At 39.9% G+C, this 288358-nt stretch overlaps 8 protein-coding genes, 1 long non-coding RNA gene, 1 other non-coding gene and 1 pseudogene across 12 annotated transcripts in view; 1 reads left to right on the top strand and 10 right to left on the bottom strand.

The window, feature by feature from the left end:
• The window catches only part of LOC147567829 (putative E3 ubiquitin-protein ligase XBAT31), a 3587-nt gene extending 2960 nt beyond the window's left edge, over nt 1-627 (bottom strand). Inside the window, exon 1 of the mRNA XM_086654359.1 lies at nt 1-627. This exon is cut by the window's left edge and continues 709 nt beyond it. The gene's annotated coding sequence lies outside the window, so the exon portion shown is untranslated.
• A 34982-nt stretch (nt 628-35609) lies between these two features.
• LOC147567830 (uncharacterized) lies at nt 35610-191501 on the bottom strand. Its single transcript, XR_015237919.1, has 3 exons — nt 191168-191501; nt 52139-52678; nt 35610-37081 (listed from the first exon to the last, which is right to left on the bottom strand). It is a non-coding gene; the product is annotated as an uncharacterized LOC147567830 (long non-coding RNA).
• Nucleotides 88131-90036, bottom strand: LOC147567831 (dof zinc finger protein DOF2.4-like). Its single transcript, XM_086654362.1, has 2 exons — nt 89758-90036; nt 88131-89569 (listed from the first exon to the last, which is right to left on the bottom strand). Exons 1-2 carry the CDS (start codon nt 89806-89808, stop codon nt 88481-88483), a joined length of 1140 nt encoding a protein of 379 aa, XP_086510488.1. The 5' UTR covers nt 89809-90036; the 3' UTR covers nt 88131-88480.
• Nucleotides 108442-113110, bottom strand: LOC147567832 (uncharacterized). 3 transcript variants are annotated; one of them, XM_086654365.1, is made up of 3 exons: nt 112954-113110; nt 109302-109488; nt 108442-108874 (listed from the first exon to the last, which is right to left on the bottom strand). In XM_086654365.1, the coding sequence occupies exons 2-3, from the start codon at nt 109470-109472 to the stop codon at nt 108803-108805; spliced, it is 243 nt and encodes an 80-aa protein (XP_086510491.1). In that variant the 5' UTR covers nt 109473-109488; nt 112954-113110; the 3' UTR covers nt 108442-108802. The 3 variants fall into 3 exon arrangements, with proteins under 3 accessions (XP_086510491.1, XP_086510490.1, XP_086510489.1); XM_086654364.1 differs by lacking the exon at nt 112954-113110 and adding an exon at nt 112096-112944; XM_086654363.1 differs by lacking the exon at nt 112954-113110 and having other exon boundaries at nt 109302-112088.
• TRNAV-AAC (transfer RNA valine (anticodon AAC)) lies at nt 113081-113154 on the bottom strand. The gene has a single exon. It is a non-coding gene; the product is annotated as a tRNA-Val (tRNA).
• Nucleotides 117811-119820, bottom strand: LOC147567834 (protein FAR1-RELATED SEQUENCE 5-like; annotated as a pseudogene).
• LOC147567835 (beta-glucuronosyltransferase GlcAT14C-like) lies at nt 122340-125561 on the bottom strand. Its single transcript, XM_086654366.1, has 4 exons — nt 124570-125561; nt 123656-123731; nt 123457-123572; nt 122340-122998 (listed from the first exon to the last, which is right to left on the bottom strand). Exons 1-4 carry the CDS (start codon nt 125123-125125, stop codon nt 122481-122483), a joined length of 1266 nt encoding a protein of 421 aa, XP_086510492.1. The 5' UTR covers nt 125126-125561; the 3' UTR covers nt 122340-122480.
• Nucleotides 163962-166074, bottom strand: LOC147567836 (uncharacterized). The gene has a single exon (XM_086654367.1). The coding sequence runs from the start codon at nt 165321-165323 to the stop codon at nt 164373-164375; it is 951 nt and encodes a 316-aa protein (XP_086510493.1). The 5' UTR covers nt 165324-166074; the 3' UTR covers nt 163962-164372.
• Nucleotides 168416-169582, bottom strand: LOC147567837 (uncharacterized). Its single transcript, XM_086652719.1, has one exon. The coding sequence runs from the start codon at nt 169580-169582 to the stop codon at nt 168416-168418; it is 1167 nt and encodes a 388-aa protein (XP_086508845.1).
• A 3618-nt stretch (nt 191502-195119) lies between the features above and the next one.
• LOC147567838 (uncharacterized) lies at nt 195120-196178 on the bottom strand. The gene has a single exon (XM_086658582.1). The coding sequence runs from the start codon at nt 196176-196178 to the stop codon at nt 195120-195122; it is 1059 nt and encodes a 352-aa protein (XP_086514708.1).
• Nucleotides 196179-229511: 33333 nt separating this feature from the next.
• LOC147567839 (uncharacterized) lies at nt 229512-229919 on the top strand. The gene has a single exon (XM_086658586.1). It carries the CDS (start codon nt 229512-229514, stop codon nt 229917-229919), a length of 408 nt encoding a protein of 135 aa, XP_086514712.1.
• Nucleotides 229920-288358: the final 58439 nt, after the last annotated feature.

Consider the following 288358-nt stretch of genomic DNA (forward strand, 5'->3'; position numbering starts at 1 on the left):
AAGTAAAAGTACAGACACCAAGATTATTTAACGTGGCAAAAAACCCCTCCAATATAGAAGGTAAAAAACCACGGGACCTAGTCCAGAAATCTTCCACTATAATAATAACAATGGGTTACACAATTCTTCACCAAACCTATGGTGGATAGACCAATTGTTCAAGATGTGTGGAAACACTCTTGCATAACAATTCTTCCCTAAAGAAATAGAGGATTAACCAATTCTTCAAGATGTGTAGAAACACTTTTGGATAACAACTCTTCACCAAAAATACGGTGGATAAACCGAACAAAGAAACAAAGAAATAGAAATCTCTTACTCCTTAGGATTTGAACAAATCCTAGATTACTAAAGGTTGAAGAAGATAACCACAAACTAACTTGCTTCACAAGATTAATAATCTTCTTTTCTTCAAACCAATATTTTTCTCTATCAATCTCTCTTGAAAGAACTACTTCAGAAATCTCTCTTTCTCTGACTTCTCTTTGTTCTGGAAGTTGTTGTGTATAATCTCTTCCCTTTCATTCCCTATTATAATGATAAATAGGGAGGTTTACCAATAGAAATAGGAATTCTTTTTTAGGCTTGAAAAAATAAAAGTTTCTATTTTTTCCCCAAACAAGGAATAAGGGAAATCATATTCCAACTAGGAGTCCTTTTATTATAAGGAGGGACCCCAACAAACTCCCCCTCCCGACTTATGAAGAGGGACCTACCATTCCCAAACCTGCAACACCGCTACATAGCTCATGCTTGCCTTTGGGTAATGGTTTTGTCATCATATCTGAACCATTGTCGTCAGTATGGATTTTCTCGATCTTCAACACCTTTTCTTCAAGAACATCTTGGATCCACTGGTATCTCACATTTACATGCTTGGACTTTGAATGAAAACTAGAATTCTTACTGAGGTGGATGGCACTTTGACTGTCGCAATGATTAACATAATTATCCTGTTTCATACCAAGTTCTTCTAACAACCTCTTCATCCATAACATCTCCTTGCAACATTCTGTAATAGCAATATATTCTGCCTTTGTAGTAGATAAAGCTACACACTTTTGTAATTTAGATTGCCATGACACTGCTCCCCCTGAAAGTGTAAATAGGAAGCCTGATGTGGACCTTTTGGAGTCTACATCTTCTGCGATGTCTGTATCTGTGTAACCGACTAATACTGGCTTATCATTACCAAAACATATACGAGCTTTAGACGTACCTCTAAGATACTTCAGAATCCACTTCACTGCTAACTATGTTCTTTGCCTGGATTGGCAGGAAATCTGCTTACTACTCCAACTGCAAAGGCAATGTCCGGTCTCGTACACACCATTGCATACATCAAGCTTCCTACAGCTGAAGCATAAGGAATTTTCTCCATTTCTTCTTTCTCACTTCTAGTTGATGGACATTGATCACGAGTCAACTTGAAGTGACTGGCTAATGGACAATTCACTGGTTTTGTCTTGTCCATAGTGAACCTTTCTAGAACCTTCTCAATGTATCTTTCTTGTGATAGCCAAAGTTTTCCAGCTTTTCTATCACGAGAGATATGCATGCCAAGAATTTGTTTTGCTGGACCCAAGTCTTTCATATCGAAATACTTGTTTATTTCCTTCTTTAACCTACTAATTTTATTAGCATCCTGACCAACAATCAACATATCATCAACATAAAGCAGAAGTATAATCAAATCTCCATCAGGAAATTTATGAACGAAAACACAATGATCTGAAGTCGTCTTGTGATACCCTTGATCTTCATGAATGATTCAAACTTTTTGTACCAATGTCTTGGTGCTTGTTTTATCCCATATAAACTCTTCTCTAACTTACAAACCAAGTGTTCCTTACCTTTAACTTCAAACCCTGTTGGTTGTTCCATATACACATCTTCCTCCAAGTCGCAATGAAGGAAAGCGGTCTTGACATCTAGTTGTTCAATTTCTAGGTTCATACTTGCAGCCAATCCCAATACTAATCGTATAGAGGACATCTTCACCACCGGGGAGAAAATCTCATCAAAATCAATACCCTTCTTTTGACCAAATCCTTTCACCACTAGGCGTGCCTTGTACCGTGGTTGTGAATTTCTTTCTTTGGTTTTGATTTTGAAAACCCACTTATTTTTAAGAATTCTCTTATTCTTAGGTTTTTCAACCAACTTAAAAGTGTTGTTCTTATGCTATGATTCAATCTCATCTTGCATAGCTTTCAACCACTCCTTCTTGTGTTCATCATCTAGGGCTTCTTCATAACAATGTGGTTCTCCACTATCTGTTACCATCACATACTCGTGTGGAGGATACTTGGTAGATGGTGCTCTCTCTCTTGTCGCTCTTCTCAATGCAGCTGGTGGTTCATGTTGAACTTACATTCCTTGCTCAACATCATCACCCACAGGAACATCTTCACGAGCTTCATCTTCATGATTTTGTTCTTCACCTGCATTATCATGCATAACCTTAGAAGAGATATGTGGATCTAGATCAATGAGATCATTACTATGATTCTCATGCTTCTCAACTTTCCCGAAGTCCTCAATAGTTTGATTTTCAAGAAAGACCACATCTCTACTTCTAATAATCTTCTTATCGACTGGATCCCATAACCTGTACCCAAATTTCTCATCTGCATACCCTAAAAAGATGCATTACTTGGCTTTATCATCAAGTTTTGTTCTTTGATCTTTAGGTATATGCAGAAAAACCCTGCAACCAAACACCCTTAGGTGTTCATAACTGACTTCTTTCCCAGCCCACACTCTCTCAGCTACATCTCCATCTAATGGTGCTGAAGGTGATAAATTGATCAGATAACATGCAGTACGCATTGCCTCACCCCAGAAGCTTTTAGGCAGCTTAGATGAAGATAAACGATGCGAAAGTAAAAGTAGAGACACCAAGATTATTTAACGTGGCAAAAACCCCTCCAAGATAGAAGGTAAAAACCACGGGACCTAGTCTAGAAATCTTCCACTATAATTAAATAATCTCAAACAATAGAGTAAAAATTTAGGGGGCTAACAGGAAATTATCTCAAACAATAGAGTAAAAACTGGATGTTAGTTGGTGGATTCAATCCCAAGTCTTTTAATGCGCTCGACCACCTCGCTAACCATCCCGACTGCCTCTATTTTATGTTACATTTTTGCCTAAATTCAGCTTAACTAAAAGTTTACCCCTGGCTGGAGTCACGGTCCGCCTCACCCTAGCTCTGCCCTTGAATACACCTTAATAATAGGGAAACACATAAACATACTTATGAAATATCGGCTTTTTAAGACAGAAGCCAATATCGTGTAAAAAAGAAAGCCATAAGCCAATAAGAATGCCTCCTTTGCCTTCTTTCTTTCCCCACATGATAGGATGTACTTAGTTAAATCATTAATGCAAATACATTAATAGTAATGTATTTATTTATTTTCTAAAAAGAGTCTATAAATTTTTAAGAAAAAGACAAGTAAAAAATAGTTAAATAAGGAGAAACAATTGAGCAATAGTTAGGAGAAACAAATAGATATATTAGAAAATTATGTAGCATTTATTGATTATTCAGAGAAAACTTTCAATTTTTTTTATTGTATTTTCTTCCCCACTTTCTATTGGATGCTAGGTCAAGATTCTTTGAATAATCTTGTAGAATAAGATGAGATCAAGTGGAGCAATAATTGTTAATCTAAGATATAAAATAATATAGCTTGGGACTTGTGCTCACTTTTTTTTTTTTTAAATAAACATAACATCTACTAATAATGGGAGCTAGTTATTTCATAAAGAAAAAATGGGACTTAGTTAGTTAGAGTGATGATATGTTGAGAGTGTAGTTAGGAATACAAGTAAAGAAGTTTGAACTATGTTACCTAGAATTAGTAGCAAGAGTATTAGTTTTATTAGTGAACTTGTGCTCAGATTCAAATGCAAACCCATGAACCAATATTCTATGTAATATTAATCGATTTTTCTTGCAAAAAGAAAATGGATTTAGGGTCAAAAAATGGACCACAAATACCAAAATCATTTCACCTTAATATTAATATAGAATTTTTCATCCAAAAATACAAAGAAATAAAAATCTAGTCCTTTTGGTAGATCCTTGTGCAAAACGCAAAACCTTAAATTACTTATTTCATTAAAATACGAACTAACCTTTTATATAAAAGATTTCAAAAACCACTTCTCACTCTTAATCCCTATCAATATCTCTTCACGCAATATCTGATTCTCTCTCCTACCTTCATCATCTTCAAATTAAAAACCTTTGGTTAGACTCAACCTTCATCATCTTTGCTTTTTGTGTTTCATATTCTTTTGTTTGATTATCATCATCATCCATTTTTGTTTGTTTTGTTCATCATTGTTCCAATAGTTTTGGTCAATTTCGTTTTGATTTCGGTCCTGTTTTGCTTTTGATTGTTAGTAGATCTAGTTGTTGTATTGGCAAAAAATAGTACGTGGACCTTCCTTATGCGCCCACCCTCGCACAACATGAGAGGTGTGCCTTTAGTATCTTTGCTGACCTATAACAAGGAAGCCCAACGGAAGCCCTTCACGTAGCAAGCCCAACACGCCTTGTAAGCCCAGAAAGCCTTGCGTGCTTGCTCGAGCCCATTCTCCCGGCATGCCAAGACATGGTCTGCCATAACAGCCTACTCGCACTTCAGCTAGTTGAGCACCCACGTGACTAGATCGTTAAAGATTGAGTCAGTCCAATCCTAGCATTTCGTTACACGTTGGAGTCATGGTGGAAGATTCTTGTGCTACTTTAAAGGAGTAGTAGACCACTTCTACTGGTAACTAACAAACTAAGGTGGCATACATCGTAGGGCTACGCTGCCCTCTCAAGAGATCAATGACTACGAAGGCACTCTAGTGGGATCCTACTATTTCAAGTCTATCAAACCTGCGCTCCAAGAGTGGTTACTCTCCTCTAAACTCTATAAATAGAGGAAGCCTCACTCTTGGAAGGGATCAGAATATCTCACTCAAAATCACTTACTCACTCTTTACTTAGCACTCCAGAAACCATTTTACTCCGATCACCTCCTCTCTAGTTACTTCCACCAGAAAGTTCCGGCTTTAAGTCACCTACCCTGACAACCTCCTATCTAAACTAGTCTAAGGAGACGGTTCCGGCTAGAAGTGACTACTGTACCTCATCTGATCTTGCTACTCTAGAGGCTCTATTTCTCTTATATGTTGCTAGTCTGCCCTTCTATAACCAGGAGTCTATTCTGTCATAACCAGGAGTCTACTCTTCCATAACCCGAAGTCTACTCTGCCGACCATGTAGTAAAGAAGCTACTCCGACTCGTCACTCCGTAGAATCGAGCTCCGACCACTCTACGAGCCATGCCACCTCCGACGATACATCCACGCTGATATCATTAGTAACTCTATCTTCGTTCTATTTATCTTATTTCATTGAACTAAGTTACTGACTTGATCGTCGGAGGGTCCTTGGCCGACACCATCACCGGTGCTCTTGGACTTCACAGTTCTGTTTTTCTTGTGCACGTGTATTGGTATCCATTTCCTACTCTGACGTTAGCCTACCAATAGCCATTTTCTACTCAGACGTTCGCCTACCCAGATACCTGACTACTAGAACCGACCTTCTGCCAGTTTACCCATCTATTTGAAGGCTTGAAGCCTAGTTGATGGTGCCCACCTAACGATCTCTTTAACCGTGTAACTTTCTACCCGTCCACAGTTGTTAATGGATTCCGCAAAAAAAAAAAAATCAAAAATTTTAAAAAGGTACAAGTTTGATAAATGTTTTCGTTTTCTCTACCATCAATTGTTGTTTTTTTTGCAGCAGTCGTTATTTTTTACAAACCAAAGTATATTCTGGCGAGAACAATATGTATTTTGTTTGTTCTAAACGATGCTTTGCTTTCAGCAAAATGTTGTTTTCTTTCGTAACAAATACAATTTCAAAATGGAGCCATGTCTTTATCGTACACTTTATTTGAATTTTGGAGCAAAATACATTTTGTAACGCCAATTCGATGTTATGGCCCATCCTAAGTTAGTTTTGTTCATCGATAAATGTGTTTTGGTTAGATTACAATCTCAAATTTCAAAATGACGCCATGTCTTTATCACACACTTGATTTGAATTTTGGTGCAAAATACATTTTGTAATGCCAATTCGTTGTTATGGTCGTCTATTTTTTAATTGTTCGGCGTGAGAATACAAGTATTTTACGTGGGATAATAGTGAGGATTATGAATCGGATAAGAAGACCGAAGTGTGTGCATGAAGCACGCCATCGACGGAAGTTGCAGATCATACTTGTTAAGCATTTCAAACCAACCTTGCTCAAAATTAGCCTCATAATGTGAATCATATACCAATTCGTGTATTATTTGATTGATAACCTAATATTTGTTACTACCTAATTTTTCATGCAACTTTTTGAGAATATGCCATAAGCACAATCTATGCATAGTTCTAGGAAACACTTTTACAATGACAACTTTCACTGCCACGTCTTGGTTGGTGATTATTCTTATAGTATGATAGTCATGCATGCAAGTAAGCCAAGTCTCGAAATAATCATTAAAATGCTTTTGTTTCCTTATGAGACCACAACCAAGTTAGATTGTATTTACAACATTTTTTTCTCTTTGCATCTGCACAAAACAATCTTTCCAAATGACCTTGTTCATCATAGTCCATATGGTAAAAGAAATCATTATTTTCCGACTGCATCTTCAAAAATAACTTTGTACTGTAACATCGCCTTCCCCAAAACGGGCTCGCCTAAGTACAAATCCCGTGCATCTCTTTCTATGATACGTAAATTTTCAAACCCATGTGCCTCTTCAAACAACTGCAACAAAACTCTTATCGTTCGAATTCTTGGTCTTTCATAAAATTCTAATTCTCTTATGACAGAAGCATTAATGACTCAATTGTTGGGAATTACATGTATTTAATACATATCCTAATCATGTTACTAGTGTTGTAAGCGAAATCTCAATCATCGTATGATTAACACTATGTTGTCCAGGATCTATACATGAACTAGAAGGAAGAAGAATACCTTTATTCGCTTTTTCCCACGAACTAAAATCCGACCAGTATTCGGAAGATAAAAAGCTTCAAGTGTAGCTCCTCTACTTGAGACACCGAATGTATAGCTTGAACTCCCTCCTTTCTGTCAGCTACGACCTTCTTGAAGGTAGAGAGGAAGAACTCCTCCTTCTAGACTTTGATTAATAGAATGGGAAGCTTTTCTTTAAAATCCTCTATCTCCAATAGTTGTGTGAAGAGAGTGATTTCCTTATAAGAAAATTACACACCTTTTTTGAACTCATAACTGGTCCTTATATAGGCATTACCTTAGTAGAGTTCTACTCAAATAAGGAATCCTAAAAGTCCTTTCAGAAAAGATAAGCATAAGTTTAGAGTTTAATCTAACTGAAACTCCTAATTAGGGATAAAACCCTAATTAGGGTCTCCTTATGCTATGGCCGGCCAGACTAGCCCTTAATGGGCTTAGTCTGTCCGACCCACCCCTTTTATTAGACCGGTTAGGGATCTCCCCTTAAGGGAATCCCTTGTTGGCCCAAAAGTGGGTTTTTGCCCTTTTCGGGCTTCTCTTTCGAGCCCGATTCTTTTCAATCTTTTAAGTATTATCAGACTGGATCATATCCATCTATATACTAGTTCCCATCAGTCTATTCTCACTGTTCAAGTTACCACTCTTATGTGTAAACCTTTGTAGGATCCGGTCTATGTTAGTCGCGGATAACCAAAGTGATCCGACAATCGTAAGCGGCTTCTAGCTAAGCATTACGATTCCTTATTGAACCGGATTGATTGATCTTCCAAATAAGGTCATCATTATCCTATAAGCCAAATCGTACGCATTGCCATCTTGGTCGAAGGACACTCATTCGGAAGGTTATACCTTCAGACCTTTAGGATATATTTCTATCAGGAAGGTCATACTTTCAGACTTAGAATATATCTCCTTCATGAATTACATTTGAAGAATCTAGATTAGGTAGGACTAAGAATGTTGCTGTGATCAAGGTGCAATGTAGTAATTTTCCATTTCATATCTGTGACATGCGTGATTTTGATCGAAAATTTGCAATTTGTCTGACTTTTTGCTCTAGTTGCAAGATATTTTTAGAATTGCTAGGTCTTCTTCATTCTTGACCAAAATCGAAAGTAATGTATGTAACAATTCTGTTATGATCTCTTTTACTACTTTGCTTCCGGATTGGAAATCCTGTTACAACGCCATATTCTTTTGAAATTTTCATACAACGGAATTATACTTCGTTCACCATCGATAAATCCATCTGGTGTTTGGTTTTTTCCAACGGTCCTAAGGGACCCGCTCCATCATGGTACATGGCTCTCACACCAAGATCCATCCATTCTTTTGACGACCTTATGTCAGCTCTCTGTTCAGCTTTCCAAGTAGCCACGTGATGGACAAAATCGATGAGGATTTGTTCGACATAGTTCCAGGAAAAGGAGAATCGCTGGACAACTACTGAAGAAGGTTTCAGAATGAGATGGTCCAGATACCCCCCATTAGCATTCCAAAGTTATCCAAATAGTCGTAAAAAAAAGGACTGCGGCAGAACAGCGTCCTAAGAGAGATAAGGAAGGATGAGCCACACACTTAGAAAGGATTCATCAAAAGGGTCCAGTCAGTTGTGAAGGCTGAAGAAAATTATAGAGAAGTAAAGGAAATTTCCAAGATCCTACCCGTAAGAGACCCACCGAGGAGGAAGGAATGTTAGGAAGATCGACGACCTTGAGAGCAGGATCGTCACAAAAGAATAAACTCAGATTACGACTTCTGCAACCCTCTAAATAGAAAGAGGAGAGAAATTTTACAAATATTCATGGAGGAAGAAAAAATTAAAATCCCAAATTGAAACCCAGACAAGACGACCTAGGGATATGAATGCATGGTGCTGTAGGATTTTGTGTGTATCTAATACAACTATCTAGTGTTCTAAGCGGAATCTCAAACATCATATGTTAACACTAGATTACCCAGTATCATATAGCATGAACTAATCAATGAACTAGAAGAGGGGTAAATACCTTAATCGCGTTTTCCCCTCGAACCTTTCCAATCGCGTGTGAAGATCGAGAACTCCAAGTGTCGCTCCTGTACTTGAGACACCGAGTAGGTTGACTTGATCTCCCATCCTTTCAGTCTGCTAGGACTTAATAGAAGGTTGAGAAGACCCTTCTTCTTGACTAGATTGATAGAACGAAAGCTTTTTCCCTACAATCCTCATGCTCCACTAGCTGTATATTGAGAGAGAGAGAGAGCCGTATAATTTTTCTTCCTGAGAAAAATCCACACCTTTTCTGTTCTCTAATGACCCTTATATAGAGAAACCCTAATTAGAATCATATTCAAATTAGGTCTTTCTAGTTTTCGGGTCACACAAAAGATAATTACCAAAATACCCTTTAGGGTATTTTGGCTTTCCCCTTTAGTGTGGCCGGCCAGGGCAGCCCACTACGGGCTTTATCTGGCCGACCTAGGGGTGGGAATCGGGCGGGCGCGGACGGGCTCGGGCAACAATTAACCGGGCTCGGGCGGATCGGGCTCGAATAAGCCGAGCCCGCGGTAGGGAGTCGGGCGGATCGGGCCGGACTAAACACGTCATATTGGTGCCCGTAGCCCGTCCGAGCCCGGTAGCCCGAGCGGGTTCCAACGGGCTCGGGCCGGACGGGTTCGGGTTATTTTATTATATTCAAAAAAACAAATTTATCTTATATATTTATTTCATATAAAATTTATTTTATTAGTTACTCAATACCCAACCCCTTTGAGTGAGGAAAGTGAGAGAGTTACTTGAGACATTTGGGAAGATGGATATAAATAACTCTTCTCCAAGTAGTTTTTCTCTTGTCCCAAAGGTGTGGGACTAAAACATGATCCATCACAAACAAGAATTGAAGATCACTTTTTTTTGCCTCCATTCATCTATTTAGTCCCACACCTCTCATATTCTCTCATCTTTTCATCTATTTATTCCCACACCTCTCTACTTCTTTGTTCCAAGTTATGTCCATGAGCATAAATATATGACGTAACTTTTTTAATATGGGGCGTTGCTCGGCTTTGTTGTTGTCCCTATCCATGCTTGCAAAAATTAGTTGGGCTGTTGGATATCAAAAAAATTAACCCTGCTTGACCAAGGTTCAGGTCTGGTTTGGGCGTAATGGGCCTGAGCCATTCCAAGTCCCCACCACTTCCTTTTCCTCTTTCAAGAAGTCAGCTGTTTGCAATTATTATATTTTTTAAACACTTAGATTCATCACATTTGCTTTAGTTTAGGTGGCATCTATATCCCTGTAAATTTGTAATGAACTAAAACATATGCAACAATTTAGGAATTTGGGATACACTGGACGCCCGAAACAAAAAGGTCTGCACACACGAGATGAACTTATTAAATTCTACAAGGAACATTATTCTGCTAACCTCATGCACCTGGTTATTTATGGGAAAAGTAAGTTCTTCCTTTTCTCATTCCATTTGACATGATGATGGGAAAAGTAAGTTCTTCCTTCATTGTTCCAACAGATTAGGACTTGAATCACTCTCACCGCCATCATCATCTTGTCAAGTTTTATCTTTCTTAATTTTCTATAAATCTTCAATCAGTTTCGATTTTTCATCCAACCAAGTCAAATCTATATTCTTACTCTTCTCATCAATACCCAAACTAGTATATGTAGTGATATCTGAAAACGTTCATACCCTACAACAATTTCCTACAACAATTTTATAGAGAATGTGACATTTTTGTGAACATGGACCACTCCCCACCTCTATAAGAAGAACCCAACTCTTCTTTATTCTCCATAATTCAACACAAACACTCACCATTGAACGAAAAACATTACAAACAGAAATGAAATAGTCTTATATTTGTGTTATTACCACTACTCGACAAACAAAGAAAGATGAAAATGATGAACAACTCAAGTACTCAACAATGGGAGGATCGAAGAAAAAGATTACAAGAGAGCTTGGGGGAGTTCTTAGGGAACAAAGAGGAAGACTCTATATCATAAGAAGTGTCAAACCATTAAGAAGTGTCAAACCATTCGAAATATCTATCTAAATATTTTTGTCTTGAAAAATAAAACACATCAAAGTTAGGAGAAAAAAAACATGGTCATAGAGACCATTTTATATAGTCAATTACTATTGACCATGCCCCATAGTTAGTGAAGGTCACAAGAAGGCCAACATCACACAACAAACTTTAAGCAAACTTCATAATGTTAGTCCCACACCTTTGAGTTAGAGATAAAAGAAACAAGGGGAGAGGTTACAAGTTCTCCCTCTTTGATGTTCAATCCTAAAGCTTTAAGTCTTTAGTACCACATTAATGGTCTTATAGATAGAGATGCAAGAATAGAGGTTATAAATAACTCCTTCATTTGCTTTTCTCAAAAGGCTTTTAAAGGCTAAAATCATTAACTCATAACTTGAGATACTTTTAATAATCATATAATAAAATGTTTAAATGGTCATGTTTGGGTTATTTCTTTTTTAAAGTTGTACAAATTTATCTTTATTCTATCTTATGACATTAGACCCAATTACCTCTTTATTGCATTTATTCAAAATAATTTTCTTCTTTCATTTAAAATAAGAGTTTCACTTCACTCCCACTTAAGTCTCAATAGGTGATGTAAGACTAATAAAATAAAATAGACTAAATGTTTTAAGTGAGCTTTATTTTCTACTTAATAAGAGTCTCAAATACATGTTCTAACTGTAAATAGGTGATGTGGGACTAATAAAGTTACAAGAGTTTTGTTGTTCCCTTTGAAGAATTAGTCCCACATTGAACATCTAGAGAAGAATTCATATGGGGTTGTATTATATGAATCAAACCACACTTCTTGGAATGCAAGCAATTATACCAATTTAGTCCCACATTGTTGGGGGTGAAGAAAAAGGAGAAAAGGGAATGGTTATATATATATAACCTCTTCAACACTCTACAATACAAGCCTCTTCAAGGCCAAAATTTATGTAAGTTCCATCTCTTAAGTCCCTCACTATTGGGTCAAAGATATGGGAGCAAGGTTGTTAAAAGGCCCAACAATTTTACCCCTTTAAAACATAATCTTTATATGTTTGATCGGGTGGGCTTCGGGCATCACTACTCGGGCGGGTATATCGGGCTGGTTTCGGGCATCGGAACTCGGGCGGGTATATCGGACGGGTATAATGGGCCGGGACTCGGATTTGAGGGTCTGTCCGAGTCCCGCCCTATAAGCCCGATCCCAACGGGCCGGGTAAGCCCGGCTCGGGTTAGTTCCGGGCTGCGGGTCCTAACGGTCCGGGCCGAACGGGCCGGACCCCGGGGTATCGGACCGTTTTCCCAGCCCTAGGCCGACCCACTTACATTAGTCGGCCATCACATGGCTGCCCCTTAGAGCCTTGCTCTGGGCATCCCTTTTAAACCCGGTTATTTATATCTTGTTCCGAATCGCCATTCGAACCCTTTTGCCATTTAAGTTGGATCTAATCCATCTTTAGCTTGTTCCCGTCTAGTCAAATCTCTCTGATCAAGTTACCACTCTTATGTGTAACCCATTGTAGGATCCGGTCTACGTTAGCCGCGAATCACCTAAGTGATCCGATGATCGTAGTTGGCTTCTAGCAAAACGCTACGACCCTTAATTGGACCGGACTGGAGGATCTTCACAATATGGTCATCGTTATCCTAGCTGATAAATTGATCGCATTGCCATCTTGGTCGAAGGACACCCCTTCGGAAGGACATCTCTTTCAGACCGAAGGGATATATCCTTCAGTCTCCCACTTGTACTTAGAACAAGTGCAATGCTCGATTCCCATGTTTCTTCGTATGTCATCTGATACGTCATACCTTTCAGACTTTCTTGATCTGGAGAACAACTGTCAAAGCAAATGATTAACCATTAATCCATTTGAGTGTGGCCACACATTTTCCAGTTGCTTCTCCTCAAGTGGCCCGGAGATACTTATCCTAACTTAATAGGAGGACATAATCCAGTCTTGTACTCTCACTTAACTTCATGTTTATCCTGTCCCCCCCAGTAATCCACCTTTATAACCTCCTTTTACGCACGACGTTTGACGGTACCAAAGTTCGACATTCCTTACAGAAGATGAGTGGAGTACTCATGTTTAAGAAATCTCTCTAATCTTGCCTATGAGTGTTCATGACGTTTTTCAACATTTGAAGAACTCTCATGTTTGGGTTACCCAGTGTATATTCCCCAATCATACACTCATGTAATTGACTTGAATACTATATTCCTACAGCTCATGAAACAACGCTATCAGTCAATCTTACATGTTAGTCTTCATGAGTCATTGTTGCCCATGCAATGACCTGGACTAAGGACTCAATAATGAATCTATTCCAAGTTCATTAGTAGGGTTTCATTCACCAGATCAAGCATCTGATAAACCTTCTTGGAATGCTTCACTATTTTTGGACTGTCGATTAAATACTAAACTACGTTTTAATGACGAAATAATTAGCTTATTTCTGATAATAAGAGTTTGTAATATTAAGCCTTCCCGTGTAACTCTTACACCCTCAATCTTACTAGTCTAAGCTTAAAGCTCAATGCCTATGACCTTAGTATTGTTTCCATACTTAGTTTAAGGTGACAGTTTAGTTAATAGATTAAATCTATATGGATTTTGCTTGTTATCATCCGATGATACTCTTTAGTATTACCATACTAAATTAAAACTTCCCAAGTTTTAACTACTTTCTTTTATTTGTAAAGTTTGCAACAGTCTCCGCCTTGAACCTTTCCAGCTTACTGTTCTTCCGTGTCAAGATTGTCATCTTATTCTGGAATTTGTAACATATGACTTTTCAACCTTTTATTTTCCTACCGAGATCTCACAAGTTCTTCTCAAGTACATTGTGCGATCCAGATCAGCTCATCTAAATTTGATTGGTCATGACCATAAATACTCCAAGTATTTTGCGACGTCGAGGCGAATGCTGATCCTGTCCCACATGACCGATCTTTATGCGTTTAGCATATCCATCTTTCTCATGCGTGCTTGCTCATTAGAATCCTTTAGATTCTGAATCTTGCTAAGCAGTGTGCCATGAGACTTGGGTAGAAGTACTTCTTTTGAGTCTTTCACTTTGGACTTTTCAAGACTTTTCTTGAACAAGTCTTATCACTTTCTTAATCTATCTCCATAGATCTTTGGTGCCCAAAAGCATTTCACCTTTATGTGGTCCTTTGATTGAGTCATTTCTAAACTGTTTTCAACATCAAAATGTTGTTCTCAATCTCTAGTACGTCGTCTACATACCGGACCAAAGAAAACTTCGCCTATTAAAGGCCCCCTACATCGTCCTTCACAGGACACGATCTCTTCACCAAAGATCACCCTATACTCAGAGTTCCCATAACTCGCCCCCCAAAAGGATCGATCAATATTCAATCTTTTACTGCAAATAGCACCTTGACTGTCTTGAGCGTCGGAGCGGTTTTCGAACCCTTTGCTGGCTCGGGAACAGGCGAACAGGAGCAAGGAGCGAGGATCAAGGAGCAAGGAGCTGGAGCGAGGAGCAAGGAGCTGGAACATAGAAATAGAGCAGAGTACCAGAGCTGGACAGAGGAATCTCTCCTCTCATACAAAATATATCATCATATTAGAGGCTGTCATGCATCAACTCCCTTTTTCATGCTGATTTAACGGGAGGCCAGTTTTCGACATCAACATTTGGTGCTTGAAGGAGGGCATCTCTCCAGCAAATCATCAGATTCGGTAACCCGGACCTCATTCAATACCTTTTTTAGAACTAACTATTTCCCCTAAGTTCCCCAGGCAGACATGTCCTCAGACGAACACACTCCACGTGGGACATTCCACAGGCTTCCTAACTCGGTCGAGCTTATGGCCGAACTGGAACAGCTCAAGGCTGAATACGTCCGAAGGGATCAGGAGGCAAAACGATCGGAGGCAAGCCTCCGCAAAGCCGAGACATCCAGGAAGGCTGCCGCACCCGAGGAAAGGAAAGAAGTGATAAGATCATACGCGAGAAAGCTCTTCTCGCCCTGCGACGCCTACACTTCTGGAACCCTAACTCTACAACCAGGCGACCAAATGCACCTGGAGAGCATCTTGGACGAACAAGGTGTGCTGGACCCAAACCGACCTTACGTCCCAAAGAAGGCGGGGGGATAGGCGAAGGATGCATGAACGACCCTATTATTTGCGACGTACTCTTACATCAGGTAGCGGAATTGACAAGAGAAAGAGAGAAGGATAAACTCTGGGGGAGGGCGGTAATTCGACAACCACCCCTCTGCCGGGAAATACTGGAGTCCGAAAAACCGAATAACTTCAAATGTCTCACGCTGGATCATTATCACGGCCTAGAAGACCCAGGGGTATTCATCAACAACTACGTTGCGATGATGAGCTTATGCACGACTAACCGAAACATATGGTGCGTGGTCTTTGCCACTATCCTGAAAGGACCAGCTCAGGCATACAGGCGCTAGCCCCAGGATCGATCAAGTCCTTTGATCAACTCGTCCAGGCCTTCTGCGAAGCCTTCCGGGGAAGCACCACCATCAAAAGAAGAACCGAAGAGTTGTTCAATGTGGTACAAGGAAAAAACGGGGGCTCTGGCAAGCTACTGGCAGATATTTCGCAACCTTATGGTACAGGTCCCCGACCTAGAATCAAAGGTCGCCTTACAGAGAGGCCTCGGACAGGACGACATAATTAGAGATATCTCGGGGAGGAAACCAGACACCCTCGCAGAAATGATAGAGAGGCTGCAACAGTTTATCAGAAGAGAGGAAAATTATCTACGAATGAAGGAAGTGGCCGACATCCCATACGAGAGTGAACCTCCCCGAAAGAAGGAACGGGACGAAGCCAGGGCGCCCAGGGATCGAGTGCGAGGCAGGAGGCCCAGACCTGACTTCGCCACCTACACCCCACTGCTGAAAGGGAGGGAGGAAATCTTGCAGGTGTTGATAGCGAAAGGAAAGGCTGAGTTAACCAAACCCAATGATGACAGAGAGGAGTTCGGGCCCAGAGACATGACTGCGTGGTGCGCCTTTCACAGAGGCTACGGCCACAAGATCGACATGTGTCAACACGTCAAAAATCTTATCGAAGAAATGGTAAGAAAGGGTGAGTTGGACAAATACATCCAGAAAGAACAGCGACCCTACGAGCACCGGAACAAGAGGCCAATAAATAGGGCAGGAATCGGATCGGAACCAGAAACTAACGAGCAGGGCCCGACTTTCAAAAAAGCAAACAAGGGCTTGGAGGAACCCGCTGGAGTGATGGGAAATATCAATACCATAGCAGGAGGACCAACCCTCGACGGAGCAACCAAGGGAGAACAGCGTATATATGCCAACGAGGCAAAGAACTCGCTAGTCCTGCTAATCAAACCTACCATAGAAACACCACCCATCGTTTTTACTGATGATGATCTAGTTGGGGTAATAACTCCACACGTGGATCCGTTGGTAATAACAGCTGTGGTGGCCAATTGGAGGGTAGGACGCATCCTGGTCGATACAAGAAGCTCGACGGAAGTCATGAGTCGGGAATGCTTCCAAAAACTCGGGGTAAGTCAGCACTACCTCAAATCTTATAAGTCTTGCTTGACAGGGTTCGGCGACAACCAGGTCGAAACAGACGGAATATCAACCCTGCCCGTACTAATCGGCGAAGGAGAATCAAAGAAAGCGATAATGCTAAACTTCGCCATTGTCTAGATGTACGCCTATAACATCATATTAGGCAGGAACTTCCTGAGGGAGTCAGGAACAATAGTTTCCATGAACGACCTCATGATGAAATTCCCAATTCCAGGAACGAATCTCATAGGGACGGTCAGAGGAGACCAAAAGGTAGCCAGGGAATGCTACCTCATTTCCGCCCAGAGCTGCGAGGAAGAAGCGATCAATCCGATCATCGTTGGAGGAGACAAAGTTTTGTACGGTGACCTCGCAGCGGACATGCAGAGCTGAGATAATCAGGTCACTACTATCTCTAATCTATTTCCTTTTTTAAAATAAAACCATTAGGCAAAAGAAGTAGCGCTACTAGCTACATATTTTATCTAATAAAATAAAATATTTTAGCAAAAGACGTTATAAAAGGAGGAGTCTTAGTTAAACTCGCTCTAACTGAGCAGGTAGCCTTGATAGTGAAAACTACGACCAGGGACCCAAAAGGTAGCCTTGGTAGCGAAGCAGCGACCAAGGGCCCTAATTTAAAAATAGGCCTGCTAGCGAAAGCCACGACCAGGGACAGGACACAGCCTCGATAGCTATGGCAACGACCGAGGGCCCTAAGGAGCAGTCCTATTTAAACTGAAACTTCACTCGAGTAAAACTGACCCTTCACCAAGGTGCCAAGGAGAAGTCCTAGTCAAACTGATCGGCTCAAGTCGGCAAATGAGGTAGCTCCGGTAGCCACGGCTTCGACCCGAGGCCTCGCAAGGAGAAGTCCTAGTTAAACTTAAAATCTTTACTCGAGTAAAACGTGGTCCCCACTGAGGATTAAACTATAGCCCTGGCGAAGGTGACCGGGGGAATAAGGAGAAGTCCTTGCGAAGCTTGTCAAGTGAAAGCAGACAAAATAGCTCTGGTAGCCCAAGCTACGACCAGAGGTACGGGAGGAGTCCCGACAAAAACTAGTTGTGCTCAAGCCAACGAAACCAGCTTTGGTAGCGAAAGCAACGACCAGGGGTCTAAGGAGAAGTCCAAGCTAAACTAGTTGTGCTCAAGCCAACGAAACCAGCCCTGGTAGCGAAAGCAACGACCAGGGGTCTAAAGAGAAGTCCTAGCTAAACTAGTTGAGCTCAAGCCAACGAAGCCAACCTTAGTAGCGAAAGCAACGACCAGGGGTCCAAGGAGGAATTTTAGCTAAACAGTTTAAAATCAGATTAATAAAAGACAGCCCTGGGAGCAATAGCCATGATCAAGAGCAAAAGTAGGCTCGAAAATCATCATAATTTACAGAGCCACACTAATTTGGGTTCTATTTTGCAGAAGGAAATAGTAAGATTAGAGCATAATAGATTAAGCCTAACTTTCTTTAAATTTTGCAGAAGCGATCATTCGGAGCATGCGTAGTAAGTATAGGAATACATTAGTAAGATTAGGGCTTTAGATAAATAACTATTCCATATTAAGTATGTGCAGATAAAAGCAGAACCAAAAAAGGAGTATCAAGAAAGATACATCAGCAACCATCTACATAAAAAAAGAAAACAGGAGAACAACTCAACACTCAGAAACAGAAAAGACACGACAGTTCAGAGAAATGGTAGTATTCATAATAAAGGTCTATTACAGAAGAAATTGCAATCAAGATACATCAAGAGGAGTACAATCATTCGAGTCTATTACAGAAGAAATTGCTAAAAATTAAAAGGAGTTGAAGGTAAGGAAGTGCCAAAGGGATCAAGATCGTCCCTATCTTGAAGATCCTCCATTAATAGGAATGCCATGAATGGCATCCGGCCAAACCACCATTTTTGGGGTCGGACCCAAATTGGTATCCCGGGTAACTATCTCCATTATCGGAAAAGTTACCCTTAACTATCTCCATTATCGGGAAAACACCCTTCAAGTGGGAAGCCAATATGAGGTCAGATGGAGGCCGCATCTCGGGTCTCCAACGAAAAACAGAAGATAAGGAATGGGAGGTTGTAATATACTTGCAGTGGAAGGATCTTCTTTCCTCTAAACTTTGATGATGAGGAGTTGAAGAACAAAGGCAGGCTATTTATACTGGAAGAAGGATAACCAAGAGACTTCTTGAAAACGGACGAACAAGCATTGAAGGCAATGACCAAACACATCTAGAGAACACGCAAGGGAATGATGACCAAATGATACACACGACTCGAGATCGATCAGGTCTGATAGAATGACAACGAATTTCAAGGTAACGCATCCTATCCCCCAATAGGAAGACTCCACGCGTCCTCGCGCGAGGGAACGAACTGCCGTGTGCAGTAACCAAAAGATCAATGCTGAAAGTGCATGATCAGAGGATCAAATCTATGACGTCACAAAATCACGCATGGAAAAGATTAATTACTTAAGCAGAAGACGGGACGTGTCTTGGGAGAACAAACCACATGTCAAGACAAAACACAGCTGGGATGGCCCTGGCAAAAATAGCGCTTAATGAGAAAGGATCTCCACTTAGCAGATACCAATCAGCTCTGGAATATCAACAAAGAAACCGAGCACTACGAAACAGCCCAGGTCTAGGTAAGACCCAAAGAGTTTCACGAAACAACTCTGGGACAGGTATTACTCTTGACTTCATGTCTTCAAATAAAGTAAAAACACACGAGTTACTTCTACTCCTTAGTCTCTTTACTTTTAACTAAGGAGTGGCGGGACTCATGATGATGCACAAAATGTCCGGACGTTGACTAACGTCTGAAGAGTCAAGATCAGACCTGAAGTCTCTTGGATCGACTCGGCTTAAGGCAGCAGGGCAGCTAAATACCTGATGGTCCACCACATTTTCCCCTAACTGGGAGGTCGGCCGGAAGAAACCAGCTCTGCACAAAACGCCCTTGACATGGATAAATCAGCCCTGGGGTCTCAAAAGGAAAAAGGGGGTCTCCACAGGTTCGGCCCATATCTTACGCCCAGAACTGGAGAGATATCAGCGCTACGCGACCTAAAGACTTAATCCCGAACTTTCTAGAAAGATCTCAGTCGGCCGCATATCTTGAAGTGTTTAAGCCCGATTAAACTCCATGTATCAAGGAGGAAACTTCTCCTTTAGAGTCTATCACTCCGGCAAAATATATACAAAGTATCCTTGAACTTAGGAACTTTCGCTTATCAAAGATCTAGGATAGACTCAAAGAGAAACCCTGGATACGCTAAAGAGGAAACTTCCCTTACAGTTTGACGGCAACCGCCTCACCACCGCCACTAATTACAGTCGGCCTAACTTGGCCTATAAAAGGCCCCCCACATCGTCCTTCACATGACACGATTTGTTCACCCCGAACTCGCCCCCGAAAAGGATCGATCAATATTCATTCTTTTACTGCGAAGAGCACCCTGACTGTCTTGAGCGTCGGAGCAGTTTTTGAACCCTTTGCAGGTTTTTCCGCCTCAAGAACAGGCGAACAGAAGCAAGGATCAAGGAGCGAGGATTAAGGAGTAAGGAGCTGGAGCGAGGAGCAAGGAGCTGGAACATAGAAACAGAGTAGAGAACCAGGGCTAAACAGAGGAATCTCTCCTCTCATAACAGAATATACCATCATAACGGAGACTGTCATGCATCAATTCCCTTTTTCATTTTCTTTTAACGGGAGGCCAATTTTCGACATCAACAACTCCCACTAACCTTCTTGAACTTCTTAAATTCAAGATTTCTCTTCATTCCCAAAGAAAACAACTCTTGTATACTTTGCTGAATCGAAGATTCCAACTCCTACTTGCCTGCTTTAATCCCTCGATGGATTTTGAAGCTTGCATTTTCACTAGCTTTAAAAGAGTTAACTTCCTCCTGAATGTGTCATGTACACATTCTTTGGGTAGTAATAGATCATTATGGTTTTTTAAGCATTGTGACACGAGGGTTGGTCTTTCCTGGTCCATACCATGAATTTTGCGACCTTCTTTCTTAGTCATGCTCTGGGAAACACCAATGTTTCCATCCTTGTCTGTTTTTCACTTTGAAAAACCTATTTGGACTAAACATGAACCCTTCCTTTAAGCAAAATAGACCAAGTTCCAAACTTGATTATAGACATGGATTCCATTTTGATCATATGGCTCCAAGCCATGTTTCGGAGTGATTCCGTCACAACTTTTGTGTAGCTAGCTCATTTTCTTCTTCAGCCGGATCTCCATCCTCTGAGACAGATTTATGGGCTTTCAAGGTCTATAATAGGTGTGAGCAACTTTGAGACGCTCTCAACTCTTTGAGACGCTCTCAACTCTTTGAGAGTTCTCCTGCGAATCTAATTCACTCTGTGCGGGAGGATCTTTGAGATCTTCCATCTCTACCTCTCTTTCCATGTCTATTGGCTCTGAATGGATAGGAACCGCAATTTCTGACATTTGTACATCACTGTCATTTTTGTTGCTCGGATCGAATTTCTTCGATATCTAATATTTCTTCTACTTGTCTTCTTGAAATAACTCTTATTTCAAGGAAGACACCACCACGAGCAACAACCACTAAGTTCTCTGATTGATTGTGGAAGAATCCTCTATTATTTCTTTATCCCATTAAGAAATATTCTATTTGATATGTAATATTGGTTCTCGGAAACCATTTACGTTAATTTCATATCATTAGACCTTAAGAAAAGACTACTTTGGAACCATTCCAAACTCATACTCTTATGGTGTCTTTTCAGCTTTTGACGGAATTTGGTTAGTTAGGATGAACGACCGTGTTTGAGAATATATCCCAGAAAGTGTTCGGAAGATTAGCCTAAACCCATCCTTGATCGACTCATGTCTGACATGTTCGATTACTCCCACTGGACTCATCACCCGTATGATGTGTTTGTGGAGCAAGTGGAGGAACTATTTCTCAACTTCTTTGATAGTCATCAAATTCTTGACTCAAATATTTATCATCTCAATCCAATCGAATGACTTATATTCTGTCAAGTGGATTCAGGTTATCTCTAGTTAGTGTATTAGTAGTTTTACGTACATCTGTATGTACAAAGACTATTAGCTTACTAGCCATTTCTCCCTTTCTAAAAGGTGACTTTTTCAAATGGTCATGTTTGAACAAAATTCACATATGTCTTATGATTCCAAAACCATTCAGACTTAGAAGTCCATACTATTGGATCTTCTTTCATGTGTCTTATGTCAATTTGACCAACGACATAACATGAGTTGACCTCTTTGAATCCTTTGATTATAGCCTATAGTATCATTGTTAATGCTCTTGGTTCTCTAAGAACCTTTTGTTAATTTAGCACTATTTTAAAACATGTAATGTTTCTAGAAGAACATAATAACGCTTATTAAGTTCTACCTAGATTAGTGTCTAAAAGTAGACTTTGATCCCTTTCAGCATCCTTAGCAACACTTTGCTTCTGCTCCCTCTTGGATTCTTTTTCCTTTAAGTCAAGTATGTCATTTCCTTGGGCTCCCACTGAGCCGTACATCCTGTCTTAAACACCTGATGAAGGTAGTATACGATACTTGCTAGATTAACTTAGTTAATGAAGATACAAGAACCGAAATTCGTAATTCCTTTTCTTTTGTCTTCCAGGTACTTAGGGTAGTTTCTATGAATGGCTTAGCCATTGCTTTTAGAAACCTTTACGTCGACCCTTTAACCTTTTGAATCATAAGAACTCTTCTTATATTCTTTCGGTTTCTGAATCTTAAGAACGTTTCTTAGATTCACTTTTCCTCAATGTTCTTTTCAAGACGACTTTCTTAGAGGCACCACCCTCTCCATTCACGACATCTAGTGGAACTCTTCCTTAAGTTGTCGAATGGTTGTGCATGCATCCATATCATTAATCTCTACGTGAGAGAAGAACTTTATGGATGTTCTCAACAGAATTTGTGGATAATCATATCCTATGTCGTTTGAAGTGGTAATGAACATCGGGAATGGGATATTCTCGGACTTTTCCTTTGTTTCGAATATGAGAATGTCTCTCGGATTCTTTACCAATCGTGAAAATAATTTTCGTTTAATTCCTTCTCAAGGAATGAACGAAGGTTGGAAAACTATTTTCTAATAGTCATATTCACAATACTTTTAAAAGAAAATTAAAACAAAATCCTAAAACTTATTATCATTCAAAAAACAATTTTTTTGCCACATTATTCAAAATCGTCCCCGGTTGAATAATGCGATTCCAAGACCCCATTCCTACGAAGTTAAGCGTACTTTGGCACTGCCCTTAACTCCGCCCTCCTGGGTGAGTAAACTCTTTACTGATCATACTCCTATGACCCTTGGTTGATGAATAACACTTATGTGTTTAATTCATCCTTTTGCCTCGAAATCCAAAACCCTTTTGGTGACTCGTTGAGAATAACCGTTTAGACTCGTAGACCTCTTCATAGATCTACCCGTATTGTCTCGAGGTAAAAGATGGCACCCTGCTTTGGCATGACCCACCATCGATGAACAAGGGCGCAACAGGTGTCTTAATCTGGGTAGGCATTACTCAAAATTCTTTTTAGGACTTCTTACGTAATTTATCAAGTTACGTTACTGTGAACTCTAACATAACTAACTGTGATTTATTACGTAAATATTTATGCGGGTTTGCGTAATGATTTCTTAAATCTTAGTATTACTCCTAAAAGATCTCATCTTTTAGGTTATTTCTTGTTCTCCTAAGGTTCGTTTGGATTCATATCCTTGAACCACCATTGAGTGCTCCCACTCGAATCATGATCCCATCATTCGATTCGTCAATGGTTTCTTAAGACCCTATACTCTAAGTATTATTCGGGCACATCACACTTGTGCTTAGAAACAAGAAGCGCTTACTTGTCTAAAGGTATAATTATCTACGCAATCACACATATATATATATACATACATTCAGAAATATGACAATCATATAAGATAAAGTATGTATCCGAGATTCTTTTTTAGGTTTGCTACGTTTCGTATAGCTATTTGTGGGAAATTGTGACATCTCTATGTGTAACGTGAATTCTAAGTCTATTTTCGAGAAACACTGACTAATGGCACGTCATGTTTCTTCCCCAAAATCGGTTCAAGGAAAAACTCCGTTTGGGCATTCAGAAAGCCCGGGTCACTTTCGGAAAAATATGTTTGAAGTTGGAAGAAGAAAAGTCAAAACCTCCCACTCGGGTTAAGGCCCAAAAAGGCCCGAATCAAACTCCAAAGACCCAAGTCAAACTTGGTCAAACACCCGTGAACCAGTCTTGGTTTGACCCAAAACATGGCTCAGATAAGTGTTTAGCATTGGTCGGACCGAGAAAACATGTTCCAAACATGTCGGGTACCCCGATTTAGACGCGTCCTGGCCCTAGGCCAGACGCGTCCCTTGGCCACAGACGCGTCCTAGACGCGTCTTGGTGCATCCGACGCGTTTGACCAATTATCGCTCTCTCGGACATTAAGTCCGAGAAGCTAAGACGTGCCAGACTATGTCTCGGCCTAAGGCCGAGACCTTCTCGGACTCCCAATCACATATGGACTGGGATTCCAGACGCGTCCTAGATGCGTCTGGGATGTCCGAGACCTTGTCTAGGACTCCCAGTCCTACTCGGATTCTGTCTCGGTCCTAGAACGTGACGGACTGGGCTTCCATACGCGTCTTGTACGCGTCTGGGCGTTCGAGACTTCATGTCTCGGACTCTCAGTAGGACTCGGCTGGGACTATCCCAGTCTGGTCTTTCCACATCTCGGGATTCTGTCTCCCGAGATGCCCGGACTGGCCAGACGCGTCCTGGCTGGTCTGGTCCGGCAGTTTCTGTTTTCCAAAATCGAAACTGCCATCCGAGTTTGCTCTCTTCTCTCCCATTCAACCCTAAGCTGCTGTTTTTGATGAAAAATCATCAAAACAACAGGTTTTGAAAGCTTTTTTCAAAAACTCATCAACTTTTAAATTCCCTTTTCGAAAACTCTTTCCAAAATCGAAAATTTAAAGTTCTACGCGTTGAAACCCTTTCAATTTCTATCCGATTAGGTCTAAATCTAATTTAAACTAATCAATTTCATGTATAAATCTATATTCAAACATAAAATCATCTAATCAATCAAGTTCGAATGTAATTCGACTAGTCAGAGATAATTTCATGCAACCGGCTCGTGATGCCATTGTATGATTTGTGTGTATCTAATACAACTATCTAGTCTTCTAAGCGGAATATCAAACATCATATGTTAACACTAGATTACCCATGATCACATAGCATGAACTAATCAATGAACTAGAAGAGGGATAAATAACTTAATCGCGTTTTCCCTCGAACCTTTCCAATCGCGTGTGAAGATCGAGAGCTCCAAGTGTCGCTCCTCTACTTGAGACACCGAGTAGGTTGAATTGATCTCCCTTCCTTTCAGTCTGCTAGGACTTAATAGAAGGTTGAGAAGAACCCTTCTTCTTGACTAGATTGATAGAACGGGAGCTTTTTCTCTATAATCCTCTTTCTCCACTAGTTGTATATTGAGAGAGAGAGAGAGTTGTATAATTTTTCTTCCTGAGAAAAATCCACACCTTTTATGTTCTCTAATGACCCTTATATAGAGAAACCCTAATTAGAATCATATTCAAATTAGGTCTTTCTAGTTTTCGGGTCACAGAAAAGATAATTACCAAAATACCCTTTTAGGGTATTTTCGCTTTCCCCTTTAGTGTGGCCGGCCAGGGCAGCCCACTACGGGCTTTATCTGGCCGACCCACTTACATTAGTCGACCATCACATGGCTGTCCCTTAGAGCCTTGCTCCGGGCACCCCTTTTAAGCCCGGTTCTTTATATCTTGTTCTGAATCGCCATTCGAACCGTTTTGCCTTTTAAGTTGGATCAAATCCATATTTAGCTTGTTCCTGTCTAGTCAAATCTCTCCGATCAAGTTACCACTCTTATGTGTAATCCATTGTAGGATTCGGTCTATGTTAGCCGCGAATCACCTAAGTGATCTGAAGATCGTAGTTGGGTTCTAGCAAAACGCTACGACCCCTAATTGGACAGGACTGGATGATCTTCACAATATGGTCATCGCTATCCTAGCTGACAAATTGATCGCATTGCCATCTTGGTCGAAGGACACTCCTTCGGAAGGACATCTCCTTCAGACCGAAAGGATATATCCTTCAAGTGTGCCTTTTATAAGGATCATGGTCACAAGATTGGGGAGTGCTGACACCGCAGAAATCTTATAGAAGAGATGGTGAGAAGAGGATAACTCGATAACTACATAAAAAAAGAGCATCGAACCTCGCCGCCCGAACGAAAAAACAGAAAATCTTTTGGAAAAGGAGTAGGGTCGAGACTGGACACCAAAACTTACTTCACCGTAGCTAAGAGGTCCAGAAGAGGAAAAGAGTATGAAGAAGACTCAGAGCCCAATATTTTTGGAAGAACTAATATCATTGTTGTAGGTCTAACATCATGAAGAAGCACAAAAAACGGTCGACACAGTTACGTGAATGAGGCTAAAGGGCCACTTCCTCCATACCGGAAGTCACAAGTAAAAACACCCACGATCATCTTTACAAACGATGATCTCCATGGGATACTTACTCCACACATCGATTCTCTGGTAATCACTGTCATGATTGTGAACTGGAGTGTAAGCCGAATCATGTCGACACCGGTAGCTCTGTGCACCTAATGAGCATAATGTGTTTCCAACAGCTCGACATTCATCTAAGCTATCTCAAACCCTACCAATCATACCTTGCGGGATTCGGAGAACATAAAGTGCCTACTGACGGTCTGATAACATTGTCGGTAGCAATCGGTGAAAATCGGTCCAGTCGACTAGTCATTGTAGATTTCCTTATAGTCGAGAAGATAGCCGCTTACATCATCATCCTCGGAAGTCGATTCTTGGAGGAGGATAAAGGAGATGTCCTTCGACCAAAGATGCAACCAGAACAATTTGTCGGATAGGAAAATAGATGAAGAAGATCATCAAGTTCGGATGATTTAGGGGTCGTACTGTTTTAGCTAGAAACCAACTACGATCGTCGAATCGCAAAGCGATTCGCAGCTAACTTCGTCCGGATCCTGCAACGGGTTACACAAAGAGTGTCGACTTGATCGGAAGATATGACTAGAGGGATGAGGCATATATGGATGGGGAAGACCCATAGATATATCCAAAAGGCCTAAAAGAAGTTTAGGCAAAGATAATATAAAAGGGCCCAATGAAGGGGAATTTGGGTTGGACACTAAAGGATGTTTTGGGCCAAAATGGGGGACGACCATGCTTGGCAGTGTGCCCCTATAAGGGCCGACCGGATTTGCCCAAGATGGGCATGATGTGGTTGGCCACATTAAGGGAAACTAGAAAATAACAACCAATTGCTATTTTCATGGGTTTTCTAAATCTTATTCAAAAGGGCTTTTAGGGAAACCTAATTAGGGTGTTACTCTAACTTAGGATTCTGTATAATGTCTCTTGAGATTTGAATAAGGTGTGGAAAATTCTCAATGAGCTCTCTTATTCTACAACATCAAGTAGAGTAAGAGAGAGAGATAATTAATCCCAACTATCTCTCTAGTCAAAGAAGAAGTGTTCTTCAATCTAACCACCATTGGAGTTCTAGCTAACAAAAAGGTGGTAGGTCGAGGTGATTTCTCGGTGTTCTAAGTAGAGGAACTACAATTGGAGCTCTTGGTCTTCTCAAAAGCGATTAGAAAGGTTCGAGGGAAAACTAGGGATTAAGGTAATCTCTAACTCTTAGTTCATTATTAGCTTATGCATAAGATCCTGGTGATACTAGTGTTAGACATATTAGATGTATGAGATTCCACTACCAACACTAGGTACACCATAACCCTACAGTGGCGTCAGAGCCTGTTGCACGTAGCTAATTTTGGCTAAGTTTCAGACTAATCTATGCTTGTTTACATAGATAATTATGTCTAAAAGTGTTTTAGGCAACAATTTGATTAAGCTCTGAATATGATTTAAAGTTATTCAAGTTGATTTCAAAGTTGATGATTGGAAAAAGTTTTCAAATGATTTGATTTTGATTGATTTCGAATTTGAAAAGTTTTTCAAAAGATTGTGAATTTTGAAATTTTAGAAGTTATTTGAAAATCAAGATTTGGTATTTTAGAAGTATTCTAAAATTGGAACAACAGCTTCGGAAGCAAAAACAAAAAAAGGTGTTGGAAGTTCCAAAATTTTACAAGTTGCAAAAAGTTCTGGCCCGACGCATCTCAGCCTTCTTGTCTGAGACGGCAGCGCCTCGGGTTTAAGGGCGCGTCTAAGACACGCCCCAGGTAAACCCGAGCGCGTATCAAACTTTGTCCGAGACGCAATGGGACTTCACCAGACGCATTTGGGATGCCCTAGGTATCTCGATCTTGGACCGAAATGGCCTAGGTACTCGGCCAAGGGCCAGACGCGTTTGGGAAGCCCTAGAACGTCTCGGGCTTGGCCGAGACGTCTAGGAAGGCTCGACCTTGGGCCAGACGTCTAAGATGCGTCTGGATCATAGGCTAACTGTTAGGTTGTGGTGTCACCTAGTGTTCTAAGCGGAATCTCAGACATCTCATGTCTAACACTAGTATGGTCCCAAGATCATCATGCAAAAGTTAATAATTAACTAAGAGTTTAGGATTACCTTAATCGTTAGTTTTCCCTCGAACCTTTCCAATCGAATGCGAAGACCAAGAGCCCCACGTGTTGCTCCTCTACTCAAGACACCCGAATGATCAACTTGATCTCCCACCTTGTATCTATCTAGAACTCCAATGGTGGTTTGATATGAAGAACACCTTCTTCTTTATGACTAGTTAGATAGCTTGGGAATTAGCTCACTTTCTCTTTCTACTTGATGTTGTAGAGTAAGAAAGCTTCTTGAGAAATTCCACAGCTTATTCAAGTCCCTAAGAGACATTATATAGAACCCTAGTTTTGAATAAGATTAAGGAAATAGAGAAAAAATGAAAACTAGTTTTTATTTTTCCTTTTCCCTTAGTTATGGCCGCCCCATGCACATGAAACCATCCAGATCTGGGCGGCCCCTTATGGGCAACCTATCAAGCATGGCCGACCCCTCTCTTGGGTCCAAAACACCCTTTTGGTGCCCCAACCCAAAATCCCTTCTTTTGGGCCTTTTGTGCTATCTTTGCCAAACTTTGTTTAGCCTATAGGACATGTTTATGAGACTCTCCCATGATTATATGTCAAATCCCACTAGTCATATCGTCCAATCAAATAGATATTCTTATGTGTAACCCGATGTAGGATCCGGTCGAAGTTAGCCGCGAATTACTTCGTAATTCGACGATCGTAGTTGATTTCTAGCTAAACACTATGACCCCTAAATCGCCCGGACTTGATGATCTTCTTCATCAGTTGTCCTATCTGACAAATTGCTCGTATTGCATCTTTGGTTGATGGACATCTCCTTTAGACTCCCATTTGTACTTAGAACAAGTACAATGCTCGATTCCCGTGTTAATTTGTATCCCATATGATACGTCATATCTTTCAGACTTTATTGATACCGAGTACAACTGTCAAAGAAAAATGATTAACTTTTAATCCATTTGAGCGCGGCCACGCATTTTCAGTTGCTACTCATCAAACAGCCTTGAGACACTTTTCCTAGTATAATTAGGATGACACACTTCATTCTTGTACTCTCACTCAACTTCATGTCTATCATTTGAGGGTTATCCAGTGTATATACCTAATACTACACCCACGGAGTCGATTCGAATACTCCTATTCTTATAGCCCATGAAACATCGCTATCTCCTCGACTTACGTGCTAGTCTTCCTAAGTCATTGTTGTCCATGTAATTCCCTGGATTAGGGAGATGATAATTAAATATTCCAAGTTCACTTAAAAAGGTTTCATTTATCATATCACGTATCTGACAAACCTTTTGGAATGTTTTTATTATCCGTGGACTGTTGTTTAAACACTAAACCAAATTTAGACGTTTGTGAAATAACTAACTTATTTCTGATAACGAGAGTTTGGAAACTTTAAGTCTCTTCCGTAAAACCCCTTTTACATACTCAATTTACCAGTCAAGGTTATTCTCAAAATATACCTTATGCCTTAGACTTATGTATGACACTCATACTTTTGTCTTAGTTGACAGTTTAGTTGACTACAGATGCAGCCTCATTAAACCTTGCGAATTATCAACTAATTGAAAGTATCCTTCGATTTTTCATTGATAGTTTCTAGTAACCCTTTACTAGATTTAAGGCTTCCACTCTTTCGTTTGTAGAGTCTGCAACAGTTCCCGGCTAGAAACACTTTCTGCCTACTTTCTTTCCATGTTTGGAAGTTTGCATTAACATGTTCAACTTTCTCCACTCTTACTCATCCTAACAAGTTTTTTACAAGCCTTTTAGGATGTTAGAGTGGTTTCAGATTGTTTTATCTGAGTTCGGATGTTTACACCTCTCATTACTCTAGTATTTGATGTCTCGGGTAAATGCTAAATCATATTCCATATGACCGATCTTATGCCTATAGCATAGGCCAGCGCTTTGGGGAAAGCAAAATAGTTTCCGGGGTGTGAAGACTTGGTCAAAAATTGGTCAATTTTGTTTGACAATTTTATTTTGTAAGTTGTTAGTGGGAAATAAAAATAAAAAACCCTCCACCTCACCTCCCTCTCTCTCTCCACCTCACCTCTCTCTCTCTCTTCACCTCACTTCTCTCTCTCCACCTCACCTCCCTCTCTCTCTTCACCTTTCTCTCTCCACCTCATCTTCTCTCTCTCCACCTCACCTCTCTCTCTTCTCTGGCTAGGTCGCCGGCCAGAAATTTTTTTCATGGTCGCCGGTCAGAAATTTTTCCGGCCGGCGACCTAGTCGGAGAAGAGAGAGAGGTGAGGTGAAGAGAGAGAGAGAGGTGAGGTGGACAGAGAGGTGAGGTGGAGGGAGGTGAGGTGGAGGGTTTTTTATTTTGAACCATATTCCCCATAAAATATGTTTCCTCGGAAACTTTTCAAAATTTTGCATATTCCCTTTAAAATTTCACACCCCGGAAACTATTTAGCTTTCCCCAAAGCGCTGGCCATAGCATAACAATCTTCCTCATGCGTGCTTTTTCATCAGGGTCCCTAGACTCTGAGTCTTGCCGAGCTATGCACCTTGAGTTTGGGTCGAATATCTCTTTTAGAGACTTTCATATTTGGACTTTTAAGAATCCAAAGTTTTCTTATCTTAGTCCTATCATCTTTTGATCTATATCCATAGACCATTGATGCCCAAAGCATTTTATCCTTAGTGGTCCTTCCTTAACTGATTCAAACATCCCCATGTTGTTATCAATTCTGGTGTGTACACTGCACATCGGACCTGAAAAGCATTACTCCCACTAACCTTTTTGAAATCCTAAGATTCAAGATTTTATTCATTCTCTAGGAATCAAACGACTTCGATTTCTTCTTTTGAATCGAAGATTTCAACTCTTGCTTCCTACACTCTCTTGATGGATCTCCGAAGCATGTTTGTTTACTAATCACTGAAGTCGGCGACCATTACGGTTTTTGACTTCTTTGTGTTAGTTATGTACTTAAATATAGACTGATGTAAGATCTCGTCCATAGTCTCTTGGTATGAATCCACGATCTTCTTCTTCATCTAGTTTTGGGAAAATTCGATGTTTCCATCCTTCTCAGTTTTCTTCCTTGAAAACTAATATCCGTCTAATAGTTTCGCTCCATTCACTAGATTATCAAGTTTGGGATCTTGATGAGAAAGGATTACATAATCTATTGACTCCTAACCAATAGTAGAGTTGGTTTCCGTCTCTGCGCAAGTCTATATTCTTTATCTTTTATCAGGAAGATTTCAATCTTCTAATCTTTTGGATAAACTTTATAGACCTTCAGGGCTTAAGAACAACAATTCGGAATACTCTCAACTCCTTGAGATATTCACGTTTTGAGCAACTTTCAACAACTTGAGAGTTCTCTGACGAATCTCTATTCGTCTTGAGAGGTAGGTACTTAGTCTTTTTCCTCCCACTATTCTATAACAGTCTTGTTGTTCTTGGTTGAGGCATTCGACTTCTCCTCCCACTCATCCTACAAAATTAATTATTCCTTTCGGAACTAATTATTAGGAGGATACCATCACGAGCAACAAATACTTTGTTCTCTTGACTGGTTGTGTGAAGCCCAAATTTATTTTCGAAGAAATTGCGCCAGATTTGCTAATTTATGCCTTGTAATCCTTATACCTGGAACTTTTAGCTTTTAAACGAATTTCGATTAGGTGAGAAAACGACCGTTTCTAGGATATATCCCAAAATTCGGAAGACTCGCTTGAATCCATCTTTGATCGAATCATGCGTAGCAGTGTTCGATGACCCCCACTGGATTCACCATCCCTTGGATGTGTTCCATGGAGCGAGTTGGGAAGCTGGGTTCCCAACTCCATTGATGGTTATCGTGATTGACTTTCTTGCCAAGGTGATTCTTTACTTCGTTTTGTACTTTGTTTGAACCTTTAAACATTCTGACTTTATACTTTATGACCTGTACGTTTCCGTACTTCACGAAGTTGTCAGAGTACGTTTTGATGTAGCTCTCGTTTACTTATGCAAGTAAACTTATAGGTCTTTATAACTAAGTATGAGTCCTAAAGGATTACTAGTCTTAAGACCTAAGCGACAATGCTGGAGTTAACGAGTTTGAATCTTTTGATTTTAGCCATATCAATGTTAACAATTTCGGTTCTCCAAGAACCTTCAGTTCATTTACCACTAGTTCAAAACATTTGATGTATCTAGAAGAACAAAATAATTACTATTAAGTTCTAAGCTAGATCAATGTCTAAAAGAAGACTTCGATCCCTTTTAGCATCCTCAGCAATACTGCTTCTGCTTCCTCTTGGATCTTTTCTCCTTTTAGTCAAGTAAGTAATTCCCTTCAGCTCCCACTCTGCTCATCTGGTCTTAAATACCTGATTAAGGAATTATATGATACTTTCTTAACTTTGTTAACATGGATACTGGAACCAGAATTCATAATTGCATTTCTTTTGTCCTCCAGGTGCTAAAAGTAGTTTTCTTTTTAAAGATTCACAGTAATGAGAAACAATCTAGATCATGAACTCGACAACTGCTTGCCTTTTCTTTGATCAAATGTTTGTCTCATTTGACTGACCCTTTGCCCTTTTGAATGTCAAGAACTCTTTCTTAGATTCCTTTCACCAAATCTCAAGAACCTTTTCTTTGATTCGATATTCACGTGTGTTTTGCTCAGTTGTTCATAACAATCTAAGTGACTCTTCTAAGGTCTTATCTATCTTTGTTTAATCGACATTGAACTGGGCGATAGATGAACTCTGTTGTCTTCTCTTAAGATCACTTTTAGATTGCCTTGGAGGTCTCGTACCTCTCCATTCATGACTTCTGTAAGAACTTCTTCCTCAGTTTGTCTTAATTCGTGCTAGCATCCATTACTCTTACAAAGAGAATGTTCTACGATTGCTTGCAAAAGGCCTTCTCCGGTATGAGTCAACATGGGGATTCAGTATTCTACTACGTTTTACTTTTGAATCTGAGAACCATTCTCGGATTCCTTTTTCCATTCAAGGACGTTGTGCTCATTCAGCTTCTCTTTGTCGAGAAGTGAGCAAAAGATGAAGTTCTCTTTTGTCACCTTAAAACTACATGAAAGAATTGCAAAGTTTTAATCTCGTTATCGTTTTTCGGAAAAACTCAGTTTTCCCACATTATTCAATAAAACCGTCCATAATTGAATAACGTGATTCGAAGATCCCAGTATTCCTAAGTTAAGCGGACTAGGGCCCCTTCCCTCAACTCTGTCGTCCTAGGTGAGCTAACTACTTCACTGATCATACTCTTGTGACTTTTGGTTGATAGATTGCATTAATGAATGCTTAATCTATCCTTTTGCCTCGAGTATCCAGAACTTTTTTGCTGATCTTGTTGAGAAAAACCATTTAGACGTGTACACCCCTTCTTTGAGTCTACCCGCATTGTCCCAAGATAAAGAATGACACTCTGCGAAGGCCGACCCACCATCCACGATCAAGGGCGCAAAGGGTGTCTTAGTCTGGGTAGGCATTTTCTCAAAATTACTTTTAGGGACTTTTTGCGCTAATTCTGGTATACGTTATAGTGAACTATTAAGCCTAACTAACATCCACGACATAAAGCGTAAACAAATAAGTAAATGCGCGCGAGAAAGTAAATCAAGCACATATGGATCCTAATATATCCCCTAGTCCTAATAGATCTAATCTTCTTAGGATTTCTTCTTGTTTCGCCTTTTGGTTTGCCAAGATCGCCATCTTTTGAACCTCCGTTGATTTCTCCCACTCGAAATAGGATCACCATCCTTCAGTTTCTTCAATGGTCTCATAGACCCTAAACTCCAATTACAAGACTGAAACGATATGCAGGTCGTATAAACTTGAAATTAAAATTATTATAAATTGCACCCATCCGTGCTTAAAACAAGAATGAAAAAATAACTTTCTTGACCATACTAGTTTCCGCGTTCTTTCTTCACATCACATGCATTCATATAATATTAAAAAATAACTCCGTTTGGTTGAAGACGTCGGGTCAATTTCGGAAAAATATGGTTTGACTCGTAACTGAATTTTTCCAAAAACATGACGAGTTTAAAACTTTGCAATTCTTTCATGTAGTTTTAAGATGACAAAAGAAAGTGAGTTCAAGATTCGCTCACTCCTCAAGGAGATGCTGAGGAACTCCCTCTATGAAAGAAGTAATCGAGGACTACTTCTCAAATTGGAAAGCGAGCTTAAAGTCGTAGACACTTCAATTTCGATATTGGATGCCACTTCGACTGCTTATGAAAATGAGCATGAAAAGGATAATCAGAAGAGGGCAGAACTAGTAGCGTACATGATGACAACACCCATACAACCTGCTCTTCAAGAGCAGTTCAACAATATGGATGTCCGCATCACGAATCGGGAACTTGAGGAATTGTTCCAAAAGAAGCCAAAACTAGGGAGGTATGTGACCACTAGAACACTACTAAACATGCTCCTTGAGAAAGGTAAACCAGTAAGCCCTCATTTTCAGCAAATGATTAAACTTTTTGCAAAACTAGAAGTGCTAAGTTCTCAATTCTGCCAAAAGATGGCTTGCCGATATGATCCTTTGTTCCCTTCACAGTGGTTTCAGTCTGTCTAGGACGAACTACAACATGAATGGATGGAATAAGACCTTGGAGGAATTTCATACAATGCTCATAGCAGTTGAACAGAGCATAGTGGAACCAAAGAATGAGGCTCTCATGGTTCATAAGAACAAAGGGTTAATGATGTGACATGAAAATGTCACATTTGGAGAGCCTAACTTAGACTAATTATTCCTTTTCGAATGTTATCAATAATATTTTATGTGTTTTTCATGTTAGGTACCATATTTGGAATAAAGAACTTAATTCGGAATAAAGGGAGCGAATTATCACTATCATTTCATGTACCCAAAACGAGAGAAAAAGACTTCAAACAAATCAAATGAGAAGAGGAGTCAAAGACGAGTCCAACGGTGAAAACGGAAGTCCATTCCGAGTTCGGACGGGGAAGTTGTGAAAGAAAGAAGTCGAGGTTCGGTCTTAAAACAAAGATTCTATGAAGGCACTCCCCTTGATTTCCAAGTGTAGATTAAAGCCTAAGTCTAAAACCCAAGAGCCTAGATATGAAGGAATAAAACCCAAGCCCAAAGAAGATGAAAGAAGGAAGAGATTTTGGAGGCACCCAATGGACCCAAGTTTGAGTCAAAGTCAAGGTTGACTAAGTCTAGGGTTTAAGTCAAATACACTATTCATCTTCTTCTTCAATCATCTTCAAGCTTGGGGGGAAAAGAGGCAAGAAGGAAGAGAGAGAAAGAAGAGGCAAGGAACTTTAGGGTTTTGGGTTTCTTGAAGAGCTAGAGAGTTTGAGCTAGAGAGAGAGCAAGAGGAAGGAGTAGCCGGCCTTGCTTGGCCGGCCAAGCTAGGCCGGCCTAACAAGGCTAGCACTACAAGAGCTCGGGTAAGGCAGCCATGGGAGCTTGCACGGGATTGCACAGCAGCTGCTCGGGAGAAGCTACCGGAGTGCACAGCAGAGCGGGACGGAAGCTTTCACGGGACGCAACCTGCTGCACGTCTCACAGCCGGCGCAAGGACGCGACCTACTGCACGTCTCACGGGATGCGGCTGCGGATCCGGCAGCAAGCAGCAGCTCGGGTTTGCTCGGGACGCGCTAGGGACGGCTGGGACAGCTCCCTTTGGCCCGGATCTAGCTATTTTGGCCGGGAACTCCATGATTTTGGCCGGATCTTGAAGCTTCTTTGGCCGGATTTTTCTATGGTTTCCGGCCAAGATTATGGCCGGAAACCATAGGGCTTTTACTCCCCATCACTTTGTCTAGCTTCCCATGTTGTTTGATTTTGGTTTGGGTTGAAGATTGCTAGAGAGAGAAAGCTAGGGTTAGCTTTAATGGAGGTTGTGTTCTAAATGGAGAAGATGATGGTGGTCGCTATGGGGAACCCAGAAATTTGCTAAGGGGAGATCGGCTGCACTTTAAAGACTCATATTTTCCGACGATCTTAGCCTCGAACCACACCGAAAAAGGGGGATTCTCTCATCATTTCCTTTCCATTTCTTATTCAATCACCATGTTTAGCTAACTTTAGTGTGTCGATTATATGAGATGAAATGTGATGAATTCGTGATTATGTTTAACATGATTTGATGTTTTGAGTACAAATTGATGTTCATTTATTTCGATTATCGTTTCGATCGTATTTTCATGTGTCTTGTCAAGCACTTCGCATAGTTAATAGACGAAACGAAGTATTCGATATCGATCGTAGTCTAAGTCATAATTTCATGTGTCTTGTCATGCACTTCACATAGTTAGGCGACTAGACGACACTTTTGATGACTCGGGATTAACCGATTTAGACGTTTGTTTGACTAAGTATGATCTCCGGAAATACGTAGTACTTAGAGACATCTACTTTAGGAGTCGAACATCGATTGTACTTCGACACATTAAATCGGACTACACATAGTCGTAGGTTTATCATTATGGATTCCCGGACTTCGACACCTCTCTCACTTATTTGTTGCCCGAATCGAGTCTTACCGTCTCCCGACTCTTGTTCCTCCGACTCTTCTCTCGAATCTCTCTCGCCCGTTTACTTTTATCGTTTAATTAGTTTATTTGTTTTCTTTATTGCTTATTCAATCAAAACCCTCGTTTACCTTTGTTCTTTTCCTTTTTAGTCTAAGTTAGCTTGTAATATCTAGACCGAGGGATAAGACCCTTCGATATCCAAACTACCAACTTATCCTTGGATCGACTCCGGTTTTACCGGTTACTACTTGATACCTCCGCTTGAGTGTGCAACCTTTTCGGGTGCATCAGTTAAAACGGAGAAAGAAGAAAATAACGTCCAAAGGAAAATGCAAACAAGTTGTTGAAGCCACGGATAAGGTTATTCCTTCTAAGTCCAGGTGTTTCTATTGCAACGGCAAAGGCCATTGGAAGAGAGACAACCTTAAGTTATTGGAGGGCATGAAGAACGGAATAGTGGTTTCCGGTTAAGGTATAAACAATGAACGTTAAATTAACAAATACCATAATGTCCCATTTCGGTATATGATACCTAATGCTCTTATCATTATGAATGAACATGAGCGGCTGGGAATTGAGTATTTGACTAAAGGAGAAAAGATCCAAGAGAGAGCAGAGGCCAAGCTTGCTAAGGATGCTGAAAGGGATTGAAGTCTTCTTTAGACACTAGTCTAGATTAATTTTATTTTTCTAGTTGAACATCATCTTTGTACTAAGTATTATGGAGAGTCAATAAAGAAGTTTATTTCTATATTGAGATGTCATAAAAGTGCGAAATTAACAAATTATACCGAAAGATTCTAAACTTGGTTATAACGGTAAGAGACACCTCAACGAATCAGATGATCTAGAATCAGTATATACATATGACTCATAAAACAGAAACATCCTCAAACGAATGATAAGGACAGAGTATCTAAAATAATCAAGAACGAGTCACGAAAGAAAGAGTTTCTTTTGAAACGAAGCAGTGACTCGATTGACACGAAAGAAAAATCTTAAGTCAAAACAGAGGTTGATCATCACTGCACTTCTAACCTATCCAAATTGGAGCATCCAAAAGGATTAAATTGAAGGATACAGATCAAGCCCTGTCCTCCGTGAGCACTATGTCTAGACACAACTTCCCACATGATACCAAATCCGTCTAAAATCTAAGCCTATGTAAATATGTTTTACAAGGTAACAAAATTAGCTAGTCTGACGCAATTTCTTTAGAAGAAATTTAGGCTTTTCCACAACCGATCAGAGAAGAAAGTGTTTGTTGCTCCTATTGGAATATAGCCCCTATAGGAAACGAACACCTGGCATCAAGCACCTATAATTCTCCACTATCTCTAACGTCTCTTTCTTATTTCCATATTCAGGAAATATTAGAGAAAGAAGGCATAATAGTAATGAGAGAGAGAGAATGGACGGATCTCTTTCTAGATATTTAAACAGAGAGAGAGAGGGAGAGAAGGCGTGAGATATTTTGATATTTTTATGCATTCGGTTGAACTAGAAACAGGGACGAAGAAAGAAAGATTGGTTAGAAAGTTTTTAGGAAAGATTGGAGAGGATGATTGAAAGAGATACTTTTATTTCTCTCTGATGGAAAGTTTAGAAAGATGGAGAGAGAGATGAATTTTGGTGATACTGTTTTTAGAAGAATTCTCTTTCTAAAGACAAGATTTTAACAGAGAAGGAAAGCTTGGCTGGTTAATTCTCATTTAGATGATTTAGAAAGAGAAAGATGAGAGATTTATCTCTATTCACAAAAGCTGAATATTTTATTTGAGAAACCAATTAGTGTGAAGAGAGATAGAGATGGATTCAGTTGATATTTTATGTGAAGGAAGTTATCTTCTTTACTTTGTTAGATATATGGGGAGATTTTGAAATAGTTTGAAAGAAATTTCAATTGAATGAGAGTTGGATTTCGAAGGGATTTGATGGAGATAATATCTGTTCTAAAGAGAGAAGGAATTGAAGCTGATATTTTTAGAGATTCATAGAGAGAGAAAGAGGGCAAGGATTAAAGAGAATTCTTCTCATTGACAGAGAGGGAGATTGAGAATAACCAGTAGAGAGAGAAAGTGAGAGTGGAGCAGATTCTTGAAAATCATAGAAAGAACCGAAAGAGATTTTGATGGAGAGATCAACAACTATTTTATGGAGAGAGATGAATTTGGTTAAAGATTTTGTGAGAGATTTTGGATTGATTTCCAGAGGGTGTTGGTTTTGGCTACTATAAAAACAGAACTTCATCAACTAATTGAGGTATCTTCTCTTTGGGGGAGGAGCCTCTCTGGAGCTTCAAGAAATAAATCTGAGAGAGAGAAAAAGAGTTGGAACAGGAGGGATCATCACTTCAATATTCTTTATAGCAAAAGCAGAGCATCATCATCTTCTTCTCTTTATTTTTTTTTCTTTTTGTGAGAGAGATTTAAAAACAGAGTAGATTGCCAATTGGTTTTGAGTTGGATGGCCACAAACTTAACATGGTATCAGAGCTAGGCCCACACGTGATAGGCTTAAAAGCCACACGTGCTCCACGTCACCCGTAAAGAAAAAAAAAAAAACACACGTGTTAGGCTCAAAGAACGCCACACGTGAGGGGGCGTGTGAGAATAGTCCCACATGGGAGAATGGGTAACTAGCAACCAATAATATAAAGAATAGGTCCTCTCCACTCATTGCCAATTGGTTTTGAGTTGGATGGCCACAAACTTAACAGAAAAGAGAGAGAGAGCTTTATAGAGAGAAGAAACAAATTGTATTGTAGAGAGGAAGTGAGAAACATCAACACAGAGTATACTTATCTCTAACTTTTCTTTATCTTTTTTTCTTTGTGAGAGAGAAAAGATAGTAATTGTAGAGAGAAGTTGCAGCGATTATTATCAGGAAACCTTCTTTATCAACTCATCTTATTCATCATATTATCAAACATCAGTAAAAGCTTCATATTCGGTGATCTTTATATTGTCTTTGATTTTATAATGAGAATATTTTCTATGATAATGATGATATGCATGCTAAGTATGAGTAGTTAGTTCTTCACCTAGAGTGAAGATGAAGCTTAGAGCATGAGTAATTAGTTTATTTCTTTTCTCTTCGTGATTCTCATTCATGTGCGTTATTGTTTAACTAGGCTTTAGTTGATTCCGTCGGATAATTATAATAACTTCATCGTTTATGCTTATGGCTTGATATGTCATGCTTAGGATTAGATTTTTTTGATGATTTATGCTTGAAATTTGATACACGATAGTTGGGATATGATTATTTAGGGTTCGATATCGGCGTAGTTCTATCTAGATATTTTTGTTTAAAAGGTTCGATTTTTCGATGTTTAGATAATGGTGTTTTCTAAATGTTGAGTTAAAAAGTTAGAGAATCATGATAAGAAAAGGGTGAAGTTATTTATGAAAGCTCGAGGTGGAATCTGAATTCTAGGATTTTCTCCCCGATTGATTTTTATTTATCTTTAAGTTATTTTATCCTCTCATAACCAAAACCAAATCAATTTCGAAAAGAAAACCGTTTACTTTTAAGTTTAGAATAGATTTCACTTAGTCTCCGTGGACGATCCCGGTCTTACCGGAATTATTACTTGACACCCGTATACTTGCGGGTGGTGAACTATTTAGGAAACTTTCTAGGCCCATCAACAGTGATGTCAGGTGAATATGGGTGTGTTCGACGATCACTAGATGGTCGAGTGTTTTAGTCGGAAGCTGGATGATAGTGTTGGTTTGTACTCGATGTGTTTTCCTAGAATCAGATGATTTGTATCGTTCTTGGTTCAGTCAATTTATAGTGTCTTGGGTCAACTGCTACATGTTGATGAGTTGTCGTGTTTAATGGTGGTAACGCATGAGCTGTCACCATAAATACGGATAGCATAACCGCTTAACGGTATATCCAGAATATTATCACCTTGAATGACTGTAACATTTCCTCAATGGATAAACGGTGGGAGGTCCGCTGAGAAGGTGAGTGCTGATGTCAAAAAATGTCTTTCCATCAAATCAGCATGAAATCGAGAGTTGATGCATGACAGCCTCCGTTATGTTTGATTATTCTGTTAAGTTGGGTGTTGCTCGGCTTAGAGTTCCTGACTCCTGCTCTACTTTCTGCTCTGCCTCCTTTTCCCTGCTCCTTGCTCCTTGCCCCTGCTCCTTCCTCCTGTTCCTGTTCGTCTGCTCCCAAAGGGGGGGAAATTTGCAAAGGGTTCGAAAACCGGTCCGACGCTCAAGCCAGTCAGGGTGCTCTTTGCTGTAAAATAATGAACATTGATTAATCCTTTTGGGGGCGAGTTATGGGAACTCTGAGTTTTGGGTGATCTTTTTAGGGTCAAAAGATCGTGTCCTAGGAAAGACGATGTGGGGGGCCTTTTATAGGCGATGTTAGGCCGACTATGATTAGTGGCGGTGGTTAGGCGGTTGCCGACAGACCAAAGAGAGATGTTTCCTCTCTTGAGTATCTAGGGTTTCTCTTAGAGTCTATCTCGGATCTTTGATAAGTGGAAGTTCCTAAGTTCAAGGATCCTTCATAGATATCTTGCCGATGTGATAGATCCTAGAGGAGAATTTTCCTCTTTTAGTTACGTGGAGTTCAAGCTGGCTTAAACACTTCGAGATGTGTAGCCACCTGAGATCTTTTTGGAAGATTCAGAATTAAGTCGGTAGATCGCCTAACGCTGCTGCCTTCCCAGTTCTGGCGTAAGACATTGGTCGGACCTGTTTGGACCCCCCTTACTCCTCTCAAGACCCCATGGCTGATCTGTCGGTGCCAAGGGCACTTTGCAGGGCTGGTTTCTTCTGGCCGACCTCCCAGTTAGTGGAATATTTGGTGGACCGTCAGAGGCTCAGCTGTCCTGTTACCTTAAGTCGGGCTGACCCAGTAGACTTCAGGTCTTATCTTGACTCTTCGGACGTTAGTCAACGTCTGGACATTTTATGCATCATCATGAGTCCCGCCACTCCTTAGTCGAAAGTAATGAGACTGAGGAGTAGAAGTAACTCGTGTGTTTTAAACATTGAAGACCCTGAAGTCGAGGATTTTACTTGGGCCAGAGCTGTTTCGTGAAGCTTGGCCTTTCTTCTAATTTTCCAGAGCTGCGCATTCCTGATCTAATCTGTGAGCTGGTGGGGGTTGCTGGTAGTAAAACTTCCTTCCCCTACAACCGTATTTTCTTGAACTGACTTGCGTTGTGTTTGCCTTAGACTGTCTGACGCGCGGTTCATCTTTTCGAGACACGTTATAACTTCTACCCGAGTAATTAATTTCCTTTCCATGCGTGATTCTGTGACGTCACGTATTTGATCTTTTGACTGCCCATACAATTTGTCCCCCACTCTCTAAGTTAACAGAATGCGAAAACTTAAAGAGTAGTTGGACGTCGTATATGCTGATTCGTAGTTCGATTTTGTTGCATTTGTAGTCGAGTTTGTGTCCCGGGGGGACTTGTCCGCTAGGAGTGTCGTGATGTGGTGCGAAATCACCACATTTATGTCACTTAATTTAGACGAGTTAGTCAATTTTATGATTCAATTCTAATAAGTTTTGTTTATATTCATGACAAGGTTCCATAAAAGAACTACGCAAGGAAATGAGCTAAAAAGACCTCTTGAAGAGTCAAGAGCACTTAAGAGAATCCAAGAAGAGGTCCTAGAACCTAAGAAGCAAAATGAAGCAAAAGGGAGAGAAATGATCACGGAGGGTATTTTGGACATTTTGTACCTAACAGGGTCAAAAGAGAGTTTAAAAAGGTCTATGGAGTCTTAGGAGCATGATGGTCACCTTGGTGAAGGCTAGAGATGGAAAAGAGAAGAAATGAGCAAGTTAAGAGATAAAGGGCAAAGTGGTCATTTTACAACCTTGGGTCAAGTTAGAGAGTCTATGGGTCAAGCTAAAGCTAATTGGAGTCAAAGAAGAAGTCAAAATAGCTTGAAGAAATCAAAATGAGTAGCTAACTATTAAGGAAGGCCAAAATGGTCTTTTTGTAAAAATAGAAATAAAATACCCTAACTTGGTCTCTACACTTCATCTTTTAGGTTGGAATAGGGAGGAGAGAGAAGGAGAGGAGAAACTAGGGTTTTGAGCTTAATAGAAGAAGAGAGAGAGAAGGAAGGACTTGGCCGGACCTAGGAGCATTTAGTCCGGTCAAGAACTCCATTGGTCCGGCCAAGCAAGGGATAGCCAGGGCCAGCGAGCTTGGAAGAAGGAGTAGCAGCTTGGAGTCACTCGAGCATTTCATCGAACACGTTGTGTGCATTGGAAGCTCGGGTCAGAAGCTTCTTTAGCATGTGCCAAACATAGGCCAGGCCAAGCTTTGTACGGGACAGAGCACGGGGTGTAGCACGGAAGCACGGAGTTCCTTGGCGCGATTCGTCGAACACTTTCTGCGCGTTGGGAGCACAGGCCAAGAGCACGCTCAGCACGGCCAGGAGCACGCTCAGCTCGGGAAAGAACGTGCTGGCCCGTGCCAGAAGTGTTTTGGCCGGGCCAAATTGAGTTTTTCTCACTTTTGCTCGGGCCATTTGTGTTTTTCTTGCTTTTCCATCCTTCCTTGAGCATTCGAGGGTTATTTTAAGTTATTTTGATTAATTCTAGGGTCACTTTAGCTACAATAGTTGTTAATTTCTAGGGAGATAACGTACCAAATAAGAGGAATTCATGTTTTCATGCACATTTGTGATATATCTGTGATTGAATCCTCTGATAAGTGATTGAATATTGTCTAATAATCTCTCTAGGTCTTAATTACTACGTGTTTTCTTATTCTTACTAGTAGATACAAGTGAATTAAGTCAAGTACTATGCCATGACCATGATTTTAGACTCAATCTCACTTCCGATTGAATGTTTATGTAAGAATGAATCAATGAGTAGCTAAGTCCTTTGTCTAGGGGTTTGTGATGAAGTCTTGATATGCTATTGTGTGTGTTTATTTTGGTATGATTCTTGAATTTGATGCACATCTCATTTTCGATTAAATGTCTAAACCCATTTCATGTTGTATGTCATGCATCCATCATAGTTATTCGTTAGGCATTATTCTCAATGAAGACTCGATGTTACTTGAACATGTCATCCTTTAACTAGGTATCATCACGAGATATACGCTAGTATTTAGGTTGCCTATCTTAGAGTCGAGAATAACTCGAATTCGAACTCGGACCAAAGTAAGCGTACACATGATCATTTCAAGATGAATTACTAAATCCTTGACCTCTCTCATATGTAGAATAAAACCCTAGCCTCCCACTAAGATTTAGTTAATAGTTTTATGAAGGATATGGTGCCTGAAGTCTGAAGGAATGGTATCCTTCCGAAGGAGTGTCCTTCGACCAAGGATGCAATGCGTGCAATTTGGCTATTAGGATCTTAATGACCTTATTCGGAAGATCATTAGTCCGGTCCAATTAGGGGTCGTAATGCTTAGCTAGAAGCCAACTACGATCGTCGAATCAAGAGTTGATTCGCGGCTAACATAGACCGGATCCTACAAGGGTTACACAACAGAATAATGATTTGAACGGAGAGAATTGACTAGATGGATAATGGCAAATAAGTGGATTGGATCCGTTATTGGTAAGTCCAGAAAGATTCGGAGAAGTCCGAAAGGGATAAACATGTCCGGGCCCAAAAGGGAGGCCCGGAGTGGCTTTAGGGAAGCCGGCCATGTGATGGCCGGCCAAGGCAATAGGGCCGGCCATGTGATGGCCGGCTAGGCCCTAAGTGGGCCGGCCAAGGAAGCCCATAAAGGGCTATGTTGGCCGGCCACACTAAAGTGACCCAATGGAGGGTATTTTGGGTGTTGCCTGTTAATTAGGTTTATGGAATCCTAGTTTGAGTCTAATACCTCTTCTAGGGAATTCTATATATACCTAATTATACAACCTAAAGGGAGAGATTGAATTCTCAACAACTGAGAGGGTTAACTGAAAGAGTTTCAGAATATACATCTCAGAGAGAGAGAGAGAAAAGGAGTTTTCTCAAGTATCTAGTCAAGAAGAAGGAGTTCTTCATCTCAACCTTCAAGAAGGTCCTAGCTGACTGAAAGGAGGGAGTTCAAGTCATTATTCGGTGTCTCAAGTAGAGGAGCTACACTTGGAGCTCTTATCTTCCGAATACTGATCGGAATTTAGTTCGTGGGAAAGCGATTAAGAGGTAATCTTCTTTCCAATCTAGTTCATTGGTATGTTCATGTATAGATCCTGGATTAGTGTTAAACATATGATGTTTGAGATTCCGCTACCAACACTAATAGACAATTAGGTGTATGAGATACACTAGGTTATTCCCCTACAGTGGCATCACGAGCCGTTTGCATGAACTATCTTTGACTAGATGAATTAGATTCACACTTGAACAACTAGATATTAGTGTTTTAATGTTTGAATAGAGATTTAAACATAAGTTTGATGAGATCAAATTAGGGTTTTGGATGAGATTCATGACCTAGAAACACTAGAAACAAGGTTTTATGAAAAGAGTTTTCATAAACAAGTGTTAGGGTTTTAGAATTTTGATAAAAATCATCAAAACCATGAAGATTGGTTGATGATTTGATCAAAAACAGTACCTAACAGCAGCTGGAACAGAAAGAAAGAAAAGAAAAAGAAGTTGGAACGGCAGGATTTTCCAAAAAAACATGGAAACCCTACTGGCCGGACCGGCCAGGACGCGTCCAGGACGCGTCCGGGCCGGACCAGCACGTCTCGGACAGACAGTCCGAGACAGACAGGGACACGGACTGGAAATCCCAGTCCGTGAAGGACCGGGAATCCTAGTCCGAGCTGGACTAGGAGTCCGAGACTCTCGGGTCTCGGACATCCCAGAGCGTCTAGGACGCGTCTGGGAATCCCAGTCCAACACGGACTAGGAGTCCGAGACTCTCGGGTCTCGGACGTCCCTGCGCGTGGGACGCGTATGGGACATCCCAGTCCGAGACGGAATAGGATTCCGAGACAGGAGCGTCTCGGAGATCCTTGACGCGTCTGGGACGCGCTCGAGGAACCTATTTAGAGTCTCGGTCTAGGACCGAGACACTGGACGGGCGTCCGGATGCATCGAGGATGCGTCTGGAGCAACCAGAAGCATCTCGGATGCGACTGGAAGCTTCCAGACGCAACTCGGATGCGACCGGAGCATCCAGAAGCGTCTAGGACGCGTCTGGACGCGTCCAGAAGGCATCCCAGATGGGATGGCCTAGCCGTCTGTGCACAGAAGCGTCTGGGACGCGACTGTGGGGCACGGGTGCATCTCGGACCAAAAATCCGAGATGGCACGTGTGCTGTCCCGAGACCAGACACGTCGGGGACGCGTCTGGGAGTTCCAACAGCTCTCGGATTAAGCATCCGAGAGGCATATGCAGCGACCGGATGGCCTGGACGCGTCTGGGACGCGACCAGGACGCATCCTAGACATCTCATCCGAGATGTCTATGGTCTGTCCTAGGACAGAAGCGTCTAGCTGGGCTAGGACGCGTCTGCCCGAGAGACATAGCACGGCAAGAAGGTGCTGTCTCTAGGACCGGACCTTGACCGGGCTGGGTCAAGAGTTGACCAGAAACCAGTCAAGGGGCTTTGACCAGGGTTGACTCAGATCTTTTGAGTGAGACTCAAAGGCCCTTTTGGCCATGATCTGAAAGGGAGTTTTTCAGACTTTTCTCCCGGTTCCGAGCATAATTTATTTTTTTTTCCGACTTAGACCCGGGTTAGAGGAGTACCCGAACGGAGTTTTTCCTTATTTTGATTTTGGAAACAATTAAGGAAGAAACGTAATGTTTTAGTTTGAGTATTGAGAATACGAAACTTTAGAAACATTAGACATAGAGATGTCACAAATTCCCACGAATAGCTATGTGATAGCAAAACCTAGAAACGAATCTAGGATACATACTTTATTTATTATGATTGTCATATTTTTGTATGTATGGATGTATGTGATTGCGTAGAATAGTATACCTTTAGATAGGATTATCGTTTCTTGTTCTAAGCGCAAGGAGTTGTGCCCGAATAATACTTAGAGTATAGGGTCTTAGAATCTATTGACGAACTGAATGATGAGATCATGGTTCAAGTGGGAGTAGTCAATAGAGGTTCTTGGATAAGAATCCAATCGAACCATAGGCGAACAAGAAATAAACTTAAAAGATGGGATCTTTTAAGGGGTAATACTAAGATTTAACAAATCATTACGCAAACCCACATAAACTTTTACGTAATAAATCATGAATGGTTATGCAAGAGTTCACAGTAACGCAACTTGATAAATTACGTAATAAGTCCCAAAAAGAATTTTGAGTAAAGCCTACCCAGATTAAGACACCTGTTGAGCCCTTGTTCATCGATGGTGGGTCATGCCAAAGCAGGGTGCCATCTTTTACCTCGGGACAATACGGGTAGATCTATGAAGAGGTCTACATGTCTAAATGGTTATTCTCAAACGAGTCAGCAAAAGAGTTTTGGATTTCGAGGCTAAAGGACGATTTAATCGTTAACCAAGAGTCATATGAGATATGATCAGTAAGGAGTTACTCACCCAGGAGGGTGAAGTTAAGGGCAGTGCCAAAGTACGCTTAGCTTCACAGGAATGGGATCTTGGAATTATATTATTCTAAGGGGACAACAAAAGTAGAATAATATAGGCAAATTAGGAAAATTGCCAGGATAACAAGTTTAATCACTTTCGCATTTCTTACATGTAGTTCAATTATGACAACAACCATCTTCAACCTCTACACTATACTTGAGAAATTGAACGACACCAACTTCGGTCAATGGGAGAGGAACCTAAGAAAGGTTCTAGGAAAGAGCGCAGAAATATTAGACATTCCGATCCCCGTGCTTTCAGAAACTTCTTCTGATGAAGAACGTAAGCAAGTAGACGACATTCGAAGGAAGTCAGCGCCAGTAACCGGTTTAATGCTAATGGCCATGGAAAGAAAATATATAGATATGTTCATTGAAATGGAGGCATACACCATTATTCGACGGCTAAGAGAAGTGTTTAGAACACAATGTCGAATAGAAAGATTTAGAATCACAATGGTGTTACTGGGGATGCGACTGGAGAAAGGGAAACCCGTTCGTTATCATGTTTTGGAGATGATCGATCACCTCAAAGACATGGAATGGATGGGGTCTCCCATGCCAGTCGAACTGGCGGTTGACATGATCCTGAATTCATTGGATGAAAGGTTTAAGGATGTAGTAACAAACTTTGAAGATAAGTTTGGACGGGTATCCTTCGAAAGTCTACTGGCGATTCTGGAAGTTGCTGAAAGTGGTTTCAGCACCCCTGAAACTCTAGAAGAGATTCTAGGAATTCAGGAGACAGTAAATACGGGAACGGAAGACGTTAGGAGAAGGAAGCTGTCTGGCAGAAGAATGGGCAAGAAAGCACCAAGACCCAGAACCATCCTTCCTAACAAGAGATGTCTTGTGTGCGGTAGTACATCTCATATTCGGCTAAGAGATTGCCCGCGATTCTTGGAAGAACAAAACGACGGAGCTGGGAGTTCCGGTCAAGGTAAAAATTGTTAAAAGTTATTCAATGAATTCACATTCCTCAAGGTATGGGATACCTAAAAGACTCTTATCATTGTGAATGACAGGAGCGAGAGGGAGCTGAGTATTTATTGAAGAGGAGATGAACCTGTCGAAAGCTGAAGTAGGCAAGAGTTGCTGGAAAAGCTTAAGAAGGATCATAGACTCGATAGGCAATACTTTAAAGCAGTTTTAGTATTTCTTTTTCTTTTTAGAACATTGACTCTGTAATGAGATTATGGGAGTGAATAAAATATGAGATATTTTATGATGTTCTTAAAAGAGCCTATCTAACTTTTAAGTAAATTTTAAGGAACGATCCAACTTAGTCATTCTAAATCTTGTAAGAGTACAAGAGTTCAGTTAATCGTAGAAAACAATGTTGGACATGAAAGTCTGCGATTAGTGTGATTAGAATGAACATAAGACTTGATTGTGGAGGAGTTTTAGAAACAAATCCAAAATCAAGAAGTGGATCGGGATGACTAAAAGGACATGATGAGATCATGAGTTCGATAGTCATCAGTCTTCCAAAACACAAAGTCTAATACGTATCTGCCAAACCACTAAAAACCTAAAAGCTATAGTGAATAATTGAGTCCATTCGGATATGGATATCGTTTTAGAAGGAGTTCTAAAATTATCAATTATTCCAATGTCTAAAGCGTATTAGACATGAGTTCTTCAAGAAGAAGAACGGGGTTTTCTCGCCAAACATCGGAACACAATGAGATTGTTGCTCACGATGGTGTCTTCATTAAAAGGAGGGTCCTTCTAAAGAAGACAAGTGGGAGGAAAAATCGAATGGGATTCGATAAAGAGCAACAAGAGGAAGTAAGGAGTTACTTGCCTTAAAACAAAAGAGAGTAAAGAGTTACTCGTCTTAAAACGAAAGAGAGTAAGAGTTACTCGTCTTACGTAACAAGGGATGTCGACTTGAATGGTTCAAGGGACGATCGCCTAGAAACTTCTTAAGGAGTTAAGAAGGTTGCTCAAAAACCCCAATGAGTCTTGGGAAGATTCATAAGAACTATAGCAGAAACCACTCTGAAATTGGATCGGAAATCCAAAGAGATAAGAGTAAGAATGGTTGAATCTTGTGAGACAAGAAGGTAAGTGGGAGTGAAACAAGAGTTGTTTCAGGGGTCCTGTATGTGGGAGACATGCGAGAAAGGACAAGAAGACGAGGGTGAATTAACCATGGGCATCAAAAGTCTATGGAGATGGACTCTAGATGATAAAGACTCGTTCAAAAGGAGTTTTGGAGAGGTCTTAATAAGAAGTTCTCTGGGAGAGAAATTCTACCCAACTCCCGTGGAAAACACAGGAGAGACACTTATGTTAGGAAAAACATAAGAACGATCATGAGATGATTGTTGTTCACCCGTACATCTAAGAAGGTACTTGGAGTACGAAAAGATGTCGTCGCCCATCCAAGTCAGAAGATTGAAGATAGTCATAAAAGTAATCTTCCGAAAATAAAGATAGGAATCTTTTAGGAAGGGCTAACAGATGGGAAAGAGTTTTCCATGCTGGGAGTCGTTGCTTAACTCTACTAGATAAGAAAGTAAAATTAGAACTTGGGAAGTACTAATTTCAGTGGGAGAAAACTGATAATATCGTAACAGCTTACGAAGAGTTCGAAAGCAAGATAATTACAAAGCGAAGTGAAAAAGGAAAACTAAACTGTCACCTTAGAACGATCATGAGATGCTCGGGTCTAAGGAATTAGGATCCAGGAAGAGAATCCTAAAAAGACTTGTAAAATTGAGAACGTGAAGGAGTTCACGCGGGTGCTCAAATTTTACAAACTCTTGTTATCCGAAATAAACTGGGTTTATTTCGTCATCTAAATTGTGGTTTAGAATTTAGACGACAGTCCAAAAGGATGGAGTGTTCCAGGTAGGTTTATTAGATACGTGATCTAATGAAAGAAACCCTACTAAGTGAACATGGAAGCACATCATCCTAATATCCCTAGTCCAGGTCATTAGTTGGACAATAATGACTTATGAAGACTAGCATGAGTGATTGACAAGATAGCGCTGTTTCTTGGGCTATGGGAATAGGAGTATTCAAAGGTCAACTTCATGGGTGTATATCAAGAGTTGATGATACACTGGAAACCCACCGAATGAGAGTACTTCAAGAGTTGAAGTTATAAGGTGTCATAACTCTCATTCAAGCAAATTGGAGAGATTCCTCAAAACATGAGTACTCACTCAGTTTATGGAAGGAATGTCGAACTTTGGTACCGTCAAACGCCATCCGTAAAAAGTGGTTATAAAAGCGGCATACTGGGGGAGACAGGATAGACATCAAATTGAGTGGGAGTACAAGAATGGATTATGTTTTCCTGAGTAAAATCAGGATAAAGTATCTCCGGGCCACTTGATGAGAAACAACTGAAAAATGCATGGCCGTGCTCAAACGGATTAAGAGTTAATCGTTTGGATTGGAAGTTGTTCTCGGGATCAAGAGAGTCTGATAAATATGACATATCAGATGAGATACGAAAAAACATGGGAATCGAGCATTGCACTTGTTCTAAGTACAAGTGGGAGACTGAAGGATATGGTGCCTGAAGTCTGAAGGAATGGTATCCTTCCGAAGGAGTGTCCTTCGACCAAGGATGCAATGCGTGCAATTTGGCTATTAGGATCTTAATGACCTTATTCGGAAGATCATTAGTCCGGTCCAATTAGGGGTCGTAATGCTTAGCTAGAAGCCAACTACGATCGTCGAATCAAGAGTTGATTCGCGGCTAACATAGACCGGATCCTACAAGGGTTACACAACAGAATAATGATTTGAACGGAGAGAATTGACTAGATGGATAATGGCAAATAAGTGGATTGGATCCGTTATTGGTAAGTCCAGAAAGATTCGGAGAAGTCCGAAAGGGATAAACATGTCCGGGCCCAAAAGGGAGGCCCGGAGTGGCTTTAGGGAAGCCGGCCATGTGATGGCCGGCCAAGGCAATAGGGCCGGCCATGTGATGGCCGGCTAGGCCCTAAGTGGGCCGGCCAAGGAAGCCCATAAAGGGCTATGTTGGCCGGCCACACTAAAGTGACCCAATGGAGGGTATTTTGGGTGTTGCCTGTTAATTAGGTTTATGGAATCCTAGTTTGAGTCTAATACCTCTTCTAGGGAATTCTATATATACCTAATTATACAACCTAAAGGGAGAGATTGAATTCTCAACAACTGAGAGGGTTAACTGAAAGAGTTTCAGAATATACATCTCAGAGAGAGAGAGAGAAAAGGAGTTTTCTCAAGTATCTAGTCAAGAAGAAGGAGTTCTTCATCTCAACCTTCAAGAAGGTCCTAGCTGACTGAAAGGAGGGAGTTCAAGTCATTATTCGGTGTCTCAAGTAGAGGAGCTACACTTGGAGCTCTTATCTTCCGAATACTGATCGGAATTTAGTTCGTGGGAAAGCGATTAAGAGGTAATCTTCTTTCCAATCTAGTTCATTGGTATGTTCATGTATAGATCCTGGATTAGTGTTAAACATATGATGTTTGAGATTCCGCTACCAACACTAATACAATTAGGTGTATGAGATACACTAGGTTATTCCCCTACATTTTAGTTTAGTTATTTCCTTAGTTATCTTCTCATATCAAAAACCCCCGTTTATTTTTGTTCTTTCTCGTTTTTGTCTAGTTTAGCTTGTGATACTTGTACCGATGGGCTAGACTCTCCCGATAATCAGACTACCAACCTATCCTTGGATCGACTCCGGCTTTGCCGGTTACTACTTGATACCTCCGCTTGGGTGTGCAAACTTTCGGGTGCATCAAGTTTTTGGCACCGCTGCCGGGGATAGGTTTAGTAGTTTGGATATCGGTTGTCTGTTTTTGTTCATTAGTTTAGTGTTGTTTGCTTACTTAGACGTTTTACTTTCTTTTATTTTCGTAGTTTCTTACTTTTCCTTGTTCTTTTGAGGTACCTTTTTATCGAAAAGAGCTAAAAAGAGACAAGGAGTGGAGGAAAAGAAGGAATCAAGAAGGGTAGAAAAGCGAGAAGCAGAACGAAGCAAGAGGCCTTCGCTAGTATTGTATTCTATTCTCTCTTTCTTACTTGTGTTCAATTGGTTGGAAAGTGTTAGTTTGCATTCATAGCTTGTGTGTTATCATCATTGAACATAGTTGCATAGTATCGTCTCATTGGTACAAATTGCACATTATCATAATGATTGGCCTTACGATGAGGATGGTGACTACATCAGTGATACCCATGCCATTAATACTAGTCGACCACCTAGAAGTCTCCAAGACAATAGACATTCATATAGGCACGACCCGACTAGTAATGGGAATATGCGATTTGAACCTGACCGACCTCGGAAGACCATGGGTGAATACCGACAGATGTATAGAGACGGTCAGGCTAGAGATGGATATGGTCTTAGAGATTATGAGCATAAGGGTGACCAACCCCATAGGAGTCTTAGAGACTATCAACAAGCATTTGGGATGACCACACCTTCACATAGGAATTTTCCATTTGATGATGACCATAATTTTATTACCATTGATCGACCACGTCGAAGTCTTCGTGATTTTCGACAAGCATATATGAACGGTCCATTTAGTGATGGAAATTTCCGACTCGACGATTCCACTCAAAGAGTCGAGTCTATGTATTTACATGAAGGTAGTGAAGAAAGGACCATGGAGACCATTAACCCGGTTTGTGCCATTTGTGCGAGCTTAAATCAGTTGACCGAGTATTGTCCTATGATCTATGTTCCGCAAGAGTCTCCATCTAGTTATACTCATGTACCGCATTACGAGGAGACTTCAGAAGATCGTCTTCAAGCATTTTTGGAGTACCAGACTAGATTTAATCGAGATATAACATAGATCACGGAACGGATCCTTAAAATTGTTGATAAAATTGAGTCGGAGCCTATCGTCGATGAGGAAGGGGTTTGCTCACCCCAAACTCAAGAGGAGACTAGGAATGATGGTGAGGGTAATACACCTAACCCTAATCTTAATTTGAATGTCGAAGATGTTCCTGGTAGACCCTTTGAGCACGAACTAACCGATGACCCTTATTGCTCGTTCCCTGGACCATTGACGTCTCACCATGGTAGGATTACACTAGACTTTGATGTTCAAAATGATGGCTCTATGAGCAACTTTGGGGATGACATTATTCTGAACTTTCCGAGTTTTGACACTTGTAAGGAGTCAGTCTTAGATGCCATGTTAGGAAGGTCTGATATTATAACTGACTGCGAGGCTCTATATGTCTTTGACGATATTAATGACGTAGTAGTTACAGACATGTTGGATAGTTTGTCAGACTATTTACCTAAGGAAATCATGGACCTTGACTTGGTCCCCGAGCATACTGCATTACTCTTAGAGCCTAGTTCGACGTTCCACATGATCTCAAACTCAATTGTTGATCCCTTTTGGGACACTTCAGACGTCTTCCTGAAGACGTCTATAGACATAGTGGATGTTTTATCCACTAAGCTTGCAGATGACTTTTTGCCTTCGACTGACCTCTTGACCCTACACTTGTATGTTGATCCTTTTGATGATTTCTTAGTCTTCACTCCTTGTATTTATGCCTACTTAGTGGATTGTGCACCCACTAAGTTTGGGGATGGTTTCTTTTCTTTTGTCGTCTCGCGTGCACTTATTTACTATTTGATATTATTGTGAGACGATTAGCACCTGTATATATCTTTCTTTCGATTGATCCCCAAATCTTTCGTCTTTTGCTTTATGATCGTTGAATGGATTGAGATGGGAATTGATGTTTGTGGGTATCATCTCTGGAAACCCTCCACGAGACAAAACTCGTGCTCTCGTTCATACGAGAGACTCAAAGGCTAGTTGCATAGCTTGATGCAATCGAGTGATCCCGCGTGAGTGTTCTTATACTTATATGGTCATGCTTATGCTTCATTCTTATTCTATTTATTGATGTGTTAGGAGCGTTTCACTTTGTGTACTTTTGAGACGTGGTTCGTTCCAAGTTTGGGGATGGCGATGTATTTATCATCAACTTGGAACTCGAATACATAAGTCTTGGTAGTAGCAATTTTTATCTTCTCCGGCTATGGTAATATCCTTCCACTCTTCTCTTTAACATATTGTACCTCTTATCTTTTGGTGAGTAGATGCGTAGAACATTGAGGACGATGTTAGCATTAAGTTTGGGGATGGGGATATGACCTTTTGGTCGCATGACATCATGACCTTAGATTTCAAAAGACAAGAGGGTTCAACAAATTGACCAAATTTGAAAATTTTTGGGTAGATTTGGTATGATTCTAGTGGTTTTCTTAAGTATGTTGATGCATGTGGTTCTTTCTTGATAAATCTTATGCATGTTCTTAGTCTTTTCATGAATGTTAAGTCCTTTGGTGTTGGTGTCTTATCATGTGAGTAGCATCTTAAGGAAGATGGAACACTTCTAAGTGACCTAAAATAGTCATTAGTGGAGACTTCAACCCATGTGAGATATCTGAGCCTTTCTATTGCTTTTGAGTGTACTCTTCCGCGCTAACTCCGAGTAGATAGAAGAGCTACTTAACTTCGTAACTTTCAAAAGAGCTTAGACGATCTCATGAGCTCAACTTCCTCAGCCACTAGGAGTGACATCATGATAGCGAATAAACGTCACTCTTGTAGTCCATGAAACCAAATAATGGTGTTAACTTTAGGGAAACGGATACTCTACCCGTTCATTCATCATACTACTCCCGAGAATGAAAGCATGAGAAGTAAAGAAGAAAGAATGTGAAAGCAAAGTGTGGAAGATAAAAGTGATTTGTTGAGAATACTAGTTTGTATTTTTGTTTTTGGTGTTTGGTTATGTGTGTAAAAAAAAGCAAAGAAAAGGAAAAAAAAAAAAAAAAAAAAAAAAAAAGAAGAAAGAAAGTTGTTGTGGTGTAAAAGTTCATGTGAACTTTTGAGTTTTTATGAAAGTGTTGGAATAAATAAAGTATTCAAGGCAAAAAGTCAAGTTTAAAGGTTGTTTGAGTGTTCTTTTATCGGTGAAGGCGCCGACATTCTCGGGATTTCATCATCTTTCATGCCATCACTTGTATCCGTTGACCTTTAGGAGACATTATTAGAGAGTAGAGTGGGTGAGAAGGGTGAGTGAGCTTCCCCATTCCATTAGTGGTTATTTCCATTCTTAAGAGATCATTTCGTTTTATAACTTGTTATCCTCATTTAATTTTGTATGTGTTGAGTTTCCTTTATTCCATGCTCACACATGAGAGTGAACCATTATGATTCGATTTTGAGTGATTTCATGTTTAAGAGCGTATGACCGTGAGGCCAAAGTCGAGGCGAAATGTGATATGATAGGAAACAAAGTTTTGTTACTTTAGACTTAGATGATGCTCATGATGATGGGACACTTGCACTTAAGTATGAAATTATGAGTGCAGAGACTCTTAGCATGCTTTTGTGTTTATTGGTTTGATTCATATGTTTGACATACTCAAGATTCTCACTTGTTAATCATCACCTTATTTGCATCGATAGTTGAATTCTTTTGTCTCTTGGAAATCTTGAATTTTGTGGGTGTATTCACTCGAAACCCTCACGAGACAATACTCGTCCTTTAGGGGTAACCTAAGGGTTTAAAGGCTTGTTGCATACGCTAAATGCAATCGGGATTCCTTCGAAAGTGAGTAGGTTTTTGTTTTGTTTTATTTGCTCGAAGACTAACAACTATGCAAAAAATAACAGGGTGAAGGGAAAGATATTACCTGATTCCAACGTCCTAACCGTGGGTTGTCTCGCAGAAAGCGCTAAGTTTAATGTCTTCAGCCAGACAAAACAAATGACTCGAAAAAATAGAAAGAATTAACCTACGGGATTACAGAAATGTGACTAACTGTAAACCAATAATCGAAACATCTATGGGTCCACCCAAACACAAAATTTTCAGTGAACGATAGTCTCACACTTGAGTAATTTGGTGATAGTGTAAGTGAGACTATCAAGAAAGAAGGGCAATCCCCAAACTTAGACGACAATAAGGTCGTTAAGTTTGGTACTACACCATAGAGAATACCAACCGCATAAAAAAGGTCTTTATATGGATGATAGACAAAGGGAGCGAGTGTTTCAAAATCTACACCTGTATCTGAAGGACAAAATGCAAAAGTATCTAGATGACTATCAATGACACCCGAACTTAAACTAGGTTTCTCTAAAACAGGTGCTTCGGGTTCCTTCAATGGAGAAACCCTACTATCAGACTACAGTCCCTAGAAGTTGGGTCGGATAAACATTCTGTAATATCTTTTATCACGATGTAATCAGGGTCCTCGAAAAATTCTAGATCATCGCCTAAGTCAGATGGGTCATTACACTCATTTAACAAATCGGTCAACCGTGATTCATCATCCTCAGTTGGGAGTTTAGGTTTCTCATCATCTTCAACTCTAGCAGACTCTTCATTTTGGCCTGAAGGGATTTCAAGTTCGGTACAAAGAGAGTATATCTCAATATTGGGCTCTATCGTTTCTGAGATTTTGGGCTCAATAACGATATTTTCGGGAGAACTATACTCCTCTAAAAATGTATCCTCATCATCATACACAGGGTACTGTGTACTCTACTCTATATTGTCCTGGAATCCTCTTCTATAGTACTAGTTCTCCTACTGAGTATTTCTTCTATAGTTCTGCAAATGTTTTCAGTCTTTTTTTCTAAAATCTGACAAAATTCGAAAATACTCTTTTGAAGATCACTAACAGTTTGGGCCGATGAAGATGATGTTAAAGATGATGTAAAAGATGAAGAGTCAACAGTTTGACCGTTATCCCATTGAGGTTGAGACACGTGTGAAGCATAAAACTCTTCGTTATAATGCATGTAAGAGTCATTAGTTTCTATGTTATCCCATTGAGGTTGGGACACATTTGGAGCATAAGACTCTCTACTATAATGCATGTAAGATGATATGTCAGGATATCTATAATATGGTTCATAACCTTCTCGAGGTTGATAATAATCCCTACGACCATCATTATGCACATTGTATCTAGGATGACTAACACTATTCTGACAATTTGCTAAGTACCACCATGGTAGATTTGAAGATCTCTCATCACTTCTGTCATTATGTTGGGACAATGATCTATCTATCTACCTTTCAAGTATTTATTTTTTTTATTTTATTTTTAAAAAAAAATTTAAAATTTAATTTTTTTTTTTTTTTTTTAATTTAAATCGAAAACCGATGAAGTACTACGAAGATCCTAGAAGGAAAACAACCACAATCAAGTTGACTCAACAAAGCAGCCTAAACAAAATCTAGACGACAAACAGGTTGGTCAAATTCACTTAAAAGTCTAGACAGCTCCTACTTCGTAACAAAGCTTGAACTATAATTGTTATGAGGGTTACTCCGTCAAAGTACTATGGTCAAACGATTCTTGGAGACAGCCAACGATGAACATTGTGATAATCGTCCTACCTTGGATAACGTTTCCTCTTCTCGAGGCGACCTTTTAAAGAATTGAGTGACACTTCCCTTTTTGGAATGCCCAAATAAAAATCGAGTCCTTTAATTGTTTCAAAGATCTTATGACCTCGAAACCCTAAGGCAATGTCTAAACCAGATTTTAATTTAAGTGAGGTTTGGGATTCGCAACGTTGTTTCCTAAATGGGCAAGAGATCGGTGATGAAATCCGGCTCCTATCTTGTAATGGGGTTTGTGCCATTACTAAAGACAATTAAACTAAATAGTTCGTCAAATCAATTAGGCACACAAAACACACACAAGGACCCACTGACAGGGGATTCGTGGGTGGTGAGAGAAAGTTACCTCCCGTTCAAGACGGGCGACGACCTTTGTAGACGACCCGGGCCACTCTTTCCTCAAGTGTTCGAACCCGAGGCTTCTTTGGTTTCGATTACAATTTAGCCCTTTTAAATTAGGGTCAAAACTTAAAACATAAGAAGAAAGTGTAAAAAGTTTAAAGTCTCTCTCTCTCTCACCAAAATAAATACGAAAAAAATAAAAACTGTAAATTTCTTCTTTTTGAGGTCCTCCTCCTTGTTGCGCCTCCTCTTCAGCTCCTTAGTGTTCTACACACCAAAAACAAAGAAGCAAGTCAAAGTATTCAAAAATGCAAAACTAACCAAAAATAAAAACTTTCCAAGATTAGAACAAAATAATAACTTAGTCCCCGGCAGTGGCGCCAAAAACTTGATAGGCCTGAAAGGTTACCCTAAAAGGTCTATACCCGCAAGTATATGGGCGTCAAGTAATAATTTCGGTAAGACCGGGTCGATCCGCAGGGACTAAGTGAAACCTATCCTAATACTTAGAAGTAACACGATTTTCTTTTCAAAATTGGTTTTTGGTGATTAAAGAATAAAATACGAAAACAAATAATAATGAACTCAAATGCGGGGAGAAGTCTAAGGGTTTCAGAATCTACCACATAAAATCATCTTTAGAACAAATAGTTAACTAGTCAATTCTCCTTTTTTATAACTCGGAATTTCAGATAATGAACTATCTTAATTCCGGAAGATATTGTCGTTTAAAACCAATAATCTATAACAATGTAATTGTTTATTTCGAAAAATAAATCTCTAAACTATTGTTTATCAATCAATAAGCATATATAATCAAAGAATCTAACCTAAGCATGATATATCAAATTTAAAAGTATAAACAATGAAAATAAAATCAATCAAGAAAATTAACAAAATAAAAAATATGTCTCTAAAGGTTCAAGTATGAGTTTCATCCTAAAACCCTAGAAAAAGAATCTTAGCTAATCATGATCAAGATTAAAACTAAATAGGAGAGAAAAAGGAGAAGAACTAAACTTTCTCTCTCTGGAAACTGTTTCTTGCTGATTTTCCCGTTTGGCAACCAAACACGCCCTAAGGGAGCAGTTTTCTCGTCTTTTCGGAAACGATTTCTCTGTGAGAAAATAATTTTCCCACGGATTTTCTCGTCTTCCTCAACTAATTTCTCTCTCTGTTTTATTTCAATCTTGTAACTCAGAAGATCAACACCAACATAAATTTAAGAGAAATATCATATAAGATGAAAAATTGAAAAGAACAATTTATCACTCACTTTACAAATCACTCTCTCTTTCAATCTCAATTTTATTCACTCTCTGTTTTCTCTCTGAACCTCTCTCTCTCTCCACAGTAATCTTTGTTTCTCACTCACTTCCTCTCATTCCCTGTTTTCTCTATAAAGCTCTCTCTATACTGTTCTCTCTCTCACAAAAAGAGAAGTATAGAAGATGAAGAAGAAGGAAAAGATAGATGAATAAGAAATAATATTCTCTTCTCTACAATACTCTCTGTCTCTCTCTGTCTATCTATTATATCATGAAGCTCAAGAGAGGATAATCTCCCCAAAGATGAGATACCCTTTATGATGCTTCTGTTATGTGTTTATATAGAGAGAAGAAGAAGAATTGAATTCACCTTTCTTCCTGAAATCTCTCTAAATCTTCTCTTGATTTTTCTCCATAAATCTATTTTGAAAGGTTCCCTTACTTAGGATAGAAAGATGATGAACCCCCTCTTTCTCTGTTTAAGAATCAAGCGAATGAAATCTTTCCTTCTTTCTTGAATTAATTTTTCCATTAATCTTGCTCTCCAAATTTCTGTTTTAGTTTCTAGAGAGAGAAGAATATCCTCTCTTAATCTCTGTAGAACCCTTCTTTCTCTCAGAAACTATCATTCTCAATCAAATCTTTATCTTAAAATAGTAATAGGGGAATATCCAGCTTCAATGTCTCGGCCAAAAGATATCAATTGAGGTCTCTCTATATCTTCTTTTTTTTCAAAACTTTGTTTCCCTCTCTGTTTCTTTTTCAAAAAGATATCCCTTTCCTTTTCTAAGAATAAGAAAAACTAATAAGGGTCATTTAAATATGAGTTAATTTCTATATGGCCCCCTACTTTGTGACCAGCTTCCTTTATGGCCCCCTTTTTTTCGTAAATTCAAATATGGCCCCCTATTTTCAAGTAAATGTCATTACTACCCTTCCTTTAAATCCTTTTCAAAATTTAAAATAAAAATAAAATCTTAATTCCACCTCATTTCCCTCTCCACCACACATCTCTCTCCATGTCAACTCTCTCTCCACATCACCTCTCTTTCCAACTCACCTCTCTCTCTCTCCAACTCACTCCTCTCTCTCTCCAACTTACCTTCATCTTCTCCGATTAAAGTCGCCGGCCGGAAAATTTTTCGGCCGGCAACCTCTAAAACAAAAATATATATATTTCCTCTCATCTCTCTCTCTCTCTCTAAAAGCTCCGGCGAAGGGGGTTTCCCTTCGCCGGAGCCGTGAACAGACCAGATCGGTCTGTTCACGAGCAGACCTCTAATGGTCTGTTCGTGAACAGACCAGAGACCTCTAATTGTCTGTTCGTGAACAGACCAGATCTGGTCTGTTCACGAACAGACCATTAGAGGTCTGCTCGCCAACAGACCGATCTGGTCTGTTCACGGCTCCGGCGAAGGGAAACCCCCTTCGCCGGAGTTTTTAGAGAGAGAGAGAGATGAGAGGAAATTTTTTTTTTTTTGAGTTCGCCGGCCGGAAAATTTTCCGGCCGGCGACCTTAATCGGAGAAGATGAAGGTGAGTTGGAGAGAGAGAGGGGAGTGAGTTGGAGAGAGAGAGAGAGGTGAGTTGGAAAGAGAGAGAGGTGAGTTGGAAAGAGAGATGAGGTGGAGAGAGAGAGGGGTGAGGTGGAAATAATTTTTTTTTAAATGTTTTAAATTTAGAATTAAGAAGGGTAGTAATGACATTTACTTGAAAATAGGGGGCCATATTTGAATTTACGAAAAAAAGGGGGCCATAAAGGAAGCTGGTCACAATGTAGGAGGCCATATAGGAATTAACTCTTTAAATATTAAAAGAAAGGGGTGATAAGGATGGATGGGAACTTTCCTGTTTTCATTCGTTGGCTACCAAAGAGAAGTATGATATGTAGCATGGGACATTGTAAGAGATTACCACGGGACCCCACTGAATTAGCGCCACGTGTCCTATAGCAAAAAGTTAAGTGATTTCTTTTTTACCTAAACTTTGACCCGCTCTAATTTCTCCACCTGAACATCGATTTGACCTCTGTTTTCGCCTACGGACTCGTCATGGACCCCACTTCTCATCCGAGTACTAAAACTTCCAGAACACCATCATCTCTAAATTACCAAAATACCCCTAGGTTCGTCTTTCTCCCGTTTTTATCCATATTTTTCACTGAACTCCGTAAACACACATGAGAAAGAGAAACAAGTAATTCATCAGAGTAACTGCTCGAATTGGACTAACTAGCCCTAGTTAAGAGATTCAGATGAGACATTTTCATGTCTCATCAGCCGGCTACCATAATAAAAGTAAAAAAAAAAAACTTTTTCTTTCTTCCTTCTTCCTTTTCTGCTCCTTTAATGGCCAAAGGAAGTTAATCTTTAGAATCCACATCTCACACAATCTTCATTAACACATATATCAATACCCATCCTGCCATTATGGTCTCAGATGAAGACACAATCCTCAATCTCAAACATAATTTTTTAATATACCCTTACATTGCTGATTACTAGTTCGTTTTATCAATTTATATCAGTATCTTGATTTTGGGTTTAGTTTAGAACCTCTAGATTGAATTTAGGTGCCCACATTCCACTTTTGATTTCATTGTTGAAGCATTCGATAATCCAGTTATGTAATATTTAGATTCATTAGAAGTTAGTTTTTTTGTTCTGATAAATTCGACTTTTCGTTTTTGAAAGAAAATTGGAGTTTTATTTATAAACAATACTAGTCCTCAGTGTGTACGATTTTTTCATGGCTTGAAACTAGATACATTTATGAGGCTCTTATATGGAGAGCTCTTTTCATGGACTTGAAGATTTAGCAGTAATGTTAGTAGATTGAAGTGTACTATTGCAGCATTCATTTGACTTAAATAAACTGTAAAACCCTAACCTCGTGAAATACCCATTCGATTTAGTTGGAACCCCTTCGCAGAAGGGTTTAGAGAGAGAGAGAAAGAAGAGGAGAAGAAAGGAACAAGAAGAAGAGAATTTTTTTTAAGATCATCGGGTGAAGTTCACCAGCTGGTGACTTCTGCCGAAAAAAAAGAAAGAGTAGAGGTAGGTGATAAACACCCTCAATTTTGGGCATTGCCTCTAACCATATTTGGTCAACTTATTTTGACCAAGTCTTAGGTGCAAAATACACTGTCTTAACAAGTTTGGACATTGTCTATAAAATTTCCCTTGTATAAGGGGTGTTAGAAATTGGGCAGAAACCAAATTATATTTTATTGGGCTTGAGCCTGGCTTGAGTTAGTACTCAATATGAAAAGGGTTAGATAGAGAAAATGCTTTCTTTGAAGTAACACGAGGTCTTTTTTTGGGATAGTGTTCTTGGTGGTTCCTTTGCAAGAGGATGTGCTTTTTTAAAGATATAATCTAATAGAACAAGACTCTTTAGTTTAATGGTGTTTTTCTATTGTGTACTTCCAAAGGTTAGTAATTATTTATGAATATTTATCTTTGTTGTAAAAAAGAGATTTAAGTGTTGGAAATTTCACTACTCATGCATATAAATTATGAATAACACAAATAATGAAAGTAACCCAAGATGTCTATTTGATGAATTAAAAAGATGTAAAAGGTTGTAGGTACTTACCCGAATCCATAACTTGAAGATACAGTAGATTTCAGTATTACCCTTAAGATTTGGACAAAATCTTCGTAACTTTTGGACAAGATCTTCTAAACCTTGAGAATGGACGTTGTTTCTGATTTCTCAAAAATGGGGGTTGAGAGATCACGTCTCTCTTCCCTGATTTAGGGATTTGTCCTAAATAAAATGAGAACTGCATAAGTGGTTACTAGCAGTTATCCAAGTAATTATTAATATAAAGAGCCCATTATTCTTTGATAATTATTTTGAGGGCTCTACACATGACATATTGATAATATGTTCCCCATACTTTAAACTGATATTTTATGGTCCATAATGTATAAATCAACTAGATCACCTTTCGGGACCTTTAAGTGATATAACGTGTACTATGTAACTAATACATATATTAGTCCACATCAGTCATTAGTATTAAAAATACTAACAATCTCCCACTTGGACTTTATATGTTTCCTGAATCACATAATACAAGAACCTTAGTGTGCACAAAAATTGTTATTTCACGACTTTAGATATCACGTACAATCCGGTTCATTAATCACATTAGCAAAGGATCAAAACGGCGTTCGTCGCATTAGTTCATGACTAGACCTTTAATGGTCACATTACTAACGTTATTAACAACATAGATGAAGTGTGGATGTGTAGCTTGGAAATTGCATGCAATGTGATCTAAAACATGTCTATTTCCAACTAATCCAGTGACTCCATAGAGTCCAACTTTCTCCCAATGGTGTCCTCAATAGAAAGTTGATATCCTTATGTTCAGAGCACCAAAAAAAATACGTAATTTCATAAACTACGTAAGGTCAATACAAAAATAAAAAATGTTTACTGAGCACAACCAAATGGATCCGAAAAATAAGACAACAAACTCTCACTAATCAATGGGATCCTAGAATCCCTATATAAAACCACAAACTCATGGAAAACTTTAGGCGGTAAATCTTTAGTGAGTGGTTCACCATATTATAGTTTGTGTTCTCAATGGATACCAAAAGACTCTGAATGTTATCTGTTACCGCAAGGTACTAAATAACAATGTATTTGGACTTTGAAAAGCTTTCGTTGTTATTTAAGTACAAATTAGCTGCCTAATTGTCATGTTAGATTCTCATTGGTCGGTTTACGTATCCGACCACTTTCTAATTTAAAGACCAAAATTTCAAAGCCAAATTGCATGATTGATGCTTGAAAGCATGTTAAGAACTTTGCTTTCATGGTCGAGAAGGTCATAAGGGATTGTTTTACACTTTCCAATAATTAACCCTTCCAACCACCACAAAAATGTAACCTGATCTGGATTTCTTAGAATAAAGATATCCAGCAAATATGCATCGAAGTAACCCATGATCTTTCTATGATCGTTTCTCCTCAAAGTAAGCATGTAATCTTTCGCTCTTTGCAGTTCTCTCATAACCCGTTGGAGGACCTTTCAATGGTCTAGGTCTGGGTTACTTAGATATCTACCCAACATTCCTTCAATAAGTGTCAAATCCGGACACGTACAAATTTGTGCATACATGAGACTTCCAACCACATACGATTTTGGGATTATCTCAGTTTACTTCTTCTCAAAATCGAACTTCAAAAGTATGAGCAAACTAAACTTATCGCCTTTATCCACTGACGTATCTTCTGGTGAACATTTCTCCATGCCATAGCGACAGAGAAATTTAGCGATGTAGGCCTTTTGGGAAAGACTAAGAGTGTCTGAAGAACAATCTTGGTCAATCTTGATACCCAAAACATAAGAAGCATTTCCAAGGTATTTCATTTTAAATTCGCTCGAGAGAAAGTCCTTGGTCTAATGTTACAAGCCCATATCACAGCTTGCTAGTAGAATCACACCTACATACAGTTCTAAGATCATAAATTCGCTCCCACTGATCCTGAGATATATGCACTGATCGATACTATTTTCTTCATAAAACCGAAAGAGGTACGACCTCATCAAAATTTTGGTACAATTTATTAGGCTTAGAGAATTCTTCGTAAAGTCAGACGAGATGAGAATACCTCTTCGAAGTTTATTCCTCCCTTATGAGTAAAGTCATTGGCGACTAGACGTGCTTTATATCTTTCGATGTTACCTTTTGAATCCTTTTTTGTTTCGTAAATTCATTTACAACCAATTGATCTCACCCTACAGGTAACTCGACAAGATCCTAATGTTAATGTCGTCCAAAGACTTCAACACTCCTTTCATGGCCTCAATCCAATCATCAGATTTTTTAGCTCATTTTGACTTCATTAAAAGAAGTTAAATACTTCGAACCTTAAGTCATAATTGTGCTCATTAAGATAGACAACAAAGTCATAGTGGATCTCCTAAGTAGTTCCTTAATTCAAGGTCGTTAATGTCAAACAGATCTCTCTAACTATTCCTCTGTTTCTTTTAGAGGTGCTTCATTAACTAGTACGAGAAAAGGGGTTTTCACCAAATCTGGGATTAACCAACATGATTGTATATGATCAAAAAAAAAATTATTCACAGGCTGAACAATAATAGTAACAAAAAAAAATTGGTTATTGTTAGTCGTGACTCTAGGACGAATATTTGTGTACCCGTCTTCAAACACAATCCCTTTATTTTGAGTACTCCCACTGTAATCAACATCCTCGACGAACTTAAAGTCCTCTAATTAAAAATAAAGACTGTTTGAGCGATCAAACTTCTTCTAGTAAAGTCCTCTAATTTAATGCAACGAGTCATTATTGAAGCAGAGAAGATAATGTTTGTCATTCCACGATACCTAAGGGAATGAACCACAAATATCTTTGACTGACTCCACATTTGCCTTTATGGTGTTTGATTATATATCTTTAATCAATTTAAGTACCAGAATCTCCAGTATTAGGATTTAGAGAAGTATTAAATGATCTAAATCTAAATGAACAATTAAAACCAAATTTGTCCAAAAAGAAATAGAAATTAGTTCCGTCTGAATGACGGTACTTGAAAAGTTTCTTCTAAATTCAAATAACAATCAGTACATAATTGAACTAAGAATAAAGAAAACACCAATTGCTTCCACTGTAAGGTTGTTTTACAGCCCACAGAGATGTATCTTTCACCATCAATCGGCTTTCAATAGTGGGGGCAAACCTTTCTTAGCACGGCAATCGGCGTATTCATAACACATTTTCTTCACAACACCAGTCCTTCTGCAGAAAAAACATGAATGTCTTGAATCCAAATTTTTTTTGCCTTTGTCTTGTGAAGTTATTGTGTTTGCTATACCTTTATCCTTATTTCGCTTATTCAGCCTTTTTACTCCTGAAGTTGATGCTAGGTTGGCACTTTCTGTCTTTCCCGATTAATCTTATTTTCTTCCTGAACACAATGTGCAATGAGCTCGTTCAAGCTCCACTTCTCCTTCTGAGAGTTAGGAGATCTTAAGTGTGTTATAAAGAGCAGGAAGAGATATGAGGACCAAATAAACATGTATGTCTTCAGACAATACAAGTCTTAGTTCCCTGAGTTTGGTCACCAGGTTAAACATATCCAAAATGTACTTCCTTATGTTCCCCTTACCGTTATAACCGCATGGTGACAAGCTTAGATAGTGTAGTGCTTGTCTCCACTTTCCCACTCGCTGAAAAGAGATCAGAGAGTTGCTTGAGGAACTCCTTAGCACTCGCCTTAGTCAGTCCACTGCTTATCGGGTCTGAAATTGAGTTTTGCATGATCATCAGACTCATCCGATCACATCTCTCCCATTTTTCCATAGCAACCTTCTGTTCATTAGTATTTGAGCTGGACAGAGGCATTGGGGATCCATCCTAAGGGAAATGTCAAGATCCATGCAACCAAGCACAATCATCACGTGCTTCTTCCGTTTCTTAAAGTTAGTGCCGTTAAGCACCGGAATGTTGTTTATGTTGGTAGATATAGATGATACTAAATACAAAAGACAATAAAACACACATGCTCATACAAGAGTTCAATATAATCATGCATAAAAATTAGGTAATTGAACAAATATTGCAATTTGTGGGCCAATTTCAGGATATCAAGTGTAACATTACTACCTAGTCTTTGGACAGAGATAATAACTTACTAGTGATACTTTCTGATATTGATACAAGATCTGCCAAGTGATTCTTTGGATCGACACAATACTCGCATGACACCTAAATATATCACATATCTTAGTCATAAGGCAATTTGAAGCTTCCCTTAGACCTGTCAAAGTAACTTTCCTTTTGACACTTCACATGGACTAAGACATGTTTATCTACGCCAACTATGGTATTTTACCCGACAGTGATCACTTTGGTGACATGTCAGTTCAATCCCATAATTAATGCAACAACCATCTAAGTTCTTGACAAATTAAAATCATAATATTTTGTGCAAGATTAAGAAATAACCAAACCTTATGCTTAATGATTATTGACATATAATCACTTGATCATGTATCTAATTACAGATGAAACAAATATCAACATAGATATTATATGCACTAAAGATTGAATAATCCAAATGACACATACGCATGAAATCATCGTCAAATTACCATAATTAACAATAAACCAAAAATCATATGTGCATTATGTAATATTAGAAACATGCGGCGGTGCCTTCAAACACCCAATTAAAGCATTCAATAATAACTCACAATTCATGCATTAACAAATAGAATAAGTACATTGATGTGAGGTAGATACAATACTCCAAAATGAGTAATTAGAGGTCTATAGGTGCCCAAATATGATGTCACATGCATCCAAAATTAATGTTACGAGCACCCACACTAACTGCTAAAGGCGCCCTAAAACTACTAGCATCTGGTGATATAAGTGCCCCGCCAAAATGTTGTAGGCACCATATGAATGCTATAGGCACCCTATAAATGCTATAGGCACCCTACCAAATACTATAGGCACCCCATCTACTGGTTCCTCTGGGCACCCTTAGTAATTGCAATTGGCCGCCCACACTGGAAACATTTTATTTATTGTCCGTTATTAATGTCAGGGTCAATAACAAAATATTGTTTGTTAACGTTTAATTCCTCGAGTATCTAAAGCAATTGTAATGGTATCTAAATTTCTCTATACATTTTGATTTAGTGAAAAATCGTGTTAGGAGGAATTAATTGATACCCAATTTTCTCTCTAAACAACCGAATAAGAGAGATTATGCAAGGGAGAAATTAAAACCTAATCAATATTTCTCTCGTCCAAAATCGATATTTTTGTGACCCAAAATAGTTGACAAATTAATAAAAACAAAATTATTCTAACTAATTCTTGATTTTCTTTGTAAATAACCTAATTCGAGAAATAAAATTTAAAATTGGTTATGATATAATCTACCAAAAATATCTGTTAACTAATTAATATTCAACGAAGAAATGATGGGAGAGGGAAATAAGGAAATATAACTACTTATATTTTATCTCTCCCATCAGAAATTTAAGAAGACTAGGTTCCCACCCCGCCCTACGTACGGGCGGGGTAGATTCCTTTTGGCTAACGTCGTTATAGTAAATCACAACAAAATATATTACAAAATAAATAAATCAAAAGACTACTATTCACTTCTCCAGATAAGTAGATTACAACAAAAATAAACTAAATAAAAAAAGATGAATAACATAAAATAAAATTCTCTAAAGACATAGATGAAAACTAATGTAAACCAACACAAAAAATATAAATACCAAAGCAAACAAAAATAAAAATAATGAAGATTGAAGAAAATTTTCTTTTTTTTCTCTACTTCACTGATCCTTTTGTGTTTCTTGTAACCATTTGTTCACTAAATTGAAGTTGACCGAGAGATATAGAGACGATGTAGGATATAACCGAAAATGGTAATTTTTTTTTTTAAAAGATACCAAAACTTTGTTAGGATAAAAAAATATATATAGCACTAAGTGATATTCACTTCAAAGCGGTTACAAAAGATTTTCTCCCACTAATATCTTAATCCCACGATCTTCTTCAGAGCGGTACAAAAGATTTTCGATCTTCTTCAGAGCGGTTACAAAGATTTTCGATCTTCTTCAGAGCGGTCACAAAAGATTTCTCCCCACTAATCTCTTAATCCCAGGATCTCACGATCTTCTTAAAGAATAAATATCAACCAAGTTATAAATAGGGAGAGAAATACGTGGGTAAAGAGAAATACGTGGGTAGTAGTTATTGTAGGGATATTTTAACCAAATTTAGTTTTTATATCAATCGTCGGATGTGTTCCCAACCAAATCCTCAAAAATAAAAGGGGCGGTTAGACTTATCCCTTGAATAACTGACTGAGTTGTTTTAATATAATAGACAAGGTTTCCTCCCCGTCTTACGGACGGGGAAGATCCCTCTTGGCTAACGCCTTTGAGGAAGAGAAAAATAAATTTAAATTATAACATAAATTACATTAACTTCCCTTAATTTGTAAATCATATTCCAAAATCAATAGAGGAGAGATAACCGTGTGTTTAAACAGAAGAGAGGGAAAACTATATTTATAGAAAAAATATCACTAACAGAAAAGACTTGATAAAAAAAAGGGTTATTTCCCTAATGGCCCCCAACTTTGTGACCAGCTTCCTGCCTAGCCCCCTACTTTACGAGAAATGCCCATATGGCCCCCTCCCGTTATAACACCGTTACTCTCTCTCTTCCATTTCTTTTCTCTCTCCTCCAACATGTTTTCTCTCTCTGCCACCTCGTTAAAACCTGCCAACTCATCATCTTCTCCGGGAAGGTCGTCGGCCGATGATGGGCCTGAAAGGTTACCCTAAAAGGTCGCCACCCGCAAGTATACGGGCGTCAAGTAATAACCCGGTAAGACCGGGATCGATCCACGAAGATAGGAAGGTAATAAGAATATCGAGAAAGTCTAGCCCACCGGTCTAGGTGTCAACCACTAACTCAGACTAAAATGAAAAGATGATAATTGGGATTTTGATTGATTTATAATAAATAAACAAATAAAACGATCTAATCTAAAAGTGAGAGGTGAGAGAGATTCGGGAAAAATGGTCGAGCAAGAATAAAGTGAGGATACTTCGATCCACAAAATCGATAGTGACTATTACTAATAATCAATAAGCGTGAAAAGTTAGTTAACTTCACCCATTTACTTGGATTGGTCAACGAACTCTTTGTATAACTCAGATTCTAGTCCATGAACGGTCTAAAAACCTGGAAGATTTTATCATTAAAAGCATTAAAATTCATTTGTCACATCAAAACATGTTTCACGAGTATCCGAATACAAAAGCTAGCTAGACATGGTGGAACAAATAATAAAAGTAAGAAGATAAAGTAAGACAAAATTAAGATTGAAATCCCCCTTTTTCGATGATGGCGCAAGGCTAGGATCGTCGGAATAAATGGTTCATTAAGTGCTGCTGATCTCCCCCTAGCAATATCCAGATTTCCCCTTAATAATGCAGATTAGGTGTCCCCTCGGTGAAAACAGGGTTCCCTTTAGTAACAGAGTTGTCTTCTTCCTCAAAAGCAACAACCACCATGAAAGCTTCACTTAAGCTTTCTCTCTCTATAAAATCAACACCAAAGCACAAATAGAACTCAAAGGAAGCAAGGCAATGATGAATCAAGTAAAACCCCTAAACTTTCCGGCCAAAATTGTGGCCGGAACAACTCTAAATCAATCCGGCTAGATGTAGCTTTTCCGGTCAAAACAGTGCATGATTTAGTCGTTAGAAGGTCCGGCCGAGCTATGCTTCAATGGAGCACTCGGTTTCCCGAGCTGCTGCTCCTGTGTAGGTCCCGAGCTGATTCAATGAAGCCCGAGCTGCTTCTTCCGGCGAGGTTTCCTTGCTGTCCCGAGTTTCCAACCGAGCCGGACCGAGCTCCTCCTTGATGAACCCGAGCTGCTATGGTATTTCGTGCTATGGTATTTCGTCTCTTCTCGTGTCGGCCAAAGCTTTGGCCGGTTTAGCTTTCCGACCGAGTTTTTGCCGGAATCCTTCACCCTCTTTTCTCTCTCTCTCTAAACTCCTCTAAACCCTAGCTCCCCTTCAGAAGATGACCTGATTTTTTGCTTTTTATTTTCCCTCTTTTCTTTTCTATAGGAAGCCCAAAGACTAAAACTCTCTAAAATTTCAAGTCACTTGGTGGGGGTGCCTACAAGTTTCTTCATTTGTCTCTTTTCTTTCAACTCTTGGGCCTTTGGGCTTTGGATTTTGGGCTCTATTAAGTAACCAAGGGGTGCTTGCATAATTGTTTCTACTTCTTCTAATTTTCAGAAAAGACAAAAATGTCCCTCGACTTCTTTCCTCCGTAACTTCTCCGTCCCAACTCCGATTCGACTTCCGTCTTCACCGCCGGACTCACCATCGACTCCACTTTCCATTGAACCTCTGATTTCACCAAAATGACCAAAATATCCCTGGTGCTATTTTCCTCCGACTTCGTCTGCATGAGATGAAAACGTGATGAATCGCTTTGTTTTATTCCAAATCAAACATCAAACTCCAAATAAGGTACCTACCAAGAAAAACACATAAATAGTTAGAAATAAAACTCGAAAAGAACTAACTCATCAAAGTTAAGTGATCCAAAGGTGGCATTTTAACGCCACATCAAACATCCCCAAACTTAAAATTTGCTAGTCCTCGAGCAAATAAACAAAACAAAACAATAAAGTAAAATCCTAACTCACTTTCGGAGGAATCCCGGTTGCATTTAGCGTATGCAACAAGCCGTTAAACCCCTAGGTTACCCCTAGAGGACGATTGTCGTCTCGTGAGGGTTTCCAGAGAATATACCCACAAAATTCAAGATTCCAAAGACATAAAGGAGTTCAACATCGATGTAAATAAGATAATGACAACAAATGACACACTCAAGCATGCTAAACAAGCGAATCAAAATCGATAAACTCATATAAATGTTAAAAGTCTCCTCACTCGTAATCTCCTCCTAAAATGTAAGCGTCCAATCATAATGAGCATCATCTAAGTCCAAAGTTGCAAAACCTCGATTCCTATCTTAGTACATTTCGCCTCGACTTTAGCCTCACGGTCATACACTCTTAAACATGAAATCACTCAAAAATAGATAATACGGTTCACTCTAATGTGTGAGCATGGAATAAAGAGAAACTCAACACATACAAAACAAATGAGGATAACAAGTTTTAGAACGAAATGATCTCTAAAGAATGGAAATAACCACTAAAATGGAATGGGGAAGCTCACTCACCCTTCTCACCCACTCTACCCTCTAACAATGCTTCCTAAAGGTCAACGGATACAGGTAATGAGATGAAAGTAGTGAAATCCCGAGAATGTCGACGTCTTCAATAAAAAGAACGCTCAAACAACTACTAAATTTAGCTTTTGCTTTGAACACTTTATTATTCACAACACAAACAAAATAACAAGTAAACTCAATATTTTTTTTTTCTTTTCACTTTTTTTCCCTTTTTTTCATTTTTTTTTTTTTTTTTTTTACTCTTTTCATAACAAAACAAGAACACTAGTATTCTCAACAAACAACTTTTTCTTCATTCTCACTTTGTTTCACATTTTTTTCTATACTTTCCAAGTCTTCATTCTCGGGAGTAGTATGTGAATGGGTGGTGGAGTATCCGTTTCCCTAAAGTTGACACTATTGTCGGGTTTCATGGACTACAAGGGTAAGGTCGCTATCCTGATGTCACTCCTAGTGGCTAAGAAAGTTGAGCTCATGAGATCGTCTAAGCTCTTTTAAAAGTTACGAGGTTGAGTAGCTCTTCATTCTACTCAGAGTTAGCGCAGAAGAGTACACTCGAAAACAATATAAAGGCTCAGATATCTCACATGGGTTTAAGTCTCCACTAATGACTCTTCTAGGTCCCTTAGAAATGTTTTTTTTTCCTTAGGAAGCTACTCATATGATCAGAAAACAAACACTAAAGGACTTAACATTCATGAAAAAGACGAAGAACATGCATAACATTCGCCAAAACTGAAACACATGCATGAACATACTTAAGCATACCACTAAAGTCATATCAAATCTACCCAAAAAAATTTCAAATTTGATCGAATTATTGAACCCTCTTGTCTTTTGAAACCCTATGGTCATGGCTAAAAGTCATACCCCATCCCCAAACTTAAAACTAACATTGTCCTCAATGTTTCAACCATATACTCACCAAAAAGATAAGACATATTAATTTAAAGAGAAGAATGGAAAGATATTACCATAGCCGGAGGAGATAAGAGATACTACTACCGAGACTCGTGTATGAACAGGTTCCAAGTTGATGTCGAGCTCGTCACCATCCCCAAACTTGGAACAAACTATGCCTCAGAAGCAAAACAAGTAAGAAATGCTCCTATGATCAACAAGAGATATGAGAATGAAGCACATAAGATCATGACCATAAAAATGACCACTAACGCGGGTAAACACGATTGCATTGAACTATGCAATTAGCCGTTGATTCTCTTGCTTTCGCAAGAGCACGAGTTCTGTCTCGTGGAGGGTTTCCAGAGATGATACCCACAAACATCAAGATCCATCTCAATCAGTCAAAGATCATACAATAAGAGACGGAAATTTTGGGGGTCAACCCAAAGAAAGCTATATGCCGGTGCTAATCGTCTCACAAAAAGATAAAGAATACGAAGTGCATATGGGACGATACAAGAAAACAAGCCATCCCCAAACTTAGTGGGTGCACAGTCCACTAAGTAGGTATAAATAGAAGGAACGACAACAAAGAAATCATCAAAAGGATCGACATACATGTGAGGAGTCAAAATATCAGTCGAAGGCAAAAAATCATCTGGAAGCTTAGTGGACAAAATATCCACTATGTCCACAGACGTCTTTGGAAAGACGTCTGAAATGTCCGCAAAGGGGTCAACAACCGAGTTTGAGATCATGTGGAAAGTCGAACTAGACTCTAAGGGTAAGGTAGTATGCTCGGGGACCAAGTCAAGGTCCATGGTTTCCTTAGGTAAATAGTCTGACAAACTATCCAACATGTCTCTAACTACTACGTCAGCAATATCCTCAAAGACATCTGGAGCCTCACAGTCAGTTATAATAACAGGCCTTCCTAGAATTGCATCTAACACTGACTCCTTACAAGTGTCAAAAATCGGATAGTTCATAATCATGTCATCCTCAAACTTGCTCGTAGAGCCATCACCCTGAACATCAACGTCTAATGTAGTCCTATCATGGTGAGACGACACTGGTGGAGGAAACAAGACAACAAGGCCATCAGACCGTTCAGGCTCTAAGGTACTATCAGTAAATTCATCGACATTTAACTTAGTACTAGGGTTAGACGTATTACCCTCGTCATCGTACCTAGTACGTACCCTCTTGAGTTTGGGCCGGTGAAACCCCTTCCTCGTCGACGAATAACTGTGACTTAAGCATCTTTACTTGTTGAGTCAATGACTCAATCTCCTGCGTCGTTTGAGTCGCAAATTGTGACATCATCTCTCTAAGACGACTCGTGGACTCTTCAAGAGTCTCCTCATAATAAGGCTCAGTAGTGTAATTCAATGAAGACTCTTGATCATAACTCCCATCGTACATATTAGGATCATACCTGCCTCTAAAATCATTGGTCTCTAAATAGTGTGAACTATAAGGTCTCTCATACATATTCGGTGTCAGACCATATCCATCACTAATTTGACCATCTCTATACATTTGTCGGTATTCTCCTAATGTCATACGAGATCGATCAGGTTCTGGTCTACTCCACTCACTAATCGGACCGTTTCTAGACATTCGTTGATAATACCCAAATGTCATACCAGGTCGGTCAGGCTCGTTTCTACTCATCTGCTGGTATTCCCCGATGGTCATACCAGGTCGGGTAGTGATGGAACTCCTAAGATCAAGGTCATCATCATCATCAACATGGAATGGCCAACCGTTAGAATAACGTGCCATGATCTCACAATGCTCAAGGAACTAACAAACAAGTTATCAATGTAAATCAAAACTTATCCAACCAATCACACACAAGTAAGAAAGAAAGAGATAGAATACGATACTAGCGAATGCTCCTCTCGTTTCGTTCTTCCTTCCGATTCCTTTCTGATTCTTTTGTTCCCCTTCGCTCCTATGTTCCTGTTTTTGGGCTTTTCTCTTAAAGTGGTACCTGAAAAAAAAAAAGATTAGAAACTACGAAAATAAACAAAAACGTCTAAGTTAACAAATAACACTAAACTAATGAACAAAACGAACAAACAATATCCGAACTACTAAACCTATCCCCGGCAGCGGCGCCAAAAACTTGATGGGCCTGAAAGGTCGCCACCCGCAAGTATACGGGCGTCAAGTAATAACCCGGTAAGACCGGGATCGATCCACGAAGATAGGAAGGTAATAAGAATATCGAGAAAGTCTAGCCCACAGGTCTAGGTGTCAACCACTAACTCAGACTAAAATGAAAAGATGATAATTGGGATTTTGATTGATTTATAATAAATAAACAAATAAAACGATCTAATCTAAAAGTGAGAGGTGAGAGAGATTCGGGAAAAATGGTCGAGCAAGAATAAAGTGAGGATACTTCGATCCACAAAATCGATAGTGACTATTACTAATAATCAATAAGCGTGAAAAGTTAGTTAACTTCACCCATTTACTTGGATTGGTCAACGAACTCTTTGTATAACTCAGATTCTAGTCCATGAACGGTCTAAAAACCCGGAAGATTTTATCATTAAAAGCATTAAAATTCATTTGTCACATCAAAACATGTTTCACGAGTATCCGAATACAAAAGCTAGCTAGACATGGTGGAACAAATAATAAAAGTAAGAAGATAAAGTAAGACAAAATTAAGATTGAAATCCCCCTTTTTCGATGATTGCGCAAGGCTAGGATCGTCGGAATAAATGGTTCATTAAGTGCTGCTGATCTCCCCCTAGCAATATCCAGATTTCCCCTTAATAATGCAGATTAGGTGTCCCCTCGGTGAAAACAGGGTTCCCTTTAGTAACAGAGTTGTCTTCTTCCTCATAAGCAACAACCACCATGAAAACTTCACTTAAGCTTTCTCTCTCTATAAAATCAACACCAAAGCACAAATAGAACTCAAAGGAAGCAAGGCAATGATGAATCAAGTAAAACCCCTAAACTTTCCGGCCAAAATTGTGGCCGGAACAACTCTAAATCAATCCGGCTAGATGTAGCTTTTCCGGTCAAAACAGTGCATGATTTAGTCGTTAGAAGGTCCGGCCGAGCTATGCTTCAATGGAGCACTCGGTTTCCCGAGCTGCTACTCCTGTGTAGGTCCCGAGCTGATTCAATGAAGCCCGAGCTGCTTCTTCCGGCGAGGTTTCCTTGCTGTCCCGAGTTTCCAACCGAGCCGGACCGAGCTCCTCCTTGATGAACCCGAGCTGCTATGGTATTTCGTCCCTTCTCGTGCCGGCCAAAGCTTTGGCCGGTTTAGCTTTCCGGCCGAGCTTTGGCCGGTTTAGCTTTCCGGCCGAGCTTTGGCCGGAATCCTTCACCGTCTTTTCTCTCTCTCTCTAAACTCCTCTAAACCCTAGCTCCCCTTCAGAAGATGACCTGATTTTTGCTTTTTATTTTCCCTCTTTTCTTTTCTATAGGCAGCCCAAAGACTAAAACTCTCTAAAATTTCAAGTCACTTGGTGGGGTGCCTACAAGTTTCTTCATTTGTCTCTTTTCTTTCAACTCTTGGGCCTTTGGGCTTTGGATTTTGGGCTCTATTAAGTAACCAAGGGGTGCTTGCATAATTGTTTCTACTTCTTCTAATTTTCAGAAAAGACAAAAATGTCCCTCGACTTCTTTCCTCCGTAACTTCTCCGTCCCAACTCCGATTCGACTTCCGTCTTCACCGCCGGACTCACCATCGACTCCACTTTCCATTGAACCTCTGATTTCACCAAAATGACCAAAATATCCCTGGTGCTATTTTCCTCCGATTTCGTCTGCATGAGATGAAAACGTGATGAATCGCTTCGTTTTATTCCAAATCAAACATCAAACTCCAAATAAGGTACCTACCAAGAAAAACACATAAATAGTTAGAAATAAAACTCGAAAAGAACTAACTCATCAAAGTTAAGTGATCCAAAGGTGGCATTTTAACGCCACATCAGCTGACCAATTTTCCGGCCGGCGACCTTTAAACCTAAAAAAAAAAAATTTCACCTCCCTCTTTCTCTCTCTAAACTCCGGCGAAGGGGGTTACCCTTCGCCGGAGGACCTTTAAGGTCTGCCTGAGCAGACCTTGATCTACTCGAGCAGATCTGGTTAGAGAGAGAGAGAGGGAGGTGAAAAAAAACATTTTTTTTTTGGAGAAAGAGAGAGAGGACAGATGAAAAATTTTTTTTTTTTTTTTTTTTTTTTAGGTTTAAAGGTCGCCGGCGACCGTCCCAGAGAAGATGATGAGTTGGCAGGTTTTAACGAGGTGGCAGAGAGAGAAAACATGTTGGAGGAGAGAGAAAATAAATGGAAGAGAGAGAGTAACGGTGTTATAACGGGAGGGAGCCATATGGGCATTTCTCGTAAAGTAGGGGGCTAGGCAGGAAGCTGGTCACAAAGTTGGGGGCCATTAGGGAAATAACCCTAAAAAAAATTGGGAGATTTAAATTAAATTTTAAGTGAAATGGTTACGAGAGAAATTAGGAAGATATGGGAGAGTGGGTTAGTTATTTTAGATCTCTCCCACGATTTTCTACTGTAAAGTTGGTAGTTTCTAAGATGTAATCCGTGGGAGAGAAAAATAGGGAGAGAAATATGTGGGTAGTTATTTTAACCAATTTTGACTGATTACATAGATACCCTTCTTTTTTAGTGTATTTACATAAAAAGATTTTATATTATCCGTCGGATGTGTTCCCAACTAAATCTCTAAAATAAAATGGACGGCCAGACTTATCCTCTGGATAACCGACTGATCTGTTTTAATATAATAGATAAAAAATCTTTGGAAAATCATAAAGATCAGAAACAAAATCTAATTCGATCATAAAGTATTTACAAATATGAAAATTAGTTACCATCAATCTTTTCAAAATCAGACCTCCCAAATATTTTTCAGAACTTAAATTATCTTTGAAACAAACTTCTTAATAAAGATAATCCAAAAAAAATTGAAACGATTTCCTACAAGATCTGTTTAAAAAAAAAAATCAGAAATAACAACTACCCAAAATTAAGGGATTCAAATCTCTTTAAAAATTAAGGGATTCAAATCTCTTTAAAGAAAATAAAGACTACCAACAAACGAGGGATTTAAACTAACGGTATCTCCTGATATTTATGTTAAATAAAAAATTTACACAAAACTAACTGATGAATGAAATTACTTTAAACATCTCATGAATCCAAACAAACAGACGCTCTGATACCACTTGATGGATATTTCACTACTCATCCATATAAATTATGAATAACACAAATAATGAAAGAGATCTCTATTTGATGAATTAAAGAGATGTAAAAGGTTGTAGGTACTTACCCGAATCCATAACTTCAAGATACAGTAGATATCAGTGTTACCCTTTAGATTTGGAAAAAATCTTCCTAACTTTTGGACAAGATCTTCTAAACCTTGAGAATGGACGTTGTTTTTTATTTCTCAAAAATGGGGTTGGGAAATCACATCTCTCTTCCCTAGTTTAGGGATTTGCCCTGAATAAAATGGGAACTGCCTAAGTGTTTACTAGCAGTTACCAAAGTAATTATTAAAGAGCCCATTATTCTTTGATAATTACTTTTGAGGGCTCTACACATGACATATTGATAATATGCTCCCCACACTTCAAACTGATATTTTATGGTCCATAGTGTATAAATCAACTAGATCACCTTTTGGGACCCTTAAGTGAAATAACGTGTATTATATAACTAATACATATATTAGTCCACATCAGTCATTAGTATTAAAATACTAACATTGAGTTCATATTTTGAATCTAAGCTTGATGAGATTTAGTTAATTGATAGTTTGGGACCTTCTTACTTGTGGTTTTTTGTGATTATATCTTTCAACATCAAACAACAAATATTTGTTGTATATCAGTGTGAGATTCGGCACTGAATCAAAAGGGAGTTATTATTGTTCTCGGTTTGTTGACATAATATTTGGTTATGAACTCCAAATCTTAGTTTCAAGGTTTTAATAGCTTTATAATCGTGTTCCTCTCCTCTCTCTTAATGTCCTGCCAATTCTCTAACATCCAGCAATATCTTACCTTTGTCGTTGGACGTAGAAGGCCTAAAGATGTTTTTTCCCTCAACCATACTCCCACTTAACCTAGATGACTGCGGGGAAAGGAAAATGAAGGTTTGGGAGGATATCCAGTTTTCCGGGCTACAGTTGCCGAAGACCTAAACTCATTTAGTTCAGTAAAAGTGGAGTATTTTAGTCTAATTTGACCTTGGTATATTTTAGTCTAAGCTAAGTTGCACTGAATTGCATTTTAGGACGCGTTAATTTGCACACGTCCGTAATTGCATGCTGACGATTAGCACATGCTAATTTACACTTCAACGGAAACTAACTAACTGCATTGTGGCGCATTAAGCCTGCAGATTAGACGCTGCGGTGGAAACGTGAAAGCCCATTCAGCAATAAGTTATTTTTGCTTGAATTAGGGAAAAAATGTCATATTGTTACTAGTAGATGAAAATAGCTTTTCTAATTTCTTGCAAGTTGTTTCTTTTCTGTAAATTTTAAGATGATACTACTCAAAGCCTGGCCTCCCAACAACGTCTTATGCGCGTCACTGGCCTCTTCCCGATGTGAGTTTTTGTTAAGTCTCTTGGGGTTTGCCCGTCTGAACCCCTCCATTAAGTTCATTGATCTATAAACATGTGCTATCGGGAATGCGTAAGGTATCTACGGATACGCGAGCTCAACCTTTTTCTCTCCCTCATTTTAGACTCTCTCTCTCCCTCCCTCCCTCGCTTTCTTCTTTAGGATCCATAGACATACTTTATTCGTACGACAGTCTATCAGAAACACAATCTATAAGCTATTCAATCTAGATTACTAAATTCAAATCTTTTTCCAGCCATAAAATTCATTTAAAGCGCTTTTCTGAATGGCACTAATCCAGGGTTTACTATAACTTCAAAATTATCTATGCCTATTAAAGGGTTGATGTACATAACCAAAGAGAAGTGTTATTTGAGCCAAAAAAAAAATGGCCTGACCACAGTCTGAAAGCATATATGGCTGGCTCCCGTTAGTTCTAGACATGGAGAGAAAAACGCCTGGACCAATGAGAGTCGGCCACATTAATTTTCGGGCTTTGCTCGACTCCTACTTTTGGGCCATACAGCATCAAAGGAACCAAAATGCTACATGAACGCTTAAAATGTTCTTCCCAAAAAAGGCTAGGTTGTGGACAAATTTTTAGCATTAATTGCACAATTAAATCTTAATGGACCTAAATCAAAGCTTTAATCTAGTCATAATCACCTTTTTGACTGAAAATTATTTTGTGACTGTATATATTGAGGAGATGACATATTAAAAAGAAGAAAAACCAAAGCTGAATTTGGATTGTAGAATAATTGGCCACGAGTTCCCATGGGATTTTTCTTTTGAAGATGGACCATAAGTTCTTGAACCCCATATATCATCCTACTTTAACCTTTTAAAGCACAATCTCTTCTTTATATGATTGGTCAAATACTCAAATGACTCTTTCTCTAACTTTCTCCTATTATAGAAACATGTAGAAGAATTTCATGGTTACGAATTTGGAGATGTAGACGTTGTCACATTGTTTTTTTCTCATTAAAGAAACCAGTCAAACTTAAAAGATGTAGATATTGAGAATTGTCACTCAAGAGTGAAAGAACTCATTCCAGTAATTAATACTCCCTTCGTCCCATTTTGTTTGTAGTTTTGAGGAATTCAATTTATTAAAGAGACCATTTATTGTTGACAAATAAAAACATTTTCTTAAATTACTCTTGTGAGGGGTTGAAATCGCGGGTCAAGAAGCCAGCGGGACCGGGTCGTTGACCAGAAGTCAGACCTTCACTTTGTAATATACTTATGGGCACCGACGACGTCTTTGGACCTAATCTTTGGCAAGAAATGAAAGACATGTGACCGTAAGATCTTTGGGAACACCGGGATGGGGTCGGCCAGAGGGGCTCCGACGTTCAAGTTAGTAAGCTTACAAGAAAAATAATGGACACGTGAATGATATCCCTAGAATGTTATCGTTGAGGGGATGGTCGGAGTAGCGGCTCGTAGAGTGGCCGGAACTCGATCTCTACGGATCAGACTAACTTGGTTGGAGTGATAATAAGACGGCCTATGAGGTATATTCTTGAATAAAGTAGCCCTGGTGAGATTTGTCATGTACAGGAGTATGTACCGTAAATAAAGTGGGAAACTCTAGGGGGTTGGCCTTGGATCCCCTGTAGATAATCACGTGGGTGATGTAGAAAAGGTATTACCTTTCTATAGGAGAGTTAAAGTTAGCAAACTCTTGATAGTAGACGCCCTTCTAGAGAGATAAAGGGTGATTTGTTGTTTGGACCCCCAATCTAATAATCGACTTGCTGTTAGGACTCACTTTTTCCAGTATTGCACTTTGGACTCCCTTTTGATGGAATCACTTGGGAATATTCCGTCTCTAAAGTTATACTTTAACCACTTCTCAGTTTACCCTTATTTGACCCCTTAGTTTATTTCACTCGGTCTTCTTGAATTTCACTTTTAACAAAGAAGCTGAATCTTCTCCTCTATCCATTTAAAGACACAAGCTCATCTTCTATTTTCCTCTTCACAAAGGATTATTGTTTAATTTCTTATATATTGTTATAAGAACTTCAATCCTGATCTTCTAATTAATGAAATTCTAATGCATACTAGTTTCCTAGTTGACTTTGAGAAATCTCAAACTTTTTCAAAGAGAATCTTGAAATCATAGTTCAAATATCCTTCTGCAACTAAAAAAAATTAAAACCCGCTTCTTAATTTACTTCATCTTCGGGTTTATCTCAACTTCTGATTTTGTCACCAAAATTTGGAAACCCACGATCAATCATCTACGGATCACCCTTAATAAAACTAAAAATACCATTGTTTGAAGCAATCGAAATGTCCAGTTAGTACTAAAAAAAGGGCATGAAATTAACAGAGTAATTGTTGTTGCATCAATTTCAGACCCCACCAAATTAATTTTTTAAACATGAGAGTTGTAGTTTTAATTCACCTTCTTTTAAGTAGAGAAATCACAAGATAGTCACCGGTCATCCATGGAAATTAAAAAAAAAAATGGATGTGAGGGTAGATTGGTTTGTCGTCTTTGTTGAGTAAGCAGAGTTTACTGTCTTCTCTCTCTAGATCTATCTGGTAGCACTAAGAATGGGTATCTAGTCATTTTTTAGGGATTAATTGGTTTAAGTCCAAATCTATTATCTAACAGTGATGCACAAGCCAGTAAACTTAGAAAAGAAAATTCAACATAAGTTTATTATCTAATTTGGGTGATTGCGTGATTAGGGTTTACGAGGGAGAAGATGAGTCAAAAGATAGAAAATGAAGATGAGTTAAATAAACTAGGGGGTCAAAAGTGCAATATTAATTATATAAGGGTAAACTGGGAATTGGTTAGAGTATAACTTTAGCGACGAAATATTCTCGAGTGATTTCGTCAAAAGGGAGTTCAAAGTGCAACATTGGAAAAAGGAAGTCCAAACAACAAGTCAATTATACGAAAGGGGTCCAAACAGCAAATCTCCCCAGAAATAAAGTAGGTGCACCCTTGATAAAGTAGACGACCTTCTGGGGAGATAAAGTAGGCAAACCCTTGATAAAGTGGTTATCAGGAAGGAGAAAATAGATGCTTGCTTCCTCTAGGTAAGGTCATGTACTTTTTTTTTTTTTTTTTGGAAGTCGACTACAATCTACGTATGTCGTTACATTTGGCATTGATACATCAAAGATGTGATACGCTCAATAACTGCCCACTCAAACTGAAACGAGACCGGGCCTATAGCCCAACAAGACAATGGTAAGGTCATGTACTATATGGGTGTAAAACCGTAATTGTACTTGGATGAGAGAGAGAGAGAGAGAGCAGGGTTATGTGAGAGAGTGGAACTATATGAGAGAAAAAGTAAGTTTTAAGTTGATTGCCCGAGAATTGGATGTCATAGTCGATAACCAGATGTATTCGGTGATAATTCGTTTGTTTGTAGATGATCAAATGTTGTTGTCGATCATTAGATCATCTGTATCATCTTCTTCTCAGTCATTTTATAGTGTTTTGGATCGAAGGTCACTTGACAATGAGTTGTCATCTTTAAGGCGGTAACGCATGGAACTGTCACCATAAATACAAATATCGTAACCCCCTCTAAACGGGTATATTCGTGATATTCTCGCTTTGTCATCTTGAATGACAGTAACGCCTCTTTAATGGATATACGGAGGGAGGTTTGCCCCAAGAGGCGACGACCGACCTCTTTATCCAAGGTTGGATTCTTCCGTGAGTGCTTGCGCATTTTACTTATGTTTTGGGTAAGACAGATGGGTCGGTCCCATTTGCCTTTTACTTCATAGACTTGGTCATCCCTAGGCCCATTAATTGTGGATTTTAGGGGCGCTCTTGATGACGGATTTTGGCTCATACAACCCTCATTTAACTTAGAGTATTTCATTAAATATAAATGGGTTGAAGTGTGGAACCATATAGATCCCTTTGTTAGTATTGAAACTAAAGGATAGTTGTGGAAGTGTCAACATTTTAATATTGAAATTAATGTTATAAAAGGAAAGTGAACAAACATTTTGGGACATCCATAAAAGGAATAACAGCCAAACAAAATAGGACGGAGGGAGTACATGGTTTAGTTATTAAGTAGTAACAAATGAGCCGATGGTCCAATCTTCTGCATTCCCTTCTCAAGTCCGTAAAGTCTGGTTGTAGCAACAGTAGTTTATTCAGGATTTACGCAGTATGATTTATAAACACTAAATAAAGTTTATAAATTGTAGATAAATTTTATGTCAATAGTTTAGCCCTGAGCAGAAGAAAACCTTCTTGGACAATATATATATCAACATTTCATGTCGATCTGTTCGGATCGATCTTTGAAAGAAAATAGTCATGAACATACTCCATCCTAATAATGTATCTAAAACATTCGATGTAATGTAAGATGTACTCAATGTAATGTTAAGAATATTTTATTGAAGTAGTAACCCCATCAAACAATTTTTTATGTTAAGAGAATTTCCAATGCAACACTCAATCTTAGAAACTCTAAGTCCCACACAGGATTTTTAGAGTTTTTCCTTAAAAACAATCTACAATGCAAAACTCAATTCAGATCTCTAAGATGATGTGGTGATAAATGGAGATATCTCAAGATGTTATGCGACATTTGCCGCTATATTAGATATATATACATATCTCTATTTTAAACATAGTTTTTCCCTAGCTTAGTTGGTGAAGTGATTATGTTTTAACCTTGAGGTCAAAGGATCGAGCCCCACACACAACATTCTTTTTTTCTAGAAATTTTCTACTACTTACACTTTTTTTTCTAAAATGTCTACTATTTGAAATTATTGTTTGGTTTAAGATGACTACTTATTAAAAATACATTATAGGTCATGCTTGGCTTAAAATTGGTTCTTATTAATTGAATAACTCAATTTTGACCTCCTCAAAGTGACCAACTAAATAAAATGGCCTCGTAGAGATGATGAGTTTTCTAAACGTCCCCCTTAATTTTGATTTTGTCTGATTTTTCGGTGACTTGTATTTTGAATTTTAAAATTGTCTTTTTTAGACTTTTGCTATGGTAAACATGTTATTAGAAAGAAAACTTAATCTTCATCTTTTCTTCAATTACGATCACTTCCTCTTCATCATCTAGCATCGTTCTTCTTAATCTTCACCATTATCTCTTCATCCCTTCCTTTGTTTTGTATTTCAGTATATTTTGGGAATCCAGTTGGAGGAAAGATTTTTGATCCATATTGAGAAAATTAGAGATTGATTGTTATACATCAAAATTACCACGGAATATCTAAACTATAAATAAAATTTTGTTAAGAATTTGCTTTTCGATCCTAGCTTGATCGCGTACTGTGGAATTCTTTCATTACCTATAACAAAGAGGTGCCCCCACTTATAAAAGTTTCTGGCTTCGCCACTGAAAATAGTAGTGGCATGAGGAGGTCGTCGACCATTTGCCAGTCCTTATCTCTCTATAATTGATAGAAACCAATAAAGAACAATAAGAATGATAAAACTTTTGGGTGGTTTGCTACCAAACCCTTCACATATATTTATATTGAGTTTGTTTACAAGATAGATAATTAGTTTACATATTTAATGGGTGAAAATAAAGAAAGAATATATATGAACAAGGAAGGGAATATTTGACATAATCTTGAGACTTGAGGATCAAGTTAACCCGGCTCCACCGATTTCGTGGGGTCATCGGGCTCACCATTATTAGTAATGCTCAGAGGGAGAAAAATATGGTGGTGGGTGAAGATGGTGTTATAGAGACAAAGATGGTAGTTTAGGTGGATGAATGTGGGAGCAGAGGGAAATTAGAGGGAGGCGGAGATTGACAGTCGACCTCTCACTTTCGTTACCGACAATCTTAAGCCAAAGCGAAGTCACACTAGAGATTGTCGACGACCTTCCCCTTATATCGTCTCCTATTTCTTTTTAAGGCAAAAAATCAAAGAAAATACATAACGGTAAAACTGGGAAGTGAAAAACAAAAACTCAATTAAATCCTAATGAAAATATCCCTTGGAGGGGCAAACTTCTAGTTCGATATAAAGGATGTCAAATTTTGTAACTGGTCAGAAACTGGGGCTAAAATGAAATTAACACTTTTTATGTGCTATTGAAGCATCACAAATCAGCTGGGGGAAATGGGAAGGAGGTAGGTGGTGGAGAATCTAAAGTATCTATGATTGGAGAACACGTGGGAGAACGTGAAGGATACTGTGGGACTGAGTATACAGTGTATACTAAAACTCATGATATAGAATAGAGAGAGAATCTAATTTCCCTTTTCTCCTCTCCGTTTATGTTTTCCCTAATTTTGGATGAAAGAGAGATTATATCTGCTTGTATAATAGACAGAGAGATTGTTTTTAGAGAGAGAGAAAATGGTAACAAACCCCCAAAGACGTCTTCATCACAAAAGCAAAAGCCACCACCAGAAGCACCTTGAAACAGATAGGTGTATAGAGATAGAGAGAGAGAGAGAGAGAGTAGAAGGTATTCTCTCTCTCTCTCTCACGCGCGCATATCCAAGTAGGGTCTGAAAAACTGACAAAACACAAGAAGAGCATGGACTTCCGAGCCCTAAGGGTGCTTCTTCTCTTCTTTCCTTGTTTGCCCATGGCTGCTGATTTTGCTGTTTCAGTTTCGTATACCCAGTTATACATATATATATTAAATCTATCCTAACTCACTTCTTTAACTAATTACTATATTAATTTACATGATGATTTTCTCCCTTTCTCTCTCTATATATATATCTTTAATTTCTTTCTGTATTCTAGATGCTGCCGCTTTCATCCACAATCTTTGGGGATCCCTCAAACCAAATCAATTTGTACTGTTCGAGAACATGCAGCTTCTATATAACTGACCGGAGAAGTAGCATATACAGATTTAGAGAGAGAGAGAGAGAGAGAGAGAGAGAGAGAGAGAGAGAGAGAGAGAGAGAGAGAGAGAGAATTAATGGTCAAGAGAGACAGAGAGAAAAGGATTGCAAGCTAGCCCTAGTTTATTATTGATTGCTAACTACTAGTATTAGTTTCTTTTTACTAGCCCAGATGACCAGAACACAAATAAGCATAAAGCTAGGACACAGTCTTCTAGGTCTTTGTAAAAGCAAATCCAAATCTAGATACTTTCTCTTTTTATATTGTAGTAAACAGATTAGCGGGTAAGTTTGGGAATTAAGAAAAAGACACTGATTCATCAATATTAATTAGTTGAGAAATTTAAGGTATGAGATTTACTTCAATTATCAAAATAACTCAAAAACCTAGAAATTGTACAGTACTGGAGAAGAAGAAGGTTTTGGTAGTCACACATAGTCTTTTGATTCTACCTAGGTGAATGATGACTTGGGTCTTTGGTCATAATTATTTGAAGAATCCAATAAATCAGTTATTTTGGGATGTTGTGTTGGTGGGTCAGTTAGATTTGCATGGTTGTCAGTAGTATTTTTGGATTTTTTGTTTTGTTTTGAGATTGTTGGGTTGGGCCGTTGGGGAGAGTATTTTAGGTTTCATTAATAATGTCATAGAATAGATTGAAACAATAAGGGAAAGAAATCATTAATGATTCAAAAGGCAATAACTGAATAATGAGTTCCAAATCAGATGGAGTTACCTACTTAGCTTGTTTCTCTTTCATCGAGTTGAGTAAATTATTCAGAATTTGAGAAAAGGGATTCAGATATCTAAATGTTTTCTTTGGATTTATGTGTTTGTTTTTCTTTCTTCCAACTTCATCTCTAAATTCTGATTCTAATTCCTCTCAACTTATTTTTTCTTTCCAACTATGACTCCATAATCCATATGCACTTTTCTTTTTTTCCTTTTTTTTTTTTTTTTTGGAGAGAAAGAGTTTCAAGTTAGTAAAGGTGACAAAATGTTTCTTATATTCACTATGTAGAGCTTCTAAGTTAGCCAAGGTGGAGAAATGTTTGGTATGTTAATGTAGTGAAATAACTTTTTTTTTTATCGCGTATTCAAATTGTCAAGATCTGATATAGAAAACAGAGCATTTTTAAAGGTAAAACAGAGCATTTTGAAGGATGGAACAGAGCCACCACATTACGTAATTGACATAGTGAATGAAAGTAATTAACACACCATAAAAAAGTAATTTTGTATTAATTTGTAAGTTAGGCCTAATTTGTATTGATAGTGTATTCTTTAAATTCTAAATATCGAGATTTGGCACAGAAAACAGAGCACTGGATATTTAGAGTAAAAACAGAGCCCCCGCATCACGTCACTGACATCGTGAATAGACGTTATTAACCCCGCCATCAAATGGCTTTTCTAATTTATTTGTATGTTAGGATTAGTATGCAATGTCAATGTGTTCTAAGACAATGTAACATAAAACTAGAAAGCATTTATAAAATTCCAAGATGATCACTCATTACAGTGCTAAGGATCAATTCATAAACCTACTTCTTTACCCATAAACCCCATTGATTTGTAAATTAACATGTCCATCACATACACCAAAAGAGAAAAGAAAATAAACAGCAAATTTTTTAAAACAAAGAAGCCTAAAACTAGTTCTCTATGATCTTTGACTTCACTTTAAGGTGACCCATCGACTAATGTTTCTCCATTCATCTTCATAGACTCTCCAAGTTAAGATATCTGAGTTGATCAACTTTTAATTAAGCTAAAGTTATAGCATCAACCACCCTTCCAACCCCAAAGGACAGAAAAATTATAAGAGATGGGTGGTTGAGGAAGAGGTGAAACCAGAAAGATCTGTCCATGCATTACTACCACCCCAGTACTGATGATCACTTCCTTGGGTAGCATTGCTATTGTTCATACCCATAAGTTGTCTTGACAAGTTCAAGCCTGGTGCTTGATTATCTTCCATTTTCACAGAATCCAACTGACTGACAAGTGAACTCGAGGTGGGTGGCCTAGCTTGACCTTGACTGCTCATATTTGCACCACTAGATTGATCACCTTGGAATGAGTATAGTCCTGGTGATGGTTCTAAATTACCAGACAAGAAATTAGTAAAGTGCTGCATTGGTTGTAGTCTCCATTGTTCTCCCATTCCTGTAGATAAAATGTTACCACTTCCACCACCAACACCACCACTAGCACCACCTCCTGAAGTACTTCCCATATGATGAAAATTCATGTTCATACCAAGGCCACCGATCCCAAGTTGTCCGGATGGTGGTGGCTGAATCCCACTAAAACTTAAGCCCAAGTGACCAGAAGTAGAACCATAGGGATCAGTGAAGTTATGTAATGAACTCATGAAAGGTAGATGCGGGCGAAGTTGAGACTGAGGTGTCATATGACCTAGAGTATCAGAGGTTGTAAAACTAGTACTATTTGATGGAATAGAGCTACTAGCTGAACCATGACTTGTTTGTATCTGCTCACTTGTTCCGGGTGATTTTGATGAACTACTAGTTTTGCTACTTCTTTTGTTCCTCCTACAACCTCCACCTACCGGAACACTTCGTAGAGCTCCACCTCTAGTCCAATAACGTCGACAAGTCTTGCAAAAGTGACGAGGTTGAGTGAGACTGTAGTTGTTGAAATAGCAGAACTTTGTATTGGTAGAATCACATCTAGGGCATTTCAGTGCTTGCTCTGGCTGTGGTAGTTTAGCCTGCCGCGCTCGGTCAGCCATGGAGCCAGGCCTAATCGAACTTGAACTACCAGCAGCAGCAACACTACCACCACCGCCCATCGGAGGCTGTGATATTGGTGGTGGAAGTTGCTGATGATTGTTCTGAAGATGATTATCATTACCACTACCAGGTGGTGGGTGATTTGGTTGCTGTAAATATACAAAAGAACTTAAATTAAACATCAAGAAAAAGAGAAATAGAAATGAAATATCTGGTATATTCAAGAAGATCAAGAAAGAAGAAAAGGGTAGGAATATTTTAGCAAGATCTTTTTAATAATATGCTTTTATGAAGAAGAAGTTGAGAGTAAATTTTTTTTTTTTGAAGAAACCATTACCTGTTGCCAGTTGGGTGGATCTAGATAAGAAGGAAGAGATGTGAAAACCATGGTTTAAAATTTTTTGATGATCTTTAATTCTCTCTTTTATAAAGTTTTGATTAGGTTTTTCTTTCTTTTGGGTGTGGGGAGGAAGTATATGGTGAAGAATCAGTTCAACAAGGGAGAGTTGCAGAGAATGAAAGGAAGAGTGAGAGAGAGAGAAAGAAGGTGATAGGGAGATAAAGGAGAGGGTTTTATTTATTCTCTCTCTCTACTACTAATACTACTTTTCTTTTTGGGTTTGTATTTTATATTTCTAGGGTTTTGAGGGCCACGAAGTTCCTTCGCTGGTAAGCTACTTTAGTGATTCTTTGTTGCAGTGCTCCATAGCTGAAAAGAGGTTAGTGGCTCCTCCTTCTCATGCAGGGAATTAAAGTGAAGAAAGGTCTAGAGAGAGAAAGTAAGGGAGACATAGAGAGAGAAAGTAATACACTAAGCGCCAATTTAGGGAATACAAACTTGGCTAGGGAGCCTTAATTTGTTGCATGAAGAGTTTTCCACGCTTTAACTAAGATGACAAATCAACATTTTCTTGGCCTAAGATGGTTTTGACAAATAATTTTTTGGCCAAATTTTTATCAAGATGCATGTGAGAAGTTTGAAACAAGGAGATTCAAACTCTGGTCCCTCCATCCGAAATCAAGCATGTTACCATCCAATTCAAGAAGGCTTCACAAAACTTATATCAATGGTGGTTTAGATTATCCGAAAATTACTTATAGATCATTTGGAATATACCTCATTTTTTAGGTGAGAGTTTTCTACCTAGAGAACGATCTAATACAAAATCAACATTTAGATCATTTTCATATGTAAAATTAGAAGTTGGGTCTAGCCGTCTAGGTATTATTAGTCTATCAGTTTTTCAAAGTTTGACTTTGATCGGGACCGTTCACTTAGCATTTTGTTAAGAATCTTGTCAAAGATTCTTTGTACATTTAGCATTTCCCTTAGTCTATATACTAAGAAATAGTCTACTTCAACAAAAAAATTTAGTCATGTAAAAAGATAGTAGATATAAGTAAACTTCACCTGAGCAATTAAAACTCTCTTCATGGAATGTAAATGGCTGTATTGTTTCTTTAGCTCTCCATATAAATGTGAATAATATATTTCTTGCTATGGCTAGTATGGAATTTTGCCTTACCCTCCATCCCATTTATATAGAGGGTTCATCATTTATTAACTAATTACTTTCTTAGGGATCTTGAAATCCCAATGTTTTTAGATTTTGTTAAGGATTTTCTAGAATTTAAGAAGGCAAAGAAAAGATTTAACTAGAGATTCAGTTAAAAAATTCACTAAAAGATTTTCTTAATAAATGTCTATCACCTCAAAGATTTTCAAAGAAAATCTCTAGATAATTTAACACTTGTTACTCAATTCTTATATTTTGAAAAACTAAGAGAACATAAAGATTTTCAGGGATTAACTAAGGATCCTCTTTCAACAAAAAAAAAAAAAACTAAGGATCCTTCCATTTATAGGTATAGGAGGATATTTTATAAAAGATTTCCAATTTTGACAGTAAAAGTCTTGCTCTCTTCCTTATTGTACACATTCTAAAATGTCTGATTTGGAACAAAAGAATTATGTTTTTACATGGGTCCTTTGGAAACGTTCTGTATATTAAAACAACTCAGTCCGTTATGTGAGGTATAAGTCTGACTGTTTATTTTGTTGGGAATTTGATAGAGATCACATCCGACGGCCGATATAAAATCCTCTTTTCGTAATTCGAATCAAAACAAAAGAGTATTAGTGTCAATAATTAAGTTCTAACTTCTTGCAATTACCATTAGACTTTTATACCCTCATTTATATTAGATATTATCAGATATGCCAGCTTCTAACAAATTAACTGCAAGGCTATTGTTGGCATTTACTAGATACTTAACAATTATGGGAGGAGATCGTGGGAGGAAGATAAATTAGTCGGGAGAAAATCGGTTACAATCTAAACTACATAAACCAGTTCCCCTCACCCTCACACATATTTTTCTCCACTAAATATGATTTTATTTCTCTCTCCCTCTCTCCTCTCTCCTCTTCTCTACAACTTGTTCTATTAATTTGAAATTTGATGTATGAAGGTTACTATTATAATTGAAGTTGATAATTTGCAGGAAAAATTTCAGAATTTTACGGCGTTAGCCAAGAGGGATCTGTTGCGTCCATAAGACGCGGCAAAAACCTAGTGATAGAAAAATTCTGACAGATACCAAATTGTGATACTAAATAGGTAAGCGTTTACTTGATGAGTAACCCTGAGTTGAAAAATACTGATTAAATGTTCTAAATAAGTTAGATGGAAACAGGATCGGCCCTAGTGGTGGGATAACAACCCGAATACACTTAGGTCCGCCGAGTCTGTGGTGGACCGTGGGTACCTAATACCCGTGACGGGGAATCCTAGCCCGTCAGGCGGGTATTTAGGAATTAGATAATGTTAAAGTTGACTGACCAGGCTACCAGACCGATTAACCCAGCCGAATAAAGCCCGATAATTCGTATCCGAACAACCGAGCGATAAGTGTCTGAAGACTGATCTGATTGACAGACCGATACCGCCTACCCAGACCCGCGATACATGGTAAACCAGGGATGATGCAATGGTTGTTATAAGGAGGCGGTTAAGTATTAAATACCAAACATTGAATCAAAAACCCTATGTTTTTCAATCGCATCCAAAAACTTCTTTCTTCTTCTTTATGAACCCTAAGGTTATGAATATGTATAATGTTGAAACTGAGTTATTTTTCAGATTCTTATTTAATTTATTTATAGGTATATAGTTCAAACTTTATGTGTTTAATACTCACTTTCTCTTCATTTTTGTTCTATTTTATACTTTGATCAAACAAATCTTTTCATTCAATCTGTTTTATCAAGCAGATCTGACCACTCGATTTGTTTGATCAAACAGATCTGCCCACTTGATATGTTTGATCAAAAAAATCTGACCACTCGATCTCTTTGATCAAACAAATCTGACTATGGATTTATTTGATCGAAGTACCATGTCCATGTGATATGTTTGATTTGACTTTGATGGTTTGTTTTAAGGTAAAATCTCTTTCAACTTTATATTTTTTTTTATTATTATTCATAATACTTTGAACAAACATATCATTTCATGCAATATATTTGACCAAACAGATCTGTCTCTGCCATCTGTTTGATCATATATATATGATCATACATATATATATATATATGTGTATATATGTTCATGCAATTTTTTTATCAACTAGATCGGATATTAACGACTCTTTGGGCGAGCCTCTCAGTTTAGTTACTCGAACAACTAGAGGTAATGGCCATCATTCTACTATCTTCTGTTTGGAAAACATATTCAGAATGGTATTGTTTTTTTAACAGTGCAATCTGTCTGTTGCCACAAATTAAGAACAGATGATTTTGGTCCCGATGTTATGTCCTCTGTTTGTGGACTAATTTGTTGGTTGGTTAATTTGCTTGATTTCATCAGATTCTCTGTGATGTTAAAACAGGTTGAAGGAAATGTTCACTTATGTAACTTCATGTAAACCGATCAACCTTACCTGTTCACTTAAACCAATTACCAATGATGTTAGTTCTTCTCTCTCTGATTATTGTGAATGTGGGACCTTGCCTTCATACTAATATTTCTTATGGTTTGCGATGATCCAAAAAATAGTCATTAGTTGAATAAGGTCAATGAGTCAAGGGAAAAACTAAAACACCAACGGGTCAACCCATTTCAAGTCAATAAGGAGGTGAATCCGAAAGAGGTCTGCCATTCAAGCCCTGAACTAGGGGTCGCCACGATATTCCTAGGCGCCTTAAGCCCTGCCCTGACTCAAATACGACAAAGTCTGTCCTGAGATTTGCGAGAAGTATAGGGAGTCCACGTAAGGAATCCCTATACTTTAGCCTGAAGCATGGGAAGGTAGAATCGTGACTCACGCTTATCGATTTAATCCTGAATCTTATCAAAGATCTCAGTCGGAGAAGATCTCGAGTATTAACCTAATTTGGGCTTCAAGAGTCTCAAAGGGGGAAATATCTCCTAGAGGATCTATCAACTCGGAATGTTATCTATCAAGGACTCTAAAACTGAGGAACTCCCAAAAATTAAAGATACGAGATAACTCCACAGGGAAACCCTAAAGCTCCTAACTACGAAAGAGTAGTCTCAATCCCAGACGGTGGATCCCAACCGACTCATCATCACCGTCTATAAAATGTCATACAACTCTTCTTAAATAAGGTACATACTCGAAGGTTCATTCAATACTCAATCTTTTAATTGCAAGGGAAATCTGATTGTCTTAGGCGTCTGAGAGGTTTCCGAGCTCCTTGCAGGTTGCCCCCAGGTTTCCAGGAACAAGAGCGGGAGAAAAAATTGATCGTAGCTGGAATCAATGGAGTAGATTCATTCCTAAAGACGTGATCCAGCATCAAGTCATCTTTGTTCTGACTGATACCGAAGTGACAAATTTTGACATCAGCAATTTGGATTCAGGATATGGACCCATGCCTTGGTGTACATGTTGTTCTTGCAAACGTGGGGACTACAGATCCTGGTGAACCTTTGCCCCCTATTTCTGTTGTACCTGCTCATGCTCCTGTAGTTGAAGCGGTTCCAACAGCTAAAAAGTCCCGCAAAAGAGATATAGCTCCCGAGGTTTAGATTAATTATGACTTCATCTAAAAATCATGGACAAGAAAAAATGGTCAAATGCGAGATGTATAGGGTAATCAGAGACCCCAAGTCAAGTAGTGGTACCACTGGTTTCAAAAGGCAAACTAAATCTTATTTTAATAGAATGGGATTGAACTAAATCAGTCTAAGGTTGTTGTCAACTGACTTGGGAATATTACTTCTTTTACATTTAGCCAAGCTAGGTCTAGAAAGAAGACAATTAAGTTGATGTAACGATGAAAGTTTCCATTTCAATTTATTGAGGACTCTTACTTTGAGTTTTATCTCAACAATAGCTTTCATTCAAAGAAGAAAAGGAGTCTTTAAGATTGACTCTCGTAAATGCTCCTGACAAAATTAGTTTGACTTACTGATATGTGGTCTTCAAATTATAGGTTAAGTTACTTTTCTCTTATTTTCCCACTTCGTTAGTAAAGACTGGTGTGTTCGAAAAAAGATATTATTTTACACTTTGATGGACGAGCCATACAGGAGATAAGATTACACACTCTTTATGATAGACTTGTTAAATGGAAAATTTCAGATAATTTTTTTGTCTCTTAATGGACATTGCACACACTCTTTATGTTCGTTTTTGTCGTCATATACTTAGTCTTGTTGTTCATGATGGTTTGAAAGTTCCACAATTTCTGGAAATGCTTGATCATCTGAAATTAAACCTTCAGTTCATTAAACTTAGTGAGACTAGGAATGCCCTATTCAGGGCATTGTACGGGGCTAATGGGATGCCTCCAAAGAAACTTCAGCTTGATGTAAAACACAGACGGTACTCGACTTACTTGATGTTGAGTTCGGCTATTCCTTATATGCATGTTCTTACTTCTTTTTTATTTGATTTATCTGTCGCATGTCTTATTTCTCAATCTGATTGGAAGCATGTTGAGTTGTTGCGTAAGTTTCTTAAGACTTACTATGATGAAACTTTTCTGGTGTGAACTATGTTACAACTAACATTGTTTTAAAAAACTTGCTTGAGACGTGCTTGGTATTTAAAGTAATAGACATGATGAGTTGTTTTCGGATATCATTTCTTAAATGGAGGTGAATCTTGTCAAGTATTGGGGTCAGATTCCCCATCTATTTGGCATTGCTTGTGTTATGGACCCAAGGATCAAGAATAAGGTTGGGCTAGTTTTGAATGAGCTTGAATCTTGCTTTGATTCTACAGCTTCGGATTTTCAGTGTTTTTCTGTTCAGGCCTCCAATACTTTAGGTAAGTTGAGGGAAATGCTTTCTGAGTATACACCTTCCATGAATATGCTGCTGCATTATCTTCATCTTCTTCGACTGCAACTAGTCCAGTTGGGTCTTTAGGGTCTGCTACTTCTGATTCTCTAGGGTGTAGCAGGGGGTGCCTTATGGAAAAGAATTGGTCAGACTCAAAAAGATCTTATGGCTTCTACATGAGAGGATAGTTTGCTTTAACTCTGAGCCTGAGCCTATTGCAGATGAAATTGAGTCGTCTAATGTTCTTGGGTGGTGGGTGAGAACGAGAAACGTTGTCGTGTTTTGTCCCAAATTGCTCTTGATGTTTTAACAGTACCTGATCTAAAGTTGCCTCTGAAGCAACTTTTTCTCTAGGAAAGAGAATTTTTGGTGATTATAGGAGCAGTCTTACTCCTAGGATGTTGGAAAGCATTGTTTGCCTAAAATATTGGTACCAAAGTCAATTTAAAGATCGCTTTACTCATTTTGATCCTCTTACTGATTTCTTATCTGAAGGTTGTGATGAGACCATACCAATTCGTCCCAACAGTTCTAGACTCAGTCTCTTTCTTAAGTCAAGAAATTGAAGGTAGTTCCCACTTTTGAGTGTTAACTTTTATATCTTATCTGAATAAGTAATTACTTTATATTTTTCTTAAATGCAATATTTTTTATATGGCAACTTTTTTGATGAAAGGAACTAGCATTAAAAACAAAGCAGACAAGGTCTATAGTGTAAAGCGAAAATAAAAGATGGTACAACATTCTAAATTTTTCTGTGCCCATATCTACGACCCCATTTTGCAAGAGCATCCGCCTGAGCATTGTAGTCTCTAGGAACAAAGGTGAAGATTATGCTTGAGAATTTGTCTTTGAGGTTCATAACTTGATGCATAATATTTTTGGATTGCCAGTGAAGTCCTACACTTTTTCCGTTGATGAAAAGTATTAATGCTTGATTGTCACTCTCTACATGTATGTGGGAGATGTTCAACTGTATGGCCCATAATATACTAGAGAGGATAGCCATGCTTTCGCATTCCTCCGCGTTCTGGCATCGTACTGTGTCAGCTGCTGCTATAATGAAGTTTGACTCTTCATCTCGAATGATACATCCTATCACAACCGGTTCAGAGATTGTGGAAAATGAGGCGTCGACGTTTAGCTTTAGGAATGGTGTCGATGGAGGTCTCCATGTTTGTTGCTTAGTTTTTTCCCTACATTTGTTAGTAATAGTGGACTCAATCTTTAGAGGAGTGGTTGATGTATTATTGATCCTTTCTATCATTTGTCTCGAATTCTGTTTTTCGTAGAAAAACAATTTTCGCATCTAGCTTTCCAAATGAACCAAAGAATTTTGGCGTACAGATTTGCAATTTCCTCGTCTAAATTTTTCCATTGTTGTATTCAGTGATTTACAGTGGTTATTTGATCCGTTCTAGCCTGAAAATGGAACCATATCGCTTTCGCGAAAGTACAATGAAGCATCACATAGTCCAATGTTTCGTTATCATTACAGTTTATACAAGAGTAGGAGTTTCCAATAAACTTTCCGTTTTTTTTCTTTAATTGGTAAACTGTTCGTACAACATTTCCATAAAAAAATGAATGGGAAGCAGGCCCGGCAAACCGAACTAGGGACCATGAACCCCCTCCAGTTTATACGAGGGATCGTATTCAGGTTCCAAATAAAAAACCAATCGTTTTGATCCTGCATAGGGTTAGCACTTCATGTTCTTAGAAAATTGTACATTGATTTAATAGAAAAGTTACCTGATTTAGTCAGCGTCCATGTCGGCCTATCATCTTGGTTGTCCTGTAGATTTATACTCAGGATTGAGCTGCAAATGTCACTGTTAAAACAGTTATTTATAGCATTTATATTCCAGGTATTATTAGTTATGAGTTGAGCTACCCATTCCAGGTTCGATCCGCGTTGATTAGTAAGAGGAGGGGTGATTTGGAATCCAGAAGTCCTGCCAAATATTAATATTTTCTCCTTTGTTGATATCCCAGAAAACCAGACCCTCCATCAGATTGAATTGTTTGGTGATATATTCCCAGTGCCAAGAGTGGTTAGCTTTAGGAGGAGTGGGTTTATGAGACTAGGGGAAGTATTTCCCTTTAAGCACTTGAACCCAGACAGCTTTGGGATTGTTGATAAGGCGCCAGTTAATCTTGTTAATAAAAGCTTGGTTATCAAGAAGGGGAAGACGAAAACCCAGTCCTCCAAGTTTACGAGGCTTGCAGATGGCTGACCAGTTGATGGTGTGGAAAGTTTTAGATTTTCCCCACCTAAAACTCCTTTGGAGAGACTCAATGCTGGTGCAAATGCCTTTCGCGATGGCAAAACACTGCATTTGGTATCGGGGAACAGCCGCTGCGATAATAGATATCACTACCGAGCGACCAGCTTGAGAGAGGAGATGAGTTTGCCATTTGGCAAGTTTGTTTTTTATTTGAGTGAGAAGAGGTCGGAAAGCTTGCTTTTTGTTACGGTCAATGAAAAGATTAGTGTCGAAGTATTTACCACCTGCGGAAGATTGATGAACTTTGAGTGAATGATCATACGTTTAAATTTAGGGTGCTAGTTCTTGGAGAAGAAAATGTTGGATTTAGAGTAGTTGATCATCTGCCAGAAGCGTCGCTGAATTCCTTCAGAAGTCTCACTTTGTACTTTTGTAATTTAAAAATAAAATACCCCCACCCCCTGCCCCCACCCCCCAATACTGTACTATTTTGTAACTTTTTATAACTTGTAAGTTATATTTAAAAAGATAACTTACAATAATGAAACAACAGAAATATGTTTAAAGGATCCGATAAATGTTAACAGAAATATGTTATTAGAGTCTTTGATGTGTTTAGAAGGATCCGATAAATGTTAACAACTTATAATACTTATACTTGAGAATTTTACTAGGTTATCTTAAATTTAAAATGTAAACAATTTTATCCATGTTTTAACACCATAATTTTGATTTCTTGTTTATAATAGTAATGTCTTGTTGCTTCTATTTAGTGCTAGGATTCCTGCCAACATTTCTCTATTGTTTCTAGTAATTTACTTCCTCAACCTAGAATATTACTTTTTGTCCATCTTTGTATATTCTCTCATTGGTTTGAGACATAATGGATTGACTTAATTGTTCTATTGTGATTTTATGTAACAGATTTGAAAAATGCTGGTAAAGTGCGAGAAATTTTGTCAACAACTTTATAGTAGTAGAATTTTAGACACAATTTGCAATATAATTTCACAATAAACTATTTTTTTCCCACAATTTGCCATTTTTCTCTTTTTCTATCGGGATTCAACCAAAACACTCTTGTTAAGTTTTGCTAACGAGTTAGTTTGCTACAAACACATAATCTATAACATTAAAAATTCTTAAAACACTAAAAATATATATATGTGGGTTACAAAAATAATACAAAACTCTACCAAAAGTTTTCGAATGGTAACTGATAGTACTAGATTTCCTATCAATTTTTCTCTTGTCTGTCAGGGCTTCAATCAAAACACCCCTTTTAAGCCTTCCCGACGAGTCGATTTGCTATAAGCACTTATATATAAGATGAACAATTGTAAAAATGCAAAACCACAAAGGAAGGTTAAAAAGATGTTGCAAAACTCTTAACAAAAAATTTCAAATGTTGTAGGCTATCACTAGATTTTCTAACAAATAGTTACATTACACCATATTCCATCTTCTTTTGTTTTTATCTTCTTTACCGAAGATTCACCTGTACGCCCCTTTGTTGTGGTAAAGTCCTTTTCTAGGACTCATTCATATTGTAGATATGTTTGAAGCACGATCCTTTGCAGCACTCGAAGATCCACCATCTACGTTTATTTTATTTTTTTTAAGCTTCAATCTCGCTATTTTATCAGAATCTGCAAAACACTAGCCAAAAAACAGAGATAGTGTTTTAAATATGCTATATTCTCTTACTAAAAACCAAATAAATATGCATTCAAGTTGAGGATTAGCCAAAATAAAAGAGATTCGGGGTTAGGTTGTAATGAATCATTAGATTTTATTAGAATCTTCAAAATTCTAGATAAAAAAAAAATCAAAATATGATATTAAAGTTGATTTATTATAGAGCTAAAGCCCAAATTTAGGTTTTTTTTCTAGAATCAATAAAATGCTAATGAAAAAAACATAGGGTTTATGTCCAATGCTAAACCAGGTTTGGGTTTTATTAGAATCTTTGAAATGCTAACAAAATTTATGGTTTTACTATAATCAGAATTAATCATGATGAAAACAAAAATCACATACCATATTGAACAAAACTACATTTAGATAAAAAAAAACCCTAGATTTGAGAGATAGTTAGATTAGAGAGAGACAGAGGGAGACATAGAGAAGTTTCTGCCCAAAAATAAATTAGAGATAAGAGAGAGTAATACCTAGATTACTCTCTGTAAAAAATTTATGGTCTTCTCCAGCGCCGGCGAAGAAGAGATTAAAGAAGGAGATAGATGAAGTTTCTACTGGTCAAGAGGTTCTTCTTGGTGAAGTTCTTAAATTTTTCTCGGTCAAGAGTATAGAGAAGTAATTCTTGAATTAGAGGGAGATAAAGATAGTGTGGAATTAATTAATTCCTATAATATCCTATCAGAGTATATCATAATTGGACAAACTTTTAACTAGACTATAAATTTTAAGAAACTGAAAAGGTAACTTTTTTTTTTCTAATTAGGATGAATTTTTTAAGATTCATGATAGGTTAGAGAAAAAAGATAAAAATAACAGTTAGATAAGTAATTAATCCCAGTGGATCAATTTTCTATTTAATACTATCTTTAGACTCTAAACCCATTGACCCGATGATTTTGGATCCTAAATCCATCCACTATAAAAGAATTAGTATGTACAAGTAAAAAAGTATATGATCTATAGTTTGTAATGACTTCTAATTTTTACCGATTTCAACAAAAAAATTGTTTTGTCTTAAAGATAATTATTTAGTGTTAGTTAAATCTATCATAATATATCTTATACTATTCACAAATTCTTTGGGGACATATAGTCTCAGAAATAAGATTAATATAAATTTATTTCATATATAGATTATTCAATTTATGATTTTATTCCAATATACCAAACATGATCTTAGTAGTTTTGACAAAAAAAATAAATCTAAGGAGATAAGCTCAATTACCACTTATTGAAGCTGGTAAACTCAATTACTTATTATTGTTGAGGGGGTGAGGTAAAAAAAAAACTAGAAATTATTAGGGGGGTCAGGTTTTAGGTCCAAAATCACATGGTTAATAAGCTGAGAGCCCAAAGATTGTATTAAATAGAAATCTTTTGATCCAAAGAAAATCGATCACAACACTCTCTTCTTCAGTTCACCGAGAGAAAACCTAGAGAAAATTCATCGACACTTTTTAGTCACCAACTAGAGAAAACCTTGAGGACCATGATGCTCAATGAGTTAAATTGCCTCTTTTACAATATTCTCGTTTTTTTTTTCAACGATAGATTGTTGCACCGTGCATGATTTTGTTGTTCTTATTCTTAAAGGTATGAGATCAATCTTTTTCTTAAAAAATATCTTTCAGATCTTACCCCACTCTTTCTCTCTCTACAATCTTGTTTTCTCAAGAAAATTTGCATAAAAAGTAATTATATATTTTGCACACTTTTTTGTATATTCTCATAGCATTTTCTTGATTTTAACAGCATATTTACATTTTGTAATTTTCTGACTTACCATAAAATCATCTACATTTCGTAATTTTCAACGAGTGACACCCTAAAATTTCTTGTAGCACTTCTTAAATTTTGCATAAATTTTGGAAATGTTACCAACATTTTTCTAGACTCTGACAAAAAATAACATATTTTACCAATATAAGAGCGTTACTCTCGAAATGACTTTATCAGCAGTAGAACTGTACAGATTTTCCGAAAGTTTTACATTTCGATTCTTTTACGTTTTTTTTATTTTATCATTCCATGAATTACAAGCACTTGTTTGCACACTTATATATTTTACAAATTTACAGACGAGATTATGGTTGTATGTGATTTTGAACGTGGATGAACTTGTGGACTAATATAACTATAAGCATTTCTGTGATATCTTTTAGCCAAAGATTTAACAATACAAGCACAAAAAATGAGAGTTGAATTGACTTGTTTGTTACTAGATGAATTGAAGGACAAATGAAAAAAATTAAGTTATTAGTTCTTGTAATGGATTATATTGATTATGTTCTAATGAGTTCCTCTTAATTTTAAGTACTCTAAAGTTTACTACAAATATCATGAAATACGATAAAAATGTTAGATTTAATGGAAAATGTTAAAAGATATCACAAAAATGCTAGAAATATCAAAACGATTTCAACAATATCTTTTGATTATCTTTGAGTATATCCACATAATGTTTGGTCTACATGGGTGAAGATAGGATTGCATGAGTCTTTCTTAATTATTCCTCATTTCATATAAGAGGCAGTACAATTTTGTTCGCTAACATCTATTTCATGATCGGGTAACATGTGCATTTACATAATAAATAAACATTGAATGGTATGAAAGCATCGTAAAAGAAGAAAAATGTAAAACTTAAGGGGGAGATCTATATACTTCTATTGTAGTTAAATTCAACTTATTTACATTTGTAAAAATATGATGGATTTTCAGAGTTTAGAAGATGTTGGTAGAGTTTCCAAAATTTATGCAAAACTCAAAAAAATGCTACAACAAAATGTATGATTTTGTTTTTAACAACGCATATTATGTTGTTAGAATCAGTAAAATGCTATATAAATATTGAAAGTGTCAGCATAATATATATCAGTTTACATGCCTATTTTAAAAAACAAGATTGATTATTTATTCTAAAAATATAGTTGTGATGTTAAAATCAGTAAAATTTTTGAAAAAAAATTGAAAATTTTGTTAATATAAACTAAGTAACTCAAAGAACATGTTCTTGTTTGAATCAAGAAAATGCTAGATAATAATTAGGCTTTTGTTTGCTTACTCTAACTTAGTAATAACACATGTCATATATAATTATGTTGTTAAAATCAATAAAATGCTAGGAAAATATTGAAAATTGTTTTAATCTCATTTAAGTATCTCAAAAAATATGTTATATATAAGTATGTTGTTGAAATCAATTAAATGTTAGTAGATACTCCAGCACATGTCACGCATATAATGTTAGTAAAACTAGAAAAATATTGAAAACGTCAGCAAAATACATATCAGTTTACAGACATATTTTTAATGAAACGATTGTAGTGATTGAAAAGTCAACTTCTCTTTTTACCGAAGAAGTGAGAAGACATTCACATTTAAATTTGTTGTTAGAATTGAAAAAATGCTACAAGAAGATTCCATATATTTTCATATGAAAATACCTTAATGATGAATCTTGACAACAATAAATTTTGGAAAATAAATTTATTGAGAGAAAATAAATTTATAAAAGGGCAATATTGAGAGAAAATAAATTTCTTGAGGCTTGGGGCCCACAAAATAAGTACACTTTTTTGGATTCATTTTACATTTCATATATTATTTTGATCTTATAGTCTTTATTGGTTTAGAAGTGGATATATGGTTAATTACCTCCCCTTTTTGGATCTTATTAGATTAAAAAAAAAAAATTTTGAGGAGACAACAACTTCGCCTAAAAATAGAAATTAAATGGCAAAAAAAGTCTATTTAATATCAAATGGCAAAAAACTCCAAAAATATTATGAGGTATGAAATAAAGAAATTATGAAATTGGATTTATGAACGAAAAATAAGATAGATATGTTTTTTCGACATTTTTTTCTAACAGTTTTTACTAATTCAATTTTTGGGGAACATTTTTCACTTTTCTGTATCCTTCTAATTTTATCCAATGCTTCTGAAGGGACGTAAATATTTTTCTTCATCACTTTTTTAATTTTGTTTTTCTCTTTTTATTGTTTTGTTCAAAAATTTAGGGCCTTAGTTGTTCTTCTTTAACATTTTTTTTCATAGTTTTTTATTTGTTTTTAGAAGTTTTTGCACTCGGGTTTTCTTCTGAATTTTTTTTTACATCTTTTTCCAGACAAGAGCATCCTATTGTTTGTCCCTAACTTTCTACAGTTTTCACAACATAATTGTTTGTTACTAAACACTATTTTTTTCTGTATTCATTTTCTTAGTTATTCTAAGAAAGAAAAGGCTTTCTACTGTTTTTTCTATCTACAATGTCTTTTACCTCTTTTCTTTTTTAGGTAAAAAACATATTTCTATTTCTTTAAGATAGTATGTCTACGATGATGGTTGAATGATTTAAATAAAAGTGATCTCATCAAAATATAATAGTATTCTTACAACATACTAAAAACAAATCTGTTCAAAGAAAGATTATATCTCAACATATTATGAATTTTTTTCGACTAACGATATTATTTTTACAACATACTATAACCTTTAACTACGAAACATTTTACAACAATAGTTTAAAGTAATATCAGATAAAAAATACAAAATGAATAACAAACACATCAGTTTTACTAGTTTTCGACAATATTGCCACTTAAGTGTAGTTTGTTTTATTTTTCAAATCCAAATCTGAATTAGTTTTACTTATAATTTTAGCTATTTGCATGCTATTATCTTAAGATCTTGAAAAACACATATATGTGTCCAATGCATGTAAATTTAGCTTATAAAACCAGTTTAAATTTGATAAAGAAGTCTCAATTAATTTATTAGAAAAGTTAACATATGAAAAATACTCAAACTACACATGTAAATTAAACATCAATTGATTCGAATTTCAAATTCAGAAGATATTGAAGTACGAGACGGATCGAGATGAAAAGATCCGACGAACAAGATGAGTCCAAGATATTGGAAGATATGAAAGATACGGAAGGTATAGTTTCTTGTATTTATGATATCTCTTATAACTATCTAATGGTAATATTTGATACTCCATAAATAAGAGATGGATTCTAGAAGTCTAATCATTCAATTACTGTAAAGTATCACCGCAGTTTTGGAATAAAATATAACCGTTGTGACTTTATTCGATGATGTAGTTCGTGAATATCCGACTGAACCTCGATAAATATGTTGTTTTTTGTTTGGACTTATTAACCGACAGCATGTCTCTCCAATCGGGATTAACTAACATCAGAGAAAACACAAATGGAAAAGGATTAATATCCTACACTATGTGTAAAAGCTAAAATTTAGCTTGATCTAATTCCGCTTTTCCTTTTTTCTTATTTTAAAAATGGGGGGTTTTGTCCTTTTTGTCATCCTTCTTACATTTTATGAAGACCACATAAGAGAAGGCAAATGGTATGGAACTCAAAAAGATAAAGCAAGAATAAGAAAGAAAATCCTCTTTGTAACTTTGGGTCATAAGAGTGGATTAAGGGGCCGGTTATCACGAAAAGCCAATGCTTAATTCTAAATTAGCTTATTTACTTTTCATGAAGCAATTCATTTAAACTTTGGATTCTTCTAGTAATTATTAAGTTAATACAGATTATATTGGAAAAGAAAACCCCATCACAAATTTACAGACCCATAAATATATGACAATATAAGCATCCACTTTAGGCTTAAAAAGGCAGTGTATTCAGCTCTTTCCCGGACCCTTGACCCGTTTCATATACTTTATTGAACAAGATCCCTAATATATGTATTTTTGGGTTTTATTTCCTAAATAGCCCTTAACTTTGTGATCAGATTCCTGCCTAGCTCCTAACTTTATCAAATATTCTCATATGACCCCTTTTTTCAGTTACTGTTAGCACACCGTTAACTAGTCATCACCTTCTCTCTCTGCCACCTCATCTTATCGCCACCTCATCGTCTTCACCGCCGAGAGTCGGCGGCCGGCGACCTTCAAACATTATTTTTTTTTCTCTCCTCACTCTAAATTTTTTTTTCTCCTCTCTATCTCTAATCAAATCTAGAGAGAGGAGAAAAAAAAGGAAAAAAAAAATTTAGAGAGAGGAGAGAAAAAAAAAAATAATGTTTGAAGGTCGCAGGGCGGAAAAGTGAAGCCGATGAGGTGGCAGAGAGAGAAGATGAGATGGCAGAGAGAGAAGATGAGAAGGTGATGACTAGTTAACGGTGCGTTAATAGTAACTGAAAAAAAGAGACCATATGAGAATATTTGATAAAGTTAGGGGTTAGGCAGGAAGTTGGTCATAAAGTTAGGGGCTATTTGAGAAATAACCCTTTCTTTTTTTTCTTTCCACATTGTCATTTTTTTTGTTAAAATATTAAGTACCCGAAATGGATTATGTCCCATGTCTCTAATCACTAGAGGTATACTGTATATTCGAGTCGATAATTCATAAAGTGTTAGATAAAAGAGGGCGGAAATCCAATTAATAAAACGTAAATTAGCTTTGATAAAACTATATATTCAGTATTACTATCGTCAAAATATCTTTTCGCCTAATAACTTTTGGTGCATCCCTTACCTACCATTACTAAAATCAACACTAATATAATTTCAGTAATAGAAATGCTATTTGGCTTGAAAATAGGAGCCAACCACATTACGAAAGCTGGTTGGCTCTTGGTTCGTATGTGGAGAGAAAACACACTCGGACCAATACTTTCAGGTTGTGGCCGAATCTCATTTTCGGGCCTAATAACATTTCCGTTTGAATATGGATACTCTTACTTTTAGACTTACAAATGGTGCATCATTTAAATGTTGTAATTATATTAATTTATGGGTTAATCGTGGCTCCTACTATCTCAGACAATCCACCTAACGTGAATTTATTCATACCACTGTCAAATTATGGATCCAATTAAGTAGTGTAAAAATCTAAAGCTAGAGAGAGTTAGACAAGATCTGATGATTAAAAGAAGAGGAAGGGAGAAGAAGAAACAACAGAGGAGGCAGAGTTGGTGGTGTTGGAATCTAATTCCCTATCTTGACAGAATATTACTTTTACTCATTTTCATGCAAATAAAGCGACCCCCTCTTCTCTCTCCTACATACATTGCTGTCCTGTTTAGAGAGAGAGAGAGAGAGAGAGAGAGAGAGAGAGAGAGAGAGAGAGAGAGAGAGAGAGAGGACAATAGGTTTAGAGAGTTGTAAAGGGGAATAGCTATATGTAATATAATGTATGCTAACGCGTTCAGCTTTTACCCCCATTCAATTTTCTTGTCATCTCCCAGACCCACACTGCATGCCAATGGGCCCCTGTACCTTTCCTTCATGTGATAAAGTATATTATAAAATTTCATTTTGTTTCAATTCCTTTATTCTTCTATACTAGTCTATTGAGCTGATATATACTCCCAACATGTGACTCGGGTATGCATATCTCTATATTTTTTTGATGAAATATGCATATCTCTCTATTGGCGTTCCCTTTTTTACCATTAGATTTTTTTATAGGAAATTGGTACGAACCGAAAATATTCTTGTTGTTACACTTAATATATTGTCCATTTGGTCACGTGATAATATAATGGGTTATTTTCCGAATAGCCCCCAACTTTGTGACCAACTTCCTATCTGGCTCTCTATTTTAGTAATAATTTCTGTATGACCCCTTTTTTCCGTTATCTTTAACATTCCGTTACTCTCTCTCCTCCATCTCGTTTTCTCTCTCTGCCACATCATCTTCGCACGACACATCATCATCTTCTCCCGCAGGGTCGCCGGCCGGCCAAATTTCCGGCCGGCGGCCTTCAATTTTTTTTTTTCTCTCTCTCTCTCTAAATTTTTTTTTTTTTTTTTTAAAGTTCGCTACTCTCTCTCTCTCTAAACTCCGACGAAGGGGGTTTCCCTTCGCCGGAGAGTCTGTTCGTGATGAACAGATCTAAAAAAAACAAAAAATTTGAAGGTCGCCGGCCGGCGACCCTGCCGGAGAAGATGATGATGTGTCGTGCGAAGATGATGTGGCTGAGAGAGAAAATGAAATGGAGGAGAGAGAGTAACGGAATGTTAAAGATAACGAAAAAATGAGACCATACAGGAATTATTGCTAAAGTAGGGGCCAGACAGGATGCTGGTCACAAAGTTGGGGGCCATTCGGGAAATAACCCTAATATAATTCATTCAATTTTTAGCAAATCTTAACATTTGTATCAATTGATTCTAATCATCAAAGTTTCATGTGATTGATGTAATTGAATTACTAGTGAAGAGATTTTTATAAGAACATCTAATGTATATACATCTGTATGAGATACCTTTAGAATCTTTTATACTTTTCTTGACGCGGTTTTGTTTTTGTTACTATTAATAGTCTTAATTTTGTATTTTTCTTCCTAGCAATTGTGGCACTTTTCTTTTGTTGAAGTGCAATTGTGGCACTTAGATCACCCATCCTTCTTTTTTTTGCTATTCTTTTACTTATTTATTTCCCTAATGGGTACTAGTTAGGTATATTTAATATAGTGTCGCCTAATCTCAAAATGATTAAAAAAGGTTCTAGTGGTATCGCAAGGTTAGCTTGAAATTGACATAATTTTATGCTAAAAAAGTGTATGAGACGGAGACTGAACCTTTCAACTTGAGAGTCCGTTTTAATTATCTGATATTTCTAATCCTTTGTTTAACATCTATATAATCTAAAATTCGAATGTTATGATTAAATATGATAAGCTTCTTCTAAGCTTACTGGATATTAACTCTGAAAACAATACTGATGCATCTGGGAAGAAAAGAAACTAGATATACAATAAGGCCATGTTGTACCGTGACTAAAAGTATCTCAATTCATCCAAAAAATAAACATTCAAATTAATAAAAAGAAACCATCGGAATTTAACAAAACCAACGTGCGACTTAGACAGACGTCCCATCACAAGCTGTCTGCTGTTAGTTACATAATATGGATTTTGTGTAATATCCGATGAATATCAAACTTAAGACATCAAGACAAGAGATTACCTCTTATAACCAGACTAGATGAGAAAAGCTAACAAAGCATTTCATATAAATACTCAAATTTATGGTTCAAAATTTGCTCCAAAACATGGATGACCTGGAAATTCCTTTTCATCGTTGCAGTTAAAGAATAATCTTCAAGCAGTTCTATAAATGAATGAAGCTAAGAATGTCGTATCAATTGAGTGGCTATTTCCTTCCTCTACTAAGCCTATGTAAGTGGTAATTGATACTTCCCCAAGGCTTTCTGCTCTGGCTAGACTGCAAGTATAGTCACGAAAGGACAGACATTAATTCTCGATGAAATGGTATTACGAGAAAATACAAAAGAGTAGATTGTGACTCTGAAATATGGGGGTTTATGAGAAAGGAAAATTTTCCAAAACTCCCATGCCAAATCTTCTTTCGTAAAAAGGATAAATCAAGGGTTTTTCAGGCTTCAACTCTGTATGTATATTTCGCACAAGTTTTCATAGTTTGCTCATGTTTTTGCGCAGTTTGAATAGTTTCCGTAGGAAAGCCAACAAACAAAGATTGACATAATCTTTAACCACAGCCAAAAGGAAATTGGGTATTCGCCAAATTTCATTTTATGGTGATTAGACAACATCGTTTTAGATATGAGAACGAAAGAAAATGGAAACTGAAGAGGCAAAATTCATAACTGGAAAATCAAAATGACACTCACTTGAGAATCCATACAAGATTGCAAGAGCTCCTTCTGCCGGGCACACTTTTCATCACTGTTCTGGTTAAGAGACAGACAATTCAGAAATGCTAACATCTCCTTCATGCAAGGTTTTCGCAGAGTCCCAAACTTCTTTGGGTTTATGTACAGCCCACCAGCTTTCCTTCCCATGCTTCTAAAGTTTAAGCTGCTCATGTTCAAAAATGGAATTAATTTATTTTTTTTTGTTTTTTGAAACACCAAGTGAACCATTTTCATTAATAAGTGTTAAATCACAATGTTACATGGACGATAATTCTTATTTCTCTCCTCTGAAAACTTCATGAGAGTTACATACCTTTAAATGCAAAGTGCCTCATGAAGAGAAAGAAATGGGACTAGACACCGACTCGATAAAATGACCCTAAAGGTCGAAAGATGAAAAGATCCTAAAGATCGCGAATGAAAAGACCCTAAAGGTCGAGAATGAAAAGACCCTAAAGGTCGACAAAATAACCAGAAAAAAACTAAAAGGACCACCGTCGCTGTCACCGAAAACCGCTGATGTCACCAGAAAACCACATCCGTCACCAGAAAACTGCTTTCGTCACTGGGAAACCGCCGTCGTCACCGGAAAACCGCCGCCACCATAGAGGAATGACCTTCCTTTTCGACCTCTCTCTGCCCCATCTCCACCGCCACAGATACACCACGAATCACACCACCACCACTAAACACCAGTCAACAACACCACCACAAAACATCACATCACCCACCTCCATCACCATCATCACCATTAAACCCATCCATATCTCCACATTACCACCACCGCCACTGATTCACAGAACCCGCCACCACCATCGCCGCCACTAACACCACGTTACACTCCACCAGGTCCGAAACCAACCCCACCACGAATCACACCACCACAGCCAGATCTAGCCATTAAATCAAATCATTCCACCACCATATTCAACCCCACCACCAAACGCCACTGGATTTCCACCAGATCCGAAAACACCACCAACCCTAAACCCGTTTCCACAACCAGATCATGCCATCAAATCCACCACCATATCCAAACCACCACCACCAATACCAGTCAACACCACCATAACCGATCACCAACACCACCATTTAACCCATCACTACGAAACCCGCCACCACCACAACCAGATCTTCCCCAAAGTCAAAACACGCCACCACATACCACCAAAATATAAGAGAGAGAGGGGAAAAAAGACTGAACCCTCCCCAAAACTGGCGAGGGTATAACTAAAACAAAAACGATAGGTTGCTTATTGAGAGAAAGAGGGAAGGAGGAGATTCAAAGTAGATTGGATAAGAGAGAAGGATTTGAACAAAGATTACAAAGGGGTGGCGCCACCGGCAGTTCCAAACCTTCAGCCCGGGAGCAAAAGTAGTTCCAAACTCAAGTTTGTTATTATACTCAAAAAATAAGAATGGAATTAAATTAAATCAATGTAAAGAGAACTCATAGTTCAATGGAACTCTTATTTCGACTATATTTTATCCGACAAATTGCACTGCATGTAAAACAGAAGGCACTCAAGCGAGCTATTCAAAATAAACCAGAAAATATATTCATAACATTCTCGGCATACAAAAATCTTGAGGCATGAGAAGCTAGCATTGTCCTAGTAAAATTACAAGGTCAAAGAACGCCATCTATGTCATGTCGTGACCTTAATGCGCAGTCTCTCCTGTTTATGCCTACTCAAAATTTCTAAAACTTGCATCAGTTTGAAACAAGTAATTTATATGCAAGGAAAAAAGCCAAATAAAGTTAGCTCAAGTGAGTAAAGTAGCGCAAACCAAACACAATCAAGCAGGTAGTGGGTACAAAACAATACGACAAGGTCGCCACATGTTCAATCACAAACTGAAAAGCCGGACGCCTAATGCCTTGCGATCTTATTATAACGACGGTATGACGGTCAGTGTACTAAATATGTAATCAAGTAGAAGAATCAAACATCACATGGTTACTTTTATGATTATGCAATATCTTCGTAAAAATTTTGGTCGTTAGATCTACTTGACAATGAAGAAAAAGAAAGAAGTCAATGTTAAATTCGAACGAAAAGATATCACCCTTGATCAAGAGAAAATTCGGAAGAAGATTCCCATAAAGAAATCAAAGCGCAGCCTTTGGGTTATGATTCCGTTAGCAGTTTGTTGGTGTATATGGAAGGCTAGAAACGATGGCACCTTTAAGGACTCCTCCAATGCCTTCAAGGTGGAGGAGGAGGATGTGTTGGGGGTCCTATTCCATTGGAGTAGATCCTTGGGTTGGGCTAGGGCATATTCTTACTTAGACTTTGTGTCGAATTGGGGGGGTATCATTAGCATGTAATTGTACTAGTGATATCTCTGTTCCCTTGTACAGTTCCTTTTTCCCTTATCAATATTAATTCAAAGTTTTCAAAAAAAAAAATTGTCACCAATTACACGTATATGAACTAATGTCATTGACGAAGCTGAAGATCTGACATGGGTTTAAAAGGGAAATAGCAGAAGATAATGCTTGTGGATCGGGATGTAATCGATGACACACTAGATAAACAATTTCTTTCAATTAGACAAATTTCAAACCCTTTTACACGAAAGACTATAATGGATAATGGAAATAACCCTAGCTACCACCAATGCCTGTAAGCGAGGTGTTTAGTGGTCCAAACTCCGAATAACTTAAAAAAACAACAATACTAACAAATTCAGCTTAGGTTTCTAGTGATTATATTATTGTTCTTTAGATCATTTTCCATACAAACACAAAGGAATGAGCAGTTACCCTGGGAGCTCTGAACTTGTATAATCTTTCTTGATTAACATTTACTGCATTATCAACATCAATAGCCTAAACTTATTCTGCAATACTGTTCTTGATAAAATTAAATTAGAAAAGATCAAAATTTTGAAACAATATATAGAATGAAAGATGATTATATTATTGTTCTTGATAAAAACAACAATACTAACCAATTACACGTATATGAACTAATGTCATTGACGAAGCTGAAGATCTGACATGGGTTTAAAAGGGAAATAGCAGAAGATAATGCTTGTGGATCGGGATGTAATCGATGACACACTAGATAAACAATTTCTTTCATTAGACAAATTTCAAACCCTTTTACACAAAAGACTATAATGGATAATGGAAATAACCCTAGCTACCAATGCCTGTAAGCAAGGTGTTTAGTGGTCCAAACTCCGAATAACTTAAAAAAACAACAATACTAACAAATTCAGCTTAGGTTTCTAGTGATTATATTATTGTTCTTTAGATCATTTTCCATACAAACACAAAGGAAATGAGCAGTTACCCTGGGAGCTCTGAACTTGTATAATCTTTCTTGATTAAAATTTACTGCATTATCAACATCAATAGCCTAAACTTATTCTGCAATACTGTTCTTGATAAAATTAAATTAGAAAAGATCAAAATTTTAAAACAATATATAGAATGAAAGATGCCAAATTTCAATATAAGGTATGAAATCTGGGAAAACTTGGGGTTATTATAGTGGAAAGAAGAAAAAAAAATTTAGTCTTGCGAATAAAGATGGTTGGAGGAAACCCTAGTTTAAGTAATGATTTGTCTTATAAACCTTAGAAGTAAGATAGAAGGGAGAAAGAGAGATCTTACTGTTAAGAACAAAGAAGGAGAGTTGCGATCTTCTTCCCTGATTTTCTTGTTTCACTAGAGTAAAAATAAAGGGGGATTATTGAGAGTTTGAGACAATAGTTAAAATTGGAAAATAAAAAAATAATGATGGCTTCGCCCGGGTTCGAACCGGAGACCTTCAGTGTGTTAGACTGACGTGATAACCAACTACACCACGAAACCGCTGTGTCTGTTCCAAGATTAAATCTATTTTATCCATTTGTGTAGTGGGAGAAGATTACACACAATGGTGCAGTATAACTTTTTTTTTTTGTTGAATTAATGGTCCAGTACTCCAGTATAACTAGGTTATTTTTATGCAAAAAGTATGAGTGGGAAGATAGCACACGTCGGTCTGAAATTGTGATCCTGGATGGGATCTGATACCTGACTTGAATGTAAGAACCCACCGCACCACTAAACACGGGGAAGCCTAACCTAGTTCCCCCCTTATAATATCAGTTGTATATATAACTACTAGATACGACCTGTGTCTCTGCTGGTATGGATACTTTATTTTATTTATTTTTATTTTTTTTTAGAGTACGGATACTTTGTTGAATGCAAGATGAACAAATATATGAATTTAAAATGCAAAAATCACTTAAAAAATTTTATCGATCTCAAAATTTTGACTTAGACTAATGAGTTTGAATCCCAATAAGCAAGAGAAATATAAATTGTAGAAATGTTTCATTAAGCACTTAAAGCGTTAGGAATACATTAGGGTTCTACCAATATAATGGAAAATGCATGTGCATTGTAAGTTTGAGAAAAGAAGGAAAATAAATCATTAGAGAAATGCGTAAATGCATATTCATATCAGTGGTAGTAGATTTATAGCTACAATAAACTGGAGTAAAAAAAATGTAAAATAAGTTTAGTATCTTTAGAGAAGGATCACCGCTTTTATGCAATTCCAATGTCAGTTGTCTGTGGCAGTTCGTTGTGTCGATACTGACAGGGATTCCTGTTTCGACTATCTCCCTCCAGTGGTAGCACACTCACGAGGATCAAGAAGTCCTTCATTATGCGAATTTTTCATCAATGTTACGGTCAAGCCTATTATCATGATTACACAGTACGTGATTCAAATAAGTTAAAAACAAATTTAGCTTACTTTTCAAAATCATAGTGTATTTGGAAGCTAATTTAATTGAATGAAACTAATAAAGCATAAGGGAATATAGTTTGAAGACACGACAACAACCTTCAACCATTTACAAAACGTATGACCATCGATGTCTCTTCAACTTTCCGTAGTACCTCACCTACAAGGCACGTGAAAAAAGATATTTAAGTTCATCTTTACTAATATAAATGATACAAACCTATATAAAAGAAAATACATGAAATCAAAAAATTCATCATATTGAATAGAAAGACTTACCCAATGTCTGTAAATCAAGCCTCAAGTTAGGCACACCTAGCCTGATTAGAACACATGGCCTCTGGTAAAGCTAAATTGTTGTTGTAATCTACTATGGCGTCAACAAAATCTCTTTATAAGGTTCTTTTAATATGTAATTTTAACAACAAATAAAAGTGTAAAACAGTAATCCGGATTCAAAATTTAAGGGTAAATCTCAGGAACTCTTATCTTTGGGTATCAAATATTCACTAAATTCGTTAAGTTTCATCGCCTTTCAAAAGAAGTATAAGCACCAATAACAACAAAACCATGCTTTTTACCCGAGAAATTTTGGTGCTTGCTACCTGAGATACCCTTGACTCTTCAATTCCGTGTGAGCTTCCACAATCCTCCTCCCACATGTCGAAAATGAAAATTAGTCTAAGAGAGAAGGAACTAAAGGCCAAAATCAAATCAACAAGATTGACAATCAATACAAATAAAAATGTTCAAAATACGACTTGCTTACATCCAAGAATTATCTGTTTATCGTTTACTGTAAGCATTTTTTGTGGCTACAAGTAGAGCTGGAAACCGAGACGGGCAGGACCCCCTCGCGAGTAAAACAAGGTTCGGTCCGGGCGTATTCGACAACAAAACATAATGACCACCAAAATATTCGGACCGGGCTAAGCGGGCAAAACATTCATTTTCGCCTGCCATTGCATGCCCGAGCCTGGTTGTTATATCAGGCATGCCAAATTTCGGGCGGGTAATACTCGTGTAACCCGCGTAATGCCCTCAGGAATGCTTCCCGTAACCCTAAGTATATTTCAAATTAGGAGCCCAAGTTGTAGGCTCTAGGCCCATGAAAACTTTAGATGAGATGTTGAAAACTTGAGGAAGCTTATAGAAGTTCAAGTCTCTTTCCATCTCTAGCAATTTCAGATGTGGACTATATTTGTCTTACTAATGTGAGTCTTGCTTTGAACTTAGTCCCACATGAAAAATAAGTATAGAAGTGAAGTATTTTGAAGGCTATATAGCTAGCCTTCATGCTAAGCAGGCATTTTTAACTTAATCCCACATGAGAAGTTGAACACTATGTAGCTAGCCTTCATGTTAAGCAAACATTTTTAACTTAGTCCCACATGGAAAGTTAGCGATAAAAAGAAAGATTTTGAACATTACATATCTAGCATGTGAAACGAAGTAACCAAGTCAACTTTGTACCATATGCGGGCTACATCGGACTTTTATACGGTCCGGATTCGGGCAGTCAGGCAGACTGAGATTGCAACTAGAGCCCGTTCGTTTTCTCTAGTCGGTACGGCGCGGGTTATGCCCGAAGCGGGCAACGGGCGCCGCTTAGCCCTTCGGGCCGCAGGTACCCGCTCCGGGTTTGAGGACCGCGGGTTATTTTCCCAGCCCTAGATACAAGGAGTTCATTAGAAAACCTCCTAGTACAATTTTACTAAAGAAACAGTTTAAGATGCTGGGGAAAAATCAAGGCCAGCGCTTTGGGGAAAGCTAAATAGTTTCCGTGGTGTGAAGACTTGGTAAAAAATTGGTCAACTTTGTTTAACAATTTTATTTAGGGGGAAAGCAAAATACTTCTCCACCTCAGCTCTCTCTCTCTCTCTCCACCTCACCTCACTCTCTCTCCACCTCACCTCTTTATCTTTTCCGATTAGGTCGCTGGCCGGAAAATTTTCCGACCGGCGACCATGAAAAAAAAAAAAATCACTCTCTCTCTCTCTAGAAACTCCGGCGAAGGGGTTTCCCTTCGCCGGAGTTCCGGTCTGTTCTTCAACAGACCCGATCTGGTCTGTTCTTCAAAAGACCGGAACTCCGGCGAAGGGAAACCCCTTAGCCGGAGTTTCTAGAGAGAGAGAGAGAATGACAAATATATATTTTTTTTTTCATGGTCGCCGCCCGGAAAATTTTCCGGTCGGCGACCTAATCGGAGAAGACAAAGAGGTGAGGTGGAGTGTTTTTTTTTTTTTATTTCCCCTTAAAATTTATTTCCTCAGAAAATTTCTAAAATTTTACATATTCCCTCGGGCAGTGATTAGATGAGCTTGAGCTCATACCCGGAGGTATGAGCTCTAGCCATCTACGGTTGGGATTACCCAAAGAAACCGTGAGATGTTGAAAGGTTAGGAGGGATACAGCTCATATCCCTTATTTTTCTCCATATATTAAGGCTAATAACTATTGTCCATGAAAATCTAATTATTTACTAAGTTGCCACTAGTGTACTAAATTCACCCTCACGGACTCAATTCGTGCCCTTCTTTTATGAAGTTTCTAATTAATTGCCATCCAACCAATATGGTCACATTATCGGATGATTTGTTCTCCAAGTAATTTCATGCCTTAATTTTTATTTTTGTTTCCAAACAAATTAGTATAACCTTGATTTCAACAAAAAAAAAAATAGTATAACCTTCTATGGAATTTCACGACTTTATTTTCTATTTAATTATAGAGTTTCTTTTTTTTTTTCATTATTTTGGAGAATTTCTTTAACTAAAAACTCATAACATGTTTAATTGCACCGCAATTTTAATTTTCTTTTTACCCAATCAATTGTCGAAATTGAACAAATCAGAAAAAAGAAAGCCACCATAGAAATTGGTGACAAAAAAATTAACAATTTGAGACCATAACCATATAGTTCATAAATTAAAATTAGTTGAAAAATTAAACTCACAATTTGACAAAGTATTTGCAAAATTCTTAAGAAAATTAATTATCTACTAGAGAATTTTATGCCTTACTTTTCGGTCCAACCCAATCTGCCCATTCAAATGCACAAGGTAGACAATATCGATGCCAACCTTTATATATTTTTGGAATTGGTGCATCTTCTTTTAGAATTGCCTTGACAAAGTGATTTTTCCTCTTGGATATTACAATTGCAATAATCTTTGGCTCTTCTGAAACACCACCCCTAAGTGGTGGATACTTAACATTTTGATTTTCTGATAGCACACACAAAGTACAGTTGAAAGTAGTAGCAAATAAACAACCCATATCAGGTAAAGTAAACCAATGTCCCTCACCACAATATTCTTCATAATAGTCAAGTACTTTTTGGATATATATGTACCGATCAAAACCCATATGCTCAGAGAATATAACTTCATCTTCTTTTAATGTCTCAAGCATTTTCTTACGAACAATTACCCACCCATCTTCTTTGTTCAAACCTAAAAGTTCTGCACAACACCTGTATCCACAATGTCCATCACCTACAACATCCTCTAACCTTTTAATCACATGTTGTTTAACCTTTACACCCAACTCGGACAATAAACTCTCTAACACCCATTCATCAGACCCATCTTTTAATATGAAATCTTGACTTACATAACCCATCTTTTTTGTGTTTAGGTTATGACAACTTAACGATTGGTCAAAATCTTTATCAAAATCGGAATAAAGAGAAATTATTTCAATGTCCCACTGTGAGGTGTTGTCTTTTATTTCATGACTTCATGTGGGGGATCCTCGTTAAGGTCTGGTAGGAGAATTTTCTTCTTCTTATTCACTGCATAAGCATCAACCATGTAGGGACCCTTCAAATAATAAAGATCATTAGTAAATTAAAAACAATTCTTTCCAATTACGTATAACTTAAAACAATTGTTACTTGACTCATTAGAATGTCGGTACTTTTGCTAGAAATTATGTGTTTATCATTACCACTGCGACATAAAATACAAGTTTAAAGTTAGTAAGATTTTTTCGTTGATTCTAATAAAATTTATACTATATTCTAATTAATACCTGATTGAGTATTGTAATATTTCTGGCTTTTCTTCTTTTTTTGTATTAAGAGAAATCTTCTTTGATGTTATGTGCATGCCCCGTAAGCTATAAAAATACCGAATAAAAATTATCAATATTTAAACACACTATGTCAAGATAAATACTTTATTAGGGACCATAAATAACAAACCTCTCCGCAACCCCTTTAGATTTTCTTTTTGCACTTTGATCAACATTCTTCTTCGGCAACCGATCAATCCAAGATTTTATTTTTTTTCTCCGACCTTTGTGCTTAACAATAGGTGGTTCTAACAATTGTATTTTCTCCTTCGGTGAACTGTTAATCGTACTTTCTTTAGATATATTAGTTGTCTCATTCTTCATTGCACTTTCGACTTCTTTTAATGCATTATGTAATATATTCATTGTCGCCTTATACAATTCAATAGATGTTGCATCTTTAGTTGCAATATTAATTGCCTCTTGACAAAGTTTACTATATCTAATAGTAACACTTTCATTCAAGTCACCTATCACTTCTTTGCCTTTTTCATCGATCACCGGTCCATATCTTGCATATATTGTCCATCTCTTTAATATGTACTGGATTGGAATACTTTGAACATCTTCAACTAAAAAGATCTTAAGAATATGTCTACATAAATAACCTGCAAATTCTAAAAGTTGACAACTACAAATTGTAGACATGTCAAGAGAGTCAAAAGTGACAATACGTGTTGCTTGTTTGTATTCTGGTCTCCATACATAATATCTAGATTTTGTCCCATCTCTTCCTACCAATTCATGTCGGTATGAAATACCCTCGAAAAGTTAACTTTGAAATTTTTGAAAAATGGTTCTTGTGTAAATTTTTTCTACTTGTTTCTCAATATTTACTGAAAATCTCAAAGCCCTTGTTCTATGATTGGTCTCGTAGTCTTCATTATTTTCCGCTTCTCTTCTAGCTAATACTGCCCTTTCATATTCTTTAATAAATTCAGCTAAAGGCAAACTCTTTTTCAAGTACCCATCGAAGAAGGAATTGATACTTTCACTACGTTGAGTTGTATACATTGCTGCGCAAAATATATCTCTTGTATAAACTGATGCCCATTTTTCTTTTTTTTGAAATAACTTTGTCAACCAATTATTGTTTTCTAAATTGTATCTTTTCAACATTGCTTCCCAATTTGAATGAAACTCTTCAATTGTCTCATTTCCGTACAAACAATTATTAAAGTCACGAGTAAAACCCTTGTGTTCATGAATAATATGAGGTAAATTCTTCATTGCATTTCTACATATATGCCACAAACAATAACGATGTCGCGAACCTGGTAATACTCTCGCAATGGCGTTCCCTATAGCAGATTCTTGATCAGTAAGAATCACTTTTGGTTGTTTACCGTTCATTGATCTCATCCATGTTTCCATTACCCACACGAAGGATTCTTCTGATTCATTATAAACTAATGCACCACCAAATAATATTGTTTGGTAATGATGGTTGATGCCGATAATTGGGACAAAAGGCATGTCATACTTGTTCGTTCCATATGTAGGATCGAAACAAACAACATCTCCAGAGTAATGGTAATCCATCCTTGACCTAGCATCAGTCCAAAAAAATTTGTTATTTGACCTTCTAAATTAGCTTGAATAGCATAAAAAAATGACGGGTTCTCCATATGTTGACGTTCAAAATAATTAAGTAAAGCTTCTGCGTCACTCTTTACATGCTCTTCTTTCTCTTTGCATTAAAGAAATTTCTTGCATCCCTTTCTGTAAATCCAACATTGCGGATACCTCCAGCTTCACGCGCCATATAATTCATCATAAGATTTGTTTTCACACCCGCTGAACGCATGTTATTTATCATTACTCCTTGACCTTCTGTTATCTTTCTTTGTGATCGAAGTTTATGTCTTTTGCTTGGAGTCACAAAATTGTGATTGTGCTTTTCTACAAATTGAGAGACTACCCATTTAGTTTATGCTCTCAAACTTATAAAAATCATCGCTTTGCAATCCGTTCGTGTCTCACAACGATTCTTTTTTTTGTCTTTAAAATTTTCAGATGAAGTAGAGTTACACAATCCTTCCAGTGAACAACAATACTTTCAACCTATTATTGTGTTGGTGCGGTTGGATTTACACGTTGAAGACTTTCGGACACTAAATCCCATCTTGAATGCATATTGATTATAGAAGTTGTAAGCTTCATCAGGAGATTCAAATTCCATGCTAACATACGGCCTAAATTGATTTATCTCATTCTGGATATCATCATGTTTTTCTTCTTGAACATCTCTTTCTAATTCTTCATGTTCTTCGTTGTTTATATGAGTTAATTCATCATCTGTTTTATGTGTAATGTAAATTTCATCTTTTTTCTCACTATCAATATCTATATGTTGGGGTTCATCCTCATTAATATTGAAAAACGTACCTTTTTGTGGAAGCATGTTCTCGAAGATGGAAGAACTTGTTTACAGTAGAGGCTAATTACTGTGAGATTTCGTGAAGAAGTAGAAGAAATAATTTTTTTTGTATAGTTAAAAGTTAAAATTGTGGTGTTATTAAACATGTTATGAGTTTTTAGTTAAAGAAATTCTCCACAATACTGAAAAACAAAAAAAAAAGAAACTCCATAATTAAATAGAAAATAAAGTCGTGAAATTCCATAGAAGGTTATACTAATTTGTTTGGAAACAAAAATAAAAATTAAGGCATGAAATTACTTGGAGAACAATCATCCAATAATTTGACCATATTGGTTGGATGGCAATTAATTAGAAACTTCATAAAAGAAGAGCACGAATTGAGTCCGTGAGGGTGAATTTAGGGCACTAGTGGCAACTTAGTAAATAATTGGATTTTCATGGACAATAGTTATTAGCCTTAATATATGGAGAAAAATAAGGGATATGAGCTTTATCCCTCCTAACCTTTCAACAGCTCACGGTTTCTTTGAGTAATCCCAACCGTAGATGGTTAGAGCTCATACCTCCGGGTAGAGCTCAAGCTCATCTAATCACCGCCCTATTCCCTTTAAAATTTCACACCCCGAAAACTGTTTAGCTTTCCCCAAAGCGCTGGACCTCCATGGAATTTTTCTGAAGAAAGATTCCAAAGTAGAAAGATTCCAAAGTAATAGTATGTATTCGGTATCATACCAACAAAATTCACAGGAAGGAAGAAGGCCACGATCAAAATTAAGAGAGACAACCCGGTGGATCTTGGATTGAATTGAATCCGTGTGGCATTAAGAAACATACCGACCAACAATGTAGAGATTCACACCGAATTCTCCCTTGGACTTCTCCTAGAAAATGCTCCTAATAAAACATGTAGACCAATGAGAAATTCTCTTTAACTTTCTGTTCCTGCTATACCTATTAAAGCATTACATATACCTCCCAATGATTGCTAATTAATTGTTACATATTGATGTTAAAACTGAAATAGTAACGATTCTAATCAAGGGAAATGGTACCATTCGGGTAACCTCTACAATCAACAAAGGTGTCCTGCAGATAAATAATTCAACTCAAAACGGCAGTAGCATGAATAATAAATTGAAATCATACATACGAAGTAGCGTTAAATACCAATTTTTGATAGCAAAAGAAGATAACCTCCAAGACCAACTACGAAATTCATGTTTGAAGCACTTTTGAGAGACCGTAAAATGTTAGAGGATGACAAGTCTTTAGCGAATTACTAGGGGAGAAGATGAAAGAGGTGAGAATTCAGAGGTAGGGGGTCAAGGTAAGGAATATAAGACGAAGAGTTAGAAACAGAAAGGATTTAATGTAGCGTTTTAGTGACAAAGTTATGTGGGATCCAAGGGCTAGGATTCAGGGGTTGAGATTCAAAGGTCGAGATCTAAACACGACTCATTAATTTTGTTCTAGTCACTCTGCATTTATTTTGTCCCAGTCAACATAAACTTACCGTTGGCACAACTTACCCCATGTCTGAAATGTTGCCCACCAAGCCGTCTCCTTTCGGGCTCATATGCAGGTTTTGGAAGCAAAAATCTCTAAAGTACTTGGTCCAGACCAGCCGGTTGGGCCTAAGATTTTCTATCGCCCGCAGAAAATTGCATCACTTTTACCGGCCCAATTCCACCTTTTCTAATTGTAGATTGGTTAAAGGACATCCACACGAGTTTGTCATTGATGGACTTTCTCGCTGGCATATGAAGTTGGCGTAGAGCCAATAAGTTAAGAGTAATATTCCAAAAACAAAAAGCATCTTAATTGGATTCTCCACCCAGTGTTAAAACGACAAAGTTTCACAAAAGAGATGTAAAAATAGGTTGAGAATGTAGGCTTCATACCAGCTAAAAAAATAAAATAAAGAAGGAACCTGTAATCCTATTTACACTGTTTAGATCTGAAGTTTTCAGGATCAAGAAGCTTGAGAATAAGTTTTTCTAGTCTTTTTGAATTTACAGATGGTCTAATGATATCAGGATCCCCATTAACAATGCAGGGATCTTGACCAAGAAAAGAACTCCCCATACACCACCCACCTGGTGTAAACCTGCCATCCGATCTCCTCCCCAAGAGCTCTTTATCGATCCTATCCAAAACCGGATCATCCTTGGAAAACTTACGTGCAAATGGGCTGCCGCTTTCTACCATTCTGTCAAAATCTTGTAACGTTAAATTAATCGGATGTTGCTTCGGTGGTTTGTCCCACATTGTGTAATGCAAATCGTGGTTGACTGTCGTATTCTGATAGTCTTTAGAGTTGCATATGACAGTGTGGAAGTATCCTTCCGAAGAAGAAATGAAGTTTGTGTAGTACATGAGTAGTGTACGAGGGAGATTATCCCATGTCATTATGCAAAACTCCAAGAATGATCTCGACAGAATTACCCATTCGGATCCTGTGACAAAGGTAAACCCCGGTAAATAGTAATATCAGAACGGAAGAACGATAACTTGCAACATTTTTTACGTCAACGACATCGTTCGCATTAACACCAAATGAAAAACAACATAGTAGCTCTACTAATGAGCGGATGGGTGTTTTCGGGGGAGCAATCAGCTTAAAGTATTGAGTTGTCTAAACTAGATAGGACTATATATGTGTAGAAGCACTTTCATAAGATTAAACTGTATCATCATATGCACGGGAGACATTGCTTAAATTGTATAAAGAAAAAACATAACTCCGCATTTTGGCTCCATATCCGAGAAAAAAATACCAGCAAATTGTCTGTTAGTTCTTATACCCTCCCTAATTTAAGGTATGGAAAAGCAGTGTTACAGCCACATAAATTAGTAATTTTACAGAATTATGGTAAAAGGAAAGAAGTAAAAAGTGATGATCAGAAACCACTACCTGCGAATAGCTTAAAGGCAAACGGGACAGTCCTTTTCTCTCTAGCCCAGGATAAACCAGAACTATCTGACTGGTACAGGCCGGGATCAACAATAAGAGGCCTAGCTCTTTGTGACCTACAGGCAAATGCAAGAATTTAAGTGTTTCTATCACAAAAAGAAGGCACAACCATCACAAGTTAATGTAATTATACGCTTACTCTTTCCAAGCGATACTGCTTGTATGCTCGAGGAAGTTCAAATCCCTAGGCAAGTATGAGAAAATATGTATAAGGTCTGCACAGAGAAAAACATAAAGCAATAAAGGGAATGGCAGAAGCTTTACTAGCAGAAATACTATAATCCAAAGATTTATTGTCAAGAGTGTGGAAGTATAACAACAATTGCCAGTTTGTCTACTAGACGCCAGTTGATGCAGAAACTTCCATCCTTTACAGTTTTTAAGGTTCTATAGTACCCTTTAAAGTTTGTTTAGTGGATGATGCACCGGTAAGAGGTCCTATGGTCTATATCTCCACTCATACAAGTATACGAGCAAAACTACTAAATTAATTTGAGATCTACTAGGTAGCCCTCCCTTTTGTAGAGTTGACGCAATAAACACACTCTTATCTGGTACGAAATAAAACTAGGATGTATTACCATATTAACATGCACTCTAAGAGCTATAAAAGAATAAGAGTTTCAGTTTACTTATATAAATGTGCCCGACTACTAAATTCTACTTTTTAACAAATTGACCTATACCCTAAGGCCTAAACGCTCTGTTATCAAACTAATTCAATCCTATATGAAAAGTTGCAGGTTGATGACCTCAAAAATGTTTGTGTTGACATAGTACATACAAACAGGATGGTTAGATATCCTGTAACCTTATTAATGGGATAACAATTTTTTGTGTGGAGTTGCAATACAATATAAACTTCACAAGAAAGGAAATAAAAGTTATAGGCAAACTTGCTTCCTAGATTCATTGTTCTACTACCAACTAAGGAGAATTTGATATACTGAAAATCCACCCTCTCTACCAAATGAAAAGTAGCAAATATGTACTAAACATTTCAAAATTGGTAATTGAACAGCTAGATTGAGTGAAAGGAATAGAAAAAAATACCATCTTGAAGCATTAATGGATAATCTGAAGCACTGAGATTAATGAACCAATCCCACTCTTTCCCCTGCTTCAGTAGAACAGCAATGGCGTGAAGCGTGGAAGCAATCATTGTAGGACCCTTATATGTAACCACATTTGATTTACCCACAACCCTAACATTATCGAATTTACTAAGAACTGGATCAAATTTGACATACTTAGCTAGGGCAAGTCTTTCACTATGAGAAGCTTCAGAATCAAGATGTAATAGATAATAATTCCAAGGGTGATAAATTGCTTGTAGAACTCTCATAACTTGTTCTCTTTCCCCTTTTGTTCCCGAAATCAAATAGGCGAATCTGGGAAGCTTTCGAATCCCCAATTGACCACCACTACCAGCAAAATCCTCACCAGAAACAGTCAACTCACGATGAGGAAGAGAAAGATCATCAGTGGGTGAAGATTTTCCATCACCCATGGTTACTATGAGAAGAAGAATCAACGTTAGGACTGAGCTTCCAAGCAATAGCATCAACCATCTTAGCTCCAGACCACAATGAAGATGAGTTTTCTTCATAATGAAAATTAGGGTTTTGGAGGTCTATACATCACGGAAATGTAGTCATTCAAAAGTCTAACTTGAGCTGATCAATCGATAACTTACCAATGGATGAGATAGAAAAAAGTAGATTCATCGATTTATTGATTGGAAAGGGAGGTGTGAATTTGAGGGATTGATGAACACTGATCTGATTTATGGAAACAAACCGGCGGTTTCAGAAATAATTTTAGGGAGAGAGAAACTTGAATCAAAGTAGAGAAAATTATAGAGAGGAAACGTAAATCCAGTACGGGGAAGTTTTTATAAGGTGGTTCAAATGTTTATCTCAGAGAAGAGGGAACTTAAATGTTCAGTTCGAAAAACTTCTACCCACCTTTTGTTGACTTTCTCTCTCTTCTCTTCTCTCTCTTACGGGCAGTGGCACATCACTGTTTGGCAAATTTGCTAATCCAGCGACTCTTGTGACTGTTGTTGCCCTTAGACGTGCCTCGAGATCTGTGTTTTGAAGTTTGCCACGATTAAGATGCGGTTGATTCCTCTTCAGCCCCCATAGTTTCCACCAACTCACGTGTTTTCAATCCTCGTGTTTTAACTAACAACAAAATTAGCCCCCGAGCTGACCATTATACCACTGAACTTGAATTTTTTTTTTATAATGATAAGCGGGAGAAGCCCGAACCGCATACAAATAAATAAATATAAAACAGCAAAGAAATCAAGTTACATCACATCATTAGCCCCACCCTTTCCTCATTCTCACTGTTCCTCTAGTATCCGCATTAACAATATTGACTAGTTCCACCGGAAGTTGATTAATATTCAAGTGAGTTACCCCCTGTCCGAGCTTCATCTTCGACAAGAAATCAGCAGCCTGATTGGCTTCTCTATAGACATGAAAAACCCGAAAACTCCGAAAACTCCGAAATTGGCTTCGAAGCCTCTGAACTCTCTTCCACAAACGTCTCGCCCTCCATGGTAGTTTCTGATGTGGTTTTGCAAGAAGTAACTTGATATTCATCGAGTCAAGACCAAGTTCAACTTCCTGCAATCCGGCGCTCAGTGCTAGCTCCAATCCCAACTCAACACCCTGTAGCTCATGTAAGAAGATAGTTTGTCCATCAACCTGACCTGTAGCTGCTCTCACAACCGTCCCCTCCGGATCTCGAATAATGGTTCCATACCCCGCGTCCACCTCGTTCAGTGCACCATCCGTGTTAATCATATATCTTCCTGCCGTCGGCCGAGTCCATTTACATGGAGTGTAAACCGGCTTTTGGAGAGAAATGGTAAGATTCCAGCGATCGATGGTTCTCCGATTCTCCTCCGTATCTTCAAACCGTTTGGTAACGGTATTCAACTTGATCCTCACTTCATCACAAATAGTATGTATAATGAGCCCCGGTGACATGACATAACTTCTAAATACCCTGTTATTCCTCTCCTTCCAAATATGATAGACATAGGCATTTAGAAGCAAACGGCCCACTCTGGCAGCAATAGAAAGCCCACCAAAGTGATTAATACACCACTGTAGCTCCCCTTCCCAATCGGCAGCACATACTCTCTGAAATCCCATCTTAAGTAATAGTGATTCCCATATAATCTTTGTGACCGAACAACCAAAGAGTAAGTGGAAATCCGTTTCTTCATCACCCCCACAGAATACACATGTAGTATTTATAACCATACCCCAACTGGCCAAGAGCGATCTAGTTTTGAGGCGTCTTCGAAAAGCAAGCCACGTAATGAAGCAATGTTTGGGTATACCTCTCGGTGACCATATTAAGAAAGTCCAACTCAATCGAGTTTCTCTAGGTCGAATTGCTTCATACGTCTCTTTGAGAGTAAACTCTCCATTCTGGCTTGGCATCCAGACCACCTCATCTCTGAGGGTACTATCTACCACCACATCTCTTGCCTCGACCGCGATATTCCCTAACATAGCTGCAGTACGAGTTGGGAAAACCCAACATGATTGCCCAATAAACTGAGAGACCCGTGCATCTAAATGTAGATGAGAATTATATCTGTACCCCTCTTTAAATGCATCATAGAGAAGCCCGCGAGGATGCCACAAATCAGTCCAGAATTTGGTATCACGACCGTCCCCTAGAGAAGTACCAATAAGTCGCCGAGCCGTTGGCCTGCTGCCTAGAATCTTACACCAACACCATGAACTAGTACTCGGACCTGAAAGAGTCCAGAAGTGTTGATCTTTGATGAGATTACTTCTCACCCAATCAACCCATAGAGTTGGCTTTCCACTAACCAAATCCCATATATGACGAAGATTTGACGCCTCGAAAAGCTTCTCAATATTGCGAAATCCAAGCCCTCCTTCGTCAGTTGGGTAACATAAGTTTTCCCAGCCAATAGGAGCTTTCTTACGTCCCATATCAGCACCAGACCAAAGGAACTTACTAAAGATGGAGTTGATATCGTTCAAGACTCTTTTGGGAATAACAAACACCGCTGCCCAGTATAATAACATGCTGTTCAAAACCACCTTTATAAGCAGAACACGCCCCGCAAACGATAAAAAACGACTCTTCCAAGATTGGATTCGTCCCTTGATTTTATCAGTCAGCGGAATACAGTCACTATAAGAAAGACGAGAAGATATAAGAGGCAATCCCAGGTATCGAATAGGCAGAAAACTAGTACCAAATTTCAGGATGGTGGTAATATCACTCTGACCTTGAGCCGAAAGACCAGCGAAGAAAATAGTACTCTTAAGCACGTTGGCCTGCAACCCCGTCGCCTGATGAAAACCAGTTAACACACCTTTTAGAGATTGAGCCGATCTCGTGTCCCCTCGAAAGAAGACCATGAGGTCGTCTGCAAAACAAAGGTGAGTGACCTTCGGTACTAGACACTGAGGGTGTAGCAAAAACCGACCTGAACTTGAATTTGTTGTTTCTTTTTGAAGATTTAAACTTTCTAATGTTATGATTAGTATGTGCTGTTGGAATCAGAGCCGATTTTGGCTCGACCCGACTCACCAAACTCAGAAACGGAATGCACCAATGCGTTCGTCTCGTCGAGCTCTTCAAGTTAGAGCCAAGAATTACTCGAATCCGATTCCGGATGAATGAGAAATTCAAGTTTAAAGTTTGGACGAAGATCGGTGAAATTGGGGACTAAAACATCAAAGCGGAAAAGTCAGACTGAGGGTTATTTGTGCGAAACAAGCACATTCAGATCTAATGGTTGGCGTTCATTCCGCTGGAATACGCTAGATCTAACGGTCTTGCCTTCTAAGTTGCGGGACAACGTTGGGACGCGACCAGAAGCGTTGTATCCGCGAGATCCAACGGGTCGCGTCACCTCCGCGTCAAGCACCGAGTGGGAAGACTTCAATCTTTTAACCCAGCCGTTACTTTCTTCATCTGTTAGGCACGGTTTCGGGATTTGTCCAGCGCATCTAACGGTGGGCGTTCCACCCGAGTGTTTGAGGAAGATCCGGCGCTCCACTTTGATGCCGACTCAAACAGAGGCAGTTATTTCAACTTAAGCCCTTCCTTTTAAAAGGATATGTCCCTTTAACCCCAACAGACACATATACCCATTCGATTGCTATATAAACAACCCAAACCCACTTCATTTTACATCAATTCATTCTCTTCTCTTCTTTTCTTCTCTTCTAACAATTAGAGGTTCTGGTTTGCCTAGAATATCTGATTGAGAAGTATTTCTAGAGGTTCTGGTTTGCCTAGAATATCTAGAAAAAGGGAGAAAGAAGTTTTGAGTGAAGTGATAATCATAGGTCGTCTGGGACATCAAATTCATTCTCTTCTTCACTTCCCTTCTAACAATTAGAGGTTCTGGTTTGCCTAGAATATCTGATTGAGAAGTATTTCTAAAGGTTCTGGTTTGCCTAGAATATCTTGGAAAAAGGAAGAAAGAAGTTTCGAGTGAAGTTTGAATTTCTAAAGCGTCTAGAAGTTCATCCGCATTAGTCCAAGAGCTCATAATACTTAGGAAGGTTCGTCCGCTTTCAGAATATAGAAGTACCATCTTAAAACTCTGAAAGGAAAGTCGTTGTATCCCGAAGGCATACACCCTAACGTTTGGTACTGTTACGGGGGTGTAAATTGTCTTAAGGAAAGATAATTTATTCTCGCCTCGCCTACATTAACGTCTATCTCGATTAATCCGAAAGAACGAATATTGATAAATCATTATTCTTTAATAGTCTATCTCTCTATAAGAAAGAGAAAGGAAACTATGTCTAAATCAAGCCAAGACAGAGAGAAATCGACTTATCGTTTGATAACCAGAGGAACAACAATCTTAAGACATTTTATATATAACGATTATTTCTCTGGTTATACGATTTGATTTTGTTTTCTGTGTGTTTCAGAAAAATGGCTAGAACAAGAAAACCACTACGGGTTCTTCAGCCTAACACCGCATACGTGGAAAACCTAGAGAAGTTCAAGGGAACTGACTTTGCTCTGAAGCGGAAGCATCCGTCTAAAAACAGAGGTAAGTCGAGGAAAAGGCAAAGGCTTGTCGAATGCTACAAATGTAGAAAGCGGGGCCACCTAGCCAAAGATTGTCACTCCACATATGACAATCAAGGTGAAAAGGTTGATAACCAATCTTCATTAGTAAAAGACCCAAAAAATCGGAATCACTTTCTTATGATTATTGAATTCAAAAAGGTGTTTGATATACTTCATAAGATGAACCTCTGTGCAGTGGCACATGAAGATAACCTGGTTAACAACCAGAAATGCTGCGTCGACACTAGGGTTCTATACGGAGGTAGCCGAAGGAGAGACCTTATTCAAGGAAAACGACTCGACCACCCAAGTCCAAGGAAAGGTGGAGATCGTGTTAAAATTCACTTCAGAGATAGAAGTGACTTTGACCGATCGATGTACTCCATGCTCCAGACAATCAAAAGAACTTGATTTCTGATTCCCTTTTAAGTGAGACCGGGTTCAGACTAATATTTCTATCAGATATCGTTATCATATTTAAGAAAATGATGTATACTGGAAAGGGCCATTTATGTGGGGGGTCATTTCAATTAAATGTTACCCATATAATGCCGAAGGCACCTATTATTAATGAAATTAATAATTATGCGTATATTGTTGAGTCCTCCAATATTTGTCACGAAAGATTAGGACATGTGAATAATAAAGTCATTAAAGAAATTAATGAGCTTGGAGTTAAATTTCGAAACTCGAAATTGACTCAAGACGAACATGTCAAACACGTGCAGAGTCAAGATGACTAAGACATAGTTCAAATCTTTAGACTTAAGTCACCATGAACTGTGGAGCTTAAAAACGGTTCAAATATGAGGTGGAAAAAGGTAATTCATTACCTTTATCGATGACTCCACTTGGTTCTGTTATACTACTTACTAAGGAGTAAGGACGAAGCAATCTAAAAGTTCGAGCTTTATAAAATCAAAGTAGAAACTCAACTTTTGAGGCTTTGATAAATGATTGAGATGGAGAGTATGAATCTCCTTTCGCCGAGATATACGCCAAGAATGGAATAGTTCATCAAACGACGACTCTTTTGGTATAGTGAAGGCACAGAACGTTAGAAGAGATAAAATTCGATCAGTGGAGATTGAAAATGATGATCAATCTAATCTCGCTGGGTCATGTGAAGCATTTCACTAAAGGCTATCCCTAGTAGAGGACGAGAAGACACAAGTCTTGAATACTTGATCATAAAGGTTCAATTCGATGACAAATCGAAGAAGACAACCGCATAAGTGAGCGGTGTGTCAAGCCAAATGTCAAAACCTAAACGGTTAGACAAGGCTGAAGGCAGAATGTTCTCGTTGTACAAAGAGTTACAAGACGATGAAATGTTCGAAATAACTCATCGGTTTGAGACAATGAAAATTCTGTGAAACTGTCTCTAATACAAGGTTGACGGAGAATGCAAAATTCGGAAAATTAAACTTGTCTTCGAGAAACTAAGTTATTTCGCATAACATATTCAGACGGTTCCTTAGTATAATTCTCTAGAAGATCCTTAGATCTGTCTAAGAATCACAAGAGGATCCTCAGATATGTTAAAAGGAAGGATCTTTGTTGATCTCGAGAACAAGAGTTATTATAAAGAAATCCTTAAGTCTTTGTAAGGAGGTCCTTAGTTCTGTATCATTATAGAATAGTCCTTTATAAATCCTCATGGCAACCTAATCTTCTTGGACAGACAAGAGAATTAAGGTTGATAAGACGTAAAGTTGAATATTACATCATTCGGTCTAGACGTGACTCGAATCATAAATTCAAGGGTCTTGGTAAGATTTTCGATTTAAGAGTGTGAACGAAATCTAGAGACGATGAAGGACAAAATAGGGAATGATAACTTTGATGATCATGCGATAGTTTTATAATATATCAATGGAGTATATATGTTAAGACATATAACTTAAGAAAGAGTTAAAAGAGAAACTCACCTGTGTTATAGTTCAAGGTTATAATAATGATCAAGTTATGGAACAAAACTAAAAACGCTACACTGAAGAAATTGTGTACGAAAATAGTTTTGTCAAATAGGAGAATCCAATGGTTACCCTAGAACTGTGGGGGCAGATATTGTTACATATCTGAACGGTACCCTATATGGAATATTGTAAGATTTCACCCAAGTTGACGAATAAGAGAAAATACTCTTGAAATGTGGGGGGAACCGAGAAGTAACCGAAAAGCCAATTATAAAAAAAATAAAATGGCATATAGAACTCCAAATTCTCCTGAAGATATAACGTCATAACGATGCGAGAAGAGGGAAATTATGGAGTACCACGGAAACCAGATTTAACCAAACAGAATGTTTGGTCGATAAAGTTTCATTGAGCTAAGAACTGTAGTTATATTCACTAAGTTGTGACAAGATTGAGAAACCAAGTGTTTGAATATAAGTGATGACGTGAATGTCTAATTCACTCAACAAATCTGGAAAAACACAAATGGAAAGAACTTTTCTTTCTAATCCTAAACTAAGTAACGAGATTCAACCGTGAATCAGCTGTTCAAAATAACAGACGATACTAGTTAGGAATAAGAAAGTGTTTGAGAAGATATGATTCGATACTTTTCCAGATTGAATCGCTACTCATGATTAATAATCTAAAGTGCATGGTTAGACAGAGAATGTTAGAATAACCACTCAAAAACCACGATAAGCATAAATACTTGAATTTGAACAAATTCAAGAAAGAGTTATCTGAGTAGCAAATAGTTCTTAGGTATCTGAGTAGACTCGTATAATTTGGTTGTACATATCATAAAGGAAAATGAAGATATGTGGACAACACTCGAATCTCAGATACAAAGTCTAACAGTGGATTTGAAAAACCACTAAGGGCTATGATATCACAAAATCCTCAGAGGCAGACGTGCATAGCTGGATCAACAATGTAATCCTAAAGGCCTTGATGGATACATTGTTCTGGAGAAAGCAAAGGAAGTAGGTGAACTTCCTGGAGGATATTTGTTTGTGATTGAAGCCAATGCACGCAATAAACTTAAGTAGTTGTTGCGTAGGCACTAATACGGTAAGTCTAGAGAATTCAAAATAATTAGACTAACACCGTAAAGCAATTGCTCTCAACGAATGCATAAATTAAAATTATGCTCAATCCTAAGTTACCTGGCGGATCCGTAAAGAACAAGGGTGAACAAGAGAGTTGAAATTGCATCATCAAGGGGAATGTGGCAAAAACGCCTAAAGTAAATGAGTAAAGGCATGGTGAAACCTTACCTAGATGACTGAAAATCCCACGATCTAGGTTCAAAGGGCAACTGAAGCTATATCCTGACTCGACAGTAACACTGTAAGCGATTTCTATCTCTTACCCATTCCTAGGATGAAAATAGTGTTGCCTGCAGTGAGAGGCTAAGCATTAAGCTTTTAATGAATCCGAAAACTTAGAACTTGACTCTAACGTGAGGTATAGCAGGATACCTTATTGCGGATAACCTATATGTGTGTGAATTGATGCCGGTTCTATAGGAAGGTCGTCTAGGCCGACTTCTCTAAAGCACACATGAATTCGGGATTGTTAAGGGCCGAAATGAACACAACCGAGAACCTAAGTAAGTAAGATTAGTTGTGTGATAGCTATTCAGGTTTACAATTTTCAGGACTCAGTTCAAGACGATAAGTTCACTGCCGTCCTTGTGGACCTTGTAGTTATTCACTAGGAAAGGTTCAAAGTCGAAAGACTACCTTCTTCCGATGCAGCGAAGTTCCGCATATGAGCTCTTTTAGTATCAGTATGTCAGTATAGTATATATATATCATAATAAACCTCGAATTTTCATTCATGTGGGGGATTGTTGGAATTGGAGCCGATTTTGGCTCGACCCGATTCATCAAACTCATAAACGGAATGCACCAATGCGTTCGTCTCATCGAGCTCTTCAAGTTAGAGCCAAGAATTACTCGAATCCGATTCTGGATGAATGAGAAATTCAAGTTTAAAGTTTGGACGAAGATCGGTGAAATTGGGAACTAAAACGTCAAAGCGGAAAAGTCAGACTGAAGGTTATTTGTGCGAAGCAAACACATTCAGATCTAATGGTTGGCGTTCATTCCGCGGGAATACGCTAGATCTAACGGTCTTGCGTTCTAGGTTGCGGGATAAGGTTGGGACGCGACCAGAAGCGTTAGATCCGCGAGATCCAACTGGTCGCGTCACCTCCGCGTCGTGCACCGAGTGGGACGACTTCAATCTTTTAATCCAGCCGTTACTTTCTTCATCTGTTAGGCACGGTTTCGGGATTTGTCCAGCGCATCTAACGGTGGGCGTTCCACCCGAGTGTTTGAGGAAGATCCGACGCTCCACTTTGATGCCGACTCAAACAGAGGCAGTTATTTCAACTTAAGCCCTTCCTTTTGAAAGGATATGTCCCTTGAACCCCAACAGACACATATACCCATTCGATTGCTATATAAACAACCCAAAACCACTTCATTTTACATCAATTCATTCTCTTCTCTTCTTCTCTTCTAACAATTAGAGGTTCTGGTTTGCCTAAAATATCTAGAAAAAGGAAGAAAGAAGTTTTGAGTGAAGTGATAATCATAAGTCGTCTAGGACATCAAATTCATTCTCTTCTTCACTTCCCTTCTAACAATTAAAGGTTCTGGTTTGCCTAGAATATCTGATTGAGAAGTATTTCTAGAGGTTCTGGTTTGCCTAGAATATCTAGAAAAAGGAAGAAAGAAGTTTCGAGTGAAGTTTGAATTTCTAAAGCGTCTAGAAGTTCATCCGCATTAGTCCAAGAGCTCATAATACTTACGAAGGTTCGTCCACTTTCAGAATATAGAAGTACCATCTTAAAACTCGAAAGGAAAGTCGTTGTATCCCGAAGGCATACACCCTAACGTTTGGTACTGTTACGGGGGTGTAAAATGTCTTAAGGAAAGATAATTTATTCTCGCCTCGTCTACATTAACATCTATCTCGGTTAATCCAAAAGAACGAATATTGATAAATCATTATTCTTTAATAGTCTATCTCTCTATAAGTTAGAGAAAGGAAACTATGTCTAAATCAAGCCAAGACAGAGAGAAATCGACTTATCGATTGATAACCAGAGGAACAACATGTACATGATATGGTAATTGCTGATGATAAAAAATGACAATCTGGTTATCAGTCTGAAACAATGAGTGATGCGGGATCATATCTGAATGAATGATACTGCTCCTTTGGTTCCCGCTCCCGTTCCTGGAAACTTGAGGGAAACCTGCAAAGAGTTCGGAAACCTCTCCGACGCTTAAGAAAGTCAGATTGTCCTTTGCAGTTAAAGACTGAATATTGAATGAACCTTTTGCAACATACCTTGTTAAAGGTGATGCGATGCCCTTTATAGGCTGCTTTGGACCGACTATAATAGACGGTTAGATTGAGGCAGTTGAACTCCACCGTGTTGTATTAGAACTACTATTTTGTAGTTAGGGTTTCCTTTTAGTGTTTATCTCGTATCTTAGATATTTAAAAGTTCCTACATTCAAGGATCCTTCGTAAATATCCTTATGTCTTTTGTGCTGAGATGAGGGTTTTTCTAGGACATGTTTCCTCCTTTGAGACTTTTGAAGCCCAAGCTAATCAAACAATTAAGTTCTTGGCTGAATGAGATCTTTGGGAAGATTTGGGATTAAGTCGGTAAGCGTGCGACATACTTTTGCCTTCCCATGTTCAGGGTGTAAGACATTGGCCTTGCTTACGCAGACCCCCTGAAGGATATATCCGTTCGGTCTGAAGGAGTGTTCTTCGACCAAGGTAACAATGCGATCAATTTGTCAACTAGGATAACGATGAACTAATCATGACGATCATCCAGTCTGGTCCAATTAGGGGTCGTAATGCTTTGCTATAAGCCGCTTACGATCGTCAGATTACTTCGGTAATTCGCGGCTAAAATAGACCGGATCCTACAACAAGTTACACATATGAGGGGTAGCTTGATCGGTGAGATTTGACTAGTGGGAGATGGGCTAAAGATGTATTGGATCCAACTAAATAGGCCAAAAAGGTTTGAATAGAGATTCAGAACAAAGATAGAATGAACCAGGCTTAATTGAGAAGCCTGGTTGAAGGTGAAGGATATATCCGTTCGATCTGAAGGATATGTCCTTCCGAAGGAGTGTCCTTCGACCAAGATGGCAATGCGATCAATTTGTCAGCTAGGATAACGATGACCATACTATGAAGATCATCCAGTCCGGTCCAATTAGGGGTCATAATGCTTTGCTAGAAGCCAACTACGATCGTCGGATCACTTCGGTGATTCGCGGCTAAGATAGACCGGATCCTACAACAGGTTACACATAAGAGTGGTAACTTGATCGGAGAGACTTGACTAGATGGGAACATGCTAAAGATGGATTGGATCCAACCAAAAGGGCCGAAAAGATTCGAATGGAGATTCAGAACAAGATAGAAAGAACCGGGCCTAAAGGGGGTGCCCGGAGTAAGGCTTTTGGGTCGGCCATATGATGGCCGACCAAGGTAATTGGGCCGGCCATATAAAGCCAATAGTGGGCTGCCCTGGCCGGCCACACTTAAAGGGGTAGCCAAAATACCCTAAAAGTATTTTGGTAATTATCTTTTCTGTGACCCGAAAATAGAAAGACCTAATTTGAATATAATTCTAATTAGGGTTTCTCTATATATAGGGTCATTAGAGAACAGAAAAGTTGTGGATTTTTCTCTGGAAGAAAAATATACAGCTCTCTTTCTCAATATATAGCTAGTGGAGAGAGAGGATTGTAGAGAAAAAACTCCCGTTCTATCAATCTAGTCAAGAAGAAGAGTTCTTCTCAACCTTCTATTAAGTCCTAGCAGTCTGAAAGGAAGGGAGATCAAGTCAACACACTCGGTGTCTCAAGTAGAGGAGCGACAATTGAAGCTCTCGATCTTCACACGCGATTGGAAAGGTTCGAGGGAAAAACGCGATAGAGGTAATTTTCCTATTCTAGTTCATTGATTAGTTCATGCTATATGATTCTGGGTATTCTAGTGTTAACATATGATGTTTGAGATTTCGCTTAAAACACTAGATAGTTGTATTAGATACACACAAATTCCTACAGTGGCATCACGAGCCGGTTGTATGAAACTATCTCTGACTAGTCGAATTAGATTCGAACTTGATTGATTAGATAATTTGATGTTTAAATTTAAATTTAGACATGAAATTGATTAGTTTAAATTAAGATTTAGACGTAATCGGATAGAAATTGAAAGTGTTTCAATGTGTAGAGTTTTAAAATTTCGAGTTTTTTGAAAAGTGTTTTCGAAAAGAAGTTTTAAAAGATGATGGATTTTTGAAAAGAGTTTTCAAAATCTGCTGTTTTTGATGAATTTTCATAAAAAACAACAGCTACAGTTGGTTAGAACAGTAAAACAGGAAGGGAGAAGCTGCTGTCCCAGAGCCGGACTGACCAGGATGCGTCTGGCTTGTCGCGAACGTCTCGGACGCGTCCTAGTCCTTCTCGGAATGGGAGTCCGAGACCGTCTCGGACAGACGCGTCTGATTTTCTCTCGAACAGAAGACGCGTCCGAGTTTGTCTCGAACTGGGAGTCCGAGACTGTCTCAGACTGCGATCCCGAGAGATCCGCGTCCCATCACGTGAGGTCGCGTCAGCTGGACGCGACCATAATAGTCCGGACGCGTCTCGGATTGAGAATCCAGACGCGTCTCAGACTCGTCTGGAGAAACCAAAGCCATCTTGGACTTGGAGTCTGAGATGACCTAGGATGCGTCCTAGGTCAGACGCGTCCCAGGACGCATCTGGCGTATCCCAATCATCTCGGACTTCCTGTCCGAGGTGTATAAGCTTGGACAGAGCGTCTAGGACGCGTCTGTAGGCATAGGGCGCGTCTGGCCTAGGGCCAGGACGCGTCCAACCGAGGGACTTGCACGTTCAGGAACGTGCCAATCCGGGTCCGACCTTGGCTCGGAACTTGACCGTGACTTGACTTGGTCTTCCCTAGACCAGTCAAAGGGTCCCTTGACCAAGTTTGACTTAAGTCTTTGGAGTTTGACTCAGGACCTTTGAGCCTTGACTTGAGTGGGAGGTTTCGACTTTTCTTCATCCGACTTTAACCATATTTTTTCTGAAAGCGACCCGGGCCAACCGGAAGCCCAAAACGGAGTTTTTCCAAAACGATTTCAAAATCTTTTAGGATAAAACCAAAACGAGTCATTTTTCTGAATTTTACAAAAACTAGACTTAAGGCACGTTAGACATAGAGATGTCGATAATATCTCCCGAATAGCTATTTAGAACGTAGCAAACCTTGATTTGACCTTAGGAAGCGAATCTCATACATACTTAGGTGTTTTATGAATGTCATATTATTATGTATGTATGAATGTGAATGCGGGTTCTAGTATGGCCATAGAATTGTTCTATTCTTGTTTTTAAGCACGGATGGGTGCCCGATGTAATTAATTTAATTTCAAGTTTTATACGATCTGCGAATCGTTGAGTCTTGTAATTAGAGTTAAGGGTCCAATAGAGTCCATTGAAGAGTCAAAGGATGAGATCGTGGTTCGAGTGAGAGAATTCAATGGAAGTTCGAGGATGGAGACCTAGGCGAACAAAGGCGAAACAAGCAAGAACCTAAGAAGATTAGATCTTTTAGGTTAGGGGCCATACTAGGATCATGTGTGCTTGATTTATTTTCTCGCACGCATTTACTTATTTATTTACGTTTTATGTCGTGTATGATTATGTTAGAGTTCACAGTAATGCATGCATGCTAAAAACGTAAAAGTTCCCAAAAAGAATTTTGAGTAATGCCTACCCAGATTAAGACATCTGTTAAGCCCTTGTTCAACGATGGTGGGTCATGCCAAAGCAGGGTGCCATCTTTTACCTCGGGACAATACGGGTATATCTATGAAGAGGTCTACGCGTCTAAATGGTTATTCTCAACGAGTCAGCAAAAGGGTTTTGGATTTCGAGGCAAAAGGATGAATTAACACATAAATGTTATTCATCAACCAAGAGTCATAGGAGTATGATCAGTAAAGAGTTACTCACCCAGGAGGGTGGAGTTAAGGGCAGTGCCAAAGTACGCTTAACTCCATAGGAATGGGATCTTGGAATCATATTATTCAAATGGGGACGTATTTCATTGAATGATTTGGCAAAACTGTTTTTGCTTAAAAATTGAATGTAGTACTTAGCAATATCCTTTATTTTGTTTAGGTAGAGTAGAAATGGCATATTATGTTAGTTCACAATTAGATAGAGATCTATACGACTTTCTAGATTGGGAGGAAGATCAGAGAAGAGTTCTCGAAGCTTCGAATGAAGAAAGCGTAATAGAGATACCAGAAAGGGAAGTGGAAATCGGTGCCTATGTTATAGAAGTCAATTTGGCAGATACGACTGACTCTCCTTCATGGGTATTTGATACCGGATGTGGAGCACATATAATTTCAGAATTAGATGGGATCAGGGGAATCAGGTATCTGACAAAGAACGAGATGGTTCTACGAGTCGCAAACAAAGCAAGAGTTGTTGTTGTGGCTGTAGGAACCTATAAGCTTAATCTAGAAACTGGAATGATATTAGTGCTACATAATTGCTATTATGTACCCACTATTTTAAGGAACATCATCCATATGTCAGTTCTAGACAAAGAGGGATATCATGTAATAATAAAGGACAAGTGTTGTTCTCTATACAAAGATGAGATGTTCTATACCAGTGCTAGACTACGCAATGGTCTTTATGTTATGAACATAGAAGACGAAATCCTGAACATAGACACGAAACGGCTTCGTACTCACGATTCTAACCAAGGCTGTCTCTGGCATTGTCATTTGGGTCCCATTAACATGAAACGCATGCAGAAGCTTCATGCAAATGGACTTCTGGGATCATGTGATTTAGAATCATATGATGCATGTGAACCATGCTTAGTGGGCAAAATGAAACGATCATCCTTCAAAGGGAAAGGTGATCGAGTGAGTGAACCATTAGGACTGATACATACAGATGTATGCGGACCTACGAGTACACTCGCGAGAGGTAACTATGGCTACTTCATAACGTTCACCGATGACTTCACTAGATATGGTTACATATATCTTATGAAGCATAAATCGGAATCGTTTGAAATGTTCAAACAATTTCAGAACGAAGTAGAGAATCAACTTGGCAAGAAAATAAAAGCCATTTGATCGGATCGAGGGGGTGAAAATTTGAGTCAAGAGTTTGAGGATCATCTTAGGAGTTGCGGAATAATAACCCAACTCACTCCACCAGGAACACCTCAGATGAACGGTGTGTCCTAAAGGAGAAATCAAACCTTGATGGACATGGTTCGATCGATGATGAACTTAGTCGATCTTCCTAACACCTTCTTGGGATATGCTCTAGAAACGACCGCTTTCACACTAAACCGAGCTCCGTCAAAAGCTGTAGAAAAGACGCCATATGAGTTAAAGGTTCCAAAGTTGTCTTTTCTCAAAGTCCAGGGTTGCGATGTTTATTTAAAACGGTTACAAGGAGATAAACTAGCACCAAGATCAGACAAATGTCTCTTTGTTGGATATCCAAAAGAGACAAAGGGGTATTACTTCTACAACCCATCAGAGAACAAAGTGTTTGTTGCTCGTGATGGTGTCTTCCTTGAAAAGGAGTTTCTTTCCAAGAAGACAAGTGGAATACATATAGAGATCGAAGAGATTCAATCTGAGCAACAAACTGACACCGTTGTACCGATGTCAGAAGTCGCGATTCCTAACTATTCAAAACCAATAGAAAAGGGAACAGAGGAAGAGATAGTAGATCTCGGAGATCCTCCCACGCAAAGCGAATTGGATTCGCAAGAGAACCCTCAAGGACTTGAGAGTGTCTCACCTGTTGTTCAAGCCCCACGTAGGTCCGCAAGGCTGATGAATTGTCTCAACGACAAGAGATCTTGTTGATAGAAGATAATGAACCCAACACCTACAAAGAAGCTATAACGAGCCCAAACTCCGAAAAATGGCTGGAAGCCATGAAATCCGAAATGGAATCCATGTCTAAGAATCAAGTTTGGAACTTGGTTGATTTGCCCGATGGAGTAGAACCCATTGGATGCAAATGGATTTTCAAGATGAAAACAGACAAGGAAGGAAACGTAAGCGTTTTCAAAGCTAGACTCGTGGCAAAAGGTTACAGACAAGTCCAAGGGATAGACTACGAAGAAACCTTTTCCCCTGTCGCAATACTTAAGTCCATTAGGATTATTTTAGCAATAGCAGCTCATTACGATTATGAGATATGGCAAATGGATGTCAAAACCGCCTTCCTGAACGGAAAACTGGAAGAGGATGTGTACATGACACAACCTGAAGGTTTTGAGGACTCCAAAAATGCTGCAAAAGTTTGCAAGCTTCAAAGGTCCATCTACGGGTTGAAGCAAGCCAGTAGGAGCTGGAATCTTCGGTTCGACGAGAAAATCAAAGAGTTTGACTTTCTGAAGAACGAAGAAGAATCTTGTGTGAGTTATGTTTGTTTTATGTGAGTTTGTGTTATGAAGAAAAAAAAAAAAAAAGAAAGAAGAAAAAAAAGTGAAAAAGTGATTAAAAAAAGAAAAAAAGAAAAAAAAAGAAAGAAGCAATAAGAATAAAGTTGTTTAAGAGTATGTTTGAGCATATGTTAGCTTTTTTGTGTGAGTGATGTGATTGTATATATGTGTTTGTTTTCATGTTCATGAATAAGTATTCGAAGCAAGAAACAAATGTGAAAATGCTTAAGAGGTTCTATTATGAAGAGTTCGACATTCTCGGGAATCCAACATCATCATCCATTTCTAGTATCCGTTAACCTTTAGAAGGCATTCTTAGAAGGTAGAATGGGTGAGAAGGGCGAGTGAGATTCCCCACTCTATTTAGTGGCTAATTCCTTTTCGAACATCATTCGTTCCAAAATGTTGTCCTCACCCCTTTTTATGTGTTGAGTCCATGTTAGTGATCACACTCACACATACGAGCGAACCATTCTTGAGTGATTTCATATTTGGAGTGTATGTCCGTGAGGCCGAAGTCGAGGCGAAATGTACTAAACTAGGAATCAAGGCGTTGTGACTTCGGAACATAGATGTTGCTCGTAATGGTATGACACTTTCATTTTAGGGTAGGGTCATTAGTGAAGAGGTCCTTAGCTTTTATATGAACTTATTTACTTGATTCATTATGTGTTGACATGCTTAAATCCTTTACTATACGAATCATGCTTATCTATGATTTGGATGTTGGACCCTTGTGTATTTGAAACCATGTAGGTGTCATCTATGTAAACCCTCACGAGACAATACTCGTCCTCTAGGGGTAACCTAGAGGTTTAAAGGCTTGTTGCATACGCTAAATGCAACCGGGATGCCTCCGAAAGTGAGTTAGGCTTTTATTTTGTTTTATTTGCTCGAGGACTAGCAAAGTTTAAGTTTGGGGATCTTGATGTGACACGAAAATGTCACATTTGGAGAGCCTAACTTAGACTAATTAGTCTTTTTCGAGTGTTATCAATAATATTTTATGTGTTTTTCATGTTAGGTACCTATTTTGGAGTTAAACATGTAAATCGGAATAAAGGGAATGAATTGTCACTATCATTTCATGTGTCGAAAACGAGAGAAAAAGACTTCAAACAAATCAAATGACAAGAGGAGTTAATGACGAGTCCGACGGTGAAAACGGAATTCAATTCGGAGTTCGGACGGGGAAGATGTGAAAGATAGAAGCCAAGGTCTTTTCTTGAAGGCACCCTCCCCCCTTTGGTTCTAAATGTAGAGACAAGATGAAGGCACTCCCTTGGTTTTTAATTAAAGCCCAAAGCCAAGTCCAAACCCACAAAAGAAAAGAAGAAGAACAAGACAAGGAAGAATCTTGGAGGCACTCTCTTTATGGATCCAAGTCTGAGTCAACGTCAAAGTCTTGACCTAGGGTTTTAGTAGTTTAGGCTACTATTCATCATCTTCATCAATCTGCTTAGCCAAGCAAGAGAGAGTGCTAAAGTTGGTGTTCTTCATCAACTTCTAGGGTTCTTAGGATTTGAAAGAGAGGGTTTGAAGAGAAAGACAAGAGAGAAGGTGAAGGGGGACCGGCCAAGCTAGGCCGGCCAGCACTAAGGCCGGCCAAAGCTTGGCCGGAACAGCAGCTCGGGAAAGCATGGCAGCCGGCACGGAACTGCAAGCACGGCAGAAGCAGCTTCCTCAAGCTCGGGATGCTGCGGCAGGCGCGACCTGCAGCAGCTGTTGTGCGCGAACAACACGATCCAGGAGCAGCAGCTACCGGAGCATGAGGAAGCTTCCACAGCAGCAAAGACGCGTCCACGAGAAGCTTCACATGCTCCGAGACGCATCTGCAGGCGCGCACAAGGCCGGACAACACCTCATTTGCCCGGATCTCACCATTTGGTCGGATTTCTCCTTGTCTTTGGCCGGAGTTTTCTAGGGTTTCCGGCCACCTTCTTGGCCGGAAACCTTAGGGCTTTTGATCCCCATCATCTTGGCTAGCTTCCCATGTAGTTTGATTTGATTTTGGACAAGAAATTTCTAAAGAGAGAAAGCTAGGGTTAGCTTTAATGGAGGTTGCGTTCTAAGTCATATTTTCATGTGTCTTGTCATGCACTTCACATAGTTAGGCGACTAGACAACACTTTCGTTGACTCGGGATAAACCGATTATGATGTTTGTTTGACTAAGTATGATATCCGGATATACGTAGTGCTTATAGACATCACCTTAGGAGTCGAACATCGGTCATACTTTGAAACATTAGATCGGACCATACATAGTTGTAGGTTTACCATTATCGGATTCTCGGTTCGACACCTCTCTCACTTATTTATTTCCCGACTTTTGTTGCCTCCCGACTCTTGGTTCCTCCGAACTCTTTTCTCAAATCTCTTTCGCCCATTTACATTGATTGTTTAGTTTAGTTTTACTCGTTTTCTTCTCTTATTGCTTATTCAATCTAAAACCCTCATTTATCTTTGTTTCCTTTCCTATTTAGTCTAAGTTAGCATTTGATACATAGGCCGGAGGATAAGACCCTTCGACATCCAAGCTACCTTCCTATCCTTGGATCGATCCCGACTTTGCCGGATTACTACTTGATACCTCCGCTTGGGTGTGCAACCTTTTCGGGTGCATCAAGCTTTTGGCGCCGCTTCCAGGGATAGGTTTAGTAGTTAGGATAGCGTTTGTTGTTTTGTTCATTAGTCTTGTGTTATTTGCTTCTTAGACGTTTTTGTTTTGTTTGTTTTTGTACTTTCTCAATTTCATTTTTTTTAGGTACCAATTTCGAGAAAAGAGCCAAAAGAGACATAAAAGCGAAGGCAAAGGAAGGATTCGAGAAGCTTAAGAAGAAAGACGAACGAAACGAGAGGAGCATTCGATAGTATCGCATTTTATCTCATCCTTTTTACTTGTGTGTGATTGTTTAGTTCTATAAGTGTTTGTTCCCATTTTTGCGATTGTGTGTTAGTATCCTTGAATATTATGAGATCATGGCAAGTTGGTCATTTGATGAGAATGACCTTATGCGAACTCTTTCCAACACTAGTCGACCATCTACAAGTCATCATGACTACTCAATCTTATACAGGAATGGTTCGACTAGTGATAGGAATAGGCGAGTTGTGCCTGACCGACCTAGGATGACCATGGGTGAATATCGACGGATGTATGGAGTCGGTGAGACTCGTCATGAATATGGTTTTAGGGATTATGAGCATAGGGTAATCAACCCCGTAAGAGTCTTCGAGACTATCGACAAGAATTTGAGATGACCACACCTTCATGTATGAATTTGTCACTTCATGAGGACAGTAGTTCTATTAGTATTGATCGACCACGTCGAAGTCTTCGTGACTATCGACAAGCATATATGAACGGTTCACTTAGTGATGACAATTCTCAACTCGATGATTCCACTCAAAGAGTCGAGTCTAGGTATCTACATGAAGGTAGTGAAGAAAGGACCATGGAGACCATTAGCCCGGTTTGTGCTATTAGTGCGAGCTTAGACCATTTGACTGAGTATTGTCCCATGATCCGTGTTCCGCGAGAGTCTTCGTCTAGTTATACTCATGTGCCTTATTACGAGGAGATGTCTGAAGACACTCTCCAAGCAATTTTAGAGTACCAAACTAGATTCAATCGAGATATAAAAGAGATCACGGAATGGATTCTCAATATTGTTGATAGAATTGAGTCGGAGCCTATCATCGACGAGGAAGGGGTTTGCGCACCCCAAACTCAAGAGGAGACGATGAATGATGGTGAGAGTAATACACCTAACTCTAGTCTTAAGTTAAATGTCGATGAAGCTCTTCATAGACCAATTGAGATTGAACAGACCGATGACCCTTGTTGCTCACTCCTGCGACCATTGTCATCTCACCATGATCAGACTTTGAGGCTCCCGATGCCTTTAAGGATGTCGATAACATAGTAGTTGAAGAGATAGCGGATAGTTTGTTGGATTATTTACTTAAGGAAATTATGGACCTTGACTTGGTCCCCGAGCCTATTGCCTTACCATTAGAGTCTAGTTCGACCTTCCGCATGATCTCAGACTCGGTTGTTGACCCCTTTTGGGACACTTCGGACGTCTTCCCTAGCATGTCTAGGGACTTAGTGGATGTTTTATCCACTAAGCTTGAGTTTGACTTCTTGCCTTCGACTGACCTCCTCTCACTTCACTTGTATGTCGACCCTTTTGACGACTTTTTAGTCGTCGCCCCTAGCATGTATGCGTACTTAGTGGACCGTGCATCCACTAAGTTTGGGGATGGTCTCTTTTCGCTTTTAGTCTCACTTGCACTTCTTTCGTTTAATATTCTTGTGAGACTTTTACCATTTGTATGTAGCTTTGGGTTGACCCCCAAATCTTCCGGCTTTTACTATATGATCGTTAGTCGATTAAGGTGGCCTTTGATGTTTGTGGGTATCATCTCTGGAAACCCTCCGCGAGACATAACTCGTGCTCTTGTGTGAAAACAAGAGAATCAAAGGCTAATTGCATAGCTCAATGCATTCGTGTATACCCGCGTTAGTGGTAGACTTTATATGGTCATGTCTTTTATGTGCTTCATTCTCATTATGTTTTGGATATTTTAGGAGCATTTCTTATATGTTTTAATTCTAAGGCGTGGTTTGTTCTAAGTTTGGGGATGGCGTGAGCTTTGAATCAAGTTGGAACCTCTTTATACATGAGTCTTGGTAGTATCATCTTTTATCTCCTTCGATTATGGTAATATCTCTCCACTCTTCTCTTTAAATTGATGTGTCTCTTTATCATTTGGTGAGTGTATGCTTAGAACATTGAGGACAATGTTAGTTTTAAGTTTGCGGATGCGAGATATGACCATAACCAATGCATGACCAAAGGTTTCAAAGACAAAAGGGTTCAAATTAGCCAAAATTTGAAAATTTTTGAACATTTTGAGTAGATTTGCATGTTATTGTAGTGATGGTTTTAAGAATGTTGATGCATATGTGTCGAGTTGATGAGTTTTGTGATTGCTAGTGACCTTTGCATGAAAGTCGAGTCCTTGAGTGTTTGTGTTATGTTATGGGAGTAACATCTTAGTGAAGAAGAAGCATCTCTAAGAGACCTAGAGTAGTCATTAGTGGAGACTTAACCCATGTGAGAGCTCAAAGCCTAAATTGTCCTTCAAGTGTACTCTTCCACGCTAACTCCGAGTAGAATGAAGAGCTACTCAACCTCGTAACTATTAAAGGAGTTCATTTGATCTCGTGTGCTCAACTTTCTTAGCCACTAGGAGTGACATTAGGATAGCGAATTAACCTTGCCCTTGTAGTCCACGAAACCTAATAAGAGTGTCACCTAGAGGAAGGCGGATACTCCATCACCATCCATCATCTTATATCCCGAGAATGAAGACATGAGAAGAAAGAATGAAGAATGTCAAAGCAAGTATGAAATGGAAAAAGTTGATTGCAAGAATATAGTATTGTGTGAGTTATGTTTGTTTTATGTGAGTTTGTGTTATGAAGAAAAAAAAAAAAGAAAAAAAAAAGTGAAAAAGTGATAAAAAAAAAGAAGAAAAGAAAAAAAAGAAAGAAGCAATAAGAATAAAGTTGATTAAGAGTATGTTTGAGCATATGTTAGCTTTTTTGTATGAGTGATGTGATTGTATATATGTGTTTGTGTTCATGTTCATGAATAAGTATTCGAAGCAAGAAACAAATGTGAAAATGCTTAAGAGGTTCTATCATGAAGAGTTCGACATTCTCGGGAATCCAACATCATCATCCATTTCTAGTATCCGTTAACCTTTAGAAGGCATTCTTAGAGGGTAGAATGGGTGAGAAGGGCGAGTGAGCTTCCCCACTCTATTTAGTGGCTAATTCCTTTTTGAAGATCATTCGTTCCAAAATGTTGTCCTCACCCCTTTTTATGTGTTGAGTCCATGTTAGTGATCACACTCACACATACGAGCGAACCATTCTTGAGTGATTTCATATTTGGAGTGTATGTCCGTGAGGCCGAAGTCGAGGCGAAATGTACTAAACTAGGAATCAAGGCATTGTGACTTCGGAACATAGGTGTTGCTCGTTATGGTATGACACTTTCATTTTAGGGTAGGGTCATTAGTGAAGAGGTCTTTAGCTTTTATATGAACTTATTTACTTGATTCATTATGTGTTGACATGCTTAAATCCTTTACTATGGAAACCATGATATTTGTAGGTGTCATCTATGGAAACCCTCACGAGACAATACTCGTCCTCTAGGGGTAACCTAGAGGTTTAAAGGCTTGTTGCATACGCTAAATGCAACCGGGATGCCTCCGAAAGTGAGTTAGGCTTTTATTTTGTTTTATTTGCTCGAGGACTAGCAAAGTTTAAGTTTGGGGATCTTGATGTGACACGAAAATGTCACATTTGAAGAGCCTAACTTAAACTAATTAGTCCTTTTCGAGTGTTATCAATAATATTTTATGTGTTTTTCATGTTAGGTACCTATTTTGGAGTTAAACATGTAAATCAGAATAAAGGGAATGAATTGTCACTATCATTTCATGTGTCGAAAACGAGGGAAAAAGACTTCAAACAAATCAAATGACAAGAGGAGTTAATGACGAGTCCGACGGTGAAAACGGAATTCAATTCGGAGTTCGGACGGGGAAGATGTGAAAGATAGAAGCCAAGGTCTTTTCTTGGAGGCACTCCCCCTTTGGTTCTAAATGTAGAGACAAGATGAAGGCACTCCCTTGGTTTTTAATTAAAGCCCAAAGCCAAGTCCAAGCCCACAAAAGAAAAGAAGAAGAACAAGACAAGGAAGATTCTTGGAGGCACTCTCTTTATGGATCCAAGTCTGAGTCAAAGTCAAAGTCTTGACCTAGGGTTTTAGTAGTTTAGGCTACTATTCATCATCTTCATCAATCTGCTTAACCAAGCAAGAGAGAGAGAAAGGGTGCTAGGGTTGGTGTTCTTCATCAACTTCTAGGGTTCTTAGGGTTTGAAAGAGGGGTTTGAAGAGAAAGACAAGAGAGAAGGTGAAGGGGGACCGGCCAAGCTAGGCCAGCCAGCACTAAGGCCGGCCAAAGCTTGGCCGGAACAGCAGCTCGGGAAAGCATGGCAGCCGGGACGGGACTGCAAGCACGGCAGGAGCAGCTTCCTCAAGCTCGGGACGCTACTGCAGGCGCGACCTGCAGCAGATGCTGTGCGCGAACAGCACGATCCAGGAGCAGCAGCTACCGGAGCATGAGGAAGCTTCCACAGCAGCAAGGACACGTCCACGGGAAGCTTCACATGCTCCGGGACGCATCTGCAGGCGCGCACAAGGCCGGACAACACCTCATTTGCCCGGATCTCACCATTTGGCCGGATTTCTTCTTGTTTTTGGCGGAGTTTTCTAGGGTTTCCGGCCACCTTCTTGGCCGGAATCTTAGGGCTTTTGCTCCCCATCATCTTGGCTAGCTTCCCATGTAGTTTGATTTGATTTTGGACAAGAAATTTCTAGAGAGAGAAAGCTAGGGTTAGCTTTAATGGAGGTTGCGTTCTAAATGGAGAAGATGATGGTGGTCGCTATGGGGAACCCAGAAAATTACTAAGGGGAGATCGGCTACAACTAAAAACTCATATTTTCCGACGATCTTAGCCTCGAACCACATCGAAAAAGGGGGATTCTCTCATCATTTTCTTTCCATTTCTTATTCAATCACCATGTTTAGCTAACTTTAGTGTGTCGATTATATAAGATGAAATGTGATGAATTCGTGATTATGTTTAATATGATTTGATGTTTTGATTATGAATTGATGTTCATTTAATTCGATTATCGTTTTGATCGTATTTTCATGTGTCTTGTCAAGCACTTCGAATAGTTAATAGACGAAACGAAGTATTCGATATCGATCGTAGTCTAAGTCATATTTTCATGTGTCTTGTCATGCACTTCATATAGTTAGGCGACTAGACAACACTTTCGTTGACTCGGGATAAACCGATTATGATGTTTGTTTGACTAAGTATGATCTCCGGATATACGTAGTGCTTATAGACATCACCTTAGGAGTCTAACATCGGTCATACTTTGAAACATTAGATCGGACCATACATAGTTGTAGGTTTATCATTATCGGATTCTCGGTTCGACACCTCTCTCACTTATTTATTTCCCGACTTTTGTTGCCTCCCGACTCTTGGTTCCTCCGAACTCTTTTCTCGAATCTCTCTCGCCCATTTACATTGATTGTTTAGTTTAGTTTTACTCGTTTTCTTCTCTTATTGCTTATTCAATCTAAAACCCCCATTTATCTTTGTTTCCTTTCCTATTTAGTCTAAGTTAGCATTTGATACATAGGCTGGAGGATAAGACCCTTCGACATCCAAGCTACCTTCCTATCCTTGGATCGATCCCGGCTTTGCCGGATTACTACTTGATACCTCCGCTTGGGTGTGCAACCTTTTCGGGTGCATCACGCACCCACTTCATCTAGCTCTCTTTCCAAATATAACTAGTTGAGAGCGTTTACACGGTCGACTTCTAGTCTGGTCGAGAAGGCACTAACTAGTGTGAAAAAAAGCCTACGGAAAAGGCTTTTTATTTTTGGGTTATTTCCCAATTGGCCCCCAACTTTGCGAACGGCTTCCTGCCTGGCCCCCTACTTTAGCAAATATTCCCGTATGGCCTCCTTTTTCCGTTATCTTTAACTCTCCGTTACTCTCTCTCCTCCATCTCATTTTCTCTATCTGCCAAGTCACCTATCACGCCACATCATCATCTTCTCCGGCAGGGGTCGCCGGCCGACCAAATTTCCTACCGGCGACCTTCAAATATTAAAAAAAAACTTTTTTAAAATTTTCTCTCTCCTCTCTCTCTAGAGTTTTTTTCCTCACCTCTCTCTCTCTAAAAACTCCGGCGAAGGGGTTTCCCTTCGCCGGACCTAGATCTGCTCACGAACAGACCTAGCTCCGGCGAAGGGAAACCCCTTCGCCGGAGTTTTTAGAGAGAGAGAGAAGGGAGGAAAAAAATTCAAGAGAAAGAGAGAGGAGAGAGAAAATAATTTTTTTTTTTAATATTTGAAGGTCGTCGATCGGAAATTTGGCCGGCTGGCGACCCCTGCCGGAGAAGATGATGATAGGTAACTTGGTAGAGAGAAAAAATGAGATGGAGGAGAGAGAGTAACAGACAGTTAAAGATAACGGAAAAAGGGGGTCATATGGGAATATTTGCTAAAGTAGGGGGCTAGGCAGGAAGCTGGTCACAAAGTTTGGGGCCATTTGGGAAATAACCCTTTATTTTTTCAAGCTTTTTCTCAACCGTTGGCTCCTTTTAGGTTGATCCCTCCTTTTCCTCAGCTTCACAGAGGTTTTCCCGGAGTTTCTGCATCTCTTCATCTCTCTGTTGTTTGTCAGCCTTGAGTTGCTCGATTTTGGCCATAAGTTCCTCCAAAGTGGGACTTCTGGCCTGAGACCCTTGAGGAGTCTAGTCTTCCGAAAACGTGGTTGCTTAAACAAATAAAAGTGGTTAGTTTTGGATAAAGTGAGGATTCGGTTTGTCGAATTGATGATATTGCTGGAGCTCGCCCTTCCTACTACCGCCAATTGCTGATGTCAAAAAATGGTTCTCTGTTAATCAACAAGAAACTGAGACTTGATGCATGACAACCTCAGTTATGAATAGATATTCCGTTAGGTTGATTGATTTTCCTTCTTCTTGCTCCCGCTCCTAACCCCTTATAAACCCGGGGGAAAACTTGCAAAGGATTCGGAAACCGCTCCAACGCTCAGGACCGTCAGATTGCTCTTTGTAGTCAAAGATTTAATATTGATCGAACCTTTCGGGAATGTATTGATTTTACTCAACGTAGGTCAAGTTGCCTTGAAGAAGGTGATGTGTTGGCCTTTTATAGGATGTAGTGGACCGACTTAGATCGGACGGTATAGATGAGGCGGTTGTGATCCACCGTTAGGGAAGTTTTCTACTGGTCGTAGTTCGGGTTTCCCTTTTGGTTTATCTCGTATCTAGGATAAATAGAAGTTCCTATGTTCAAGGATACTTCTTAGATATCCTACCGAGGTGATAAATCTTCTAGGAGGAGAAGTTTCCTCCTTTGAGACTCTTGAAGTCCAAGCTTGCTTAAACACTTAAGATCTTTAACCGACTAAGATCTTTAGGAAGATATCGGGATTAAGTTGGTAAGCGTGCGGCGCGCTTCTGCTTTCCAGTTTAGGGCGTAAGGTATCGACCTTTCTTACGTGGACCCCCTTAATACTTTGGAGAATCTCAGGGCGTAAGGCATCGACCTGCTTACGTGAACTCCCCTTGTCCCTGAAGAAAAATCTCATATTGCTGTCTGGCCCAGGGACCTCCTCCATTTGATGTCCATCATTGTGGATGGCCTTGATCACCACCTCCATGGAGAGGTAATTGACTGGAAATGGCTTTCCGTTTGTCAGTCAGAGAATCGAGACTTGATGCATGACAACGTCGATTATGTTGGATGTTCCTTCCTTTTATTTCTGCTCCTTGCTTCAAGAAACCTGGGAGGAAAACTTGAACAAGGTTCAGAAACCGCTACGACGCTCAAAAATAGTCAGATTGCTCTTTTGCAGTTAAAAGATTCAATATTGAGTGATCCTTGAGGAACGATTGAGTTAATTCAACTTACTCAATTTACCTTTAAGAAGGTGACGTAGTGCCCTTTTATAGGACGATTTGGTCCGACTTTGATAGACGGTGTAGTTGAGGCGGTTGTGATCCACCGTGTGGGAATTAAACTACTGTTCTTCTCGGGTTGAGAAAACTCTTTGATCTTCTCCTTCCACTATAAATAGCCTCCTTTAGACTTGAGTTTTCTTCAAGAACAACTTTTTCTAAATAGCTTTCTTTCTTCTTGATATTTCTTTTTGGCTTCTGATCTTCAACAAATTCCCAATGAGACCCTTGTTCGAGTTTCGGCTTGAAATTTCTTGCGATTTTGCCTGTGATGGTAATGGCGAATGGAGGGATTGCCTGTAATGGAAATGGCGACTTCTACAGGTCTTCATTGTGCGGCACGACTATGACCAATGGCATTGTCCTTGTTATGTACGGATTATCACTTCTTTTTGCAAGGCTCCCGCCAGAGGTTGATTATCCACTAGAGTAATGGTTATATGTCGAGTTATACTTGCTTCTCGACACTTATCTTTTTCTCTCGGTGTGACCGGTCGTTGCTCCAAGACACCTGGGGGGAAAACGTGTAAAGGGTTCGGAAATCTCTCCGACGCTCAAGACAGTCAGATTGCTCTTTGCAGTTAAAAGATTTAGTATCGAGTGATCCTTGTGGAACGTTTTGAGCTTACCTTGGTGAAGGTGAGGAGGTGCTCATTTATAGGCCGAATTAGACTGACTGTGATAGACAGTGTAGATGAGACGATTGTGTTCCACCGTTCAGGATTAGGACTACTGTTTGTAGTTAGGGTTTCCATTTTGGTTTATCTCGTATCTAGGATAATTAGAAGTTCCTATGTTCAAGGACACTTCGTAGATATCCTGCCAAGTTAATAGATCTTCTAAGAGATGTTTCCTCCTTTGAGACTCTTGAAGTCCAAGTTAATTGAACACTTAGGATCTTTAATAGACTGAGATCTTTAAGAAGATTCAGGATTAAGTCGGTAAGCATGCGGCGCGCTTCTGCCGTTCCACTTTAGGGTGTAAGGCATTGGCTTTGCATACGTGCGCCCCTTTACACTTCTTGAGAATCCCGGGGCAGGCCTAGTTGTGTTTTAGACGGAACAGGGTTGGAGCTCCTTAGTTGATCTTGCCGACCTCCTAATTCTGGGCTTAGGTGGCAGATCTTTTCGGTCTCAGCGGTCTTGTTGCCTTGAGATGGGTTAATCCGTTGGGCTTTTAGTCTTTTCTTGACTTTTTGACGTCAGTCAACGGTTGCCCATTTTATGTATCAGCACAACTGTCTTCTTCTAGTGTTAAGAAGACTCACACCAAGATTCTTACTGGTAAGCGCGATCAAAGCTCTATTTGCGTCGTTATTTGAGAACTGGGCAGTCCTGTCACCCTTTTAATTCCTCAGGTTGCTTGTTTCTCTTGATTTTTCGTGTTTTTACGTACCTCTATGTTTCCTGGTGTGTTTCCGACCTTGTCGACCCTGATTTGATTTTAGGGCTCTAATTTCGGGGAAACCCCTCAGAGCGGGATAGAGCCGTGGTCTTTTAAGGCTGATGTTGGTGGCTCCTCCGGGGCTAGTAAGGGAAAGGCCCCTTCGTTCCTGAAGTAAAGTCTCGTATGGCTGATTGGCCAAAGGACCTTCGTCGTTTAATGACTATCATTGCGGATGGTCTTGATCATGATCTTCGTGGCGAAGCATTTGTAATGACTCTGTTCTGGTTCCGATTGCTAAAACTGCCTCACCTTTACTTAACTTGCTTTTTCTGCAGAGTTCCCGGGCTAGCCAGGATGTTGCCATTTACCTGAACCGAATCGAAGACCTTGAGAGGGAGAAGAAGCAATTCGAGTTGGATGCCCAATCTTCCAAGGCTGATCCTGAGGTCCTGAACTCTGACTTAAAGGTTGTCTGTGCTGAGAGGGACTCTTGGAAGCTTCAGGTCGAGCAGTTGAACTCTCGTCTGTCTGTTTTTGAGAAGCAACTCGAAGCTATGAAGGAAAGAGACACCGGTCTTGTTGCTCAGAGAGAGAATGATAAGCTTTCCCTCCAAATCTCCAGGTGTAGCTTCTTTGAGATGACCAAGCTAATCGAGAGAATACAATCGCAGATTTTAAGCGTGGGGACGAGTTACCTCGCCTTCTGAGGAAGCAACATAATTGGGCTTTAAGGTCGCGTGGATACGTGCTCGTCGCTTCTATGCCTCTGACAAATCTCTTTCTCTGTGAAAGATCAACAAAGATAGAGTGAGCGAGATTGTTTCTTCTATTTCCGTTGAACGGGGAATGACAAAGAGTCTTCCTTTCAGCGACGATGAGTGGGATGATGAGATTGTCGTTTCGGTGATTAGAGTGGACGAAGATTCTGACGAGGGCTCTATCTTCTCTCTTCATCAGCATCATTCTGGTGGCCCTCATGACCCTTCTCCCCCCAAGGGGGAATTCGAAATTTCTGGTGATTCTGAGGACCTGTTTCCATTTTTAGCTTCTTTCGTTTTTTTTTACTGCTCCTTGTGTATCAATGAACGCTTCTTCTTTTTGTCTTATTCTTGTATACACATTCATAGCACAAAAAGGTAACTTAATATCATGTTAGCATAAGAAAATTACTAATGCTGACAACCTAACTTACTATCTTTCGAGATGATTGTGTTTTGTCTTGCAAAACAAAAACTTAGTCAGACTTGTATATCAGTTTTTCGCGATTCCTATGTTATTTATCGATGAAGCGGCCAGAGCCGTTTGTGAGGTTTGGCTAGGTCTCCGCCTTTGTTTTTTTTTTTTTTTACTTTAACTTTTCACTAGGGCCTTCCCTTGGGTTTTGAGTTTCGACTAGGCACCCCTTGGTTTGAGTTTTGACTAGGGCCCCCCTTGATTTCTATTTTGAGGTTAGACTAGTAGGGTTCCCCCTTGATTTTTATTTTGAGGTTAGACTAGGCTCCTCCTTGATTTCTATTTTGAGGTTAGACTAGGGCTCCTACCCGTTGATTTTTATTTTGAGGTTAGACTAGGACTCCCCCTTGAATTGAGTTTTGCCTAGGGCCCCCCCTTAACCCTTGGTCGTAGCTTGGGCTACACTCTGGATGATATCTAAAAGTTTTGGGAGGGAGGAGTTAGAGGTGTTCTTGCCCCCACTTTTTTCTTAAGGATCTAAAATGCTGTTAAGGTCCCCTATTACTAACCAAGGGCGATCTGAATTAAATTCAGGTTAGTCAGCAATTTTCACGGACAAAGTCTGGTAGGGACAACCATAGAATCCAGTAATGTAAGTAGAGTTATTAGAATTGGAATCTTTGATTTCAGCGTGAATCATGTTAGGATTAGGCTGTAAAATGGAGAGGGTGATGGAGTGCTTCCAGAAAAGAACAAGGCATCCTGCTCTATAAGTGGGCTCTACGTAATGCCTGGCATAGGCCTTGCGTATGGGGATGTGCTTAGCAGTATTACATGATCTGTTTTTAGTTTCCATGGGAAAATGATGTCTGACTGCTTATAATTTATTAGATTGAGAAGGTATTTTAAAAATAAACGTTGAGGTGCCTCTAATATTCCAACTAAGATGGGAGAAACTGGAGTTAGTGGTGGAAAGACTAGAGTTCGTAATGTTGGCTAGGCCATAAGAGAAAACAAGAAGAAAGAAGAGGAAGGAAGACATAAACTGAAATCAAAACTAGGATACAAGGAAACAAAACCTAAGATATAAAGACTAATATTGTCAGTAATGAGATATAAAAGTAGACAATCATCAACACTATAACAGATTAGAATGAGAGAAAGAATAAACGATAATACTAACATTAAATAATAAGAGAGATTAAAACTAGACGAACCCCTAAACTCCTAAAGAAAAAAAAAACAATAGGAATAAGATAAAACTAATAACAATACGATATTAATTACATAACAATATAATATATAAAGTTCAAGCCTAATTAATCCTAAAACACTACAACAAAGATGAAGTTATACAAAACCCAAATATATAAAACCTAAGAAACTATGTATATATATATATATATATATATTTTAAGAACTAAATAACAGAAATCCTAACAAACTATATCAAAGATTGAGAATCTATATCACTAAACCAGCAAGAATAAAAGCAAAGTTGTCTAAGTGACTCCGAGATCCACGAAGAAATAAGGCTACAAAGCTAATAATACTATCACAAGTGGGATTGTAACACTTAGGGTAAGGGTTGCCATCATAGCGACAGCCATGCACGAAGGAAGATGAGCAATAATATCAGATCAGAAGAAGAAATTAACTAAGTTAACAAGAAACAAATCGAATTAAAATAGAAATAGTAGAGATGAAAAGATTGACTTCCTTGACGTCGGACAGAGATGAAAAGATTGACGTCCTTGATGTCGTACAGAGATTGTGAGCTTGGTGATAGTCATCCGACGGTACTTCCTTAGCGATAGGTTGATAATATCAGACGTCTATGAGTAGAGAGAGTTTTGTCAACCTCTTACAAGAGTTTTCCGGTCTAGATCGAGATTACTTGCCGCTTGGTGTTGAAAGTCCTAGTTGAAGTTCTTGGTTGGAAATAAAATTAGTAATCAGTAGGAGGTGATACTGATCTATGTTGCTAAGATTGAAGATTTTGAGGACTATTGAGACAAGTAGAGATTGATTCTTAAGGTGAATGAAGATGAAGATCTGATTTGGGGATTAGGTCAAAAGGAAAGGGAGAAAAAAATCGCCAAGGGGCTGACGTCACGAGAAACTCTTTCCCTTAAAAAAAACCAATTTTAGAGTTAGTTCCTAGATTCAAAGTTCCTACCTTTTTTTTTTGATGAAGAGAAATACCATTAAATAAAAGAGTCTATTACAAACCAACTAAAATTCGGAAATAAAGGATGCGACATCATTCCAAATTTTCTTATGACCGTGTGTTCGACCCCATTTAGCTAAAGCATCTGCATAAGTATTACAATTTCTAGACACATGGGTGAATATAATTCCTGTGAATTTGTCCTTGATGTCTTTGATCTGTTGGATGATACTTTGTGATTGCCAGTGAAGACTTCCTCCATTGCCATTGAGAGCTCGGATTATTGCCTGATTATCACTCTCTAAATGCACATAAGATAATTGAAGTTGCATAGCACCTAGAAGACCAGATAATATCGCTAAGCTTTCACATTCTTCCGCATGTTGCCCTCGTACCGTATCTGCTACAACTATTATATAGTTGGCCTCTGCATCTCGTATAATGTAACCGATTCCAGCCTGTTCATTTAAGTTAACGAAGGAGGCGTCTACATTGATCTTAATATATGGTGTCGATGGAGGTCTCTATGTTTGAATATTCGTTTTTTCCTTACATTTAGTGGTAATACTAGACTCAGTTCTGAGTGGAGTGGTTGTGGTATTGTTAATCCTCTCTATCATCTGTAATGGATTTTGTTTATTCGTCATAAAGCAGTTCTCACATCTGGCTTTCCACAGAAACCATAGAATTTTAGCATATAGATTAATAGTTTCTTCCTCTAGAGGTTTCCATTGTTGAATCCACTGAATTGTGGTAGTGATATGATCCGTTCTAACTTGGAAATGAAACCAGATTGCTTTCGCGAAAGAGCAATGCAGCATAACATGATCAAGAGTCTCCTCCTCATTACAGTTAACACAGGAGTAATTATTACCAATAAATTTACCAATTTTTGCTTTTACTGGTAAGCTTTTCGTGCAGCATTTCCAAAGAAATAGTTTAATCCGGGGAATTGTGTTCATATTCCATATAAAGAACCAGTCCATCTGATCTTGTGTAGTGTAAAGTGTATTGTTCCGTAAAAAATTATACATGGATTTAAGAGAGAAATTACCTGATTTCGTCAATGTCCAGATGGCTTTATCCTCCTCGCTAGGATTAAGATTGATGCTGAGAGTAGCACTGCAAATATCATTGTTAAAACACATATTTATGACGTTTAAGTTCCAATTACCATTCGTAATAGGGTTAATTCCGTTTTGGCCCCCGATTTGTGACCAACTCGCCGTTTTGGCCCCTATAAGTGTCCGGCAGTTCGTTTTGGCCCCAATTTCCTGTTTGGCCCCAACATATTTTTGTAAGCTTCTCCATTCTACCCTTATGGCAATTTCGTAAATTAAATGTGTTTCTTTCTCTTTGTCCACCTCACCAAGCAATTTCCACATCACATTTGTCCACATAAGATCGCCGGAAAATGTGGTCGGAAAATGTCACCGGCGACATCATTTCCGGCGACCACCATTTTTTTTTTGGAACTTCTTCTTCTCCAATCATCTCCTCCACCTCCATTTTCTCTCTTCCATGTCTCTTTCTCATTCGTCTTCTCTCTCTCTCCTTCCTCTTCTCTCTCTAAAAATGTTGGGTTTCTGGATCTGGGGAAAACCCAAAGAATGTCGAAAAAGACATTAATTTGACAAAGACAGCTTCGTTCAACAATGGGAATTTTAAATCCTTTTCATTGAAGATTTGACAAAGACAACTTCGTTCTCTAAAAATACCACCGTCTCAGTTTATTCCAGAAAACACAAAGAGAAAGAAATCCTCTCTTTCTCTCTCTCTCTCTCTCTCGAAAACTTACTTATTACAGTTAAATCATCAAACGGAAACAAAATTAGGGTTTATTTCGTCGTCTCCTCTAATGTCTCAAGCTCCTTCTACGCTGATGACGAATTTTTCCGATAAATCCGATGGAAACATCACAAATTTACTGGACGGCAGAAACATCCACGTTCACCATGTAGAGTTCAAGTTCAATTCAATTCTAGGTTTTCTTCTCATAACAAATAGAGTTTTTTTACTTGTTGATCTTATTTATGTAATCACTTGTATTGTCTTTTACTTGGATATGAAATTCTGATTTGTTTTGTTTCTTCTAGAGTTGAAGTAATCAGGATTTTTCAGTATGTTTGGAATTTCATAATGGATATGGAGTGATTAAGCATGGGTAGTAGTTGAGCTAAACATTATAGATGAAAAATCTTAGATAGATAAATATTAAGTCTTGGTGTTATTTGAAGATTTGAAATTCCCATTGTTGAAATTATGTCTGCCATTAATGGTTGATATGTCAACAATGGGATCTGTATGAATGGAGAAAAAGACAGCTTCGTTCAAGAGATAACAGAACACCAACTCCTTTTTATACCTATAATTCCAAAAGAAAATGCCCTTTTCATTCCCCAATCCAATCCAATCCCCCCTTTTTCCCATTGATCACTTTCTCTCTCTAAAAAAAACCCCATATTTCCTTCTCTGCTTTTCTTCTCTCTGGTTGCTGAAGATCTTCTTCTTCTTCTTATTATTCGAATTGATTCGATGAAAAGACTGGGTTTTTATTTATGAGCTGTTTAATGGCGTTATCTTCCTGTTCTTGTTCTATATAGTTGTGATCGGTTTCTATCTCTACTATTTTTTTAGGTTTTATTTACTTACTGTTTGAAAGGTTTAATCGAATTGAGGAATTTTCGGATTGGAAATGGCTATGGAAACACAAACTACTTCATCGATTGACTTCCAACTTCCTTCATCGATAATCACTCCTGAAACTCGAGGAAAACATTGTCTTATTGCAGATTTGAAACGCCTTGAACAGCAAACTAGATTCTTAGAGGTTAGTTCAATTTCAATTTTAAATGTCGCCCGGAAACCTAACAATTTTAGAGAGACAGAAGAGGGGGAGGGAGAGAGAAGAGGAAGGAGAGAGAGAGAATGGAGGTGGAAGAGAGAGAATGGAGGTGGAGGAGATGATTGGAGAAGAAGTTCCAAAAAAAAAAAAAATGGTGGTTGCCGGAAATGATGTCGCCGTGACATTTTCCGGCGATCTTATGTGGACAAATGTGACGTGGAAATTGATTGGTGAGGTGGACAAAGTGAAAGAAAACACATTTAATTTACGAAATTGCCATAAGGGTAGAATGGAGAAACTTACAAAAATATGTTGGGGCCAAACAGGAAATTGGGGCCAAAACGAACTGCCGGACACTTATAGGGGCCAAAACGGCGAGTTGGTCACAAATCGGGGGCCAAAACGGAATTAACCCTTCGTAATAAGTTGAGATACCTTATCTAACGTACAACCTCTATCATTCGTAATCGGTGGCGGATGATTAGGTATCCAATAGTCAGTCCAAATATTGATTTGTTCACCTTTGTTAATGTTCCAAAAAATAAGACTCTCACTCTGATGGTAGTATTTAGATATAGATTTCCAAGGCCAAGAAGGATGATTCTTGGGTGGCTTGGGTTTATGAGAGTTATGAAAATACTTCCCTTTAAGCACTTGAACCCATATAGCTAGCATCCGGGTTGTTGATAATGCTCCAGTTAAGTTTGTGCAGAAAAGCTTGATTATCGAGTTGGGGTAGACGCAGACCAAGTCCTCCATGTTTGCGAGGTTTGCAAATTGAATTCCAGTCGATACTATGGAAAGTTTTGGATTTCCCCACCAATAAGTCCTTTGAATAGACTCAATGCTGTCACTAATGCCTTTAGGAAGGGCAAAGCACTGCATTTGGTATCGGGGAACAGCCGCTGCGATAGTTGAGAGAACTACCGAGCGGCCAGCTTGCGTGAGGAGATGAGTTTGCCATTTGGCAAGTTTATTTTTTATTTGGGTTATGAGGGAATTAAAAGCTTGTTTTTTGTTACGATCGATAAAAAGTTTAGTGCCCAGGTATTTATCCCAGAAGACGACTGACGAACCTTAAGTTCTCTAATAATCATATGTTTGAATTTAGGGTGCGAGTTTTTAGAGAAAAAGATGTTCGATTTAGTATAGTTTATCTGGCCAAACGCTTCGCTGAACTCCTTCAAAATTTGTTTAAGATTGAAAATATTCTCAAGAGAGTTTTGCCCGAAAATGATACAGTCATCAGCGAAAAGGAGATGTTTGATAGAGAAGTTCGAGTGAGGAATGGGAAAGCCTGTGAAAGAGGAATCATTATGATTTTTCTCTAAAAGAAGACTAAGACCTTCCATGGCTATGGCAAAAAGAAATGGAGAGAGAGGATCACCCTGCCTAATGCCCCTGCTCACATTGAAAGTACTGCCAGGACGCCCATTGATGAGCACCGCCATAGAGCTGGTAGAGATACAAGTTTGAATGAGATTGATCCAAGTGCTCGAAAACCCCATCAGATTCATAACATTCTCCAGATAACTCCATTCAATTCTGTCAAAAGCTTTAGACATGGCTAACTTTAGACCAAAGTAGCTTTTGACACCCTTAACTTTTTTGAAAGAATGAATGAGTTCTTGACTGATGATAATATTATCAGTGATTTGTCTACCAGGAACATAGGCTCCTTGAAAAGGAGAGATGATATCAGCCAGAATGGGTTTCAGTCTATTAGCTAGAATTTTGGTAAAAATTTTATATGTGGTGTTCAGCAAGCTAATAGAACGGTAGTTGACCGGCGATTGGGGTGTTTTAATTTTGGGAAGAAGGCAAATATGAGTATGGTTAGACATAGCTGGTAAGGTAGAGTTCTGAAAGAATGAGGAAGTCATGAGTTGAATGTCTTCCTTGACAGTCTCCCAATTAGATTGGTAGAAATACGGAGGAAAGCCATGTGGGCCCGGAGCCGCCCCAGGCTTGAGAGAGAAAGTGGCCATCCTAATTTCATCATACTGAGGAAGCGTTGTGAGAGACTCATTCTGGATAGCCGAGATCTGCGGGTAGAAGCAATCCTTAATAGTCGAGGACATCGTAGATCCCGCTGTGGTGGAAATCTGCTGAATATGATTCGAAAAAATCATCGATATTTCCACTTCATCATTAGCCCAAGTATTATCTTCCCTCTTAATGGCCAGAATCTTATTCTTACGAAGTCTAGTGGTGGCCTTGGCATGGAAATATTGGGTATTTCTATCTCCCAAGTTAATATTAGCTATTCTTGATTTTTCCTTCCATAGACTCTCTTGCTGAAGAAGGAGATTTTCGATCTGGGAATATGTATTTTTGAACTCTTCTGCGTTTTTAATCATCTGAAGATTTTGGGTGAGCTGCTTATATTAGTTTCCAGATTTCCGAAGACCTCTTTGTTCCATTTAGGGAGTTTAATGGCAAGGGAATTAAGCTTGGATTGAATCAGATTGGGGATAGTGAGCCAATTGGAATTGATGAAGCTGACGTAATTGGGGTGTGACATCCAAGTGGGAATGAATTTGAAGGGTTTACGGCCAAGAGCCGAGTGATTCTTGGTAGAGAGAAGAATAGGGTTATGATCAGAACCAAGAGTGGCGAGATGATTAATCCTGGAATGAGGGTAACTGATGAGCCAATTATAATTAGCCACTGCTCTATCCAGTCGCTCTTCAATAAGATTTCCTGCAAATTGTCTGTTAGTCCAAGTATACGGATATCCAATAAAACCTAAATCATGTAGGCCCAGCTTATTAATAATATTCTTGTGCTATTGAATAGTAGGAAGATGAGCCGGTTGACCTCCCGACTTCTCCGATTGATCAAGAATGCAGTTGAGGTCACCTATAACTAGCCACGGAGTATTGTCATTAGGGACCAGGTTAGCTAGAGTTTCCCAGGGTTTCATTTTATTGTTTTTATATGGGCAACCATAGAAACCCGTGAGAAAAATCTTACTACCCGAAACAACCTGTGTACTCTTGACATGAATCATATTATTATCAGCGTGAATAACGTCCATGTCATAGTTGGTAGACCAGAAAAGGGCGAGGTCACCGGCTTTATTAACAGGTTCAATGACATGTTTATTGTAAATATTAGTGATATTCAACATTTTGTCTATATTTACATTCATGCATTTAGTTTCAGACAGAAAAAGAATGTCCGGTTGTGAGCTTTAATAAGGCCGAGTAGATGTTTGCAATTAGCAAAATTATTGCAACCACGAACATTCCAAGCCAAAACAGTTAAATCCATAAGGCAGAGGCCAGATACTACACCAAACCCCCCTCCACCTAAACAGCTCCCACTGAAGGCAGGAACCGAAATCTCAAGGCAACCTCCGAAGAACATGCACAACCTAGAAGCACAAAGGAAATACCGCCCAATAAAAGACTGCTACTTAAAGAATAACTTACCCCTTTAAAGGCGCTCTTGGATGACCCCTAAACTAGACCTGCACAAACCAGAGAAAACAGGCTACCTAATATCAAAACTAAGCCCCACTCTAAAGGCACCCTAGAATGGTCTCAGTACCTATTCTGAACTCAGCCTGATCCAAAACCACTCGCCGATACAAGCACTCCTAAAATCTAATCCTACCCTCAGAAAATAAAGGCACTCACTCAAGAAAGGGAAAGAGAAGAACCCAACAAAGCTCCCCCAAAATCGAATCCTGCACTCTGATATTGAAGCATACACCAAAGTCTAAACAACCCTAAGAAACTACACACAACTACTACCAGAATAGAAAGGTGGTACAGCTAAAATGGAGTCAAGCAACAAAAGCGAGGGTAGATTAAAGATCTAGAAAGCATGAGGTCTGTCACTAAAAAACTACTAAAAATAAGATCAAAATAGTTGAAATACTACTAAGCATATACAGAACTAAAAGCTTGAGAAGTATAAAAAACCAAGATTAACAAGACGTCAAAATAGTTGTAATACTACTAAGCATATACAGAACTAAAAGCTTGAGAAGTATAAAAAATCAAGATTAACAAGCCATCACAAAACATAGTCATTCCATTGCATGCATCCTATGAAATTTGAAAAACAAGATAGGTATAAAGGATTAATACTCCCTGGATAGTTGAATTGAGGGGATCTCCAAGTAGCAGCTGAACCGACTAGTTTGTTTAATCTTTCCGCCCATCCGGTGTTCGATAAGTTGAATCTTCTGTATCAGCAATAACTTGTAGAGATGCTTATCCTTGAAGTGTGAATAGTTGTTGGCTAATGATGGTGATGTAGATTTATAAATGAGTTGCCCTAGATCCGGACTATGAGGGTTCAAATTAAAGATTTGTAAGCCAGGTTAGTAGTTTAGGTTGGATTGTTATGAGTGTGAAGGGATTCAAAGTTCCTACATTGATTCATGTATTTTATCATTAAGATAATGACACAACAAAGTATGATGTATTTGGATTATTTGTTTCACAACTAGAATCAATTGGATGCTGTGCAAGCACTTTTGCTTTTACAAATTATATGAATGATTATTTTTTTTTTTTTCGAAAATCGTATGAATGATGAAAACACAATCTCTTACATAGAATATTTCTTTCAACAAAAAAATACAAAGAATATATTAGTTTATATTTTCCACTTTTAATTTATTGGTACACAACAAAAATAAAGATATAAGCAAGTCTAAAAGAAATCAAAACTGCAATTTCTACTTTCTTTCTATACCAAACTTGCAGCACCATGAAATAATTACAGATTCCTCAGACAAACAAGTCAGAAGCAGATGGTAATGAAATAACAAAAGGCCCAAAACTTATCTCCATCATCTGCCATGGCAAGCCACCTCTTTTACTTTAACAATGACTGCCTTCAAAGAAATTAGAAAGCTAAAACAATGAACTATAAAGTACTAAACCCACACCAAACTATTATGAAGATTATTAATTAATGAAAGAAAAGACATAACCCCATTTTGATTTCAGCCTTTAAAGCTAAAATGGATCATTCAGTTGAGATTTTTGTCAGTCTGGTTGTTGGAGGAGAAGAAGATAATGGAAGTACTTGTGATGAGCTTGAATAGGTTTGAGCTTGAAGTTCCTCTTTGTTCTTAGCTACTATGATTGTAATAAAAGACCCATCTTTTTCATCTCTGACTAAAGATGAAGAAGTACTATTAGGAAGAACTTTCATCTCCTTATGACCATCTTCAACAGGATCATCAATTTTGATTTGGAATTTTTTCTTAGGTTCTTCTATTAATGTTCTTCTATGAAGTTTCTCTTCTGCATCTTTCAAGAACTTGAACTTCGGCGGAGGAGAAGATTTTATCTTGCTCAACTCTGCATCTGTTGATGATTCAAAAAGAGGATTGAATCCATGGTTACTGTAACTTTCTAGAGGAGTCATGGGAGGAGTTAAAAATGGTGGGGAAGATAAAGGAGTAAAAAATGGGGTTTCTACTGAGAATATAAGATCACTCAAACTTCTACTTCTTGACCCTTTTTTACTTTTATCACATCTTGATTTCCCATCCTCAGATTCTAAATCTTCTTTTGTTTCTTCTATAATTGTGAAGAGAAATCTTGAAGGACCTGAAAGATTATGTAACCTCATCAATTCTGCCTCCATTCTGTTATCTTCATATGGTTTTAGAAGAAAATCCTTGTCAAGATCAGGGGTTTGATCTGATTCAAGATCATGGATTTGATGTCTAATTCTCATGGAAGTGCCAAGTTCTTGAAGATCTAAAGCAGTTGAACTCAGAGAAGATGGTTTCTTCCAACAAAATAGATAGCAAACTTCTCTTCCAGAAACACTGTAATTATCTTCAATTTCCCTGTTTGTAATTCTCTTTTTCCACCATAATAAGTAGTAGATTTCTGCAAAAAGAGCTAATAGAAGGCAACCAAAAACCAAACTCAACCCAATCCCTAAACTGCTCAAAGATTTCATCTTTGTTTCTAAAATCACATGAATTAGAAAGAAAACCCCTAACAAAACCCTAGTTAGAATTTAGGACATCCTGAAACTTTCTTTCATTTGGAGAGAATAAAGAAGACTATAATACCGAACCAACACACTCATTTAACTTCACCAAAAACTTGCAGAAACCAAAACCCTCATCTTCCCCAAAGGCCACGATAAAATCCAAAAAAACTGCCTAAAAATCGCAAAATACAACTATCCATTTCATAAAGACATAAACAAACCAATCAATTGAACTTTTGGCCTAAACTCAGATCCTAAAACAAGAAATCATGATAAAGCTCAAAATTTCTTGTGGAACTGAAAGGGAAACTACTCGTCTTGTTCAAAATATGGAAACCCCATAATCAGAATTCATCAAGATTGATCTTTCACCCAGAAACAATTTCTGAAACCACAGATTCATAATCCAGTTCTTGTTATCAGAAGAGTCTTTTTCATGTAATGTATAGTTAGAGAGATGTCGCATTCTTGAAAGAGCATTGGTCACATGGGATGAGGGAGAAATGAAAAGAAAAAGAACACTCTGGTTTTTACTATTGATTTAAACTTGAAAGGTAAGGGAAAGAAAAAGGGAAAACCCATAACCCTTCTTTGAGACAGTACTACTCGTGTGCTTGCTACTGGTCTGTACTCTCTTTCTCTCTACTTCCTCACTCTGAAGTCTCATCCATGGTTAACACCACCACAATTGGGGATTTTGGTGGGCACTTCCTTTTTTTTTTTTTGCCCCAAGAGAAGAATAGTTTGGTATAATGCCTCTTTTTCAGTTTTTCGTTTTTCTATTTCCCATTTTACCCCTCCTATATAAACCATTACTAGAATTTCTAGATATCTGAATTTTATCCCTAAAAGCTGAGAAACCTAAAAACGAAAAACGAACTCCTCCTCTTTCTCCTCTTCAATCTCACTAGCAACTCGATTTCAGTCAAATATCTGTTCAAGAGTCTTGCTCCAAGCAATCTATCACTTGAAGTAACTCCATTTTGTTGTCTTTTTGATCTTTTTAAGATAGTAAGGTTGAATCAAAGCTTCATTTCTCTCTCTCTCTAGGTTGAAATCCATCAAGACTCTTCTTTTTCTATCTCAAACAGGTATTTTATCTTGAAACCTACACAATGTTGTATGTTTAATTGTTTGGATTGTGTTGTATGCTTGGATTGAAGTGTATGGATTGATTATAACCAAAACCTAGGGTTTATACTACAAAAAATTTAGGGTTTTTAATTGTGTGTTTTATTTTGTGTTTCATTGATCGTGTGTTTAATTGAGAATAAAATGTATGGAATTAAAGCATGAATTATATTTCATTTTGGTTTGAATTAAGATTTCCAATTATGGTTTTGCTTGAAATCGATGGTACCAGTTCGAATCCTTCCATTGGAACTCGACATTGACAAACCGAAACATAGAAAAGTAGTTATTGTTGTAGTTCGGTACTGACCGATAGATTATTACAGTCAAAATGTTGTTCTTAGTAACTGTGAATAAAATCTCGGAAATATGAGGTGACTCCATTTATATTGGTTTTAGTCCCAAAGTAGACTTTTCGTCCCTCTCGACACGATTCCCTACCCGATAACTTCCTATAAATTTTGTTTTATTTTCATTTCTTGTTCATCTTTTTCTTCTTCTTCATGATCTTGTTCATCATCTATGAGTTCTTCATCAATCATGGTTTCTTCACTGTCTTCTTCTTCGTCATCATCCGTTGGTTCGAATAAGCCGGTAGTAGTTGGATTTTCTTGTGTAAAATGTCAATTATGCGAGGAAATTGGTCATTCTTCTCCTGATTGTCCATGGATTCATAGTCCGTGCCACGTTGAGAGATGCACTGGTTTGAGGATGTTATCTTCTGCTACGAAGGATGGTGAAACAAGGAAGTACCTTGTTTGTCAATTTCCTCAGTGTCGTGGTTTCCAGTGGCTCGATGAAGCCAAGAGCTTGGTTCAGGACCCTTCAAGTACAAGTAAAGGGAAGAAGTTCGAAGAACCAAGTGTGCCAGACAATATGACAAATTTTTCCCCAGATTTTTCTAAGTTTATTCGTAGATTTTCGAAAAAATACAATGATTTGTATTAAGTTGTTACGTGATGAAGAATCTATTTATATAAATAAAAAACTATGTGTTACGATTATTTTATTATCATTGTGTTTGAAGTGTGTTAATATATAGTGAAAGTTGGAATTGATGTTTGAAGTAAGGTGGCAGAGTATTAGGAGTTCAAATCGAGAGACTTGTGTCGTAATGTATCTCAACATTTTGGCATAGAGCAGTCGATTTGTAGTCCAGTAGTAGGTTGGTAAAATTTTAAGAGTTAAATTCGATGGGCTCATGTCGTAACTCTTCTCAAAATTTCGGCATAGAGCAGTCGATTTTTACTCCAGTAGGTCCCCAAATTTGTAAGAGTTAAATTCGATGGTCTCGTGTCGTAACCCATCTCAACATTTCGGCATAAAGCAGTCGATTTTTACTCCAGTAGGTCCCCAAAGTTTTAAGAGTTAAATTCGATGGAATCGTGTCGTTACTTATCTGAAAAGTTTGGCATAGACCAGCCGACTTGTTTGTTTATGTTTTTTGACATAACTTCTCTCATTTTGCCTTTCCACACACGTTGAAACATTTAAGTTTATGTTGTAGGATGGCAAACAAACCACAACTTAAGACGAATATTGATTGCAAGGCCGGTATCACATGTTTGTCTCGGATTGAAGTTATGTCATTATAAAAAGAAAATTGACTAGTGAGACGCAACAACGTTTTTTTGAGAGGACATGTTTTGGTCACTTTCTTCATGTAACCGACCTAACATGGTGTGGTGTTGCTGTGCACAACATGTTGTTGCTGGAGTGTCATCCGCAATCATTCATTAACGATGGGGAGTCGATGACATTTTATATTTGTGGTAAAGAGTTACAGTTTTCTATGACAGAGTTTTCCATCATTTCTGGGCTCAATAAATTCCAGCGTCTCCGGAACAAACAATTGAGACCCGAGATGGACCACATGGAAAATGATGTTTCTTTGCACGATGCATACTTTGCAGAAGATGAAAAAATTAGCAAAGATATGTTGGAAAGGTGTATTGGTAGATGCGAGGATGATCTTCAGAAGGTGAAACTCTGCCTACTTCTATGTTTAGAGTTTTTTTTGTTGGCGAAGGATACGAAGATCGAACAGCTAGAGCATGCACACATGGAAGTTGTTGAAGATCGAACACACGACAAGTGCACGTCTTATTTTTCAAATCCACAACCTCACGATAAAGCCGATATTTTACTTCGAACTGTTCATTGCTAATTGGTACAATTGTAATATAATCAGCCTTGGCCTTCCTGTCGTCCACCAACTTTCCTGCCCATTGCGTAAGAACCGGGTCCCCACTAGTTTGTTCACGACGATTAAGAAACCAACCTTGTAGTGTAGCTCTAAGAAACTCGATAACGTGTGTAACAGGAAGTTCTCTTGCCTCTCTCATCAAGCTATTCAAACTTTCGGCAATGTTTGATGTCATCATATCATAACGTTTCTTACTAGCATGCGCACGTGCCCATCGTTGAAACCCGGCTTCGCGCAAGTAACGAGCAATACGAGGAAATGAGATTTCCAACTGCAAAAATATGCTTTCAAATTCTTCAACTTTGTAGGCTTTGCATGCTTTAAATAACAACGAACAAAAATTTTCATGCCCAAATTTTGCCTTCACATTCATATTGAGATGATAATTACAAATTTTGTGCATCGCACCGGGGAACACGTCGATCACTGCTTTCTCAATACTCTTGTGGCGATCGGAAACTATCACTAGGTCCTCCACATTACCGATAATTTTTCGAAGCTCGTACATGAACCAATTCCACGACATGTCATTTTCAGAATCAACAATGCCAAATGGAAGTGGATAAATATTGTTGTTACCATCGATCCCAGCACAAACAAGCAAAACACCAAGGTACTTTGCTTTCAGGAATGTCGGGTCGACAGCAACCCCAGGTCGGATGCCACGTAAAAATCCCCGTATGCTACATCCCAAAGACATGAAATAAAATTTGAAATGGTTCGAACTATCTTTCTCAAGACAATAGACAGTACCTGGATTTAGACGAACAAGCTCCTTCGAGTACCTTTCCAAGATCGCATACGAATCATCGACAACACCCCTCAACAAATTGCGAGCATGCTCTCTTGCCTCCCATGCTACATTGTATGTTAGTGAAACTCCCATTTGTTGTTGGATATCAGCTATTATGTCATGAGGTTTATAAATTCTTTTCACACCAACAAACTTATCTTTGATTAGCTATCCAATGACTTTGGAAGTGGCTTGTTTATGCACCCTGTGGAGATTACCAACAACACTACAAGAGTGGGTACTTCTAAACTTCACAATACGGAAGGTCGAACCATTACCTATTGTAGTTGCACGCATGTACCACCTGCAATCCTCGTCAACACAGGATACAACGAAGCGACTTTTATCGGACTTGTTTACCTTATATTCAAATTTTGTATTGATGGCCCACAAACTCAACTTTCTCTTTAATTCTTCTTTACTTTCAAAAACATCATTCAACTTCACAGAATACACATCGCTCTCATGCCAACTATTATTTTCATATACACCACACATTTCGGGGAACTCCCCTACCTCTGCACAACCAATGAATGTATATTGTTGTCGCAAATACTCTTCTTTAGGAACATCACTGTCTTCCAAATTATCTCCTTCAACTTTAAAACGACAACGATCCCATACACTCTCATAAACTATTTCCACTTCATCTGACAAATATCCATTCCCTACACCTTCCACCTCTTCATCTGAATACTCCCAAATTTCCGGGCAATTTAAATTAACTTTATATTCATCTTTAATTATCGGAAATTCCTCCGCCTTCACTTTGGTTTGCCGAATAATTTTTTCATTACGGATGAAATGTGCTCTCAATTTCTCCTTCCCCTTACTTTGTTGTCGAATGACATTTTCATCACGCACATCTTCTTTAAGTTCTGGTGTAGGAAAATAATTAATATCACCAATTGAGATATTCGGTGAGGTCCGAGGATAACTATTCAAATCAAAATCGAAACAATCATAATCCCTGGAAGACCCTACATTACGTTCATGATATTCAACCTGTGTTCTTCCTCTCTCGCCAAAAGTATCAGGTACAAAACTTACAAAACCTGTATTACTAGCTTTTACTGGTGATCCCTTTTCAATCGTCGCATACAGAGGTAGACACCTGGGGGAGTGAGATTTCGCAACTGACCAATAAAATTTGTAATCTTTATCACTACGTATTTCCATCGGTGGGCCAAATTCAGATATGCCGGGAACCTTAAAAGTTAGAGTCATTGAATCAATATCCAAATCTACACCTACTTCTTCACTAACAACTTCACGAAGATGAGTAAGTGTCGCACCGTCCGGTAAAACAATCCCACCTTGTTGCCCGCCTACATATTCTTTGTTCTTATTATCGACATTTTCTCATCGTCCCCCGTGGAATAACCAGATATTCAGAGATCCCATCACACAAAAAGGAAAGATATACCTTCAAAAAAAATCAAAAATAAATATGTAAGTAGATGAAAAAGTTTTGCCTTACTGTATCACAAACAAATCGGCAGAGTCGTGTCGTAAGATACCACATCGAAACGACATTGCGTAGTCGATTTAATATGGTTAAGGATAGGTAAGCTACTGGACTCTACTTTAGTTCGTACATGTCGAATTAGTGATGACAAATTCGAACTGGTACGATCGATTTGAATCACTACCCTATAAATTTAAAAATTTTATGCAATCCAAAATGAAATATCAACCCTAAACCCTAATTCCATACATTTAATTCTCAATCAAACACACAATCAATGAAATACAAAATAAAACACACAATCAAAAACCCTAAACTTTTTGTAGTATAAACCCTAGTTTTTGGTTAAAACTCAAAGCATAGATTTGAATCCATTCATACAACACAAAATCAAACTTAAACATATAACATTGTGTAAATTTAGTGGTGAAATACCTGTTTTGGATAGATAGAGAAGAGTCTTTATAGATTACAACCTAGAGAGAGAGGAAGCTTTTCAAGCTTATGATTCAACCTTTATCTTGATGATATAAAAGGGACCAAAATCGAGTTTATAGTGGAGTAATAGATTGATTCGAGCAAGAAATTTGGACGAAATTTTGAGTTGAAATCGATCTATGGGACGAAGTCAAGAGAGAGAGAGAGGAGGAGCTCGTTTTTCGTTTTAGGTTTCTCTCATTTGGGGGTAAGAACATTATATCTAGAAATTCTAGTAATGATTTATATAGGAGGGGTAAATTGGGAAATAAAAAACGGCTTTGATAAAAGAGGGCATTTTACCAAACTATTCTTCTCTTGGGGCAAAAGGAGGAAGTGCCCCTTGGATCGGGGCACTTCACCAAAAAACCCACCACAATTAGGAGTCGAACCAGTGAGGAAAATGAAGTCATAGCTATCCTTACTGGACTGCTATGGGCAGAAGCAAAAAACTATAATGACATCATCATCGAAAGTGACAACATCAACATCATCACTAACATAAAGAACGACAATCAAGGAATACAATGGCAATCCAAAATGCACATTCAAAAAATTCACGAAGTCAAAAAGAGGTTGCAAAAGGTGCAATTCAAACACACAATCAGGAAATTCAACACTCCTACAGACAAGCTATCGAAATGGGCTAGGATAAAGAATAGAACGAAGACTTGGCATAATGTTCTCTGTTTTCTTGTTAATTTGTAATGTAAGAATGCTTTAATTTCTTAATATAAGATGTACCTTTTCAACAAAAAAAAAATAGTATATTTGATTCCAAAGAAGGCAGACAAAGATCAGGCTGGCCTTCAAGCTTACGGGTGACATGTGTATTTAAAATATTTGTTACTCCCTCAGTCCCAAAATGAATGACCTATTTTGATAATCCAACTTATTAAGATAACATGGTTTTTCCAATTGTATCCTCATTAACTTTTTTTATTTACAATGAAAAAGTTGAACTTACCTTTAAATAAAGTTGTCATTAAATTCAGGGTTAATTCCGTTTTGGCCCCCGATTTGTGACCAACTGGCCGTTTTGGCCCCGAATTGTGTCCGGCAGTTCGTTTTGGCCCCAAAAAAATTCCTAAATGGCCCCAAATTTTTCAACCTCCCAATTTTACCCCCATGGCATTTCTGTAATTATCTTTTTTTCTTTTTCTTTGTCCACCTCATCTAACAATCACCACATCACTCTGTCCACCTCACCCTTCTTCTTCGGCGAAAGATTGCCGGCTGGAATAAAAAAATTCCGGCCGGCCACCTTTACCAAAAAAAAAAAAAAATAATTTTCTTCATCTTCTTCATTTCTCTCTCTTCTTCATCTCCTTCTTTCTCTCTCTTCTTCATCTCCTTATTTCTCTCTCTTTTTCTTCTTTATCTCTCTTCTTCCTCTTTCTTTACCTCTCTTTCTCTCTAACCTCTCCGCCCCTTCGCCGGAGAACCAGAACGAGATCTGGTTTCTACAACTAGATCCCGGTCTGGTTTGAAACCAGATCGAGATCTGGTTGTAGAAACCAGACCGGGATCTGGTAGAAACCAGATCCCGATCTGGTTATATTGAGAGAGAGAGAGGGGTTAGAGAGAGAGAGGTAAAGAAAGAGGAAGAAGAGATAAAGAAGAAGAGAGAGAAATAAAGAAGAGAGAGAAATGAAGAAGATGAAGAATTTTTTTTTTTTTTTGGTAAAGGTGGCCGGCCAGAATTTTTTATTCCGGCCGGCAACTTTTCGCCGGAGAAGAAGGGTGAGGTGGACAGAGTGATGTGGTGATTGTTAGATGAGGTGGACAAAGAAAAAGAAAAAAAAATAATTACAGAAATGCCATGGGGGTAGAATTGGGAGGTTGAAAAAATTTGGGGCCATTTAGGAATTTTTTGGGGCCAAAACGAACTGTCGGACACAATTCGGGGCCAAAACGGCCAGTTGGTCACAAATCGGGGGCCAAAACGGAATTAACCCTTAAATTTATAGTAATGGTCATTATTGGAAATAGCGAAAAGTTCATTTCTTTATTTTTGGAAATAGGACTCTAAAATGGGACAACCCAAAATAGAAATTAGGTCATTCATTTTGGGACGGAGGTAGTATCTGTGTTAAATGTATGTGAGGAGATTTTGGGTCTCTAGGTAAGTCAATCTCATTAAAAGCAATCCTAATGCGCCTCACGGTCAAGTCTAGAGGGCCACACGTCCAAAGAAGGAGAGAGGGCCTCAGGGCCAAAATTAATTCTAAGTTTGAGTGTTTTATTTGTTTATAAAGTAGGATTAGTATCAATGAAGGAAGTTAGAATTTAGTAATTATCTCCTTCCTAGTACGAATCTATCTAGAGTGTCTAAAACCTTATAGAAGGGAATCCAGTTTTTTCTTGTTATTCAGCTTTCCAAACATTGTTAATCAAGTCAATCGTATTTCCCTTTATTTGATCAATTATTCAATCCAGTTTTACTCTTATTTTTGTTTTCTTTGGACTACATCAGGTGATATTCAGAGCCATCAAAGTCTCGATATTTTTTCGTGAAGTTTAGTTCTTGTATATCAATGGATTCTTCGTCTTATAGTTGCCGATGTCAAAATTTGTCACTTCTGTATCAGTCAGAATAAAGAACGATTGATGCTTGATCATGGCTTGATGAATGGATCAGCTCCGTTGAATCCTGCTACGATGAAACCTGTTCCCTCTCTTGTTCCTACTATCTTAGGGGAAAACCTACAAGGAGCTCATAAAATTTCTCCGACGCACAAGACAATCAAATTGTTCTTGCAGTTAAAAGATTGAGTATTGAACAAACTGTGGTGTTCGTACCTTGCCCGTAGGCGATTTCGTGACCTTTTATAGGCTGCCTTGGTCGACTGTTGATAGACGGTGATGATGAGACGGTTGAGCCACCATTTAGAATTGAAACTACTCTTTCGTAGTTAGGAGATTTAGGATTTCCCTTTGGAGTTATCTAGTATCTTTGATATCTAGAAGTTCTTCTGTTTTAGAGTCCTTGATAAATATCTTTCTGAGTTATATATATCTTCTAGGAGATGTTTCCTCCTTAAGAGACTTTTGAAGTCCAAGTTAGCTAAATACTCAAGATCTTTACCGACTATGATCTTTGATCACATTCGGGATTAAGTCGATAAGCATGAGGCACGCTTCTCTTTTCCCATGTTTCAGGCTTAAGATATCGGTCTTGCTTACGTGAACTTTCCTAGCCTTCTCGTAAATCCCAAGGCAGACCTAGTTGTATTTGAGTTAGTAGAAGGCTTAAGGCGCCTAGGATAATTGTGCCGACCCCGAGTTCTAGGCTTAAGTGGCAGACCTCTTTCGGTTTCGACCTTCCTTGCAAACTTGACGCGGGTTGACCCACAGGCTCTTAGTCTATTCTTAGCTCATTAACCTTAGTGATCAACTGATGACCATTTTTTGGATCATCACGAGTCCCGCTACGCCTTAGTCGAAAGTAGAGAAATTTAGGAATAGGAATATAAGAACTTAAAAGTCTTTCGTTGGACTTTCTCGTGTGTGTGTATGTGCTGATGATACATAAAATGGTCAACCGTTGACTGATGTCAAGAAGTCATAAGACCAGAAGCCCAACGGGTCAACCCGTCTGAAGGCAACATGATCGCTGAGCCTGAAGTGGTCCGCCACCTTAGCCCAGAATCGGGAGGTCGGCCAGATCATCTAAGGAGCTCCAACCCTGCCCTGCCTCAAACACAACCAGGTCTGCCTTGGGATTTTATGGAGAGCTGGGGATCCACGTAAGCAAGGCCGATGCCTTACACCCTGAAGATGGGAAGGCGGAAGCGCGCTGGACGATTGCCGACGCAATCTCAAATCTTCTTAAGATACCAGTCGGTTCAGATCTGAAGTGTTTAATTAATTTGGTCTTCAAGAGTCTCAAAGAAGGAAACATCTCCTAGATGATCTATCAAATAGGCAAGATATCTACGAAGGATCCTTGAACAAAGAAACTCCTAATTATCCTTGAAGGAGATGCCCTTCGACCAAAGATGCAATGCGAACAATTTGTCAGATAAGAAAATTGATGAAAAAGATCATCAAGTCCGAACGATTTAGGAGTCGTAGTGTTTAGCTAGAAACCAACTACGGTCGTCGAATCAAGGGGTGATTCGCGGCTAACTTCGACCGGATCCTACATCGGGTTACACCAAAGAATGTCGATTTGATCGGATGATATGACTAGAGAGACGAGACATATATTCATGGGTGAGACCCATAAATATGTCCAAAAGGCCTAAACGAAGTTTGAGCAAAAATAGTACAAAAGGCAGAATAAGGGTTATTTGGGTTGGGCACCTAAAAGGGACTTTTGGGCCCATTATAGGGATCGGCCAAGCTTGGCCGACCAACCTATAGGGGCCGGCCAGAGCTTCCCTTTTAGAGCATGCTTTGGCCGGCCATATTAGGGTTACACAAGAAATAGAAACTAATTTATATTTTTGTGAAACTCCTAAATCTTATTCAAAACAGACTTTTAAGAAACCTAGTTAGGGTTGGACTCTAACTTAGGGTTCTCTATAGTGTCTCTTAAGACTTGAATAAGGTGTGGAAAATTCTCAAGAAGCTTTCTAGCTCTACAAGATCAAGTAGAGGAAGAAAGAGAGATAGTTCTTAACTATCTATCTAGTCAAATAAGAAGTGTTCTTCAATCAAACCACGATTGGAGTTCTAGCTAACAACAAGGTGGAAGATCAAGTAGATCATTCAGATGTCTCAAGTAGAGGCGCTATAATTGGAGCTCTTGGTCTTCACATTTGATTGGAAAGGTTCGAGGGAAATTTAGCGATTAAGGCAATCTAAACTAACTTAGTTACATTATTAACTTATGCATGATGATATCTTGGGGATACTAGTGTTAGACATACTAGATGTCTGAGATTCTACTAACAACATCAAGGGACACCATAACCCAACAGTGGCGTCAGAGCCTCTTGCATGTAGCTAATTTTTGCTAAACTTCACCTATGCTTGTTTAGATAGATAGATAAGTCTAAAAGTGTTTTAGACATCAATTTGTTTAGTTTTGAATATGATTTAAAGTTATTCAAGTTGATTTTAGAGTTGATAATTGAAAAGAATTTTCAAAAGATTCGATTTTGATTGATTTTGGTTATGAAAAGTTTTTCAAAAGAGTTGATTTTCATTTATTTTAGAAGTTGTTTGAAAATCAAATTTGCTACTTTAGAAGTATTCAAAAATTTTGGAACAGCAACTTTGGAAGTATCCAAATATCTGGCAAGGATGCGTCCTGGACGCGTTCAGGCCAGACGCCCATGCGTCTCGGCTAATTGGCCGAGACCGTCCCAGATTCGGAGCTTGGGACGTGCGTGCCCGAGTTCCTTGGTGCGCCCCAAGAAATTAAATTGCGTCTCGGACTAGGTCCGAGACGCATGGGACTTCCACCAGATGCGTCTAGAACGCGTCCTAGCCCAAGACCGAGACCAAGATGTCTCTGACCTATGCATAGACACGTCTGGTCTCGGCCAAACCGTGTTTGGGCACGACCCAAGATATTGGCGTAGGGCTGAACCATGCTTGGGTCGGACCTATACGCCACCTAAGCCAATGACCCAGACAAGCCCATTAAGCCTTGACCTCAGGGTCTTGGGCCTTGACTAAGGCTTGTCCCTGGACATTTTGAGTTCGGCCTAGGACCGCGGGCCAAGATTTTTCCGGTTTTGACCCGAGTGGAAGTTTTTCCATCGAAAGTCTGATTTCTCTCCCGGTTCTGCCCAAATTTTCCGAAATTGTTACGGACCACCCGAAGGCCCAAAACAGGTTTTTCTTAAAATTTATTTGGAAATCATTAAAAGTCAAACCATTTTTTTCCGAAATTGACCCGGGCCCTTTTAAGGCCCAAATGGAGTTTTTCTTAAAATTGAATTTGGAAATCATTAGAGATAAAACCAAAACGCACCATTAGTTGAATTCGTTGAATATAGACTTAAGGTCCCCATGTGACATCGAGATGTAGACAAAGGTATCTCCAAGATAATCATGCATATATAATTGATAACCTTATATGTTATATGGATGCATGTGATGTGAATGCGGAAGCTAGTATGGCTATCGAAAGTTGTTTCTTTCATTCATGTTTTAAGCACGAATGGATGCACATTGTAATAGTTTTAATTTCAAATTTTATAAGATCAGTGAATCGTTAGTCTCTTAATTTGAGTTTAGGGTCTATGAGTCCATTGAAGAAGCTCAAGGATGGGATCCTGATTCGAGTGGTAGAATTCAATGAAGTTTCGAGGGTGACGATCCAGACGAACTAAGACGAAAACAAGAAGAATCCTAGAAGATTAGATCTTTTAGGACTAGGAGCCATATTAGGATCCATATGTGCTTGATTTATTTTCTCGCGCGCATTTACTTATTTATTTACGCTTTCTGTCATGGATGGTTAGTTAGGCTAAATAGTTCACTACAACGCATACTAGACAACATGTAAAAGTCCCTAAAAGTAATTTTGAGTATAATGCCTACCCAGATTAAGACACCTATTGAGCCCTCGATCATGGAATGGTGGGTCTGCCTCTGCAGGGTGCCAGCCTTTATCTTTTTGATAATGCGGGTAAACCTATGGTAGAGGTCTATACGTCTAAATGGTTTTACTCTATGAGATCATCAACATAGTTTTCGATACTCGAGGCAAAGGGATGGATTCGTCATTCATTAATGCAATCCTCGACCAAGAGTTATAAGAGTATGATCAGTGAAGAGTTTACTCACCCAGGACAACGTGGTTACGGGAAGGGCCTTAGTCTGCTTAACTCCGAAGAAATGGGATCTTGGAATCACGTTATTCAATCAGGGACAGTTTTATATTGAATAATGTGGGACGACTGAATTTTTCCAAAAACGATAACACGTTTAAAACTTTGCTTATTCTTTTATTGTAGTTTTAATGACATATTAGAAAATTAGTTTTCTAACCTTCGTTCAATCCTTGAGAAAGAGTTCAACGAAATTAACTTTCTTGAATGAAAAGGAATCCGAGAATGGTTCTCAGATTCGAAATAAAGAAAACATCCTAGAATACCCAATCCCAATGTTGACTCATACAGGATAAGGTCAAAAACCTTTTGTAAGCAATCGCAGAACATTCTCTTTGGAAGAGTAATGGATGCTAGCATGACCATTAAGACAAATTGAGGAAAAAATTTCTATAGAGGTCATTAATGGAGAGGTTAGAGACCTATATGGAAATCTGAAGGTCATGTTAAGTAAGAACCGAAAGGTTTTCATATTTTCGATAACCTGTTCGAAAATTTGAAACGACTCGGATTTCCCTTATTAAGAGATGACAACAGAATTCATCTACCACTTAGTTCAATACCGATTAAACCAAGATAGATAAGACCATAGATGAGTCACTCAGATTGTTGTGAACAACTGAACAGAACACACGGGAACATCGAATCTAAGAAAAATGTTCTTGAGATTCAGAGCAAGGAATCTAAGAAATAGTTCTTGAGATTCTAAAGGGGAAACGACCATTCAACAGAGACAATCAATTGATCAAGGAAGGGAAATCGGTTGTCGAGTTCATGACCAAGATTTTTCCTCACTACTGTAAATGTTTCCAAAACAATGGCTAGGCCATTTAAAAGGAAAGTACCCTTAGTACCTGGAGGACAAAAGGAATGAAATTATGAATTCCGGTTCCAGTATCCTTGTTAACGAGGTTAAGCAAGTATCGTAGAATCCCTTCATCAGGTATTTAAGACCAGATGTGTGACTCAGTGGAAGCTCATGGAAATTACAAACTTGACTAAAGGGAAAAAAAATCCAAGAGGGAGCAGCAGTTATATTGCTAAGGATGCTGAAAGGGATCGAAGTCTTCTTTTAGACACTGATCTATCTTAAAACATTATTATGTTATCTAGAAACATGGAATGTTTTAAACCAGTGGTAAATTAACGGAGGGTTCTTGGAGAATCAAAATTGTTAACATTGATAATGGATAAAATCAAAAGATTCAAACTCGTTAACTCTAGCATTGTCGCTTAGGTCTTTAGGACCAATTGAAAAAGTCAGCCTTTTCATAAAGGCATAAGAGACCAGTAATCTATTAGGACCCATACCTTGTTATGCAGACCTATAAGTTTACTTGCAGAAGCTAACGAAAGCTACTTCAATACGTACTCTGACAACTTCATGAAGTACGGAAACGTACAAATCATAAACTATAAGTCGGAAAGTTTGAAAAGTTCAAACAAAGTACAAACCGAAGTAAAGAATCACCTTGACAAGAAAATATAAGCCATCCGATTCGAATGGTGAAAATTTGAGTCTTGAATTTGATAACCATAAAAGAGTTGAGAAATGGCTTCTCGACTCAAGCCATGGAACACACCTGATGGATGGCGAGTCTAGTGGGACTAATCAAACACTGTTAGGCATGATTTGATCAGTGATGGGTTTAAGCCAGTCTTCCGACTGTTCTGGGATATATTCTAGAAAAGGTCGTTTTCTCACTTAAACAAATTCGTCTAGAAGCTAAGCCTACGTAAAACGTTTACAGGGGGATAAAATTAGCAAATCTGACGCAATTTCTTTAGAAGAAATTTGTTGCTCGCGATGGTATCCTTCAAATAATTAGTCTGACCAAGCACTAATTGTTAGAAGGATAAGTGGGAGAAGAGTACAAGTCGAATTAGTTCGTCGACCATGAGAAAAATCATGAAAAAAAGTACAGGCCGAATAAGTTCGACCAAGAGCAACAAATTTGTTGAGAAAAGTTTATTGCGGTTCCTAAAAGAAGAGGAATAAAAGATAAAGTTAGATGAACTTTAAATATCTAACGCACAAAACGAATTAGATTCGTAAGAGAACTCTCAAAAGTTGAAAGTATCTCAAAGGGAAATATCTCAAGGAGTTGAGAATATTCCACTTGTTGATCACAACCCCTTAGGCTTATCTATCTTGTTTAGAAAATTGAAATCTCACTGTTAAAAGATAAAAGCCACAGACCTACCGAGAGACGGAAACCAACTCTGAGAATTAGCTTGGAACCAAAAGATCAAAATGAAATCCATATCTCGTCAAGTTTTGGGACTTGATCAATGGAGTAAAACCTATTGGACGCAAATTAGTTTTCAAAAGGAGAAAACTTAGAAGGATGGAAATATTGATGTTTCCCAAAGACTAGACAATGAGATAAAGATCACAAATTCATATCATGAGCAAGATCTTTACCTCAGTCCAATTTAAGTCCATACTAACTATAATAAAAGTCAGAAACCGTCTTCCTAAATAAATTTATGGAAGTAAAAGGTTACCTGCTTTAGAAGTTGTTAAACACGCATGCTTCGGAAATCTATTAGTTGATTGAAGCAGGCAAGAGTTGGAATCTTCGATTCAACGGGCTTAGCGAAATGTGTGATCTTGAGCCTCGGGATTTCAAGAAGGTAAGTGGGAGTAACGCGTTTTCCAGGTCCGGTATGCAGTGTACATACTAAGATTGAAAACAACTTTAAGATGTTGGAAACAGTTAAGAACTGACTCAATAAAGGACCATAACGGATGATATACTTTTGGGCATCAAAGATCTATGAGAGTAGATCGAAAAGATGAAAGGACCAAGTTAAGAAGCTTGCTACGCTAAGACTCTTAAAGTCCAAACTCGAAAGACTCTATGAGAGAAATTTGACTCAAATCTCATGACAAGAGCTCAGCAAGACTTAGAGTCTGGGAGGCCCTGATGAACAAGCATGCATGAGAAAGATATTTATGCCTCAAACATAAAATCGGTCATGTGGGACATGATTAGCAATTAGACATCTAGAATATTAGAGTATAAAGAGACGTCAACATCCGAATTTAGATAAGATAATCTGAACCACAACTAAAGAACGCCCTAAAGAGCTTGGGAAGTAATTAGGATGAGTTCTTAGTGCAAAAGTGGAAAAGTTGAACATGTCACACATTGCAAACTTCCAGACATGAAAGGAAAGTAAGATGGAAAGTGTTTCAAGTCGGGAACTGTTGCAGACTCTACAAACGAAAGAATAGAATTAAAACTTAAGAAGTTTTGAAAACTAGTCAAGGAATACTAGAGATCATCAAATAAAATTAGAAGAAGCGACCTTCGATTAATTGATAGTGAGCAAAGTTTAACCGGATTAAGATCTGTTGCAAACTGAACTGTCACCATAGACAAATTATGAGAGTCATACAAAGGTCTAAAGCATAAGGTATATTCTGAGAATAACCTTGACTGGTAAATTGAGTGAGTAAAGGACTTTAAGGGAAAGACTCAAATTTACAAACTCTTGTTATCAGAAATAAACATGTTGCTTATTTCGTAGTCGTCTAAATTTGGTTTAGTACTTAAACGACAGTCCACAGATAAAAAAGTATTCCAAATAGGATTGTCAGATACGTGGTCTGATGAATGAAACCCTATTAAGTGAACCTAGAATTTTCATTATCATCTCCCTAGTCTAGGTCATTTCATGGACAACAATCACTTACAAATACTAGCACATGAGGTCGAAAAAATAACGCAGTTTCATGGGCTATGTGAATAGGGTATTCAAGTCGACTACGTGGGTGTATTATTGGGGATATACACTGGATAACCCACAAATAAGAAGACATCAAAAATGATGAACGTCAAAACCTCTCATTGACAAAGTTGGAGAGATTCCTCAAAACATGGGTACTTCACTCATTTTTTGTAAGGAATGTCTGACTTTAGTTCTGCTAAACGTCGCTTCGTAAAATGAGGTTATAAAGGCGGACACTAGGTCATGCATGATAGACATGAAGCTGACTGGGAATACAAGAATGGGTTGTGTCATCCTAATTAAATTAGGAAAAGTATCTCAAGGCCACTTGATGAGCAGTAACTGAAAAATGCATGGCCATGCTCAAATGGATTAAGTGATTAATCATTTGAATCGACAGTTGTGCTTGGGATCAAGAAAGTCTGAAAGATGTGACGTATCAGATGGGATTCAAATTGACACGGGAATTGAGCATTGCACTTGTTCTAAGTATAAGGGAAAGACTGAAGAGATCTCGTTCGACCAAGGATGCCATGCGAACAATTTTTCGTATAGGAGAATTGATGAAGAAGATCATCAAGTCCGGACGATTTAGTGATCGTAGTGTTTAGCTAGAAACGAAGTATGATTGTCGAATCAAGGGGTGATTCGCGACTAACTTCGACTGGATCCTACATCGGGTTACACCAAATAATGTCGATTTGATCGGATGATATGACTAGAGGGATGAGACATATATTCATGGGCGAGACCCATAAATATGTCCAAAAGGTCTAAAAAAGTTTGGGCAAAGATAGTATAAAAGGCCCGAATAAGGGTTATTTAGGACGGGCACCTAAAAGGGACTTTTGGGCCCATTATAGAGGTCGGTTAAGCTTGGCCGACCAGCCTATAAGGGCCGGCCAGAGCTGCCGTTTTAGGGCATGCTTTGGCCGGCCACATTAGGGTTACACAAGAAATAGAAACTAATTTCTATTTTTGTGAAACTTCTAAATCTTATTCAAAAGGGACTTTTAGGAAACCTAGTTAGGGTTGGACTCTAACTTAGGGTTCTCTATAATGTCTCCTAAGAGTTGAATAAGGTGTGCGAAATTCTCAAGAATCTTTCTAGCTCTACAACATCAACTAGAAGAAGAAAGAGAGATAATTTCCAAGTATCTATCTAGTCAAAGAAGAAGTGTTCTTAAATTAAACCACCATTGGAGTTTTAGCTAACAACAAGGTGGGAGATCAAGTAGATCATTCCTGGTGTCTCAAGTAGAGGAGCTAGATTGGAGCTCTTGGTCTTCACATTCGATTGGAAAGGTTCGAAGGAAATTTAGCGATTTAGGCAATCTCTAAACTAACTTAGTTCCATTATTATCTTATGCATGAGATCATGGGAATACTAGCGTTACACATACTAGATGTTTGAGATTCCGCTAACAAACTAGGGGACACCATAACTCAACGATCCTAGATACGAGATTCCCTAAGGATCAATCAATACTCAATACTTTAACTGCAAAGGAAAATATGACTGTTTTGCGCGTCAGAGAGGTTTCCGAACTTTTTGTAGGTTTCCCCCAAGTTTTGAGGAACAGGAGCTAGAGGGAGTTAAAGGAAGCAGTATCATCCATCTAGACGAGATATCAACCATTCAGACATGATTCAACACCAAGTCTCTATTTCCTGACTGATAATCGGGACTGACGTTTTTTTGACATCAGCATGTGCAATCCGCACGTGGATTGTGATGCTTCTATAAATAACTTAAACATGCAAGAAACAAGTTTTGAATATACTTGAACTAGGGTTGTACGTAAAACCCCGTTGTTCTCCGTGCGACTTGAATATTTTAGCGACGCTGGTTGTTATTGCTTCGTTTCAAAGGTTTTTCTCCAGGCTTGCATTGTTGGGTTCAACTTTGTCGAGCTTGACTTCGGATGCCATTTTGGGCTCTTCTCAATGGGAGGTACGTAATTCAGGCATTAATGAAGCGTACTACCTTGCTCGACCTCTCCAAGAAATCTTGTAAGTGATCCCTTCGGGGAACTCGGGATGTTTGAAACGACTCTCGAGCTTTTCCGACCTTCATCTTCTGGAGTCGTCATGCTTCATTTAAGTGGTTTGCTCCAACTCCTTTTCCCTTTATGCTTGGTAGGTTACAGCGGCCTCGATTGAATTTCTTCAGCTCTCTACAATTTTTTCTTTAATAGATCCGAGCAGAGATACCTGTTTTTGCTATTTTGAGATATAATTTCTTCTATAATAGATATCGTGATGAATAAAATTTCTCCTTTGATTGTTTTCTCGATCCCCTGTATTTACTTTTTGTTACCCGATCGTTCTCCAACTTATTTTAATTGTTTTGACTGCATCTTTTCGTTTCACCATGCAACATCCCTTATTCTTGACTCGCCATCATATTTCTTTGATTGTGGCGCCCGATCGATTCACATTCTTCAATGGGCCCTATTTATAAACTTAATTCGATCACGGAGAATAAAAATGTTCCTCCTTATTATGACTTCTCATGCTGACCGTGTTACCTTTCTTCCCCTACGAAACATCGGTATGGCTTTCTTCATGACCTTCTCCAATCCTGATTTATCTATCGAGGATTTTCAAGCAGACGTACAGGGAGAAGGTTTTGTGAGGGTTTTTTCGCATGAGAGAGCTGAATCATCTTAAAAACTTGGAAGTTATCCTTAATGCACGCCTCTTTTATTCTCTCGTGCAATCTGTGAGGAGTGTTCCTGACGACTCCATGCCTGCCGTTTTTTAAGTGATGGGGGTATCTTATTCGTTCGTGAGGGAGAGGCAGGCTTGTGTTCTTGGTTAGAGTGGTAAGAGGTTTAGTATTCCACCTTAGAGGCCAAGGATTCGAGGCACACTAACCATTAAAAAAAGGCTTGTGCCCTTGGTGGTGTTGGCTTTGGTTACCTTAGTCAATCCTCGTCTAGAATTATTTCTATCATTTTCTTCTACTTATTCTGATGTATAGATTTGATGATCCTTTTGGCAAGCGTTCTTAATTTTCGAATTTGTCTTTTCTTTGTTCATCTTCTTGTATAATTTTTCCTGTATACAAATACATATTTTAAACGAGACATTAGTTGGTTAGTTAAATTGTGCATGGCCTATCTTACTAAAATTATATGCCTTAACTTATAAAGATGCAAAGCTTTGCCTTTGGGTGTTCCTACAAGACAAAAAATATTAGTTTCTTCGGTAGATACCCTGTAATATTTGAAAGTTGTGCCTGCCGAGGTAGGGCTTCATATTCTTGATGGTTTATGTCTTCCTACTTGGTTATAGCTTGGGCTACCAGGGCTTTGTTTTAGCCCTGCGAGGCAGGGCTTGTCTAAAGGAGATGTCCTTTGACCAAAGATGAAATCCGAGCAATTTGTCAGAGAGGAAAATTCATGAAAAATATCATCAAGTCCGAACGATTTAGGGATCGTAATGTTTAGCTAAAAAACAACTACGATTGCCGAATCACGGGGTTATTCACGACTAACTTCGTCAGGATCCTACATCAGGTTACACCAAAGAGTGTCGATTTGATGGGAAGATTTGACTAGAGGGATGAGACATATACCTTAAGGGCTAGGTCTGGCCGACCCTATTAGTGTGGCCAACCATTCCTCGGCCGACCCAATAATGGGCCTTAAGTGCTCGGTCTAAAACCCCTGTGGGAATTAGCGATTAAAGTATAATCTCTAACTTCTTAGTTCATAGTTAGCTTAGGCATGATATCCTGGGGATACTAGTGTTAGACATTAGATGTCTGAGATTCCACTTAGAACACTAGGAGACACCATAACCCAACATTGTCTGCTTGCTTTTCGAAGCTTTTTAGGTTTTGCAAGCATTATTGCTTTTAGAAGCCAGCGATGAAGGGCTATGGAAGATGCCTTTTTTCAGGTCTTACTACGTTTTGTTTTATACTAAGATTCTTCCTTAGCTACGTTTTGAACATGACTCCTCCATAGTTTTGTTTTGGGTTGAGTTTCGACTAAGACTCCTTAGGCCTGCGAAGTAGGGCTTATTTAATTTTAGTGGTCGGTTTATTGCTTGGGTTATCCGGCCTTACGTTTAACGAGTTTCGACTAAGACTCCTCTTTAGACCTGCGAAGCAGGGTTTATTTAATTTTGTTAGTCGGGTTATCCTTTGGATTATCCGGGCTTACATTTAACGAGTTTCGACTATGATTCCTCCTTAGGCCTGCGAAGATGAAACTCATTTAATTTCAATGGTTGAGTTATCGTTTGGGTTAGCTGGGCTTACGTTTAACAAGTTTCCACTAGGATTTCTCCTCGGCCCTTATGAAGGAGGGCATAATTTTGGTAGTCGGGTCATCGCTTGGGCTATCTGGGCTTAAGTTTAATGAGTTTCGACTAGGACTCATCTTTATGCCTACGAAGCAGCTTATTTAATTTCGGTGGTCGAGTTATTACTTGGGCTATACGGGCTCAGGCAAATATTTCCACGTGCGACAGATAGAAATCTTCTTCAAATTAAAATACTTAATTATATAATTAAATATGCATTACCTCTCCTTTTTTAATTTGAAGATGTACTAAAGTAATGCGAAGTACATGATTTGTCTTCGTGAACTCTCCTAGTGAATTCTAACCTGATATGTTTGTCATTATTCCTGTAGACGGTAAAAAGTCTACGGCTCAGAAAGTCCAACAGTCAACAGGTTGATAGTCAGAAGTTTTTTCGGGTCGGGTCGAATGTTGCGGGCACCGCCTACGTGTCGAAATAACCTACAAACTAAAAGAGAGAAAAAGATAGTGAAGCCTCTGGGACACCGCAATGGTTCCGGCCTAAGAGGTATCTGACAGTCAAGTCAGATACCTACCTGGTCAAATAAGATAAAGAAAGTCAAGATTAACAATAAAGAGGTAACCTTTCGTCGGAGTACTTACGTGCTTCGGCTCGTAGAGTAGTCGGAAGAGATCCCTATAGAAATGATGTACTCACTGCATATTCGAGAATAATAAGGGTGAAGAGGATGACGATAATAGTATCGTGGCGATAAACTCATGGTCGTAAATGAGTCTTGCAGTAAGGTTATGGTCGTAAACGGACTAATTAGTAAGTTCCTAGTCGTAGAATTGGGAATGGTGATCGTAAAAGGATGGTGTTGGTGCATCTATCTCTTTACTGCTAGATATCAGACTGTCAAGCTCTTGTCTCCCCACTTCTACTACGATAAGTCAGAGAATTTGGGAGAGTGGGAAGCTCTTGCGAGAGGATCAACAAAGGATAAGTGAGAAGAGAGAAGATGGAGTAGGCTAGACTGTTAGAGTATTGTTGTCCAACGTTGGATGATCTGTTCGTAGGTAGTCCTTGATGATGCACAAAATGTCCAGACGTTGACTAACGTCTGAAGAGTCAAGATCAGACCTGAAGTCCATCGGGTCAACCCGGCTTAAGGCAGCAGGTCAGCTGAACCCTTGACGACCCGTCACGTACTCCCTTAACTAGGAGGTCGGCTAGAGGAAACCAGCCCTGTAACGCCCTTGGCATGAGCAGATTAGCCCTAGGATCCACGTAGGTTCGTTCGATGCCTTACACCCAGAACTAGGAAGGCAAAGCGCACCAGCAATCTACCGACTTAATCCCAGAATCTCCTCGGAGAGCTCAGTCGGTTACAGATCTTTAAGTGTTTAAGCAAGTGTGGACTTCACGCGTCCAAGGGAGGAAACTTCTCCCCAAAGATCTATCACGTTGGCAGGATATCTATGAAAGATCCTTGAACTTAGGAACTTTCATCTATCCTGAATACGAGATAAACACAAAGGGCAACATTCCATCCACGACGATCACGGCCGCCTCTTTAAGCCTATAAAAGACCCCTAAGTCGTCCTTCAAAGGACACGATCTCAAAACCCTAGAAGATCACAGTTAACTCCGAGTTCTCACTACTCGCCCCCAAAAGGATCAATCAATATCCCTTTTTTTTAATGCAACGAGCACCCTGACTGGCTTGGGCGTCGGAGCGGTTTTCGAACCCTTTCCAGGTTTTCCCCCCCTTTGGGAACTGACAAACAGGAGCAATAAGCAGGAGCAAGGAACAAGGAGCAGGAGCAAGGAAAAAGGAGCGGAAGCAAGGAGCGAGGAGCAGAAGAAGAGGAACAGAGAACTAGAGCTAGAAGCAGGAACACTCTATGGGATCTAACTTAACATAACCGAACATTCAACTTAACAAAGGCTGTCATGCATCAACTCCCTGTTTCATGCTGATCCAATGGGAAGCCATTTGGCGCTAGAAGGAGGGCATCTCTCCAGCAAAATCATCAGTTCGGTAACCCGAACCCATTTCATTACTTTTTCAATACTAACCTGAGGTAAAATATGTCCTCAGAGGAGCACACTCCACGCGGATCCCAGCACCAGATACCCGACGCAGTTTAGCTCATGGCCACAATTGAACAACTTAAGGCCGACTGCGAACAAGGGAACGAAGAGGTAAAGCGATTACAAGAAAGCCTCCATAAGGCCGAAACAATCAAGAAAAGCACACAACGGCGGAAAGAAAGGAAGCAATCAGAATGCACACCCGAAGACTTTTCTCGCCAGGTAATGCATTCTCGACGGGAGCTCTGGAATTACAGCCTGACGATGTGACACGAAAATGTCACATTTGGAGCGCCTAACTTAGACTAATTAGCCCTTTTCGAGTGTTATCAATAATATTTTATGTGTTTTCATGTTAGGTACCTATCTTGGAGTTAAACATGTAATTTGGAATAAAGAGAGCTGAAAGAACGCAAAGGATAGGCCTCTACTCCCTAAATATAAACTCATTTTAAAAAAAAATCCTTGAAAAAGGTCAATCGCATCGAGTTTCATACAAAGAAAATAACACAAAAGAAGCGAATTATCACTATCATTTCATGTGTCGAAAACGACAGACAAAGACTTCAAGCAACTCAAATGACAAGTATAGTCAATGACGAGTCCGACGATGAAAACGGTGTTTAATTCGGAGTTCGGACGGGGAAGATATGAAAGAAAGAAGCTAAGGTATTTATTTGAAGGCACTCTCCTTTGTTTCTAATTTGAAATCAAACTCAAGCCCAAAGACAGTCCAAAGGCCCACAAAGAAAAAGAAGAAGAAAGAAAGGAGTAGAGATTTTATGAGCACCCTCTGTTTTATGGATCCAAGTCAAGTTTGAGTCAAAGTCTTGACCTAGGGTTTTAGTAGTAAAGGGTTACTATTCATCATCTTCTTCTTCATCAAAGAATCAAATAATCAAGAACCAAGCGACCAAGCAACAGAGAAAAAAAGAGGCAAGAAAGAAGAGAGAGAAAGAGGAGGCTAAGAGTTTAGGGTTCTTATTCTTGAAATTTATGGGTTTTGGAAAGAGAGAGAAAAAAAAGAGAAGGTGAAGGGGGAATGGCCAAGCTAGGCCGACCAGCACTAAGGCCGGCAAAATCTTGGCCGGAGCAGCAGCTTGGGTACGGGAAAGCTTCCACGGGAAGCTGCAGCAGGAACAGCGGGAGCTGCTGCTGTCCGGAGCACGGACCAGACGCACAGAGCAACAGTTGCTCGGGAGCTGCAACAGCAGCATCAATGGAGGGCGCGCAGCAGCTCGCGCACGGGATGGAAGCTTACCAGAGCGGCCAGGAGAAACAAGCTCGAGATGCCTCCACGGGACGCGACTGCAGACGTCGGGACAGCAAGCTCGAGCTCCCGTGGACGCGACCAAGGGACATCCGGCTCGGACAACAGCATTTTTGGCCGGATCTATGTGAATTTTGGCCGGAACTTGTTTTGCCGGATTTTTAGGGTTCCAACAACCTTCTTGATCCGAAACCATGGGGCTTTTACTTCTCATGTCCTTGGTTAGTTTTTCATGTGATTTGATTTGATTTTGGACAAGAAATTTCTAGAGGGAGAAAGCTAGGGTTAGCTTTAATGGAGTTTGTGTTCTAAATGGAGAAGATGATGGTGGTCGCTATGGGGAACCCATAAAATTGCTTAGGGGAGATCAGCTGCAACTAAAAACTCATATTTTCCGACGATCTTAGCCTTGAACCACATCGAAAAAGGGGGATTCTCTCATCATTTTCTTTCCCTTTCTTATTCAATTACCATGTTTAGCTAACTTTAGTGTGTCGATTATATGAGATGAAATGTGATGAATTCGTGATTATATTTAATATGATTTGATGTTTTGATTATAAATTGATGTTCATTTATTTCAATTATCGTTTTGATCGTATTTTCATGTGTCTTGTCAAACACTTCGCATAGTTAATAGGCGAAACGAAGTATTCGATTTCGATCGTAGTCTAAGTCATATTTTCATGTGTCTTGGCATGCACTTCACATAGTTAGGCGACTAGACAACACTTTCGTTGACTCGGGATCAACCAATTTAGACGTTTGTTTGACTAAGTATGATCTCCGGATATACGTAGTACTTAGAGACATCTACTTTAGGAGTCGAACATCGATTATACCTTGGAACATTAGATCGGACTATACATAGTAATCGGTTTGTCATATCGGATTCCCGGTTCGACACCTCGCTCACTTATTTGTTGCCTCCCGACTCTTGTTCCTCCAACTCTTCTCTCGAATCTCTCTTGCCCATTTACTTAGATTGTTTAGTAGTTTTATTTGTTCTCATTATTCCCTCTTAAATTAATCTTTAAACCCCCCATTTACCTTTGCCCTTTCCGTTTTTGTATAAGTTAGCTAGTACTAAAACCGACGGACAAGACCTTTCGACATCCGAAGTACCTTCCTATCCTTGGATCGATCCCGGCTTTGCCGGATTACTACTTTATACCTCCGCTTGGGTGTGCAACCTTTTCGGGTGCATCATGTTTTTGGCGCCGCTGTCGGGGATAGGTTTAGTAGTTTGGATACCGTTTGTTGTTTTGTTCATTAGTTTAGTGTTTTTGCTTACTTAGACGTTCTTGTTTTCTTTGTTTTTTGTAGTTTCTTAATTTCATTTTTTTAGGTACCGTTTTATAGAAAAGAGCCATAAGTGACATAAAGGCGAAGGAAAAGGAAGGAATCAAGAAGCTAAAGAGGAAAAACGAACGAAACGAGAGGAACATTTGCTAGTATCGCATTCTATCTCATCCTTTTTACTTGTGTGTGATTGTTTAGTCTATCTCATTCTTTCTAACACTAGTCGACCATCTACAAGTCATCAGGACTACTCAAACTTATATATGAGCGATCCGACTAGTGATAGGAATAGGCGAGTTGAGCCTGACCGACCTAGGATGACCATGGGTGAATATCGACAGATGTATGGAGTCGGTCAGACTCATCATGAATATGGTTTTAGGGATTATGAGCATGAGGGTAATCAACCCCGTAAGAGTCTTCGAGACTATCGACAAGAATTTGGGATGACCACACCTTCATGTATGGATTTGTCATTTGATGATAACCGTAGTTCCATTAGTATTGATCGACCACGTCGAAGTCTTCGTGACTATCGATAAGCATATATGAACGGTTCACTTAGGGATGACAATTTCCGACTCGATGATTTCACTCAAAGAGTCGAGTCTGGGTATCTACATGAAGGTAGTGAAGAAAGGACCATGGAGACCATTAGCCCGGTTTGTGCTATTTGTTCGAGCTTAGACTAGTTGACCGAGTATTGTCCCATGATCCGTGTTCCGCGAGAGTTCGTCTATTATACTCATGTGCCTTATTACGAGGAGATGTCTGAAGATATTCTCCAAGCATTTTTAGAGTATCAAACTAGATTCAATCGAGATATAAAAGAGATCACGGAATGGATTCTCAATATTGTTGATAGAATTGAGTCGGAGCCTATCATCGACGAGGAAGGTGTTTGCGCACCCCAAACTCAAGAGGAGACTATGAATGATGGTGAGGATAATACACCTAACTCTAGTCTTAAGTTAAATGTCGAAGAAGCTCCTGATAGACCCTTAAAGCATGAATTGACCGATGACCCTTGCTTCTCACTCTCTCGACCATTATCATCTTACCTTGATCGACCTACACTAGATTTTGATGTTAAACTTCCCAATTTTTAGCACTTTTGATTACTTGGATGGATTATGTAGAATGGAAGGTGTTATACCTAACTTTGAGGCTCCCGATGCCTTTAAGGACGTCGATGACATAGTAGTTAGAGAGATAGCGGATAGCTTGTTGGATTATTTACCTAAGGAAATTCTGGGCCTTGACTTGGTCCCCGAGCCTATTGCCTTACCCCTAGAGTCTAGTTCGACCTTCCACAAGATCTCAGACTCGGTTGTTGACCCCTTTTGGGACACTTCGGAGGTCTTCCCTAGCATGTCTAAGGACTTAGTGGATGTTCTATCCACTAAGCTTGAGGATGACTTTTTGCCTTCAACTGACTTCCTGACCCTTCATTTGTATGTCGATCCTTTTGACGACTTTTTAGTCGTCGCCCCTAGCATTTATACGCACTTAGTGGACCGTGCATCCACTAAGTTTGGGGATGACTTCTTTTCATTTTTCGTCTCCCGTGCACTTCTTAGATATTACATATTTGTGAGACTATTACCATTTGTATATAGCTTTCTTTGGGTTGACCCCCAAATCTTCCGTCTTTTGCTTTATGATCGTTAGGTCGATTAGGTGGCCTTTGATGTTTGTAGGTAGCATATCTGGAAACCCTCCGCGAGACACAACTCGTGCTCTTGTGTGAAAACAAGAGAATCAAAGGCTAATTGCATAGCTCAATGCAATCGTGTATGCCCGCGTTAGTGGTACATTTGTATATGGTCATGTCTTTTATGTTCTTTATTCTCATTATGTTTTGGATATTTTAGGAGCATTTCTTATATGTTTTACTTCTAAGGCGTGGTTTGTTCCAAGTTTAGGGATGGCGTGAGCTTGGCATCAACTTGGAACCTCTTTATACACGAGCCTTGGTAGTATCATCTTTATCTTTTGGTGAGTGTATGCTTAGAACATTGAGGACAATGTTAGTTTTAAGTTTGGGGATGCGGGATATGACCATAACCAATGCATGACCATGGGTTTCAAAGACAAAAGGGTTCAAATTAGCCAAAATTTGAAAATTTTGAGTATATTTGCATGTGAGAGCTCAAAGCCTAAACTGCTCTTCGAGTGTACTCTTCCGCGCTAACTCCCAGTAGAACGAAGAGCTACTCAACCTCGTAATCTATTAAAAGAACTCGTTTCATCTGGTGTGCTCAACTTTCTTAGCCACTAGAAGTGACATTAGGATAGCGAATTAACCTTGCCCTTGTAGTCAATGAAATCCAATAAGAGTGTCAACTAGAGGAAGGCGGATACTCCATCATCATCCATCATCTTATATCCCGAGAATGAAGACATGAGAAGAAAAGAATAAAGAATGTCAAAGCAAGTATGAAATGGAAAAAGTTAATTGCAAGAATATAGTAATGTGTGAGTTATGTGATTTTGTGTTATGAAAATAAGAAAAAAAAAAGTGAAAAAGTAAAAAAGTGAAAAACTGAAAAAGTGAAAAAGTAAAAAAAAAAGAAAAAGAAAAAAGAAAGAAAGACAAAAAGAAAAAAAATGAATGATGAATAAAGTTGTTTATGTTATGTTTGAGCATGTTAGCTCTTTTGTGTAAGTGATGTGATTGTATATATGTATGTTTGTGTGTATGTTCATGAATAAGTGTTCGAGCAAGAAACAAATGTGGAAGTTCTTGAGAAGTTCTATGATGAAGAAGTCGACATTCTCGGGAATCCAACATCATTATTCCATCTTTTGTATCCGCTAACCTTTCGAAGGCATTCTTATAGGATAGAATGGGTGAGAAGGGTGAGTGAGCTTCCCCACTCCATTTAGTGGTTACTTCCTTGTCGAGATCATTCGTTCCAAAATGTTATCCTCCCCCATTTTTATGTGTTGAGTCCATGTTAGTGATCACACTCACACATACGAGTGAACCATTCTTGAGTGATTTCATCTTTGGAGTGTATGTCTGTGAGGCCAAAGTCGAGGCGAAATGTGCTAAACTAGGAATCAAGGTTTTGTGGCTTCGGAACATAGATGTTGCTCTTTATGGTGTGACACTTGCATTTTCAGGTAAGATCATTAGTGAAGAGGTCCTTAGCTTTTATATGAACTTATTTACTTGATTCATTATGTGTTGACATGCTTAAACCCTTTACTATATCAATCATGCTTATCTATGATTTGGATTTTGGACCCTTATGTCTCATGAGACTCGATGTTTGTGGGTATCTGATGGGCCTAGAAAGTTTCCTTAAATAGGTACACACCTGCAAGTGCACGGGTGTCAAGTTGTAATATTTCCGGAAAGACCGGTCCGTTCCACAGAGACTAGTTAAACTTATTCTAAAACCAGGAAGTAATAAGATTTTTAAAATGATTTGGTTTTGGTTTTGAAATGAATAAAATATTATAATAAAATTACGGAAAGAAAATAAATACAAATGATACAAGGGTCAGTTTTACTCGAGTAAAGTTTTAGTTTAACTAGGACTGCTCCTTAGGGCCCTCAGTCGTCACCATAGCTACCGAGGTTGTCCTGTCCCTGGTCGTGGCTTTCGCTAACAGGGTTGTTTTAAAAGTAGGGCCCTTGGTCGCTGCTTTCGCTACCAAGGCTACCTTTTGGGTCCCCTGGTCGTAGCTTTTGCTATCAGGGCTACTTGCTCAGTCAGAGCGAGTTTAACTAGGACTCCTCCTTTTATAGCGTCTTTTGCTAAAAGATTTTGTTTTATTAGATAAAATATGTAGCTAGCAGCGCTACTTCTTTTGCCTAATGGCTTTATTTAAAAAGGAAATAGATTAGGGGTAGTGATGACCTGATTTTCTCAACTCTGCATGTCCGCTGTGGGGTCACCATAGAACACTTTGTCTCCCCCAACGGTGATCGGATTGATCGCTTCTTCCTCGCAGCCCTGGGCGGAAATGAGGTAGCATTCCCTGGCTACCTTTTGGTCTTCTCTGACCGTCCCTATGAGATTCGTTCCTGGAATTGGGAATTTCATCATGAGGTGGTTCATGGAAACTATTGCTCCTGACTCTTTTAGGAAGTTTCTGCTTAGTATGATGTTGTAGGCGTACATCTTGTCGACAATGGTGAAGTTTAGCATCATTGCTTTCTTTGATTCTCCTTCGCCTATTAGTACGGGCAGGGTTGCTATTCCGTCTATTTCGACCTAGTTCTCGCTGAACCCTGTCAAGCAAGATTTATAAGATTTGAGGTAGTGCTGACTTACCCCGAGTTTTCGGAAGCATGTCCGACTCATGACTTCCCTCAAGCTTCCTGTATCGACCAGGATGCGTCCTACCCTCCAATAGGCCACCACAGCTGTTATTACCAACGGATCCGCGTGCGGAGTTATTACCCCAACTAGATCATCGTCAGTAAAAATGACGGGTGGTGTTTCTATGGTAGGTTTGATTAGCCGGACTGGCGGATTCTTTGCCTCGTTGGCATATCTACACTGTTCTCCCTTGGTTGCTCCGCCGAGGGTTGGTCCTCCTGCTATGGTATTGATATTTCCCATCACTCCGGCGGGATCCTCAAAGCCCTTGTTTGCTTTTTTGAAGGTCGGGCGCTGCTCGCTAGTTTCTGGTTCCGATCCGATTCCTGCCCTGTTTGTTGGTCTCTTGTTCAAGTGTTCATAGGGTCGCTGTTCCTTCCGGATGTATTTGTCCAGCTCACCCTTTCTCACCATTTCTTCGATAAGATTTTTGAGGTGCCGATAGTTATCAGTCTTGTGGCTGTAGCCCCTGTGGAAGGCGCACCACGCAGTCATGTCTCTGGGCCCGAACTCCTCTCTGTCATCATTGGGTTTGGCTAACTCAGCCTTTCCTTTCGCTATCAACACCTGAAAGATTTCCTCCCTCCCTTTCATCAGTGGGGTGTAGGTGGCGAAGTCAGGTCTGGGCCTCCTGCCTCGCTCTCGATCCCTGGGCGGCCTGGCTTCGTCTCGTTCCTTCTTTCGGGGAGGTTCACTCTCGTATAGGATGTTGGCAACTTCCTTCATTCGTAGATAATTTTCCTCTCTTCTTATAAACTGTTGCAGCCTCTCTATCATTTCTGCGAGAGTGTCTGGTTTCCTCCCCGAGATATCTCTTATTATGTCGTCCTGTCTGAGGCCTCTCTGTAAGGCGACAAAGGCGACCTTTGGTTCTAGGTCAGGGACTTGCACCATAAGGTTGCGAAATCTCTGCCAGTAGCTTGCCAGAGCCTCGTTTTTTCTTTGTACCATATTGAACAACTCTTTGATTCCCCTTTTGATGGTAGTGAATCCCCGGAAGGCTTGGCAGAAGGCCTGGCGAGCTGATCAAAGGACTTAATCGATCCCGGGGCTAGCGCTTGGTACCACACCTGAGCTGGTCCTTTCAGGATAGTGGCGAAGACCACGCACCATATGTTTCGGTTAGTCGTGCATAAGCTCATCATAGCAACGTAGTTGTTGATGAATACCCCTGGATCTTCTAAACCGTGATAATGATCTAGCGCGGGGCATTTGAAGTTTTTTGGATTTCTGGACTCCAGTATTTCCAAGTAGAGGGGTGGCTGTCGTATCACCGTCCTCCCTAGAGCTTGTCCTTCTCTCTTTCTCTTTTCAACTCCGCTACCTGGTGTAAGAGTATGTCGAAATAGTAGGGTCGTCCATGCATCCTTCGCCTATCCCTACCTTCTTGGGGACGTAAGGTCGGTTGGGGTCCAGCACGCCCTGTTCATCCGAGATGCTCTCCAGGTGCATCTGGTCGCCTGGTTGTAGAGTTAGGGTTCCAGAAGTGTAGGCGTCGCCAGGCGAGAAGAGCTTTCTCGCGTATGATCTGATCACTTCTTTCCTTTCCTCGGGGGCGGCAGCCTTCCTGGCTTTCTCGTCTTTTCTGAGGCTTTCCTCCAATCGTTTTGCCTCCTAATCCCTTCAGACGTCTTCGGCCTTCAGCTGTTCCAGTTCGGCCATAAGCTCGACCGAGTCGGGAAGCCTGTAGGGTGTGCCACGTGGAGTGTGTTCGCCCGAGGACATGTTTGCCTAGAGAACTTAGGGAAATAGTTAGTTCTAAAAGGGTATTGAATGAGGTACGGGTTACCGAATCTGATGATTTGCTGGAGAGATTCCCTCCTTCTAGGGCCAAATGCTGATGTCGAAAATTGGCCTCTCGTTAAATCAACATGAAAAAGGGAGTTGATGCATGACAGCCTTTGTTATGATGGTATATTATGTTGTGAGAGGAAAGATTCCTCTGTTCAGCCCTGGTTTTTTGCTCTTCTTCTCTGGTCCAGCTCCTTGTTCAAATTCCTCGCTCCTTACTCCTTGCTTCCTGATCGCCTGTACCCGAGGGGGGAAAACCTGCAAAGGGTTCGAAAACCGCTCCGACGCTTAAGACAGTCAGGGTGCAATTTGCAGTAAAAGAATGAATATTGATCGATCCTTTTGAGGGGCGAGTTATGGGGACTCTGAGTATTGAGTTATCTTTTTCGGGTTGAAGAGATCGTGTCCAGAGAAGGACGATGTGGGGGGCCTTTTATAGGCGAAGTTAGGCCGACTATAATTAGTGGCGGTGGTGAGGCAGTTGCTGTCAAACCGTAAGGGAAGTTTTCTCTTTAGCGTATCTAGGGTTTCTCTTCGAGTCTATCCCGGATCTTTGATAAGCGAAAGTTCTTAAGTTCAAGGATACTTTGTATATATCTTGCCGGAGTGATAGACTCTAAAGGAGTTCCATCGGGCTTAAACACTTCAAGATATGTGGCCGACTAAGATCTTTCTAGAAAGTTCGGGATTAAATCTTTAGGTCGCGCAGCGCTGATATCTCCCCAGTTCTGGGCGTAAGATACTGGCCGAACCTGTGGAGACCCCCTTATAACTTTTGAGACCCCAAGACTGATCTATCAACGTCCAGGGCGTTTTGTGGAGAGCTGGTTTCTTCCGGCCGACCTCATAGTTAAGGGAAAATGTGGTGGACCGTTAGGTATTTAGCTGTCTTGCTGCCTTAAGCCGAGTCGATCCAAGAGACTTCAGGTCCGATCTTGACTCTTCAGACGTTTGTCAACGTCTGGACATTTTGTGCATCATCAGTCCCTTCTCCAATGAGTACGGGTAAGGTGATCATCCTGCCAACTTTTACTCGGTGTTGTTCAAAACCCATTAGGCAGTATTCATAGATCTCGGTATAGTGTGCCCTTACTTGAAGTTTTTGGAGACACAATCTGCTTATAACTTTGGTGGAGCTGCCGGTGTCGATTAAAATGCGCCCTACGCTCCAGTTTGCCACCAGTGTTGTTATCACTAGAGGGTCTGTGTGGGGTGTGATTACCCCTATTAGGTCCTCATGGGTGAAGACCACGGGGGGTGTCGTTTCGTCGTGTATCGTCATGACTTCGTTGTTCTTCCAGCACCTTCCCCACTTTCGGACTACCATTCCGTTTCTTTCCATGTGAGCACCTTTATCAAAGTTAGCGACATACTGTCGAATTCTTGTGCCAGCTCCGCTAGGCGCCTGGCCGTTGTCACGGTGAAGGTCATCTCTCTGAGTGTTTGATTGTTGGTCTGACTCCTCCTCTTTGAGCCAGTGGCTCGTTTGTCGGTCAGTTCTTTCCCAAAGGTTTTAAGGAAGATACGAGCAAATTCCTCGAAGGACCTTATAGATTACGGCGTCATAGACCGATATCAATCCCGAGCGGGTCCTTGTAGCAAGGTAGCGAAGGTTGATCACCAATCGTCTGTATTGGTCGTGCGAAAGCACATTATCGCGACGTAATTTTCAAGGAATTCCCGCGGGTCTCCTGACCTGGAGTACGATCCCAGGCCTGGGATTAAGAGACCTACTGGGCTGTTGGTCTCCGTGGATTTGCCATAGAAGAGATTCGAGTGTTTCCGGCACTGACTTTCTTAGCGCGGTTTCTGCCGCGTTAGAATTCTTCTGTAGTTGTGTGATTTTGTCCTCTTGCTGCCTTCTTTCGGCCTTGAGCTGTTTGAGGGTCGCTGTGAATATCATGTGATTGAGGGATGTTTCCCGAATTTCGCTGGGCGTGTAGTCTTCTGCTGACATATCTACCTGAGGGGTTCAGGGAAGTAGTTAGTCTGAAAAGTTTAATAAATAAGATTTGGGTTACCGATTTGATGATTTTGCTTTAGAGATGCCCTCCTTCTAGCGCCAAATGCTGATGTCAAAAATTGGCCTTCCGTTAGATCAACATGAAGGAGTTGATGCCTTCCGTTATGTATGATTCCTCCTTTATGTTGGGTGTTATTCAGCCTACTGTTCCTGCTTCCAACTCTGCTTCATGCTCTGCTTCTCTTTATTCCAGCTCCTCGCTCCTGCTTCTTGTTCCTGCTCTTTGCTTGCTCTTGCTCTTCTTCGTCTGTACCCGAGGGGGAAAAACCTGCAGAGGGTTCGAAAATCGCTCCGACGCTCAAGCCAGTTAGGGTGCTCTTTACAGTAAAAGAATGAATATTGAGTGATCCTTTTGGGGGGCGAGTTATGAGAACTCTAAGTTTCTTGTGATCTTTTTGGGGTAAAGAGATCGTGTCCTATGAAGGACGATGCGGGGGGCCTTTTATAGGCGATGTTAGGCCGACTGTGATTAGTGGCGGTGGTAAGGCGGTTGCCTTCAAACCAAAAGTAAAGTTTCCTCTCTTGAGTATCTACGGTTTCTCTCAGAGGCTATCCCGGATCTTTGATAAGTGGAAGTTCCTAAGTTCCAGGATTCTCCGTGGATATCTTGCCGGTGTGATACTCTAAAGGAGAACTTTCCTCCTTTACATATTTGGAGTCCAAACTGGCTTAAACACTTCGAGATGTGTAGCCGACTGAGATCTTTCTAATAATTTCGGGATTAAGTTGGTAGGTCGCTTGGCGCTGCTGCCGCCTCAGTTCTGGGCGTAAGACACTGGGCAAACATGTGTAGACCTCCCTTACTCATTTGAAGACCCCAAGGCTGATCTGTCCATGCCAAAGGCATTTTTGCAGGGCTGGTTTCTTCTGGTCGACCTCCCAGTTAGGGGAATATTCGGTGGACTATCATGGGCTCAGCGGTCCTGTTGCCTTAAGCCGGGTTGACCCTGTGACTTCAGGACTCTTCAGACGTTAGTCAACGTCTGTACATTTTATGCATCATCATGAGTCCTGCCACTCCTTAGTCGAAACTAATGAGACTGAGGAGTAGAAGTAACTCATGTGTTTTAAACATTGAAGACCTTGAAGTCAAGGACTTTACCTGGACCAGAGCTGCTTCGTGAAGCTCAGTCTTGCTTTTGGTTTCTAAAAGCTGCATATTCTTGAGCTGATTTACACCGAGCTGGTAGATATTGCTGATGGTAAAATCTCTTTTCTCTAAGGTTGTACTTGCCAGAACTGATTCAAGTCTTGTATTGAAGGACGCGTGGTTTGTTCTCCTGAGACACGTTTTGACTTCTGCTCAAGCCATTAATTTCCTTTCCATGTGTGACGTTATAGATCTGATCTACTGGTCACGCGTTTTCGGCGATAATCCTTTGGGTAACTGCGCACGGCGACTATCTCGGTAGGCGTGAACACGCGGTGCTGCGTTAGTGGGAGAGTTTACGCGTCTCCTCGAAACCCTCTGATATCCCCTCAAATCTGATCAGTCTCGAGCCGTTTGTATCCCTTGGTCATCATCCCTTTGGGCGTTCCCGAGATGTGTTTGGTCTTTGCCTCAATGACCCTTCGTCTGTTTACAAAAAGTCCCTTGGCTTTTTCTTCTTAGTATAAATAACCTGCTTTGGCTCTGTAACTCCTCATCACCAAAAGTTGATCAAAAGCATCTCACACAATTTTCTAACTCTTTTTCGTTATCTCTTGTTTCTACCGAAATGAGGCCTCTGTTCGATTTTGTACCAGTTACCTGCTTGAAGGATGTTTTTTCGATGATGGAGATAGTTAAGGGTAACTTTTCCGATAATGGAGATAGTTACCCGGGGTGCCAATTTGGTTCCGGCCCAAAAAATGGTGGTCTGCCCAGGTGCCAGTCTTGGCATTCCCGTCAGCAGAGAATCCTTTGTGCTAAATTGTCCCTTTGAAGTTTTGATCTCGATTCACGAGATAGGGGCGATCTTGGTCCTCTTGGCACTTTCCTACCTTCAACTTTTTTCAATTTTTTGGCAATTTCTTCTGTAATAGATTTGAATGGTTGTACTCTTCTTGACGTACTTTGGTTGCAATTTCTTCTGTAATAGACCTCTTTTAATAATTGGATCTTTCTTTTATTTCCACGAACTGTCGTGCCTCTTCTGTTCCTGATTGCTGAGTTGTTTTCATATATGTTTTTTCTTGTTTCCGGTGGTCATACAAGATGTTTTAGTTATCTTTGTTAATACAAAACCTAACTTACTAATGCAATTTCCCTAAGCTTACTACGCATGCTCCGAATGATCGCTCCTGCAAAAATAATAACAATTTAGACTTATTCTAGCATGACCTATGCTTACTAATTCCCTCCACAAAATAGAACCCGAATTAGCCCTGTAATTATTCTCAGGTCTAGCTTCCGCCCCTGGTCATGGCCTTAGCTACCAGTGTTATTTTTGTTGGCTTGAGCGTAACTAGTTTAGCTAGGACTTCTCCTCGGACCCCTAGTCGTGACTTTCGTTACCCGTGCTGGTTTCGTTGGCTTGAGCACAACTAGTTTAGCTAGGACTTCTCCTTGGCCCCCTGGTCGTGGCTTTCGCTACCAGGGCTGGTTTCGTTGGCTTTATCGCAACTAGTTTAGCTAGGACTTCTCCTTGCCCCCTGATCGTGGATGTCGCTACCAGGGCTGATTTTGTTGCCTTGAGCGCAACTAGTTTTCTCCGAGACTCCTCCCGTACCCCTGATCGTTGCTTTCGCTACCAGGGTTGTTTTGTCTGCCTAAGCATGACTAGTTTCGCAAGGACTTCTCCTTATACCCCCAGTCACTTTTGCCAGGGTTGTAGGTTAACTAGGACTTCTCCTTAGGATCCTTAGTGGGGATCGCGTTTCACTCGAGTAAAGTGAGTTTTGCTGATGTCGAAAATTGGCTCCCGGTTAAATCAACATGAAAAAGGGAGTTGATGTATGACAACCTCCGTTATGATGGTATATTCTGTTTGGAGATGAGAGATTCTTCTGCTCAACTCCGCTTCTCTGCTCTGCTTCTCTGCTCTGCGCTGCTCCTTTGCTCTAGCTCCTTGCTCCCTGCTCCTTTGCTCCAGCTCCTTGCTCTTGTTCCTGTTCGTCTGTTCTCGAGGAGGGAAAACTTGCAAAGGGTTCGAAAACCGCTCCGACGCTTAAGACAGTCAAGGTGCTCTTTGAAGTAAAAGAATGAATATAGATCGATCCTTTTGGAGGGCGAGTTGGGACAACTCTGAGTACGGAGTGATCTTTTCAGGAGTGAAGAGATCGTGTGATGGGCCTAAAAAGATTCCTAAATAGGTCTACACCCGCAAGTGCACAAGTGTCAAGTAGTAAATTCCGGTAAGACCGGGTCGATGCACAGAGACTAGTCAAATCTATTCTAAAACTTAGAATTAGTACGGTTTTTGGTTTTGATTTTGGTTTTGGTTTTGGTTTTAAAATAAAATAAATAAAATATTAAAACGATTAAAAAGGTGAAACTCAAATGGGGAGAAGTCAAATGGGAGAGAGCCTAGGGTTTTTGAATTCACCACATACAACCAGTTGAAGAACCAATAATTAGACGAATTAAATCTCTCTTTACATAACTCAGAATTTTGGATAATGAACTATCCTCATTCCGGAAGATGTTTTCGTTAAAACTCCGATTAAGAGATTGAACATGGTTTCATCATCAACCCCAGATAGACGGTTAACTAATCATAATATGAGATTAAAATAAATAAAAAGAATAAAAGAGAAATAGGAAGGAAAACAAAACTTTTCTCACTGGTTTTCCACTGGCAGCGAAACGCACTCTAAGGAGCAGTTTTCCTTCTGTTTTTATTGTTTTCCAGACAAACAGACCCTTACGGAAATTAACTTTCTCGTGTTCTCGGAAACGATTTCTCTGTGAGAAAATTGTTTTCCACTCAGTTTTCTCGTCTTCCCCACTCTATTTCTCTCTCTCTCTCTCTCTCTCTCTCTCTCTCTCTCTCTCTCTCTCTCTCTCTCTCTCTCTCTCTCTCTCTCTCTCTCTCTCTCTTTTTTTGACTCTCTGTTTCTTTCTTTCTCTCAAAAAAAAACAGTAGAAGAAGAAGAAGAAAAGATGATATGGTGCTCTCTCTCTGATCTTTCTTTTCTGGTTGAACTAAAGAGGAGATGTCTCCCCTCACCGAGTTGTCCTGATGATGCCCTCTATGTTCTGTTTATACCCGAGAATCAGAGACTCAAAATAGCTGACGTCCCTCTCTCTACCATACTTTCCAACCGAGCATGTCAAAGAGAATATATTTCTCTGTATGTTCCTTCTTTAATTCAATAATATCATCCTTCTCTCTCTACTGATTTCATAATCTGGCCTCTCTCTATTTCTTATTATCTACTTATGAATCAATCTCTGTCTCGGTTTGAGATCTAAAATCTGGTTCAACCGAATCCCAATCGAATCTCTTGCCGTTTCTGAAAATGGCAAAGAGATAAACCTCTATCTCTCTGATTTGAGATATTTTCTCTCTCTACTGTTTTATAAGAGAAGAAAATCTCTTTCTCTCTCTCTACTGGTCGTGATACCTAAATGGATTGATAGAGAAAGTTTCCTAAATAAAGAGAGAGAGATAAAGAGGAAATACGTGAGCTGTTAAGGGCAATTGGTATTCACGCGCTGGAGATGACGTAGCATAAAGACAGGGCGCTAAAGTGTCTCTCGGGAACTTCAAAATGGTGCGACCCCCTTTAGGATTAAAACACGTGTCAGCCAACTGATAACAACCGCTAGATCCTTTCGGGCTACGGTAGTATTCTGCTCCTCTAACACCGACTAAAAGCTGAAATGAAATCCCGAGAGCTATCCCGATAAGCCCACCAACGTATCGAATTATTCATTTCTCCCTTCAGATTCGCGCCACATGTCCCTCTTTGTCTTTTTACTTGAATTAAACTTTGACCTGGTCTATTTTTTGCATGCGAACTCCGATTTGACTTCAGTTTTTGCCGCTGGATTCGTCTCGGGCTCTACCTTTCATTCGAGCATTGATATTTTCCAGAACTATCAGAATACCCACGTGACAAAAAATGCTCGCTCATGTGTCTTTCTCCCGTTTTAATCAATTTTTCGCTTTCAATTCTATAGAAGACACTTGGGCAAGAGATACAAACAAATTATCAGAGTAACGACTCGAGTTGTACTAACTAGCTCAAGTTAAGAGATTCAGGTGAGACATTATGGCTCATCATCGTGTCCTGTGAAGAACGAAGTGGGGGGCCTTTTATAGGCGAAGTTAAACAGACTGTGATTAGTGGCGGTGGTGAGGCGGTGGCCGTCAAACCGTAAGGGAAGTTACCTCTTTTGCGTATCTTGGGTTTCTCTTCGAGTCTATCCCGGATCTTTGATAAGTGAAAGTTCCTAGGTTGAAGGATACTTTGTATATATCTTGCCGGATGATAGACTTTAAACGAGAAGTTTCCTCTTCTAGATACGTGGAGTCCAATCGGGCTTAAACACTTCAAGATGTGAGGTCGACTGAGATCTTTCTAGAAATTCTGGGATTAAGTCATTAGGTCGCGTACCGCTGATATCTCCCCAGTTCTGGGCGTAAGAAATGGGCCGAACCCGTGGAGACCCCTCTTTTTCCTTTTAAGATCTTAGGGCTGATCTATCCATGCCAAGGGCGTTTAGTGCAGAGCTGATTTCTTCCGGCCGACCTCCCAGTTAGGGGAACGTATGGTGGACCATCAGGTGTTTAGTTGTCCTGCTGCCTTAAGCCGAGTCGTTCCGAGAGACTGCAATTCTGATCTTGACACTTCAGTTATTAGTCAACGGATGAACATTTTACGCATCATCATGAGTCCCGCCACTCCTTAGTTGAAAGTAAAGAGACTAAGGAGTAAAAGTAACTCGTGGGTTTTTTACTTTATTGGAGGGCCTGAAGTCGAGAGTATTACCTGTCCCAGAGTTGTATCGAGAAACTCTTTGGGTCTTACCGTGACCAGGGCTAGTTAGTGGAACTCAGTATTGTGCTGATTCTCCAGAGGTGATTGGTATCTGCTCAGCGGAGATCCTTTCTCATGGAGCGTTGTTTTTGCAAGAGCCATCCAACTATGTTTTGTCTTGACATGTGGTTTGTTCTCCCGAGACACGTCTCGTCTTCTGCTGAAGTAATTGATTTCTTTTCCTTGCTCGATTTGGTGACGTCATAGATTTGATCCTTTGATCACGCGTTTTCAGCGTTGATCTTCTGGACTGTTGTGCACAACAACCATGGTGGACGCGTGGTCCTTCATGAGTGGGGGATGAGTCTTCTTTCCAGAACTCTTTAATTGTTCCGCTGTTCATCGAGTAACGTGAATTAGTGACGTCCTTGATCGGTAATTGAGGGGAAGCTAGGGTTTCTTTGCGCCGACTGATTATTACCGCGTGTCCTTTTCCTACTGGACTGGTGCGCGTTAGCCTTAACCCTCGAGCTGAGTCTATTTAAGCCTCTGGAGTTGCTCATATTTTCTTCTTTACTTTCTTCGTCTAGTCAGTTCTTCCTTTCTTGAGTTGTGATCTTCTTCTTTTCTATTTCTAAAAGAGAATGGCGACTCCTTCTTCTGCCGCTGATTTCTCCGGCCAAAATCGTTTCACGAGTCGGATGACTCAAGAGGAGATCGACGCTCTTCGAAATACTCATGCGATTCCAGCCACCGTTGAACTCCTTCTTCCCTCGCCCCGAAGATAAGATTTACCTTACTGATGACCACCACGTTGGTGTATACGAGGTCTTCTTCAATCTGGGGTAGGTGGTTCCATTCCCTCTCTTTCTTGTTGACTTGTTGAACCATTATGGGCTACAACTATTTCAACTGAGTCCTAACGCCGTCATGACTATCATGGCGTTTTACTTCCTCTGTCTTCATCATGGTGAGAAAGCGAGTCTTTATGCTTTTGACAAGATTTTCTCTGTTAAGTCTAGCGATCGGTGTCGGCATTATTTTTCTTCTCGTGTCGGTCCCAGACTCGGAGCTTGGGTTGTGCGTGCCCGAGTTCCTGGGTGCGCCTGGGATACGCTCCAGGAAATTCAGTTGCGTCTCGGACTAGGTCCGAGACGCATGGGACTTCCACCAGATGCGTCTAGTTAGCGTCCTAGCCCAAGACCGAGACCAAGATGTCTCTGACCTATGCATAGACACGTCTGGTCTCGGCCAAACCGTGTTTGGGCACGACCCAAGATATTGGCGTAGGGCTGAACCATGCTTGGGTCGGACCTATACGCCACCTAAGCCAATGACCCAGACAAGCCCATTGAGCCTTGACCTCAGGGTCTTGGGCCTTGACTAAGGCTTGTCCCTGGCCATTTTGAGTTCGGCCTAGGACCGCGGGCCAAGATTTTTCGGATCCTGACCCTAGTGGGAGTTTTTCCATCGAAAGTCTGATTTTTCTCCCGGTTCCGTCCAAATTTTACCGAAATTGTTACGGACCACCCGAAGGCCCAAAACGGGTTTTTCTTAAAATTTATTTGGAAATCATTAAAAGTCAAATCATTTTTTTCCGAAATTGACCCGGGCCCTTTTAAGGCCCAAATGGAGTTTTTCTTAAAATTGAATTTGGAAATCATTAGAGATAAAACCAAAACTCACCATTAGTTGAATTCGTCGAATATAGACTTAAGGTCCCCATGTGACATCGAGATGTAGACAAAGGTATCTCCAAGATAATCATGCATATATAATTGATAACCTTATATGTTATATGGATGCATGTGATGTGAATGCGGAAGCTAGTATGGCTATCGAAAGTTGTTTCTTTCATTCATGTTTTAAGCACGAATGGGTGCACATTGTAATAATTTTAATTTCAAATTTTATACGATCAGTGAATCGTTAGTCTCTTAATTAGAGTTTAGGGTCTATGTGTCCATTGAAGAAGCTCAAGGATAGGATCCTGATTCGAGTGGTAGAATTCAATGAAGTTTCGAGGGTGACGATCCAGACGAACTAAGACGAAAACAAGAAGAATCCTAGAAGATTAGATCTTTAAGGACTAGGAGCCATATTAGGATCCATATGTGCTTGATTTATGTTCTCGCACGCATTTACTTATTTATTTACGCTTTCTATCATGGATGGTTAGTTAGGCTAAATAGTTCACTACAACGCATACTAGACAAAACGTAAAAGTCCCTAAAAGTAATTTTGAGTAAAATGCCTACCCAGATTAAGACACCTATTGAGCCCTCGATCATGGAATGGTGGGTCTGCCTCCGCAGGGTGCCAGCCTTTATCTTTTTGATAATGCGGGTAAACCTATGGTAGAGGTCTACACGTCTAAATGGTTTTACTCTATGAGATCATCAACATAGTTTTGGATACTCGAGGCAAAGGGATGGATTCGTCATTCATTAATGCAATCCTCAACCAAGAGTTATAAGAGTATGATCAGTGAAGAGTTTACTCACCCACGACAACGTGGTTACGGGAAAGGCCTTAGTCTGCTTAACTCCGAAGAAATGGGATCTTGGAATCATGTTATTCAATCAGGGACAGTTTTATATTGAATAATGTGGGACGACTGAATTTTTCCAAAAACGATAACACGTTTAAAACTTTGCTTATTCTTTTATTGTAGTTTTAATGACATATTAGAAAATTAGTTTTCTAACCTTCGTTCAGTCCTTGAGAAAGAGCTCAACGAAATTAACTTTCTTGAATGAAATGAATCCGAGAATGGTTCTCAGATTCGAAATAAAGAAAACATCTTAGAATACCCAATCCCAATGTTGACTCATACAGGATAAGGTCAAAAGCCTTTTGTAAGCAATCGCAGAACATTCTCTTTGGAAGAGTAATGGATGCTAGCATGACCATTAAGACAAACTTAGGAAGAAGTTTCTACAGAGGTCATTAATGGAGAGGTAAGAGACCTATATGGAAATCTGAAGGTCATGTTAAGTAAGAACCAAAAGGTTTTCATATTTTCGATAACCTGTTCGAAAATTGAAACGACTCGGATTTCCCTTATTAAGAGATGACAACAGAATTCATCTACCACCTAGTTCAATACCGATTGAACCAAGATAGATAAGACCATAGATGAGTCACTCAGATTGTTGTGAACAACTGAACAGAACACACGGGAACATCGAATCTAAGAAAAATGTTCTTGAGATTCAGAGCAAGGAATCTAAGAAATAGTTCTTGAGATTCTAAAGGGGAAACAGTCATTCAATAGAGACAAAATATTGATCAAGGAAGGGAAATCGGTTGTCGAGTCCATGACCAAGATTTTTCCTCACTGCTGTAAATGTTTCTAAAACAATGGCTAGGTCATTTAAAAGGAAAGTACCCTTAGTACCTGGAGGACAAAAGGAATGAAATTATGAATTCCGGTTCCAGTATCCTTGTTAACAAGGTTAAGCAAGTATCGTAGAATCCCTTCATCAGGTATTTAAGACCAGATGTGTGACTCAGTGGAAGCTCAAGGAAATTACAAACTTGACTAAAGGGAGAAAAAAATCCAAGAGGGAGCAGCAGTAATATTGCTAAGGATGCTGAAAGGGATCGAAGTCTTCTTTTAGACACTGATCTAGCTTAAAACATTATTATGTTATCTAGAAACATGGAATGTTTTAAACCAGTGGTAAATTAACGGAGGGTTCTTGGAGAATCAAAATTGTTAACATTGATAATGGATAAAATCAAAAGATTCAAACTCGTTAACTCCAGCATTGTCGCTTAGGTCTTTAGGACCAATTGAAAAAGTCAGCCTTTTCATAAAGGCATAAGAGACCAGTAGTCTATTAGGACCCATACCTTGTTATGCAGACCTATAAGTTTACTTGCAGAAGCTAACGAAAGCTACTTCAATACGTACTCTGACAACTTCATGAAGTACGGAAACGTACAAATTATAAACCGTAAGTCGGAATGTTTGAAAAGTTCAAACAAAAGTAAAGAATCACCTTGACAAGAAAATATAAGCCATCCGATTCGAATGGTGAAAATTTGAGTCATGAATTTGATAACCAAAAAAGAGTTGAGAAATGGCTTCTCGACTCGAGCCATGGAACACATCTGATGGATGGCGGGTCTAGTGGAACTAATCAAACACTGCTAGGCATGATTTGATCAGTTATGGGTTTAAGCCAGTCTTCCGACTGTTTTGGGATATATTCGAGAGAAGGTCGTTTTCTCACTTAACCAAATCCGTCTAGAAGCTAAGCCTACGTAAAACGTTTACAGGGGGGTAAAATTAGCAAATCTGACGCAATTTCTTTAGAAGAAATTTGGAGCTTTTCCACGAACGATTAGAGAACAAAGTTGTTGTTGCTCGTGATGGTATCCTTCAAATAATTAGTCTGACGAAGCACTAATTGTTAGAAGGATAAGTGGGAGAAGAGTACAAGTTGAATTAGTTCGTCGACCATGAGAAAAATCATGAGAAAAGTACAGTCCGAATAAGTTCAACCAAGAGCAACAAATTTGTTGAGAAAAGTTTATTGCGGTTCCTAAAAGAAGAGGAACAAAAGATAGAGTTAGATGAACTTTAAATACCTAACGCACAAAACAAATTAGATTCGTAAGAGAACTCTCAAAAGTTGAAAGTATCTCAAAGGGAAATATCTCAAGGAGTTGAGAATATTCCACTTGTTGATCACTACCCCTTAAGCTTATCTATCTTGTTTAGAAAATTGAAATCTCACTGTTAAAAGATAAAAGCCACAGACCTACCGAGAGACGGAAACCAACTATGAAAATTAGCTTGGAACCAAAAGATCAAAATGAAATCCATATCTCGTCAAGTTTTGGGACTTGATAATTTGTTCAATGGAGTAAAACCTATTGGACGCAAATTATTTTTCAAAAGGAGAAACCTTAGAAGGATGGAAATATTTATGTTTCCCAAAGACTAGACAATGAGATAAAGATCACAAATTCATATCATGAGCAAGATCTTTACCTCAGTCCAAGTTTAAGTCCATACTAACTATAATAAAAGTCAGAAACCGTCTTCCTAAATAAATTTATGGAAGTAAAGGTTACCTGCTTTAGAAGTTGTTAAACACGCATGCTTCAGAAATCTATTAGCTGATTGAAGCAGGCAAGAGTTGGAATCTTCGATTCAACGGGCTTAGCAAAATGTGTGATCTTGAGCCTCGGGATTTCAAGAAGGTAAGTGAGAGTAACGCGCTTTCCAGGTCCGGTATGCAGTGTACATACTAAGATTGAGAACAACTTTAAGATGTTGGAAACAGTTAAGAACTGACTCAATAAAGGACCATAAAGGATGATATACTTTTGAGCATCAAAGATCTATGAGAGTAGATCGAAAACATGATAGGACCAAGTTAAGAAGATTGCTACGCTAAGACGCTTAAAGTCCGAACTCGAAAGACTCTATGAGAGAAATTTGACCCAAATCTCATGACAAGAGCTCAGCAAGACTCAGAGTCTGGGAGGCCCTGATGAACAAGCACGCATGAGAAATATATTTATGCCTCAAACATAAAATCGATCATGTGGGACATGATTAGCAATTAGACATCTAGAATATTAGAGTATAAAGAGACGTCAACATCCGAATTTAGATAAGATACTTTGAACCACAACTAAGGAACGCCATAAAGAGCTTGGAAAGTAATTAGGATGAGTTCTTAGTGCAAAAGTGGAAAAGTTGAACATGTCACACGTTGCAAACTTCCACACATGAAAGGAAAGTAAGATGGAAAGTGTTTCAAGGCGGGAACTGTTGCAGACTCTACCAACGAAAGAATAGAATTAAAACTTAAGAAGTTTTGAAAACTAGTCAAGGAATATTAGAGATCATCAAATAAAATTGGAAGAAGCGACCTTCGATTAATTGATAGTGAGCAAAGTTTAACCGGATTAAGAACCGTTGCAAACTGAATTGTCACCATAGACAAATTATAAGAGTCATACAAAGGTCTAAAGCATAAGGTATATTCTGAGAATAACCTTGACTGGTAAATTGAGTGAGTAAAGGACTTTAAGGGAAAGACTCAAATTTACAAACTCTTGTTATCAGAAATAAACATGTTGCTTATTTCGTAGTCGTCTAAATTTGGTTTAGTACTTAAACGACAGTCCACAGATAAAAAAGTATTCCAAATAGGATTATTAGATACGTGGTCTGATGAATGAAACCCTATTAAGTGAACCTAGAATTTTCATTATCATCTCCCTAGTCTAGGTCATTGCATGGACAACAATCACTTACAAAGACTAGCACACGAGGTCGAAAAAAAAAACGCAGTTTCATGGGCTATGTGAATAGGGTATTCAAGTCGACTACGTGGGTGTATTATTGGGGATATACACTGGATAACCCACAAATAAGAAGACATCAAAAATGAAGAACGTCAAAACCTCTCATTGACAAAGTTGGAGAGATTCCTCAAAACATGGGTACTTCACTTATTTTTTGTAAGGAATGTCTGACTTTAGTTCTGCTAAACGTCGCGTCGTAAAATGAGGTTATAAAGGCGGACACTAGGTCATGCATGATAGACATGAAGCGGACTGGGAATACAAGAATGGGTTGTGTCATCCTAATTAAATTAGGAAAAGTATCTCAAGGCCACTTGATGAGCAGCAACTGAAAAATGCATGGCCATGCTCAAATGGATTAAGTGATTAATCATTTGAATTGACAATTGTGCTTGGGATCAAGAAAGTATGAAAGATGTGACGTATCAGATGGGATTCAAATTGACACGGGAATCGAGCATTGCACTTGTTCTAAGTATAAGTGAGAGACTGAGGAGATCTCGTTCGACCAAGGATGCCATGTGAACAATTTTTCGTATAGAGGAATTGATGAAGAAGATCATCAAGTCCGGACGATTTAGGGGTCGTAGTGTTTAGCTAGAAACGAAGTAATGATTGTCGAATCAAGGGGTGATTCGCGACTAACTTCGACTGGATCCTACATCGGGTTACACCAAATAATGTCGATTTGATCGGATGATATGACTAGAGGGATGAGACATATATTCATGGGAAAGACCCATAAATATGTCCAAAAGGCCTAAAAAAGTTTGGGCAAAGATAGTATAAAAGGCCCGAATAAGGGTTATTTAGGCCGGGCACCTAAAAGGGACTTTTGGGCCCATTATAGAGGTCGGTTAAGCTTGGCCGACCAGCCTATAAGGGTCGGCCAGAGCTGCCGTTTTAGGGCATGCTTTGGCCTGCCATATTAGGGTTACACAAGAAATAGAAACTAGTTTCTATTTTTGTGAAACTTCTAAATCTTATTCAAAAGGGACTTTTAGGAAACCTAGTTAGGGTTGGACTCTAACTTAGGGTTCTCTATAATGTCTCCTAAGAGTTGAATAAGGTGTGTAAAATTCTCAAGAATCTTTCTAGCTCTACAACATCAAGTAGAAGAAGAAAGAGAGATAATTTCCAAGTATCTATCTAGTCAAAGAAGAAGTGTTCTTAAATTAAACCACCATTGGAGTTTTAGCTAACAACAAGGTGGGAGATCAAGTAGATCATTCCTGGTGTCTCAAGTAGAGGAGCTACATTGGAGCTCTTGGTCTTCACATTTGATTGGAAAGGTTCGAAGGAAATTTAGCGATTTAGGCAATCTCTAAACTAACTTAGTTCCATTATTATCTTATGCATGAGATCATGGGGATACTAGTGTTACACATACTAGATGTTTGAGATTCCGCTAACAAACTAGGGGAAACCATAACTCAACGATCCTAGATACGAGATTCCCTAAGGATCAATCAATACTCAATACTTTAACTGCAAAGGAAAATATGACTGTTTTGCGCGTCAGAGAGGTTTCCGAACTTTTTGTAGGTGTCCCCTAAGTTTTGAGGAACAGGAGCTAGAGGGAGTTAAAGGAAGCAGTATCATCCATCTAGACGAGATATCAACCATTCAGACATGATTCTACACCAAGTCTCAATTTCCTGACTGATAATCGGGACTGACGTTTTTTTGACATCAACATGTGCAATCCGCACGTGGATTGTGATGCTTCTATAAATAACTTAAACATGCAAGAAAGAAGTTTTGAATATACTTGAACTAGGGTTGTACGTAAAACCCCGTTGTTCTCCGTGCGACTTGAATATTTTAGAGACGTTGGTTGTTATTGCTTCGTTTCAAAGGTTTTTCTCCAGGCTTGCATTGTTGGGTTCAACTTTGTCGAGCTTGACTTCGGATGCCATTTTGGGCTCTTCTCAATGGGAGCTACGTGATTCAGGCATTAGTGAAGCGTATACCTTGCTCGACCTCTCCAAGAAATCTTGTAAGTGATCCCTTCGGGGAACTCAGGATGTTTGAAACGGCTCTCGAGCTTTTCCCACCTTCATCTTCTGGAGTCGTCATGCTTCATTTAAGTGGTTTGCTCCAACTCAGTTTCCCTTTATGCTTGGTAGGTTACAGCGGCCTTGATTGAATTTCTTCAGCTCTCTACAATTTTTTCTTTAATAGATCCGAGCGGAGATACCTGTTTTTGCTATTTTGAGATATAATTTCTTCTACAATAGATATCGTGATGAATAAAATTTCTCCTTTGATTGTTTTCTCGATCCCCTGTATTTACTTTTTGTTACCCGATCGTTCTCCAAGTTATTTTAATTGTTTTGATTGCATCTTTTCGTTTCACCATGCGACATCCCTTATTCTTGACTCGCCATCATATCTCTTTGATTGTGGCGCCCGATCGATTCACATTCTTCAATGGGCCCTATTTACAAACTTAATTCGATCACGGAGAATAAAAATGTTCCTCCTTATTATGACTTCTCATGCTGACCGTGTTACCTTTCTTCCCCTACGAAACATCGGTATGGCTTTCTTCATGACCTTCTCCAATCCTGATTTATCCATCGAGGATTTTCAAGCAAAGGTACAGGGAGAAGGTTTTGTGAGGGTTTTTTCGCATGAGAGAGCTAAATCATCTTAAAAACTTGGAAGTTATCCTTAATGAACGCCTCTTTTATTCTCTCGTGCAATCTGTGAGGAGTGCTCCTGACGACTCCATGCCTTCCGTTTTTTAAGTGATGGGGGCATCTTATTCGTTCGTGAGGGAGAGGCAGGCTTGTGTTCTTGGTTAGAGTGGTAAGAGGTTTAGTATTCCACCTTAGAGGCCAAGGATTCGAGACACACTAACCATTAAAAAAAAGGCTTGTGCCCTTGGTGGTGTTGGCTTTGGTTACCTTAGTCAATCCTCCTCTAGAATTATTTCTATCATTTTCTTCTACTTATTCTGATGTATAGAATTGATGATCCTTTTGGCAAGCGTACTTAATTTTTGAATTTGTCTTTTCTTTGTTCATCTTCTTGTATAATTTTTCCTGTATACAAATACATATTTTAAACGAGACATTAGTTGGTTAGTTAAATTGTGCATGGCCTATCTTACTAAAATTATATGCCTTAACTTATTAAGATGCAAAGCTTTGCCTTAGGGTGTTCCTACAAGACAAAAAATATTAGTTTCTTCGGTAGATACCCTGTAATATTTCAAAGTTGTGTCTACCGAGGTAGGGCTTCATATTGTTGATGGTTTATGTCTTCCTACTTGGTTATAGCTTGGGCTACCAGGGCTTTGTTTTAGCCCTGCGAGGCAGGGCTTGTCTAAAGGAGATGTCCTTTGACCAAAGATGAAATGCGAGCAATTTGTCAGAGAGGAAAATTCATGAAAAATATCATCAAGTCCGAACGATTTAGGGATCGTAATGTTTAGCTAAAAAATAACTACGATTGCCGAATCACGGGGTGATTCACGACTAACTTCGTCAGGATCCTACATCAGGTTACACCAAAGAGTGTCGATTTGATGGGAAGATTTGACTAGAGGGATGAGACATATACCTTAAGGGCTAGGACTGGCCGACCCTAATAGTATGGCCGACCATTCCTCGGTCGACCCAATAATGGGCCTTAAGTGCTCGGTCTAAAACCCCTGTGGAAATTAGCGATTAAAGTATAATCTCTAACTTCTTAGTTCATAGTTAGCTTACGCATGATATCCTGGGGATACTAGTGTTAGACATTAGATGTCTGAGATTCCACTTAGAACACTAGGAGACACCATAACCCAACAGTGTTTGCTTGCTTTTCGAAGCTTTTTAGGTTTTGCAAGCATTATTGCTTTTAGAAGCCAGCGATGAAGGGCTATGGAAGATGCCTTTTTTCAGGTCTTACTACGTTTTGTTTTATACCAGGATTCTTCCCTAGCTACGTTTTGAACATGACTCCTCCATAGTTTTGTTTTGGGTTGAGTTTCGACTAAGACTCCTTAGGCCTGCGAAGTAGGGCTTATTTAATTTTAGTGGTCGGTTTATTGCTTGGGTTATCCGGCCTTACGTTTAATGAGTTTCGACTAAGACTCCTCCTTAGACCTGCGAAGCAGGGTTTATTTAATTTTGTTAGTCGGGTTATCCTTTGGATTATCCGGGCTTACATTTAACGAGTTTCGACTATGATTCCTCCTTAGGCCTGCGAAGACGAAACTCATTTAATTTCAATGGTTGAGTTGTCGTGTGGGTTAGCTGGGCTTACGTTTAACAAGTTTCGACTAGGATTTCTCCTTGGCCCTTATGAAGGAGGGCATAATTTTGGTAGTCGGGTCATCGCTTGGGCTATCTGGGCTTAAGTTTAATGAGTTTCGACTAGGACTCATCTTTATGCCTTCGAAGCAGCTTATTTAATTTCGTGGTCGAGTTATTACTTTGGCTATATGGGCTCAGGCAAATATTTCCACGTGCGACAGATAGAAATCTTCTTCAAATTAAAATACTTAATTATATAATTAAATATGCATTACCTCCCCCTTTTTAATTTGAAGATGCACTAAAGTAATGCGAAGTACATGATTTGTCTTCGTGAACTCTCCTAGTGAATGGTAACCTGATATGTTTGTCATTATTCCTGTAGACGGTAAAAAGTCTACGGCTCAGAAAGTCCAACAGTCAACAGGTTGATAGTCAGAAGTTTTGTCGGGTCGGTTCGAATGCTGCGGGCACCGCCTACGTGTCGAAATAACCTACAAACTAAAAGAGAGAAAAAGATAGTGAAGCCTCTGGGACACCGCAATGGTTCCGGCCTAAGAGGTATGTGACGGTCAAGTCAGATACCTGGTCAAATAAGATAAAGAAAGTCAAGATTAACAATAAAGAGGTAACCTTTCGTCGGAGTACTTACGTTCTTCGGCTCGTAGAGTAGTCGGAAGAGATCCCTATAGAAACGATGTATTCACTGCATATTCGAGAATAATAAGGGTGAAGAGGATGACGATAATAGTATCGTGGCGATAAACTCATGGTCGTAAATGAGTCTTGCAATAAGGTTCTGGTCGTAAACATACCAAGCAGTAAGTTCCTGGTCGTAGAATTGGGAATGGTGATCGTAAAAAGATGGTGTTGGTGCGTCTATCTCTTTACTGCTAGATATCAGACTGTCAAGCTTTTGTCTCCCCACTTCTAATACGATAAGTCAGAGAATTTGGGAGAGTGGGAAGCTCTTGCGAGAGGATCAACAAAGGATAAGTGAGAAGAGAGAAGATGGAGTAGGCTAGACTGTTAGAGTATTGTTGTCCAACGTTGGATGATCTGTTCGTAGGTAGTCCTTGATGATGCACAAAGTGTCCAGACGTTGACTAACGTCTGAAGAGTCAAGATCAGACCTGAAGTCCATCGGGTCAACCCGGCTTAAGGCAGCAGGTCAGCTGAACCCTTGACGACCCGTCACGTACTCCCTTAACTAGGAGGTCGGCTAGAGGAAACCAGCGCTGTAACGCCCTTGGCATGAGCAGATCAGCCCTGGGGTCTCTAGAGGAATGATGGGGGTCCACGTAGGTTCGGTCGATGCCTTACACCCAGAACTAGGAAGGCAAAGCGCACCAGCAATCTACCGACTTAATCCCAGAATCTCCTCGGAGAGCTCAGTCGGTTACAGATCTTTAAGTGTTTAAGCAAGTGTGGACTTCACGCGTCCAAGGGAGGAAACTTCTCCCCAAAGATCTATCACATTGGCAGGATATCTATGAAAGGTCCTTGAACTTAGGAACTTTCATCTATCCTGAATACGAGATAAACACAAAGGGCAACATTCCATCCACGACGATCACCACCGCCTCTTTAAGCCTACAAAATACCCCTAAGTCGTCCTTCAAAGGACACGATCTCAAAACCCTAGAAGATCACAGTTAACTCCGAGTTCTCACAACTCGCCCCCAAAAGGATCAATCAATATCCCTTTTTTTACTGCAAAGAGCACCCTGACTGGCTTGGGTGTCGGAGCGGTTTTCGAACCCTTTCCAGGTTTTCCCCCCTTTGGGCACTGACAAACATGAGCAATAAGCAGGAGCAAGGAACAAGGAGCAGGAGCAAAGAAAAAGGAGCGGAAGCAAGGAGCGAGGAGCAGAAGAAGAGGAACAGAGAACTAGAGCTAGAAGCAGGAACACTCTATGGGATCTAACTTAACATAACCGAACATTCAACTTAACGAAGGCTGGCATGCATCAACTCCCTGTTTCATGCTGATCTAATGGGAAGCCATTTTTGACATCAGCATTTGGCGCTAGAAGGAGGGCATCTCTCCAGCAAAATCATCAGTTCGGTAACCCGAACCCACTTCATTACTTTTTCAATACTAACCGTTTCTTCAAGACCCTCAGGTAAAATATGTCCTCAGAGGAGCACACTCCACGCGGATCCCAGCACCAGATACCCGACGCAGTTTAGCTCATGGCTAAATTGAACAACTTAAGGCCGACTGCGAACAAGGGAACGAAGAGGTAAAGCGATTACAAGAAAGCCTCCGTAAGGCCGAAACAATCAAGAAAAGCACAGCAACGGAGGAAAGAAAGGAAGCAATCAGAATGCACGCCCGAAGACTTTTCTCGCCAGGTAATGCATTCTCGACGGGAACTCTGGAATTACAGCCTGATGATGTGGCACGAAAATGTCACATTTGGAGCGCCTAATGTAGACTAATTAGCCCTTTTCTAGTGTTATGAATAAAATTTTATGTCTTTTCATGTTAGGTACCAATCTTGGAGTTAAACATGTAATTTGGAATAAAGACAGCTGAAAGAACGCAAAGGATAGGCCTCTACTCCCTAAATATAAACTCATTTTCAAAAAAAATCCTTGAAAAAGGTCAATCACACCGAGTTTCATACAAAGAAAATAACACAAAACAAGCGAATTATCACTATCATTTCATGTGCCGAAAACGACAGACAAAGATTTCAAGCAACTTAAATGACAAGTATAGTCAATGACGAGTCCGACGATGAAAACGGTGTTCAATTCGGAGTTCGGACGGGGAAGATATGAAAGAAAGAAGCTAAGGTTTTATTTGAAGGCACTCTCCTTTGTTTCTAATTTGAAATCAAAGTCAAGCCCAAAGACAGTCCAAAGGCCCACAAAGAAAAAAAAAAAAAAAAAAAAGGAGTAGAGATTTTATGGGCACCCTCTCTTTTATGGATCCAAGTCAAGTCTGAGTCAAAGTCTTGACCTAGGGTTTTAGTAGTAAAGGGTTACTATTCATCATCTTCTTCTTCTTCAAAGAATCAAGAACCAAGCAACCAAGCAAGAGAGAAAAAAAGAGGCAAGAAGGAAGATAGAGAACGAGGAGGCTAAGAGTTTAGGGTTCTTATTCTTGAAATTTAGGAGAGAAAAAAAGAGGCAAGAAGGAAGATAGAGAACGAGGAGGCTAAGAGTTTAGGGTTCTTATTCTTGAAATTTAGGGTTTTGGAAAGAGAGAGAAAAAAAGAGAAGGTGAAGGGGGACTGGCGAAGCTAGGCCGACCAACACTAAGGCCGGCCAAATCTTGGCCGAAGCAGCAGCTTGGGTACGGGAAAGCTTCCACGGGAAGCTGCAGCAGGAACAGCGGGAGCTGCTGCTGTCCGGAGCACGGGGCGCGACTGCAGACGTCGGGACAGCAAGCTCGAGCTCCCGTGGACGCGACCAAGGGACATCCGGCTCGGACAGCAGCATTTTTGGACAGAACTTGTTTTGCCGGATTTTTAGGGTTCCGGCAACCTTCTTGATCCGAAACCATGGGGCTTTTACTTCTCATGTCCTTGGTTAGCTTCTCATGTGATTTGATTTGATTTTGGACAAGAAATTTCTAGAGGGAGAAAGCTAGGGTTAGCTTTAATGGAGTTTGTGTTCTAAATGGAGAAGATGATGGTGGTCGCTATGGGAAACCCATAAAATTGCTAAGGGCAGATCAGCTGCAACTAAAAACTCATATTTTCCGACGATCTTAGCCTCGAACCACATCGAAAAAGGAGGATTCTCTCATCATTTTCTTTCCCTTTCTTATTCAATTACCATGTTTAGCTAACTTTAGTGTGTCGATTATATGAGATGAAATGTGATGAATTCGTGATTATATTTAATATGATTTGATGTTTTGATTATAAATTGATGTTCATTTATTTCGATTATCGTTTTGATCGTATTTTCATGTGTCTTATCAAACAGTTCGCATAGTTAATAGGCGAAACGAGGTATTCGATTTCGATCGTAGTCTAAGTCATATTTTCATGTGTATTGTCATGCACTTCACATAGTTAGGCGACTAGACAACACTTTCGTTGACTCGGGATCAACCGATTTAGACATTTGTTTAACTAAGTATGATCTCCGGATATACGTAGTACTTAGAGACATCTACTTTAGGAGTCGAACATCGATTATACCTTGGAACATTAGATCGGACTATACATAGTAATAGGTTTGTCATATCGAATTCCCGGTTCGACACCTCGCTCACTTATTTGTTGCCTCCCGACTCTTGTTCCTCCAACTCTTCTCTCGAATCTCTCTTGCCCATTTACTTAGATTGTTTAGTAGTTTTATTTGTTCTCATTATTCCCTCTTAAATCAATCTTTAAAACCCCCATTTACCTTTGCCCTTTCCGTTTTTGTCTAAGTTAGCTAGTACTAAAACCGACGGAGAAGACCTTTCGACATCCCAAGTACCTTCCTATCCTTGGATCGATCCCGGCTTTGCCGAATTACTATTTTATACCTCCGCTTGGGTGTGCAACCTTTTCGGGTGCATCAAGTTTTTGGCCCCGCTGTCGGGGATATGTTTAGTAGTTTGGATACCGTTTGTTTTTTGTAGTTTCTTAATTTCATTTTTTTAGGACCGTTTTATAGAAAAGAGCCAAAAGTGACATAAAGTCGAAGGAAAAGGAAGGAATCCAGTTTACTTGTACTACAACTACTACCAGTTTGCGTGCACATCTACAACTACTCCTAGTTTACACGTCCTCCCACAACGGCTACCGGTTCCCGTGTATCCCTATAACTACTACGAGTGGGTGCATACGTCTACTACAAGTTCACATGCATACGGGAAGTTACGTACAAGCACTAATATGGAAGAACATGCTGATCGGTAAGACAAACGTAAAATAGCAAGTTCATACGTCGAAAACAGATCGAAGGATCGAAATTTCAAAAAATGGAAAAATGACTTACTTGTTGAGAATTGGTATGAAGATCACAAAGAACGCGAAGAACAGGTGAAAACCGCTTCTAGAAATCCTGAGCTCTAAAATCTCACAACAATGAACTTCAAAGGCCTAAGGCCCCCTTTTATAGGGCTCCCAAACCCTGATCAAAGGGCCACGTTGACTCACAGGTCACATCGCCACATGGCAAGATCCTGATGATCCATGACATAAGCGCCACCTGGGCGTCCACATGGCACAACTCTGCCAAGTCACCAAATTCGTTCACCCCGAAAAAGAGCTTCCGGCGTCAGAGCTCGACAAGAGCGGACTCTCCACGCATTACCCGTCCACGAGACATAGGGTGTCAAACCCCCACGCCACAGGACGGCAAAGGAAAGGCTTCGCTGAATGAATCCCCGCACTGCCCAGGTAGCGTGAAAGGGGTCTCCACGCTGCCCAGGCAGCATGAAAATGGTCTCCACGCTGCCCAGGCAGCGTGGGGACGACCCTCGAGTCGCCTCGATTCAAACGAACCTTCAACGTTGTCCGACAACGCGAGGGACATCTCGGAACCTGCCCGACGACGGGGAAGGTCTCCCGGACTTCTCCTCCCAAGTAGGGCTGCAACATTGTTATCTGGGTTTACACACCTAACACAGAAATTATCTGACCAACGAGACCGCTCTCGTTCCCTCTTCCACATCTACTCTCCAAGGAAATAGAGCATTTACTTAGAGAGTGGGGGACAAACTATGTTGACCAAAAACTACACCTGGGCCCTCCGACGGTCAAATGTCCATTGAGACGTCAAGCCCAACTCGGCTCGCTTGTCCTTGTTTGGGCCCAGCCCAGAAGTCTCTTAATAGGCCCTCGTCGACTAGACCCTAAAACTCGTGTCAAAGCCCAATCACGTGCAAAGAGTTTCCACATGCACAAAACTCCACACGCCCGAATCTCCTCACATCTGGCGCTCGACACGTCTATATCTCCACGCACCACGTGTAAGAGATTACTTAATGAAGAGATCCTCTACATGTCAAATATACCCATAATGACAAAGATCTCAGACTTAGTCAACGTAACTCCAGCAACGAATATCCCCCCATTGATGAAAGGCATAACATGGTAACGTCTCACATAAATATGAGACCATGTACATGCACACTGAGAGTCATTACCAGAGAACATGCACAACCGTTGTGCATGTACAACTCGTGCACACGTCACCACATCCCAGGTATCTGGCCATGCATTTACTCTGTAACGGTCAAGCCTTTACTCTCCCCAACGGATCACTCCTCAAGCCTATATAAAGAGGAGCACTTTCATTTCTCAGGGCATCGAAAGCAGAGCAAAGCAACTCATACTACTTCTTCTTCTCCACTCGCTCTCTGTTCTTCGACTGTCCTTGAGACATTTTGCATACAAGTTCACCTGGTTCAGGTCGTCAACACTACTAGACGCCTCAAGGGTGTTAAAGCTTATCCTTGCTCGACGCTTCCTGTTCGACGCTTCCTGCTCGACGCTTGCTTGCTCGACGCTTCCTGTTCGACGCTTCCTGCTCGGCGCTTCCTGCTCAACGCTTCCAGACGTCTTCGAGGAGATCACAACCTTCTTGCTCGACGCTACTGGTAACATCTACTCTCATACTTCTGATCATTTCACTCCCGTAGATTCGAACTCCGGTCATTCTATCAGCCTAGCCACTCTCCGATTATACATCAACGGTTATACCCTCGGCTTTTCATTTATTATTCATTGTAATACTTTGCTGACTTGACCGTCGGAGGGCCCTTGCCAGGCACCATCCCGGTGTCCCCTAAGTCTTCACGAGTTTGTTCGTGTTTGTTCACTTTCTTTTGCAGGTTTCTTCTAGACATTGTTGGTGCCCATCAATCAAGAATTCGACATTTGGAATTCCAGAAGACGTTCACGCTTTTGACCTTCTGACTTCCGACCCGTAGACTTCTCACCGTCTACAGTTTGGCGCCCACCGTGGGGCCTCAGCAACTAACAACGAAGACAATCAGCCAAATGGAAGAGAACATGACATCTGCTCCTCTTGACGTTTCTGCTCAACTTGCTGCACTTACAGCTCAATTACGAGAGAACTCTGAACGCTTCAAAGCGTTGGAAGAAGAGAACCTGTTGGTTAGAGCAGAGAACCAGTTACTCCAGGAAAAAATTACTGAACTTTCTATGACGACTCCAGGAGGTTCCAGAATTCATACCTCGAGAAATGCCAGACCAGTTCCTAGAAGTACAGAAGGAGCAGGCCCCTCGAGTCAAGAAATTCCTGTAACGGTTGGAGGATCAACTTCTATCCCTACCGCTACTCCTATCACACCATTACGTGTCTCCCAGCACACGCATCAAACTCTTCCAACTACTACACCCTTTTACTCTTCTCTCCCATATACTTTACCTACTATGTATCCTATAACAAATGGATCAACTCAAGTTAATGTATCTTCTGATTCGCTTCCGTTTACGTTTACAGGTACTCTTCTAGAACAGGCAATGGCAAAGAAATTGGCAGAGATGGAAGCATTGATTACACGTATTCCAGGAATGCCCACTCCTTTCAAAAAGAGTCTTCCTCACAGCTACGCTGACTCGCCCTTTGTCGACGCTATCGCGTTGGTGGATGATGTGACACGAAAATGTCACATTTGGAGAGCCTAACTTAGACTAATTAGTCATTTTCGAGTGTTATCAATAATATTTTATGTGTTTTTCATGTTAGGTACTTATTTTGGAGTTAAGCGTGTGATTCGGAATAAAAGGAGCGAATTATCACTATCATTTCATGTGCCGAAAATGAGAGAAAAAGACTTCAAGCATATCAAATGACAAGTATAGTCAATGACGAGTCCGACGGTGAAAACGGTATTCAATTCGGAGTTCGGACGGGGAAGATATGAAAGAAAGAAGTTCAAGGGTATTCTAGTCCATTGTGAGAATTTGAAGATGTAGAGACAAGGATGGAGGCACTCTCTTGGTTTTTAAATCAAAGCCCAAGAGCCCAAGGAAGAATGACAAGGAAGAATTATATGGGCACCCTCTCTTTATGGATCCAAGTCAACAAAGTCTAAAGAAATTGACTAAGTCTTGACCTAGGGTTTGAGTAGTAAACACAAGTTGGAGTTTACTATTCATCATCTTCAACCTTGGAAAGAACGAACAACTTGGCAGAGAGAGAGAGGCTAAAGGGGCTAGGGTTTGTGAGTGTTCTTGAGCTAGAGAGTGTGAGCTAGAGAGAGAGCAAGAGGAAGAAGGAGTAGCCGGCCTTGCTTGGCCGACACAACAAGAGCTCGAGCAGCACCATGGAAGCTGCTCTCGGGATGGCCATGGGAAGCACGCACCAGCAGCAAGATCGGCGCATCCCTAAGCACGGAACCCCAGCAGCTATCGGGCGTGCACAGGAGCACCTTCTGGGACGCATCAGCAGGAGCTTCAGGCTGCATTCACGGGAGCTGTTGCTGCTCACGGGAGCACCAAGACGGATGCGACCAGCAGCTTCCTTCTCATGCACGGGAAGCTTCCAACACGACTGCAGCTCGGAACGGCCAGATGCTTAGGGTTGTGGCCAGATTTCCACAAGCTTTGCCGGATTTTTTATGAGTTTTTCGGCCACTTTCTTGGCCGGATATCTTAGGGCTTTTACTCCCCATCATCTTGGCTAGCTACCCATGTGGTTTGATTTGACTTTGGGTTACAAATTTCTAGAGAGAGAAAGCTAGGGTTAGCTTTAATGGAGGTTGTGTTTTAAATGGAGAAGATGATGGTGGTCGCTATGGGGAACCCAGAATTTGCGAAGGGGAGATCAGCTGAACCTTAAAGATTCATATTTCCGACAATCTTAGCCTCGAACCACATCGAAAAAGGGGGATTCTCTCATCATTTTCTTTCCATTTCTTATTCAATCACCATGTTAGCTAACTTTAGTGTGTCGATTATATGAGATGAAATGTGATGAATTCGTGATTATGTTTAATATGATTTGATGTTTTGATTATAAATTGATGTTCATTTATTTCGATTATCGTTTCGATCGTATTTTCATGTGTCTTGTCAAGCACTTCGCATAGTTAATAGACGAAACGAAGTATTCGATATCGATCGTAGTCTAAGTCATAATTTCATGTGTCTTGTCATGCACTTCACATAGTTAGGCGACTAGACGACACTTTCGATGACTCGGGATTAACCGATTTAGACGTTTATTTGACTAAGTATGATCTCCGGATATACGTAGTACTTAAAGACATCTACTTTAGGAGTCGAATGTCGATTGTACCTCGACACATTAAATCGGACTACACATAGTCGTAGGTTTATCATTATGGATTCCCGGACTTCGACACCTCTCTCACTTATTTGTTACCCGAATCGAGTCTTGTTGCCTCCCGACTCTTGTTCCTTCGACTCTTCTCTCGAATCTCTATCGCCCGTTTACTTTTATTGTTTAGTTTAGCTTATTTTACTTGTTTGCTTAATTCTCTTATCACCTTATTCGATCAAAACCCCCCGTTTATCTTTGTTCTTCTCCTTTTTAGTCTAAGTTAGTTTGTAATATCTAGACCGAGGGATAAGACCCTTCGATATCCAAACTACCTTCCTATCCTTGGATCGATCCCGGCTTTGCCGGATTACTACTTGATACCTCCGCTTCGGTGTGCAACCTTTTCGGGTGCATCAGTGGAGATGCCAAAGAAGTTTTCTTTCCTGAACATGAAGATGTATGATGGTACATCTGACCCAGATGACCACATTGCCTCTTACAAACAGAGGATGTTCACAGCAGCTATTCCAAGAGACCTGCGTGAAGCCTGCATGTGCAAAAGTTTTGGGTCTAGTTCATCGGACCAGCATTGCAGTGGTACACAAACCTCCCAAATAACTCGATTGCATCATTTGCCCAGTTGACGGACACCTTTGTCAAACAATTCGCCAGCAGCAAAAAGTTGGAAAAACTTTCTAGTGACTTGTACCGAGTCCACCAAAGAAGAGGAGAACCACTACGTGACTATGTGGGAAGATTTAACAGGGAGAAAGTATCTATCCCTTATTGTAACCAGGAAACTGTTGTAGACGCCTTTAGAAAAGGTCTTCTACCAGATGGAGAGCTTTACAAAGAACTCACAAAGTTCAACTGCACTACAATGGAAGACGTATTAGCAATGGTGTGGGTAGAAATTCGTCGGGAAGAAGACGAAGCCCACCGAAACAGGTCATACTCGTATGAAGGAAAAAACAGTGATCGACGCTCTAGACAGTCCGACAGAAGGACCGATCGTCGACATGCAGAACCATATCCAACATCCAGAGGACCCTTGTCCCGGGAGAACAGGAAACCATTCAGCACCCCCTCTGGGCGTCCCAGTGATAAAAATCAAGCGCATGTTCGCTCCAAAATTCCATAATACAATCTCAACATTGAACCTGTCGAAGTAATCGCTGTAATGAAAGGAATGGGCAATGTAGTAAGATGGCCCGCCAAGACAAAAACTCCTAGTGATAAGAGAGACAACACCAAGTGGTGTGAGTTCCACGCTGACCACGGGCACATGACCGGTGATTGCATAGCCCTTCGACTAGAAGTAGCTGAACTCTTGAAGAGAGGTCACCTCACTGACCTATTGACAGATAAAGGGAAAAACACTATAGCCCAAAGAGATGTTCATCCAAAGGAACCAGAGGAACCAACTCCAACAAAAACATGTTTGGTTATCACAGGAGGATCAGAAGTAAGCGGAGTCAGTCATTCAGCCGCCAAAAGAAGTGCTCGTATCGCTGCCAACCCAACTGCTCACTCATCTAAAGCCTCTTCATGTGCCTTCACTGATCAAGTTCTTTGCTTCCCTGACAATGAAGCATCAGGGCTCATCAACCCTCATCATGACGCTCTCGTTATCTCACTCACTATCTCGAATGTCTTTGTTAAAAGAATACTTGTTGATAATGGTTCATCTACTAACGTGTTGTTTTTACATGCATTGCGAGGAGTGGGACTGGAAGAAACGAGTATATGTCGCCGACCCACCATTCTCATCGGTTTCAGTGGCGAGCAAAAGTACACGCTCGGCGAAATTTCTTTACCTGTTTTTGTAGGTGGAATCAACATGAGTACAACCTTCGTAGTACTCGACAGTCCCTCTGCCTACAACATCATACTTGGACGTCCTTGGATCCACAACATGAGGGCGGTACCATCAACCTTCCACCAAGTTATAAGGTTCCCTACTCCGTGGGGGGTACGTGAAGTCAAAGGCGAACAGAGCACGTCTCAAAACTGCTACAAAAACACCTTGAAGATGCCCAAAGCTCCCTTATAACAATTACAAATAGAACAACTACTCCATAGTGACCCAGGCAAGCCAACTATGGAGGAGTTGGATGAAGTACAGATTCACTCAGAGCTAACAGATTATAAAATACAGATCGGTTCAAGACTGAATCCTACGCTCAGAGAAAAGCTAGTAGAATTCCTCACGCTTCACCATGACTGCTTCGCATGGTCACACGCTGACATGACAGGTATTGATCCGCAAGTTATCGTTCATAAATTATAGGTTGATCCGAGCTTCCCTCCGGTGAAGCAAAAGAGGAGAAAGTTTGCTCCAGAAAGGAACAAAGTAATCAACGAAGAAGTTCAAAAGTTGATCGACATCGGCTCAGTTCGTGAGGTCCACTATCCCGACTGGCTTGCTAATGTAGTAGTGGTAAAAAAGAAGAATGGCAATTGGAGACTGTGTATCGATTTTACCGACCTCAACAAGGCGTGTCCAAAAGACTCCTTTCCATTACCACATATTGACATGCTAGTCGACGCTACATCTGGACACGAACTCCTTAGTTTCATGGATGCCTTCTCCGGGTACAATCAGATCTTGATGCATCCTGATGATCAAGAGAAAATTGCCTTTGTGACAGAACGCAGGAGCCACTTACCAGAGGCTCGTCAACCGAATGTTCGCTGAAATGATAGGGAATACGATGGAAGTGTATATAGACGACATGTTGGTTAAGTCATTGGAAGCGGAACAACATCTCGATCACCTTCGCCAAGCCTTCGACGTCCTCAAAAGGTATAACATGAAACTAAACCCTGCTAAATGTTCATTTGGTGTTTCCTCAGGAAAATTCTTAGGTTACATGGTGACACAAAGAGGAATCGAAGCCAACCCAGAACAGATACAAGCAGTCATAAACATTCCATCTCCCACTTGCATAAAAGACGTGCAGAATTTAGCAGGGAGAGTCGCCGCACTCAGTCGCTTCATATCGAAATCTTCTGAAAAGTGCTACCTTTTCTTCGCCACCCTACGCAAGTCAAAAAACTTTGAGTGGACGCCAGCATGCGAAGATGTACTTCAACAACTCAAAGCGTACCTGACCTCACCACCTCTACTCTCAAAACCCAAAGAAGGTGAGAAACTTTACATTTATTTGGCAGTCGCGGAGACAGCAGTAAGCACTGTGCTGGTACGAGAAGAAGATAAAAAACAACTTCCAGTCTACTACGTGAGCAAATCACTTCTAGACGCAGAGACCCGATACAGCCGGTTAGAAAAGCTTTCCCTTGCACTGGTTACTGCTGCTCGTAAACTCAGACCTTATTTCCAGTGTCATTCAATAGTGGTCGTTACGACATTTCCTCTAAAGAATGTTCTCCACAAACCTGAACTTTCTGGACGTCTCACCAAGTGGGCAGTGGAGCTGAGTGAGTATGACATTTCATACCAACCAAGGACCGCCATCAAATCACAGGTATTAGCTGATTTCCTTGTTGATTTTTCACCTAACATACTAATACAGGCAGAGAAAGAGTTGTTGTGCTTAACCGACAAAAGCGAACAGAAGTGGAACCTATCAGTAGATGGTTCAAGCAACATGAACGGTATAGGGTTGGGGATAGCTCTGACTTCTCCTGAAGGATATCTAATACAACAAGCTATCCGTTGTGCATTCAAAGCAACAAACAATGAAGCTGAATACGAGGCACTTATAGCTGGGCTTACACTTGCAAAAGAAATGGGAATCCAGAGATTAGACGTTAAGTCAGACTCCCAACTCATTGTCAACCAGGGAACTTATCAAGCACGTGACGCCAAGATGACTGCATACCTTGCTCACGTAAAAGAGTTACAAACGTCCTTCAAAGAAATGAACATAACACAGATACCTCGTCTAGAGAATGGACACGCTGATGCGCTCGCTAACCTCGGTTCTTCAATTTAAACAAAGGTAACTCAAAATATTCCTCTAGTTTTGCTCGAGTGGCCAGCAGTATGGAAAAATCCTACTTCAGAGGTAGCCGCTACGGATCAAATCGATAGTTGGATGAATCCCTTGATTCGATACTTGGAAAATGATGAATTACCAGAAGACAAAGGAGAAGCGAGAAAGATTCGTGCTAAGGCTGCCCGATACACCATCCTAGATGGACAACTACTCAAGAGGTCATACATACTCAGGACCTTATCTCAAGTGTATCACCCCACAAGAAGCTAGGTACGTCCTCACTGAATTACATGCAGGAGAATGTGGGAATCATTCCGGAGGACGCAGTTTAACAACTAGAGTACTCCCTGCCGGGTACTATTGGCCAACTATGAGGTCAGATTTCATTGACTTCGTAAAGAAGTGTGATAGTTGTCAGCGCTCCGCACCCACATCTCATCTCCCCCCAAAACGTCTCAACTCAATACTATCTCCTTGGCCATTCATGAAATGGGGGATGGACATAGTAGGAAAACTTCCTACAGCACCTGGACAACGGGTGTACATGTTAGCTGTGACGGACTACTTCACCAAATGGATTGAAGAAGAAGCATTCCACCAAGTTCGAGATAGAGAGGTAAAAAGTTTTATTTGGAAGAATGTCATTTGCAGGTTTGGCGTTCCAAAAGAAATTGTGACCGACAACTGTTCGCAATTCATTAGTTTCGACTTTCAAGATTTTTGCAAAGAATGGGGGATCAAACTAAACTTCTCAACTCCGAGATACCCCCAAGCTAATGGACAAGCCGAATCTTCAAACAAAACAATCATGAATACAATAAAGAAAAGACTGAAGAAGGCCAAAGGGGCCTGGGCAGATGAACTACCTGGAGTCCTGTGGGCATACAGAACAACTATGCGAACTCCAACAGGAGAAACCCCTTTCTCTCTCGCTTACGGCTCAGAAGCCGTCATACCAGCAGAAGCAAGTCTTCCGTCTACTCGTTCCCAATGGACGGAAGAAGAAAGCAATTGGCAACAACTTAACCACAATCTTGACATGCTCGATGAAATTCGTGATATGGCAGCCATTAGAAATGCAGCTTACCAGGAGAAAGTGGCACGTCATTACAACAGAAACATACGAACTCGAACGTTTAAGGTAGGAGATTGGGTACTTCGAAAAGTGTTCCAAAACACCAAAGAAAGCGGTGCTGGAAAACTTGCACCCACTTGAGAAGGCCCGTATCAGATCACTAAAGTGATAGGACAAGGCGCGTATAAAATTCAAGCACAAGATGGACGTGACATAAACAACAGTTGGAATGCCGTGCATCTCAAACTGTATCATTTCTAAACTCTATTGTTACTTCTTTGTTTTCTCTCCTGCTTGTACATGTACTGACTTAGGCATCGGAGAGTTGGTGGGATTTCCACCGACTATAGCCCCTCAACGGAAATTGTGCAGGTAGAAACATCTTCACACCAGTACACGTTTCACGCTCACAAAAACATGTCGAGAGGAAATGGGAAGTAGTTTCCGCACTTTAAACCCAAATATTTCATCTTTCGCTTCTCTTTTAGTACTTGACTAACTTGAGCGTAGGAGGGTCAATGGCTATGCCATTGACCACTTGTTTCTTCCCCCACAGGAAATCAAGGGCACCTCTTGCCGAAGGATAACACAGCCTAAGTCCAGCACAAAGTTCAGTACTACACTTAGGTTGGGGGGAACACACTCATGATCTATTTTCACAGGACAAACAGATGTGGGAAAAAGCAAGCATGAACAAAGAAACAACGAAATGCACTTAAAGACATATGAAGAAGCAACAGATGAAGAAGCAATAAAAACGCATGAAAAGATAACATAAACCAGGTGTGAATGTACAACAAACTCAACTACAAGACAATCCGTTTATCTGTCTACATTCGCAAGCATCGACAAAGTGGCAACCCGATTGCTCATTTTCTTTACATATACTTAGTAACCCGATTGCTCATCTGTTTTACATGTACTCGGCAACCCGATTGCCTCTCTTCTTGTAAAAAGGCTTACAAGCGACAACCTGATTGTCTTGTACTCGTACTACTTGTCTCAATAAAGGATTTCTCGAGGTATTACTTCATTTATGTGTGGATTCCAAAGTCAAAGTTTCTTACTTTTACTCATCTTTATACGTACACAAGTTCAATATAGTCTACAAAACATAAGTCAGCACGACTTATAAAAGGCAACCCGATTGCTCATACAAAGAACACATTCACAACTTGTGTACACAATATAAGCGTAAACGAAATACTTCATTCAGAATATAGCAAGTGAGAATCAACGTCTCACCAAGTTCAAGTCAAAATACTTAAAATCAAGAATGGGGCAAAAACTCACCCATTCACGAAATCCATCAACTAGTACTGAAATAAAAACAAACGAGCAAAGAAAGAAATAGAGTCCACGACTCAAAAGACATCTCTAGTCAGAGCAAGAATCTACGTAGTAATCAATATCCTTCAGGGCCTCATGACGCGCAATCTCCCCCTCCAAGTCCCACTCCGTGTGCTCCTTCACGACATACTCCTTCATTACCTCCCCTTGAGCTACTGCCACGGTATTGTAACTCATCTCTTTAAGCACTCCCGCACACTTTTTATGCGAGATTTTCAGCTTGGAGTACTTGGCCTCTAACTCCTCATAGCGCCCTTGCATGTCTCTCTCCGACTCTGCGTGGCGACTACTATCCGCTTCGATCTGCGCGTTCAAAGAACTAATATGTTCTTGGGCGTAATTCGCACTCATCATCGCCTACAATAAAGAATACGGATGTTAACACATACAAGTCGTGAAGCCGATGATGTAGCAGACGTCTGCTCTAACGCTTTTTGAACTACAAACCTGGTAGCCACTAAGCGTCGTCTGCTCCAACGCTTTCTGAACACCTATCTTCTTAAGATAGGCTTTATCACTCTCAGAAGTTAAGGACCTAGAAACACGTCGAAGGGAGGATGGATCTTCGAACACCGACATTGAGGAGGAAAAATCCACGTGCATCGCTTCAGAGTCTGCCTCATGCGTATTAACTCCCGAGGAAGAGGGCCCAACACCAGAAGTAGGGGGATGAACGAGCACACGCTCGGGAGACGATTCGACCCTCGGCTTCTTCGTTGGAATTTTCTTCTTGGAGGCCACCTCCTTAGCTGATGGTACCTTCAAACTCTTTCTTCGAGCCATATTTCCACCTGTAAAAGTCAAACATCTACGCGCGCGAAGGAAACAGGTAAAAGTCAAACGGCTGAAGAAAGCTGATGCGCGCAAAAAGCAGAACACGTACCCTGTGCGCGTCTAAGAGCTACAGACTCAGTCTCTCTGAAAACCAACCTTCTATCACTCCTCCTCAATACGGGCTCCGCCCAGAAATTCGGGAACTTGGCTATCTGATCTTCACGAGAAAGTCCATGCAAGTTCCCGTCTGCCAATTCTACATTACACAGAGCAGATGTCAGAGTAAAACATGTGGAACAAAACATGTGAAACAAAACATGTGAAACAAAACGTGTGAAAACAAAACATGTGAAAACAAAACATGTGAAAACCAAACACACGAAAACAAAGCATGTGAAAGCGAAATCGACAATATGGACAACACTCACGAGCATCTCTCCATTTGAACGAGACATTCCCATACTCGCGTGGGGCAAACACGCCGTCCCTCTTAACACAGAAGAACCGACGCTGCCAATTCTTTTCAGAACGTGGCAAACCGACTATAACTTGTTCCATCCTTAGACGGACTTTGAGTCTGTACTGCCTTGATCCATGATCATTTGCTTTCATGAAATAATGGGCGGTTACATCTTGCGCGGTTAAAGGCTCGTTCAGATTCTCCCCAAGCTTCTCCAAAGCCATCAACAACCTCCACGCATTCGGCATGCGTTGAGTAGGGGCTATCCAAAACCTGACCAACACATCCCTCACCAGACAAGAAATAGGGAATCGTATGCCCGCTTCTAGAAAGTTCTCATAAAGGGCATAATATCCAGGTCGACGCGACTCGACTACAGTTTCATCGGGTCCAGGCGCTCTCATCTTTAGAGTTGCTGGAATTTGATACCTCATCCTGAGGTTTTCTATGCACTCCTCAGTCAGCACCGAGAGTTGTTGTTCCACATCGATCTTGTCATCAGAAGACGAGTCAACATGAGGCTCTCCACCTAAATGCGGAGAAAGCTCAGCGCTACTTTATTCACGGTTGTATGGGAAAGTCCTGGCCATCCTACATATCAAAGGGGAAACATTCTCAGGAATGCCTCACACGAGTACAAAACAGGCTAACTGAAAATCGCGTGCAAAATGGAGGCATGTACAAAATAAAGACACTTACGAATCAAGAACGCGTATAGATACACGTCAGAGATTATACACGTCAGAGATTATACACGCATCCTCCTCATGAGTACGTGTACACACCTCCACCTCACAAGTTTACGTGTACAACTACGCGTACTACAAGTTTTACATGTACACCCACACGTGCTACTAATTTACGTGTACTCCTACATGCTTCACCGGTTCACTCGTGCGCCAATACGAATTACAAGTTTACTTGTACTACAACTACTACCAGTTTGCGTGCACATCTACAACTACTCCTAGTTTACATGTCCTCCCACAACGGCTACTGGTTCCCGTGTATCCCTATAACTACTACGAGTGGGTGTATACGTCTACTACAAGTTCACATGCATACAGGAAGTTACGTACAAACACTAATATGGAAGAACATGCTGATCGGTAAGACAAACGTAAAATAGCAAGTTTCATACGTCGAAAACAGATCGAAGGATCGAAATTTCAAAAAATGGAAAAATGACTTACTTGTTGAGAATTGGTATGAAGATCACAAAGAACGCGAAGAACAGGTGAAAACCGCTTCTAGAAATCCAGAGCTCTAAAATCTCACAACAATGAACTTCAAAGGCCTAAGGCCCCCTTTTATAGGGCTCCCAACCCCTGATCAAAGGGCCACGTTGACTCACAGGTCACATCGCCACATGGCAAGATCCTGATGATCCATGACATAAACGCCACCTGGGCGTCCACATGGCACAACTCTGCCAAGTCACCAAATTCGTTCACCCCGAAAAAGAGCTTCCGCCGTCGGAGCTCGACAAGAGCGGACTCTCCACGCATTACCCGTCCACGAGACACAGGGTGTCAAACCCCCACGCCGCCGGAGGGCGCAGGAAAGGCTTCGTGGAATGAATCCCCGCACTGCCCAGGCAGCGTGAAAGGGGTCTCCACGCTGCCCAGGCAGCGTGAAAATGGTCTCCACGCTGCCCAGGCAGCGTGGGGACGACCCTCGAGTCGCCTCGATTCAAACGAACCTTCAACGTTGTCCGACAACGCGAGGGACATCTCAGAACCTGCCCGACGACGGGGAAGGTCTCCCGGACTTCTCCTCCCAAGCAGGGCTGCAACATTGTTATCTGGGTTTACACACCTAACACAGAAATTATCTGACCAACGAGACTGCTCTCGTTCCCTCTTCCACATCTACTCTCCAAGGAAATAGACCATTTACTTAGAGAGTGGGGGACAAACTGTGTTGACCAAAAACTACACCTGGGCCCTCCGACGGTCAAATGTCCATTGAGACGTCAAGCCCAACTCGGCTCGCTTGTCCTTTTTTGGGCCCAGCCCAGAAGTCTCTTAATGGGCCCTCGTCGACTAGACCCTAAAACTCGTGTCAAAGCCCAATCACGTGCAAAGAGTTTCCACATGCACAAAACTCCACACGCCCGAATCTCCACACGTCTGGCGCTCGACACGTCTATATCTCCACGCACCACGTGTAAGAGATTACATAATGAAGAGATCCTCTACATGTCAAATATATACATAATGACAAAGATCTCAGACTTGGTCATCGTAACTCCAGCAACGAATATCCCCTCATTGATGAAACGCATAACATGGTAACGTCTCACATAAATATGAGACCATCTACATGCACACTGAGAGACATTACCAGAGAACATGCACAACCGTTGTGCATGTACAACTCGTGCACACGTCACCACATCCCAGGTATCTTGCCATGCATTTACTCTGTAACGGTCAAGCCTTTACTCCCCCCAACGGATCACTCCTCAAGCCTATATAAAGAGGGACACTTTCATTTCTCAGGGCATCGAAAGCAGAGCAAAGCAACTCATACAACTTCTTCTTCTCCACTCGCTCTCTGTTCTTCGACTGTCCTTGAGACATTTTGCATACAAGTTCACCTGGTTCAGGTCGTCGACACTACTAGACGCCTCAAGGGTGTTAAAGCTTATCCTTGCTCGACGCTTCCTGTTCGACGCTTCTTGCTCGACGCTTCCTGCTCGACGGTTCCTGTTCGACGCTTCCGGCTCGACGCTTCCTGCTCGACGCTTCCAGACGTCTTCGAGGAGATCACAACCTTCTTCTTGCTCGACGCTACTGGTAACATCTACTCTCATACTTCTGATCATTTCACTCCCGTAGATTCGAACTCTGGTCATTCTACGAGCCTAGCCACTCTCCGATTATACATCAACGGTTATACCCTCGGCTTTTCATTTATTATTCATTGTAATACTTTGCTGACTTGCCCGTTGGAGGGCCCTTGGCAGGCACCATCCCGGTGTCCCCCAAGTCTTCATGGGTTTATTCGTGTTTGTTCACTTTCTTTTGCAGGTTTCTTCAAGACGTTGTTGGTGCCCATCAATCAAGAATTCGACATTTGGAAGTCCAGAAGACGTTCACGCTTCCGACCTTCTGACTTCCGACTCGTAGACTTCTCACCGTCTACAGCGAGTTGAACTCGACCGACCTAGGATGACCATGGGTGAATATCGATAGATGTATGGAGTCGATCAGACTCATCATATGGTTTTAGGGATTATGAGCATGAGGGTAATCAACCCCGTAAGAGTCTTCGAGACTATCGACAAGAATTTGGGATGACCACACCTTCATGTATGGATCTGTCATTTGATGATAACCGTAGTTCCATTAGTATTGATCGACCACGTCGAAGTCTTCGTGACTATCGACAAGCATATATGAACGGTTCACTTAGGGATGACAATTTCCGACTCGATGATTTCACTCAAAGAGTCGAGTCTGGGTATCTACATGAAGGTAGTGAAGAAAGGATCATGGAGACCATTAGCCCGGTTTGTGCTATTTGTGCGAGCTTAGACCATTTGACCGAGTATTGTCCCATGATCCGTGTTCTGCGAGAGTCTTCGTCTAGTTATACTCATGTGCCTTATTACGAGGAGATGTCTGAAGATATTCTCCAAGCATTTTTAGGGTATCAAACTAGATTCAATCGGGATATAAAAGAGATCACGGAATGGATTCTCAATATTGTTGATAGAATTGAGTCGGAGCCTATCATCGACGAGGAAGGTGTTTGCGCACCCCAAACTCAAAAGCAGACTATGAATGATGGTGAGGATAATACACCTAACTCTAGTCTTAAGTTTAATGTCGAAGAAGCTCCTGATAGACCCTTAGAGCATGAATTGACCGATGACCCTTGCTGCTCACTCTCTCGACCATTGTCATCTTACCTTGATCGACCTACACTAGATTTTGATGTTAAACTTTACAATTTTTAGCACTTTTGATTACATAGTAGTTAGAGAGATAGCGGATAGCTTGTTGGATTATTTACCTAAGGAAATTCTGGACCTTGACTTGGTCCCCGAGCCTATTGCCTTACCCTTAGAGTCTAGTTCGACCTTCCACAAAATCTCAGACTCGGTTGTTGACTCCTTTTGGGACACTTCGGACGTCTTCCCTAGCATGTCTAAGGACTTAGTGGATGTTCTATCCACTAAGCTTGAGGATGACTTTTCGCCTTCGGCTGACTTCCTGACCCTTCATTTGTATGTCGATCCTTTTGACGACTTTTTAGTCGTCACCCCTAGCATTTATACGCACTTAGTGGACCGTGCATCCACTAAGTTTGGGGATGACTTCTTTTCATTTTTCGTCTCCCGTGCACTTCTTAGATTGTACATATTTGTGAGACTATTACCATTTGTATATAGCTTTCTTTGGGTTGACCCCCAAATCTTCCGTCTTTTGCTTTATGATCGTTAGGCCGATTTAGGTGGCCTTTGATGTTTGTGGGTAGCATATCTGGAAACCCTCCGCGAGACACAACTCGTGCTCTTGTGTGAAAACAAGAGAATCAAAGGCTAATTGCATAGCTCAATGCAATTGTGTATGCCCTTGTTAGTGGTACATTTGTATATGGTCATGTCTTTTATGTGCTTTATTCTCATTATGTTTTGGATATTTGAGGAGCATTTCTTATATGTTTTACTTCTAAGGCGTGGTTTGTTCCAAGTTTGGGGATGGCGTGAGCTTGGCATCAACTTGGAACCTCTTTATACAAGAGCCTTGGTAGTATCATCTTTTATCTCCCTCGGTTATGGTAATATCTCTCCAGTCTTCTCTTAAATTGATGTGCCTCTTTATCTTTTGGTGAGTGTATGCTTAGAACATTGAGGACAATGTTAGTTTTAAGTTTGGGGATGCGAGATATGACCATAACCAATGCATGACCATGGGTTTCAAAGACAAAAGGGTTCAAATTAGCAAAAATTTGAAAATTTTGAGTATATTTGCATGTGATGGTAGTGATAGTTGTAAGCATGTTGATGCATATGTGCCGAGTTGATGAGTTTTGTGATTGCTAGTGGCCTTTGCATGAAAGTTGAGTCTTTTAGTGTTTGTGTTATACCATAGGAGTGACATCTTAGTGAAGAAGAAACATCTCTAAGAGACCTAGAGTAGTTATTAGTGGAGACTTAACCCATGTGAGAGCTGAAAGCCTAAACTGCTCTACGAGTGTACTCTTCCGCGCTAACGCCGAGTAGAACGAAAAGCTACTCAACCTCGTAATCTATTAAAAGAACTCGTTTCATCTGGTGTGCTCAACTTTCTTAGCCACTAGAAGTGACATTAGGATAGCGAATTAACCTTGCCCTTGTAGTCAATGAAATCCAATAAGAGTGTCAACTAGAGGAAGACGGATACTCCATCATCATCCATCATCTTATATCCCGAGAATGAAGACATGAGGAGAAAAGAATGAAGAATGTCAAAGCAAGTATGAAATGGAAAAAGTTGATTGCAAGAATATAGTATTGTGTGAGTTATGTGATTTTGTGTTATGCAAATAAGAAAAAAAAAAGTGAAAAAGTAAAAAAAAAAAAAAAAAAAAAAAAAAGAAAGAAAGATAAAAAAAAAAAAATGAATGATGAATAAAGTTGTTTATGTTATGTTTGAGCATGTTAGCTCTTTTGTGTAAGTGATGTGATTGTATATATGTGTGTTTGTTTTTATGTTCATGAATAAGTATTCAAGCAAGAAACAAATGTGTAAGTTCTTGAGAAGTTCTATGCTGAAGAAGTCGACATTCTCGGGAATCCGCCATCATTATTCCATCTTTTATATCCGCTAACCTTTCGAAGGCATTCTTATAGGATAGAATGGGTGAGAAGGGTGAGTGAGCTTCCCCACTCCATTTAGTTGTTACTTCCTTGTCGAGATCATTCGTTCCAAAATGTTATCCTCACCCATTCTTATGTGTTGAGTCCATGTTAGTGATCACACTCACACATACGAGTGAACCATTCTTGAGTGATTTCATCTTTGGAGTGTATGTCTGTGAGGCCAAAGTCCAGGCGAAATGTACTAAACTAGGAATCAAGGTTTTGTGGTTTCGGAACATAGATGTTGCTCTTTATGGTGTGACACTTGCATTTTCAGGTAAGATCATTAGTGAAGAGGTCCTTAGCTTTTATATGAACTTATTTACTTGATTCATTATGTGTTGACATGCTTAAACCCTTTACTATATCAATCATGCTTATTATCTATGATTTGGATTTTGGACCCTTATGTCTCATGAGACTCGATGTTTGTGGGTATCTGATGGGCCTAGATAGTTTCCTTAAATAGGTTCACACCCGCAAATGCACGGGTGTCAAGTTCTAATATTTCCGGAAAGACCGGTCCGTTCCTCAGAGACTAGTTAAACTTATTCTAAAACCAGGAAGTAATAAGATTTTTAAAATGATTTGGTTTTGAAATGAATAAAATATCGGAAAGAAAATAAATACAAATGATACAAGGAACTCCAATGGGGGAGATCCAAGAGTTTATATTCTAAGAAAGAAATAAAAAAAGAAACTTTCTCTGTTCATGGAAGTTATCTTCCTTTCTAGAAATATCATAAAACATTTTCTTTCTCTCTCTAGGACTTTAAGAGGATAGAGATAAGATAAAAGAGAAAGTTTCCATGACATGTTATTCTCACCAATTTGGAAGGCAATCGTGTACTGGTGGTTAGGGACTGATTCGATGTCTCTCGGAATATTTGAAGAGAATGAAACGTGCTTTAGATGGATCCAATTATCCCGTTAAATGAACTTATCCGTTAGATCCACTGGATGGAGGGGAGGAGTACGGTAACTCCTACATGCGGGTATACGAGATCAACCGCTCCAGAAAATCCTGAAGTACAACTGTTGTTAACCGAAAGGAGCCCTCACCTTATCTAGGCCGTCAGATTAGTTTCTCTGTTGCACGCCACGTGTCTTTGACGGCTTGGTCTAATTGATTTTGACCCCGACTTTGACTCGCTCTATTTTACTTTCCCGGACTCCGATTTCACTTCAGTTTTCGCCTACGAACTCGTCATTGACTCCAGTTTCATCCAAGTATCAATATTGGCCAAAATTACCAGAATAACCAATGACCATAATGCACCCAAACATCTATTTCTCCCGATTTCATATGTTTTTCACGCTAAACTCCATAAACACACCTGAGAAAGAAAATCAAACAAATCATCAGAGTAATCGCTCGAACTAGACTAACTAACCCGAGTTAAGAGATTGAGATGGGACATTTTAATGCCTAATTCTCAAGGTTCTAAATAATGGATGAGGTTCCTATCTTCCTCTAGTTGACACTGTTTTCAAGTTTCTCAGACTACAAGAGAAAGGTTTACTTCCTGATGACATCCCTAGTGGTCGTAAAATTTGAACTCTAGAGATCACCTGAGCTCTAATGAATATTGCGAGGTTGAGTAGCTCTTCCCCCTACTCAGAATTAGCTCAGAAGAAATTACTCAAAACAACAAGAAAGGCTCAGAATCTCACATAGGTTAAGTCTCCACTAATGATCGATCAAGTTCTCTCAGAAAAGTCAACTCTTCACCTATCTAACACTCACATGGCTAGTGCATAGACAACCTCAAGACTCGAAATTCATGAAACAATCTTTAGTAAAAGCACAGTACAACCAACTAGACTTTATGACCATTAACAAACAAAAACAACTAGACTCACTTTTTCAGTCCAAAAATTTAGAAATTTTTAAAATTTTTAAACCCTTTTGAATTTTTGAAATAAGGACTTAGCAAAAAAATTCAATCCCCTATACCCAAAGTTAAATCGAACATTGTCCTCAATGTTCTGAAGACTGTGTAAAAATAATAGGATGAGGGAAAGATATTACCTGATTCGGAAGTCCTAAGCGTGGGTTGCCTCCCAGAAAGCGCTAAGTTTAACGTCTTCAGCCAGACGAAACAGATGACTCGAAAAATAGAAAGAATTAACCTACGGGATTACAGGTACTGTGATTAACTATGGTGGCCAATAAGCGGACAACCGTTTTTCTTATATGGACAATTATTCTCGGGTCCGATGCGAGTCAACTATGCTTGACTTAGTTGACTTTGATTTAATAAGGGGACAACTCCATAAAGTCTTAAATACTAATAATTAGTAACTTGTGGACTACTAAGAAAAATAATAGTTAAAGATTGAAAACCTAAACTGTCTTCTTCTTCCTTCTTCTTAGTCTTATTCTTCTTTCTTCACTTCTACTAAAAGTAAATTGTAGTTTCTACCATTTTTTTATCAAACCCTAGATAGATGAAGAAGACAAAATCTCTTCTTATTAGTCTTATTCTTCTTTCTTCACTTCTACTAAAAGTAAACTGTAGTTTCTACCATTTTTTTTTATCAAACCCTAGATGGATGGATGAAGAAGACAAAATCCCTCAATCTGCACCTGAAGAAGTTTTTCCGGGCGTTTCTATAATAGGCATTAATGACATTGATGAGGTAAAACAAAACATAACTTGCGACGAAAATATGGCAAAATCGGACAATTTTCCAGATTTTCGTAGCAACTTAGCTTCTGTTATGCCGTATTTTCGGAGAAAACCGACGAAAATATTGCATAACAGAAGCTAAGTTGCGACGAAAATCTGGCAATTTTTCTGAATATGCCAGATTTTTGTCGCAAGTGATGTTCTGTGATGCCATATTTTTGTACAACCCGAATTACCAGATTCATCTTCCTCTTCACCATCGTTTTCAGAGTCAGAACCAACAGATCCATCTTCGTCTTCCACATCTTCTTCTTAATGGTTGGTTTTAGAGTTTTAGGATTCTAACCTTTGTCTTTGGGGAGATTCTACAACAACTCCCTTGCCTTTGTTTGATGCCATAACCACCAATGCTTCTCCAAGGAGTTTCTCTCTCTAGAAATTTGGATGATGATGAAGAACAAGTAATAGAAGAGATGAAGACTAAATAACCTAGGGTTTATGGAGAAAGAGAGAGGTCATCAAATAATACATCTGATTCTAAGAGGACTTGAGTGAAAATAATAGAGAGTTGTCCCCTTAAAAACTGATGTCCATATAAAAACTTAATTTTTTTGCGTTGTCCACATAAGATAGTTGTCCATATAAGAAAAGCGGTTGTCCGCGTATTGGTCACCTTAACTATAAACCAATAGTCGATACATCTGTGGGTCCACCCAAAACACAAAGTTTTCAGTGAACGATAGTCTCACATTTTTGTGAATTGCAGAGAGTGCATGTGAGATTATCAGATAAGAAGGGCAATCCCCAAACTTAGTGGATGCACAGTCCACTAAGTAACTATTAATGCTAGGACCAATGTCTAGAAAGTTATCGAAAGGATCGACATAATAATGAAGGGTCAATATATTCGTCGAAGGTAAAAAATCATCTGCAAGCTTAGTAGACAGAATATCCACTATCTCCAAAGACGTTCTTGAGGAGACGTCTAAAGTGTCCCAAAAGGGATCAACAGCCGAGTCTGAGGCCATGTTGAAGGTCAAACTAGACTCTAAGGGTAAGGCAATATGCTCGGGGACCAAGTCAAGGTCCATGGTTTCCTTAGGTAAACAGTCTGACAAACTATCTAACATGTCTCTAACGTCATCAATGTCCTCAAAGTCATCTGAAGCCTCACAGTCAGTTATAATATCATGCCTTCCTAGAATTTCATCTAAGACTGACTCCTTACACGTGTCAAATATCGGAAAGTTCAAAATTTTGTCACCCTCAAACTTGCTCATAGAGCCATCATCCTGAACATCAACGTCTAATGCAGTCCTATCATGATAAGACGACAGGGGTCGAGGAAACAAGACAACAAGGTCATCAGTCCGTTCGGGCTCTAGGGTCCTCTTAGTAGATTCGTCGACATTTAACTTAGTACTAGGGTTAGACGTATTTCCCTCGTCAACGTACCTAGTACCCTCTTGAGTTTGGGGTAGTGAAACCCCTTCCTCATCGACGAATAACTGTGATCCGACCATCTTTACCTGTGACTCTATCATCTTTAATTCATTTGTTAGAGACTCAAACCTCTGATCTAACTGTTGCTTCATTTGAATCTGTGCCTCTACCAATTGCGACATCATCTCAGTAAAATGACTCTTAGACTCTGTTTGGGATCTATCCTCGAGAGTTTCCTCATAATAAGGCTCACTAGTGTAATTAAATGAAGACTCTTGATCATAACTCCTACCGTACATATTAGGATCATACCTGCCCTCTAAAATCATTTGTCTCAGAATAGTTTGGACTATAAGGTCTCTACATATTTGGTGTCGGACCATATCCATCACTAATATGACCATCTCTATACATTTGTCGGTGTTCTCCTAATGTCATACGAGATCGATCAAGTTCTGGTCTACTCCACTCACTAATCGGACCGTTTCTAGACATTTGTTGATATTCTCTAAATGTGATACCAGGTCGGTTAGGCTCGTTTCTACACATTTGTTGGTATTCCCTGAAGGTCATACCAGGTCGGTTAGGCTCAACTTGCCTATTCCCCTCGTTAAGTCGTTGATAATCTCTTAGAGTCCTACAAGGTCGGTTAAGCCAGTCTTTACGCAACTGTTGGTATTCTCTTAAGGTTATATCAGGTCGGTTGATGATGGGTCCCTTTAGATCAAGGTCATCATCATCAACAGGGTACGTCCAACCATTAGATAAATGTTCTATGATGGTCAGGCACGATCACAAGATGATAATTGACACTTACAAAACTACACTTGATTCCTTTCTGTTGGTCCAATTTTTTTTTTTTTTTGAAATCGAAAACCGAGGAAGCACTACAAAGATCCTAGAAGGGAAACAACCACAATCAAGCTGACTCAACCAATCAACCTAAACAAAATCTAGACGACAGACAGGTTGGTCAATTTCACTTAAAAATCTAGACAGCTCCTACTTCGTAACAAAGCTTGAACTATGATTGTTATGAGGGTTACTCCGTCAAAGTACTATGGTCAAACAATTCTCCAGGTGACAACCAACTAAGAATTAATGAAAAGTTACCTTTTGGCTTTTATGCTTTTGCGTTTTTTTTCCATTTTCCCGCGTTTAGGTCTGTCGATCCTCCACTTCTCATTCGCGACCATTTAATGCGACTCTTCGGTGGTCATGCCCGTTTACGATGATCTGATGAGACATGAAAATGTCCCATCTGAATTTCTTAACTCGGGTTAGTTAGTCCAAATCGAGCTGTTACTCTGATGATTTGTTTGATTTTCTTTCTCAGGTATCTTTACGGAGTTCAGTGTGAAAAACAGAGGAAATCGAGAGAAATATATGTCGGGGGTATTTTGGTCATTTATTGATTATGGTAATTTTTGTCAACATTGGTGCTTGAATGAAAATATAGTTCAAGACGAACCCAACGGCCAAAACAGAAGTCGAATCGGAGTCTGGATGAGAAGATTAGCCTAGGTCAAAGTTTGAGTCAAAATCTATTGACCAAAGGCCAACACAAGTCTTCCAACAACGCGTGGCGAGAATCTGACGGCCACGTGAAATTTCGTTATGCTGGTGGGCTGTGCGGGGCGCTTTTTAGGGATTCTCGGTGGGCCTGATCTAATATAGACGAACACATGATAAGTCGGTTGCTTCTTGACACGTAAGCAACATCCGACAGCTGCTGGACGTTCCCTTTAATCCTGTGTTGCTGGGCGTGTGTTGCAATTTATTTTCAGTTATCCGCGATGCACCGGATAACCTCCTTTACAACCACGAATTTTCACGGGATTGGTTCCCCAACTTTTCTGATTTCCCTTTTTTTTACTTATTTGCGGAATCCTTTTTAAAAGGAAATGGAAGATATCCGTTCAGAGAGAAATAGAAAGAGATTAGCTGGAAAGGGAAAGAGAGGAGATATCTTCTCTTATCTTCAGAGATGTTAGAGATATCTTCATTGATGTTAGTGAGAGAGAGAAGTATATCTCTTCTTCACCTTCTCAGATGGAAATAATTCAAGAGAGATTCGGCTGAGTTGGATTTTCGGAGTGATTGAGATACATTAGAGATTGAGATGGAGATTTCTATTAGTGATTGAATGAAGAGATTTTACCATCAATACAGTCTAAAGATTTTCAGAGAGCAAAGAAAGAAAGAAAGATTTCTGTTGGAAGAGATATTCTCTCATTTTCATTGATATTTGAGGAAGGAAGAGATGAGGGGATTCGATGGATATTTGATAGGGAGAAGCTGGTTATTTTTAAAGATCAAAATACATATTTAGAGAGAGAAAAGGGTTTTGGAAGTGCTTTTGGAAGGGATTCGATTGAGTGATTGATAGATTGGGAGGATTTCAAATTTTGTTTGCTCTTTATTTAACAGGAAGAACAGGGACAGAGGGGATTATCTCGGTTTTGGGGATCATCTCTCTAGCTCAAGTAAACAAGGAATATTAGAGAGAGAGAGAGAGAGAGAGAGAGAAAGAGAAAGTTCTGTATTTTATTATTTCTTCTTCTCTAAAACAGAAAGCATCATCATCTTAATCTCCTTCTTTTGTTTTTATTTCAGTGAGAGAAAGGAAACAGAGAAAGAGAGAGAGAAAGAGTAATTTGTAGAGAGAGAGAGAGAGTGAATTGTAGACAGAGATAGTAACAGAGAATCAATTTATAATATCTTTTTCTTCATTCTCTTTCTGTTAATTTGTTTAGTTCTATAAGAAAGAGAGATATAGAGAGAATAAGAAAAACAGAAAGAGTGAGTAGAGAAAGAGAAAACAGTAGAAGGAGACGAGAAAATTGAGTGGGAAACAATTTTCCCAGAGAGAAAATATTTTCGAGAAGACGAGAAAATCGTTTTCTCTAAGGGTGTGTTTGTCTGGAAAACAGTAAAAACAGAAGGAAAACTGCTCCTTAGGGTGCGTTTGGCTGCCAGACAGGAAATCAGCAAGAAAAGTTATGTTCTTCTTCCATTTTCTCTCTTACTTTTTGTATTTATTATAATCTCGTATCATGATTATCTAATCGTCTAATCTAGGGTTAGGATGAAACCACGTTCAATCTTTTCATTGGGGTTTTAACGAAAACATCTCCAGGAATTAGGATAGTTCATTATCCGAAATTCTGAGTTTTTAAAAAAAGTGATTTAATTTCTCTAAATATTTGTTCTTAAAAATGATTTTATGTAGTGAATTCAGAAAAACCAGACTCTCCCCATTTGAGTTCCTTGTATAATTTGTATTTATTTTCATTTCCGTTATTTTATTTTAATATTTTATTCATTAATTTTAAAACCAAAATCAAAACATCTGAAAAATCTTATTACTTCCTAGTTTTAGAATAAGTTTAACTAGTCTATGAGGAACGAACCGGTCTTTCCGGAAATATTACAACTTGACCCCCGTGCACTTGCGGGTGTAGACCTATTTAAGAAAACTTTCTAGGCCCATCAAGTTTTTGGCGCCGCTGCCGGGGACTAGTTTTAAATTTTTTCTAAACTTGGAAAGTTTTTATTTTTGGTAAGTTTTGACTTTTTGAATACTTTGACTTGCTTTTCTATTTTTGGTGTGTAGAGCACTAAGGAGCTAAAGAGGAGGCGCAACAAGGAGGAGGACCTCAATAGAAGAAATTTACATTTTTTTTTAATTTTTTGTATTTATTTTGGTGAGAAAGAGAGACTTTAGACTTTCTTAATTTTATTTTTTGGATTAAAGTTTTGACCCTAAATTAGAGGGCTTTTAAATTGTAACCGAAAATCAAACGAAGTCTCGGGTTCGGACACTTAATGGAAGAGTGGCCCGGGTCGTCTACAAAGGTCGTCGCCCGTCTTGAACGGGAGGTAACTTTTCTGATCTCCCACGAATCCCCTGTAAGTGGGTCCTTGTATGTGTTTTGTGTGCCTAATTGATTTGATGAACTGCTTAGTTTAATCGTATATTTTTTTTTGAATTCTTCAGCGTGTGCCTCGAACCCTTGATCTCTAGGTGGAAGATTATACCTCTTACCACTCCAACCAAGGGTTGTTGGCTAGTTTAATCGTATTTAGTAAGGGCACAAACCCCATTACAAGATAGGAGTCGGATTTCATCACCAATCTCTTGCCCATTTAGGAAACAACGTTGCGAATCCCAAACCCCACTTAAATTAAAATCTGGTTTAGTCATTAGCTTCTAAGGTATCGAGCTCATAGGATCTTTGAAACAATTTAAGGACTTAATTTTTATTTGGGCATTCCTCAAAGGAAAAAGTCACTAAATTCTGTAAAAGGTCACCTCGAGAAGAGGAAACGTTACCGAAGGAAGGGCCGCTATCACAACGTTCATCGTTGCTCGTCTCCAAGAATTGTTTTACCGTATTACTTTGACGGAGTAACCCTCATAACAATTAGAGTTCAAGCTTTGTTACGAAGTAGGAGCTGTCTAGATTTTTTAAGGTGAATCTGACCAACTTGTCTGTCATCTAGATTTTGTATAGGTTGTTTGGTTGATTCAGCTTGATTGTGGTTGTTTTCCTTCTAGGATCTTCGTAGTTCTTCCTCGGTTTTCGATTTAAAAAAAAAATTGATGAGAGATGGATAGATCGTGGTCCCAACATAATGGCAGAAGGGACGAGAGTTCCTCAAATCTACGATGGTGATATTTAGCAAATGGTCAGAATAGTGTTAGTCATCCTAGAGACAATGTGCATAATGATAGTCATAGGGATTATTATCAACCTCAAGAAGGTTATGATCCATTTCCTTCATGGCCAGTTTGTCCATCGAGGGGCTTCTTCCCCGAGATAACCTTGGGATTAGTTTTCGCCTGACGCTTATTGCTGAAAGTTTTTACGTTCGCCGTTATCACATAAATGTTGAAGGTGAAGGTTCGATCAGGGTCTTTCGGTTTATCGGCTTGTCCCTTTTTGAGAACTTATAACGATTCTTTTCGGCGAACCCTTCTGTCCCTTGCAACTCTCCCAGAGAGGGGTATTGGACGACGGCCGGCGAGTGACTTTTGAAATAACGGGATATTTGGTTTGTTTGTTAGACGGTAGTCTCGTGGCAGTGATTATACGAACTTCCATAGAACTAATTCATCCTGATGTAATCTCTCTGTCTGCCTCCTCTCCTGTTTCTTCTTCTTCGTCTAACTTGTAAATAGTTGATGATGGGCGTTTCTTGATGCTCTTCTTTTTTACTCTGTTTTTTTATCTGCAGATACTTAAATGTGGGATGGTTATTTCTCTAAGGCCCTAATCTTACTAATGCATTCCCTAACTTACTACGCATGCTCCGAATGATCGCTTCTGCAAAATTCAAAGAAAGTTAGGCTTAATCTATCATGCTCTACTCTTACTATTTCCTTCTGCAAAATAGAACCCAAATTAGCGCGGCTCTGTAAATCATGACGATTTCCGAGCCTACCTTTGCCTCTGATCACGGCTATAGCTCTCAGAGTTGTCTTTTATTTAATATGATTTTGAACCGTTTAGCTAGGACTTCTCCTTAGACCCCTGGTCGTTGCTTTCGCTACCAAGGCTGGTTTCGTTGGCTTGAGCACAACTAGTTTAGCTAGGACTTCTCCTTAGACCCCTGGTCGTTGCTTTCGCTACCAGGGCTGGTTCCGTTGGCTTGAGCACAACTAGTTTAGCTAGGACTTCTCCTTAGACCTCTGGTCGTTGCTTTCGCTACCAGGGCTGGTTTTGTTGGCTTGAGCATAACTAGTTTTAGCCGGGACTCCTCCCGTACCTCTGATCGTAGCTTGGGCTACCAGAGCTATTTTCTCTGCTTTCGCCTGACAAGCTTCGCAAGGACTTCTCCTTATTCCCCGGTCACCTTCGCCAGGACTGTAGTTTAACTAGGACTTCTCCTTGGGATCCTTAGTGGGGACCACGTTTTACTCGAGTAAAGATTTTAAGTTTAACTAGGAGTTCTCCTTGCGAGGCCTTGGGTCGCAGCCGTGGCTACCAGAGCTACCTCATTTGCCGGCTTGAGCCGATCAGTTTGACTAGGAGTTCTCCTTGGGACCTTGGTGAAGGGTCAGTTTTATTCGAGTAAAGTTTTAGTTTAATTAGGACTGCTCCTTAGGGCCCTCAGTCGTCGCCATAGCTACCGAGGCTGTCCTGCCCTGGGTTGTGGCTTTCGCTAACAGGGCTGTTTTTAAAGTAGCGCCCTTGGTCGCTGCTTTCGCTACCAAGGCTACCTTTTGGGTCCCCTGGTCGTAGCTTTCGCTATCAGGGCTACTTGCTCCGTCAGAGCGAGTTTAACTAGGACTCCTCCTTTTATAGCGTCTTTTGCTAAAATATTTTGTTTTATTAGATAAAATATGTAGCTAGCAGCGCTACTTCTTTTGCCTAATGGCTTTATTTAAAAAGGAAATAGATTAGGGGTAGTGATGACCTGATTTTCTCAACTCTGCATGTCCGCTGTGGGGTCACCGTAGAACACTTTGTCTCCCCCAACGGTGATCGGATTGATCGCTTCTTCCTCGCAGCCCTGGGTGGAAATGAGGTAGCATTCCCTGGCTACCTTTTGGTGTTCTCTGACCGTCCTTATGAGATTCGTTCCCGGAATTGGGAATTTCATCATGAGGTGGTTCATGGAAACTATTACTCCTGACTCTTTCAGGAAGTTTCTGCCTAGTATGATGTTGTAGGCGTACATCTTGTCGACAATGGCGAAGTTTAGCATCATTGCTTTCTTTGATTCTCATTCGCCTATTAGTACGGGCAGGGTTGTTATTCCGTCTGTTTCGACCTGGTTGTCGCTTACCCCGAGTTTTCGGAAGCATGTTCGACTCATGACTTCCGTCAAGCTTCCTGTATCGACCAGGATGCGTCCTACCCTCCAATAGGCCACCACAGCTGTTATTACCAACGGATCCGCGTGCGGAGTTATTACCCCAACTAGATCATCGTCAGTAAAAATGATGGGTGGTGTTTCTATGGTAGGTTTGATTAGTAGGACTGGCGGATTCTTTGCCTCGTTGGCATATCTACACTTTTCTCCCTTGGTTGCTCCGCTGAGGGGTTGGTCCTCCTGCTATGGTATTGATATTTCCCATAACTCCGGCGGGATCCTCAAAGCCCTTGATTGCTTTTTTGAAGGTCGGGCGCTGCTCGCTAGTTTTCGGTTCCGATCCGATTCCTGCCCTGTTTGTTGGTCTCTTGTTCCGGTGTTCATAGGGTCGCTGTTCCTTCCGGATGTATTTGTCCGGCCCACCCTTTCTCACCATTTCTTCGATAAGATTTTTGAGGTGCCGATAGTTGTCGGTCTTGTGGCCGTAGCCCCTTTGGAAGGCGCACCACGCAGTCATGTCTCTGGGCTGGAACTCCTCTCTGTCATCATTGGGTTTGGGTAACTCAGCCTTTCCTTTCGCTATCAACACCTGCAAGATTTCCTCCCTCCCTTTCATCAGTGGGGTGTAGGTGGCGAAGTCAGGTCTGGGCCTCCTGCCTCTCTTCTTATAAACTGTTGCAGCCTCTCTATCATTTCTGCGAGAGTGTCTGGTTTCCTCCCCGAGATATCTCTTATTATGTCGTCCTGTCTGAGGCCTCTCTGTAAGGCGACAAAGGCGACCTTTGGTTCTAGGTCAGGGACTTGCACCATAAGGTTGCGAAGTCTCTGCCAGTAGCTTGCCAGAGCCTCGTTTTTTCTTTGTACCACATTGAACAGCTCTTCGGTTCCTCTTTTGATGGTAGTGCATCCCCGGAAGGCTTCGCAGAAGGCCTGGCGAGCTGATCAAAGGACTTAATCGATCCCGGGGCTAGCACTTGGTACCACGCCTGAGCTGGTCCTTTCAGGATAGTGGCGAAGACCACACACCATATGTTTCGGTTAGTCGTGCATAAGCTCATCATAGCAACGTAGTATGAATACCCCTGGATCTTCTAAACCGTGATAATGATTTAGCGCGGGACATTTGAAGTTTTTTGGTTTTCCGGACTCCAGTATTTCCAAGTAGAGGGGTGGTTGTCGTATCACCGTCCTCCCCAGAGCTTGTCCTTCTCTCTTTCTCTTGTCAACTCCGCTACCTGGTGTAAGAGTATGTCGAAATAGTAGGGTCGTCCATGCATCCTTCGCCTATCCCCGCCTTCTTGGGGACGTAAGGTCAGTTGGGGTCCAGCACGCCCTGTTCATCCGAGATGCTCTCCAGGTGCATCTGGTCCCCTGGTTGTAGAGTTAGGGTTCCGGAAGTGTAGGCGTCGCCAGGCGAGAAGAGCTTTCTCGCGTATGATCTGATCACTTCTTTCCTTTCCTCGGGGGCGGCATCCTTCCTGGCTTTCTCATCTTTTCTGAGTCTTTCCTCCAATCATTTTGCCTCCTGATCCCTTCAGACGTATTTGGCCTTCAGCTATTCCAGTTCGGCCATAAGCTCGACCGAGTCGGGAAGCCTGTGGGGTGTGCCACGTGGAGTGTGTTCGCCCGAGGACATGTTTGCCTAGAGAACTTATGGGAAATAGTTAGTTCTAAAAGGGTATTGAATGAGGTTCGGGTTACCGAATCTGATGATTTGGTGGAGAGATTCCCTCCTTCTAGCGCCAAATGCTGATGTCGAAAATTGGCCTCCCGTTAAATCAGCATGAAAAAGGGAGTTGATGCATGACAGCCTCTGTTATGATGGTATATTTTGTTGTGAGAGGAGAGATTCCTCTGTTCAACCCTGGTTTTTTGCTCTTCTTCTCTGGTCCAGTTCCTTGTTCTAATTCCTCGCTCTTTGCTCCTTGCTTCCTGTTCGCTTGTACCCGAGGGGGGAAAACCTGCAAAGGGTTCGAAAACCGCTCTGACGCTTAAGACAGTCAGGGTGCTCTTTGCAGTAAAAGAATGAATATTGATCGATCCTTTTGGGGGGCGAGTTATGGGAACTCTGAGTATTGGGTTATCTTTTTCAGGTTGAAGAGATCGTGTCCTGAGAAGGACGATGTGGGGGGCCTTTTATAGGCGAAGTTAGGCCGACTGTAATTAGTGGCGGTGGTGAGGCGGTTGCTGTCAAACCGTAAGGAAAGTTTTTTCTTTAGCGTATCTAGGGTTTCTCTTCGAGTCTATCCCGGATCTTTGATAAGCGAAAGTTCCTAAGATCAAGGATACTTTGTATATATCTTGCCGGAGTGATAGACTCTAAAGGAGAAGTTTCCTCCTTTAGATACGTGGAGTTCAATCGGGCTTAAACACTTCAAGATATGTGGCCGACTAAGATCTTTCTAGAAAGTTCGGGATTAAGTCTTTAGGTCGCGCAACGCTGATATCTCCTCAGTTCTGGGCGTAAGATACTGGCCGAACCTGTGGAGACCCCCTTTTACCTTTTGAGACCCCAAGACTGATCTATCCATGTCCAGGGCGTTTTGTGGAGAGCTGGTTTCTTCCGGCCGACCTCCAAGTTAAGGGAAAATGTGGTGGACCGTTAGGTATTTAGCTGTCCTGCTGCCTTAAGCCGAGTCGATCCAAGAGACTTCAGGTCTGATCTTGACTCTTCAGACGTTTGTCAACTTCTGGACAATTTGTGCAACATCAGTCCCTTCTCCAATGAGTATGGGTAAGGTGATCATCCTGCCAACCTTTACTCGGTGCTGTTCAAAACCCGTTAGGCAGTGTTCATAGATCTCGGTATAGTGTGCCCTTACCTGAAGTTTTTGGAGACACGTTCTGCTTATAACTTTGGTGAGCTGCCGGTGTCGATTAAAATGCGCCCTACGCTCCAATTTGCCTTCAGTTTTGTTATCACTAGAGGGTCCGTGTGGGGTGTGATTACCCCTATTAGGTCCTCATGGGTGAAGACCACGGGGGGTGTCGTTTTGTCGTGTATCGTCATGACTTCGTTGTTCTTCCAGCACCTTCCCCACTTTCGGACTACCACTCCATTTCTTTCCATGTGAGCACCTTTATCAAAGTTAGCGACATACTGTCGAATTCTTGTGCCAGCTCCGCTAGGCGCCTGGCCGTTGTCACGGTGAAGGTCATCTCTCTGAGCGTTTAATTATTGGTCTGACTCCTCCTCTTTGAGCCAGTGGCTCGTTTGTCGGTCAGTTCTTTCCCAAAGGTTTTAAGGAAGATACGAGCGAATTCCTCGAAGGACCTTATAGATTACGGCGTCAGTGACCGATACCAATCCCGAGCGGGTCCTTGTAGCAAGGTAGCGAAGGTTGATCACCAATCGTTTGTATTGGTCGTGCGAAAGCTCATTTTCGCGACGTAATTTTCAAGGAATTCCCGCGGGTCTCCTGACCTGGAGTACAATCCCAGGCCTGGGATTAAGAGACCTATTGGGCTGTTGGTCTCCGTGGATTTGCCAGAGAAGATATTCGAGTGTTTCCGGCACTGACTTTCTTAGCGCGGTTTCTGCCGCGTTAGGATTCTTCTGTAGCTCTGTGATTTTGTCCTCTTGCTGCCTTCTTTCGGCCTTGAGCTGTTTGAGGGTCGCTGTGAATATCATGTGGTTGAGGGATGTTTCCCGAATTTCGCTGGGCGTGTAGTCTTCTGCTGACATATCTACCTGAGGGACTCAGGGAAGTAGTTAGTCTGAAAAGTTTAATAAATAGGATTTGGGTTACCGATTTGATGATTTTGCTTTAGAGATGCCCTCCTTCTAGCGCCAAATGCTGATGTCAAAAATTGGCCTTCCGTTAGATCAGCATGAAGGAGTTGATGCCTTCCGTTATGTATGATTCCTCCTTTATGTTGGGTGTTATTCAGCCTACTGTTCCTGCTTCCAGCTCTGCTTCATGCTCTGCTTCTCTTTATTCCAGCTCCTCGCTCCTGCTTCTTGTTCCTGCTCTTTGCTCCAGCTTCTTGCTCTTGCTCATGTTCGTCTATTCCCGAGGGGGAAAAACCTTCAAAGGGTTCGAAAATCGCTCCGACGCTCAAGCCAGTTAGGGTGCTCAAGCCAGTTAGGGTGCTCTTTGCAGTAAAAGAATGAATATTGAATGATCCTGTTGGGGGGAAAGTTATGAGAACTCTAAGTTTCTTGTGATCTTTTTGGGGTAAAGAGATCGTGTCCTATAAAGGACGATGCCGGGGGCCTTTTATAGGCGATGTTAGGCCGACTGTGATTAGTGGTGGTGGTAGGGCGGTTGCCGTCAAACCAAAGGTAAAGTTTCCTCTCTTGAGTATCTACGGTTTCTCTCAGAGTCTATCCTGGATCTTTGATAAGTGGAAGTTCCTAAGTTCCAGGATTCTCCGTGGATATCTTGCCGGTGTGATACTCTAAAGGAGAACTTTCCTCCTTTAGATATTTGGAGTCCAAACTGGCTTAAACAATTTGAGATGTGTAGCCGACTGAGATATTTCTAGAAGTTTCGGGATTAAGTTGGTAGGTCGCTTGGCACTGCTGCCGCCTCAGTTCTGGGCGTAAGACACTGGGCGAACATGTGTAGACCTCCTCCTGCAATTCCCCATGAAGAAACGCATTCTTCACATCCAACTGAAACATAAGCCAACTATTGGAAACTGCTAGTGAAAGAATGATACGAATGGTAGTGGGTTTGACAACAGGGCTAAAAGTTTCATCAAAGTCAAGTCCCGGTTTTTGGGTACAACCCTGAGCCACCAAGCGAGCCTTATATCGATCAATAGTCCCGTCAGATTTCAGTTTCGTCCGATAAATCCATTTACAACCAACCACATTCATAGAGGGGGCGCGAGGCACAAGTGTCCAAGTGTCCTATCTACGAAGAGCTGCCATCTCCTCTTCCATAGCCAATTGCCAATGAGGAGAGGAAGAAGCCAAACGATAACCTCGTGGATCCTTAATAGCCGAGAGTGCAGAAAAAAACAAGACCCAACATCACCAAAAATAGTAGAATCCCGAGGAGGAATGGGGTAACGACATAATACCTGTGAAGCAAGATAAGACTGATCCACCATAGGAGACGTTTCGTCCAGCAACTGTTGCACATCACGATATCCCCGTGGCCCATGAGATGGTGAGGACAGAGCCTGCGAAGATGACTCAGCAGTGGGTGGCACAGATGAAGGCACCGAAATCGAGACAGACCTGGTAGACGAGGCAGTAAAATTCGAACCACATCCGGACTGAACCGGGGAAGATACAGACAATGGAAACAACGGACCAGGTGTCCGAGGAGAGGGCGGGTCTGGTCCACGCCCCTGAGGAACGTATTCTGGTTGTGGAGTGATCGGGTTAGTATCTGAATCCAACCCTAAATTATCAGCAGCTAAGGGTAGTGGAGCTAAATTGGGACTCTCAAACCTGGCCAAGTCGGGTAGAGGGACAGACGAGTCAAGGTGAACTGTCTGAGACGGTGATGTCGTCTCAACTGAGGCAGATGGTGGAGTCGGATCTGGTTGTAAGTCCAAATCTGGTAAATCAGTAAAGCTTAAGAGGTCTGTGGAGGTGGAGGAAACATTACCAGTGTGAAACGGGAAAACAGACTCATCAAATACTACATGACGGGAGATATAGACACGCCCCGTAGAGCGATCAAGACATTTGAAACCCTTGTGGTGAGGGCTATAACCTATAAAAACACATGGAAGACTACGAGGCGACAATTTGTTAGAAGCATAAGGACGTAGGTAAGGAAAACAAAGACAACCAAAAGTACGTAGCATTGAATAAGAGGGAGACTTACCGAATAGAGTGGAGAACGGAGAGGCATCCTGGAGAACCGGCGTAGGCATGCGGTTAATGAGAAAAACAGCAGTCTGAAAGGCATCCACCCAAAAGGAGGACGGAAGTTTACTATGAAAGAGGAGATTGAGACCAGTTTCTGTGATATGTCGATGCTTTCGCTCAACTCTAGCATTTTGAGCCGGAGTGTAGGGACAAGACAAACGTCGAACAATACCGCATTTATTTAAAAGGGTCAAAAAGTTAGAGCTTAAAAACTCAGTTCCTCCATCAAGTTGAAGAGTTTTAATAGTAGTAGCAAACTGATTTTCAACTAACGATTTGAAACTAATGAAGACAGATAAAAAATCAGATTTTAAACGAAGAGGGTAGAACCAACAAAATCTACTGAAGTCATCAACAAAAATAATGTAATATTTAAAACCATGAGAAGACAGAACTGGTGCGGGGCCCCATACATCAATATGAATAAGTTCAAGAGGTGAATTTGCACGTTTTTCATTTAAATTAAACTAAAGACGATGACTTTTACTCGTTTGACAAGGAGTACAAATCATCGGACTAGACTTAGACGAAAACTGAATTAAACATTGTTTTTCTAAAAGTTCTAAAATGCGAGAAGAGATATGCCCTAAACGTGAATGCCAAACTTCTGGAGGTGCCTTGAGAGAGATGGAGGTTGAACTGAATAAGGAGGAGTGGTGTGAAGAGTCTAATACGTAAAGATTGCCGCATCTACTGCCGGTTCCCAGTGTCCTTCTGTTCGCCTGAAATAACACAAAACCAGTCTTAAAGAAGAGAATGAAACACTCCAAGTCATCAGTTAAACGAGTAATGGACAATAAATTTTTATTGAACGACGGAACAAGAAGAGCATTAGGTAAAGTAATGGTTCCATGGGAGGTAGTAAGAGTGAGAGTTCCTTAGTGAGAGATAGAGAGAGGAGAACCGTCACCAATTTTGACATAACTCTGACCAGTATGAGGAGTAATGCGAGTGAACATACCAGAAGAAGAAGACATGTGGTTAGAAGCACCACTGTCCGCATACTGATGTGACACGAAAATGTCACATTTGGAGAGCCTAACTAAGCCTAGTTAGTTCGTTTTGAGTATTATAAATAATATTTTATGTGTTTTTAATGTTAGGTACCTATTTTGGAGTTAAACATGTAAATCGGAATAAAGGCAACGAATTGTCACTATCATTTCATGTGTCGAAAACGAGAGAAAAAGACTTCAAACAAATCAAATGACAAGAGGAGTCAATGACGAGTTCGAAGGTGAAAACGGAAGTCAATTCCGAGTTCGGACGAGGAAGTTGTGAAAGATAGAAGCCAAGGCCTTTTCTTGAAGGCACCTCTTGATTTCTAAATCAAAACCAATTAAGTTCAAGCCAAAAGCCCACAAAAGAAAAGAAGAACAACAAGACAAGGAAGAATCTTGGAGGCACCCTCTTTATGGATCCAAGTCAACAAAGTCTAAATGAATTGACTAAGTCTTGAGCTAGGGTTTTAGTTGTGTAGGCTACTATTCATCTTCTTCTTCATTCATCATTGAACAACCAAGAAAGAGGAGACAGAAAGAGGCAAGAGGGTTAGGGTTCTCTATCACCAAGTAGAGCTTGAGAGAGAAAAAAAAAAAAAAAGGAGAAGGAGGAGTGCCGGCCAAGGCAAGGCCGGCCTAGCCTTGGCCGGCAGCAGCTCGGGCTGCACGGCAGCAGCTCGAGCTGCTCGGGAGAAGCTTTAAGCAGCACGGGATGCGAACAACAGCCTCCACGGGACGCGTCCTCAGCAGCAGCAGCTTCCACGGGACGCGTCCTCAGCTCGGATCGGCACATCCCGGCACGGGAAGAACAGCAGCAGACCGGCAGCAAGCTTGTGCAGCTCAGACCTTCATGGGATGCTCGGGACGGCAGTGAAAGACGCATGCACTGGACGCGGCTGTGGGTTGCTCTTACGGGACGCGGCTGCTTGAGCTCGGGTGCATCTTCATTTGGCCGGATCTAGGGTTTTGGTCGGATTTCATGCATACTTCGGCCGGATTTTTATGAGTCTTCCGGCAACCTTTTTGATGCGTAACTATGGGGCTTTTACTTCCCATCATCTTGGCTAGCTTCCCATGTAGTTTGATTTGATTTTGGACAAGAAATTTCTAGAGAGAGAAAGCTAGGGTTAGCTTTAATGGAGGTTGTGTTCTAAATGGAGAAGATGATGGTGGTCGCTATGGGGAACCCAGAAAATTGCTAAGGGGAGATCGGCTGTAACTAAAAACTCATATTTTCCGACGATCTTAGCCTCGAACCACATCGAAAAAGGGGGATTCTCTCACCATTTCCTTTCATTTCTTATTCAATCACCATGTTTAGCTAACTTTAGTTTGTCGATTATATGAGATGAAATGTGATGAATTCGTGACTATGTTTAATATGATTTGATGTTTTGATTATAAATTGATGTTCATTTATTTCGATTATCGTTTTGATCGTATTTTCATGTGTCTTGTCAAGCACTTCGCATGGTTAATAGACGAAACGAAGTATTCGATATCGATCGTAGTCTAAGTCATAATTTCATGTGTCTTGTCATGCACTTCACATAGTTAGGCGACTAGACGACACTTTCGATGACTCGGGATTAACCGATTTAGACGTTTGTTTGACTAAGTATGATCTCCGGATTTACATAGTACTTAGAGGCATCTACTTTAGGAGTCAAACATCGATTGTACTTCGACACATTAAATCGGACTACACATAGTCGTAGGTTTATCATTATGGATCCCCGGACTTCGACACCTCTCTCACTTATTTGTTGCTCGAATCGAGTCTTACCGTCTCCCGACTCTTGTTCCTTCGACTCTTATCTCGAATCTCTCTCGCCCGTTTACTTTTATTGTTTAGTTTAGTTTATTTTACTTGTTTGCTTTATTCTCTTATCACCTTATTCGATCAAACCCCCATTTATCTTTGTTTCCTTTCCCTTTTTAGTCTAAGTTAGCTAGTGATACCTAGACCGGCGAACGAGAGTCCTTCGATATCCAAACTACCTTCCTATCCTTGGATCGATCCCGGCTTTGCCGAATTACTACTTGATACCTCCGCTTGGGTGTGTAACCTTTTCGGGTGCATCACATACCAGGCTGGGTCTCGGGGATCGGTAACTTTAAGTGCAGTTAGAGTTGTTGTAACATCTTCCGAGGTTGTGTGCTCAGACACATGGGCTTCACTAGAAGAGGGACGACGAGCAACAGTAGCAGGGCGAGAGGAGTCTCGTTGTGGGCGACCAATCAAATCATAACATCGGTCGGCAGTTTGACCGTTACGTCCACACCATTGGCAGAGATACGGAGGACCTACGGGTTTGGCCGAACCCGAGTCCCTTCTATCAAGAGTTAAAGGGGGTCGAAACTTTGGTTGTTGTCGTCGATCACGATTTGGAGATTGAGACCGATATGTAGACTGTTGTCTCGGATTTTGAGAGTGGTTAGAAGTCCGAGATGTTTGGGAGTAATACGCACCTTCAATGATTGGTTGAGAGGATCGAAACGATGTCCGAAGTGCTTCCTGTGACTTGAGCATAGGTAGAAGTTCCTTGAATGTCGGGAGACGACTCTTAGATAGTATAGATTCAGCAAGAGAGGCATAGTCGGGTCCCAACCCTTTGAGAAAATAGAAAACCTTCTTCGGGTCTGATAAAGGTTCTCCGATAGCTGCAAGCGATTCAATATGTGTACGAAAGGTGCGAGAGAAGTCAGTAATAGAGGCAGTACCTTTTCGTAGATACTGAATTTCTTCTTGAAGCTGCAGAGAACGAGTAACACTAGGATTGGCATAAGTCTGAGCCAAGTGAGACCAGACCTCAGCTGCATTTGTAATGCCCATGATTTCAGTCATGGCTTCCGGAGTTAACGAGCTGTAAAGAATCGAGTACACAAGTCGATCCGTTTTTCTCCAAGATTCATATATAGGGTTGATAGCAAGAGACCCGTCAGTTGTCTGAATAGTTGGAGAAGGGGGAATAACCGAGCTGTCAATATAGGGCAGCAATTGTTGACTTTCTAATAGGGATAGTAATTGTGGTTTCCATAGGAGATAGTTGTCGGATGACAACTTAAGACTGATCATGGAACTGATTTGCGGGAAGGATACCATAGTGGGTGTAGGAGATGAAGAGGAACCAGTCGACATAGTCGATTCAACAGGAGTAGTCATACTGAGAAATAATAGACAAGTGATACGAACACCGATAAAAATAATATCAAATACCAAACAACAAGTATAAGATGAGTACTTGAAACCAGACAAACAACCGATATTAGCGATCAGAGAAGACAACCGATATTAGAGATCGGAAAAAAAAAACCACAATACTTTATGTAAAATAGTTTACGGCTCTAATGCCATGAAACAATTCAATAGATACCGTAAAACAGGATGGTTGTATACCAATCCCTTGTATTATATTTATACTACTAGGGTTTACAATTAAACGGAAACTTTACATAATAAGGGATATACATAAAGGAAAGGCTTCATATACAAGAAATGTAAGAATATCTCAAAGGATATTCCCAAGATTGTTACTTGGGTGAGACTCTAACCGAGTCCCACCAGTTCACTGTCATTAGATTTCTAAAACCAGGCGAAAGAAACCCTTAGTTTGGTTTCTAGATCCATACAAAGAGATTTCCTTCTTCTAAAATCTAGATGAAGGAGATCCCTTCGTATTGTTTTAGAAACCAGAAGAAGGGAGAACCCTTCGTCTCGTAAATTTTTACCAACCCCTTCGTCTGTCCAACTAGAGGACTAGGAGAGGGGCGAAGGGAGAATGGAAGATGGAGAAAACAGACAGAATAAAAAACAGTGGACAAAGGAGAATACAACCAGATGTTTTGTGGTGAGGGTGTTTTGTTATATCTTGTAGATAGTTGGGGCTTTTAACTGAATTGATGAATAGGGTGGATTGATTATAAAAATTCTTTGTGACTACCTAGTTAGGGCTCTGTAAATACCAGAGTCCAATTTAAATTTCCCTTATGAAACTCTTATAAGGCACTTTCAACAAAAAGAAAAAACTCCTACAAGGCAACCATGAAAACAATAAAAATATAATTTAAAATTTCAAGTCTAGTTCGTTAAAAGTGTAACAAGCAAGTTTGCAACAAAAACAAAGTGTAGTAAGCAAGTAAGTTGCTACCCCATTTACACAAAAATGATCATTTCTAGCGTAGACAAAAAAACCATTACCGCTGCAAATTACCAAGGAAGTCGAAGAACGGCTGGGTATTGACACCATCTTCCAAAACAATCTCATGATCATCATCCCCTCCCTAGCACGAATAGATTGAAGAATGGTTATCAGGTTCACATTCGTTGTTGTCATGAGTTGGGCGTAGAGGAAACAATGTCAATGTCTCGTGTACGACTCCTGCTTCACTGCCATTATAATAATCTTCGTTGTAATCCTTCGTCATCCTTGTCATCATCATATTCTCATCACCATCACTGCTGACCGTTGATTTAGTTCTTTTGGTAACCCTAGTACAAGTAGTAGGAGTAATCCTAGGTAAAGGTAACTTATTGGAGTAGGAATGAGGAAGATAGTTGTAGCCACCAATATTACTCATCTGTCCTCCGTTCCTGCTGCTTATTACTGATACAAATGGAGTACAATTTGTTGTGTTAAATAAAAACCTAAAAAAGTTGGAGAAGCCACAAAGATCTTATGAAAAAATTCGAAGGAAAAAATAGTTCTAATCCTAAAAAAGTAGAATTCATGCACATAAGTTTATACTATTGGAAATGCAATCTATTAAAATTTGCAGCTAGATTATAACTACTGTATCGACGAAATGTATTCTAAGTTAGACTCTGAAATAGTATAAAACAATCTTCTATTTCATTGTGGTTCGATTTATATGATTCTAATATGGTTTTAGTACTGCTAAGTTTATGAACTTAATCATACATTAAATCAAGTATCAAAGTATAGGCATTTTTGGGGATCAAAACTTAAAACTCACCTATCAATGTTTCTCTTACTAGATCAATTGAATAGAACAACTCATTAATTTAATGTATGGTACCGTACCCTAATTATATCTTAATCAAATCATGCATGCAACACCATCATGCATTTCATGAGAGAGAGAGAGAGAGAGAGAGAGAGAGAGAGAGAGAGAGAGAGAGAGAGGAACCTCCATTAGTAGTGGAAGGAGGGAAAGGTAACATAGGAGAAAAAACTGAAGGCACAGATGAAGAAGAAGCAAGCTGATTAAAATGAAAATTGTTAACAATCTCAAACTGATTTCTTTGTTGTCTTTGTCTCTCTCTTGCTTTATGATTTTGAAACCAATAAAAAACATTCTTCCCTTCAATATGACCAAAGGCTTGTAATCTTCTAGTCATCTCTTGAATTTGTTCTGTACTTGGTGTTCTCATCCCATCTCTGTAAAACCCTTCCAACATGTTTATTTGCTCTTTTGTTGGATTCCATCTACATCCACCTGATGATGATGAATTTGATTTTCCATTTTCATTCTTAACCTCCATTATTGATTCAGATGAGAATCAGACAGACGGGTAGATTTTTCAAGTACCCTTTTGTCCTTGAATCCCATCTTGGGCTAGCTAGCTAGCTCTTATAATGTGGTGTGTGGGTATAAAGACAACTGAAGACGATTCGACAAGAAAGATCTAGAGAAAGAAACTAGAGAGATGGGAAAAAATGAATGCGAAGCTTGAGATTTGGACATGCGTATTGTTTTTTGTGCTGAAAATTCTCTGAAAACATGGTAGGAAGCGGCTCTGTGTGATTCGTCACTTTGAGATGTTATGTCTTTGACAATTACCATTTTGACCTCCTCCTCGACTCCAATTTGGTGTCTACTCATACACCCATTTACAGGTAGAAGTATAGTTTTGTCATACTATTAGGGCTTTAAATCAGAGGCTAGGTATGGTAAGGTTATAAGTAGGCATGGCTAATAAGGCAAAGATTTTGAGGAGGCTTTGGAAATTGAACGAAATAAAAGAAGATTGAGGACAGGGTGATGAAACGGCTGGGAGGGTGGGGGGGTGGCTCACTTTGTTTCTCTCACTTACTTTGTTGTTCTCTCTAGTTTGGTTGGTTTCATGGAGTTCGAATTGGGTTGACTGTGGTATATTGATGGGCCGAATTTTGGGTACGCCTGCCAAAATTATTAATCCACCTCTTCCTCGTGATTCTCATTCATTTTGTTTTTAACCAAACAATTCAACCCCCATTATAAACTGGTCATTAACTCTAAACCCCCATCTACTTGTCCAAAATTATTACTCCACCTCTTAACGGACTTAATTGCGCTTTAAATTTTCGAAACGGGTTTAGTTTGGGTTTTACTTGGTTTAACTTTTAAGGCCATGTCTGGTTCCATTTAAAATAAGTTAAAGTCAGCTTTTGGTACATATCAAGTTCTTATTGAAAGTTTGGGAGTAAGTAAGAAAAATTTATTTTCTCCAAAAACAAAAGTAATAGTTTCCTGACTTTAGTATAATTTCGGGTTATTTAATGAAAAGACCTCATTTATTTATCAATATTAGGAGTTCACTCCGCAAAAGATAATGTTTCAGGGGTTACCCCCATTTATTATTTTTCCGTCGAAAGCCAGTAAAGTAGCGCGTGTGCCACTCACCTGAGTTTATTCTGACGATCTTGCCATCCCTAGAACCGTTGGAAATATGTACCTGAACTGCCCCTCTCTATCCCAACGGTCATAAGAAACCCTCTTTATAAAGAGATCTTTTGGTTGAGGGTTTAAATCGATTTCTTACTCCAAATCAATCAAAGTCAATGCTAAAACGATGGAAGAAGGTGCTAAAAGTGAAGAAACGAACCAGGTAAGCCATTGTTGCTCTTCATCAACTTTACTGTAATGGGGGTCATTCCCTAAATAGTAGTTTTACAGTGGGGGTCCTTCACTAAATGTCATATTATTCATGTTATTACTGGAGATGAGGTGCCAAATTTGTGAGGTGAAATCACATGAAGCCTTCAAATGTCCATTTATGTATTCATCGTGCATAAATGCAAATTGTGATGGCATTCGAAAAGTTATGGTGTCAAGCACATCAAGAAATCCTAGAAGGAAGTATTTGAGGTGGTTCAACTATATCAACATCAGAATCAGACATATCTTGTTCATTGTCTGTGGTTGGGTCATACTCATCATCACTTGATGAGTTGTAGCTAAAGTACTTTTCTTCAACCAGGATATCATCTAATTCAAGTGGTATTCCCTCAGTTTGAAGCTCTTGAGGGAGTTGAGGTTCACACAAGACATCATTGTGAATAGCTTGAGAAAGAAGAATCTCAGACTCATCGTTTTCAGCCATAGGATCAATACCATCAAGATTGGAATATCATCTAGTGCTTCAATAAAAGGATCATCAGACTCTGGACCCTTCTTAGAAGCAATCTGTTTACCCTTCTTCTTTGGTGACTTCAAGGGTGGAGTATGATCTAGGAACAACTGGGCCATTCTCCATTGATCTATATCACCCTCTGACCACCATTTCAACAAATCAACCTCTTTGTCAATAGTGTACTTCATTCCCTTTCTCAAGTACATGAACACCATTCTATGCCCTGCTAAATCCTTGTCTCTATCCCCCATACCTTTTACCAAATCAATCAAATTCAGCTCATCCTATCAACCTTTTCAAATATAGCAATCTTACCCCCTCAAATAGTCTTCACAATCCAATTCGGATGACTTTTGATAAACCCTCCAATAACCATCATAATGTACCACTAGACTATTTAACCCAAGCTCTCTCATAGGCCTGGTTAATTGAAATTCAATCAAGAGAATCAAATCATATTAACAATGAAAGTAAACAGAGATTCGAATCACATTAACAATGAACGCAAACATAGTAACTTCATGGAAAGAAAACAGAGAATCAACTCATACTAACAAACAAAGATTTGAATCACATTAACAATGAAAACACTACACCGTAACTACTAAAAACTTTAAACCCTCTATTAATGGATTCAAGTTGAACAAACCTAAATGTTAAACACTACACAGTAACTATTAGGGTTAACACCATGGCAGCTAATCCGTGAAGCAGATACATCAGGAATCGCAAGAAAGAAAGCACGAAAGTCAAGTTTAAGATACTTACAACCCACTTCGAGAATAACCTTCTGCCAATCACATTAACAATGAAAACACTACACCGTAACTACTAAAAACCTTAAACCCTCTATAAATGGATTCAAGTTGAACAAACCTAATTGTTAAACACTACACAATAACTATTAGGGTTAACAACATGGCAACTAATCTGTGAAGCAGATACATCAGGAATCGCAAGAAAGAAAGCACGAAAGTCAAGTTTAAGATACTTACAACCCACTTCGAGAAGAATCTTCTGCCATTAGAGAGAGAAATCAGAGTTGAATACGAACTATAAACAAAATAAAAGCAAAACTCTTTGAATATCCTTCGATTTCTGGTTGCAATAGAAAAAAAACTAAGGTTTCGAGGGATCGAAACCTCTGACGAGTCGGACGGCCTTCTCTCTCAAGTTCCCGCATTTTCACCCTAAAATGGGTAGTTGAGCAAACTTAAATTCTATCAAAAAATAAAAAAAAGTGTAAACCGTTCATTTGGATGGATGGCAAGATCGTCAGAATAAACTCACGTTAGTGGCACACGCGCTACTTAACGGGCTTTTGACGGAAAATATTAAATGGGGGATAACCCCTGGAACATTATCGTTTTGTGGGTGAAGTCCTAATATTGATAAATAAATGGGGTCTATTCACTAAAGGGGGAACAAGTGTGAAGTCTGAGGCGGTTTCCTCTCCCCCAACCACCTCTCTCATTCTTCTCTCTCTAACAGTAACCGTCTTTAATCTCTATGGTGAATGGAGTGATCCCTTCACCGGAATCTCCTTTTTTTAAAGGAGAATTCTAATTGTTTTTCTTAATATTTGTACTTTGATCCGGGTGTGGGATTAGTTTGATTTGAGTTTCCTTTGATCATTTTTCGTCTCCTTCATATTCGACTATTATATGGCTTTCCTATTTCTTTTTCTAGGGTTATCAAATCTAAAGAGAAGTCTTAATCGAATCTGACACAAATATGAGATTATTAAGAAAGAGAAGATCAATAGTGGCTTTAACTCGTTACAGTAATTGTTTGATTTGGATAGAACAATGATGAAGAAAAAGCACCAAAAAGAAGATTGGACAACATCTTATTGAATCAAGAGGACAACATTTTTTTCACTCAAAACTTCTATTTTGTTCACCATTCCTACATATATTTAGTATAATAAAATTTAAGACCTTTAGGGTCTTCTTATTTGGGATATTTACGATCTTTTCATTTTGTGACCTTTAGGGTCTTCTTATTTGGAATATTTACGATCTTTTCATTTTGTGACCTTTAGGGTCTTTTCATTTTGTTATTGCAATGTTTTACTCCTTTGAGCTTCATGTTGTAGTTTACTTTTGTAAGTTTCGTATTGTAATTTACTTTTATAAGTCTCACGTTGTACTCAAAGGAGTCAAAACTCTCAAAACGCCTGCGAATGAAAATTCTAGTTTTACTAAAAAAAAACACTAAATATTTATCTCTTCTGTGACCATTGATAAACATCCACCGCCATCAAAACCACTTTACCACCTCCATCACAACCATCCTACCACCTCCACCACCACAACCACTCACTCCACTAACACCATTGCCTACCACCATCGTCAAAACTTTACCACCAACACTCCCTCCATTTTGCCACCACCATCACTACCACAACTCCACCACCATTAATCACCACTACATCCGCCATAACTCCATTACCACCAACACACGTCCACCAGCACCATTTTATTACCGCCTCCTCATTACTAAGACAACATAATAATTCTTAATATCTATATAACAAAACAGGACTTGGTTTGCTAACTGGGACAAAATGAATGTTTGATAACTAGGACAAAATAAATGGTTTGGAATATAGGCATTGATTGGAAGCTACCTTTGAATCTCATGTCACATTTTTCTACCTCTTTTTCCTTTTAATTTCATTAATGTAATCTTTATAAATATACATTAACTACGTATCAATGTCAACAATCATTTTCTCTCTCAACAGTAATGCTTTTCGATTTTTTTTTGTTCGTAATTATTATCTCTTAAATGATTGTTTTCTATTTATAGCTGATTCAAAACCATCTATCTTAGAAAAAAAATTCTCCCACTCCCTATTAATTTAGCTTTGTTCTTTCTTTCCCTCATTCTTAATAGTAGTCGGAATAAGAAAATTCATTACTACACCATCTCTTCCTATGTTATTCATTCTTATTTTGTAGTCTATCTCGGATCTTTTGTAGTCGGTTGCCGTCAAACTGAAAGAGAAGTTTCCTCTCTTGAGTATCTAGGGTTTCTTTTGTAGTCTATCTCGGATCTTTGATAAATGGGAGTTCCTAAGTTCAAGATTCTTCGTAGATATCTTGCCGATGTGATAGACTCTAAAAGAGAAGTTTCCTCCTTTAGATACGTGGAGTCCAAACTAGCTTAAACACTTCGAGATGTGTAGTCGCCTGAGATCTTTCTGGAAGTTTCGGGATTAAGTCGGTAGGTCGCTTGGCGCTACTGCCTTCCCAGTTCTGGGCATAAGACACTGGCCGAACCTGTGCGGACTCCCCTTATTCCTCTAAAGACCCCATGGCTGATCTATCCATACCCAGGGCGTTCTGCAGGGCTGGTTTTTTCTGGCCGACCTCCCAGTTAGGGGAATATTCGGTGGACCATCAAGGACTCAGCTGTCCTGCTACCTTAAGCCAGGTTGACCCAGTAGACTTAAGGTTTGATCTTGACTCTTCAGACGTTAGTCAACATCTGGACATTTTGTGCATCATCATGAGTCCCGCCACTCCTTAGTCGAAATTAATGAGACTGAGGAGTAGAAGTAACTCGTATGTTTTAAACATTGGGGACCCTGAAGTCAAGGATTTTACCTGGACTAGAGCTGTTTCGTGAAGCTTGGTATTTCTTTTCGTTTTCCAGAGCTGCATATTCCTGAGCTGATTTGTACCGAGATGGTAGAGACTGCTGATGGTAAAACCTTTTTTCTCTAAGGCTGTATTCGCCAGAACAGATTCAAGTTGTGTTTGCCTTGGACGCGTGGTTTGTTCTCCCGAGACACATTTCGACTTCTGCTCAAACAATTATATTCCTTTCCATGCGTGATTCTGTCACGTATTTGATCTTCTGATCACGCGTTTTCGGCGCTAATTTTTTGGGTTGTTGTACACGACAGTTATTTTAACATGCGTGGACACGTGGTACCTTGTTAGTGGGAGAGTTGACGCGTCTCCTTGAAACCCGCTGATATCCCTTCAAACCTGATCGATCTCAGCGATGTGTATCCCTTGGTCATTATTCCTCTGAGCGTTCCCGAGATGTATTTGGTCTTCGCCTTGATGACCCTTCACCTGTTTTCAAGAAGTCTCTTGGGTATTTCTTTCCAGTATAAATAGCCTATTTTGGTTCTTTAATTCTTCGTCACCAAAAGTTTATCAAAATTATCCTTCCTTTCACGCTATTTTCTAACTCTTTTTCCTTATCTCTTGTTTCTACCAAGGATCCGAGATGAGGCCTCTATTTGATTTCATACTAGTTACCTGCTTGAAGGATGTTTCTCCATAATGACCGTGGTAAAGGGTGGACTTCTCTATAATGGTCGTGATAACCCCATGTCCCATTTTGGTAGATTCACAAGGAAGTAGGGTTACCAGTGCTGCCTCCAACTGGGGTGCTCAGGGTAAGGTGATGACGACAAGAGGGTTATTTTTTCCTCGATTTTCTTCTTGTCTTGGCAGCTCTTCTGGAAAGGGGTACCTGGTAATTTCTCAGCTTTTCTCCAACCGAATTGCGTGACTGCTCTTCTAGCCGTTCACGTTCTTTGTTTTTTTCCTTGCCCTCGACTTCTTTTTTAGTGTTTTATATCCGTTTTTTTTTTTCAATTTCTTCTGTAATAGACCTGAATGCCTTGTTGTAGCTTCGGTGTCCTTTTCTGCAATTTCTTCTTTAATAGGTCCCTTTTAAGAATTAATAAAAAGTTACCTTTTGCCTTTTATGCTTTTGTGCTTCTTTTCTATTTTCCCGCGTTTAGGTCTGTCGATCCTCTACTTCTTATTTGCGTCCAGTTATTGCAACTCTTCGGTGGTCACACCCATTCACGATGATCCTCCTATCCTATAAATAAGCTTGAGGGTATTGCTGATTCCTTTATACCTGTTATGGCTCTTTTAATGGTTAGCAGAACTCTTCTTGGTGGTGACATGAAGGTCGCTTTCTACATGGTTCTGAGTGACAACAACTCTTCTATCGAACATTTTTGTATGCAGGTGGCTGGTGAGCGCTTTGTTGATGTTCTACGTCCTCGAGACTTGCTGAATGAGGATCATCTTTCTACCTTGCTTGTGGCTAGGCCCCTCTACCCTCTGGTCTACTCCTTGATTGGTACCACGAGCACCTCTGAACCGGGTCTTTTTCGGTCGTGGGATTCCTGGTTCGCCGTCGCGGGGGTGGTCGTCTTCTTGCCGTCATTATCAGAGCTTCGGTGGACGTTGGTGGTTCTCCTACTTCTCCTTCTCCTCCGTCTGATGCGTAGTTGTTCGTGAATAGCGTCTCCCCGTTCTCCCTTTTTTTTTAACATTATATATATATATATATATATATATATATATATACGTATACACAAAACAAGCAGTCAATGTAATTAATCCTACACTTACTAATGCATTTTCCCTAAACTTACAACGCATGCTCTGAATGATCGCTTCTGCAAAAATAATAATTTAAACTTATTCTAGCATAACCTAGGCTTACTAATTCCCTCTGCAAAATAGAACCCAAATTAGCATAACTGCACAGCTTAGAATGATTTTCGGGTCTGGACTTTGCCCCTGATCATGGATGCTGCTCCCAAGGCTGTTTTTCGTTGGCTTGAACTCAACTAGTTTAGCTAGGACTTCTAGTTGGACCCCTGGTCGTTGCTTTCGCTATCATGGCTGGTTACGTTGGCTTTAGCGCAACTACTTTAGCTAGGACTTCTCCTTAGGCCCCTGGTCGTCGCTGTCGCTACGAGGCTAGTTTCGTTGACTTGAGTGCAACTAGTTTAGCTAGGACTCCTCCTTAGACCCCTGGTCGTTGCTTTCGCTATCAGGGCTAGTTTCGTTGGCTTGAGCGTAACTAGTTTAGCGAGGACTTCTCTTTAGGCCCCCGGTCACCTTTGTTGGGGCTGGTGGCGTTGGCTTGAGCGCAACTAGTTTCACCGGGACTCCTCCCGTACCCCCGGTCGTTGCTTTCGCTACCAGGGTTGTTTTGTCTGCCTAAGCATGACTAGTTTCGCAAGGACTTCTCCTTATACCTCTGGTCCCCTTTGTCAGGGTTGTAGGTTAACTAGGAGTTCTCCTTGGGATCCTCAGTGGGGACCACGTTTCACTCGAGTAAAGTGAGTTTAACTAGGACTTCTCCTTATAAGGTTTCTGGTCGTTGCCTTAGCTACCAGAGCTGCCTAATTTGTCGGCTTGAGCACGGTCAGTTTAACTAGGACGTCTCCTTGGGACCTTGGTGAAGGGTCAGTTTACTCGAGTAAAGTTTCAGTTTAACTAGAAATGTTCCTTGAGGCTTCTGGTCGTCGCCTTAGCTACCAGAGCTACCTGTTTTGTCGAAGCAAAGTGAGTGTAACTAGGACTCCTCCTTTTATAGCGTCGCCATGGCTACCAGAGCTGCCAATTTTGCCGAAGCAAACAGAGTTTAACCAGGACTTCTCCTTTTATAGCATCGCCTTTTTGCTAAAATATTTTGTTTATTAATAAAATATGTAGCTTATAGCGCTACTCCTCCCACGTAACGACTTTATTTGCGAAATAACTAAAAGGAAATCAGAAGTGATGGTAACCTACGTGGTTCTTGCTTTTCAGTCCTGCATGTCTGCCGCGGGATCTCCATATAACACTTTATCTCCTCCGACGGTGGCCAGGTTAGTTGTTTCCTCTTCGCAGCCCTGGGCGGAGATTAGGTAACATTCGCTGGCTACTTCTTGATTCCCTCTGACCGTTCCTATGAGATTTGTTCCCGAGATTGAGAATTTCATCATAAGGTGGTTCATAGAGACTATCGCCTCTGACTCTCTCAGGAAGTTCCTGCCCAGTATGATGTTGTAAGCATGCATCTTATCGACTATGGCGAAATTAAACATTATCGCTTTCCTCGTTTCTCCTTCTCCTATTAGTACGGGTAGCGATGCTGTCCCATTGGTTTTGACTTGATTGTCGCTGAACCCTATCAGGCAAGACTTATATGATTTGAGATGGTGAAGACTTACCCCGAGATTTTGGAAGCATGTTCGGCTCGTGACTTCAGTCGAGCTTCCTGTGTCGACTGGGATGCGCCCTACCCTCCAATTGGCTATTACTGTCGTTATCACCAGTTGGTCCGCGTGTGGATTATTACCCCCACTAGGTCATCGTCGGTGAAGACGATGGGTGGCGTTTCCACACTGGGTTTGATAAACAAAACTGGTGGGTTTTTTGCCTCGTTGGCATACCTGCGTTGTTCTCCCTTGGTAGCTCCGTCGAGAATCGATCCTCCTGAGATAGTATTGATGTTTCCCATGACCCCGATTGGCTCTTCTAAGGCTTTGGTTGCTTTCTTGATGGTCAGTCTCTATTCGTTGGAATCCAACCCAGACCCGATTCCTGCTCTGTTTGACGACCTTAAATTCTTGTATCCGTAGGGCCGTTGCTCCTTCTGGATTTATTTGTCCAGCTCACCTTTCCTCACCATTTCTTCGATGAGGTTCTTGAGATGTCGGCAGTTGTCAGTTTTGTGCCCGTAGCCTCGGTGGAAAGCGCACCACGCGGTCATGTCTCTGAACCCGAACTCCTCCTTGTCATCGTTGGGTTTGGGTAGTTCCCCTTTCCTTTCGCTATGAGTATCTGTAAAATTTCCTCCTTGCCTTACTAACGGGGTATAGATGGCGAAGTCAGATCTGGGTCTTCTGCTTCGTTCTCGTTCCCTGGCGGCCTAACTTCCTCCCGTTCTTTCTTTCGGGTCGGTTCGCCCTCAAACGGGATGTTGGCCACCTCCTTCATTCGTCGGTAGTTTTCTTCTCTCCTAATGAATTGTTGTACCCTCTCTATCAGCTCTGCAAGAGTATCTGGCTCCCTGCAAAAGATTTCCCTGATGACATTGAAGGATATATCCGTTCGGTCTGAACGAGATGTCCTTCCGAAGGAGTGTCCTTCGACCAAGGTGGCAATGCGATCAATTTGTCAGTTAGGATAACGATGACCATACGTGAAGATCATCCAGTCCGGCCCAATTAGGGGTCGTAATGCTTTGTTAGAAGCCAACTACGATCGTCGGATCAAGGCGTTGATTCGCGGCTAACATAGACCGGGTCCTACAACGGGTTACACATAAGAGTGGTAACTTGATCGGAGAGACTTGACTAGACGGGAACAGGCTAAAGATGGATGAGATCCAACTGGAAAGGCCGAAAGGGTTCGAATGGAGATTCGGAACAAGATAGAAAGAACCAGGCCTTAAAAGGGGTTCCCGGAGGAAGGCTCATTAGGCCGGCCATGTGATGGCCGACCAGAGTAAGTGGCCGGCCATAGAAAGCCCATGGTGGGCTGTTCTGGCCGGCCACACTTAAGGGATTGTCAAAATACCCCAAAAGGGTATTTTGGTAATTATCTTTTCTGTGACCAAAAAATAGAAAGACCTAATCTGAATGAGATTCTAATTAGGGTTTCTCTATATATAGGGTCAGTAGAGAACAGAAAAGGTGTGGATTTTTCTCTAGAAGAAAAATATACAGCTCTCTCTCTCTCTCTCAATATACAGTTAGTGGAGAGAGAGGAATATATTGAAAAAGCTCCCGTTCTATCAATCTAGTCAAGAAGAAGAGTTCTTCTCAACCTTCTAGTAAGTCCTAGCAGTCTGAAAGGAAGGGAGATCAAGTCTATTGACTCGGTGTCTCAAGTAGGGGAGCTACACTTGGAGCTCTCGATCTTCACATGCGATTGGAATGGTTCGAGGGAAAAACGCGTTAAGGTATTTATCCCTCTTCTAGTTCATTGATTAGTTTATGCATATGATCCTGGGAAATCTAGTGTTAACAAATGATGTTTGAGATTCCGCTTAGAACACTAGATAGTGTATAGGATACACACAAAACCCTTCAGTGGCATCACGAGCCGGTTGCATGAAACTATCTCTGACTAGTCGAATTAGATTCGAGCTTGATTGATTAGATGATTTTATGTTTAAATAGGGATTTAGACATGAAATTGATTAGTTTAAATTAGATTTAGACGTAATAGGATAGAAATTGAAAGTGTTTCAATAGGAGAACTTTAAAATTTCGAGTTTTGAAAAGAGTTCTCAAAAAGAAGTTTTATAGTAGATGGTTTTTTTAAAAGAGTTTTCAAAATCTGTTGGGTTTTGGATGAATTTTCATCAAAACAGCAGCAAAAGTTGGAAGAAGTCGAAAAATTGGAAGGGAGAAGGTGTTGTCTGCCAACAACCCTTGGCTCAAGTGGTAAGAGGTAAGTCTTCCAACTTAAAGGTCAAGTGTTCGAGGCACACGCTTACCAATTCAAAAAAAAAAAAGAGAAGGTGTTGTCCAGGAGCCGGACTGACCAGGACGCGTCTGGCCAGTCGCGGACGTCTCAGGACGCGTCCCAATCCTTCCCAGACTAGGAATCCGAGAGCGTCTCGAACAGACGCGTCCGAGATCATCTCGGACTGGGAGTCCGAGACCGTCTCTCGGACTAGGATCCCGAGAGATCCGCGTCTATCACGCTGGGTCGCGTCACTTGGACGCGACCAGAGAATTCCGGACGCGTCTTGGATTGAGAATCCAGACGCGACAAGGACTGTCCCTTCCAGACGCGTCTAGGACTCGTCTGGTGAAGCCAGAAGCCATCTCGGACTGGGAATCCGAGATGCATATACTTGGACAGATCGTCTAGGATGCGTCTGTGGGGGTAGGGAAGCGTCTGGCCTAGGTCCAGGACACGTCCACCCGAGGGACTTGGCACGTTCTGGTACGAGCCAATCCGGGTCCGACCTTGGCTCGGACCTTGACCGTGACTTGACTTGGTCTAGTCAAAGGGGCCCTTGACCAAGTTTGACTTAAGTCTTTAGAGTTTGACTCGGGTCTTTTGGGCCTTGACTTAAGTGGGAGGTTTCTATTTTCTTCTTCCAACTTTGACCATATATTTTTTCCGAAAGCGACCCGGGCCAATCAAAAGCCTAAAACAGAGTTTTTCCAAAACGATTTCATAATCTTTTAGGATAAAACCAAGACGAGCCATTAGTCAGAATTTTGAGAAAATTAGACTTAAGGCACGTTAGACATAGAGATGTCGGTAGTATCTCCCGAATAGCTATCTAGAACATAGCAAACCTAGATTCGACCTAAGGAAGCGAATCTCGTACATACTTGGGTGTTTTATGAGTGTCATATTATTATGTATGTATGAATGTGAATGCGGGTTCTAGTATGGCCATAGAATTATTCTATTCTTGTTTTTAAGCACGGATGGTGCCCGATGTAATTAATTTAATTCCAAGTTTTATACGATCTGCGAATCGTCGAGTCTTGTAATTAGAGTTAAGGGTCCAAAAGAATCCATTGAAGAGCGAAAGGATGAGATCGTGGTTCGAGTGGGAGAATTCAATGGACGTTCGAGGATGGAGATCCAGGCGAACAGAGACAAAACAAGCAAGAAACTAAGAAGATTAGATCTTTTTAGGTTAGGGGCCATACTAGGATCATGTCTGCTTGATTTACTTTCTCGCGCGCATTTACTTATTTACGTTTTATGTGGTGTGTGATTATGTTAGAGTTCACAGTAATGCATGCAAACAAAAACGTAAGAGTCCCCAAAAGGAATTTTGAGTAATGCCTACCCAGATTAAGACACCTGTTGAGCCCTTGTTCATCGATGGTGGGTCATGCCAAAGCAGGGTGCCATCTTTTATCTTGGGACAATACGGGTAGACCTATGAAGAGGTCTACATGTCTAAATGGTTATTCTCAACGAGTCAGCAAAAGGGTTTTGGATTTCGAGGCAAAAGGTTAAATTGAAAACATAATTGTTGTTCATCAACCAAAAGTCATAGGAGTATGATCAGTAAGGAGTTACTCACCCAGGAGGGTGAAGTTAAGGGTAGTGCCAAAGTACGCTAAACTTCACAGGAATGGGATCTTGGAATCGTATTATTCAAAAGGGGACGGTTTTCATTGAATAATATGGCAAAAACTGTTTTTGCGTAAACATTGAATGTAGTACTTAGCAAAATCCTTATTTTGTTTATGTAGAGTATAGATGGCATATAGTATTAGTTCACGTTTAGATAGAGATCTATACGACTTTCTAGATTGGGAAGAAGATCAGAGAAGAGTTCTCGATGCTTCGAACAAAGAAAGCGAAATAGAGATACCAGAAAGGGAAGTGGAAGTCAGTGCCTATGTTATAGAGGTCAATTTGGCAGATATGGCTGACTCTCCTTCATGGGTATTTGATACCGGATGTGGAGCACATATAATTTCAAAATTAGATGAGCTCAAGGAGGTCTGGTATCTGACAAAGAGCGAGATGGTTCTACGAGTCGCAAATAAGGCAAGAGTTGCTGCTGTGGCTGTAGGAACCTATGAGCTTAGTTTAGAGACTGGATTGAGATTAGTGCTGCATAATTGCTATTATGTACCCACTATTTCAAGGAACATCATCTCTGTGTTGTTGCTAGACAGAGAGGGATATCATGCTATAATAAAGGACAAGTGTTGTTCTTTATACAAAGGTGAGATGTTCTATACCAGTGCTAAACTACGTAATGGTCTTTATGTTGTGAACATAGAAGACGAAATCCTGAACATAGACACGAAACGGCTTCGTACTCACGATTCTAACCAAGGTTATCTCTGGCATTGTCGTTTGGGTCACATTAACATGAAACGCATGCAGAAGCTTCATACAGATGGACTTCTGGAATCGTGTGATTTAGAATCGTACGATAAATGCGAGCCATGCTTAGTGGGCAAAATGACACGATCGTCCTTCAAGGGGAAAGGAGATCGGGTGAGTGAACCATTAGGACTGATACATACAGATGTATGCGGACCTATGAGTACATTTGCGAGAGGTAACTATGGCTACTTCATAACGTTCACAGATGACTTCACTAGATATGGTTACATATATCTTATGAAGCATAAGTCGGAATCGTTTGAAGTGTTCAAACAATTCCCGAATGAAGTAGAGAATCAACTTGGCAAGAAAATAAAAGCCATTCAATCGAATCGAGGTGGTGAATATTTGAGTCAAGAGTTTGAGGATCATCTTAGGAGTTGCGGAATAGTGTCCCAACTCACTCCTCTAGGAACACCTCAGATGAATGGTGTGTCCGAAAGGAAAAATCGAACCTTGATGGACATGGTTCGATCGATGATGAACTTAGCCGATCTTCCTAACACTTTCTGGGGGTATGCTCTAGAAACGGCTGCTTTCACACTAAACCGAGCTCCGTCAAAAGCTGTAGAAAAGACGCCATATGAGATATGGACTGGAAAGGTTCCAAAGTTGTCTTTTCTCAAAGTCTGGGGTTGCGATGTTTATGTAAAACTTTTACAAGGAGATAAACTAGCACCAAGATCAGACAAGTGTCTCTTTGTTGGTTATCCAAAAGAGACAAAGGGTCGGGGTATTAATTCTACAACCCATCAAAGAACAAAGTGTTTGTTGCTCGTGATGGTGTCTTCCTTGAAAAGGAGTTTCTTTCCAAGAAGACAAGTGGGAGAAATATAGAGATCGAAGAAGTTCGATCCGAGCAACAAACTGACACCATTGTACTGATGTCAGAAGTCGCGATTCCTAACTATTCTGAGCCGATAGAAAAGGAAAGAGAGGAAGAGATGGTAGATCTCGGAGATCCTCCCGCGCAGAGCGAATATGATTCGCAGAAGAACCCTCAAGGATTTGAGAGTGTGTCACATGTTGTTCAAGCCCCGCGTAGGTCCGCAAGGCTGATTGAATTATCTCAACGACAAGAGTTGTTGTTGATAGAGGATAATGAACCCATCACCTACAAAGAAGCTATGACGAGCCCAGACTCCGAAAAATGGCTGGGATCCATGAAATCCGAAATGGAATCCATGTCTGAGAATCAAGTTTGGAACTTGGTTGATTTGCCCAATGGAGTAGAACCCATCGGATGCAAATGGATTTTCAATATGAAAACAGACAAGGATGGAAACGTGAGCGTTTTCAAAGCTAGACTCGTGGCAAAAGGTTACAGACAAGTCCAAGGGATAGACTATGAAGAAACCTTTTCCCCTGTCGCGATGCTTAAGTCCATTAGGATTATTCTAGCAATTGCAGCTCATTACGATTATGAGATTTGGCAAATGGATGTCAAATCCGCCTTCCTGAACGGTAAACTGGAAGAGGATGTGTACATGACACAACCTGAGGGTTTTGAGGATTCCAAGAATGCTGGAAAATTTTGCAAGCTTCAAAGGTCCATCTACGGGTTGAAGCAAGCAAGTCGGAGCTGGAATCTTCAATTCGACGAGAAAATCAAAGAGTTTGGTTTTCTGAAGAATGAAGAGGAATCTTGTGTATACAAGAAGGTTAGTGGGAGCAACCTAGTTTTCTTGGTCCTGTATGTGGATGACATACTGATCGTTGGAAATGACATTCCTATGCTTATCTCCGTAAAAGAGTGGCTTAGGAAGTGTTTTTCAATGAAAGACCTAGGAGATGCAGAATATATATTGGGCATCAAGATCTATAGAGATAGATCGAGGAAGATGATTGGACTCAGTCAAGAGACTTATATCGATAAGGTTCTTGGGAGATTCAAGATGGAAGACTCTAAGGGAGGATTCCTACCCATAACACATGGCACGACGCTAAGCAAGACTCAGTGTCCCCGAGATCCTGATGAGCTAGCATACATGAAGAAGGTGCCTTATGCTTCGACAATAGGATCAATCATGTACGCCATGGTCTGCACTCGCCCAGACGTCTCATATGCTCTGAGCATGTGTAGTCGTTACCAATCTAATCCAGGTGAGAAACACTGGATCGTAGCCAAAAATATCCTGAAGTACTTGAGAAGGACAAAGGACCACTTCTTGGTTTATGGCGGGAAAGATGAACTAATCGTGGAAGGCCATGTGGATGCGAGCTTCCAAACGGACAGAGATGATTTCAAATCGCAGTCAGGTTATGTCTTTTGTCTAAACGGAGGAGCAGTAAGCTGGAAAAGCTCATAACAGACTACTGTAGCAGACTCTACCACAGAAGCAGAATACCTTGCCGCTTCGGAAGCAGTCAAGGAAGGAGTTTGGATAAAGAAGTTTATCTCCGAACTTGGTGTAGTTCCTAGCATAGAAAATGGGGTTACTCTGTATTGTGACAACAATGGAGCTATCGCCCAGGCTAAGGAACCAAAAGCACACCAGAAATCCAAACATATCCTAAGGAAGTACCACGTGATTAGGGAAATCACTGAGCGAAAAGATGTGGTTATTTGCAAAGTCGATACGGACGACAACGTTGCCGATCTGTTAACTAAACCACTGCCTCAGCCCAAGTATGAGAGTCATAGAAGGGGGCATAGGTATAAAGCGCATCGATGAATGGCTTTAAGTTGTAATTGGATTAATGAAAGGAGTTTCATGTAATCAATTAGCTACATTCAATAAAAGAAATAAATAAGTTATTTCTGTCATTAAATAATGGTTTAGTGTTTAATTGACAGTCCAAAAATAATAAGGCATTCCAGGTAGGTTTATCATGTACGTGATCTGGTAAATGGAACCCTACTAAGTGAACATGGAATAGATTCATTATTGAGTCCCTAGTTCAGGTCATTGCATGGACAACAATGACTCAAGAAGACTAGCATGGGAATTGACTGATAGCGCAGTTCCATGGGCTATAGGAATATGGTATTTAAGTCAATTACATGGGTGTATGATTGGGGAATATACACTGGATAACCCAAAGATGAGAGTTCTTCAAGGAGTTGAAAAACGTCACGAACTCTCATAGGCAAGATTGGAGAGATTCCTTAAACATGAGTACTCCACTCATCTTATGTAAGGAATGTCGAACTTTGGTACCGTCAAACGCTGCGCCGTAAAAGGAGGTTATAAAGGCGGAGTACTGGGGGAGACAGGATAGACATGAAGTTAAGTGGGAGTACGAGACTGGATGATGTCCTCCTATTAAGTTAGGATAAAGTATCTCCGGGCCACTTGAGGAGAAGCAACTGGAAAATGTGTGGCCACACTCAAATGGATTAATGGTTAATCATTTATATTGACAGTTGTTCTCCAGATCAAGAAAGTCTGAAGGGTATGACGTATCAGATTAGATACTAAGTGACATGGCAATCGAGCATTGCACTTGTTCTAAGTACAAGTGGGAGACTGAAGGATGTATCCGTTCGGTCTGAAGGAGATGTCCTTCCGAAGGAGTGTCCTTCGACCAAGGTGGCAATGCGATCAATTTGTCAGTTAGGATAACGATGACCATACATGAAGATCATCCAGTCCGGTCCAATTAGGGGTCGTAATGCTTTGCTAGAAGCCAATTACGATCGTCGGATCAAGGAGTTGATTCGCGGCTAACATAGACCGGATCCTATAACGGGTTACACATAAGAGTGGTAACTTGATCGGAGAGACTTGACTAGACGGGAACAGGCTAAAGATGGATGGGATCCAACTGGAAAGGCCGAAATGGTTCGAATGGAGATTCGGAACAAGATAGAAAGAACCGGGCCTTAAAAGGGGTGCCCGTAGGAAGGCTCATTAGGCCGGCCATGTGATGACCGACCAGAGTAAGTGGGCCGGCCATAGAAAGCCCATGGTGGGCTGTTCTGGCCGGCCACACTTAAGGGATTGCCAAAATACCCCAAAAGGGTATTTTGGTAATTATCTTTTCTGTGACCCAAAAATAGAAAGACCTAATCTGAATGAGATTCTAATTAGAGTTTCTCTATATATAGGGTCAGTAGAGAACAGAAAAGGTGTGGATTTTTTTCTAGAAGGAAAATATACAGCTCTCTCTCTCTCTCTCTCTCAATATACAGGTAGTGGAGAGAGAGGAATATAGAGAAAAAGCTCCCGTTCTATCAATCTAGTCAATAAGAAGAGTTCTTCTCAACCTTCTAGTAAGTCCTAGCAGTCTGAAAGGAAGGGAGATCAAGTCTATTCACTCGGTTGTCTTAAGTACAGGAGCTACACTTGGAGCTCTCGATCTTCACATGCGATTGGAATGGTTCGAGGGAAAAACGCGTTAAGGTATTTATCCCTCTTCTAGTTCATTGATTAGTTTATGCATATGATCCTGGGAAATCTAGTGTTAACATATGATGTTTGAGATTCCGCTTAGAACACTAGATAGTGTATAGGATACACACAAAACCCTTCAGACATCGTCCTGCCTGAGGCATCCCGACCAAGCGGCGAAAACGACTTTTGGTTCCAGATCGGGGACCTGCACCATGAGGTTGCAGAATCTCTGCCAATAAATCGCCAAAGTCTCGTTTTTTCCTTGAACCACGTTGAACAACTCGTTGGTCTTTCTCTTGATTGTGGTGTTTCCTCGGAAGGCGTGACAGAAGACCTGGGCAAGTTGTCCGAAAGACTTGATCGATCTCCGGTCCAGCACTTGGTACCATGCAAAGGCTGGTCCTTTTAGGATGGTGGCGAAGACTACGCACCATATATTCTGGTTGGTCATGTATAGGTTCATTACTGTAGTATAGTTGTTGATAAACACTCCCGGATCCTCTTGGCCGTGGTAATTGTCTAGTACTGGGCACTTGAAGTTCTTCGGCTGCACAAATTCCAATATCTCTCGGCAAAGAGGGGGTTGGGAGATTACTGCTTCCCCCCACAGTCTCTCCTTCTCAAGTTAGCTCTGCTACCTGATGTATGAGCACTTCGCAGACGGTTGGGTCGTCCGTGCACCCTTCGCCAAACCCCTTCTTTTTAGGGATGTACGATCGGTTGTGGTCCAATGCTCCGTATTTATCCAAGATATTCTCCAGATGCATCTGGTCGCCAGGTTGTAAAGTCAGAGCTCCGAAAGAGAATGCATTACCGGGTGAGAAGAGCTTCCGCGCGTGCCTCCTGATTGCTTCTTCTCTCTCTTCGGGTGCTGCGACTTTCCTGGCCGTCTCAGCTTCGCGGAGGCTTTCCTTAAGTCATTTTGCCTCCTCGTCCCTTCGGAGGTAGTCGGCCTTGACTTGTTCTAGCTCGGCCATGAGCTCGACTGGGTTGGGGAGCCTGTGTGGTGATCCGAGTGGGATGTGCTCGCTTGAAGACATGTCTGCCTGAGGGTCTCTCCATGCCCAGGGCTGGTTTGTTCTGGCCGACCTCCCAGTTAGGGGAATATTCGGTGGACCATCAGGGGCTCCCTGCTACCTTCAGCCGGGTTGACCTAGTAGACTTCTGGTCTTATCTTGACTCTTCAGACGTTAGTCAACGTTTGGACATTTTGTGTATCATCAAGAAGTATTAGACACACCCAGCCCGGAACTTTTAGAAACCTCTTTTAAATAGCAGCTTGAGCAATCCGACGTTATCCAAAGGAAGTCGGGATCAGTGATAGGATTTGTGTTAATGTGCATGGAAAGAAATACCAAGATTGGTTCATTTACATGGATGCATACACGATCATTCGACAACTAAGGGATGTGTTAAGCAGACACTGTCGAATGAAGAGATATAGGTACTCTAAAACTGTACTAGAAAAATGACAAGTAAAGGGGAAACCAGTTCTACTCCATGTTTTATAGATGATTGATCATTTCAAAGACTTGAAGTGGATGGGTGGGGGTGATAACTTCGCACGCGGACTTAATGGTGATAACATCGGTGGTAGCCAACTGGAGGGTAGGACGCATCCTAGTCGATAAAGGAAGCTCGACCGAAGTCATGAGCCGAACATGCTTTCAAAAACTCGGGGTAAGTCTTCATCATCTCAAATAATATAAGTCTTGCTTGACAGGGTTTGGTGAAAACCAAGTCCAGACTGATGGGACAGCATCGCCATAGTCGATATGATGCATACATACAACGTCATACTGGGCAGAAACTTCTTGAAAGTGTCAGGGGTAATAATCTCTATGAACCACCTCATGATGAAATTCCTAATCCTGGGAACAAATCTCATAGGAACGGTCAGAGGGAATCAAGAAATAGCCAGGGAGTGCTACCTAATCTCTGCTCAGGGCTGCGAGGAAGAAACCACCAACCCGGCCACCGTCGGAGGAGATAAAGTTTTCTACGGAGACCCCACGGCAGACATGCATGACTGAAAATCAGCGACCACGTAGCTTACCATCAATTTTTTATTTCCTTTTAATTTTGCGAATAAAGTCGTTAGGCGGGAGAGTAGCGCTACAAGCTACACATTTTATGAATAAACAAAATATTTTTAGCAAAAAGGCGACACTATAAAAGAAGGAGTCCTAGTCAAACTCATTTTGCTTTGACAAGGAAGAGTCCTACTCAAACTGACCGTGCTCAAGCCGGCAAATTAGGCAGCTCTGGTAGCTACGGCAACGACCATGCAAGACTGAAAATCAACGACCACGTAGGTTACCATCAATTTTTCATTTCCTTTTAATTTTGCGAATAAAGCCGTTAGGCGGGAGAAGTAGCACTATAAGCTACATATTTTATGAATAAACAAAATATTTTTAGAAAAAAGGCGACACTATATAAGGAGGAGTCCTAGTCAAACTCATTTTGCTTTGGCAAGGAGGAGTCCTACTCAAACTAACTGTGCTCAAGCTGGCAAATTAGGCAGCTCTGTTAGCTACGACAACGACCAGAAACCTTGTAAGGAGAAGTCCTAGTTAAACTCACTTTACTCGAGTGAAACGCGGTCCCCACTGAGGATCCTAAGGAAGTGTCCTTGTTAACCTACAGCCCTGGCGAAGGTGACTGAGGGTGTAAGGAGAAGTCCTTGTGAGACTAGTCATGCTTAAGCAGACAAAATGACTTTGGAAGCGAAAGCAACGACCAGGGGTGCGGGAGGAGTCCCGACGAAAACTAATTGTGCTCAAGCCAACGAAACCAGCCCTGGTAGCAAAAGCCACGACAAGGGGCCCAAGGAGAAGTCCTAGTTAAGCTAGTTGTGCTCAAGCCAACGAAACCAACTCTGGTAGCGAAAGCACCGACCAGGGGCCCAGGGAGAAGTCCTAGTTAAGCTAGTTGCGCTCAAGCCAACGAAACCACCCCTGGTAGCGAAAGTCACGACCAGGGGTCCAAGGAGAAGTCCTTGCTAAACTAATTGGGCCAAAGCCAGTAACAAAAAAAAAGGCGTTTAAAGCTATACAGTTACACTAATTCGGGTTCTATCTTGCAGAGGGAAATAGTAAGATTAAGGCATGATAGAATAAGTTTAATCTTCTTTATTTTTGCAGAAACAATCCTATGGAGCATGCGAAGTAAGTTAGGAACATTGCATTAGTAAGATTAGGGTTTTTTACAAATAACTGTTCCATATTTGAGTATGTACAGATAAATACAGAATAAAATAGGAATGTCAAGGGATACACATCATCAACCATCTACATGTTAGACGAAGAAGAAGAAGAAGACAGGGAGATTACATCAGAAGGAACTAGTTCCATAGAGGGGACAAAAAGACTCGACAAACAGAATTGCCTCCAGATTCTCAAAGAAAGACAAGCCGATAAGACGAAAAACTCTGATCAGACCTTCACGCTCGACATCAACCTGATAACGACGAAAGTAAAATTCACTCGTAAAAAGCTTCAGACGAAAACTAATTCTAAGGTTATCACGGGGAAGAAGCCTTTGGATAGACAAACTGGCCATGAAGGAAACGAATGAAATTGACCGCCCGTCCGAGTCATATTTATAGGTTTAGGCCGTGGGAAGACGGAACGAATAAGCGGTTCGGTCCGAAAAGTATTAATGAAGCAATAAGTATTAAAGACAAATCAGCGCTTCTTCGCAAATGGGTGGTTAACATCCAGAAAACAATAAAAGATAGAGGGAGAGCCATAACAGATAATTTAATTCAGCGGGATCTATTACAGAAGAAATTACAGAAAAAAACACCAAAGCTACAACAGGCATTCAGGTCTATTACAGAAGAAATTGCTTAGAATAAGAGAAAAAGAAGTTGAGGGTAAGAAAGCATTAAAAGAGCAAAGGGATAAGCCCACGATGCAATCAGGAGGAAAATTCCTCATTCAGAGCATCACTCCACGAACAGCCTAAGAAGCCTTCGACCAAAAGTCGAGTCAAGAATGGCGCCCGACTGAACCACCATTTTTAAGGCTGGACCCAAATTGGTATCTTGGGTAACTGTCTCCATTATCGGAAAAGTTACCCTTAACTATCTCCATTGTCGGAAAAAAATTCTTCAAGCGGGAAGCCTGTATGAAGTCAAATAGAGGCCGCATCACGGATTTTTGATGAAAACAGGAGGTAAGGAACAAGAAGTTTTAATATATCTGCAAAGGAAGGATCTTTTCTTCTCTAATTTTTTGACGATGAGGAGTTAAAGAACCAAAGTAGGTTATTTATACTGGAAAGGAATAGCCAAAAGACTTCTTGAAAAGAGATGAAGGGTCAATAAAGGCAAATTCCAAACTCATCTCGAGAACACTCAAGGAAATAATGACTGAGGGATACACACAATGCCAGACTGATCAGATTCGACGGGATATCGACAGATTTTGAAGAGACATGTCGGCTCTTCCACTAGCAAGGCACCACATGTCCTCGCATTCTGAAATAACTACCGTCCGCAGACACCCAAAAGATCAACGCCGAAAACGTGTGATCAGAAGATCAGTAATGTGACGTCACAAAATCGTGCATGGAAAAGAAATTAATTGCTTGAGTAGAAGCAGTAACGTGTCTCGAAAAAACCAGCCATGCGTCCATCAGTCCTAGGCAAACACAACTTAAATCAGTTCCGACAAATACAACCCTAGAAAAAGAGGTTTTACCCTCAACAGTCTCTACTAGCTCGGTACAAACTAGCTCAGAAATATGCAGCTCCGAAAAACCAAAAGAAAGACCGTGCTTCGCGAAACAGCTCTGGTCTAGGTAAAAACCTTGACTTCAGAGTCTTCAATGTTTAAAACATACAAGTTACTTCTACTCCTTAGTCTCATTACTTTTGACTAAGGAATAGCGGGACTCATGATGATGCATAAAATGTCCAGACGTTGACTAACGTCTGAAGAGTCAAGATCAGACCTGAAGTCAACAAGGTCAAGCTGGCTTAAGGTACCAGGACCGCTGAGCTCCTGATGGTCCATTGAATGTTCCCCTGACTTGGAGGTCAGCCAGAAGAAATCAGCCTTGTAAGATGCCCTTGGCATGAACCGATTAGTCCTGGGATCAACAAAGAAGTGAGGGGGGTCAACACAGGTTCGGCCAGTGTCTTACGCCCAGAACTGGGGAGGCAGCAGTGTCAAGCGACCTATCGACTTAATCCCGAAAATTCTAGAAAGATCTCAGTCGGCCATACATCTCGAAGTGTTTAAGCTAGCTTGGACTCCACGTATCTAAAGGAGGAAACTTCTCCTTTAGAGTCTATTGCACCGGCAAGATATCACAGAAAATCCTTGAACTTAAGAACTTCCACTTATCAAAGATATGGGATAGACACTGAGAGAAACCCTAGATACTCAAGGGAGGAAACTTTCCCTTCGGTTTGACGACAACCGCCTCATCACCGCCACTTATCAGAGTCGGCCTAACATCGCCTATAAAAGGCCCCCACATCGTCCTTTACAGGACACGATCTTTTTACCCAAAATGATCAATCAATATTCATTCTCTTACTGCAAAGAGCACCCTGACTGGATTGAGCGTCGGAGCGGTTTTTGAACCCTTTGCAGGTTTTCCCCCCTCGGGAACAGACGAACAGGAGCAAAGAGCTAGAGCAAGGAGCAGGAGCGAAGAACAAGAGCGAGGAGCTAGAACAAAGAGAAGCAGAGCTGAACGCAGGATTACGGAGCTGATCAATCCCCAACTTAACGGAGGATTCGAACATAACGGAGGCTGTCATGCATCAACACCCTATTTCATGCTAATCTAACGGAAAGCCATTTTTTGACATCAGCAATTTCCAAAAAGACAAGTGGGAGAAATTTTAGATATCGAAGAAATTCGATATGAGCAACAAAATGACAATGGTATAACAAACCAACAATAGTATACGAATGTCAAAAATCGCGGTTCCTATCTATTCATAGACGATAGACATGGAAAGAAGGGTATAGATAGAAGATCCCGCATAAGACGAATTAGATTCGCACGAGAGCCCTCAGGAAGTTGAGAGCGACTCAAAGGTGTTCAAACCCCAAGTAGGTGTTGAAGGCTTGGAGCCATAAGATCAGAATGGAATACATATCTGAAATCAAGTTTGGAGTCATAAGATCAGAATGGAATCCATAAGATCAGTCTCAGAGGACTAAAATCCTACTGGAGAAGAAAATGAGCTACCTACACAAAAAGCTATGACGGAGTCACTCCGAAATATGGCTTGGAGCCATAAGATCATAATGGAATTCATATCTGAAATCAAGTTTGAAACTTGATCTATTTTACTTAACATGATAGTTTATGTTAAATAGAATTGGTTTTTTAAAGAGTCTGAAAAACGGGCGGGATGGAAACATTAGTGTTTCCCAGAGCTACTAGAAAAGAAGGTCACGGAGTTCTTGGTTTAGACACTGAAAAGACCATCTATCAAGTCATGATGCTTAAGACCATAATGATCAATCACTAAGCAAAAGAGTGTATAATGACGCTGTTGACTCTTCTAAAAGCTGGTGACAATCGCAAGCTTCAGAAATCCATCAAAGGATTGAACCGAGCAAGTAGGAGTGGGAATCTTCGATTCAACAAAGTAATCAAGAGTTGAGTTCTTTGGGAATGAAGAGAACTCTTGAATTTCAAGAAGTTCACGAAGGTTAGTGGGAGTGACCAAGTTTTCTTTGGTCCGATATGTAGACGATATACTATAGATTGAGAACAACATTCTGATGTTGAAAACAGTTTAGAACTGACTAATAAAAGGACCATACACAAAGGTGAAAGGCTTTTGGGCATCAAAGATCGATAGAAATAGATCGAGGAGATGATTAGACTCGTTCAAGAAAAGGTCTTGAAAAGTCTAATGAGAAAGACTCAAGTAGAGTATTTCTACCCAAGTCTCATGGCACACTGCCAAGCAAGATTCAGCATCTGAGAAAAAATCCTGATGAGCAAGCATGCATGAGAAAAGATGGTTATGCGGAAGGCATAAGATCGGTCATGTTAGACATGATTAGCGTTAACCTCGACGTCTCGAAATACTTGGAATATTTATGGTCATCACCAATCAAATCTAGATAAGCTGATCTGGATCGCAACTGAGAAATATCATAAAGTACTTGAGAAAGACTTATGATAAATTCTTGGTATAAAGCAAGGAAAAAGTCATATGTTGTAAACCTCCAGAATAAGATGACCATCATGACTTGGAAGAACAGTAAGCTGGAAAGGTTCCGAGCAAAGACTGTTGCAAACTTTACAAATAAAAAAAAAGCTTGAGAAGCTTTAATTTAGTATTGGAATACTGAAAGATTATCATCCTTTAGTCGGGATGATAACCAACAAAATCCGCATAGATAAGATCTATTAAATAAATTGTCACCTTAGATTGTTGCAAACTTTACAAATAAAGGAAAAGCTGGAGAAGCTTTAATTTAGTATTGGAATACTGAAATAAGTTAATTATTTCGTCATCAAATCGTGGTTTAGTATTTAACAGACAATCCAATATCATGAAGCATTCCAAGTTGGCTTATCAGATACGTGATCTGGTAAATGAAATCGTACTAAATGAATTTGGAATGGATTCATTTTTAAGTCCCTAGTCTAGGTCATTGCATGGACAACATTGACTCACGAAGACTAGCATGTGAGATTGACTGATAGCACAGTTTCATGGGCTATAGGAATATGGTATTTAAGTCAACTACATGGGTGTATGATAGGGAATATTTATTGGATAACCCAAACATGAGAGTTCTTCAAGTTTGAAAAATGTCATGAACTCTCATAGGCAAGATTGGAAAGGTTCCTTAAACATGAGTTCTCCACTCATCTTATGTAAGGAATGTCAAACTTTGGTACTGCCAAACACCGCGCCGTCAAAGGAGATTACAAAAGCGGATACTGGGAATGACACGATAGACATGAAGTTAAGTGAGAGTACAAGACTGGATTATTTCCTCCGACTATGTTAGGGAAAGTATCTCTAGGCCACTTTAGGAGAAGCAACTGGAAAATGTACATCCGTACTCAAATGGATTAATAGTTAATCATTTGCTTTAAAATTTGTTCTCTAGATCAAGAATGTGTGAAAAGATATGACGTATCAGATGAGGTGCGAAGAGACATGGGAATCGAGCATTGCACTTGTTCTAAGTACAAGTGGGAGGCTGAAGGATATATCCATTCGGTCAGAAGGATATGTCCTTCCAAAAGAGTGTCCTTCGACCAAGATGACAATGCACTCATTTTGGCAGTTAGGATTACAATGACTAAATCCGGAAAATCACCTAGTCCAGTCCAATTAGGGATCGTGATGCATGCTTAGCTAGAAGTCACTTACGATCGTCGGGTCACTTCGGTGATTCGCAGCTAACATAGACCGGATCATACAACAGGTTACACAAAAGAGTGGTGGATCGGAGAGAATTGACTAGTGGGAGCTTGCTTATAGATGGATATGATCTAGTTTGATAGGCGTAAAAGGATAGAAAGAATCTGGCTCGAGGGAAGCCCGGGATGGCTAAAAAGGAAGTTATGGGCCGGACAGATCAAGCCCAATAATGGGTTGATCTGGCCGACCACATAATAGGAGTGGGTCGGCCATGCCAACCCCATTTATGGGCTCATATGGCCGGCCACACTAAAAGGGGAAACCCTGGATGGGAATCCCTCCCATTTAGGGTTCCCAGTCAGAAAGAGTTCTAACGTATCTTTTCTGTGGTTAAGATTAAATCTTAATCTGAATAGGATTCCTGTTAGGGTTTCTCTATGTAAGGATCATTATAGAATGGAAAAGGTGTGTATTTTTCATAAGAGAAAAACAACCTATCTCTCCCTCTTAGGCAGCTAAGTAGAAAGATAGGGTTTTAGAGAAAAAACTTCCAATCTAAACAGTCAAAAGAAGGATGGTTCTTCTTCTTAACCTTTAATAGAGTCCTAGCTAACACCAAAGATGGGAGATCAAGTCACTTTCTCGGTTGTCTCAAGTAGAGGAGCGACAATTGGAGCTCTTATCTTCGGGATAAAGGAGT

Source organism: Eschscholzia californica, unplaced genomic scaffold, assembly GCF_041429995.1.
Source record: "Eschscholzia californica isolate CP2 unplaced genomic scaffold, dmEscCali1.0.p SCAF_1, whole genome shotgun sequence".
Classification (NCBI taxonomy): Eukaryota; Viridiplantae; Streptophyta; class Magnoliopsida; order Ranunculales; family Papaveraceae; genus Eschscholzia; species Eschscholzia californica.

Excerpts from the sequence above, each read along its gene's own strand:
- LOC147567839 (XM_086658586.1), top strand. The coding sequence starts at position 229,512 with ATGAATACAATAAAGAAAAGACTGAAGAAGGCCAAAGGGGCCTGGGCA.
- LOC147567836 (XM_086654367.1), bottom strand. The coding sequence starts at position 165,323 with ATGAAATCTTTGAGCAGTTTAGGGATTGGGTTGAGTTTGGTTTTTGGT.
- LOC147567837 (XM_086652719.1), bottom strand. The coding sequence starts at position 169,582 with ATGGGAGTTTCACTAACATACAATGTAGCATGGGAGGCAAGAGAGCAT.
- LOC147567832 (XM_086654363.1), bottom strand. The coding sequence starts at position 109,559 with ATGAAAATGGTTCACTTGGTGTTTCAAAAAACAAAAAAAAATAAATTA. Across the intron at positions 108,875-109,301 it reads AATCTTGTATGGATTCTCAA|TCTAGCCAGAGCAGAAAGCC; the intron begins GTGAGTGTCATT and ends CTATACTTGCAG.
- LOC147567835 (XM_086654366.1), bottom strand. The coding sequence starts at position 125,125 with ATGAAGAAAACTCATCTTCATTGTGGTCTGGAGCTAAGATGGTTGATG. Across the intron at positions 123,573-123,655 it reads AGCAGTATCGCTTGGAAAGA|GTCACAAAGAGCTAGGCCTC; the intron begins GTAAGCGTATAA and ends ATTTGCCTGTAG. Across the intron at positions 122,999-123,456 it reads TGCCTTTAAGCTATTCGCAG|GATCCGAATGGGTAATTCTG; the intron begins GTAGTGGTTTCT and ends CCTTTGTCACAG.
- LOC147567838 (XM_086658582.1), bottom strand. The coding sequence starts at position 196,178 with ATGGTACAAAGAAAAAACGAGGCTCTGGCAAGCTACTGGCAGAGATTT.
- LOC147567831 (XM_086654362.1), bottom strand. The coding sequence starts at position 89,808 with ATGGTTTTCACATCTCTTCCTTCTTATCTAGATCCACCCAACTGGCAA. Across the intron at positions 89,570-89,757 it reads ATCCACCCAACTGGCAACAG|CAACCAAATCACCCACCACC; the intron begins GTAATGGTTTCT and ends GTATATTTACAG.